This window comes from Eurosta solidaginis, chromosome 1 (assembly GCF_040869045.1).
Source record: "Eurosta solidaginis isolate ZX-2024a chromosome 1, ASM4086904v1, whole genome shotgun sequence".
NCBI classification, from domain to species: domain Eukaryota; kingdom Metazoa; phylum Arthropoda; class Insecta; order Diptera; family Tephritidae; genus Eurosta; species Eurosta solidaginis.
Window position 1 is genome coordinate 43,332,043 of NC_090319.1, and position 270,034 is coordinate 43,602,076.

A 270,034-nucleotide genomic window follows, 5' to 3' on the forward strand; every position below is an offset into this window, starting at 1 on the left:
GACTAGGGATGTGAGTATCACCTGGTGTCACTCATATTCGTCACACTGCCCTCCACCTAAGTCTGATCGTCCCGATCAGACAAATCTCTCGATCTAAACGCTGCCAGCGTTTCCAAATGAACCACTTTCATTTTGGTTCGTGGTTTGCCAATCGTTTGTATGCGGTACACTACATCGTTGATCCGTTTTACAACTTTGTATGGGACTTCCCAATTACACTGCAATTTCGGGGACAAACCTTTTTTTCGTTGTGGGTTGTATAACAGCACCAAATCTCCTTCCTGAAACCCTTCCGAATTAATTGCTTTATCGTACCTCGCTTTCATCTTGTCACTCATAATTTTTGATCGATGCCTTACAAGATCGTTATCCACTCTTTATGGTACTTGTCTACTACTTTCCTTAAGTGCACCTCCAATGTTCTATTGAATCGTTCTACCATACCATCGGATTGAGGATGCAATGCAGTTGTCCGTGTTTTTCGAATGCCCAATGATTTACACATTTCCTGGAATACAGCTGATTCGAAATTCCTGCCTTGGTCAGAATGTAACTCCATTGGTACACCATACCATGCAACCCAATTGTTTATAAACACTTCTTCTACCGTTTCCGCTTCTTGATTTGGGATTGGGTATACCTCTGACCATTTGCTGAAATAATCCATAACTACCAGTACATATTTGTTTCCGCCGTTGCTAGTAGGAAATGGACCGGCGACATCCATAGCGTTCCTTTCAAATGGCGCACCTGAGTTATATTGCTTCATCTGGCCATGACTTCGGGTTCTGGGCCCTTTTGCTCTGCTGCAAACCTCGCAGTTCGCAATCCACTCAGTGACCGACTGACGGCAACCACCCCAATAGAATCAATCTTCTCGAGCGTCTTCGTGATTCCAAGATGACCTCCGCTTGGACCATTATGCAGCTCGCTGAGCACGTCAGGAATCCTCTTTCTGGGAACAACTATCAGTTTCTTCTTGCATTTAACATCCTCACTCTCCCATACTCGATGAAGGCAACCGGATATCAGTTCTAAACTGTTCCACTGTGCCCAATATGACTTCGCAATGGGACTCTCTGCTGACATCTCTTCTCTGTTTGGTCTTTCGTTTCGTTCGAGCCCTTGCATAACACGTGACAGATCTGTATCTTATAGCTGACACTTTCTTAGCTGTTCCTTGTCCCATTCATCTGCACATGTTATAGTCATTAGCCGGACATCTATAATGTCTTCTTTAGCCTCGGCTTTTGAACAGTGCTTGCATTCCAAACTACATGGTCTTCGTGACATTTCATCGGCATTTTCATGGGTACTACCTTTTCGATGCTCAATGGAAAAGTCATAGCTTTGTAGTCGCTCGATCCACCGGGCCAATTGTCCTTCCGGATTACGGAACTGCAGAAGCCATTTTAAAGCTGCGTGATCTGTCCTGACACGGAATCGCTGGCCGTAGAGGTATTTGTGAAAATGTTTAATGCACTATACCAATGCCAACAGCTCTCTCCGCGTAACACAGTAGTTCCTCTCTGGTTTTCCAATCGAACGGCTGTAATATGCAACTACCTTCTCCTGTCCATCGACCAGTTGTGATAAAACGCCTCCTATAGCATATCCACTCGCATCTGTATCTAGAATAAATGTTGCTCCTGGAATCGGATATGCTAACATTGGGGCAGTGCACAAACGCTCCTTCAATGTTTGGAAAGCCACTTCTTGCTCCTTCTTCCATTCAAAAGCTTTGTTTTTTCTTGTAAGCTCATGGAGGCTATGGGCTACGCTGGAAAAATTTGGTACAAATCGGCGGTAATATGTGCACAGGCCAAGGAAACTTCTCAATTCATGCAGATTCTGTGGTCTTGGCCAATCGTTTACAGCTTCTATTTTTTCATTCGCAGTACAGATGCCCTCTGTCGTTACCTTGTGACACAAATAATTTACTTCCTTTTTAAACAGCGAACACTTTTTGGGACTTAGTTTCAGACCAGCGCCAGCTATTCTCTGGAAAACTTTCTCTAAGTTTTTAAGATGTTCATCAAAGTTCTTGCCCAATACGATGATGTCGTCCAGGTACACCAAGCATTTTTTCCAATGTAGTCCTATCAATACCTGATCCATGAGTCTCTCGAAAGTAGCTGGTGCATTACATAGTCCAAAGACCGTCTCCGACCCTGAAGGCTGTTTTCTCTTTGTCTTCCTCCTTCACCTCCACTTGCCAGTAGCCGCTTTTCCAGTCCAGTGTGGAAAACCATTTCGTACCAGAGAGCGAGTCCAGAGTGTCGTCAATTCTTGGCAATGGGTAGCTATCCTTTTTCGTAACGTCATTCAACTTCCGGTAGTCCACGCAAAACCTCATTTTTCCATCCTTCTTCTTTACAAGTACTACCGGTGAGCTCCAGGGACTAGCTGATGGTTCGATGACGCCGCTGTCGCTCATTTCTTGTATAATTTGACTCACCACTTCCCGCTTCGCCAGTGGAACACTACGTGGAGCTTGACGTATCGGCCTCGTGTCTCCAGTGTCAATTTGATGTTTCACAACATTGGTGCGGCCTGGTTTGGAACCATCCTGGTCAAATATGTTTGCATACTTTAGGAGCAGTTGATTTGCCTTACTCTGATAATCTTCCTCTAGCCCCTCCGTCCATTCCGTGATGTCATTTGAAAGATCAGTGTTACTAGATGAAACGTGTTCCTGGAGCTGTTTACAATTAATAATTACTTCAGCCTCTTGGCATCTTCCCCAAATCGTTCCTTTGGTCAGTTTGAGTGGTGACTTGAACTCATTGAGTACTCTTACCGGAATACGTCCATCTTGTTTTGTCATAGCCAGGGTTTTTCCTACAAGTATGTTCGGTGCTGATTTGTTTGCTGCTTCGACAACCCACAATTTGTTTGTCCCACAATCTCCATCAACCTTTGCCCAGATGACTGCTTCGGATTTTGGTGGTATTTGCTGACTCTTCCACCAGTACTCGTTTACTGCTGTAGACTCTCGTAGCCGAAATTAAGTGGTACATCCATTTCCTTATATCGCATCGTCTTGCTTTGCATGTCGATCTTGATGCCTTGGTTGATTAAGAAGTCCACTCCAATTATGATTTCATCAACAATATCTGCCACTATAAAATTGTGTAGTACCGTAACGTTCCCAATTGCTACTTTACATTCTACTTCTCTAATTACCTGGGTGTCCTCTCCCGTGGCTGTACGTAATCTTGCTCCAAGCAATGGTCTTATCTTTTTGTTGATTAAATCCGCTCGAATGATGGAAGGAGATGCACCCGTATCTACAGTCAGTAAACGTTCCTTTCCGTCCACATGTCCTCCAACAGTAAGATTGCCCGATCTTCTTCCAATCTGCGAGATAGAGATTATGGGGCATTCAATTGCGGGAGCCAGCTGTCGCCCCTTGCGGCTGACTCGATTTAGTTTAACGATTGAGTGGTCTTGGAGATTTGCTCATCACTTTCTGCTCTGCGTTTACGACCACCCACATTGTTGGAACTGTTAGGGTTGGTGTTGCAATAACGCGAAATATGCCTTCCCACACTTAAAACATTTGACTGCATCATTATTCTTCTGCTGCGTACCCTTCAATGCTTCCAAAATTACGTCTGCCCAGTCTGGCCTTTCCACATCCACGCGATGAGCTTTGTACGCTGGCTTACTCAAAAGTGAGGCTGTTTCCTGAGTCAGTGCATGCGATACCGTTTCAGCAAATGTTAGTTTTGGATTCGCATATGTAGCCCGCTTCGTTTCCACATCTCGTATGCCGTTTATGAAACTCTGGATTTTTACCCTTTCAGTATATTCCACGGGTGCGTCCGCATTTGCAAGATGAGCCAATCTTTCAATATCTGAAGCAAACTCCTGCAATGTCTCATTTGCTTTTTGGTATCGGTTTTGCAACTCAATTTGGAATATCTGTTTTCTATGCTCGCTTCCATAACGTCGTTCTACAGCAGCCATCAATGCTTCATAACTGTTCCGTTCGTACTCTGGAATCGTCTGAAAGATTTCCGATGCAGGCCCTTTCAATGCCACGAACAGTGCAGCAACTTTATCTTCCGCATTCAAGTTGTTCACTGCTGCGGGTTTCTCAAACTGTAGCTTGAAGACCTGGAAAGGAACAGAGCCGTCAAAGGATGGTGTTTTTACCTTTGGATTACTCGCTGAAACTGCTGGGCGATTAAGTTGCAACTCCTGTATACGATCTTTCAAAGCATCCATCTCGGCCTCCAGTTTATCTTGTCGTTCACTAAAAGCCTCCAGCTGCGATGAGACTTTTGTTTCCTTTGCCTCCAGCTTCGTTGAGATACGTTCTTCCTGGCCTTCGAGTTGTAATGTTATGTGTGCCTCTTGCTCTTTTAATTGTTCTGCAATTTGTGACGCCATGTGTGTTTTCTGTTCATCCAATTGTGCTTCAATCTTCGCTGTTATACGGTTCTCCTGCGATTCCAGCTGAGATGATATTTGCGACGACATTTCGGATATACGTGTCTCCTGTGCTTCCAATTGTGATGACATATTGGTAGATATTTGTGAGGACATTTCGGACATTTGTGCCGATATTGCAGCCAATATCATGTTCAGGTCTGTGTTCGCCATTGTCTGCGGTGTTTCATTTTTCTCTTCAATTTTTGTTGTTGTCTCGTCCCCATCAGGATAAAAGACATACTAGTCCACATCAATTCCTTCTGCTTCCATTGCCTCTCGTAGCCGTGCCTGAAGTTCGAGTTTAACGCCGCTTGTATTCAATCCACGGCTCTGCAACTCCTTCTTTAGTTGCTGGATCTTCAATTCACTGAACTTTGCCATATCCTTGTTGTCCTCTGGAATTTATTCAACAATTCCTCTTCTGACCCAATTGTAACGAATTTACTTGCAAATCCTCTTATTTGCCCTTTTGCTAAGTTCGTATCACAAAATTGTTGAATAAATAACTCCAATATTGAATAATGGAAACATGGCCTTTATTAAAGTACTTCACAATAACACTTATACTTTGCAATTAGCTGGCTTAATAACCAAACTAATAGCTTAAATGAAACTGACTTTCAAAATAATACTGCTATTCCTCGCTAGATATCGTCTTAATCGAAACTGATTATAGCGCCTCTACCGCTGGTGCTTTTATACTCTTTGATTTCCTCGTGGCATCTTCTAGGCGCTTCCAGAATTTACTTAGTTGCCGCCATATAATTATAACTACAGATGCACGTATATATCTTCTCATATGCGTGTATATGTTAGCGACACTTCAACAATTACAATTGCATACTTTTGGGAGCATCTCTTCTCTGCTGTGTGTACGTACATATGTGTAGACATAATGTTTTATTCGTTTATGTAGATACAAGTGACTGTCTGCTTTATTGTTGTTGTGACTTCATTTACTTAGCATCAGACTAGGGATGTGAGTATCACCTGGTGTCACTCATATTCGTCACAATACTATAGTAAAGAGAAATATTAGTTTCTTTATTCACGCAAATGCTAAATAACATAAGAATATTCGTAGTATAAAATATAAAAGTTGTATTGATCCTCTTCATTTACTTTCATTTTAAATTAAATTCACTCCGATAATTCTTTCCGACACAATTCCTCTTTAGTACTTTGGCATATGATCCTCTGTGGGTGCACCATGGAGTACTACAGTGAAAGTACTTTGGAAAGTACTCTCACGTATGTACTCTATGGAATACTCACAAACAAAGCGAGAGTGGGATCACCTACTCCTCTCCTAGGACATCGCAATGTTAATTGGAGCACATTTTTTGTATGAATACAGATTAGTTTTGGACACTCCTATACCTCTAAAGGAGTATTCCTAACACTATTTATGGAGTACTCGCGTTTTTTGAAGGGTACTCGCGTTTTTTGAAGGGCAGTTATTTGTATGCAATATTTTAATTTTGGCAACTCTGTTCGATCGTCATCGTGTCGTAATCACGGTCGTTAAAAAACGAGCAATGATCGGCTGATGGTGGTCCGCAAATGCATTGCAAAGAAGTATTGTTAGAGTACTCCAACATGAAGAAAATGGAACACGTAATCCAACAATTTTTGCAGGGTTGTTGAATATATTATGGTTGAGACCGTGTGTAAATCCATATAACAAAAATGGTTTAAAAACAATCCTGATTAGTCTGTTCAGAATGAAAGAGGAAATGTTAATGTATGGAAAACTTTGCCTATATAGACAAATTATCCTCATGTAAAAAGGTTTATCTATCTAACCTGTCACTTTTAAACATTAAAAAGTTTTAAATTCATAACATTACTAAATCTAGAATGTGAATTCATACAAGTGAAAAATCTTTCTATTCCTCCATTGCCATACCTATCTACCTGTCAAATAATAGCAGACAGGAAGAATGGATGTCGCGAATGGCCAGAGAATGAAAGAAAGGTTTGTTTTATGCTAGCTGTTATTAAATTGAAGTGCCATGAATCGCCATGAATCACTTTTCTTTCAATTGGGTATAGAGAAAATCAGACTACATATTGATTTCATTTACAAAAATCTAGTTATTAGACAAAATACGAGCAAACATTTTGAAATATGTAAAAGAAGCAATATACCAGTCGTTTACAAAAATGTTTGAAAAACACTATTGGCAAATGATTGAGGTAATCGAACAACGATTGAATACGTGATCGAGGCTGTGTACTATTGCGAACATTTTTTTTCAAACATTCGCCACTTGTATGAATTCACAATGGTCGTGATAGTATACATACGATAAACAGAAAATTAGTGAAATTCGTTTGTTTGTAATTGATTGGTATTTTTTGTTTTCTAATTAATTTTTTATTTTATAGAAAAAAAAAAAAACACGGAAGTGGAAAATTTTCAAAAAATCAGAAGGTGAAACTGGTGGAAATTATGAAGGCCAATAAAAAAGTGGCAATGGGGACTTTTAGCGGTCCCAATAGTACCTTGCTAAGCCGCAGTGTATGGGAAGCCGTTGCTCTTGAGCTAAATGCGGTGAAGGGAGCACGATCACAAAATAACAAATTTGTATGACTTAATTTTTGTTATTATCCCTTTTTCGCTACTGATGACAGATCCTATGTTCCATTTCGATTGTTCCATCGACATGATAAAAACTCACCACTATTATATCGCAAGGTGAATTAAGACTGTTAAGCGCCAAATACACGACACGACCATTTCCGCGAACATTCCGCAATCTTGTTCGCAGCTTTGGCCATACACCATACGAACTTTTGGCCGAACATTAGTTCTCTTTCAGACAGCGATGAATACGGACAACAATTGTGCTGCAGCAATATTGCTCTCTGTGGCAATTAAGCGTAAAAAAAAGAGAGAAGATCGCAAAAAAAGAATTTGGTGCAAAGAATGGTTTAAAAAACGAGCAGTTCTTGGACAAAGTGAGCTTATTAAAGAACTTTTTATAACTGTATCCTTTGTGGCATCAGGATCTACTTCTTTCAATTTTTCGATTAAAGTCGCATAATCATTATTCTTTTTAATTCTATTACAATAATCTTTGCTTTTTACTTGCCACAATGATGGCAAAAATTTATACATTTCAATAAATTCACTCAGAAATTTTTTATTGTCCATTTTACTTTTCCGCGCACGTCTGTTCCGTTCAGAAATTACTACGATTATGAGCTATTTCGCCATACACGCACGAACAGTTCGCGAAAATGTTCGCCAAAAATTTAAATATTTTGATTTTTGGCGAACATTTGCGCGAACTGGCAAACACCACCATACACGACAGAAAAGGTCGCAGAAACATGACATAACGGGAATGTTCGCGGAAATGTTCGTGTCGTGTATTTGGCGCTTTACAGAAACACTTTGACTATCGAAAGCGATACGAGCCTTGCGATAGCAATTCGTTCGTTATTATAACGAAAGGTTAGAGAAACGGGCATGACGGAACGATACAAGGTAGCAGCATGGGACAGCTGATTATAAACTTATTTGATTTGATACATCAACTTCCGGCGCGTACGATTTTGACAATTGTTCATCAAATTTACAAAAACAAAATACATGGAATTTTTATTTATGTTTGTAGGTATGTCACCATGTTGCCACCTTGTATCGTTCCACCATGCAAACGGGCTACAGTACTACCGCCAAATCTATCTAAATTACCACCCCTACTTATCATTCACAATAGACATCGGCTCTGTGAACAGTGCTGTACAATTTTGAACAAGCTCAGCTGCGAACGTTTTCTATTCACCACTCGTATACACTCCCATATTCCATATATTAGTAAAGTTCATTTCATATGTAGCAATATCAGCTGTTGGTTATGACAGTTACTACACATTTATGCAACCCTCAATTTGCTCTCTAAAATAATATTTGCTCTTCCAAAACCGTGTTCATACATACATAAGCCCTCATATTATACTAAACAAATTTTCAGCTTTTATTAGCAAATACAGGAAAATTTTCTCAATTCTCAGCAGACGTATTTGAGACACAAGTGTAATTGGAAGGTGTTGCTACGTAGTAATTTAATTCCATCCTATAAGTTTGAGCCAAATTTTTGTAAAATATATTCAAAAGCATTAATTTTTCGATATTATTTAAGTTTCAGAACTAAAATATGAGAAGTAGGTATCAAGTATACAGAAAAAACCTTTTTAAATTGCGAGTAGTGTCTGATACAGAAAATAATATGTACATGAATAGTGAAAAATTGATGAAACACGCCTACATACAAATGAGAAAAAATAAAGAAGACGAAGTTTAGCAAAAAAAAAAAAAAAATGTGAAAAATTCACACATAAATATACTTCCATATTTTAAATGGCTTTTAACAATTTTATTTATTAAATAAATTATGAATAATACATAATACTTTCATTATATGTGGATGTACTAGGTGATATAAGGCAAAATAACACAGTGAATTAATATACAGTGTGTGTGTATAAGAATGGGAAAACAAAGTGTAGCAAAATACTAACTTACGCATGTGTGGGTGTGCATGCACACATATTTATATATACATATATACATTTATATATATGTCTGAAGGTGCTTAAGTATACATATGTAGAAGCATGTAATATCGTCAAGCTAAAGAACTTGAAGTCTAAGAGAGGTATATATGCTTTACTCGTATTACAAGAACTTGGGCTTACGTACTTACCATAATGTTTTTTCTTTTTGTCTCGGAAAATTCATTTTCAATTTTTTACAAATTCTCTGATTTTTCTCTTGAGAAACTATACATAAATTCACTTCAAATGTGGTGTAGTTATTACTGCTTACATACATCTTTTCACCACATTAAGTTTGAGAGACATTTTTTATGATTGACTTGTTCTTTTTGCATTGAAAAACGAAATTGTGGTGATATGCACTTTTAGAAAGGCTCTTCTACTACCCATTCTCTCTCTTATATACTATTTTGTTGACTTTTGTTTTGTTTATTTTAGTTTTATTATATTAAGTTCTTTGAGTTGATCTCACCCTGTCCGTGTTCTTCAGCTATTTAGACCACGTTTACACATGCCCTAATCTTAATTTAATCCACGATAGATAATATAGGCGTTCACATATGTTCCATCCCTAGGAACTAGATTATAGCTATGAAGTTTTCACGTTTCTCTTTTATTTCGTGCTTCCATTAAGAGACGACACCCTGGAGGTGGTCCTATGAAAAAAATCTGCATCTGTAAAATTTGTTAAATTACCGGTTATCGAAGCGAAAAATTGGTGTGGGAAATCTAGTTATTTAATTAATGATTAAGATTTAAGTAGGAAAATGAAAATAGCCTCATGATATGTAAACGAGGTATTATCAATATTTTTTTGTAACACATAAAGCCTGGGGTATTAATCTTCCTCAAAATTTCCAAAAGTTAATCTAAATGTTAACATATATACCATCGCCTTGTCGGCCAGGCATCTTGTTTACCGTTTTTCACACCCTCTTTTGCACTAATCTACAATAAATCCACATTATTCACATATATATGTTGAAATTTTTTTAACAAAAGGCAACAAAATCGTTACTTAAACATATCAAAGCCGTTTCAATCAGAAGTTGTAGCGAAGACAGCTATTACTTATCGGCACTTTTGTGTTTTTTATTCCTTGATTTATAATTTTCGACCGTTCCGAATTTCTCTTCATCTATTCCAAACTAAGACCTAGTTTACATAAAACAAGATTATCTTCATCTTCGTTCTCAATATTTAATCGTTGATTAAATAACTATATTTTTATAAGTTTATCCCTTTGATGCTCGTTAATTATGAACAAATTTTAGAGATGCCGATTTTTTTTCACAAAAAAAAAAGAAAAAAAATACCGGCTCTAGAGTGTAGTCTTCAATTTAAATCGAAAAATTTAAAAAATAAACGGGAAAATTTGACAGATAATAATCTAGTTCCTATGGTTGGAACATATGTAATGGCGTAGATTATCTATTGAGGATTAATTGTAGATTGGTGCATGTGTAAACGTGGTCTTACTTTGACCAAGGTTACAAAGAGTCCCGTGAAATATTGGCAAGTCCGAGGACATAAACCCGGCATAACCTCAATTGCCACAATCTCCACTAACATTAGGGGGACTCATGTAACCGTATAAATGCCTTATAAAGTGTGTAAACGTATAAATTTATCTAGTTTACGCACGAGCTGTCAAATTTTGTATGAAAAATCATTTACACAATTTGTATAAATTTACGCGCACATTTCATTGTGTAAACGCGGTAAACTCAAAGGAATGCAACCTTGCAGACATTACAGACGGCATTTTCATCAAAAATATCCAACATCAGCAAGTAAAGGCGTTTTAGTTTTGATTTTTCACTTAATCTTGGTATTTTTTAATTTGTATAACAATCAAAAAAATTTTTTTTGGAAATAATACAGCTGAAAAACAATCAAGTTTATCAAGAGTATTACTAGGTGCGTTCATATAACCGCGTGTGTAAATGGATATAATTTTACACCTTATAAGTTTATATGCTATCATGAGTCCCCCTATTATCTCATTAAGTTGTTATCGATACTTTGAGCTTCGTCTGTACATTATACATAAACGCAAGAATTATTTGCACCATGTCACATGTATATTTTGCGCTTATAATTTCTAGAGCTTTAACAAAAATGAGGGCGAAATCGATACTTTTGTTGCGATATCGTGTGCTGGGGCCCTATTCGATAACTGTGAGTTTTAAAGTGCACACATGAAATTGTATAAACTTTGGAATTCTGATTCTGTAAAGCAAAACTGTGGAAAAAAAAACATAAAAACTTCGTGAGTTTTCTTAGCAGCCAGTGTATACTATTGTGACATTTAAAACTCATACGCACTGTTGCAGAATGACTTTTTTGTTTTCATGGCGTTTGATGAATATTTTCCAACTGACATAAAGGGCTCATTACTGATACTTAGCATAGACTTGACTTGACTTGAGAACTGTCGCTTACACTTCTGTTAAATGAACATTGCATGTTACTGATTACTCAAAACTTAGCAACACTTGACTTAGAAGTCTGTTGAGTTTTGATTTTCTATGTAAGTTCTAAGTGACGTTTACATTTTGAGATGCCATTTGTTTGCTTCCATTTCATTTTGACATTTTGTTATACAAATTGACATTTATTGATTATGATGCCAGATTGTATGCGCTAAGTGGAGGATAATCGTGGCTAAGTTGCCAAGTTTACGCCAAGTCAAGTCAAGTCTATGCTAAGCAGGCATGCTTAACCAACGAACCGATATCATTTCGTTACGATAATTAACGTTAATAAACGAAACAAAGTCATTTCGTTTCGTTTATTAACGTTAAAAACGTCAAATTAACGAAATGATTTCGTTTCGTTTTCTGCCATATCAAAACGAAATCAAATCGTTTATGTTCATTATTAATTTCAAACTATGCTGGCAAAGCTGATTGATGGCGGAGTCACTAAAGGTGAAAGCAATAGCCAAGCTGATTGCAACTTTTCTCATGAATTTTGACAGTACGAACATTTCTCAGAGTGTTTTTGACATTACCACCAACGAATTACACAAACAAATTATACGGAGTTTGTGTGTGTATGTGCGCTCGTTGTTATCACCTTACGGCTTCACCATGGCTATAGCATTGCCAGCACAATTCAAACATAAAGTATCACGTTTTTGTTAACGTTTTTAACGTTAACGAAAGCTTTTCGTTTCGGATAAAAACGAGATACAATTTATCTTGATAATTTCTTTATCGATAATATTTCGAAGTGTTTCAACGGAAACGGTGGAAATTTTTTGATAAACGATTAGCTTAACGTTAAGGTGCATCCCTGATGCTAAGTATCAATAATGGGCCCTTAAGACTTTTACATTCAGCGCTCATTCAGTAAAACAATGTGCACAATAATTTACAGAATCACATGAAAATTTTAATTGTAAATTGTGTGTGCAAATGAGTTTTCAATGAGTGTACATTTTTCAGTTCATCACAGTTAGGGAATTGACCCCCTGAAGTTTGTTTCGGAAACTATACAACTGACATACCACAAAAAGTCATTTATCTCATCATTAACTTTTATCAAATAAAAAAAAAAAAACTCTATACCAAATACAAATTTATGTATTTAATATATATAAACGTTTTTACATATTCACACAAACTTACATTCATGTGAGAATGGGAGTGACTGTAGCGTACATTGATTTCATTTTTATCTGAAAATTGAGAGAAAAATACAAGTCTAGGTATTTCTTAAGCTGGAGACATTGGTGCTTTATCGGTAACCTTTCAACAGCTGATTCGACCAACCTTATGAGAATCAATGCAATCGATTATTGGTGCCGCTAAGGTCGTAACCGTATCGTAGCCAACCAATTGGGTTTTGGTTAACCGTATCGTAGCCAACCAATTGGGTTTTGGTTAACCGTCGTAACGATAAACAGCTGATTACGTTAGGGATACGGATACAGCGATACGACCTACGGCACCAATGACTCCGGCTTTACATGGGGTTAGTCGATACATTGTTGCCACATCACGTTTCTTTATGGGAGAGAAATCCCTTATGAAAACGTTCCAAAGCTTAGATATGATGGTAAATCTCTTCTTTGCCATATATTTTTATCTGCCGCAGCATAATCTCATTTCAGTTATGATTGACTAGTTTTTATAAACCCTGTTTTATATTTGTATAATATCCGATTAGTTTCCATAGGACATCGATCTCCTAATGAGTTTTATAGTGTGAAAGAAACTGTTAGAGTGTGCCCCAATGCCGCTTTCATGTTAAATTCTGTTTATTATCCGATCAAGTAAAATATGGGCTTTGCACAAGTATTAAATTTCCGAAATTGCCTAAAGATTGGATTCATTTTGGTACTCAACTCATAATCTGTAATTAAATAACTAGGTTTCCCATATAAATGCATTGTGGATAAGTAAAGCTGCAGACATTGGTGCTTTATTGGTAACCGTATCGGTAACCTTATAACAGCTGATTCGACCAACCTTATGAGAATCACTGCAATCGATTATTGGTGCCGCTAAGGTCGTAACCGTATCGTAGCCAACCAATTGGTTTTTGGTTTACCGTCGTAACGATAAACAACTGATTACGTTAGGGCGGCGACTACAGCGATACGACATACGGCACCAATGACTCCCGCTTAACATACCATGTTATGGATCTAATGACAACTGGTAGCCCCAATTCCACAAATTTTTCTAATCCGATTAACGATTTCAGATCTATTGCCATTTAAAAATTTGATTTTGGTAAAAGTCTAGTTGAGTGGTGGTACTAATACGCTACCAAAAATATCGAGAGGTGGCAAAAGACTCGTATTGATCTCGACAACAATAATCCGAAGGTGGAAAAGAGAAATTGTATCTATGTCCGAAGATATTTGCAGTTGAAGTTGACGATTTTCATGTGGTTGTTGTATTGTTGTTGTACCCACAAAAAAAAAATTGTGAACATAAGTGTTTTTCGCGGATACAGTTTTGGTCTCCAAACCGGTGTTGGACCCGCCCAGGGAACGAGTTAAAATTTTTATTTTCCGCCATCGGATTACACTACTCGACAAAAAAATAGGCCTTTCCTAAAGTAAAATTTTCTCCTGATTCCGAATATGACTTCCATTTTCCTGTGGCAGATCTAGTTTCCGAGATATCGGCGAAAATATGAAAATTCCCATTTTTGTAGAACACTACTTCATATAGGTAGGGCAAAAATTTGTAGTTTTAATTTTTTCGTTTTAAACTGTTGAATTGTATATTATACTAATTTCCATAAACATTTCTTGCCTTCACCTCCTTTCAGTATCTTCAGTAGTTTTGCCACTATGCCAAAGAACGTTGTAAAAATTTTGAGAAAAAAAAGAAATTTTTTACAAAATTTCAGATTTAACCACTTTAAAATCGGAAAAATTCTATGGACGAAAAAAGTTATCCCTCCTGTGTTGTAGGTAATTTAAATTTTAAGCATACCTGTACAACAATCGGACGTGCCGTTGAGACTATAGCCCCGTTAACTTGCAAGCGTCTATCCTAAAATTTTAGTATTACTTTGATAAAATTGGCGAGACATTTCATTTGGTCACTCTACCTTAGGGTCTAATAAATTTAAAAAGGCATCAAGTATTTAATTGTCACTACTGTTTGTTGTAAATTTTGTTTTGTAAATTGTAGTGCAAATTCATACATACTATATCGGTAGATGTGTTTACGAAATGGCTTGTTGCAAAAGAGATTTTAAATGTAAAAATAATCCGGATGATTTTTGCTTTATTTGCGGACATTATATTTTCGGAAAATCAGCTCGGAAAATAACTAATTCTGTCAAAGATGCATACTTTCATTATTTCGGTTTCCGTGTAAAAAATCTCGATAAATCTTGGACACCTCATTTTATTTGCGCCTCCTGTAGATCAACTTTAATGAGATGGGTATCGGGTAAAGGTCATAACATGAAATTTGGTGTTCCAATCATGTGGACTGAACCCTTTAACCACGACCAGTGCTATTTTTGCGCGATAGACCTTAAAGGTAAAACGAGAAAAAAGAGGAAATTAATTAGTTATCCAAATGTGGCATCAGTTAAAAAACCAAAACTACATGACCATACCTTACCCATACCTAGGCCTATAAGTTTTGAAGCCTCAAGCGAAAGTGACTCCGAAGCAGATAATTCAGACAGTGAATAAGAAGGAGAGATCCCACATCTAGTCTCACAAGTCGAACTTAATGACTTGGCCAAAGATTTGAAATTATCGAAATTTGATAGCGAAGTTCTAGGATCTCGTTTGCAGCAATGGGGCAACCTGGGCCCTTCTACAAGTACTTCCAAATTTCGAAATAGATACAACACTTTTTTACTAAAAGTGAAAATATTTGCTACTGCAATGATGTTCAAGGTCTATTTGAAGCACTAAAATTATAAAATAAAGTGGATGATTGGCGCTTGTTTATAGACAGTTCAAAGCATAGCTTAAAAGCAGCATTACTCCATAAAGGAAATTCGTTACCGTCAATACCAGTGGCACATTCTGAGAATATTAAAGAAACTTATTTAAGCATATCCAATTTACTTGAGCTCATTCAATATAAACAATTTAATTGGAAAATTTGTGCGGACTTAAAGGTAAGCAGTTTCGGTGGTACAATTTAAAATAAATAGTATATGAAATACATCCCAGGTTGTAGCTATAATTCTCGAACTTCAAGGAGGTTTCACTAAATATTGCTGTTTTCTCTGTCTTTGGGACAGCCGTGCTAGAGAAACCCATTATATTCTGGAAAACTGGCCACCAAGAGCTGAGTACGAACCAGGTGCCTCCAATATCGCAAACCCGTCTTTAGTAAATCCCGAACGAGTTATTTTGCCAGCACTTCACATCAAATTAGCATTAATGAAACATTTTGTAAAGGCTTGAAATAAGGACGCGCCATCCTTCCAGAACCTAAAGAAATTTTTCCCTAAAATAACTCAAGCCAAATTAAAAGAAGGTATATTTGTTGGTCCGCAAATTAGAAAGTTGCTGAAAGACGAAATTTATATCAGTAGAAGCAGCGGCTTGGGACAGCTTTAAGCAAGTCGTTAGTGGATTTCTTGGCAACAACAAAGATCCCAACTATAGAGAGATGATCAAAGCCGTGTTGAAAAACTACAGTGCTATGAAATGCAACATTTCCCTCAAAATGCATTTTTTGCATTCACATTTGGATAATTTTCCCGTAAACCTAGGTGCTCAAAGTGATGAACAGGGTGAAAGGTTTCACCTTGACCTCATGATTTTTGAAAAGCATTACCAAGGTTTTTGGAACGAAGAAATGGTGGGAGATTATTGTTGGACAATAATACTGGAGCCAAACCCAGAAAATTATAAACGGGTAGTTAAAAGTACCCACGTCCCTCACTATTGACCACCATGTAAAATCGCTCAATGTGACTTTTTTAGATGTAGATATGTATGTACTTAATGTTGTTGTAGTTGTTGTTTTTTACTGAATTGCTGATTTATACTCATATTACTCAATTGAATACAGTTTAGCGTGCAAACATATGTCTATAATAAAACGTTATAAAAAAATAAAAACGTAGTTTGAATAAATATTTTCTTTATAAAAAATTGTAGGCTAGACGCTTGCAAGTTAACGGGGCTATAGTCTCAACGGTACGTCTGATTGTTGTACTGGTATGCTTAAAATTTTCGTTATTAAATTACCTACAACGGGCTAGAGGGCTAAATTTTTTTCGTCAATAGAATTTTTCCGATTTTAAAGTGGTTAAATCTGAAATTTTGTAAAAAATTTCTTTTTTTTTCTCAAATTTTTTTCAACGTTTTTTGGCATAGTGGCCAAACTACTGAAGATACTGAAAGGAGGTTAAGGCAAGAAATGTTCATGGGAATTAGTATAATGCATAATTCAACAGTTTAAAACGAAAAAATTAAAACTACAAATTTTTGCCGTACCTATATTAAGTAGCTTTCTGCAAAAATGGGAATTTTCATATTTTCGCCGATATATCGGAAAATAGATCTGCCACAGGAAAATCGAAGCCATATTCGGAATCAGGAGAATATTTCACTTTAGGAAAGGCCTATTTTATTCTTGGAGACTAAAGTTGATCAAAATTTGTTGAGTAGTGTTATTAATCAAAGATGACTTGATACGTAACTCTCTCATTTTTTGCGCTCTCACTAGTGATTTATCTCAAATTTGTGCTGGCAACAATCACAGATAAATCCCTCGCGCCAGCTGAGGCGGATGTCAGAACAAAAAATGTGCCAGCTAAAACGAAAAACGGGCCAAACATTTCGATAAACTTTAGTTTGACTTACAACTGTAGAAAAGCGTCCAAAAATTATGGGAAAAAGATAGAAATATTTGTTTTAGTGTAAATATTATTAGTTCGAAGGCGGAGGGTAAATATTATTTCCCATTCAAAAGTTAACACTAAAAATAGGTTTTGTAAATATGAAGTCCCGATGCAACCAGTCCATTTTGATCACAGAACCTGGAACGTCAGACATGTAGGATAAGTTCTATCCATTAAATAATGTTAACTATTATATCATAGGTCCGATTTACTGAAATTTCAAAAGAATATATGGTTTTCACTGCGATTTAAATGCGTTACAATATTTGACTAATTAAATTAATCAAAATGTAAATTTTACTTAGATTTGTTTATATTTAACTCTAACTAGTCGTATTATTGTTAGTTTAAAGAAATAAATATTTTACGACTATCATTTTATTAAATGATTGACTCTATAATTGCCGAAATGTATGTCAAAAATCCCCATATTCAGATTTTATTAATTTTTGTTTGGAGTGGCATCATTGATAAATGTTATAAAAAATGTGCATTTTGAAAGTGCTATCTCTAAACAAAGAGTTGCAAATCCATTCGTATATGTTATTAATACTGATGTCAAGTCGCGTCGTTTGATACCTCTCTCGATATTTTTGGACGCGTATTAGCAGTGTCATGCTGTCGTAAAGAATTATAATTTTTTATAAGCGCGGCCGAAGGCGGCCAACGCAGAAAGGTGTTCTGCGTAAAAATACTATCGATACCACCCTCGGTTTCGAACGGTCCCTCGGGTCACTTTTCGGTTTTTCGTTAATATCTTTTGAACGAGTTAAAATTTTCATTTTCCGCCATCGGATTATTGTTGTCGACGTCAATACGCGCCTTTTGACACCTCTCGATATTTTTGGACGCGTATTAGCAGTGGACCCCTCAACTAGACTATTACATTGATTTCGGTCACGGACCGTATAACACGATTGGGTCCAGTAGAGAGGAAGCCAGCGGACCAAACTTAAACAAAAATACAATTTTTGGTTCAAATGGATCAAAGTGGCAACCATGCTTGTATTCATATTCATATACACAAACATACATTTACAAATCTTGCTGACAACGTTAATAACCCGCTACCCCCCAGCTTTTACATATTGCCAATGACTTGTTTATTTTATTTAAAATTTTCTTGCACCACCAATTAGAATCAGCAAACTCACCACACCACACTCGCATTCACAATAGCTAATGTTTGAGTGTAATAGCGCAATGCAGCGTTTTAACACACTGTTGTTTTGTCACTCGGGTTGAGCGGATGTTTGACATTGTCGTCTTCGTTGTTTGAGACTACTCAGTAATTTTGTGAAAAATCGAAAACCAAAAATCAAAATCAAAAAAATATACAATTAATATGAAAATGAAGCAATTCAATGCACTTTATGTTTGTGGCGATAATTTAACTTGGTTTTTATTTGCAAACTAATGTGTGAATGTAGTGTGCGTGAGTGGCGTAAGCGATTGTATAGCGAAAGTGCAAAAAGTAAAGAAAAATTAACAACAACAAATTTTTATGAGAATGAAGTAAGAAGTGTAGTAAAAAAACGACATTGCTTAATCGTGTATAAGGAAGGAATAATTAAATAAAAGCCTATAGCAAATTAAAAAATCACAGAAAAGTGCAACCACAAGCAAGAAATGCCAAACCCATAAACCGGAAACGGATATACACACATGCAACCATTAAAAAGTTAATTCATACATACAAACGCACACATTCCTATTAATATATCATTTTCAAATTAAAAAAAATGCATTAAAATTATACTTCTTGGTAGCAGTGAATAAAAATTTAAAAGTGCCTCGTATTTTCTCTCCTTTTTTGGGTTTGTTGTTTCCAACAGTAAATCGTTTCAATAATACATGAATATATTTATCGTGCGCATAACATAAACATTCTAACTAAAAAAAAAACGAACTAATAAGAACATAATATAACAAAAACAAAAAAGTGCAGTTTCACATTGTACATGCGTACATACATACATACAAACGCTCATATATTGTTAAGCCCCTAAGCAATTCGTCATCAGAATCAACTAAATATAATACCAACTAAAAAAAAGTTGATTAAAACTTAACAAAGCTTACAAAGTGCAATAAATGTGAAAATAGCTATTTAAACAATAAAAATGTATAGCTGAGATCATTAAGAAGGTATGTATGTATATATGTATATGGATTTTTTATACAGTTCTTACTAGGAAATTTTTAGCACAGCGGGTACACTCCCGTGCAAAATTACAGCATACGCACTTGACTGGCGGATTAATCCGTTAACATAAGTAACTAATTTCCTTTTGAAAAATAGGCGTGGCACCGCCCACTTATAAGACTTCTACAAGTTATAAAATAACAAGTAAGGAAGGTTAAGTTCGGGTGTAACCGAACATTACATACTCAGTTGAGAGCTATGGTGACAACATAAGGGAAAATAACCATGTAGGAAAATTAACCGAGGGAAACCCTGGAATGTGTATCAAATGAAAGGCATTAAAGAGTATTTTATGAGGGAGTGGGCCATAGTTCTATAGGTGGACGCCATTTAGGGATATACCCATAAAGGTAGATCAGGGTTGACTCTAGAATGCGTTTGTACGATATGGGTATCAAATGAAAGGTGTTAATGAGTATTTTAAAAGGGAGTAATCCTTAGTTCCATAGGTGGACGCCGTTTCGAGATATCGCCAAAAAGGTGGACCAGGGGTGACCCTAGAATTTGTTTGTACAATATGGGTATGGAGTATTTTATGAGGGAGTGGGCCATAGTTCTATAGGTGGACGCCATTTAGGGATATAGCCATAAAGGTAGATCAGGGTTGACTCTAGAATGCGTTTGTACGATATGGGTATCAAATGAAAGGTGTTAATGAGTATTTTAAAAGGGAGTAATCCTTAGTTCCATAGGTGGACGCCGTTTCGAGATATCGCCATAAAGGTGGACCAGGACTGACCCTAGAATTTGTTTGTACAATATGGACATCAAACGAAAGGTGTTAATGAGTATTTTAAAAGGGAGTGGGCCTTAGTTCTATAGGTGGATGCCGTTTCGAAATATCGCCATAAAGGTGGACGAGGGGTGACTCTAGAATGTGTTTGTACGATATGGGTATCAAACGAAAGGTGTTAATGAGTATTTTAAAAGGGAGTAATCCTTAGTTCAATAGGTGGACGCCGTTTCGGGATATCGCCATAAAGGTGGACCAGGGGTGACTCTAGAATGTGTTTGTACGATATGGGTATCAAACGAAAGGTGTTAATGAGTATTTTAAAAGAGAGTAATCCTTAGTTCCATAGGTGCACGCCGTTTCGAGATAACGCCATAAAGGTGGAAGATATCGCCATAACGGTGGACCAGGGGTGACCATAGAATTTGTTTGTACAATATGAGTATCAAAAGAAAGGTGTTAATGAGTATTTTAAAAGGGAGTAATCCTTAGTTCCATAGGTGGACGCCGTTTCGAGATATCGCCATAAAGGTGGAGCAGGGGTGACCCTAGAATTCGTTTGTGCAATATGGGTATCAAACGAAAGGAGTTAATGAGTATTTTAAAAGGGAGTGGGCCTTAGTTCCATAGGTGGACGCCTTTTCGAGGTATCGCAATAAAGGTGGACCAGGGGTGACTCTAGACTTTGTTTGTACGATATGGGTATCAAATGAAAGGTGTTAATGTGTATTTTTAAAAGGGAGTGGGCCTTCGTTCTATAGGTGTTCGCCTTTTCGAGATATCGCCATAAAGGTGGACCAGGGGTGACTTTAGAATATGTTTGTACGATATGGGTATTAAATGAAAGGTGTTAATGAGTATTTTAAAAGGGTGTTGGGGCTTAGTTCTATAGGTGAACGCCTTATCGAGATATCGCCATAAAGGTGGACCAGGGGTGACTCTAGAATGAGTTTGTACGATATGGGTATCAAATTAAAGGTATTAATGAAAGTTTTAAAAGGGAGTGGTGTGAAGGCGTTTTCCAGATATCGACCAAAATGTGGACCAGGGTGACCCAGAACATCATCTGTTGGATACCGCTAATTTATTTATATATGTAATACCTGCCAAGATTTTAAGGGTTTTTTATTTCGCCCTGCAGAACTTTTTCATTTTCTTCTACTTAATATGGTAGGTGTCACAACCATTTTATAAAGTTTTTTTCTAAATTTATATTTCGCGTCAATAAAAAAATCCAATTACCTTACCATGTTTCATCCCTTTTTTCGTATTTGGTATAGAATTATGGCATTTTTTCATTTTTCGTAATTTTCGATATCGAAAAAGTGGGCGTGGTCATAGTCGGATTTCGTTCATTTTTCATACCAAGATAAAGTGAGTTCAAGTAAGCACGTGAACTAAGTTCATTAAAGATATGTCGATTTTTGCTCAAGTTATCGTGTTAACGGCCATGCGGAAGGACAGACGGACGACTGTGTATAAAAACTGGGCGTGGCATCAACCGATTTCGCCCATTTTCACAGAAAACAGTTATCGTCATAAAATCTATGCCCCTACCAAATTTCAAAAGGATTGGTTAATTTTTTTCGACTTATGGCGTTAAAAGTATCCCAGACAAATTAAATGAAAAAGGGCGGAGCCACGCCCATTTTGAAATTTTCTTTTATTTTTGTATTTTGTTGCACCATATCATTACTGGAGTTGAATGTTGACATAATTTCCTTATATACTGTAAAGATATTAAATTTTTTGTTAAAATTTTACTTTAAAAAAAATTTTTTTTTAAAAGTGGGCGTGATCCTTCTCCGATTTTGCTAATTTTTATGAAGCATACATATAGTAATAGGAGTAACGTTCCTGCCAAATTTCATCATGTTATCTTCAACGACTGCCAAATTACAGCTTGCAAAACTTTTAAATTACCTTCTTTTAAAAGTGGGCGGTGCCACGCCCATTGTCCAAAATTTTACTAATTTTCTATTCTGCGTCATAAGTTTAACTCATCTACCAAGTTTCGTCGCTTTAGCTGTCTTTTGTAATGAATTATCGCACTTTTTCGGTTTTTCGAAATTTTCGATATCGAAAAAGTGGGCGTGGTTATATTCCGATATCGTTCATTTAAATAGCGATCTGAGATGAGTGCTCAGGAACCTACATACCAAATTTCATCAAGATACCTCAAAATTTACTCAAGTTATTGTGTTAACGGACGGACGGACGGACGGACGGACGGACATGGCTCAATCAAATTTTTTTTCGATCCTGATTATTTTGATATATGGAAGTCTATATCTATCTCGATTCCTTTATATATTTACAACCAACCGTTATCCAATCAAACTTAATATACTCTGTGAGCTTTGCTCAACTGAGTATAACAATTAAAGGTGTCTAAGTTCGGGTGTAACCGAACATTATATACTCAGCGTGAACTTTAATTGTACATTTCATTTCAGATAAATTACTTTTCTACATAACACGTGGCACCGCCCGTTTAAAAAAATGTCTCCCCATTTCCTCTTACAACAAAACTTGATAAGTGAAATATCATTGATTCAAAACTATTTCTTGCTAAGTTATAGCTTATTATTCTAGTCTACGACCCTTTTAAACTTGTTTTATATCTAAGTTGCCGTGGTCTTTAAACGATCCCGTTCATTTTTACGAGAAATATTTTCTGCTATAAGGAAAATATGTGTACACAATTTCAAAAATTTAGTTTTTTCTAATTTAATGTTATAATTCAATTTAGAAAGTAAAATTCTATTGATACAAAGCTCTTTTTTTAGCTTATTATTTTCGCGCAAGACCCTTTAAAAATCTTTTATATAAAAGTGGGCGTGGTCTTTAACCGATCTCGTCCATTTTTGCTAGAAATATTCCCTGTTATAGGGAAAATATGTGTACCCAATTTTATTACGATGCGTTAATTTTTTTTCGAGTTACGGCTCCCGAAACATAGAAAATTGCTTAGTCATAAAAGTGCCACACCCATTTTTTTAAATTTAAAGTTTTTCCTATTTATTGTTATAAATCCACTTGGGAAATGAAATACCATTGATATAAAGCCTTTTTTTGAAGATATAGCTTATTTTACTCGTCCACGACCCTTTTAAAAATCTTTTGGTCCTTAACCGATTTCGTTAATTTTTTTTCAAAGCATTCCATATAGTAAAGGCAACCTCTCTGCCGAATTTTGTTACGATAGGTTTAACGATTTTTGATTTATGATTAATAATATTTGTAAAATTGATTTTATCACAAGTGGGCGGTGCTACGCCCATTTAAAAAATTTGTTTTTCAAATTTTTATCAAGAGTCTCAATATCAGTCCAAATGTCAAATTTGAACATTCTAGGTGTATTATTACTCAATTTTTTGTTTTTTGTGTTTTCCAAAATGTTATATATATAAAACGTGGGTGTGGTTATCATCCGATTTCGCTCGTTTTCAATACAAATCTATTATGCGTCCAGGTAAGTTCGTGTACCGAATTTGGTGAATATATCTTAATATTTACTCAAGTTATCGTGTTAATGGACACACGTACGGACGGGCGGACATGGCTCAATCAAATTTTGTTTCGATACTGATGATTTTGATATATGGAAGTCTATATCTATCTCGATTACTTTATACCTGTACAATCAACCGTTATCCAATCAAAGTTAATATATTCTGTGTGCAAAGCACGCTGAGTATAAAAACTGTTTAAAATAATATGTTAGAATTTGGCAGCAGTACTACTTACAACCCTTACCCAGCTGCTCAGGCAATTAGATTAAGGACCCGTCAAACTTACGAGATACGCATATGATGTTCTATTTGTCATAAGTCGAAAGTGCCTTCCAACAATTTGATCCTTGATGGATTGGGCGCTTCGGGATATACATGAGTGGGCATCTAATGTCGGTTGGACCGTTAATGCGGAGACCACGGATATGGTATTGAGGTAGAAGGTCACCAATTGGACTTGGCTTAAGCTTGGAGGGGTGACCCGGCGGATGAAACCTCATACAAAATATCTAGGAATTATTCTAGACAGTAAATTGTCGTGAAGGCTCATGTCAAAGAATATTGTGGTGTATGTGGGGTCTATCGCCTTCTGTCTCTCATTACGTATTTATAGCGATTGTAAAGCCTATTCTAAATTATGGGGTCCTCGTTTGGTCGACATCTGTACAAAAAAAAACCTACCTAACAAAATTAGAAGGGGAATGCAGGCTATCAATGCTTATTATTACGGGAGTTCTGAAAACAACCTTTACGGCCGCGCATTTACTTCTGCGCATTCCAAATGCAGACCTCGTGGCGAAAACATACCTCTAACAACTGCAAGCTTGCTCGCAGGCAATAGTTCCATAGAAGTAAAGCGTCCTTAATTACTGGACGAACACAGTAACTTCTTCTGTACCGGCGTTTTGAAGAAGTTCTTAGCGTCACAATAGAAGTGAATGGTTGGCACAAGTGTGCCCAAATGGAGGACGAGGCAATACACGTGTACACCGATGGATCCAAAGTAATAGAAGTACTAGGATCTACGGTATACTGTGCTGATCCGAAACTATACTGATCCTACAAACTTCCTTATCTTTGCACTGTTTTCCAGGCGCAAGTAGTACAAGGAAAGAAAGCATGGGTCCTAGAAATCTTCTCGTATTAGCCAAGAAGACATACTTATTTTATAACATAGGTCCAGGTTTTTGACAGGGATTTTCCTTTTGGTCGCTGAACACTTTGTACTCATTCAGTCTATGTGAGTTCCTCACGTACCCCTCTAGCTTAGCTACTAATTGTGCTCATTATTACCTAAAGATTAGATTAGCATAAGCAAAATCGAACTACAACTGTGCACACTTTTTCGATATCGAAAATTTTGAAAAATGAAAAAATTCATTAACAAATACTGATAATCGGATGAAGCTTCGTAAAATTTTGAAAAATGGGAGTGGCATTGCCCAAAATGTAATAAACCTTTGACAAATAGCAGCCCCGGAGGGGCTATTCCTTATAAGGGCCTATTCTAAATGTTAGTTCTTTCTTCACCTTTCATAAGCATTTTAAGTGCGCAACCCCTGCATACCTCAATGGAGGAGATCTCAATTTTTGCTCATGTTGGTCCAATAGCCAATGCGCTGTTATTGTGCCAATGATGCGGAATACTTCTTTCCTCGTTATACTTAGCTGTTTCTCTGTTCTCTTTCTGTTGAAGCTGGAACTGTCGATACCAACTCATTCCGTTCGGAAGATGCTAGCTGAGTTTGACAGAATAATGGATAGTGCTACCTGTAACTGCTCTAAGACCTCTGTTTCCAACTGCATCTACTTGGACACATCCGTCTGTATACAAACCCCGTCGACTCTTCAGACTGTCCCCGATTGGAAACTCAAACTCAACGCTCCTCTCGAATTTAAGCAAATAGAGATATAGTCTGTTGTTATATTTATTAGAAGCTCGTTCTAGATATCATTGTAGTAATACTGCTTCTCGTTCCAGCATCCAGACTCTCAAAGGCGATAATTCAGAGTAGTTGAGTGAGGGTAATAGAAATTGTGGAGCTTTGGGTTTTTTACTGAACAGTATCGGTTCCATTGAGGCCAAGTTTACATTTAGCTCCTTTTTGGCGCTCCCGCCCCTTCTGGGATTTCGCGATTAATGAAGAGAGAAACGGTCTTAATATTGCTATAAGTACGTCGCCTGTATATGCGGCTACCTTTTCTTTTGCGCTCGAATAGTATCACGTTTAATGCGATAATCCTCAGTAGCAGAGAATGCAACCCTAACAAAAGTGAAGCACGTGAAACAAGCGGTGATACTAAAGACTCCTTTAAAAAAAAAATCATAACGCTACTCTGTGGTATTGCTCTGGAGGTCCCTTCGTTCTTCAACTTTTTTTCAAGTTATCAAATAAAACTTTGAAAAATGTACTTGGCCAGAGTTGCACAATTGTTGTTAATAGCTTCACCATGCCCGTTACCTCCTGCTGATTGGGTGGCTACTCATTTAAAAAATCTAAAACTCAAACCTTTTGTTTGCTACTCCTACCTGGTACTTATGGAAGTAATTTCCTGTCGCTGTATTCATTGCTATTCTTTTAAGGAGGGAAATAGGTCTGCACTGCATTGGAGTTGCAACAAAAATAAAAGGCAAACTCAAACCTATCGGTTTTTGTAACCAAAGAGTTTACGATATACAAGCTGGAAGTACATAAGTACAAATGTATGTTTATAATATTATCTATCCTCACTTACAGAGGATTTATGTATTTGATTGCGTACTACATGAACCTACATAATTCCTTTTTCTTACTCAAACCCAAGTACTATAATGTTTGGATTTATGTACGGAAATAGTATATGGCACGCTGCCTTAACTCAAAATCCCACTGCAGTACTTTATGTGTACATTTCCATTAAAACGACGATTTAAACCCTAAATCTCCCAACAAACACTGAAAACAAAAATCTCAAATGTTTGAGAAAAAACATTGATTCTCAGTTTCATATTCAACATTATTCATCATTTGAAACAAAATATTTTCTCGACTTTTTCTCAAACGTCGATCTTCAACTTGGGAATAATTTGAGACATACTAGAAAATTTTTTTCTCTCAAATGTTTGAGAAAACATTAATTCTGAGTTTGATGTTCAGTATTATTAATCGTTTGAAGCTAAATATTCTCTCAACTTTTTCTCAAACGTCGATCTTCAACTTGAGAATAATTTGAGACATACTTGAAAATTTTTTTCTCTCAAATGTTTGAGAAAACATTAATTCTGAGTTTGATGTTCAGTATTATTAATCATTTGAAGCTAAATATTCTCTCAACTTTTTCTCAAACGTTGTTCTTCAACTTGAGAATGGTTTGAGATATACTTGCATTTCGTTCCATTCTGGTTGAAAACCATCGATATCATGAAATATTTTCGTTAATAATAATGTACATAATAACTGTTCATGAAACCCCTAAATAGAATAAAACATAGTACGACATGCTTATTTTACATCGATGCTATCGATAGTGTCGTCGATAATTCGTCGATCTCTAATTTGCATACTTTGGCTGGAAATGTAAACAAGTGATGTTATTGAGTGAATTTGGACATAAAGTGAAAAAATAAGGAATTATTTATACATTTTAATAATATTAAGTGATATTGTACTACATTATGTATAAATCTAAACGAGTTAAAAGTGAAGTGAGGCAAATAATAAATTTGCTTACTGAAAGTGGCACAACAGTGGATTCAATTTTGTTCCGATTTATTCTCGTTTAAGAAAAAGTTGAGAATCCAAAAATTCTCAATTTGAAAATAAAGAAAAATTCCATATTAAAAATGTGCCTTTTAGCTTGAGAATGCTACCAACGGTTATTTGAAATGCATTTGAACTTTGGACTGATTCTCAAATGTATCTCAAACTGAGAATTGACAAAAATGTTTATTGGGGCTAGTCCTTTGAATACGCAAACACGAATACTATACTCTCACTCTTTATATTCTTGTTTATAAACATCCTTATATATATACATATGTACTTATATATGTATAAGTATTTATGTGTGTGAAAGTTGATATATGTATGTTTCCTTTTCCACTAAAAATTGGAACAGTATACCTGAGGGAGACTTGAAACTTTCCTGGAGTAAGAGAAATCCAGTTCAAATGTGCTATTTGCAATCGAAAAATAAATATTTGCTTTACTGCTTCAAAATACTTTAGAGGGTGTAAGTCAGCGTAATTCAGACGCTTAATTGCAAGGACACAAAGCCACTGGACTGATACTTGTAGTACATGCTTAGGGACGATAAAGGGCGATAGCTGAAAGCAGGAAGAATAGTAATGTTAAAAAAAGGATTAAGTTATTGTTTACTATACAGTTTGGAAACTTAAATTGAGGTTATGTTGCGAATAGATTGAAAGGCAGTAAACCAGCCATTTGAATGGAGTTGAATGAAGAACATAGGTGTCCTCAGTGCTATATATTCCAACATTTTCACTGTTTCTGTCTATTTAAAAACTTAACTTGAATTTTCTTAAATATTTTCGTAATATGGCCATTAGTGATGTTTGTGTGTGTGTGCTATTTCTGAGGGATCAGCTATTAGTTGCGCTACTTTTTAAGGTTTACAATGGATTAAGTACTATAAATTTGCCATTTCTTAATAGGGTAATTAAACTTCCTTAACCCTAACGCCATACCTAACGCGTAACCATACCCATATCCATAACCATCTCCAATGTGATCTATTAATGGTGCCTTAACCTAAAAATCGTGAATATTTCATAAAAATGAAGAAAACGCAAAAAATTACAAACATATTCCACAAAAAATAAGTCTCTTAGTCATAACGTATCCAAAACAATGAATAAAATCTACAAAAAGTTCTTAAATTCACCAACTCAAATATTTTTAGGTTATGGATATGGCGAGAAATCAAAAACCAATTGGTTGGCTATGGTGTGGTTATTGCGTTAGCGTTATGGTATGGCACTATTAATCGATTACATTGATTTTCATAAGGTACGTTCGATCAGCTGTTTTATCTGGTTATATGGTTATAAGTCACCATTAATTGGCCCTTAACTTTGTGTGATTATTAGACTGGGTTAGGTTGAAAGACCCGTCCCACAGTGATATTTGTATACAAACAACTGTCTTTTGCTTACACATTTTTTTGGACTTAACTGAAGCACGAGGCTTCAGTTTGCGTGGAGAAAACGAAAATTTCGTTAACTTAAAGGGAGATGGTAAAAAAGACCCTAAGAGATGGTGAAAACTAGAAATTAGTTAGTCGTAAGCCATGCAAACTCATCGTACGGAGATGCTCAAGAAAATCATCGTATATATTTCTTGTGTGAGAAATAGCAATTGTTACGTTCCAATAAAGCGTGATCCAGATACGGATAGAAATTTAACATGTAAATACAACAACAAATTGATCCATATGGGTCACATTAGCCGTGTTTTTTTACAAGCGTATACGTTTACGTTTGCGCGTAAAAAATAATGCTTAGGAGACTCGACAGTGGTTAAATAACTAGCTACAGAACAGGGTGTACTAAAATCGGAGACACAAACCTCTGGTTGTTGTTATTGTTGTAGCGATAAGGTCGCTCCCCGAAGGCTTTGGGGAGTGTTATCGATGTAATGGACCTTTTCCGGATACAGATCCGGTACGCTCCGGTACCACAGCACCATTAAGGTACTAGCCCGACCATCTCGGGAACGATTTATGTGGCCACATTAAACCTTCAGGCCATCCCCTCCCTCCCCACCCCAAGTTCCATGAGGAGCTTGGGGTCGCCAGAGCCTCGTCTGTTAGTGAAATAGGATTCGCCGCGGATAGGTGAGGTTGACAATTGGGTTTGGAGAAGCTATATATTGCGCTGGTAACCTGAAGGGTTGCGCTACACAGCCCCTTGAATCTGGTATTTTAGTCGCCTCTTACGACAGGCATACCTACCGCGGGAATATTCTGACCCCCTAACCCGCTGGGGTACAAACCTCTGGTGGCCATAATGTATAACATATAGCTGAATCAGTTGCGATGAATATTGGACACGCATAGAATACATAGAATTAGTGTAGAGGATGAAACATAGACACATATTTCAGTTACATCAGAGTATAATGTGCATTGAAATTTAGTAGTACTAATTTTATGCGCAGCAATTTCAGAGGTGTATTTCAAGTTTAACGCTTAGCAGTCCATATAAAGTTTAAGTGTTTGTTGTTGCATTTGCATGTTAAATCTATATCCGTATCTGGTTCACGTTTCATTGGAACACGAGGAATGTATGAATGATTATAATTTGTTAAAATTAACATGAACGAGGAGAAAATTCACTTAATTAAAAGAGAATTCACTAAACAAGAGCAAAATAACACTTGTTATCGAATAGAATTGGAAATTCCACTCAAAAAACTCATAAATACGATCATTCTCAACCCTGGTATTTACCCGACTGTGTTCTTGCAGGGTCGTAACTGAAGGAAAAATTAATCGTGCATATATTTATTAAGCAAACCAGGGCTGCCCTGAACACGTTTGTTAAAAAATCTTCAAAAGAGGTACCAAAAGGCGTATGCGTTCTCTTCAGAGGTGGATACTACTTGTAATATAAAATTGTTCTCGAGCGTTTTTTTATGGTCTTTTCATTATGCTTTTGATGTGGATACTAATTTTTAACCTGACGCTGAAGACGATAGAAAGAGAGGTACAAGTAAACCGCTGGTTTAATTGACGATACCAATAATATTGAATTCTTCTTAAGTTCTGTCTTTTCCAGACTAGGTTAATACACAAACCAAAAATTGGCCTGCCAGTGAAAGCGGCCGGGGCTGCCGATACAGTTCCCAAGTCTGTTTATACTGCTACAGGCTTGAATGTGGGGGAGGACTTAGCCAATATATTTGCGTCGGCCTAAGACTAGCGAATGAAATGTAAGCGCTCCGGTTTAGAAAGTGTTCCCATTAACCCCTGTCGATGGAAGCAAACGAAATGGCGTGATGTGCTACTATTTGGCATCTTTTGAGGGATTTATTATCAAGTCCATTACCATTTTTATTCTTCTGCTGAGGTCATTGTTTCCAGCGATTTCTATATTGGGACAGGTTCTGTTAGGTAGAAAGGCGAAGCTTACATGAATATAATAGGTTCGTTGTGATTTCACATCAGATAACGGTGACGTAAGATATAGCTTACAGATCTTGACCCTGGTATGAACTCTCCTTAGACAGTGTTCTTTCAGAATCCTAATCACCATTGAAAGATAAGCCTTTCTGAACCCAATAATTTCAGCGGACCGTTATGTTATGTTATCAATATCGTGTCAGATGGATCTCACAGGATATTAAAGGAAGTGTTCGCCCAGCGTTGATTTAGCTAACTCGATACAAATTTTTTTAAAGAGAAACCAAAGGCGGCCAGTGGAACTTCCATCCCATACAACCTAATGACCTCAACTTCTACTTATATTGTGCAACAGTGATCAGACAGTTTAAAATTGTGTGTGTTTCATCGAGTCCCTGCTAAATAACCGTCCACCAACCTTCCAAACCAACTTCGACCCAACCTTGGTGCACTTAAGTTATTAACAGCCCATCTATTGTCAACTTAGCTGATTGACTTTAGTCGCATGATCAAATTCTCGATTTCCGTTACTTCCGTATTGGATTAAAGCTTAAAAGCCTACATGAACTTTCCCTATTGCTAGACTGTTCATTTTAAACCCAACATTTTGCTGTTTATCTATTATTTAGTTTGTTAGTCTATATTTTTGTTTGTTTCTATCTACCAGACTCGCTAAATCGTAAGCAAACTTGATTACACCCTGACCGGCTTAGTGTCTGGGTTCCACAACTCGCACAACACTTCGCCACCACTAAAGTCAAATATATATATATATGTTTTTACATAAAATCGATGTAAGTATGTAACGACATTTATGAGTAGGCGAGCAGCGTTTTGTTTTGCGCTGAAGCATAATACATATCTACTCGTTTTCAAAATCGCCTTTTTCGTTTTACTTTTTATCTTCAATTCGACACGTATCGGATTGGTTTGGTTTCAACTCACATCAAATTGCTCCATTGTTGCGTTTGCTCAGTTTTGTTTGGTTTGTTTAGCAACTCGTAATTCGTGTTCGTTTTGGTTCAGCATAACCACTGCGACCTCCCAGTGACGTCCAGTTCCCCTTCATAGTCTACCAAGCCCAAGCCAATAAATTTATGCACGATATACTTATATACATATGTATGTACAGTCATGTACATATTTCAGTGCCGATTGTCGATGAATAAGGCAGCCTAGCATGCAATTGAGTTTACCACCACAGCGGTTGCATATTAATAGCTGAGTCTCGGTGATGTATATCTTCTATATACTAGTGATGCATATAACCAATGAACCTTGGTCGTAGAACCAGCATTTGCACGATAATCTGGTATAAGCATCGGAACAACTCAGAGTTTTCTTCAGATGCGTATGGATATTAAAAACTTCACACTAGAAGACTCGGGCGCCAAAGGACGGCGCCCGAGTATTCAATTATTAAATTGCAGGTTTATAAAAAAATTGCGGTTCCGGTCGAAACAAGAGCCGATACATGAGTCTAAATATACTAAAGCCCACTTCTAAAATACCGAAAATCCGAATATGTATAAAAGAAAGTCGAAGATCACTTTCAAATAAAGAGAAATACGATTTAAATTAATGAGAAATACATCCCTAACGACGGATACTACGGATATGACTCCCTTTACTTCCCATTTTAAGTTTCTGTTAGTTAAAAGGTTAATAATATCTTATTTGTACCAGGAAATATTAGATCAGACTAGCCTACTCAAAAAATACAAGGTTAATAATATCTTCCGTTCGAATAGCATTGTGATGAGATAAGGCACCTTAACGGGCTCAACGAAAACTCTGTTTTTGTCCCGATTACTACTTACTTAGGAACCAGTATTAACAGCGAAAAGAATACCAGATTAGAAACAAAACGGAGAATAACTCTTTCAACCACCAGCGAACACGCTTAGGCCAGGAAAGTATTTCGATTGAATCCGCAGATTAGGAGGAGAGGAGAGGAAGGTGACCCAAGACTTGATCTCACTTGGTGCTTCCAATTGAAGTCAGTTATTGCGAGAAAGGGATAACTTACGTGACTTTTTATGAAATGGCCAAAATCGCTAAGGCTCTTTAGGGCCAATTAATGATGAAAATGATGGTGGACAAGGGAAGCAGTGGGCTCCGTCGGTGTTTCAAATTGATGTTATATGTCATATGTACGAATGAGTGAAGAAAGTTCTGACAATGGGAGCCTCGTTAAGTCACCACGAACGCGCTTTATATACGGAATGGTCATTAAATTCAAAATCTGTAATATTTCAGAGCTAAGAGAGGTTAACTTTAAATTTGGCCTGGAAATTGTTGCATTTCCCGTGGCCATACCCGAAAACTCAATCTCGGAAACATAATGTTTTTTTTTAGCCGATTGCGTTGCGAGATGGTGACGAAGCAAGGTATCGGGCACGGAGTTAGACGCGCGGTGGCCGAGACACCAATCGGTTGAAGGAAATTATGTCTGTGTATGAATTGAGGCACGCGATAGTAGCGGTAGTCACAGTAGACTAGTACAAACTCTTCCTTCATAAAGCATAATCATAAACTCAATATCGCCGGTAGCGCCAATAGCACTTATACCAAAGATTATCGAAAATAAAGATGTTGCAGGCGCAAACTTCGGTGGAAAGCAGCGGAGCTTCACAAAATTCTAGTAGGTCACTTTCACCACACCAAAAACTTTAACACAATTTTTAACATAATTTAAGCACAGAAATACACTGATTGGAGTTTTAGAGAGTAAAAGTTAAAATTTTGAACACATTACCTGAATAAAAAGTGTGCAAATAATTATTAAATAACAAATACAGACAGTAGTAGTTAACAAATTCTGCTTTGGTAAGTGGTGAATGTGACCTACTAGGAGTTTTGTGAAGCTTGCTTCACACGATTTTTCGTCCCTGCAACATCTTTATTTTCGAAAATCTTTGCTTATACTGGTGCTTGAATTTAAAGTCGCGAGTATCGGTTCTTTAGGTAAAAACTCCCAATTACCCATCACTCGTTTGTGCTCGTATCTACATGTAACTAAGTGTAGTAGCATTGGTAACGGCTGGAGCAAAGTAAGTGGAGCTGTTGAGGCGTGCAGGGTTGTTCTATCAGTTTCTACAACGTAGTGGCGGTGTGAGAGTAAAAAGATGAAATAACAAACAATGAGTGAAGCCGTTTATCAGCACAGCAGACGAACAGCGGTTTCAACCGCATTATGTGTAGCGTAGAACGTATAGATTATGGGGTGGACATTGGGACTTTGTTTTTCTATTTACTATAAATGTATGTACATTAGATAGGATCGAAAAAAGAATTGTAAAAATTCGGACCTAAAATTTAAAGCTTATGACTTGTTAATTTCATTTAATTGAAATTGTTTATTCCTTTATTACCTTGGCTATTTATTGTCACTCTAGTCTTGGCAAGCTATATATTTTCCAACCTCCAAAGCTTATATATGAGGCGTCCAAGCAGCACCGTGAATACTGCAAGCAATATCGCAGAAGAAGTGCATATTTCTCGAATAAAATATGCAATCAACTTCATAATTAAGACTTGAGGAAAGTTTTTGCTCTTACCTTTTTTTCTTGAACAAACGTCGCAATTGATTTGGACTAAAATTTTTTAATATTTTTTGCTCTTAAATATTGGGCTTAGCTAAAAATTCGAATATGATATGATTAGAAAGCGAATATTTCAAATAAGTTTTTTTAAGCCTGCATACTGAAGTACTTTTTAGCAGGAATTCTAATTTGACCTTGGCACGGTATATATTTCCTAACATCCAGTACCTGGCGCCCGAGACGACCCATGAACACTGAAAACCGTATCACGAAAGAAGGGCACATATCGCGAAAAAAATATCGAACCTATTTCAGAATTAAGACTCTTCTCAAGTATTCGTTGTCCTTTTCATTGTTTTTTTAATAAATTTCGGAGTAAAGAGTTTTCCGAAAATTATTAAAAAACGAATACCTTAAATATGTAAGTGTTTGTTTGAGGTATGCGTAATGAATTACTTTTTTTCAGCAGCCATTGTTTTAAGAAAAGTGCATTTTTATCGAAAATTCCATCACTGAGTTAGTTCTTATGGGAAACCGAAAAGTGCGAATGCAATCAATAAAACACATTTTATACAAAAAATCGATTCTTTTGTGTCAGTTAGGTTGAACTGGCCGGTCCATGAGGACCTCGCATAAATTGAATGAGTCCGTAGTGTTACCAGAAGTTTGTAGCTGGAGTCTTAGCCTGGCAAGCGCAGGGCACGAGCACAGAACGTGCTCGATCGTTTCCTCCTCCAACCTGCACTTCCTACATCTGCTATCACTGACCAAGCCTAATTTAAAGGCATGTGACGCCAGAAGACAGTGTCTAGTCAGAATACCCGTCATGAGTCTACAGTCCTCTCTTTTTAATGATAGAAGCAACTTAGTTAGTCTAAGGTTGTAAGACCTACACATAATCCTCGACACATTACAGCCCCGCGCTTGAACCCACACATTTCCCGCTTGGTCGATCATGTGAACCTCTCGCCTTCGCTTAATCTCGCCCAGTCTAATTGGGACGTCTACGGAGCAAGCTTCAAGGGATGCGCTCTTTTTAGTTAGTTCATCCGCTTTTTCATTCCCATCTATTCCCATATGCCCTGGGACTCAATATAGATGTATGCTTCTCCCTGTCCCGATTCTCTCCAGAGACTGCTTACACTTTAACACGCATTTAGATGTTGTGCTATGCGAGATTATTGCCTTAATTGCTGCTTGACTGTCAATATAAAAGTTAACATGGTTGCAGCTTAAGCTATTCTCTTCCAGGTTTTCTACTGCTTTGGTTATGGCTAATATTTCCGCTTGGAAACGCTACAGTAATCCGGCAGCCTGTAGAATCTGTTGATTTCCGGATCAGCACAGTATACCGCAGACCCTACCCCTTCCACTACTTTGGAACGATCTATGTACACATTTATCGCCTCGTCCGCCATTTGAGCACCATTGCGTCAACTGTTGTGTCAGTTTGGCAGATCAAAAATAATATTTTTTTGAGGCAGTCTAATGTTCATTACATATACATATGTTTATCGCTTGAATTTTAACAGCTGGTCAAATACAATTATACACTCGAAAGTGAACGTCTTTGTCGATGTTGATTACAAAGTTGAAAATTATTTCTTAACTTTTGATGTGACAGCGTTGCTGACTTTTAATGAAAAAAAAAGTTGCAATAAAAATTATAATTCTTTTATTTATTTACATACATATACATATGTATGGCGACCACCGTGGTGTGATGGTAACGTGCTCCGCCTACCACACCGTATGCCCTGGGTTCAAACCCCGGGCAAAGCAACATCAAAATTTTAGAAATAAGATCTTTCAATTAGAAGAAAATTTTTCTAAGCGGAGTCGCCCCTCGGCAGTGTTTGGCAAGTGCTCCGGGTGTATTTCTGCCATGAAAAGCTCTCAGTGAAAACTAATCTGCCTTGCAGATGCCGTTCAGAGTCGGCATAAAACATGTAGGTCCCGTCCGGCCAATTTGTAGGGAAAATCAAGAGGAACACGACGCAAATTGGAAGAGAAGCTCGGCCTTAGATCTCTTCGGAGGTTATCGCGCCTTACATTTATTTATTTTATATATATGTACTTAGATATTTACGTAATTATAAGTTAAACTACACTCAAAAACAAATTTTCTTAAAACAATGAAAGATGTTGTATCGCAACGCGTTTTATGTTTTCTGTTTCATTAATGTAAATTTTCTTCAGTATTCTAGGTTATAAGTCAATTAATAGGAATTTATAATGGTTACATACAGTACACAACCAACAATGCAATGGAGCCTATCAACTTTTCCTCTTTTTGTCAGTTCAAGTGAAACTGAATCATTTAATGCAAGAACGTACCTATCTCCAGTTCAAAGATTAGGAACCACATCCAATGGGATTATGTTTTAATTTTTGGGAATTTATAATGGATACATACAGTACACGTAAACTTTTAACAGCCAACATCATCCCATTACGTGGTTTAAAATATTCCTGCTATGGGCACCTCGGTTGTAAGAGGCAACTTAAATTCGAGTAGTCAAAAAAACTCTTCACGAATCAGTCGGGCTGTTACTAGTAGAATCTAGTACGTATTCATAACCCCTTTGAGCGTGAATAAGTTAAAGCAACAACAACCGCCAATAACTTAATTTAAGCCCAAATCTTAAAAAAAACCTCAACATTTAACTTATTTACCCTGTATATCATCATCATAAATAGATATTAAACCATTTTGCTGGCATTGGCTTTTGAATCGCAACTTACTCCAGCTATCCTTATTACCCAATTACTGACGACCGTGCGGATCACCTAGGGAGTCGAAGTCTTTCTTCATCTCTCTCTCCAAACTCAGTGAATTCTACCCCTTTTCTCTACTTCCAATTACGAGTGTTAATAGGAATACTTTCTGGGCCGGCGTTTTTTATCCATCATCATAATATGACAGAGAAGCCTTGCTCCGTAGACGTCGCAATTAGACTGGGCGATATTAAGCGAAGGTGAGAGGTGCACATGATCGACCAAGCGGGAAAGGCGTGGGTTCAAGCGCGGGCTGTAAAGTGTCGAAGATTATGTGAAGGTCTTACAACCTTAGACTAACAAAGTTGCTTCTATCATTAAAAAGAGAGGACTGTAGACTCATGACGGGTATTCTGACTGGACACTGGCTTCTGGCGTCACATGCCTTTAAATTAGGCTTGGTCACTGATAGCAGATGTTGGAAGTGCGGGTTGGAGGAGGAAACGATCGAGCACGTTCTATGCTCGTGCCCTGTACTTGTCAGGCTAAGACTCCAGCTATTAGGAGTAATACAGCTGTCAGATCTAGAAGCAGCAAGTGGCTTAAGTCCTAGGAAGCTTCTAGTATTTGCCAAGAGGACGGAGTTATTTTATAACATAGGTCCTGGTTTTTGATAGGGGTTTTCAGTTTGGTCGTTAAAACAAACTTCTGGTAACACTACGGACTCAATCCGTCTATGTGTGGTCCTCATGGACTGGCCAGTTCAACATAACCTAACCTACGTTCATTTAAGACTCAAGTTCTTAAAGCTCACCATAAAACCTACACCGTTGTTATCACATTAGGACCATAAATCTTTCGGAAAACTTTTCTCTGCAATACTCCAAGGACCACCGACACCATTCACTATTCCGACCCATATATCATGACTTGTTGGCAAGAGTGATTGATTCTCCCCTTGATTTCTAGTCTGACATAGTTTCCACTGGTAATGCTATTTCTGAGCCGGCGTAAAACATGTGTGCCCAGCCACTTTGTAAGGAAAATTAAAAGGAGCACGATGAAAATTAGAAGAGAGGCTCGGATGTATATCGCGTTTTCTATTTTTAATTTTAATTTTATCCAAACCGAACAGGGTAGAACTTTCTGTGTATTTGCTAAGGCCAATGGTATCATCAACATACGCAAGCAGTTGAATGCTCTTGTAATCTTATCTTAATATATATATGTAAATTTCGTGTCACGTTGTTTGTTCGCGATGGATTCCTAAGCTACTTAACCGATGTCAATCAAGTTTGTATACCGTGTGCAGTTTGATCCAACTTGAAAGATAGGATAGCGTTTCTGTGAAATTCCTTTCCGGGAAGTGGACCAGGGACCGATCTATTCGAACAAATTCTATTCATGGTTCGATTTGCCTAAAATTTGGTATATAGGTAGGCCTTTACCTAGATCAGTACGCTATTTGTTTTCCGGGAAGAGGACCAGGGACCCATCTTTTCGAACAAATTCTGTTCTTGGCTCGATTTACCTGAAATTGGGCATATAGGTAGCCCTTTGCCTAGATTAGTATTTACACTTTTTTCGGGAAATGGGGCAGGGACAGACTGGGACTGGGAAAAATTGATGGAGAAGAACTAGAGAGAAGAGTAAAGATGGAAGGAGAAAGATAGAGTTAGAAGAAAATAGAGATATATGGATATATGGAATAGAAAAGAAGTGAGGGAAAAAGAGGAGAGGGAGAAAGAGTGAATAAAAAGATAAGGAAAAGGGGAGATTGAGGAAAGGAGAGTAAGTGGAAAAAACTGCTTAAAATTATGCAGATAGACCAAAGCTAGGGCAGAGCAACGTCTGCCGGGTCTGCTAGTATATTATATAATTGCACTTTAGATCTACTGCTTGAATTGCCTTCTTCTTGTTCAATGTTTAGTTTCGAGTGTATCGCTGAGGTTCTTTACCATTTTTGGGCAGCTCATGGTGTTGCACAGTTACAGTGGAATGGAGGTAACTCCTATTTGCACTGTTAGAAGCTGTTTTGAAGTCGACATAGAGATGGCATGTGTCGATTCGATTATCGTAAGTCTTCCCCCAGACTTCGCGTATCGTGATAATCTGGTCGATAGATTTACCTGGTCTGAAGTTGCACTGATATAGTCGAACAAGTTCATCTACTTTGGGCAAAAGTCTTTCGCTCGATTCTCGAGATATATCTTTAAATGCTATGGCGCTAACGACTAAACCACCATCAAACCATCTCTCACGCCGTCGGTGTGGTGGTAGCATGCTCCGTCTACCACAACGAATGTCCTGAATTCAAGTGCAACATCAAAAGTTTGTAAAAGTGGGGTCCCCTCTTGGCAGTGGTTTGGCAAACACTTCGAGTGTATTTCTACCGTGAAAAGATTTTCAATGAAAATTCATCTACCGTTTGGATGTAAAACTTGTAAGTCCTGTTCCTGTGATGATTTTTTCGTTTCCTATTACAATACAACTTTTGTAAGTGATAATTATTAAAAGTAAAAATCAATCTTGTGGTTTTGCAATGACATGCCCTAACTTAAATAATAAATTTGATTATTTCCACATAAATTATTTTGCTTCATACTGGGTATCTAGTACATATATATTTGCTTTTAAGTAACAGAAACGAACAGCAAGTAAGAATAAGATAACCTCCATATGCACTTGTATTAATCTTATTTACTGAGAATCAGTTTAAATCCAGACTGTAGCAATTTATTCCGTTTTTTTTTTGGCATCTACCTTCATGTTCTCAGTTGTGGGAGTTGCTCAACCTTACATCTACAATTCCAACCGAAATAAGCGAAGAGCATTTATCCATTCAAATGGAAACATAATGCACATTTGTATGTAATTTATGTATGTTCAGTGTAAGGTGTAGTGAAGTCGAAAATCTGCCAAAATCTAGTTGGCATTATCCCTCCTTATATCCTTTTTCTATTTCTTGTTAATGTTGCGATATTCAGTTGCCAATTGCATTGTGGCATTGCCAAGTTGTTTTTATGATTTACCAAATGGCAATGCTGCTTGTAACGGTTGCATATGCGTTCACATTGCGCTACATACGCGGCCTCTTAAAATGGCAATGATGTTGCATTCCTCCATTTACATTTAAAAAAATGTGAAAGGCTCTTTGGTAAGCATACTTTTTGGCAGTGAATCGTAAGTTTTTTACTATGATAAAAACATTACATCAGCTATAATCTTTTGCAATTCATATGTAAAAGATTAACGACGTTCGTATACGACTTGCCTTTCTTACAATTTACCCATTGTAAAGGTTGGAAGTAAGATATGTATCAGCTGTTCGTTCACAGCTGTGCTAACGTGACCATAATGCTTGTTCTATGTCATATTTTGTGGAGGCTATTCGGCAGCGTTGCACTACTCTGGTGCAAGATAGTGTAACAACTGTAGCATAACTTTTGAACGGGTCGAAAAACTTGACTTAACTAAGCGTCTTGGGATACCCTATTCTACGACTTCTGTAAAATTTTCGTTAGGCTCCATATAATTACCATCACAGCAATCCATAACTGAAATTCCGCTCCTTTTATCGCTAATTACTGCATCCCTGCGTCGATACCGATGGGAGCAACCCAAGGCAATTTTGACATTTCCTTCAGTGTCAAACGCACGTTCCACCACGTTAAACACTGTTTTGACATTACGGTCAGTGTCAAACGGCGTAGTGTTAGAAAGGGGATTAAGCAAAAATATCTTCCTTCTAAACCTTTGTATTGCAGTTTACACATGATCGCTCACATATACCTTCATTAATTCTCAATACTGGTATGCATAAAAAGTTCAGCCTAAAACGACTGATGTCGCCCGATCCCATAGTAAATCGTAAAGAGGGTTCCTTTCAAACCTATTTATGCACAAAGAGCGTGTGAATATGTACTCGTCGTACGTATACATAAAGCGTAAGACGGTTTTCTTTGAGTATGTGGATTTTGGCGATACTTGTTTTCACAAATCTCCTTAACCATGGCGGAACTATACAAGGTGGCAGCGTAGGACATCTGATTTGTACTTTTTATACCTTTCATGAACATGTAATGGTATATTAACTTTGGTCCGATGTTTGTAACGTTGAGAAATATAGAAGATAGACTCACCATTAAGTATACCGAATTGATCAGGGCGACGAACTGAGTTGATATAACCATGTCCTTCTGTCCGTCCGTCTGTCTGTTTGAACGCAAACTAGTCCCTCAAATTTTGAAATATCTCAATGAAATTTGGCACAAGGATGTATTTTTGTATTATATTAGACATTTGTCGGGTTCGGTAGGATCGGACCACTATAACATATATCTCCCATACAACCGATCGTTCAGATAAGACGATTTTGGTCATTCCTGCCGCAATTTAGAAAGTATAAACGTGAAACTCCGTGATATTTATTCTAATATATCATAGAAGATTTCCTGTAAAAATCATTTCGATCGGAGCTATATATAATATGTATCCCATACAACCGATCGTTCAGATAAGGGGGTTTTTTGCCATTTTTTATTTTATATTTATCTTAAAAATCGTTTAGATATGTACATATGTTCACTATATATTTCTTATCTTATACATTCGATTATTTGGAGATTACGAACGGGATAAGATTATTGTTCAGCCCCATTCATGAAAGGTATGAAGTCTTCGGCACAGCCGAAGACAGTCCCGTCCTTACTTGTTTTATTTGATTTGGTACATCATCTTCCAAATTACATGGAACTTTTATTTATGTTTGTAGTTATGTCACCATGCTGCCACCTTGTATGGTTCCGCCATGTCCTTAACCATTTGGTATTCTTCTAATTGTTTGCAATTCGTCAACAAAGGTATTCACCTTTTGTATGAAAAAATATATTTTATTCCGTTTTCCGATTTCATGATAAATATACACAAATGATTGTAAACATCAGTACTTCCATCGGTGTTTGTGTGCAGTGAGAAAACCCTTAATTTAGTACTAAAATATTGTGCTGAACTTTGGTGTAACTTGTAAAGTTTTTTGGTGCCAAGCATATTTGGTAATGTGAAAACGCGTTCCCTACCTGCACACATACTTGTATTTATGAAACTGCTGATCGCCAGATATTCAAAACTTACGTCCTTTACGTACGTACGTGCGTTGAACGTCGGTGAGTTTTCGTTTACATTGCACATTCATAAGATAGGTCGTGTTAGCTGACACGTCTTTTGTACGTATGTTGCTGGGTAACTGCAGCTTTAACCCGAGAGGAGTTATCCTTGGACCCTAGTTGTACTTTGAATTAAATAGGCAATTAAAATGTTAGGTCCTTCCCCAACGAACAAATACCCGACCACACTTTTGATGGAATATTCTAAGCAATCGTTCTTAAATAGATTTATAGATTGAGATAATCTTCAAAATATGTGCGACACTAACAAGGTATTCCATGAATAGTGTGCTTGAGGTGGTAAGGTTAGGTTGAACTGACCGGTAAATAGAGACCGCACATAGACTGAATGTGTTCATAGTGTTACCAGAATTTTTTACGTAAAAGAGAAAATCTAGTCAAATACTTGACAAAATCGACCAGCATTTTGTAAACGGGTTGGGACATTTTTTGTAGCGGAAGCTATTTCTATTTCCAGGTGTAGGTTCAGTCACATGCAAGTTGGAAGAGAAGCTCGATATAAATCTCACGGGAAGTACATACATACATATCACCTTGTATCTAATGTATTATTTTACGCATTTATAAACAAAATTTAAGGTTTTAGAATGTCACTTAAAAATGGCTTGTGAAAAGCAAACATGATCGAAAATAAAAAAAATAAATATTATTTCCTTCGATAAGACTGAAATAGGCCGTTAACACAACTCTACCCGTATATTCACATATGAGTCACTAATATACAAAATAAATATTGCGTCTTGCTCCTTTTTAATTGCTCCTACAAATTGGCGGGACGGGACCTAATCGTTTTACGCTTTGGGACAGTTACCTTTAATAATATTGTAAGAGCTTACAATCGAACATAACAGCCATCATCCAGTGAGTTTTCTAGCTTTTTATCACGCTCAATCCTCACGGGAATGCTCTGGTTCCTTGGAATACTTGAGAAGCAGAGGTCGTCATACGCTAAAGGCCACGCAGCGACATCTATTTTTTAAGAAGTAGGTTTATTAAAGGCACCGTTGCCATTCTAAATACAAGAAATTAACAAATTATTTGGCTCAAATATTGAACCAGACTTCTATCTGGATTTATCTGGCTCAAATCGTTGTTGGTGCATTTACATCGAAGGAAAAAATGTATATGGGAAATTAAGTTATTTAATTACCGATTAGGCTGGTAAAAAAACGATTATCCTCACATATATAATGTTTGTGAGACCCATCTAGCGGAAGTGGTTAAATAACTAGCCACAGAACAGGTTGTACCGAAAAGCGGAGCCACACACCTCTGTTAGCCATAATATATAACCTATAGCTGAATCGATTGCGGTGAATAATGGACACACACCATTCGTAGAGGTAATACATAGAGGGAGTGTAGAGGTAAAACATCATATATACTATTTCTAATTGCTGTTTTTATGTACGGGTCCCTTTTTCGCTCTTATTTGGAATCAAAATCTATAAATAAACTTTTGGTTGCAAAGATGGAGATTCGGGCTATTAGCGAGCTTTGGACAATTTTGGTCGTTGCGCTTTTGTTTAGCTATATTTTATTAAAATAATTTGTTAAAAATAAACTATTGTGAACACACAAATAAATCTATTTGTACTATGGGACTATTGTGAATATTTGCACTGCATTACCGGCAGTTGCTCCCATACGCCAGATGGCAGCGCAAGCTGTAAGTTTTAGTTGATTGATAGAACAGCTGATTTCTGTTGATATTTTATAAGAGACTTTTATATTGGTTGCGCAAGATGCGCACCGGTCCGGCTCGTAGATGCATATTTCATCTGCATCTGAGTATAATGCGTATTGAAATGTAGGAGTACTAATTTTCTGTGCAGCAATTTCAGAAGCGTAGATAAAGTTTACCGCTAAGAAGTCCATATACAGTTTAATCGCATATGTATATAGATGTAAAAAAAAAAAACACAGCTAATCTAAACTAAGACCAAGACTTCTTCAACTCTAGTCAAAATCACAACTCCAGTTAAACTACGGAACAGTTTTTCAGTCCACAGTTAAATGCCACCTTCGCGATCGGCTTTTTTGGACGTCAACACCGGTATTTCGTTATCTAGATAATTTATAGACACGGCAACAGCTGGCTTTTGTTTACATGTTCGACGCCATTACTGAAAGAAAAAATGTCGCGATCAAATAAACAAATATGATAAATTAAAACATCACTGTATAAATAAAAATTAACTCGTTTACATAGTAAATGGTAACAAGTTACACATGTTTATTTCCTTCTCTTTCTAACACCTTGCTATGTACGTACTTAAGCATTTGGTGAAATTTGAAGCCTCTAGCTGTTAAAATGGGGCAGTAATTACGAAAGGCTTCTTATCGGAACAATCGGTTGTGGTGGATATATGCTAAAAATACAACCGATCTCATCCATTTTTTCAGATAAAAATATGTGCAATATACGAAAAGCATATGGTGAAGTTTGAAGCTTCACTCTGATGAATTAAGGAAGATATGACAAAAATCCTCTTATCCGAAAAATCGGTTGTATGGGTAGATATATGCTATAGTGGCCCGATCCGGCCGGTCCCGACAAATGTCTAGTCGGACACCTAAATATACCCGCTCACTAAATTTTATCAAGATATCTCAAAAATTGAGGGACTAGTTTGCATACAAACAGATAGACGCACATGGCTAAATCAACTCAGATCTTCATCCTCATCATTTTGGTATACTTATTGGTGGGTCTATCTCTTCTCCTTTAAGGACTTAAATTTTTGAGATTCGTGACAGAATTCATATACCATTTCATTTTCATGAAATGTAGTATAAAAACAGTTCCATTTGAAGTCTGAGTCATAGTGAATTATGTTTGATATATGTATTTAAAAATATATACATACTACGAGTATACATGTGTTTGGAAAGTTGGTACATGTGTTTAAACTTCATATTGAGGTCCGCCCCTCGAACAACATTATAATTCCTACAAAGAGCCTCATGCAAAGAATTAAGATTAAGCAGACAGACTGAAATAGAACTATAGAAATAGTTTGCTGCTGTTGAATAATCATGTTCTATTTTCAAGTTGACTTTGTAATAAACAAGTAAAGGTGCCTAAGTTCGGGTGTAACCGAACATTATATACTCAGCGTGAGCTTCAATTATACATTTCATTTCAGATAAACTACTTTACTACATAACACGTGGCACCGCCCGTTTAAAAAAATGTCTCGCCATTTCCTCTTACAATAAAACTTGATAAGTGAAATATCATTGATTCAAAACTATTTCTAGCTAAGTTCTAACTTATTATTCTAGTCTATGACCCTTTTAAACTTGTTTTATATCTAATTTGCCGTGGTCTTTAACCGATCCCGTCCATTTTTACTAGAAATATTTTCTGCTAGGTATAAGGAAAATGTGTGTACACCATTTCATTACGATGTGTTAATATTTCTTCGAGATATGGCTCCTGAAACATAGAAAATTGCTTAGTCATAAAAGGGGCGGTGCCACCCCCATTTTTTAAAATGTGAAGTTTTTTGTTTTTGTTGTTATAAATCCACTTGGGAAATGAAATACCATTGATATAAAGCCCTTTTTTGCAAAGATATAGCTTATTTTATTCGTCCACGACCCTTTTAAAAATCTTTTATATAAAAGTGGGCGTGGGCCCTAACCTATTTCGTTAATTTTTCTTCAAAGCATTCCTTATAGTAAAGGCAACCGCTCTGCCGAATTTTGTTACGATAGGTTTAACGGTTTTTGATTTATGATTAATAATATTTGTAAAATTGATTTTATCACAAGTGGGCGGTGCCACGCCCATTTAAATTTTTTGTTTTCAAATTTTTATCACAACGTCTCAATATCAGTCCACATGGCAAATTACAACATTCTAGGTGTATTATTTACTAAATTATGAGGTTTTTTGTGTTTTCCAAAATTTTATATATATAAAAAGTGGGCGCGGTTATCATCCGAATTCACTCCTTTTCAATACCAATCTATTCTGGGTCCAGATAAGCTAGTGTACCAAATTTGGTGAAGATATCTCAATATTTAGTCAAGTTATCGTGCTAACGGACGGACGGACATGGCTCAATCAAATTTTTTTTCGATACTGTGTGCAAAGCACTCTAAGTATAAAAATTTAGTAATAAAACAAATAGGTGAAGAGAAGCCAGCAAAAAAAAAAAACAATTTAGTAAGGTAATAAAAAATTAAATATATTAAGATAGTAAGACAATCAAGTGTGGCATTTCGTTCAAAACTCCACGTTTGCCCACTGCTGTTAGGTATATACATATGTATCTATTTTTCACATAGCGTTATTACTATATGTACAGATATGAAATGTAATAACTCAATTAATTTAGGTATTATGTTTGATTCGATAGTAAATTTTAAGGTTTTTATGCCAACGTGAAGTCATTTTGTATACATGTCTTACATATGCTATTCATATATCATGCATTGCACCCATATTTTCAAGCAGATAGATACACACCTTTTTACAGTCACATTGATTTTTGATAACGCCTCATATACACGTATATATAATGGGCGGCGGTAAAAAGGGAAAACGCTGTTATAAACATATCCGTAAAAGTTCGGAAAAACGCAGGGCATGTCTCAAAGTAATCCTGAAATCGCTCCAAATTAGTCCCGAAATAATCTCGACATTATTCTGGAAATAATCCCCAAATTATGCTCTAACAGTCTTAAAATGATTTCGAAGTGGTCTCGAAATGATCCGTAAGTTGCTCCAAAAGGTTTCTTGAAATAATGTTGAAGTGTTCCTAAAACAGTTCCAAATTTGCCCGAAATAGTCTCGAAAGGATTCCACAAATAATCCCGAAGTGATTCTGCAGCATTCTTGAAACATTTTCGAAATATCTTGCAATGATCCAGATGTTGTCCCGAAATGTTAGCCAAAATAATCACGAAGTTATCCTTAATTTGCTCCAAGTTGGTCTCGAAATGATTCAAAAAATAATCCTGAATTGATCCTGTAACAGTCCTAAAACAATTTCGAAATAATTCCGAAAGGATTCAGATGCTGTCTCGAAATGATCCTAAAATAATCATGAAGTGTACCTAAAATCTTTCCGATTTGGTTCCGAAATTGTCTCGAAATGTTACCGAAAGTTTCACCTTAATAGTTTCAAAATGCTACTTACGTGTTCCTGATGTCATTTCGAAATACTTACGAAACTATCTCGAAATAGTCCAAAATGGTCAAAAAATAAGATACAATTCCAACCCCTTAATAATTTGATCGAAGTCCGTCAATCCGTTTGTCTTGGCCGGGCCACAGCTCAGGGATGGTGCCGGTCAAGATATAGTGCCGAAAAGAAGAAAAGTTTGGTATTAGAATTTTAATTTAAATATAAGTATCTTTATTCGAAATAAAGATTAAGTACAGTAATTAACTAATACATATATTTGTAGGTTACCTTTTTGATGATTCTGGAATCGCCGGTGGGATACATCCGTACACGTTGATGCTAAAAATCCAAGAAGCCCAATAACAGAATTTGTTAAGCCCGCTTGCCAGTCGAACTATTTATTTACTCCTGCGATGTTTAATTGCATGGTTAACATAAACGGTTCGACTGGCTCTGTTAAAAAATATAAAGCGAATGCGAGGGCGACCCAATATATTTTAGAGTTTGGGCTGTTGGCCTAAACACCGTTACTCATAATAAAGGTGGCACTTAGCTCTGAATGACATGATGTGTACATCTTTTATGATGAATGATTTGTTATGTTCTCTTCTTAGAGAAAAAATGGCGAATCCCTGTTTTATTGTATGATTCGATGTGTTTGTATAAAAAAAACAATTAGTCCAGTTTTTAGTGCTCTTTTATTCTTTTACCTCACTTTTACGCATACGATTGTAATCGAACATTATAAACTCAGATGTGAGCTTTCGCAAACAAGTTGGAGATATGTTATAATCGTCCCTAAAATAGTTTTAATATGAATCAGGTTTCCCAATTTTCTAAAATTTTACGAAGTTCCTACTTTCCCTACTAAAGTCAATCCACCCGCCCAATTTTATCACTATACATATTAGTATTTTGAAATGAATTATTGCATTTTTCCATTTCGACTTATTTTCCATATCAGAAAGGTGGGCGTGGTTAAAGTCTGATTTCGAATATTTGCCATACCAATATATCGTGCGTTCAGATAAGCGTAATGGATTTGTCTAAAGTTGTCGTGTTAAACGATGGACGCGAGGACAGGAAGACGACTGGGTATAAAAGGGGGCATGAGTTCCAACCGATTTCGTCCATTTTCACAGCCAAAAGCTATCGTCATAAAAAAGTGCTCTTACAAAGCTACATTATGATTTGTATATTTTTGTTCGATTGATGGCATTCGTTTGAAATCTGATTCTTTTTAATATGGCCGGCATGAGTTCCAACCGCCCATTTTTCTTAAGTCAACCCACTCTTCACATTGTCTCGCTTTATCAGTATTTCGTAATGAATTATTGTATTTTTGCCTTCTTCGAAGTATTCGATATCGAAAAAATGGGTGTTGTTATCGTCTGTTTTACCCTTTTTCAATATGCCAGATTACGTAATTTGTTAAAGATATCCTTATTTTGCTGAAGTTATCGTGTTAAGGGACGGATGGACGGACGGACATGGTTCAATCAACATCTTTTCCTATGTTCATAATTTACAATATCAGCTGGGTATAAAGAATGATTCTGAGATAGTGCCAATAGTTTTTGTATAATATTGTAAAGAATTTAGGGAAATACCGCTTATTTGAAACCTTCTGCAAACGTTCGAATCGCTAAATTGTCGAATAAATAACTCCAATATTGAGTAATGCAAAATGGTCTTTATTAAACCACTGTGAGAGTACTTCACAATAACACTTATACTTCACAACTAATTGCGTTTTTAAATCAAACTGATTAGTCATGCCTCAGCTTGCGCTGCTTTTATACTCTCTGTTGCCTGGCCTGCATATTTCTACTAAGGTCTAGACGTTTCGCCTTCTAGAATAGTTGTATCTCCTACTTGGTAATTTCTATGTACATGTATATTTGTAGTTTATGTTTATCTTATAGCCATATGCAGGTGTATGCGTGAGTACTAATTCGGCTGATGATTACATGTGTTTGTGAGTATATCTTCGTTGCCTTGTATGTATGTGTGTAAATTATGATTGATTTGTTTACGTACACCAGAGTGGCAGCCTGCTTTATTGTTGTTGTGCCTTTATTTACTAACAGCTTAAATTCGCCGTAATATATTTGCTTAACGTGAGTACCTGTCTCTTACGCTCAACCTCACGGATCTAATTGTGTGATCAGCGGCCCAACGAAACAGCTCCAGACTTCCAACCCAAACACCAGTGCCGAATCGTTGGTATCATATTTGGTAGTAATCGAGTGTATCACAATGTCTTACTTTGATAAGATACAGGGTCTGTAGTAGTAACCTATCTTGAGTCCCATTACCATTCTATTCTTATATTCTAATTCGCTGAATCAAAGAAATACTTCAAACAGTATGCGAACAGCGTACCGAACTTGTTCGGAACTATCGCCCAAGTATCTTATTGAGAAACGGTACTAGTTCTAATTCTGGCCCTTCGCAGTGCTTTCAACTGACAATTTTACTATTGTGATATCCTCCGAAATAACAATTACCCCTTTTGGAGACCTTAAAGCTCCCATTACTGATACTTAGCATAGACTTGACTTGACTTGGCGTAAACTTGGCAACTTAGCCACGATTATACTCCACTTGGCGCATACAACCTGGCATCATAATCAGCGTTGAAATTTACTTTTAAATAAATGTCAATTTGTATGACAAAATGTCAAAATGAAATGGAAACAAACAAATGGCATCTCAAAATGTATACGTCACTTAGAACTTACATAGAAAATCAAAATTCAACAGACTTCTAAGTCAAGTTAAGTGTTGCTAAGTTTTGAGTAATCAGTAACATGCAATGTTCATTTAACAGAACTGTAAGTGACAGTTCGCAAGCCAAGTCAAGTCTATGCTAAGTATCAGTAATGGAGCCTTAAGAACGCGCTATTAACTGGTTTATCACTGCTGCTTCTAGGATAGTAGCTGTCTATTAGTGCAAGTGGTGCTATCAACTGTCCTGTTCTGCAGCCGATTAGCACCAGTTCGAGGTAGTCTTTAAACCTGTAACACGAAACTGTCGCTCTGCGTGACTGTCTCAGATTTATTCTACAGGGAAGATACTCTATGAGGCCTTGCCTAATTATATTCCACTAAATTTGATAAAAATCAACGCATATACGTAATTGTTCGTTATTCATTTGCATAAGTCGATTGCTTTTCCTTAACATAAATTTTACCCAGTAAGCACACGTTGCTTTTCAACTTAACTGTTTTATCGCCTTTGTGTTATAAAAAAATGTCCACAGCAATAAGCAATAAAAATACATACATATATGTATATAATGCACCCAAGCGTTTATGATGCCCAACCCATGGTTTTGAAAAATTGTGAAATAAAAACGTACATAAAAACTTATAAAATCAAAGAGCGTTGCTGCAATCATGACGGCGCATAAAAGCAAATACGACACGAACGAAAAACGCGCATTCAATTTGAATATGAATCTATGCAGTACTTATGGAAAATGCTGGCGTCGCATAAACGCATGCAAAGCGTACCTACCTAAAGCTGCCGGTCAACGCACAAAATTTGCTTGATGGTTACGTAACAACGTGTAGTTGTGTGCGTATCGGGCGATGTCGTGCTCACACGTATTTGTTGTCGGCTTCGCGTTGATGAAAATCAAAATTTTTAGGTTTTTTCGCTTGACAGCTGGTCTACATTGTGAATGATAACTAAGTGTGATATCTTCTGCATAGACGTCAAAATTCCAAAGTGATTGGATCACCTGATTTGTAATTGACTATCGCTGTCTCATTCTGTATCTCTTTCTATCACCTGCTGAAGATAGGCGCCGCCATATTGAACACGCTGTCAAAACACTAAAAAGTAGCCATATTGAACATCCTGTCAGGCAGTTGACAGATGAGATATCACACTTAGTTATCATTCACAATGCTGGTCTATTTGATCGTGGCCGACGTCGTTGACAAGCATTAAGCTGGAGACAATGGTGCTTTATCGGTAACCTTTTAACAGCTGATTCGACCATCCTTATGAGAATCAATGCAATCGATTATTGGTGCCGCTAAGGTCGTAACCATATCGTAGTCAACCAATTCGGTTTTGGTTTACCGTCGTAACGATAAACAGCTGATTACGTTAGGGATACGACTACAGCGATACGACAAACGGCACCAATGACTCCAGCTTTAATTTGTTAGTTTTGTGAGAACGTGCAATGAGCAACTTCGCGGAAGAAAAGGATTTTACATTGCTGTTTATTGAAACCTACGAATGCAAAGGTCGGATGAAAAAAAAAAAAATTGCAAAAAATACGGTAATTTTCTTAGTGGCTTAAGATTAGCATCTTATTATATTAAAATTGAATAAGCTACAAAACTGCATACTCGAAAAAATTCTTAGAAGAAAGTTGAAAAAATTTTTATGAAAATTCGCAAAATTTACAAGCAATAAAAAATCGTCATCCGATGACATGTTTACGTCTGCACGCCATTGTGAATGAAACAAGACTAGACGTCAAAATTCCAAAGTGATTTGATCACCTGATTTGTAATTGACTATCGCTGTCTCATTCTGTATCTCTCTATCACCCGCTGAAGATAGCCAGCCCTATGCGCCGCCATATTGAACACCCTGTCAAAACGCTAAAAAGTAGCCATATTGAACATCCTGTCAGGCAGTTGACAGATAAGATATCACACTTAGACGGCCCATACATGATACAAAAACCATGCGCAAATATAAAACGACGAAATTGGTGCAAATGAAAATTTTGACATACACGGCACAAAAACACTGCGCAATATTCATTTTTAAAGTAGCGCAACAAATGAAACATGTGTTTTAATTGTGTAAAAAAGGCACTAATTGTATAAAAAATCACTATTTATTTTCCACAGTGCTGGTAATTCACGGTATAAGTCGAAAAACTCGCACCAGAGGCGTTTATTTTCCATTGTACTTATAAAATATATATTTTAATTGAAAGACCAGCTCAACTCCTTGCAGCACTGCGCAATATTCATTTTTCAACTAGCGCAACAAATGAAACATATGTTCTAATTGTATAAAAAATTATTTTGTATTATTAAGTGTGTGTGAATTCCTGTTACAAGCTAGAGATGGTCCTTACGCATTCGATATTAACATTTTTTAACAATAATTACTGATGTTATATTATCAGGAACCACAGGTAAACTGTGTAAGATTCACCATACACGAAGAAAAAAGCATGTGCAATATTTGCAGACATGCGTAAATATCAAAATCGTTTTGATTTTAGCGCAGTTCTCTGCGCAAATAGCGCAACCAGTGCACACACCGGTCAGATCCTTGTGCAAATTGGTAATTGGCACAAGGATACTTGAGCCGTGTAATTGGCGTATTAGTTTGATTCACAATGTTGCACGCTACGAATTCTCAATACAAATGGCGCTTGATGCTTTCTGCTTGTGTGGTGGCCGGGCAAGCGACAATCACCCGAAACGCACACAACTACACGTTGCTATGGCAACCATCAAGCAAATTTTGTGCGTTGCCCGGCAGCTTAAGACTAATGAGCATCCCACAAAATGAACGGAAATTTATGTCAAATAAGGTCTGTGTGCGAAAAAAACCGGATAGACTTTGAGCCGAATATTTTTAAAACTATTTAAGAAAACATGGTTTTTCTGTAGAGTTTTAATGGATGTATCAATGTCCTTTTATTGAAATACTTTTATTTTTCGTTCACAGTGGTGTAGAGTAAAAATCTTGTACGTTATGGTTGATTCACCTAATCAAGTTCTGTACACACGCTTCTTCACATATTTTGGCAGCTGCATGCAGTCCATCGTTTTGTAAAGTGTTTCGAGTCTTTCGCGTGCCTACCTTTCTTATTAAAATCCCCGTCACATAAGCAGTTTTTCATATAGAAGCGTTTTAATCAATCTCATGCATTATGAGTAGATTGCACGTATTTTTATGGTGAACGGTAGATTGAGCAACACTAGCACCATCTGACATGCAAAAGTAGCCAACTTGCAAATTTTGTTACAAGCAATGCATAAGAAGAAAAGTTTGACATTTTCTGAAGGTGTTGGCACACTTTGCAAGTGAAATTACATATTTTTCCCCACTCGTTGGTATCTTTTCTAACATTTTTCGCAATTAAAAACAATATAACAAATTAATACGACACAAAATATGTTAGCAAGAACTTTTGGTGTATATGGAGAATGTTTAAAAAGTGCTTCGCGAAAGTTTGTATGTGAATGGGCAAGGCGAAATAACCTCAATTGCTAAGTCTGTAGTTCCTTCATATTGTAACGAATTTTGGGGAAATTGCGCTAATTTGAATCCTTCTGCTAACGTTCGAATCGCTAAACTGTTGAATAAATCACTCCAATATTCAGTATTGCCAAGTGATATTTATTTAGATTACCTTGGGAGTAGTACTTCACAATTATACTTCACAACCAATAGCGTGCTTAAATCAAAACTGATTCGTTATTACTCAGCTTGCGCTGCTTTTATACTCTCGGTTTCCTCGTTCACCCATTTCCCCTAAAGTCTAGTAATTTCGCGAACAGTTGTAGCTCATGCTTGGTTACTTACCAGCTATATTTATTTATTTATTTATTATATTTATTTATTATATTATATATATGTATCTATGTAGTCCACGCCTCTCCCATAGCCATATGCGTGTTTATGTGTGAGTAACAACTTCAACTGATGACTATATATTTGTGTGTGTGAGATATCTCTTCGTCGCCTTCTGCTTTATTGTTGTTGTGCATTTATTTAATAGCAGCTTAGTGATGCTAATATTCGTCACAATATAAACGCAACATCTTGGCTGATTGTGGCGATGTTACTGGAATGCATAAGCTTATGTTAAATGCATCTATATGAAAAATTTCATTGTGCTGCCGCCTTAATGTGATGTCGCCAAATCAGGCCAAAATAACACTGAACTATTGCGTTTTCTGACGAACGGAAGTATTCTTTTCTCCAAATATTCTTTTCTATAAATTTCGCTCTTGATACATACATTACATACTTAATTGGCGCTTAACCGTTTAAACGGTTATGGCCGTCCAACAAGGTGCGCCAGTCGCTCCTTCTCTCTGCCAACCGGCGCCAAGTGTTCACACCAAGGGAGTTTAAATCGTTTTCCACCTGGTCTTTCCAACAGAGTCGGGGCCACCCTCTACCTTTGCTTCCATTTGCGGGTTTCGATAGAAACACTTTCTTGGCTGGAGCGTCATCTTTCATTCGCATAACATGGCCTAGCCACCGCAGCCGCTGCGTTTAAATTCGCTGGACTATGTTGATGTCTGTGTAGAATTCGTAAGAGCTCATCGTTAAATGTAAGCCCATACTCCCATACTACTACAAAAAAAGTTGCGTTTGTATTCCAAGGTTAGGTTAGGTTGAACTGGCCGGTCCATGAGGACCTCACATAGACTGAATGAGTCCGTAGTTTATTATCCGAAGTTCATTTTAACGAGCAAACTGAAAAAAAATACTAGAAGCTTTCTAGGACTTGCTGCTTCTGGATCTGACAGCTCTATCACTCTTAATATCTGGAGCCTTAGCCTGGCAAGCGCAGGGCACGAGCACAAAACGTGCCTTATCGTTTCCTCCTCCAAACCGCACTTCTTACATCTGCTATCATTGACCAAGCCTAATTTAAAGGCATGTGACGCCAGAAGGCAGTGTCCAGTCCAAATACCCGTCATGAGTCTACAGTCCTTTTTTAATGATAGAAACAACTTTGATAGTCTAAGGGTTAAGACACTCACATAATCTTCGACACTTTACAGTCCCGCGTTTGAACCCACGCCTTTCCCGCTTGGTCGCACATGTGCACCTCTCGCCTTCTCTTAATCTTGCCCAATCTAATTAGGACGTATACGGAGCAAGCTTCAAGGGACGCACCATTTTTAGCTAGTTCATCTGGTTTTTCGTTCCCATCTATTCCCATATGCCCTGGGACCCAATATATTTGTATGCTTCTCCCTGTTTGTATTCCAAGCTCTACCGGCTTTGTGCACCACTGCTCCAGAGTGACAGCCACCTATCTCTGAATTATGATTTGCCTTTTAATATATTATACATATTATTTCTAATTGCTGTTTTTATGTACGGGTCCATTTTTCGCTCTTATTTGGAATCCAAATCTATAAATAAAGGTTTGGTTTTAAAGATGGAGATTCGGGATATTAGCGAGCTTTGGGCAATTTTGGTCGTAGTACTTTTGTTTAGCTATATTTTATTAAAGTAATTTGTTAAAAATAAACGATTGTGAGCACACAAGGAAATCTATTTGTACTATGACACTACTGTGAATATTTGCACTGCATTCCGGCAGTTGCTACTATACGCAAGATGGCAGCGCAAGCTGCAAGTTTTAATTGATTCATAGAACAGCTGATTTCTGTTGATATTTTATAAGAGACTTTTATGTTGGTTGCGCAAGATGCGCACGGGCCCGGCTCGTATATTAATATTCTGCCTTTTCATTATGTATCTCCAATGATAATTTTTAGTGCAAAAAAAAACTTGTAAATCTCATATTTAAATTCAGAAAGCTTTTGTGCTTTATTGAGTAAAAAAGTACCTACTTTCGTATACAATTCCAAAATGAATGAAGCGCAATGAATAAAGCAACGACAAACACTCGTTACACTTGCTTTAGCACCACGTTTTTTGTTATTGTTGTATATCACCCACAACTCACTACGAGTGCTTATATAAAGTTCTGCTATTCATTGTAATAACAATGTACCAAAAAATATATATGAAATTTTTATTGTATGTGCTTTTATTTGAATTTCGCTTCGGATTTTCGCAAATAACGAAAGTTGACGGGCGGGCGCATGGATGGGTCATGGCCAGGGATGCACCTTAACGTTAAGCTAATCGTTTATCAAAAAATTTCCACCGTTTCCGTTGAAACACTTCGAAATATTATCGATAAAGAAATTATCAAGATAAATTGTACCTCGTTTTTAACCGAAACGAAAAGCTTTCGTTAACGTTAAAAACGTTAACGAAAACGTGATACTTTATGTTTGAATTATGCTGGCAATGCTATAGCCATGGTGAAGCCGTAAGGTGGCAACAACGAGCGCATATACACACACAAACTCTATGTAATTTGTTTGTGTAATTCGTTGGTGGTAATGTCAAAAATACTCTGAGAAATGTTCGTACTGTCAAAATTCATGAGAAAAGTTGCAATCAGCTTGGATAATGCTTTCACCTTTAATGACTCCGCCATCAATCAGCTTTGCCAGCATAGTTTGAAATTAATAATCAACATAAACGATTTGATTTCGTTTTGATATGGCAGAAAACGAAACGAAATCATTTCGTTAATTTGACGATCTTAACGTTAATAAACGAAACGAAATGACTTCGTTTCGTTTATTAACGTTGATTATCGTAACGAAATGATATCGTTTCGTTGGTTAAGCATGCCTGGTCATGGCGATGGCTCAAATGTGTAAATAAATAAAGTTTCATTCTATGCACACATTCATCTCTTTTACTTTTATGGTTAGTTTGCACAAATTTTGTTTTGTTGTTAATTCTTTATTGTCACAACAAAGTGTCCATTGTGTGATGCGGTACAGTGGCGGGAAAGAAAATAATAGCACAAATCGAAACTGTTTGTAAATGACGATAACACATTAACTTTTGGTGAGTAAAAAGAAAATTAGTAAAATTTTCGACAATGGGCGTGGCACCGCCCACTTTTAAAAGAAGGTAATTTAAAAGTTTTGCAAGCTGTATTTTGGTAGTAGTTGAAGATATCATGATGAAATTTGGCAGAACAAGTAAGGAAGGCTAAGTTCAGGTGTAACCGAACATTACATACTCTGCTGAGAGCTTTGGAGACAAAATAAGGGAAAATCACTATTTAACAAAATGAACCTAGGGTAACCCTGGAACGTGTTTGTATGACATGTGTATCAAATGAAAGGTGTTAATGATTATTTAAAACGTAGTGGGTATATGTCATACCACGAACAGTATTCCTGCCAAGATTCCAAGGGCGTTTGATTTCGCCCTGCACAACTTTTTCATTTTCTTCTACTTAATATGGTAGGTGTCACACCCATTTTACAAAGTTTTTTCTAAAGTTATATTTTGCGTCAATAAACCAATCCAATTACTATGTTTCATCTCTTTTTTCATATTTGGTACAGAATTATGGCATTTTTTTCATTTTTCGTATTTTCGATATCGGAAAAGTGGGCGTGGTCATAGTCGGATTTTGGCCACATTTTATACCAAGATAAAGTGACTTCAGATAAGTACGCGAACTAAGTTTAGTTAAGATATATCGTTTTTTGCGCAAGTTATCGTGTTAACGGCCGAGCGGAAGGACAGACGGTCGACTGTGTATAAAAAATGGGCGTGGCTTCAACCGATTTCGCCCATTTTCACAGAAAACAGTTATCGTCATAGAATCTATGTCCCTACCAAATTTCACAAGGATTGGTAAATTTTTGTTCGACTTATAGCATTAAAAGTATTCTAGACGAATTAAATGAAAAAGGGCGGAGTTACGCCCATTTTGAAATTTTCTTTTATCTTTGTAATTTGTTGCACCGTATCATTACTGGTGTCGAATGCTGACATAATTTACTTTTATACTGTAAAGATATACATTTTTTTGTTAAAATTTGACTTAAAAAAAATTTTTTTTTAAAAGTGGGCGGTTCGTCATCTGATTTCGCTAATTTTTATTTGACACACATATAGTAACAGGAGTAACGTGCCTACCAAATTTCATCATGATATCTTCAACGACTGCCAAATTACAGCTTGCAAAACTTTTAAATTACCTTCTTTTAAAAGTGGGCGGCGCCACTGCTATTGTCCAAAATCTTACTAATTTTCTGTTCTGCGTCATAAGGTCAACCCATCTACCAAGTTTCATCGCTTTATCCGTCTTTGGAAATGAATTATCGCATTTTTTCGGTTTTTCGAAATTTTCGATATCGAAAAAGTGGGCGTGGTTATAGGCCGATATCGTTAATTTTAAATAGCGATCTGAGATGAGTGCCCAGGAATCTACATACCAAATTTCATCAAGATACCTCAAAATTTACTCAAGTTATCGTGTTAACGGACAGACGGACGGACGGACGGACGGACATGGCTCAATCAAATTTTTTTTCGATACTGATGATTTTGATATATGGAAATAGGAAATTTTTTTGCCATGAAAATTAGTTTTTATAACTTACAAAGCTCAGTTCCTTGGTATTTTGTAAGGGTTACATAGGTACTACACAAGCAACTCTGGTGACGATTTAAATAAATGCTTCAATGCTCTGAAATTGCAATAAAGCAGAAAACTAAATTTCCCGCAGAGGGAAATTTTTGTTGGGCCATTATAACTAAAATTTTTTTTAATAAAGTGATGCCCGTATACATAGTATATTGTAAGTACCTCACTAAGGACTTTATGCCGCCAACAGTTTTTTCAAATGGGAAATTTTTGTTTTTTATCTTTAATTTTTGAATTTGCTTTTTGTTATTATTTTGCCTTGACTTTTCTTCTAAGCTCGGATCTACGCCGTAAATCCCATTTTATAAAAAGATAAATTAATTTCCCTTGTATACTATAATACTATAAAGAGCTTTTTACCTTCATTGCTTGTTAAAAATAATATAATTTCCTGGAAATTGTAATTTATATTGGCAAACTACTACTAAAGTGTTTAATTTAAAAGAACAGGTTTTTTTGTATGAGTAAAAGTATTTCTCTAAATTTCCTTTATCTTACTTTTTTGAGACTAGTACTTCCAGTGAAATATTGTGAAATATCCCAAGAATGTGACAGAACAGCTTCCTCTAATCAATGTCGAATGGTAATATTTGTTTACAGAAAATTGATTGTATTTTTTCATAAAAAAATAATTTATCCTCATATAAATTGAAAATAAATATGTATGTACATTTGTAACGAGAAATAATTTAGAATGGTTTCTTTACCAGAGGAAAATGCATTTCACGTGAAATTTTGCTAAAATTAAGTAAAATTTCCCAAAATGGAAATTTATATTTTTAGTACTAAATTGCTAAAGTTTTAGTTTCTGTTATCAAATTAATTTAAACTTGCCGAAAACTTAAACATCTACTCCGATTATGAAAATTATTTAGGTTTACTGCGTGATATTTAGTTTAATATTTTGCTTGAATATAAGTTTTAGAATACAAGTTTACCAGTTTGATATGTTTTTAAAAATTATATTCATTTTATGACCAAAAACAAAATTTCCCAAAAGGGAAATTTTTATAGTGCTACTGGGGTTTTGTGAGTTTATTACCTATATTAATTAAAACCCATAATTTAACACAATATGTAATTTATAAGCGTAAAATAAATTTCCCAATAAGGGACATTTTTATATAAAGACTGAAAGCTGTGCGTTTTACGTTGCTTTACATAAAACTTTCTTCATTCGAATTTTACTTGTAAAGTGTGTGTAGTACTACATATGTAAGAAAAAGTGTTTGTAGTCATATATTGCGTGATCTGCATAATGCACGGATGTGCTTTGACATTTTTGTGGGGTAACCACACATATGTATACACACGCATTTACATTAAATAAAGCGCATTTGTGATAACTCACGCAGCGAATGGGTTTTGCGCATAATATTCCAGCCATGTAAAAATCTAGCGACAAAAACTCTAAAATTGCGTTGCTGAATATTTGATAGATGAATGGTTGGGGGGTGCTTAAATGCGCCCACTTTCGCTATTTTCGTACTGCGTGCTCTCCACCCTACACACACACACACATACACACATGCTTTAGATGACAAAAAAAAAAAAAAAACAATATAAAAGGATAAATGGGTGGCTAAGAAATGTTATTTGGTGGTTGGTAAAGGCATGGGGAGGGAGTGTGTTGACGCGTTTCATGCTTTCAAAGTTTTTTCACCTCTTTTGTGGCGTTTGTGTTTGCACGATTTGTTGTTGCTTGATTGTTGGTGATGGCGTTCGTTTGGTATTTTTTCTATACATTGTTGTGGCCATTGCATTTTTCGTTGTTGTTGTTGTTTTAGTTTTCTTTTTCTACTGCATACTTATTTACACGTTTGTTGTGTGGTCGTAGTTGTTGTTGTTCGCTAGATTGTTACGTGCATTTCTGGTGCTATTGGTGACTGGTGTTGAAGTGTTTCTTGGTTATGTGCGCGTGACGTTACTTTGAATGTGCCGCTCCAAGCTGATTGTCGATGACTTTTGCAGCTGTTGGTTTAACTATTGTTTTTTTTTTTTTCTACTCTTCCTTTTGTTTGCGGTGTTGTTTGTTTGTTTGGACCGGTTTGGTTGGTCAATGGTGCGCTAAACGATGAACTTTTGCGTCTTTGTTTGTGAATTGAAAACTCATTTTGACTCTCCTATGAATATTGCACTCGTCGAGCCTTGAGCGTATTTACACCCCCACAACAACATGCGCATTATCTACTTACTTTTGCTTTGGTGGCGAAGTGGCTATTTTCATTCTCTCTTTAAATTTTAGATCAAAAATCCATTTCAATTTGTGAACAATCAATTTGTTTTTTCTGCGGATCGTAGGTGAATAGTTGCACCACTTTCAGAAAAGTTCTCAATCCTAAGGACATCCCAGCTTTTCATAGCTACTTGGCGACCATGAATTTTATTCTCAGAGCCTAGAATGCGCTATATCCTCAACAAACTTCGTGAAGTTTAGATGAACTTGGGAATGCTTCCATCATTCATGGCCCACCAGCCACCGCTAAATTACATGGCAGCACTGCAGCCGATGTAAGCGGCGAGAGGAAAAAACAATTTTTACCGTCGAATAATAATAGTAGTATTGTCCCGAAACAGTCGAAAACTATCCTGACTGTCATGCGAATTGGATTTCTCCACATGGTACTCTCTAGGCAATCCAACCGTGCTTAACTGCTCTTGGAAAGATGTTTGTAGTAAACAGTGCCACGTAGGATTTATGAAAGTAAAAAGTCAAAGTGCGAAGCAAAATGAGTCCTGTACTTAATTAATTAGCCCTCGACTGAAACGTCAGTACTCATTGTGAAATGTTTAGGGTCCTCTCATTGCTTCTTCCTTATAAGCATCAGCATTAGGTTGGTATTGCTAGAATTCTTTTACTAGAAGTCTCCAGTATGGACAGTTGGAGTGGGATCTGGGATTTAAAAACCAAAATCAATCAAGATCAAAAACCAATAGTAAATAATACAAGAAAACGGGGTAACTGATGATGCAGAGCAGCTTGAGTTACCTGTCGATATCACAGGCGGAGCATGCTCCTACTGCATATAGCAAATGGATTAATATATGTTGAACTGGCCAGTCAACTAGGAGCTCAATAAGTAATTTTCAACTTTTAGACTCCTTTACCACTGAAAACGCCAGTCCAAGAGGGTCTTTCTGACTTCATTCAGTGTAGCATTCTTACTAACTTCGATATAATTTCAGACAGGATAGACTACTGTGTGCCTCCTGTGGAAGGTTGTCGGTAAATTCTCGAGAGATAACTCCGGAGGGAGACTGAACTTGGACAGTGGTCTAGGACAATTACTCATGAATGGCTCGAAGTTCGAAGGGAAGTTGGATTTCTTTAAGGAACTCGACGTAAGTTACAGCTGTTCGATGACCGCAGGGTCGCAACAAATGGTGCGGTGGACGGAACTTAGTACCATTACGGTTTGCGAATTCAAAAACAAATTTTATAAGATGAGATCTCAATTGTAATGGGAGAGAGAATTGTCTGAGAGCGCTTGACCTTGTTTGCGCCTTAGTTAAGATTATGATTATCTGAGTACCAGGCCACAAAAGCATACCGGGAAACTGTCAGTTGGATCTCCTGTGAGATTAGAAATTCGTCGATTCAATGTCAGCGGCAGACCAATTCAACTGGGTGTACACTACCTCTTGCAGGGTGGCGACACTTTTTCGGCTGGAAGTAGATGGCAGGCAATATGCTGAAACTCATTGCTGATCATCAAGGCACAAGAGTGCCCGCCCCGATGTTTGGTCACTATACAATGGTAAGTAATGCGGTATCTGTGTAATAAAGGATGATCAGGAGGAGTCATAGAGTTACTGCTTCACTGTTCAGCTTTTCTAGAACTAGGCGAAAGCATTGCTGTTTTTGTCGGGTCGAGATCGGCTATATAGCTACGCAACTATTCTCTAAGTAGCAATAGGTAATGCAATCACAGGGGACCTTCTAGAGTGGCTCAGTGTAATCTATCTGAGGTTGAGAAGAAGAATGTTTAAGTATAATGAGGTGGCATGGATAATCGAGGGAAATTTGAAGCTTCTGTGGCGGTAATTTCTACTGCGAAGACCGAATAGGGTTTCAATTATCAATTTCAACTATAGCAATAATTCTATAGCAAGCATGAATGTGTGCAAGGCTCTGAATAAACAAAACCATTTTATGAAGGGGATTCCAACGCTAACATAACAATCGGAATCAGATGCTTAAAAGCTGGTGTGTGATGTGGAGTTGCAATTTCATTCTACTTGTTGCTATTGTTGTAGCGATAAATACGTAAGCCGAAGGTTTTGGGGAGTGTTATCGATGTTGATGGTACTTTGATGATATAAGATACGGTGCGTTTGGCTAACAAGCACCATTAAGGCCAGACCATCTCGGGAATGATTTAAAATTAACACATTAAACCTTCTAGGCCATACTTGGGAACGCCAGAGCCTCGGAATAGAAAGAGTTTCCGTCACGGCTGGGTGAGGTTGGCAATTGTCTTGGAGGAGCTATACAACCCCTTGAATCATTCGGGTATTTTAGTCACCTCTTACGACAGAACACCTGCGGCGGGTATATTCTAAGACCTTTCTACCTCGATGGGGGATTTCTATTGCCAAGATGGAGGAGAGGAGTATCGCAATTTGAAAGAAGACAGTTTTGAACGATTTCTCGTTGTGCTATGCTGAAAGGTTAAAAATGGCTTCACATTTGATTTTAAACTTTTTATTTTGAGTTTGTTGTACGTGCTTTACCAGCTCTGCGTTGTCACGTTGGGCGCCCAACCTGCTAATACACTTTCGTTAGTGAAACGTGCACTGCAAACAGAGATGAGAGCAGGAAAAGAGGTTTTTTTTTTTTTATTTTTTACAAAAATATTAGACATTTTACATCCAAAAGAGAATAAAGCAAGAAAAAAATAACTTTGAGCTTGAGATGAGCAATCGACTTTAGTTTGATGTTAAGAATTGCTAGTTGTCATGCCACACCTCATGGTTTATATTGATTTTTTCAAAATTTGGCATATCAGCCACAAGAGCTCGGTATGTACGCCTCATCGTTCGAGAGAAAGGTTGAAGCTTTGAATGTAAGTGTGTATGTAATTGCTTATTCCTTTAAAAAAAATGTACTAAAAAGTTAATAGCAAGAAATTATTGCCATTAGCCATAAAAAGAGAGATTTGAGTTAAATACAAGCTATTTATTACATGGCTTTGCAGTTGTAGCTACTCGTCTTTCTACAGATTATTTAAGTTAAGACCTACTTTCTGTAAGCTTCCAACTGCGTTAATGCTTCCATTTTGGATTTCACTAGCATGATTTTACACAGCGCCTCTCGTATGTTGAACCTTTCCATTATTGCCTATATTTCCAATTTTACGCCTTTCTATTTCGTTCTTTTGTTAAGCTTCATAGTTTATGGAAATGTTGAAAACAAAAGCAGAATTTATTGATTAAGATTAATTGACAGCGATAAGCAGCAGATCCAATGTGATTAGCATAAAATATGTCCCCAATTGTTTTAAGTGCTTTGTGCTACAATCAGAATGAGAATAATAGACACGCTGCAGCAGGACTCGCTGCTTTAAAAAAATATGAAAATGAAAAATTAAAGTAAAATTTTAATTACTACACTCAGAGAAAAAATCGTTCTAAAACAAACGAAACAAGTTCAAAATTAAGAACATTCGTTGACAAAAGTCTGTTAAGTACGTTTTTTCGTAACTCGTGACAGATGGGCTTCTTTTAAGAACGGTTTTTCCAAGCACACCGTTCGTATTTTATTTGGTATTGATGTGTGAACCTTCTGTGCCCATTTCAAGCACTACTTGGGCTTGATGTAAGATCTTTCGTTCTCACGCTTTGAGAACGATTTGTGGTTGATTTCACTTTTTTTGGTCTCAATTCAAGAACGGTTTGTGCTTGATCCTTGTGGGTGGCGAAGGGGGGGGGGGGGGGAATTTTTCCGATTACAACCCATTTATTTTTTTTTTATTAATAATAATTTTTTTTTTTCATTAATAAAAATATTAATAACAAAAAACTATTATTAAAGTCCAAAAATTAAAAAAACGCATAATATGCATTTTTTATAGCTTTCTCTTATTGAGAAACTCTTCTTTTTATTGATGTAATCTGGATATATACTTAAAACATTTCATAACAAGTTTGAGAATTACCTGTCCATATGTGAATGGAACTGAACGAAAAATATGAGTTAAAAAAATATAACATAAAAAAATCGTTTTAAAAAACTTCGTAGTTTGACGGTGTTCGAACTCGCGCCACACAATCGCAATCGCAACATCATAGCCGCTGGGCCACTACGAATGCTTGGTGGCTTGTGCCAAATATTGTATTTAACATTGTAGTGCGCACGAATTGTAGCGATTCTTTTTTCTTGGGCTTAATTTAAGAACATCGTTCTCATTAATAGAACATTTGTTCATATTTTAAGATCAGCCGTTCTGTTTTCAAGAAAATGGTGTCAGTTCAAGAACAAGGTTGTTGTTTTAAGAACAGGTCGTTCGTTTTTCAAGAACAAAAAAGTAAGGACATGAAAAGTTTGAATTGAGTCCGGTTGTGCTGGATTTTAGAACAGCGTTTTTCTCTGAGTGTACAGTTCGCCCAGGGGTAGAAACTAAAACTTTTCAGACGTTACCATTGCCTTCTACCCTTTCAAACCTTTCATTTCATCTACTTTCCTTTAATTTCCTTTCCTTTCCTTTCTTTTCCTTTCCTTTCCTTTCCTTTCCTTTCCTTTCCTTTCCTTTCCTTTTCTTTCTTTCCTTTCCTTCCCTTCCCTTTTTTCCTATCCTTTCCTTTTCTTTCCCTTTATTTTCTTTTCCTCTCCCATATTTCTTTTCCATCAAATTTTTTTTCTTTCCTTTCTTTCCTTTTCTTCCCTTCCCCTTCCTTTAACTTCTTTTCCTCTCCTTTCATTCCCTTTAATTTATTTTTTGTATTTTATTTATTTTAATTTTTTATTTTATTTTATTATATTTTTGAACTAATTTATTTTGTTTTATTTTTATTTTCTTTTATTTTATAAAATTTGTTTAACTAAATTTTATTTATTTTGTTTTCTTTAATTTTTTTAATTCAATTTAATATTTTTTTTATTTTACTTTATTTATTTAATTTTACTTTATAATATTTAATTTTAATTTAATTTAATAAAAACTAATATTAAAATAAGAAAAAAGTAAATAAAATAAAATAAAATAAAATAAAATAAAATAAAATAAATAAAATATTATAAAATAAAATCAATAAAATTAATTTAATTTAATTTTGTTTTATAATATTTTACTTTATTTATTTTTTTCTTATATTAGATTAATTTAGTTTTATTTTACTTTATTAATTTAATTTAATTTAATTTAATTTTATTTTACTTTATTAATTTAATTTAATTTTATATTATAATAATAATATTTTGTTTTATTTGTTTATTTCTTGCTTTAATATAATTGATTTTATTTTGTTTCATTTTATTTTATTTTCTTATTTCACTTTACTTCATTAATTTAATTTAATTTACTGTTATAATATTTAATTATATTTTATTATTATTTTTTCTTATTTTTATTTTATTTTATGAATCTTTATTTAATTTAATTTATTTCTTACTTTAATTACATTTATTTTATTTTACTTTATTAATTTAATTTAATTTAATTTTTATAATATTTGATTTTATTTTGTTTTATTTTATTTTGTTTCATTTTTTTTAATTTTTATATTTATATTACTAAATTTTTGTGTTTTCTGGGTTGAGCACATATTGTTGTTGTTTTTTCCTGACGCGTTTCAACGTCCTTTTCCACGTCATCTTCTGGGGATTTCTTTAATGATAAATATGCAGAAATAATATACATATTAACATTTTGATACTTTTTTCTAACACTTTCTAACAATTAACATGAGACTGACACATCATACAAATTTTTTTATTTACTTACATTAATTGTATTATAATTAAATTAACTATTGCACTTTATTTTAACAAATATACATAAACAGTTCGCACTTGCATTTTTGTTGATTTACATCTCTGAATAACAGCTGAGTAGACGCTCATGATATTGTCAAAGTCTTCTTTGAAATTTAGTGTGTTGTGTATTTGTTGTTGCATTCGTATGGTTTCAAGAGACATTCTCGTTTTTCTCTTTTTTCGATATCTAATATTTCAACATTTGAAAAGTCCGCTACGTGGTTGCTCTTATTATTACTAAATTTATTTTGGTAACTGCCAAATGTGTACATAAAATGGTTGCAACCCACAAAACGAATAAATAACTCCAACTGGAATACTTACTTTCCTTTGTTTTTTAAGCACTTTGAATATCAGCAAAGAAAATTACATATTTAGTCATATTTGCTAACTCTCCCGCTGTACTTCCAACAAAGCAACTATGTGCACACTCTACGTTCATTTGCTCGCGAAATCTGAATTTGAGTTCGTTTGCATGGGGCTTGCTGGTTATCTCAACGCAACAACATCAAACACACGTAGTGTCCGTAGTGTGCGTGACAACAGTCTCATAGATGAAATACGTGTTTGGCATCTGTGTTAGTGTCATTTTTAAATTGATATTTAAGGTCTATACTCTGCTCCTTGAGAAGACCTATCGTTACATGTACAATTATTTATACCTTAGAATTATAGTTTGGCCGTAAAAGGGGGGCAAAAATTTCAACTTGCCTATATATATATATGTAATAGATTTATAGCTACTAATCAACCTGACTCTTACAACATGCTATTCCGTATCTCGTATAAAAATAAAAAACATATGCATTCAAAAATTTGGGATAATTCAACAAAAAATTGTTAGGATAAATCTTGACGGTGCTGCACTGTGGAGGCGTGATTCGCCTGCCACACCAAAGGACCTGGGTTATTCAAGTCCCAGGCAAAGCAACATCAAAAATTTAGAAAAAAGTTTTTTTTTAATTGGAAGCAAGAAGAAGTAGGCAAGAAAAGAAATATCAGCAGGTTGAACTGAGGTAGGCACTGTCGGTTTCATTCCGAGTTATCCTAGGTTCGAGTCTCTGTGAAGCCTATGCACACACTACGAACTGAACTGTCGATTAAAGAACTAAATTATTCTGTACAATATATAGCTTTTTATTCACCCAAAAATGGTAGTAGGACTTCACAATTTAATGTACTCGCGCGCTTCACTTACAGCGTGTAAAAATCAAAATGCTTCATTATCGCTTAGAGTACACCACTTTTATACCACTCAGTTGCATCGTCATTATTTCTATCATGGTCTAGACGCTTTGAATTCCCAAAACGATCTTACTCTGCAGTATGCATGTTTGTAGCTGTTGTTATTTTGTCTGCTTACATTAGTGGTTCACTCAAGAGCTTCGTAGACCTTCAGAAAACTATTCGGCGTTGACCTAGATGTCGGGTGAGTACAGCGACAGAGATTCAGTAAAGGAAGCAGCTAATCAGCTTTGGCTTGCACTCGAAGCGGTAAACTACTATTACTACTACTATTTCCTAGGTTTCGAAGCAGACCGAAACTGTCAGCAGCGAACAGAAAAAAATAGCATGGCAGTTTTTATCAAATTTCGTCAATCGAATCACTTATTTTTTATTTTCCATGTTTTAAGGAAAAATGCCTATGAATTTTGTTACTGAAACTATTAAAATTCAAAAAAAATATTTATTTTTATTTGGAGTTTTCTAATTTTTTTAAGACATGCAGCTTTCTAGCCCAATCAGTTTTAGTCTAACATAGTACAAGGCTTAGATTTTTGATAATTTGCTTCCTAAGGGTGTTTCTTGCAAGCACTGGCGGCTGCGAACCCAGTTTACGTAACAAGCTAACGCAAGATGCGCCATGAAACCAACAAGTTGGATGTCCAGACAAACCTGGCACAAATTGTACGAAAAGAGATCGCTATCGTTCATAGCTCCTAAACGCCTCTCTATTAGCCATTGATGTCTCCACAGATACTTCTTTGGGTGCATTGCGGAGCTAGAATCCGCATATATGTATAAACGACATTCTGCGCTACATTAGGCAAAAGCGATAGTTTAGTTTCATGTGTGTATGAATCATTTTCTGCAGAAGGGAAACAAGGCCTCTTTCGTGATATCACAAATGGACACAATGTCCTACGTGAGTCTCTTCTTGGGGAGCGGAGACGGCCACTCTAACCTAACCTAATCTAAGCTAAGTTTCAGATTTTCTTCCATATAAAAAAAAAAAAACAAAAAGACTGTATTAAAGTCACCACTGCTATTTCGTATTCGCTCCTGTATACTGCAGGCTTCCTCCAGTATTTCTGTTCCTTTCGTCACGGCTACAATTTTTAACTGGAATGAACTACTGTGATTTGGCAGCTTGTAAGATATGCTACACTCTGAATGGGCTCAGCATAAATCGGACCCTACCTCCTCTATTTGTGTGTCTGTCCATCAACAAGACCCAATCTCTCACTTAATGAAAAGATTCCATGATAGAGAGAAATTTAGTATTTCTTAGTATAATGACACAAGCATACCTAAAATGCAGTACTCTCATTACAAGTACTTAGAGTTTTGCGTATTTAGTAGATTTGGAATGTTTTGTATATTTCGCTCGGTAATGATTTCACAAAATGGTGCACTGAGCGTTATGTTTACGCTGATCACGTTGGCAATAAAAGTAAATTGGCAATGGCAGTGGCAATGATGGCAACAGCAAAACTATCAAAAGTTAGTGGTCGACTTGTGGTTTTAGGGTGATTTCATCTCATACCATGCAACATTGGTATGTATATGCATTGCAACAAAAGTTGCCACCCACACCAAAGCAAAAAGTGAAAAAGGACCAAACGCAATAGAATCACTCCTCAGGCTACAATTTTAGCGCCAAGCAGGGTGATTTAGTAGCATTCTATAGTCCAGAGCCATCCTGTGGACTCACAAAGGCTCACCTGGGAAAACCATGAGTAACTGGGAAACAAAGCAGTTACATTGAGCGCTCAGGGCAATACAAATCCATTGAATTTGTTGCGTCCTCCCACAGGCCTAATTGGTTATAATCCAGCAACGAGAGTATTAGCCAAACTCATAAATCTAAGCAGAGTACTATACGGAAGACTGTAGTCTATCACCTAAGTAAGTTAAATCTATCCGATATACAAATATGTTACTTTGTTGAGCTAGAGGATAGCACGCCGCCGCAAATTCTATGCGAAGAAGCCGTCCTGAAAAGGCAGGGAGTCTCCCATCTAGGTCGCATGACGGTTATTCCCCTCGTCATATAGAGTAAAAGGCCTGAAGAGGTACTTTGGTATATTACAAGCCTTCACATAGAGTAATAGCTTCAAAATCAAGCGCAACAAATCTAAATAAAGGTCGCAATGCATCGAGGTCCAATAATAATATTAATTTTCATATTTTCCTTTTTCCCATCGTCCTTGCAGGTAAGGTTAAGTTGAACTCACCGGTCCCTAAAGCCCACACATAGACTGAATGAATCCATAGTGTTACCAGAAGTTAGTTTAACGACTAAACTGAAAAACCCTATCAAAAACCTCGCGATTTGGTTTATGCCTTTCCCGCTTGGTCGATAATGTGCGAGTCTCGCCTTCTCTTAATCTCACTCAATCTAATAGCGACGTCTATTGAGCAAGCTTCGAGGGATGCGCCCTTTTAAGCTAGCTCATCCATTTTTTCACTCCCATAGTTCGTTCTTGTAGCTCCAGCAACATATTTGAACTGATTGTCATGGTTGCCCTACCCTGCAATAAAGATAAAGCAATAAACCTCGTAGTCGAAATGAAGTTGCATAAAATTTTTTGGAAAAAGGCGGTTGTATTAGGTTAAGAGCCAGATTATGTATGACGCCGTGAGACTTTACATCGCAGCCAATGCCATTCGCATTCACTACTATATAATACCAAAAATTTTACAAATTCACGCACTGGAATGAATGACTGCTCTTATATCATACGTATTTTTGTTCACATGAGATAATTTGACTCGTTGTGTTATGCATTATATGGCGCTAAATTTGGTTTAAGTGAATAGATTTTTATAGAAGACTAGCAGATCCGGCAGACGTTGTTCTGCCCTATATTTGGCCTATCTGCATACATTTTAATAAGCTTTTTCCGTCTAACTCTGCCCTACCCCTCTACACTTTCTCCTAATCTTTTTATTCACTCCTCCCTCCGTCTTTTTCGCTTCATCTCCATCTTCGTCTCATTCTATCTCTTTCTCAGTCTCGTTCTCTCTTTTCTCTTCTCTCAAGTTTTTCTCCTTCTTCTTCATCTCTTATTGCCAGTCTCAGAGGGTGGTATGTATTTTGTTCCAGTCCCATTCCGAGTCTCAGTCCAGGTCCCACTCCGAGTCTCAGTCTCAGTCCCAGTCCTAGTCCTAATCCCAGTCCCAGTCCGTCTCCGGTATACTTCCCGGAAAAAAGCATCGTAAATACTAATATAGGCAAATTTATATACGAAATTTCAGGCAAATCGAATAGGAAGTATGTATGTAAATAGGTATGTGGGTATTATTAATTCTTGTTTTTATTTCGGTATCGCATGCATATTTATCAGTTTTGCCAGGTTGATGCGACTAAATCGAATATCACAATGAAAATTACTTAAAAGCTCTCAGCAACAGCTTTCATGTGATATCCATAATATAAAAACACATTCTAGGGGTACCCGGGTCCACGTTTTGGGCTATATCTCGAGACCCTAGCCTTCTATTTGTATTGATATTAGTCTGTACTATAGCATCATCAACAGTTTTCATTTGAGATCCATATTGTATAAACACATTCTAGGGGTACCCGGGTCCGCGTTTTGGGCTACATCTCGAGACCCTAGCATCCCAGTTTTATGAAAATTATCCTGTACTATAGCACTCCTCAACAGCTTTCATTTGATATCCATATTGTATAAACACATTCTAGGGGTACCCGGGTCCACGTTTTGGCCTATATCTCGAGACCCTAACATCCCAGTTTTATGAAAATTATCCTGTACTATAGCACTCCTCAACAGCTTTCATTTGATATCCATATTGTATAAACACATTCTAGGGGTACCCGGGTCCACGTTTTGGCCCATATCTCGAGACCCTAGTCACCCAGGGGTATAAAATTATCCTGTACTATAGCACTCATCAACAGCTTTCATTTGATACTCATATTGTATAAACATATTCTAGGGGTACCCGAGTCCACGTTTTGATCTCAAGACCCTAGGAACGTAGCGAAAAAAAGGTAGCCGTTGGCCGATTCTCAGAGCTACCCAATATGCTCACAAAATTTCATGAGAATCGGTTCAGCCGTTTCGGAGGAGTTAAGCCTCTAACACCGTGACAGAAGAATTTTATATATTAGATATATCATCCGTACAAATGCTCTTGGAAAGTACCATTTTTGGCCCAAATTGCATCGATGTGGCAACCTTGATTGGAAACTTTGCCACAATGCGTAAAGTTGTTGTCGCTGCGGTTGCAACTTCTAACCGAAAAGTGAACTTTTCTTCAATTGCTCTAATTATGTAGGTACACACTCGTACATACATACATACGTAAATAAACTTTTTATACTCAGCTGAGCAGAGCTCACAGAGTATATTAATTGTGTTCGCATAACGCTACTCCGTAACGGCATAAAATAATCGAGATAAATATAGACTTCTATATATTAAAATGATCTGGGCAAAAAAAGAAATTCATTTAGCCATGTCCGTCCGTCCGTCTGTCCGTAAACGATAACTTGAGTAAGTTTTGAGGTATCTGAATGAAATTTGGTATGTAAGTTCCTGGGAACTCATCTCAGATCGCTATTTAAAATGAACGAAATCGGACTATAACCACGCCCACTTTTTCTATATCGAACATTTCGAAAAGCCGAAAAAGTGCGATAATTCATTACCAAAGACAGATAAAGCGATAAAACTTGGTAGGTGGATTGACCTTATGACGCAGAATACAAAATTTGTAAAATTTGGGACAATGGGCGTGGCACCGCCCACTTTCAAAAGAAGGCGATTTAAAAGTTTTGCAAACTGTAATTTGGCAGAGGTTGAAGATATTATGATGACATTTGGCAGGAACGTCACTCCTATTACTGTATATGTTCTAAATAAAAATTGGATGACGAACACGCCAACTTAAAATTTTAACAAAAAATTTAATATCTTTACAGTATATAAGTAAATTATGTCAACATTCAACTCCAGTAATGATATGGTGCAACAAAATACAAAAATAAAAGAAAATTTCAAGATGGGCGTGGCTCCGACCTTTTTTATTTAATTTGTCTAGAATACTTTTAATACCATAAACTGAACAAAAAATGTCCAATCCTTGTGAAATTTGGTAAGCGCTTCTACGACGATAACTGTAAAAACGAGCGAAATCGGTTGAAGCCACGCCCAGTTTTTATACACAGCCGACTGTCTGTCCTTCCGCTCGGCCGTTAACACGATAACTTGAGCAAAAATCGATATATCTTTACTAAACTTAGTTCACGTATTTATCTGAACAAAATTTATCTTGGTATTAAAAATGGGCGAAATCCGACTATGATATCGAAAATTTCGAAAAATGAAGAAAATACAATAATTCTATACCAAATACGAAAAAAGGGATGAAACATGGTGATTGGATTGGTTTTTTGATGCAAAATATAACTTTAGAAAAAACTTTGTAAAATGGGTGTGACACCTTCCATATTAAGTAGAAGAAAATGAAAAAGTTCTGTAGGGCGAAATCAAAAGCCCTTGGAATCATGGCACGTATACTGTTCGTGGTATTACATACATATATAAATAAATTACCTATTCGCGACAGATGATTTTCTGTGTCATCCTGGTCCACATGTTTGATCTCGAAAACGCCTTCACATATACAAATAAGGGTCACTCCCATTTAAACCCCTCATTAATACCTTTAATTTGACACCCATATCGTACAAACACATTCTAGAGTCACCCCTGATCCACCTTTATGGCGATATCTCGCAAAGGCGTTCACCTATAGAACTAAGGCCCACTCCCTTTTAAAATACTCTTTAATACCTTTCATTTGATATCCATGTCATACAAACACATCTCAGGGTTACCTTAGGTTCAGTTTGCCTCCAAAGCTCTCAGCTGAGGATGTACTTTTCGGTTACACCCGAACTTAGCCTTCCTTACTTGTTTTTTTTTGCTTTTTACACTATATATGTACATAAGTACTATGTAACTATAATGGTGGTGTTTATATTCTGCTTCTTCTTTCCATTATAAGCATCCAATTAGTGTCAGCGTATAAAATGCATAATCAGAAACTACAAAACTGCATCAGAAAACTGAAACAACAACTGACAACTTATTAAATATACATGTACTGTAAAACACAACAATAACAATAAAAAATTCAATAACAGTATAATTTCATTAAAGTAAATTGACCTTTTACACTAACGAGACTCTAAAAGGCTTAGAGCACTTAAAACGATTGAAAACATCGAATTTTCGTAGAACTCAACAACTTTTGATCAACTTCAAATAGCAATAAAATAATTTTAAAAAAATTGTAAGTTAAACGGTTTTATTGAAAACAATACTTACATGAAGTAATAAGTAATAATACAAAAAGCTAGAAAATAATTAGGTAGGTCCTAGGTACTAGTAATCACACTCCTCATCAATGTAGGGCGTTGATCAGACAATTAAATAAAATTGTTGGGCGCGTGAAATTTCTATTGGTAGTTATATATGAGACCAACTGAACCTTAATCAGGTTATGCTACGCCTCACATTTTTAGAAATTTCACGCGCCCAACGCTTTTATTTAATTGTCCGATCAACGCTCTAGATTGATGAGTGTGATTACTAGTACCTAGGGCCTACCTAATTATTTTCTATCTTTTAGTATTATTATTACTTCATGTAAGTATTGTTTTCAATAAAACCGTTTAACTTAAACATTTTTTTTTATTATTTTATATTATTTTTATTTGCTAGAAGAGGGTAAAGTTGTATTATTATAACATGAGCTTATGATTCAACAAATTCTGGTTACACTATGCGCATATTCAGTCTATGTGAGAGCTGTATAGACCCAACCAAATTTAACCTTATTTAAGTTATGCTCGCATAGAGCGTATCATTCGTACTTTATTTTCACATTCGTCATTCTGCCCCCGATTACCGAACAACGTCAAATAGCATAAGCAATTTTGAGAGCGCTTTATATCATTTGGTCTTATTAGTTCCTTTTGACCCATGTGCTGATTATCAAATTACTCAGCGCTAAAATCGAAACATGTAATAATGATGAAATTCTGCGAAAATCAGATTTACTACACAGAGAAAAAAATCTGGTAAAATTAACCAGAATATGGGTAGAATCAACCAAAATTACTGTCAAATCTTATCCATTACTCGAAGTTGTTAATTCAACAGCTATGTATACATAGTATAGTATACATAGTAGGGGGACTCATATAACCGTATAAATGCCTTATAAAGTGTGTAAACGTATAAATTTATCTAGTGCGTAAACGAGCTGTCAAATTTTGTATGAAAAATCATTTACACAATTTGTATAAATTTACGCACACATTTGATTGTGTAAACGCGGTAAACTCAAAGGAATGCAACCTTGCAGACATTACAGCAGGCATTTTAATCAGAAATCTCCAACATCAGCAAGTAAATGCGTTTTAGTTTTGATTTTTCACTTAATCTTGGCATTTTTTAATTTGTATAACAATCAAAAAAATTTTGTTTGGCAATAATACAGCTGATAAACAATCAAGTTTATCAAGAGTATTACTAGGTGCGTTCATATAACAGCGTGTGTAAATGGATATAATTTTACACCTTATAAGTTTATATGCTTTCATGAGTCCCCCTAGTAAGCAACTGAGCAATATACATATGTGCTTACAAATTCTCATTGACTTTCAACATTTGTTTAAAAACTTACTCAAACTTTTTTTAAAGCTGTTTTTCTAAATTTTTCAACTTTTTCAATCCTTCGTATTGCCACTCCCTACAAAATTGGTGGACATTACTGGCATAATAAAAATAAAATTGTGAAAGGAATTTTTCTCAAGTTTGATTCTTCAGTTCAATGCACCAACTTGACAGATTGTCTTCATTTTTGACGTTTGTGCAAACTTTAAAGCTCTCAACTGGCAGCGTCGCTGTGTCGACTTTTAGTTACATGTACCAACGTCTTTTTTTTCGTGCTTTGCGGGTGCTGTAAAAGTTTATTATGTGACTTACATAGGTAAATAGGTATATGGGGTGCTGGTCTGGTGGAAGGCACTGGACACGGCGAGCACCTCCAAAATGCTAGTGTCAGTGCAACGGACGGCGCTTATCGGCATCAGTGGCGCTATGAGAACAACACCTACCTTGGCACTGAATGTCATGCTGAATATACATCCAGTAGATATTGCGGGAAAGGCAGCCGCGGCCCGGTCGTTGGTCAGGCTTCGTGATATGGGTTATATGCTTTCCGATTTCGGACACTCTAGCCTTCTTACTAGTTTCGACTTTATCCCGGACAGGACGGACTAATGCATGCCGGTGGCCGCTCCCTATACAACCTTCACCCCAGTCATTCCCCGGAGGGAGGAGTGGAGAAGAGGAATTATCTGGGGCATGGGACCGGTTAACTTGTTCACGGATGGGTCGAAGTTGGACGGAAAGGTTGGCGGGGGGGTCTTTTGTCAAGAGCTAAATGTAAGCCGCAAGTTTAAGTTGGCTGATCACTGCAGTGTATTCCAAGCGGAAGTTGCTGCGATTAAGGATGCGGTGGATGAAATGCTATCCAGCGCTACTACTGTTAGGGAATTTAACATCTACTCTGATAGCCAAGCGGCTATAAAGGCCTTGAGCTCAACTACAGTGCGATCGAGGGTGGTCTGGGAGTGCCTGACCACACTTGCGATTGCATCGAATTATTTTACAATTAAGATTATCTGGGTCCCGGGCCATAGTGATATTCCGGGTAACTGTCAAGCGGATCTCTTAGCCCGAATCGGTACAACTGAACCGGATGAAGATGGCTGTAGGGATTTCGGGATTCCGCTAGCCACCTGTGGATTGCTCTTCCATAGCTGGGCCTCGAGTCAGCTCAGCAAACGTTGGGCGGACACTACGTCTTGTAGGATATCAAGATCTTTCTGGCCGAAAGTGGATGGCAGGAGGTCTGCTGAAATAATTGGGTTCACTAAGGCTCACCTATCAATGGTCATTGGGGTTTTGACAGGGCACTGTCCCATGGGTATCCATGCGGTACGTCTCAATATATTGGAAACTCCATCCTGCTGCAGCTGTATGGAGGATGATGAGGTGGAATCACCAAATCACTTTATGCTTGACTGCCCAGCTTTTGCCAGAACTAGGCGAAAGTATTTTGGTCGTGACTCACTTGGATCTCCCGAGGAGCTATCCAAGGTTGAGATCGGGATCATTCGGAACTTTATCGTTGCTACCTAACGATTCTCTAAGTAGTTATATCTACGTCACCGTTAGTTTAGTTTATTATATGTGGTATCACAACGGACCGTCATGTTGTCCAAGTGAGCTTCCTCTCATCAGGGAAGCTACCACCCAACCTAACCTAACCTACATAGGTAAATTGTATGTGCTTGGGGCTAACCACATCTCAGGGTGGTGTTCTTTCCCTAGTTTTGTAGAGCTTAACGGTAAACTCGTTATTAAGAGTTACAAGGTGGGGGAGTGGGAAGATTGTGGCATATGCTAATGATCTAGGCATTGCTTACAAATGCGGGTTGCATCACTCTGTATGCGACTTAATGCTGGTAACATTGTGAGAGTTTTCTCTATGGGCCTCCAGATGCGCACTCACCGCCAATTTAAGTCTGTCTTATATATCAAACGATACAAAATACCACAGGTCAACTTACCAGAACTAAATTATGTAAGCGTAAATCTCATTGCTGAGGCCATACTCCTAGGCGTAGTTCTGTATGAAAAAACAAAACTGAGCTGGAAGGACAACGTTATTCAGCGCCAAAAGAAAGCGTACATTATAAACGCTTGGAATGGGGATTGGCAAGAAGTGGCGGGGCGCACCCGCAATATATGCAGATGGATTAATACCGCGATTATCGGACTCATATTGCCGTGTGTCGCATGGTGACCAGCCTTGAGCAAGTCTTCAAACTTAAACTTGTTGGGTAAAGTGCACAGATCCAGAGTGATCAGCATTAGTGATGCTCTAAGAACAACGCCTAGCGCTGGGCTTCAAATCATTCTTGAAATCCTATTCTTAGAACACTATAGACACATTCAGTCTGTGTGAAGTCTTTTTGTCTATTGACCGGCCAGTTCAACCTAACTTAACCCTTAGATTTGTTGGCTACCGAGTAGCGGAAACGGCAGCCCTGCCTTTAAGAGGGTTGTCCAGTTGCAGCACTAAAACATAGAACTCACCTCCTAGCACAAATTGCTAAGAGACTATAAAAGTTGAGGAATGTAACTTTATGCTAAACATACTCAGCTGGTATGATTGTGCGCCGTCCCATAGGTGCCTCTGCTAATGACAGCAGCATTTCCATATGCACCGGCGGCTCTAAGCTAAACAGCAGAGTGGGACAAGGAGTCTTTTGAAGATACCCTAACCTCCAACCCTCCTTTATATATCGACATCGGCATCGAAATCTTTAATTCGAACCACAGCCTGGCGGCTATAAAAACTTTTGGCCCTTACTCTTTCAATTCTGAACTTATACTAAACTATCGCCGATCCCTTTAAGAGATGACCCAACAGAACCGTGTACACCTCACATGGGCGCCGGGGCACAGTGACGCATGGCAGATTCTTCCTGACAAAGAGCGGCTAGGTATGCCCCTTGCCACATGCAAGCCAATGGTAAAAGAGCACATTTACATTCAAACCGCTGAAAGATGACTATCAACACCGGGTTGTCGGACATCTAAGCAAACCTAGATGGGATCACAAAAATCCCGCCATTACTTTATAGGTAGGCATGCAGAAAAGTTAGAAGCGCCTTATCGTCGGTGCTGCAAAGAGGATGAAGAAGAGCAAACCATGATTCACGTCATCTGCAACTGCCCGGTGCTAAATGGCGTGAGACAGCGCTTCCTGGGATCTCCCTTCTTAGATAATCTGCGCCAGGTTGTGCAGAATGACATTGAGGACTTAGTAGCCTTTATCAGGTTCTGAAAAAGGTTCGAAGAGGACGGTAATAGTATCTTTTCGTAGTATGACAACGGGCTTAATTGTAACTGGCCTATATGTACTCTCGGGCAGCGACTTCAATCTAACTCAAACTCGGTTGCCGGAGAAGGTGGGGCCATTTTGTTGTAGACCGCCCTCTCCGCAGACGTGCTAACTCGATGCTGTCGCAGCCAGTTATTCACGGCGTTTGTTTGGAAGCTGCCGTTGTGATTTAATACCACCTTTCAGTCGCTCTGACAAAATCATGGGCTACCAACGAGCCAAACATATGTAACGTGATTTAGGGTGTGGTGCATACTAGAGATATACGCCGCTGCCGCCTCCGATTTTTGTCGTTTTTTGCCCGCCGCCGCCGAATGGCAAAAATATCGGCGCGGCGGCGGCGTCCGGCGCGGTACTATATTTTCTACTCATTTAAGACTCTGTTATTGTTCATATCGAAAATTGGACGGTTATGGTCGAAACCCAGCAAACACAGTTTCTAACGTTAGAGAAATATTGTAGTTTTACATTAGAATTCTAATGTAGTTCTCTAATGCATTTCGAATCGAAAACTAGGTTAGAGCACTCGATTAGAATTCGACTGTGAAACGATTCGAATAACACTAGAAATGCGATGTTATGATTATTGTCACAGTTATCGATTATTTGCACGACATGATCAGTCACAGTGTTATACAAAAAAATAAAAATAGTGAAAAGTTGTGTGGAAATATTATAAGCTGAGAAATAAGTTTTTCTATTTATAATAATAAATACTAGTAAGTGAAAATGAATCCAAGAAAGTTAAAACGGGCTATTTGAATGGCATGAAAAAAACGCTTCCTCATCCGTACCTCAAACCAATGCCGAGCTCAATCCTGAGGAAATAAGTGGAAGCGAAAATTCCAACACAATAACTAGTACTGAAAACTGTGAAACATACGATATGATTTTTAATTATTTTTATTTTATTATAATTTATAAGCTTATAACCAAATAAAAGTATCTGATATAATGAAACAATGAAAATTTCGCTGATTTTAAATAACTGAACTTAATTGCGCATCACTTAAAAATTCTCATTAGAAACCCATTAGCAATTGACGTTAGAATTCGATTAGAATTCTAACCCTTTTCTCGATATCGAGTACAAAGTCCCCTTTTTGTCGAGAATGCTATAATTCGCGACAGTTTCGCAAATCGCCCTCTAACCTTCTACCTTAGAGAAATACATTAGAATTCGATTCGTCTTCTAATCGTTTTCTAACCTAAATGTTTGTTGGGAAGGGATATCAACGGATGCGCATCACTGCCAGTTATAAGAATCCAATTGCGAAATTTAAATCTTTCTATCCGTTCAAAAGTAATTTAAAAAAAAACAGGCGCTTTCAATGCCAAATAAATCAAGTCCTTAAGTTCTTAAAGAAGCAAGTTACCCGAAAAAAGTGCCGATTTTTTCAAAAATTCTATATTCCGATTGGCATAAATAATAAGCGAAATCAGTTGTCAAAATCCTCTAGTATGTTCCAGAGGTTTAAACTCTCCTTTGAAATGATTCTCACCTCATACTTAAGTTGAAGATATATGTACGTATGAGAAGGGTTTTTAAAATTACTTGGCCTTATATTTAAACATCTCTTGTTTATTTGCGAAACTTTAAAATAGCATCTGATGTTATAATTTTGATTTTCACACTTCATCATTCAACACCCAAGCCTCCCGGTTTAACATTTCCTAAAGTTGGCGGCCCTATCCCAACTAGTCCCTTGGAGTGAATCACAGCGATTATAGCCTATCAACCAATTTTAAATATCACCTACACGTTACGACTCCTTTTGCAAATGTGAATACTTAGGCACATATATTTACCAGGTGAGGCTTTGCGCTTCGCAAGAACACTCAAAGTGGTAAAGCAAAAGCTTTCCCAAGACAGTCGAACAAATGGCCGGGTGTACTACTATCCTAACGCAGTGGACAGCCGAACTGAAGTCTGAAAACTGAAGCTACGCGGTTATTTATAATGAATTTTTGTATCAAAAGGCAGGAAAACAACAGTTTGGGCTGAGCATATAACCTTAACATCTTTCAACTTTAAATTGGTCGACTTTCATTCTAAAATATCGTTTTGCTTTAACGAAGACTATTGAAACAATGTTTCGAACACAAACGTCTGCAAATTTTGGTCTACATTTAAAAAAATTTATCCATGGTCCTTATAAAATTTAAATGGTGTAGGATTATACTATTTTCACCCACGAGTTAAGCAAAAATATGCACTTGGACTGCTTATGATTTCGAGGGCGGCGGCATCCTTGGCCCCAACGTTTCAAAGTCTTCGGAGCTACACCACTGGAGCTTCTAGTGACGTTCACGAAGGTATGAGTTCGAAGTCGCAGTCCTATCGCTTTTGTGCTGGCTCGCACATCGGGAATTATAGCTCTTAAAACAGCCGAAAAACTAGATGCGCCCTTTGGCGAGATTAATAATAGAGCCTGCGCCGCCGCCGCCGAAAAAGTGATCGGCGTAAAACTCTAGTGCATATCCAATAATGAAAGTAAAAAAAAAATTACAATATGTCCCATGATCAGTGCCCTCCATAATTTTAATGGAAAATTTAATATTTAGTCTTTTACATGCATGCCATATGCAGTTCGGTCAGTGATTGCGCTAATTTCTTGCCGACTGTGAAAGCCCATTTTCAACAGCTACAACTGATAAGAAAACATACAGATTGACATATAATGCGGTTGAAGGCACAACAACAAATAATGTCAGAGTTATATTTACGTCCATCATAATAAAGATGGAATATTATATGGATTACTACTTTTTTGCTCTATTTATTTACAGAGGCATACATATAGACGTATGTATGTATGTATGTTAGGCTCACTTGCTACTTACTAGCCGTTGGGATGTGTCTGAATTTCGAACTTTATTCTTCTTGCTCATAGCAAAGCTAGACACAAAGAAGCTAAGCTATTATCATCATTCCCAGAAAACGAGCTCTAACGTTTTCAACTTTTTTTCTCATGTTTTATAATTTGTTGTTGCTGTTGTTGAAAAATATGTAGAATGACCTTTCGGGAGGTCGGCGAGCATATGTATCTAGTTGAAACATATGTACGTGTATATGTTTGGATGTCCATCTGACAACCGCAATATGCGCGCGAAAGTGTCAAGGTGTCAGTTAGAGTTTTCAGTTGAAAAATGGCTACGAGGCTGAAAGATGAAAGCTGCTGCTGGTGTTACAAATTGCAACTGACAACGAATTATGTATGTAAAAGGGCGTAGTGAACTTTTCATAAAAGGAGCGGAGTTTAAATTTTGTTTATTTACCATCAAACTCGCAGACCCGTTAGACCATCCTGCCGAAAGTTTGTTTTACTAGCACAAATTAAAAAGAAATGCTTAGAACTTACCATCTCTCCCACTACTTCTTTCTTTTTCGAAACTTTTAAGATGACAATTCGAATGAATTCAAAACATCTTCATGTAAATCAATCGTACCGACTTTCTGACTCATGCACTGCCTTTTGAGTAGAGATCTTTGCCATAGAGAGGGCTTCAGATAGCTCCAGATTAGTACGATCCCAGCCATCAATCTAATTATATTTGTCGACAACCAAGCCGCCTTAAAGGTTTTCAATCTAACGTAATAAAGTCGCATATCGTGACGAGGTGTGGAACATCGCTGGCGTCCATAAGGGCACTAAATGTCTCGCTTTGCTAAGTGAGACTAACAGCTCCGTACGACCAACGCTGGTCTATCCCTGGGGGAAAATCGAGAAATATGAGATGAGGGCAACGCACTTGCTGTGGACCAAGGACCTAGTTTCCTTCTCAAGCTAAGGGGCCGCTGTCTTCATCTGCTACCATTGAAACTACTTTCTTAGCCGCAGCGCTATCTATCATTCGCATAACATGTCCTAGCCAGCGAAGCCGCTGCGTTTTAATACGCTGAACTACGTGGATATCTGCGTAAAGCTCGTACTTCTCATCATCAAATCTTCTTCGATACTCGCCGTCGCCAACACATAGATGTCCGTAAATCTTTCGAAGAACATTCCCAGAGCCACTGATCTCATATGATGTTGTCATGGTCCATCCTTTTGCACCATGTAGCAGGACGAGTACAACAGATGACTTGTATAGCATAATAACAAGGTCTCTCTGCAAAAGCTGACAGCATGAGGAGGAAAAGAAGTCCACTCATCTATTTCTTTGCCGATGTCCATGACTGCAAACAAGAGTACTAAGATTTCTGGGCGCATGATTATTTTATTGGGAAGAAGGATTTTTCACTAATATTAATTTCATCAGATAAATCAATTGATTCGTTGAGCAGTACTAGGAATTAATCTGTTTGGACGAATATGCCGCCGCCTGGAACTCACTGAGGGTAGTCATAATGGACAAAGATGACAATTAGAATATCTAAAAAGAAATTTTAAAACTTTATTTGATAGTTGGAAAACTTGTAAAAAAACAATCTTAAAAAAGCTGCTGATTTTTTTTTTGCATATTTTTATAAGTTTTGAATATGCAGTTTGAAAGCTCAGGAATTTCTAGTAATACCCCTGACAAATTAATTTTGGGAGGAATTTAGTCCACATGTTTGGTTGCTATTATCGCAACCGGCTGAGATTCGAATTGATTTGATACTTAAAGGCGAATTATGTATGTCTAACGCAACAAGTCATTTTTTCTCGTGTGAACTAAAATTCCGATTACATATGAGCATTCATTCACTTTAGAGTGAGTGACAGTAAACTTGAATGCCTTTATGAAATTTTTGGTATTATATAGTTGTGACTGTGAGAGACTGCCACCCAAAGTGTCACTGCGTCATACATAATCTTGCCCTTATTTTGTTATGTTATGTTAATGGCTAGCCTACCCGTGTCTAAGTATGGATCGATATCTCTAAATTCTTTGTGATGTAGCGAACTAGAAATTTTCTTAGACTTACTTACTTTTTAAACGTTCTTTGTAAAACATTGAAAAACTGTCAATTTACTACTGCATTACATTCGGTATACATTCTGAACTCAATTGAAACTAAACTAAAATGTTTCACAAATCTGAAAATAAAAACCTATATCAACTTTTAGTTTCTAGCCAAAACAAAAAGGTTTCAAATTGCTGGTGTAAACCTGCGAATATCTTCACAATTTTTCTTTGCTTTTTAAATGCTGTGGCGAATATTAGCATCACTACACTGTTAGTAAATAATCACAACAACAAAAACAGCAAGCAGCCACACTTATGTACAAGGCAACGAAGAATATTCCATACAAATAACCAGAAGCTTGAAGCAGAGAGATTATTTTCACATACATATATGTAGCCGGCAGCTAAGAGCAGAATTTGTTACTCACACATGCACAAGCATATGGCTACAAGAAAACCATAAACTACAGATATACATGTATATAGCTAAATAATCAAGCCCCAAGCATGTGCGTGAAACGTCTAGACCTAAGGAGAAATGGGCGAACGAGGTAACTGAGAGTATAAAAGCAGCGCAAGCTGAGTAACCAGTTTGGTTTTAAACACGCTAGTAGTGAAGTATAGTTTTGAAGTACTACTCCCAAAGTAGTCTAAATAAATACAATTTTGCAATACTGAATATGGGAGTTATTTATTCGACAGGTCAGCGATTCGAACGTTAGCAGAAGGTGCATAATAATCAGAAATCTCCTTAATCCGTTACAATACAAATTAAGATATCTCTGGTTTGAAATTGAAACCAAGTTCTGGGTCCTCATTTATACATAAAGTCTAAATATTAGACGAAGTTGGGTTTGGTCATATATGTACAAAAATATAAAAATTTAACGGTGTAAGAATATATAATTTGCTTACGTTCCATTCAATATTGTAAAAACCAGATTTTTGTTCTATGAAATTACTAAGATTTTTTGATGTTTCTTGTTCTCTGCGCGGATAAATTTTTGGGATTTGATGAGAGCTCTAGGCATATATGTATTTGATAGTGTTATATTGTAAAAACAATTTTAAGGAAACATCTGTCGGATTTTTGCCAATATCTCAAAAACCGTATGAGATATTGAAATTGTATATCGCCGGTGTGCTTTGCCGATCCTCTGAAACCAAGTGTATACTATATCACAGACATCAGTTTAGTAGTTTATGCGTGATGCTCTTGCACATATACTCACTCTCATTCAAAAAGTTTGTTCGAGACGAGTTCACGAAATTAGGTGTTCTTGAATGTGTTTTTCCAGACTCATTTATAATTCAAGTTTAAATGATGAATAAAAATTGGATTAATTAATATAAATATAAATTTATTAATGAAAGGAAAACTTGTTAACATATCCGTAAAAACGAAGTACTAAAAGAGTTCTGTAAAATTGGAATTTGCCAAGTTGAGTTGTGCCATTTTTACTAAAATTTTATTTTTTTACTTCGTTTCTACGGATATGTTGATAAGTTTTTCCTTTATTCGTTGTTATCTATTGCTGCAGTTCATATGCAATCGATTCGAGAGAATAATACTTCTCGAATTGCCAAGGATTCGATTCTCTACTGATAAAACAAAAAAATATTTTTTTCTACTGAATTGGATCTCTAAAGTATGCTGAGAATAATCATGGTTTTGCGTCTAGTTCAGAAGTTACTACCATTTTAAGAGCCGAATACGCGAGCTAACGCAGCCACATGCCACCGGCGCCCTCCTGCGGACAGGACAACAACAACCCAGTCTGCTAGTCTCCTTAAAAACTTCCACAAAAACTTGAATGAGGCAATTGACCTTCTTCCTGTTAACTACGCCATGGCTTTATACACACAAACTGCATGTGGAAATTCTTAGGCAAAGTGAAAATTCATATTACATGTGCATAACTTTTTACATACCAATGTTGTTGCGCTCATCTGTTATGTTAGATTTTGGGAAATTGCAATTTACTAAATTAAAAATTACATAACATATGACTATGAGAGCAATGAATTAATACCGACATAGAAAGCACGTTTTATTTTTAAATAGATGTAACTTAATGTTTTTTCATGTGAATTTAGTTAGCGCGACAAGCTCATATTGCTTACACAAATGTTTTTGTTATTTATATTAGAGAAAAATTACAAAATTTACACGCGGCGTTCATTAATTGGACATGTTTCTGAATTTAAATTCTTCATCAGCTATTTTTTCGGGAGCTGAGAATTGAACTCGAAATCTTCAACGATCATACTTCATATATTAAGGCAGTTGCCTCTATCCACTCAGGAACATGAATGTCACGCTGTACGCTTTGTAAATTGTCCCTAAGTATTGCCTTTTTTGTTGCTATTTCTTTTATACATAACATATTTTAACGAGTTCCGGGAAATTTCTGATAATTATACACCTTCTGCTAATGTTCGAATCGCTGAACTGTCGAATAAATAACTCCAATATTCACTATTGCAAAATAGTTATTATAGACTACTTTGGGAGTAGCACTTCACAATTACAATTATCTCGTACTTCACTAAAAGCATGTTTAAATCAAACTGATTGTTATTCCTTAGCTTGCGCTGCTTTTATGCTCTCTGTTGCCTCGTTCGCATATTTCTCCTAAGGTCTAGCCATTTCACAAACATGCCTTCTATAACAGTTTTATCTCATGCTTGGTTGTTTAGCTATATACATCTGTATCTGTAGCTATGTTTTTCTTCTAGCCATATGCGTGTGTATGTGTGAGTGACAACTTCTGCTCTTAGCTGCCGGCTATATACTTATATATATGTGAAATAATCTCTGCTTCAAGCTGCTGGTTATGTGTATGGAATATTCTTCGTTGCTTTTACATTAGGGTGGAGTGATTTCGAAATCGCTTTTGGCTGACCTCGAGAAAGTTGCCTTTCTAGACCAGAAATAAGGTAGACAATTTTTATTTCACTCATCGTATGTTTAGAGGTGCCCCAACGCAACTAAACTTAGAAAGAGACGGTAGGTACAAAATTAATTTTTTTGTTTTGTCATTGATTTACTTTCGCTTGTTCTTATTGTGCTCATTGATTTCAAAACCTACAGATTTTCGTGGCCTAGTATGTGCCATTAAAACTTTTACATATACACGTATAGAAACATACTATTATCAACAAAAAACTGTAAAACACCATTTAACATTTGTGGTTTTTAGTTATAATATGTAATTTTACTAAAGTTATGTATATTAAAAAAGAAATAAAATAAATATACAAATAATGAGCTTTGTAAAATCGCGATTATTTTGCTCAACTTCTTGGGGATGGGGGCATCTCAAAACACCATCTTACGAAAATAATATTTGGTGGTTTTGGTTAACACTTATAAAGACAACTTTTCATTGCTAGGTCATTACAAAAAAAAAAAAAAAAAAAAAATGCATTGTACATGTACATAAGCGTGGCTGCTTGCTGTTTTTGTGGTTGTGATTTGCTAACAGCATAGTGATGCTAATATTCGCCACAAGCTGTATACTATATGTTTTTTTCAATACAAATTGAATGTCGGACAAGTCCTCTTTCCACCCGTACGGAATTTCTTACGAATTAAAAAATTGTTTAAACTCTATATATGGCCCTAGTATTTTAGGTTCGGTATAGAGCTCCGCATTTTTCTTAAATAATGCTATTCAATCACATTGAATCTTTTTATTTTATTCATTTCGCTGCTGTTTGTTTTTTCAGTTGGCTACATAAATTTCAAACTGACTGATGACAAACATACCCAAGGGGGGATCAATTATACCCCAATGTGGACAAAAGAGCTCAATCGCAGACCGCTCTCCTTAGAGATTAATCGCACGATTTTTTGCAGGGACATAACCAGCAGCTTGAAGCGAAGAAATTATTTCACATACACGTATGTAGTCAGCAGATAAGAGCGAAGAAGAAAGAGAAACAATCACACATTATGTTATCAACTAAGAGCAGAAGTTGTTACTCACACATACACACTCATATATCTAGAAGAAAAACATAAACTACAGATATACATGTATATAGCTAAACAACCAAGTATGAGATACAACTGTCCCAGAAGGCATGTTCGTGAAAAGTCTAGACCTTAGAAGAAATAGGTTGACGAGGCTAACTGAGAGTATAAAAACAGCGCAGTGAAAGCGATAATCAGGCAGTTTGATTTTAACACACTTTTAGCGAAGTATGCGAGTATTGTGGAGTACTAAAGTAGAGTTGTAAATAAAGGAGATATGTGTTGCTATACTGAATATTTGAGTTATTTATTCGACAGTTCAGCTATAGGAACGATAGAAGAAGGTGCAAAATAAGCGGGAGTTTCCAAAACTCGTTACAATACAAATAAACTTATATTGGTTGATAATTTGTATTTCTGTAAATCGAACAAAGCAAACCCAGTTCATAAAATGAACCGCCAACAACAAGAGTAGCTTTGTTACAAAAACAAACATATAAAGTATGTACTGTGCTAAGAATAAAATTTGTGCAAAATAAAGCAATTGGGGTAAGGTGGTCCACAATAAAGCCATAGCGCTGGCTAAATATATTTATCAACAGTGCAATTATCGCTGTAGGTCGGTTTCGAGTCCCACTCCCGATAGAACCGGCCTTGAAGAGATTACTAGGTATACTCGAAGCAGCTGTAGCCTTGTCTGTCCTGATGTTACGTTGTTTTGTTTTTTTAATTACCACTTCAATTTTTGTGTTCGCTGCTGTAAAACAAATTTTTCAATTGTTGTCTAGTTTAACATTTTTTTCTTCTTTTACTTTCAGGTATGTAATGATCATATGACTAAAATATATGTTGAGAAAGGTAAATACTTTATTTATAACGTAAGAAAGAACTACTTTTTGATTGTTCATATATCCGATCAAACAATCTAGTCGGCTGTTTACAAAACGGTCTGTCCCATAAAACTATTGAAGAACGTCTCTTTAGAGAAATTCTTGATGTAAACCCTACTACATTTTGGTTCCAGAATCCTTTAACTTGTACTATTCCAACATAAATTTAATTTAGAAGGGGTATGTTTTAAACAATCTCTAAGATTGGGCGTTCCCCCATCAATCTGGGAAAGGGAGTTTTTGAAAAGAAAAAATAAATCGAGTCGAATTTGTAGCCGATATAAAAGCATCTTCCACGGGTTGTTAATGAGTTATTCCTTACAGAATTTTTTACTGAATTGCGGTCATATTAACACCCATTTGAAACTCAATTAAATCATCAACCTTGCCGAAGAAAAAATTTGTAGCATCTGTTCAAATGTATCATATATATGTAGCTATGCTTGAGTGCGTTGAATGCCACCACAGTGAAAAACCACTTTGATAAAATATTCAGTAAAATATAAAACGCAGTTTTACTGCTATCGCATCTCAACCACCCGCATCAACCGCATCAATTTAGTAAGATGAATATGTAAGTGAGAAAGTATAAAAGAAGACGCCCATTAAAATATGTATGGGAAAAATATCGTTACATTCGCTTACGTAAAATTAGAAAATATTAGGCTGATTCGAAAACCCTACTTTTTTTGAACTTCTTTTAGTAGTCAAAAGATGAAAATTCTGCAAGAAACCTTGAAGCACTTACTCAAAATGCAAACATGCCAAACTGAACATAAAACCAGTATCAAATCCTAAATGAGTGGCTGGTTCGAAATTCCCGATTTCAGCAAAAATTTCTGGAACGCCTTATCTCAGAGTTACAGCTGTGGACACGAAAACTAGGGGTGGAAGAGCCTCTTGTGAAATTCGTCGAGCTCCTTCTAAACAAGAGAAACATTTTCTCTGAGCTGGGCAACTCATCGTTAATTAGGTATACCAACAGAGGAACCCCCAGGGCGGTGTTCTTTCTCCTCTACTTTGGAACCTGTTGGTGAACGCTCTGTTATCTATACTACAGCCCACCGGATGCCAAGTCATTGCATATGACGATGACATAGCCTTGACAGTTACTGGCAAACACCTTCCTGTGCTTGGCGAACCCTTGCCAAACGCTCTTAATCTAACAAATACTTGGTCTAGGGGATGCGGACTCAGCATCAGCAGTGAAAAAACTGAGATGGTGCTTTTTACCCGTAAACGCATTATACCGGAATTTACCCCCCGTCCCTAAACGGGAGGGAAATCAAACTCTCTACCGAGGTTAAATATCTCGGAGTTATTCTAGACAAGAAGTTAGACTGGAAGCGAAATGTAGAGGAACGATCCAGGAAAGCTACACTGGCTCTCTACGCTTGTAAGTCGGCAATAGGAACAAGGTGGTGTCTCCAGCCCCGCATCGTCCATTGGATCTACACGGCAGTGGTGAAACCCATACTCTTCTACGCCGCCACCATATGGTGGACATCACTCGATATCGAATCTAACAACAGCAAACTAACGAGAGTGCAGAGGATGGCGGAAATGCTTACTAGTGGCGCCCTTTCCTCCACTCCCACCAAAGCTCTTGAAACCATATTATTCCTTCTCCCCACTGATCTGTATGAAAAATACTGTGCCTCCTGCAACGCGGCAAGGCTCAACGCTATTGAACCTTGGAGGAACTGCAGGTTCGGTCACACCTGGATCCTGAAGCAGGTCCCCGATACCTTCTTGAAGTTGGACCATACAACACCGCCCACTTGCTGGGACAACAAATTTTCCACAAGAATCCTAGAGAGGAACGAGTGGGCAAACGGCAGGGAGCCGGGATCTCACGAAATCTCCGTTTTTACAGATGGCTCTAAACTGAACAACAGAGCCGGCAGCGAAATATTTTCGGAGAAGCGCGTGGGAGCACAACGGTCCACAATGGCCTAAGTGAGTCTCCGCTTGTACAGCGGAGGCAGCCACTCCAACCTAACCTAACCTACGCCAAGTTCGGAATTTTCAATTTCAGTTCAGAAAGTTGCAATTCAAGTTCAGATAATAACAATTCAAATTCAAAAATTATAATTTAAATTTAGAAAGTTTCACTTCAAGTTCAGATAATAACAACTCAAGTTCAGAATTTCCAATTTAAATTCAGAAAGTTTCAATTCAAGTTCAGATAATAACAATACAAGTTCAGAAATTCCAATTTTAATTAAGAAAATAACAATTCAAGTTCAGAAATTGCACTTTAAAATCAGAAAATTACAACTTAAGTTCAGGAATTCCAATATAAGTACAGGAAGTTACAACTGAAGTTCGCAAATGTCAATTGAAATTCAGAAACTTACAATTCAAGTTTAGAAAATGAAAGAAAGGTATACAATTTAAAACTCTCACTTACTGAATCTAGGGCCAGGGGCTGGGCGATTTGAAAAAGTGTTCTGAATTTCCCGATACAATTTCAATTCGAGTAGTATAAGTACAGAGTACAAGAAAGAACACAAAGTATCGGAAAATTTCGATATCCCCTTTATTTTTCTTAGATATTTCAAATGATTTCAGATATATCGCTCTGTGTACGGACCCAGTGGCGGATCCACGGGGGGATAAAGGGAGAGGAGAATTTAAATTAGTATCAGCGTGAGAAAAAACAAGTTGAAAAAAAATGTATGGAAAAAAAGAAAAAATATTAAAAAATCAAATAATGCTCAGAAATTTTTTGGTAACCATTTTTTTCCTGCATATTATTGTTATTTATAATTAGCTAAAAATATTCATTTATGTACATAGGCTAAACCTGTACATCGAATATGTATGTGAATATAAGTAAAGTGGAGTAAATTTCCAGAAGAGAATTTAGGTCTAGCTTTATTTCCAATTAACGTCGTTGTCCTTTAAATTTTCCCTACAGTTGGCGGGACCTACATATTTCACGCTGACTCCGAAAGACATTTGCAAGGCAGATGAATTTTCACTGACAAACTTTCCATGGCAGAAATACTCTGGAAATCACAGACGAGGGCCGACCCCGCTTAGAAAAGTTTTCAAATTGAGAAATGCTACGTATAAGGAAAAATCGAAATTTGAAAAGTGAATTTATCACGTGTCCCGTAAAAACAATTTAATTTTAAACACAATTTTTTTAATAAACGTATTCTGATCTGTATTTGTTATTTTAACAAACCTCGACACAATTACTACCAAATGTAGTATTTTTTTTTAATATTAATAGTTTCGTTGAAGGTTCACTGACTTACAGGTGTCCCGTACAAATGGGTGCTTTTTTGCGATTTTTCACACACATATACAAATATTTCAAAAGCAGGTTTCTATTTTTATTTAGACATGTACCACAAAATACTAATGCAGTAAAAAAGTTGTCAGAAAAAAAAAATGAAAAGGAATGTGCACAATTTGTCCCCAAACAACTGTGGAATGCTCCAGTGGCAATTTTTGTGAAGAGCGGGTTTAACATTATCACCTTTGCTGTATACTTCAACGTTGCCACTTCCTGAACTTTGGTCACCCTTTCTGTTTTGACAGACATTTGACCAGGGTTTAAACCTCCCGTCTTTTGGAAAATTTTTGGTAGCATTTTAAACTTTTCCTCTAATGAACAATATATCCTTTAATGAACAATATATATATGTACATTTTTTCATTTCCAAAGCACGGGAAAAAGCGGGAGACCCCTCGGCCAACTAGGCTGACGGATACCCCGATGAATGGATAAGCAATGCTTTTTTTCGGTTGAGACTACCGAGTTTTCCGGTTGACTCAATTTGGATATAGAAAAATTGCTGGACGCTACCAATCAAGTCGATAATGGCTACCGAAAGTATCGAATTTTTTTTCATGAGACCGAGATAGGCTCAACATCTGTTATCACTGGGGACAGGAAACCGATTTGTAGATATCGTTAAAAATGTAATCTAGATAGCCGTTTAACCTGTTTTCACTGTATGGGAATGCAACGAACGGGGCTAATATATTCAATATAGTTTAGAAGTGTCATCTCATAAGTAAAGCTAGGTAGGTCCAACATCTGTGTCAAATAGAAATTCGAATTTTCTGGCACAGTCTAATAATAAAACCTACACACACACACACCTATATAGTATGCCTGTAATATTGAATAATAACAAACGCTGAACAAAGTAAAATGAATCACCTAAAATTGGTCAAAGTGGACTGGTGAAATATGTTGCAAACATTCATCATGGGGCGGAAATTTACATATCCACGAAATAGTCAAAAGAAGTAATAAAAGCAAAGTTAAAAGGCAATATGGGCATGCGACACAGCAGAGTGGGACGCACAAAAAAAAGTGGTGACGACATTTTGTGCTTGCAACAGTACACAGGGCGTTACGGCTCAACGAATGCTTTTCATTTAGGTCGCTAGTGGCGCCCCATTTGGGTGGAGGAGCAAAATGCTCGTTAAACTAGCAACAGCAACATAACGAATTTAAAAACCAACTATGTATGTATGCATATGCTGCGGGTATTGAAAAATTTTACGAAAAGTAGAAATGTGTTGAAATGAAAAGATAAAAAAAAGAAAAATTACAAACTTTCTAGCTTCCGTAACAGACGAACGTAAAATGAAAAGAAATAATAAGTTGATTTAATCTCATGGGTTTTATTTTTTCTATCCGTTGGTATTCTAGTTCCGCAGAATTGATTGGTTATTTGATGGCAACAAGGACAAAGTTTATTTATCACTTCAATTTTTATACTCAGTTGAGCAGAGCTCACAGAGTATAATAACTTTGATTGGATAACGGTTGGTTGTACAGGTATAAAGGAATCGAGATAGATATAGACTTCCATATATAAAAATCATCAGTATCGAGAAAAAATTTGATTGAGCCATGTCCGTCCGTCCGTTAACACGATAACTTGAATAAATTTTGAGGTATCTTGATGAAATTTGGTACATGAAATTTGGAATGAACGAAATCGGACTATAACCTCGCCCACTTTTTCGATATCGAAAATTTCGAAAAACACAAAAAGTGCGATAAATCATTACCAAAGAAGACTAAAGCGATGAAGCTTGGTAGGTGAGTTGAACTTATGACGCAGAATAGAAAATTAGTAAAATTTTGGACAATGGGCATGGCACCGCCCATTTTTAAAAGAAGGTAATTGAAAAGTTTAGCAAGCTGTAATTTGGCAGTCGTTGAAGATATCATTATGAAATTTGGCAGGAACGTTACTCCTATTACTATATGTACGCTTAATAAAAATTAGCAAAATGGGAGAACGACCATGCCCACTTTAAAAAAAATTTTTGTTTAAAGTCAAATTTTAACAAAAAATTTAATATCTTTACAGTATATAAGTAAATTTTGTCAACATTCAACCCCAGTAATGATATGGTGCAACAAAATACAAAAATAAAAGAAAATTTCAAAATGGGCGTGGCTCCGCCCTTTTTCATTTAATTTGTCTAGGAAACTTTTAATGCCATAAATCGAACAAAAATTTATCAATCCTTGTGAAATTTGGTAGGGGCTTAGATTCTAGGACGATAACTGTTTTCTGTGAAAAAGGGCGGAATCGGTTGAACCCACGCCCAGTTTTTATACACAGTCGACCGTCTGTCCTTCAGCTCGGCCGTTAACACGATAACTTGAGCAAAAATCGATATATCGTTACTAAGCTCAGTTCACGCACTTATCTGAGCTCACTTTGTATTAGTATAAAAAATGGCCGAGATCCGACTATGACCACGCCCACTTTTTCGATTTCGAAAATTACGAAAAATTTAAAAAATGCCATAATTCTATACCAATTACGAAAAAAGGGAAGAAACATGATAATTTGATTGGTTTATCGACGCAAAATATAACTTTAGAAAAAAACGTTGTAAAATGGGTGCGACACCTACCATATTAAGTAGAAGAAAATGAAAAAGTTCTGCAGAGCGAAATCAAAAGCCCTTGGAATCATGGCAGGAATACTGTTCGTGGTATTACATATATAAATAAATTAGCGGTAGCCGAAAGATGATGTTCTGGGTCACCCTGGTCCACATTTTGGTCGATATCTCGAAAACGCCTTCACATATACAACTACAACCACTCCCTTTTAAAACCCTCATTAATACCTTTAATTTGATACCCATATCATACAAACACATTATAGAGTCACCCCTGGTCCACCTTTATGGCGATATCTCGAAAAGGCGTCCACCTATAGAGCTAAGGCCCACTCCCTTTTAAAATACTCATTAACACCTTTCATTTGATACCCATATCGTACAAACAAATTCTAGAGTCAGCCCTGGTCCACCTTTTTGACGATATCCCTAAATGGCGTCCACTTATAGAACTATGGCCCACTCCCTCTTAAAATTCTCTTTAATACCTTCCATTTGATACCCATGTCATACAAACACATTCCAGGGTTGCCCTAGGTTCATTTTCCTACATGGTGATTTTCCCTTATTTTGTCTCCATAGCTCTCAGCTGAGTATGTAATGTTCGGTTACACCCGAACTTACTTACTTGTTTTTATTAAAATAATTTTAATGTCATTGGAGTTTGTTTGTTTTTTTGTTTTGTCACAATTGTGCCATCTGCTAGCATTAATGATAGTTGCTGCAGTTGTTTCCTTTTAGATGTGCAGTTGTTTTTTTGAAGATTTTCCTTTGCTTAACTTAGGTTTTTGTGGCCTTCAAATTTTATGATACTTTTTTTTTTAAATTAAGTTAAAAAAAATTAAATAAAAAAATTTTAAGCACTTCCTTTATATAAATCGACAAAAATCAGCGAAAAATGTCTCCTTATATAAAGACATATTCTTGCTAATTGATTTTTAAATTTGAAATAGAAATTGCAAAAATATTTGTGATAAGTAAAAATATAAAAGTGGAGCGCACATTACTTGGATTGCAAAGTTGGTAGGATAGTAGACAATATCAGTCTATCAATTCCGCTCCAGCTTTATATTTTTACTTCTCATAAATATTTTTGCAATTTCTAGGTAAAAATTTAAAAATCAAAGTTTACCAAAAATATGTCTTTATATAAGGAGACATTTTTCGCTGATTTTCGTCCATTTATATAATGGAAGTGCTTAAAATTTTTTTATTTTATTTTTATTTTCTCCTTTTCTTACATTTTCTTACGTTTTACGCTTGTAGCTCAATGAGAACTTACATAAAAATCAATCCCAAAATTCCCTCCGTTCCGTTTGTCTAAATATTTCGATCCGTGCGCCCCCTAGCGAAACTTTTTGTATTGTGTCATCGGTTGTCATCGACCTCTGAATTAAGCTCAACATTTTTAGCCTTTAGCTCATCGAAAACTTACTTAAAACCCGGTTTCAAATTTCCAAATTATTATCTAATTTTTTCGAGCCGTGCGCCACCTAACGGATGTGAATCCTCTTAAAATATAATTGTATACCAACGAATACATATTTAGTTGGCTAGGCTTTGACGATCCTAAGTTCCTTATGGGAGAAGCGATTGAGCAAGCGGGAGGGGATGGGATGACCTAGACGGTTTGGTATGATCTTGTCAAACTCTTCCTGATATAGGCGGGCCAGTAGATTTAAGTGCTAGTTTCGGAGCGCACCGCAACCACGCTAACTAAAAACTATCAACAATGGCAAGACTTTCCAAAACCTTCGCAGAGTCTCTGTGACGTTACAACAAAAAAAGTCAATTCATAATTTTCACTGCCGATTTCCAATGCTGCTGACAAAACGACTCAGTTTTCTGGACTCAAGTTTTTTCTATATTCGTATATATGTAGGTATTGAAAGAAGATTTTTCGCTCCTACTTAAGTTCGTATTGTAACGAATTTTGGGAAATTCCTGATAATTATACACTTTCTGCTAACGTTCGAATCGCTGAACTGTCGAATAAATAACTCCAATATTCAGTATTGGAAAACGGTCTTTATTTAGACTACTTTGGGTGTAGTACTTCACAATTACAATTATAATTCACTAATAGCGTGTTTAGATCAAACTGATTACTGGTTCCTCAGCTTGCGCTGCTTTTATACTCTCGGTTGTCTCGTTCGCCTATTTCTCCTTAGGTCTAGACGTTTCACGAACATGCCTTGTAGAACAGTTCTATCTTATGCTTGGTTATTTAGCTATATACATGTATATCTGTAGTTTATGTTTTTCTTCTAGATATATGCGTGTGTATATGGGAGTAACAACTTCTGCTCTTAGCTGATGATAACGTGATGTGTATATGAAATAATCTCTTTGCTTCAAGCCGCTGGTGATGTGATGTGCGGCTGCTTGATTTGATGTGTTCATGTAAATAAGTGTGACTGCTTGATTTAATGTTGTTGTGCATTTATTTAGTAGCAGCATAGTGATGTGAAAAAGTTAGTGGTTTACAAGGTAGAAATTAGTAAACTTTTCAGCCATGTCCGTCCATCCGTCTGTCCTTTAACACCATAACTTGAGTAAATATTGGAATATCTTCACCAAATTCGGTATACGAGCTTATCTAGACCCAGAATAGAATGGTATTGAAAATGAGCGAAATCGGATGATAACCACGCCCACTTTTTATATATATAACAATTTGGAAAATACCAAAAACTGATTATTTAGTAAACAATACACCTAGAATGTTAAAATTTGACGTGTGGACTGATATTGAGACTCTTCGTAATTTTTTAAAATAGGCGTGGCACCGTCGACTTGTGATAAAATCAATTTTACAAATATTATTAGTCATAAATCAAAAATCGTTAAACCTATCGTAACAAAATTCGGCAGCGAGGTTGCTTTTACTATATGGAATGCTTTGAAGAAAAATTAACGAAATCGGTTATGGACCACGCCCACTTTTATATAAAATATTTTTAAAAGGGTCGCGGACGAATAAAATAAGCCATATCTTTGCAAAAAAGAGCTTTATACCAATGATATTTCATTTCCCAAGCGGGTTTATAACAATAAATAGGAAAAATTCAAATTAAAAAAAATGGGCGTGGCACCGCCCCTTTTATGACTAAGCAATTTTCTATGTTTCGGGTGCCATAACTAGAAGAAAAATTAGTTCAGAATAGAACCATATGTATATGTATTATTGCGCAGCCTTGTAACACTATTATGCATACAAAACAAACGACAACAGCATTTCAAGTGTACAGCTGGGTATGTAATGTTCAGTTTCACCCGAACTTAGACTTCCTTATTTGTTTTGTATGAATTAAGCATGGACCACCCTCATTGCTTTTAAATGTATGAAAACATTTGTTTGAAGCGATTTTTAATTTATAATTTATTTAATAATTTGGAAACAATTTAACCAACGTGATGTCACCAATTATTAAATAAATTTGGTAAATTTTTTGTTTGGGCGAATTCTGTAACACACCGAAGTTATTTTTACTCTCTCAACCTCTTTCTAACCCTTTGGGTTAAGTTAAGCCTTGTAAAAAAAACATGAGAAACGCTCAACAGAATTTCATTTCGAACTGAATCGATCTAACGTGTAAGGTACGCTAAGAATCCCTCTAGTTGTTGCATGTAGAATAACCGCAGTTGGCGGCATGAAAGCTTCAGTTTTACTTACTTCGTTGCAGCTTGTAATTTTCGGTAACTATTTGTTTGAGTTAATCGGGGATTATTGATTTAAATATATGAAAACATTTTTTTGAAGCAATTTATAATTTTTATAATTTATTTAATAATAATTAATAACTAGTCTGAGTCTCCACTACCATATATGTATAAAGCTGCAGTTGCCCACGAACGTACGTACAAAACGTAACGCACGTAAGTACGTCAAAACAATTTTGATTTTTTCCATGAGAACGTGTCAGCTGATCACTCTCTCACTAGAGAGAGTTACCTAGTAAACCTTTGTGCGCTAATTTTTGACCGTTTGCGGTTTTATGCGAAAACACCTAATTAAAGTTTGAAAAATTGTGAAAATAATTCGAAATAATTAGTAAAAGTGTAGATTATAAATTTGTAATCTATTTATACTTATTTAATATTAATTCCAGCCTTTTACAACATCAAAAATTCAAATAGTTGATGTTTCCATAATGGCAACATTTTTTTCATTGCCATTACGGGCATAAATTTCGCCCAAATGTGTGTACGTACGGCATACGTATGCGTACGTTAACACCTCGGTGGGTAACTGCAGCTTAAATTGAGCTCATATGCGTCCTTTTCATATAGTCTAGTTAATTTCATCACTGTTCGCATCCTGCTATGTCCTTTGCCTTTCAGGTGATTTATGTTCATATGCAGTTGTATGGCACTTCCGCTCATTGTAAATAAAATTGTGTGCTCTATTTCTATAGAAAATAAGTTTTTGGTATTTATGTACATAATAGTAAAACCATAGCAAAATGTTTATATAAATTTAAAGAGTTAACTAACTTGACTACTCGTCGACATATATACATACAACATACATACGTACAAGGATTAACGACGTGCATATCGAAAATTGAACGAAAAAAAACTTATTCAGTAGAAATTTCCATGCCTTCCGCTATGGCAATAAAATTTCGAATTGCCATCAGAGCTAAAGATTTACAACCATTTTCAATGCAAACTACGAAAGGAAGTAGAAGAGTAGAGGAGAAAATATTTTACCTCTTATTTCCTGCCTACATTTTTCCACGAACACCTCGAAGAATTCATTCGATATTTAATTCATCTACTTACGTATTTCATATGTACGTACAGCAGCGAACACAAAAATAGCAGTGACAATTTTAAACAAAATTCGTCAATTGAAATCTTTTTTTTTTATTTGCCATTATTATAGAAAGCACTCTACGAATTTTGTAACTGAAACTAAACAAACAAATTTCAAAATTTTTTTTGAAAATTGGAGAAAAATTTACGAAAATGTCTAACTTTTCATATAGAGTTTTCTAAGTTGACTTATTTGGTTTTGTTGATTTTCCGACAGGGTGGATAAATGAACGAACGAAAATCGACACTGACGAATCGGCACAACGCCGAAACCAGTTTCTCTCGAAACCAAATTTGACAAGGGATGACGGGAAATCTTTCCAATATACATTTTTTTCTAAGTTGTTATGAGTATATAACTTTGTAGCCCAATAAATTTTAGTCCAAAATAGTACAAGCCAAGGGCCTTTTAAAACTTTCATTGATTTTTGACAAATTTTCCCCCGAAGAGTGGTTCGGTCCAGTGGTGTGGCCCACAAAGGCACAAACTAGGGAAACTGTAAATAACTGGGAAAAAATCAGTTAAAACAATAATGTGTAGAATGCCCAAGGTAAAGGCAGGCCCAATTATTTAAAATCCCAACACCGAGAGTATCAGTCAAACTCATTAATCTAAACAGTCAGTACCAAAGAACTCTGACTCGGTACTATACAGGATACTGTTGTTTACGATATCTCCTAAGTAAGTTAAATTTATTCGATACACAAATCTGTTGCTTTTACCACCTGGAGGATGAGACGTCGCTTCACATTCTCTGCGAATGCGTCGTTCCGGCAAGGCAGAAGGTCTCTCATCTAGGTAACGTGACCCTCAATGCCCTTAATTTCCTCATGGTATGAAGTGAAAAACTTGAAGAGGTACTTGAATACTTTAAAAGCCTCTCAGCTTAATTAAATTACTTTGCCAACGCAATTGAGTAAAACAATTTTTTTTTTCATCGGAAGCACTGTCTCCTAGATAACTTCTGCTGCACCCATTTAAGCAACTCAGTACTAAAATAAAAACTTTCAATATTTCATATAAAATTTAATCACATTTTATTCATGATCAAGTGAGCCTTCACTTTTTTGTAGCTCCGCAACAGATCCCCTTCGCCAAACAATATATTTTGTGTTTATAGTATTTGGCGCAATAAAAAAACATTTTGTATCGGAAAGTTTAAATTGTTGTTGTTCGTGTAATGTTAGTTTTAATCTCAAAATCTTAATTTACAACTTTTTAAAATTGTTCATTTTGTTGTTATATTCATTGTTAAGTTCTTTATTTCTGCTTGCCTTCTTATTTATTTCTATGTCATTTTTGTTTTCCTTTGTTATTCCTGTAGAATAAAACATGATTTGGGATCATTCCACGGTGACGGGTGTATCACACCAACTCATATTAACACGCTTATATTAGCATCACTTGTATGTATGCTTGTTTGTAACTCTCTAGGCTAGGTGCGCAAAGGGGAGTTAGACCTATCTAGCGGCAATATTGAAGTGGTTAAATAACTCGCTACAAAACGAGTGGTGCTTAATGGCGGAGATACAAACCTCTGTGCTGTGGTGATATCAACATAAAATATCTACAATCCCTTTAGATATTAAAACGGCTCCAAATTTGCTTAGCTTAGCGCAAAAAAGGTATACATAAGATTTGGAACTTAAGAAAAAGATAACATATATCCAACGTTACTCTAAACTAACTTATTTTTATCATCCGATCGATAATTCATTGTAATACCTTCAAATTTTTTTCTGAAATAACTGAATTCCGACAAATTCGAGAACTCTGACGTGCAAAACGACGTTGAGCAACACCATCAGCTCGGCCAGAATTTTGGAAGACCTCTCCGAGCCGTTCGAAACTTAACGAGGTTGCAAAAAATTTGACTAGCTGCAGAACTTAACCGCTCTGGAACAATCTTCTACAAAAGCATGAAATTGGCATATGCTGACGACATTTATATTGTTACGAATATTAGCAACACTAAGGGATACTATCATCTCTAAGCCGATACTAAGCAGTCACTGGTATGTACATAAACAAATCAATCATTATGTCTACACATATGTACATACAAGCAGCGGAGAGAAACGCACAAACACATACATATATATATATATGAGATACCCACAAAAGTATGCAATCATCGGTGGAAGTATCACTCACATATACACGCGCATATGGCTATGCGAGAAGCTATAAACGTGCATCTGTAGTTTATAGCTGGTAAGTTTATAGCTGGTAACTAAGTAGTAAATTCTAGAAAAAGAAACGCCTAGAAGTATGCGAACGACACAGCAGAGAGTATAAAAGGAGCGAAAGCTGAGTAAGAAGGAATCAGTTTGATTTAATCACTCTATTGGTTGTGAAGTGTTATTGTGAAGTACTTTCAAGTAGTCTAGTAAAGATAATTTTTGCACTATTGAATATTGGAGTTATTTATTCAACAGTTTAGTGATCCGAACGTTAGCAGAAGATTTAGAATAAGCGGAATTTCCCGAAATTCGTTACAATATCATCGGCCTGAGGACTCGCGCCGTAAGTTCTGCTTAATCCAAACTGGAAAATGAAGCGGAAAATATGAGTTTGATGCTGAAGACAAAACCAAGTCATCAAGAAAACGGTCAGCGCATTTGCGCCAAGGCAACCACGGCACTGTTGGCAGTCATAATTTCGAATTAGATAAAGACTTCGTTTTTATGGGAACCAGCAGCAACACCAGTTTTGGAAGGTAAAATCCTATCTCGAGAGAAAGATCTCTACGCGTTGGCTACGGCTAATACCGCAGTAGATTTAATGATGAGCTGAACGAGCTTTACGCAGACATCAACATAGTGCAGCAAATTAAAACACATCTGCTCCGGCTAACCAAAGTATTTTTTCTGGAATTCGTTTATGGAAGCAGAGGAAGTGGGCGGCTCCAATCCGTTGGTAAGGACTAGGTGGAAAACAATATAAATTCCTTGGTGTGAACAATTGGTGCCAGTTAACCGAAGGAAGAAACGCTTGGCGCACCTTGTTGGACGACCATAACCGTTTAAAGGGTTAAGCTCCAATTAAGTAAGTGGGTAGAGATAAAAATCCCCTAATACAAAGACATTTTCGTTCGGCTTGGTATCGACTACCGTGGAATGAGCCTTCAATTTTTTTTTCTCTTAATGCTAAGATTTTACCATAATTATTTTTTTGCTTTAACATTTTTGGCATGTACAGCTCTTTTAATTATTTGGTTTCTGAGAAGGGCATGTCGTTATTATGTTTTTAAATCTAAGAAATGTAACTAAAGGAATTGCGCGAACGTGTGAATTGGTCATAGCTCCCGCTTACAATGAATCTGGTCTTACATTAATGAATATACTTTTACCAAGGAAATTTTAATTTAAAAGTTATACTAAAGACATATTTATCTGAGTAAATACCTAACTACTATGTATGTACTAGAAAATATGCAGACACGGAGGGTGGGGTACAGTTGAGCCAAATAACCTGAAACATATTAGAAGCTTTGTTTTGCTAACCGGATTAACTTAAATTTTTTTCAATAAACTACTCTAAAAAATATCAACAGTTTGGGATAGGATTTGATACAAAATCTCTTCTCAACTCCTTTTCAAACGTCTAACTTCGACTTCAGTTAGGTTGATAAGAATTTTAATAGGACTTTTCATTTACGAAGCGCTCTGGTCACGTTTGGGAAGAGCTTGAGAATGTAAAGTTTCTCAATTTGAGAACTAGCGAAAATCCCAAATCGATAATATGCCTTCTGCTAACAACGGTTGATGCATCTTCAGACAAGAACTAACGTTTGAAATTCGAGAATGATTTTAATGCTCAAATTGAGAATTAAGAAAACTGACTTGATTGTCTTATGTAAAACTATTTTGTTGCCATGCAACGATTCTCTTACGTCACCGTTATCTTATGTGGTATGACAACAAAGCTACATGTTGTCCAAGTGAGCTTCCAAGCTATGGGCTAGGGCTGTGACTATGCTTCCTCCCTACACCTTTTCCATTGCCTAGGAACTAACGAAAAAGGAGATAAAATCGTACTAGAAGCAAAAGGACGATTTCGATTCTATTTGGAAACAACGAAATAGAATCAACGAAAGAGCTAGATCTTGACTGTAAATTTTCACACTAGTTCGAAACTATCGAATATAGTGCCAATAAACCAATTAGTTATAATCTAGAAATATGTATTCTATCGAAACTATAGAAAAGTTAAAGCAGCGCGGACAATTTCCAACGCCTAGGAGATCGCCATGTTAAATTCGCCAGTTGAGAGTATGTAAAAGAGATAGAGAGCGAACTAGTAGTTGTTCTGCGGGCACTAGAAGAAAAACAGTTTTGAACCGGAGATTTTCCCTTCGGGGTACCAGAGACTGCGCTCTCACGAAGAAAATAAAATATAAAATTGCATTGCTTTGAAATCTTCACTGAATAATTATGAAACAGTCCCGTGATAATCCTGACACCTGTTTCGAAATTATCACGAAATAATCGTGATATGACTCCGAAAATAATGCAACAGATAGTCTTCTAAAATTATCGATACCTGCTTGCAATACTAAAAGGGCACCACATTACGGATTTATAGCGTACATCAGTAAAAAGTGTAAAAATATTAACATAGAAAATAGTTAAATTCCACGAAAATACATTAAAAACAATTTTTCGTTAGTGAAATTACAGGATTTAGATCAATACCGTCGTAGCAGGGTTGTATTTTCATTTCCTAAAATTCGTTGCACGAAATTTACATAGATTTGAAAAAAGTTCCAAAATTATCTGGGGATAGTGATCAAGAAAACAAACCCGCAATGGTTTGGATATAGTCCCAAAATATTCTAAGAATATTCTAGAGATTATCTCGAAATGTTTCCGGAACGATCTAGATAACAATCATAGAATTATCAGAAAATTTTTCCGTAGTAGTGCCGAAATGATACAAAAAAGTCTCGAAATATTCCCGAACTGTCCTCGAAACTACCTCGAATAAGTCTCGAAATGATCCCGAAAGCTTTTCACAAATATTTACGAAATAATCTCGGAATGGCCCCCTCAATAGTCCCAAAATGATGTCAGTGCTACGATTAACGTGAAATAATGCCGAAAACAGTCCCGAAATTATGTCGAAATACACCATTAACTAGGCCTTATCAAAAATGGGTCAAATCACATCACAGTGAAGTTTTCTACACAACCTCGGCAAATTTCTTTTGGACAAAATTATACGTGAATATCATGTAGAATTCAGCTTTTATCACTGCATAGTGTGCACCTTGAACATAGTTGCTCAACCGCTTAACACTTTTAGCACTTTTGTTTTTGTTTTGCCCTGAAGAGTATGCACAGATACAAATTCACACTTTGAATATAAAAAAAATGTCATAGCACTCCCATATGCTCTCACATATTGTAACGAATCTAGGGAAATTCTGCTTATCTGTTAATGTTCGAATCGCTAAACTGTTGAATAAATCACTCCAGTATTCTCTATACCAAAATGGTGTTTATTAGACTACTTTGAGAGTACTTCACAATAACCCATACTCTTCACAACGAATTGCGTGTTTAAATCAAACTTATTCCTGATTACTCAGCTTGCGCTGCCTTTATACTCTCCGTTGCTTGGTTCGCATATTTCTACTAAAGTATAGACGTTTCGCCTTCTAGAACTGCTGTATCTCCTGCTTGGTAATTGAATTACATATATGCTGTGTATGTGTGAGCAACTACTCCGACTGATGACTACAAGTGTGTGCGTGAAATACCTCTTCATTGCCTTCTATATATGCGTGTAAATGATGATTGATGTGTTCATGTATCTACGAGTGGCTGCTTCATGTTTTTATTGTTGCGAGCCTTTATTTACTAACAGCTTAGTGATCCTAAACTTCGCCACAATATCAATTCGATTCATATGACGTGCATGAATTTCATAAAAAAGTGCAAAGAAAAAGCACTTCGATATGAAGCCAAGGCACTTCGGTATCATGAACCAAGTAACAGATCCCGTATTAAAAAATGAGAGAGCAAAAAATCATAGTTAGCAGTGAAATAAATTTTCTTCGCGTGACGTCACGCTTTTGACAACATGTTTTATTGCTGACGCAGTGTTCAGACTTTATTCCAATCGGAGTATTTTACTCCGCTCTTACCTCCTACTACATTTTTTATCTCAAAGGTTTATTTGGGTCGAGTTGAAAACTAAATAGCATTACTACCTAATATCTTTTGGTTGAAGTTTTCATTGTATACGTATGAAAAGCTGATTTTTTACAAGTGACGATTGGATGGAATGATGTGAATTAATTGTTCGTGTCTTAAGACATGTTTGTTCACATTTTAATCACAGTTTTTGTATTTTTTTCGTACGGAATGAGAATAGAAGGAGTAGAATGTAAGCAATAAATGTGTCCGGGCGAGATCTGTAAATACTGCCGAAATTCAACATACAGCACTTTTTGAAGTTTTATATAAAAATGAGGTCAGCTAAGCCTGTTTTGCGATAACAGTCGCCAATTGGGGGCAAAAGAGAGGTAAAATTTTCCTCCAAATGTCTTTCCAAACTCAGTGAAGGTTTTCACTTTTATCTGTTTACAAACTGCTGCAGCGTGTTCCTTCATCCGCATAACATGCCCCAGCTAGCGAAGCTTTTGGATTTTCAATCTCTGCACCATCGCCATGTCTGCGCAAAGCTCATATAGCTCATCATTATAGCTCCTTCGATACTCGCCGTCGACATCACGGATAGGACTATAAACCTTCCGGAGAACTTTTCTTTCGAATACTCCAAGAGCCATCTTATCTTCTCTCGACACCTTCCATGATTCCGAGCCGTACATCAGGACGGGTATGATGATGACTTGTAGAGCGAGAATTTTGTTCGTCGAGAGAGAACTTTACTTTTCAATTGCCTAAAGAAGCATTTATTAGCAAAAGTTATTCTCCGTTTGATCAACAGTGACGTGGCTACAAAGGCCACGATGACAGCGACTACTTCGTCGTTTTGCCCTAAATTCACTGTAAGACCCACTTTTTTATTCTTTATCTTATACCCACTCTTCGCCGCCATGTTTGAACAGCCCTGCGGGTATCTCATCATTACTTGGCACCTTGTGATTCTTTTGCCGTGATACTGGATGCCTCGGAGTGTTTTTCAGCATCGGCACTCGTGGTATCGGATTCGTCTTCCCCCACACTCTGCACGTCAGTTAACAGGTCGCCATTATCGTTCCTACAGGAATCTACTCGGTCTTGAAACCTTCTGTCATTAAAAGAGCATGACATATGTATGGTAAACCGAAAAATCTTAATCGAAAGGTTTTCCAAGCCACCAAATCAATTTGACGTTAGTTGTTCGCGCGCTTTCAAAAAGGAAGAAAAAATATAGTCCGAAAATTTTATTTTTAATCCAGCGTAGTCGTTTACTCAGGTAACAGTTTTAAGTACTCCGAACACTGGTAGCGAAACATGAGAGAAATATAATAAATCGAAAAGTTTCAGAAGCGCTACGTCATGAAACTTTTTTTTCAAATTCGATTACAAATACAACAATTCCGGAATGCGGGATCTTTGCTCATTCGATTATGCTTCGGTATGATACTCAAATTTACACTCACAAATTGACAACCCAATTTTTTCAAAAATATTGTAGCACTGACAAAATTATTCAAAATGTATTCATTAGGGCGACCTTCAAAATTCTTAAAATATTTAAAATATTTTTTTTTTTCAATTTAAAAATTTTCATTTTGAACCGCCCTGATCTTGAAGCTCAAATTTCGATAAAATTTATTGTGGGAACCAGGGCAAGCTTTTATTTTTTCGCTATGGTTTAACATGCATAAAACTAAGCTTAAACCTTAACAGTTTTTTACTGGTATACATTGTTTTTGCATCTTTAAAAGTACATCATCCCATTCAAACTACCTCGCTTTATTTTAAGCCATTAATATCTTCTTAGAATTTATTTTGGTTATATATTTTGCGTTTGTCTGATTATATCTAACAACTTACTGTGCTTTTAGCAAGAATTATTGTTTTAAAAATTGTTTTTCTCTTTACGTAGCTAAGTGAGTGAGTGACATCACGGAAATGGACATTATTCTTTTGCAATAGGTTTTATACTCCGCGTGCTTTGCACGCAAAGTATATTAACTTTGGTAACATAACGGTTGATTGTACAGGTACAATGGAATTGATATACATAGATATAGACTTCCATACATCAAAATCATCTCTCCGTCCGTTAACACGATAACCTGAGCAAATATTGAGATACATACAGACCAATTCTAAATATTCTCGCGGAATTTTGTTCTCGCGGATTTTTTCATTCCCGCGGAAAAATTCCTCCAATTCTTTTCTCCTAGGGAGAAGAATAATTGGGGAATAGGAATTTCGAATTTTCGAACTCAGCTGCTTTGTGAATTGAAATTTCGTTGCGCATTTCTTATTTCGTTTAAAAAATTTAAAAGTTTAATTATTGTTGCAAATTTGTTTGAAATTAAGAAATAAAATATAAACAATGCACAGTATTGCATTTCATGTGTTATTCACTGAAATGAGTAATGAATTTGTGCCACAGCAACATCAACAGAGGACCATAAGAAGAAGAAGACGGCGGGATAACACAAATCCGCTGGAGTTACCTGCTTTCATTCAGCAAAGCCATTTTCTGGCGGCCAAGTCGAGTTGAGTTCGCCTTTCGCCATATGCCAAAATCTATTTAAGCCTTCTTAAAAATCCTTGCGAAATTTCCGGATGGCTGCATCAAATATGCGAAGAGCTCTTCCGTTGCTTATGATATACTTTTCGACTTAAAATAAAGAATATTGTGGTTGTTGTTGTTGTTGTATTAACAGTGAGAATATAGTGGTAGAATGTAAATACATATTTTAGCACAAATTTGTAAAAATAAGTGTCCTTTCTTAAAATAACCAATTTCCTTTAACTATTTTGATGCATTCCCTTTAATTTAACTAGTGAAAAAACTCCTATGAAATGGCAGAGAAATCTCCCTCTCCCTCACATTCATAATACCTACTTTTCTCCCATAACCGGTTTCCGCTTTTTCGAACATTGTTCAGAATAGGAGGAAAGGGAGAAGTGAAAAAACTCACAAGGAATTTTTGTTTAGAATCGGGCTGATATCTTCACCAAATTCGGTATCTTGACCCAGAATAAATTGGTATTGAAAATGAGTGTAATCAGATGATAACCACGCCCACTTTTTATATATATAACATTTTGGCAAACACAAAAAACTTGATTATTTAGTAAATAATACACCTAGAATGCTGAAATTTGACATGTGGACTGATATTGAGACTCTTGATAATAATTTGAAAAAAATTGTTTAAATGGGTGTGGCACCGCCCACTTGTGATAAACTCAATTTTATAAACCTTATTAATCATAAATCAAAAGTCGTTAAACCTATCATAACAAAATTCGGCAAAGAGGTTGTCTTTACTATAAAGAATGCTTTGAAGAAAAATTTACGAAATCGGTTAAGGACCACGCCCACTTTTATATAAACGATTTTTAAAGGGGTCATGCACGAATAAAATAAGCTATATTTTTGCAAGAAAGAGCTTTATATCAATTATATTTCCTTTCCCAACTGGAATTATAACAAGAAATAAAAAAATCAAATTTTTTAAAAAGGGCGTGGCACCGCCCCTTATATGACTAATGTTATATATATTTGGGAGCCATAACTCGATCGTTGTTGTTGTTTTTGTAGCTAGATAAGGACACTCTCCTAAGGCCTTGGGAGTGTTATCGATGTTGATGGTCCTTTGCCGGATGCAGATCCGGTACGTTTCGGTTACAAGCACCATAAAGGTACTAGCCCGACCATCTTGGAAACGATTTGGTATGACCACATGCAACCTTCTAAGCCATCCCGCCCTGCCACCCCCTAGATCCATCAGGAGTTCGGGGTCGCCAGAGCCTCGGCTGTTGATGAGACAAGTTAAGTGAGGTTGACAATTGGGTTGGAGAAGCTATATATTGCGCTGGCAACCCCTTGAGAGAGTTTCCCTACACAACCGATTGAATAAACTTGGTATTTTAGTCGCCTTTTACGACAGGCATACCTACCGCGGGTATATTCTAAGCCCCCTAACCCGCTGGGGCAATTATAGGTTAAGTACCTATTTGCTTTTTTTTTGTTCAATTAATTCATATTTATTATCATTTTTAATGTTCTTAAATCTCAATAAATTTACAAACCTTACGTTTTTCTTTATCGAAATGGGTTCATTAGCAGAGCTATTCTTTTACATTTACACACAAAAAAAAAGCATGGTAATCTTGTTTATTTGCAAATTTGTGTCGTTGCTTGCTCGGTGTACTTTAATCGCAATAATTTCTGAGAGTTCATTAACTTCCACGTTAGCAGCTCAATTGAAACATTTTGGTTTATATGATAATGTTAGAACATGAGTACCTACTTACGTCATAGTGATGTGCGATCTGAAGTCTTTCATGAACTGGTTCCAACGATTCTGCTTCTAAAATATGAGCGAAGTATGAGCGGTTCTATTTGGTAGATGATCTAATGTTGAACCAAGTGATGTCACCTCCATCTTTAAAATTGGGAAGTGTATAGTATTTTCATTTGATAGTATAGAGATTCTACCACGTTGATCATCGTTGTAGCTTAGTCAGGGTCAGAGAAATTTTGGGGCTAGTTTGGCATTATTTCGGGAATATTTCGAAACCATTTCAAAGTAATTCGACATTGTTTTCGTGATCATATCGTTACTACTTCGTTACCGTTTCTGGATTGTGTAAATGATCATATTGGGAATAATTTCGGAATAATTTCGAGATTATTTTGAGGTAGTTAGGTGATGCCTTTTACCTATTTCTGGATTGATTTACCGATCATTTTGGGAAAACTTCGGTCAGTTTCAGAATAATTTGGGAATTGTTTTTATCATAATTTTGAGATCATTTCTGGACTATTTCGTTCGTATAGTTGGGCTGCCTTTGGATCACTGCGCCATTATTTTTGGATCATTTCGTGACCGTTTTGGGAAACTTTCTATGGATTTTTTCGGCATAGTTTTCGAGGTGGGTTCTGAGCTATTTCGTGTTAACCTTGGAGACCATTTCAGGATTATTTCAGGATCGATTTAGGACTATTGAGGGTTTATTTTAAGATTATTCTCAGGACTATTTTCGAGTTCATTAAAGGTTGGTTTATATACTAAGTACTAGAGGGGGTACGCATAATATGAATCCATAGCATAACTAGAATCCTAAAACTTATCCCTATATGCCATTCCACGCACCTACAGAATGGCCAAAAGTATCGCGTTAGCAACTGCAACAAGTCTTAACGCTTGAGTGAATGCTATATGGCCATAGCAGTATACATATAATATCGGACAAACGGAATATATGGTCTCATGCCTGAGCTCGCAAAAGGTTTTGAGTTTAACCGGAGGGTTGGCGCAAGGGTGCAGAACATACTATACACGTGTTTAACGATGGTTCTTAATTAACGGAAGGGGTGGCGTCTTCTTTTTAGTGTCGATTCAGAAATAAGTAGATCCTACAGACTGTCAGATTACCGCAGCGTCGTTCAGGTGGAAATCATAACCATGAACGAAGTGTGCTTAAGCTGCAGTTTCGTCAATATATATATATTGATAGTAAGGCGGCGATTAAGGCAATAATCTCACATAGTACTTCGTCATGAAGTGTCCTGGCCGATCATACATCTATACTCGGTTCCCGGTTATAAAGAGATAAAAGGTAATGAAAAGGCCGATGAGTTGGCAAAGGAAGGTTCAGCAGTCGCTGAATCAACGGTAGACGTCCAAATCCATTTGGCAGATGGCAATCAAAAGGAGACAGGAGTTGCATATGTTTCACTAAGCAGGAGCGGCGTGAACAGAAGCGCGGGGCTGTAGAATTTCTAAGATCATGTGCAAATCCTACAAAGTGATGAAATGAAGCAGAGTTGTCTTAAGCTATTACGAAAATAGAACCTAGTAACTTTAGTAAAAAAATTTCTCAAGCCCCATGTTTTCATCCTCGATGTCTTGTAGCTCAGAAAACGTCTAAATTGAATTAAATTGCCCCTACATAATATTTCTTTCTTAAACGGTTTGAAACCTTGCTCTTACTTTATTGCGCCTGTGTACACATACATGCATATGTATGTATGTATCATTTTTAGCTTCCTGTGCTCAAACTTATGCATTTGTGAGTTCAATAGCTCTATAGCCTTTTCAGCATTAGTGCAAGGCGCCATTGACACTTCTTTGTTTGAAGATATAACCGTACATACATATAATGTATATATGTATATTTAGACTTCGGTTTCATTCAAAACTCATCCATTTACGTGCTCCACCTGGCGACTCTCTACTTATCGCAACGAAAAAATTATGTAGGCGATTGTAGGTTGTAAGAGCTGGTTTTAATTAATTTATAAATGAAAAGAACCTGGCCCGTCTAGACGATTTGGGTAGGCTCGCAAAAAAATGCTCCAATCAAATCTTCTTTGCCATAACAAATGCCAGTTGGAAACAGCAATGTAGTTCAAGTGATCCTCATTATTTTGGTATAGAGGGCCAACTGTTTGCTTTTCTGGCAACGGCGAATGGCAACAGACGATACGTTTTTGGCCGGAAGGTCCTCAAACTTTAACACAACTCAACCAAGAACTCCTAAAAAGGAGGGAGTACCAAGTACTCAGGAAGTTCTATTCGTAAGTATAGACTAGTGCTGCACAACGCCGGCAGAGCTTCGAATACAAACGAAACTGTTTTTGCAGTAGTATAAGTTTACATTGAGAATGTTTGAGCATAGAACTCACGCATGAGATGTGGACTGCTTGACGTACAACCTAAAACTGATTGACTGCTTGCTTTACTGAATCTGTCATTGCGCTCAATAGACATGTAGGTGATGGCCGAATAGTTTTTCGGAAACTCTACGAAGCTCTTGAATGCGCAACTGGTCTAGAAAACTAATGTTTTGAAAGCTCGTTCAGGGGTTGGAATTAAACTTCAAAAGAGGTAACTTTACCAAACACAAATAATTTTGGGCTATCTGAGAAGAGCTTCGTTAGCTTCTTACCTGTATCAGCCGATACCGACAAGTTATTGCTTTACTATATAACAAGCTATTATCCGGTGCGTTAATCCACAGAAAAAAAAAATATCTAAAAATTTTTATTATTATGGAAAAGATATTTGGCTTAGCTGTTATATATGGTGAGTACACATATTTCCCACTCCTACTCTCCTCTTCCCCTTCCTTTTCTTTCACATTCTTTCCTCTTCTAAATTTCTCCTTATTCCTCTCTATTCTCCTTTAACTCTCTATATTTCTCTCCCTCGCCCCCTTCCTCTCACTTTTATTTCTCCCTTCCATTTGATTCTACCTTGCCCTTTCCTGTCCCTCTCCCCGTCCCAGGCCTTACTGGCGTCTTTAGCCTCGCACCTATCACCTTTCAAAATCTTTTTCCCTTAACCTCTTTTCCCTCATACCGCTCAATTTACATATCCTTCTACACGTCTCCCTCATTAACGATAAATACAATTTAGTTTAAACATTGGCTGCAGGTCTATATGAGCGTAAAAAAAATGAGAAGGTTAGAGAGTAGCATGACGTTTGTTTCTTTTATCCAACTGCTTCGTCCTGTTTTAAAGGTTAATACATAGTTTAATTAAACATTTTTTTAATCAAAACAAAGCGCGCCAGTCGCTTCCTCGCACTGCCAACTGGCGCCAATTGGTCACACCAAGGGAGTTTAAATCATTTTCCACTTGGTCCTTCCAGCGGAGTGGTGGCCTCCCTCTACCTCTGCTTCCATCGGCGGGTTCCGATAAAACCACTTTCTTAGCCGGAGAGCATCTTTCATTCGTAGCCTAACCAGCGTCGTTTTAATTCGCTGGACTATGTTGATGTCTGCATAAAGCTCGTACAGTTCATCACTAAATCTTTTTTGGTACTCACCAAAGCGTAGAGGTCCATAAGTCTTTCGAAGAACTTTTCTCTCGAACACTCCCAGCGGCTGCTTCATCTGATGTATCATGATCCATGCCTCTGCACCATATAGCAGGACGGTACGATAAGTGACTTGTAGAACATAATTTTCGTTTGCCGAGAGAGGACTTTACTTTTCAATTGCCTACTTAGTCCAAAGTAGCATTTATTGACAAGAGTGATTCTTCACTGGATTTCAGAGCTGATGTTGTTCTTAGTGTTAATGCTGGTTCCCAAATAAACGAAGTATTTTACTATTTCGAAATTATGGCTGCCAACAGTAGCGTGGTTGCCAAGGCGCATATGCGCTGACTCTTTGCTCGATGACAGCAGGTACCTCGTTTTGTACTCACTCACCATCAAACCCATCTCTTCTGCTTCTTTTTCCAGTTTGGAGTAAGCAGAACTTACGGCACGGGTGTTCAGGCCCATTATATCAATGTTATCAGCATATGTCAGCAATTGCACGCTTTTATAGAATATTGTTCCAGTGCGGTTAAGTTCTGCAGCTAGTATAATTTTCTCCAATATCAAATTAAAGAAATCGCACGATAGGGGGTCACCCTGTCTGAAACCTCGTTTAGTTTCGAACGGCTCGGAAAGGTCTTTCCCAATTCTGACTGAGCTGATCGTGTTGCTCAACGTCATTTTGCACAGCCGTATAAGTTTTGCGGGAAAACCAAATTCAGACATGGCGGCATATAGGCAGCTCCGACGAAGAGGTGATGCCTGTGTGTTCTTTTTTCGCGGGTTTTTTCCAAGACTTGGCGCATTTTGAAAATCGGGTCGATGTTAGATCTATGAGGTCTGCAGATGCACTGATAAGGTACAATCAGCCGATTCACGGTGGACTTCAATCTTTTGCACAATACTCTCGACTTATATGCGATATTAAGAAGGCTGACTGGCGATAGTTGGCGCAATTTGCAGTATCCCCTTTCTTGTGGACTGTGCAAATAACACTTAGATTCCAATCGTCGGGCATGCAATCCTTCGACCATATTTTGCAAAGAAGTTGATGCATGTGCCTTACCAGCTCGCCGCCGCCGTATTTGAAGAGCTTCGCAGACAATCCATCCGCAACTGTAGCCTTGTTGTTCTTTCATCTGGTTATTGCTATCCTGACTTCGTCATAATCAGGTGGGGGGGCATTGATTTCATCATCATCGATTGCGAGATCGGGCTCGTCATCCCCGTGCGGAACGCCGCGGTAATCCGTATATAAGGTTTTCATTTTTCAGTGGGTTTTACATATGTAAATATGTAAGTTGATACAGCTTAACACTTGCGTGGTTGTATCGTATAAGTACCAATGTGTACACCATATTCCTGTTATGTACAAACATACTTATGTATGGAATATATACCTACTTTATCCTTTTATTTTATTTCTTTATAAGTAGGTAAATCCGTATCGTCTTTTATTTTCGTGCCATCAGCGTTTCAACATTTGTATATATACTTACACATTTTTATACCATTTTAGTTTATGGACTTTTGTATATTTTTTGCTCTTTGGGCATTTTCCATTTATAATTTGTTCATCCTTTTGTCACTTCACTTGTTGGCTCTGTACCGATTCCACTTTAAACCCAACAATCATGAACGTTTTGGGTGTGACGATAAATATGCTTTTTCTTCTTCTTTATCTTTTACAGAACATTTAGCTACTTTCTTAAGTTCCGACAGTATACAATTGCCCATAGTTAAAAACCTAGTGTGTGCTAGAGCTGGGCATTCACACAGATAGTGCGTGTCTGTTTCTCTGCTGCCCTCTGCACCTCAACTCCTGCAAATGCTATTAAAAAGGATCCTCATTCTCTCGGCATGCAGGCCAACCGGCTAGTGTTCCGTGGTTTGGGCAGTGATCCTTAAGTTTTCTTCCCTTGACCCATTTAGTAGGTCCTCTGCTCTCTTACTATTGTAGTTCGGCCAGGTTTGCTTGGTTATCTTGCTGGTGTCCGAGGAGTACCAGTGGGAGATTGCTAATTCCTTGAGTCTGCTATGTTTCTTTTGATTGATGTAAGTGAATGATGCATCTGGACCGCATCCGCTGCCTCCAGCACTTCCCCGCCTTTGCAAGCTCGTCAAGCTTCTCGTTGCTCTCGATGTTATCTTACAAGAATTATGTTAGTGAAGTTAGCTGCGGCTTGAAGCGACCTCTTGCAGCTGCTACTTACCTCAGGCGAAGTGATAGCGGAGTTAGGCGTCATGCTGTCTGAATAAATGCACTCGTCTGAATAAATGCACTCGCGTACTCGCCCTTTTTGCGCGCTCAACTTCCGCTTGGAAGATATTAGCAAAACTAGGTAGACGGACTGACAGCGACACCTCAAGATGTACACAGAAGACAACTGCTCCCACACCATAGTCCATTTTAGAACCGTCGGAGTAGAGTGAAATTGTGTCAAATCACTTCCTAGGGGTGACCCCGATTAGAAAATCTTTCTCCTGGGACTTTGGTATGGTAGGTAGAGTACGCTACCACCACACGACGGCGACCACCTCATAGGAAATGCTCGAATAAAAGATTACAGTTTAAAAGTGGTCGCATGGATGTCCTGGTACTAGTCCCGAACGCATCCAGTATACGAGAAGTGATGAAATGTTTTAAGATATATGATAAATGAGAAACGTTTTGGAAGAGAGCAACGTCTGTCGAGGTCTCTTGCTTTTCGAAAAAATGGGAATAACTCGTTTCTTAACAGAGCTCACGAGAGAGAATTTCCAGTTCTATTACAGGGAATGCGCCTAAGCTTCACTTCACAGCATTTGAGGTTATTTTATCCTATCCTTATTCTCAAGTAATATTCCACATCATTCTCCAACTTTTCCAAAATATTTGAAAAGTTTATAGTTCTGAAGTTGTTGGATAGCCTTTTCTTATTATTTCCCTACCTTTGATAAAATTTGAGAAACTTTTAGTTCTCGAGTTCATTTTCTACATTATTCTCAAATAATTCTCCAAAACCTTGGAGGAAATTTGTGAAATTTATAGTTCTCAAATCTATATCCAACATATTTCTTCAACTTATATGCCACATTAGATATCGAGTTGAGTTGAAGTTGAATATAAAAACTTTCTCCAAGGTGGCGCCTCCATAGCTTACAGTTGTTTATTGTGCCGAAATAAAAAAAAGTTGGTAGCACTGATAGTTAGCTTAATTATCATTTATAAATGTTTCCAGCACATTCCAGAAAATAGCACCATAAAAGTATTAGCCCTGCCGTCTTGAGAACGATTTTATATGGCCACATTGAACCTTCTAGACCATCCAACCCTTTCTACAAGGAACTTGGGTCGCCGCAGCCTCGCCTGCTGAATAAACGGTATTCGCCAAGCAAAGTTTAGGTTGATAGTTGGGTTGGAGAAGCTATAAATTGCGCTGGCAACCCTTTGAGAAGTTTGGTCTATACAACCAATTGAATCTTAGTATTGGAATCTTACATTTGAGTACAAGTTGAGAACTATCCTTTTCTCTACTTGAGAAACAATATTATTTGCGATATTAAAAAGCGCCCCTTTTTTGGGGATAACGCTATAGTTCTCAAGTAAAGCTATGGTTAAGAAATAACGCTTGAGATTGCAGAAGTATGCTCTAACTCTAAAGTGACTCAAGCCCACATTGGTTTTGGGATGTTTTGTTGTTGCTACGATTTCATACTATGGCGATGTCCTGGAAAGAATGACATTACTTTTGTCAGAGTTAAAAATGCGTATAGGGTAATTATACCTACTCAATAAACAACGGGAAATTCTCAAAAGTTAAGAAACTGTTAAATCACAACTTGGTTTTGGAAACTAAACCCTTTCTCAAACTCATTTTCAACTTTTTTCCTATTTGATAAACATTTGAGACAGATATTTCGATCATTGGTTCTAAAATATTTACTTTCGAGTTGAACACCTTAATTTATACAAATATGTTGGGAAATGTAAAAATAGGTTTGCAAATTCGGCCTTCTCCTCCTCGATTCCGTTTCGTTGCGGTCGCGTTTGAGAAGGGTTTGAGAAAAGGAACTAATTCGAAATCCTTTAAGTCTGAGACAGCTAATAATTGCTTTTGTGAAATAAACTTTGATATTAAAGTTACTCCTCAAATTGATATACAACTAGAATGTTTATTGGGTATATATAAAGCAGGCATGCTTAGCGAACGAAACGATATCATTTCGTTACGATAATCAACGCTAATAAACGAAACGAAGTCACTTCGTTTCGTTTATTAACGTTAAGATCGTCAAATTAACGTTAATTTGACGTTCTTAACGTTAATAAACGAAACGAAATGACTTCGTTTCGTTTATTAGCGTTGATTATCGTAACGAAATGATATCGTTTCGTTCGTTAAGCATGCCTGATATAAAGGTTAACCGCACCCACATACGCACATAAGTTAGGATTTATGGTTTTTTTCACTTAATCGTTTATCTTCTCAACCAGTTTGCGATGATTAACAATCTTGAACAATATGTGCATACTGTGTTTATATGTACGTATGTACGTACATCTAAAAGTAAAAAAAAATATTTGTTGATATCCTTTACAATGCCGTATAACAGCTGTCACAGGATCCTGTTTCATATTTATATCTTCCCGAAGTGATATTTTTAAGATGGTTCCTTTTATTTTTTGCTTTCACATTTATAAATGGCTCTTCTGTTTCTTTGTGTACAATACACATTTAATTTTGACAGTTAAATGGAATGCATGAACATATGAGTGAGTAGCATATGTTTTCTCAGATAGACTTTACATACATACAAAGGCAAAAAAAACTTCTTATACAGATTACGCACATTAGGTTCTTTATCAGCTATCGTTGTTAAAATGTCAGAACTTGTTTAAAGAAGGTCTTATCTTACAAATTTATATTTAACAAGTAAGGAAGGCTAAGTTCGGGTGTAACCGAACACTACATACTCAGCTGAGAGCTTTGGAAACAAAATAAGGGAAAATCACCATGTAGGCAAATGAACATAGGGTAACCCTGGAATGTGTTTGTATGACATGGGTATCAAATGGAAGGTATTAAAGAGTTCTATAGGTGGACGCCATTTCGGGACATCGCCATAAAAGTGGACCACTGGTAACTCTAGAATGTGTTTGTACGATATAGGTATCAAATGAAAGTTGTTAATGAGTATTTTAAAAGGGAGTGGGCCTTAGTTCTATAGGTGGACGACTTTCGAGATATCGCCATATAGGTGGAGCAGGGGTGACTCTAGAATGGGTGACCCAGAACATCATCTGTCGGGTACCGCTAATTTATGTAATAACACGAACAATATTCCTGCCAAGATTCCAAGGGCTTTTGATTTCGCCCTGCAGAACTTTTTCATTTTTAAACGGTTTTATTTAGCTTGACTTGACAGGCAGGCCGCACCACCGCATGCACGGCCGTTGTGAACGAATTTTGTAATTGAAATTTAAGTAACTTTCCGATAAGCTACAAGCTTGAAATTTGGAATGTAGTTCAAAATCCGATGACAATGCAATAATAAAAAAAAAATCGGCGCAAAGTGGCGCAAGGATCGAGATATTCACAAAAATTGTATTTGTGGTCCGATTAGGTCCATATTTGGAACACATAATACATACGTGAATGGGAAGCGATCTATGAAGCGCGATTTGGCTCATATTTGGAACAAATATTACATACAGTCCGGTAGAAGTGACATCAAAATATTTTGGAGTTGGAGGAGGGACAAGCATACGTGGCGCAGAGTCGAGTAAAGTCTTTGGAAGGATTATGTATTGAGGACTTAGATTGTAATACTAAAAGATAGAAAATAATTAGGTAGGTCATATGCACTAGTCATCACACTCCTCATCATTATTAGGCGTTGATCAGACAATTAAATAAAAGCGTTGGACGGGTCAAACTTCTATTGATAATCATATATAAGACCAACTGAACCTTAATCAGGTTATGCTACGCCTCACATTTTTAGAAATTTCACACGCCCAACACTTTTATTTAATTGTCCGATCAACACCCTAGATTGATGAGGAGTGTGATGACTAGTACCTAGGACCTACCTCATTATTTTTTATCTTTTAGTATTATTATTACTTCATGTAAGTATTGTTTTCAATGAAACCGTTAAACTTAAAATTTGTTTTTAATTATTTTATCTTCTACTTAATATGGTAGGTGTCACACACATTTCACAAAGTTTTTTCTAAAGTTATATTTTGCGTCAATAAACCAATCCAATTACGATGTTTCATCCCTTTTTCATATTTGGTATAGAATTATGGCATTTTGTAATTTTTCGTAATTTTCGATATCGAGAAAGTGGGCGTGGTCATAGTCGGATTTCGGCCATTTTTTATACCAAGATAAAGTGAGTTCAGGTGAGTATGCGAAATAAGTTCAATAAAGATGTATCGATTTTTGCTCAAGTTATCGTGTTAGCGGCCGAGCTGAAGACAGACGTTCGACTGTGTATAAAAACTGGGCGTAGCTACAACCGATTTCGCCCATTTTCACAGAAAACAGTTATCGACAGACGTTCGACTGTGTATAAAAACTGGGCGTAGCTACAACCGATTTCGCCCATTTTCACAGAAAACAGTTATCGTCATAGAATCTATGCCCCTACCAAATTTCGCAAGGATTCGTAAATTTTCGTTCGACTTATGGCATTAAAAGTATTCTAGAAAAATTAAATGAAAAAGGGCGGAGCCACGCCCATTTTAACATTTTCTTTATTTTGTATTTTGTGGCACCATATCATTACTGGAGTTGAATTTTGACATAATTTACCTATAAACTGTAGAGATATTACATTTTTTGTTAAAATTCGACTTAAAAAATTTTTTTTTGTTAAAAAGTGGGCGTGTTCGTCTTCCAGTTTTACTAATTTTTATTTAGCACACATATAGTAATAGGAGTAACGTTCCTGCCAAATTTCATCATGATATCTTCAACGACTGCCAAATTACAGCTTGCAAAACTTTTAAATTACCTTTTTTTAAAAGTGGGCCATGCCACGCCCATTGTCCCAAATTTTACTAATTTTCTATTCTGCGTCATAAGGTCAACCCATTTACCAACATTCATCGCTTTATCCGTCTTTGGTATTGAATTATCGTACTTTTTCGGTTTTTCGAAATTTTCGATATCGAAAAAGTGGGCGTGGTTATGGTCCGATTTCGTCCATTTTAAATAGCGATCTGAGATGAGTACCCAGGAACTTGCATACCAAATTTCATCAAGATACCTTAAAACCTACTCAAGTTATCGTGTTAACGGACAAACGGACGGCGATGGCTAAATGAATTTCTTTTTCCCCCCAGATCATTTTGAAGTCTATATCTATCTCGATTAGTTTATGCGGTTACGGATTACCGTTTTGCGAACAAAATTAATACACTCTCTGAGCTCTGCTCAGCTGAGTATAACAACTTCCCATATTTGTATCTTTGGGTTACGAACGTTCTATTCTCTTCAAGTTTTCCCTCATATTTTATTTTTGGTTCAAAAATAAGTGAGCCAAATATTTGTACAAAATTTGGAATCACCCTGTACAAGAAAATACTTGTGATATTTTCTTACCTGTGAAAAAAATATTATTCTTATTACCAATAAGCGATCGTTGATATGTATACATATACATATGTATAACTTGCATGCAGTACAGTACATATATGAGTACATATGTACATATACGTATGTACGTAAATTTAACTAGAGGTTTGTGACCTCAATTTCATGATGTTACTTTTCTACTTACCTTTGGAGTTATAGATATCTAAATGTGACTACGGTGACCATTAATCCGAAAAAAGGGACCGACCGATTCTTCTTTCAACAATAAGAATAAGGCACACACAACGCTCTTTTGGAGATAAGCATTATTAATAAACATACGTATATGATCCCAGACTAAATTCTTTTTAAAAAACCACACTCTGTGTTGAAGGTGCTATTGAAATTGTAGGCCATATAACATATGGTGTTTGTTTTTGTTCCCGTGAATATTAGGGGGCTTTTGCTGTTTAGTTTTTTAGTCAAGATTTTTTTTGTAGCTTTTCTTATATCTAGTTGTTTCTGTTTTTTTGTGGTTGTTGCTGTTACGGTCGTTGGTCGCAACAGTTGCTTTTTTGTTACTATTCTTGCTTTTAACCATCGCCCATTTCGCACGTCTTAATTGTCGATACTCTGGTTGTTGAGGTTTTTTTTATTCTTCATCGTCATCATCCAACGTAAAAAGGAATTCGCAATTATTCTTTCTTCGCTTATTTTTTTTCTGCTCTTCCCTTTCATTTCTCCTTTACTTTGGCCTTTTCTTTTTCGTTCGCGTTTCCTACTAATTTTCATCCCTCCCTTTTCCTTTCTAATTTTTCTCTTTGTTTTTCTTTTTCTTTATCTATTTTCCGTTTCCTTGTACTACTTTTTTCAATCCCATCTTTTCGCTTTCCCTTTCCATTTTTTTTTTAATTTTCGTTTTAATTTTGATTTTAATTAAAATCATAACTAAATTTTAATTTTAATTATAATTTAATTTTAACTTTAATCTTAATTTTAGTTCTAGTTTTAGGTGTTGTCTTAATTTTAATTTTAATATTAATTTTAAATTTAATTTCAACTCTAATTTTAATTTTAATTTTGACTTTAATTTTAATTTTAGATTTAATTCTAACTTTAGTTTTAGTTTTAGATTTAATTTTAATTTTACTTTAAATTTTAACAATAATTACAATGCAAATTTTAGTTTTACTTTTAGTATTAAAATAAATTTATTCTAACTTTAATTTTTATTTTGATTTTAACTTTAATTTTAGTTTTTGTTTTAGTTTCAATGTTTATTTTTATTTTACTTTTAATTCGGATTTGAGTACTATATTTTTAATGTTAGTTATAGTTTTAAATTAGTTTTAATTTTAATTTAATTTATTTTTTTTAATTTTGTATTTAAATCTTATTTCACTTTTAGTTTTATTTTTGTTTCCATTTTCTCTTTAATATTCATTTTTTATTTCCTTTTCCCTTTCCTTCTTCTTTTGCTATTCTTTTTTAACTCTTTATTTGCTTTTACCTTTATTTTTTTCACTTTTCTTTTTTTGTTTCCTTTTCTTTTTCGTCATTATTCTTATCTTACTCCTTATTCGTATTAATTTCCGATTCCTTTTTTCCTTTAAAACTTTTTTCTTTTTCTTGTCGGTGTTTCTATAGTTAAAATGGCCATTCAACCTCCTTCGGTTCTTTGGGTTCCTGGTGTCGATGTTGTTTTAATTGTTTTTCATCGTACTCAACTGTTGTTGTTGTTGTTTTAACGATAAAGACACTCCCCGAAGGCTTTGGGGAGTGTTATCGATGTTGATAGTTGTTTGCCGGATATAGATCCGGTACGTTCCGATAACAAAGGGAACGATTAATATAACCACATTAAACCTAGGCCATCCCGCCCTCCCCACCCACTAGTTCCATGAGGAACTTGGGGTCGCCAAAGCTTCGCCTGATAAATATGTGTATGATATTTTCATATTTGCAACAGGATTGCCGTCGCGTAGGGTAGGTTGGGTTGCGGAACTTTGAATCTATAAAGCTTTGTATTGCGCTTATCAACCCCTTGAAGTCATTTTCGTCTTTCTTTCCTCCTTCATCGTCATTATCTCTTTTTAAGTTTTTCCTTTATTTTACCTTTTAATTTTAGTTTGGGGCTTACTTTTATTATATCAAAAAACTGGCTAAGCATTTTTCGGCTCTCATTCATCCAATAGTGGTAGTATTTTATAGTGATGCTTACAAATAATGCAAGTTCTTACGGGAACACATTTTGTACGCCACTGTTCGAGGCAAATATAAAGAAAGAAATACATAGTTCAAAAAACTCATCACATGAACACAGAAATTTTTTTTAAACCGTGCACAGGTGGCCACCGTAATCATACGCAGTATTAAAGTACAACGCGTCGATCATCCCATAGATTCATATGAATTTACGAAGGACGATCAGTAAATAATAAGGTTGTATATTTTTTAGGAACCGGTTCATTTTTCATAAACTTATGTTAAAAACCTAAATACCTTACATGCTAAAGCTTCTGTATTTATACAACCTCCCTCGTTTATCCATATGTCTTTTATCGCACCTTACCAATGTTTATTTGTTTTTTTTTTTTTTGTGTCTTTATATTTATACTTTTCTTTGCAGATGCGTTCACAACAAGTTTTACAACAAAATAATGCTCAATTGTGTTTTTTTTTTGTCGAATACAACTTTTTTTTCCATTTCCAATATCACAGTTTTGATGATTTTATCCTTATTTGCCATTGCCTCTTATTCTTTGGTTTTCTGTGTGTGTTCTGTCCACACATATTTACGTACATGCTTATGTTTGTAATAAAAGATAATTTTATATCCAGGATATGTTTTGTGGCATACTTAACATTTTGTTTTGAGCTACATTCGACTTTTCGAACAAGGAGAACCCGAAACTAGTACAAACGTTCTGTTTTCCCAATTGAGTTAAGCATTTTTTGAGTACTCTTGTGGCATTTGTGTTCAGGTGCTGATCGAAGGAACATACAAATTTTTACATCTTTTTAGTTTACATAGTGAAATACAAAATACATAAAATTTAATTAGGTTTAATTGAAATGAGAATACAAATAGAAAATTCTTTTACGTAATAAAAATAGGTATTTATTTGTTGCTTTTCATAATGTATGTAATAAAATATTTATTGAATTTTATGCAACAAGAATAATAAATTATTATTTTTTCATTTACTTTCAGGATAAAGCAACGCAGTTAATGATGTCGCTTTATTAGCAAAAATAAAACGTTAAATGCTTGGTTCGTGCAAACAAATTCAGGTATGTGGAAAATTTGCAATTACTGTGCCCACGATATGGGGGCATTCTGAATGTAAGCGTGAGGTCTAAGTGTAAGAATAAGCGTTAGCGTAAGAGAAGTTTTTGTAAGTGGTATGATGGGGGAATATATGTATGTAGAGTGTAAATGCAGGCTTGGTGTGTAATGTTATATATGTATGTATACTAGAGCGGGTCAAATTGTATGGATGGAAATTAATTTGATTGAAAAAATATTCTAAAATAATTTTAACAAATGCATACCTGAAATTTTTCACAGTCTTGAATGTCTTTATATATTTTTCCACTTATCTAATGCTCTGAATAAATGACCAAATGGTAATTCATTGAAATGAAGCAAACATATAAACCAGTGTAGTGGTCTATTTAAATGCTTTTGAAAAAGTCTTATAACACCATTTTCTATTCCAGTATTAGCTGGTTCTTTTAATGCTTCAGATTATACTGATATGATTGATCTGAATGACGATAATTTACTATCTGAACCGGACTATCTGAACTGGCATTCACAAGAAATATTCCATACTATCACTTGTTACAATTCTTAGATAATGATGAGCCAACACTAGATGATCCTAATATTCCAATGCATATACAAGGAACAGAAAGATATGTATGTACAGTTGTTAACATCTGTTTCCAAACGTGTTATAGAAAAAAAAACGTGAAGGTGTTATGGCTGTTACAGCAGAAAGTCGTGAAAAACAACCACGAATGGAGAACAAAAAAGATTTTAAAAAATAATAACATAACATTACTTTTATTTTGAAAAATACATTAAAATGGTCAATTCTAAGTAAAAAAATATTTTTTTAAATAAATTACATTAAAATTATAAAAATTGTGTTTTTTTGCTTATTACTTGAAAATATAGCTTTTTTTTGAAAATTTTTTTCTACTAAAACGAATTTGAGAAAAGAAGAGCTGTCTGAATGAAAGTTGTTGGAAATGTTCTGAACTTATTTTAGCTGTAAAGAAAAAACAAATTTTCCATAAGAAATTTGTTAAAAATGATAATATAATAGTTAAAAGTTCATTTTAGGCAAATTGCTCATAATTTAAGCCTGATATCTCTACTAAAATTCAAAACCACTATTGATGTTAACACAGATTCTGAAATGTACGTAAAATACCTTTAAAGTTAGCCCAATATGATATTTTTCCTATAATTCTATCAGAAGCTATGAAGATTTTTAAGCCAAACCCTACATGCATATGGCAAAATATCTATTTGCAAAAGTCGGGGACTCGAAATCGGACCTAGAGCTGTGGTGTCTTCAGCAATTTTTCTTAGAATCATCTGCAGATTACGTTTTTGCTATACTACTGATGAAAAAAAAAGCCATCCATACAATTTGACCCGCTGTAATGTATACTGTATGGAGCACAGGAAAATGTGTGCTGTATGGAGTAATAAAGAATAAGAGCGAAAATGCAGTCGCAGCACCGTCGCGTAATATGTTTACATAAACAAAAAAAGTGACTAGGTTATTAGGTTTAAGTTGAAATTTGCTTCTTTGTAGGGTTTTGTTAGTTGCAGCATCTTTGGACATTATTTGGTTTGATTTCTATGAAATTATTATTGTATAAAGAAAAAAAAAATGACTAAATAAAACAAAATTAAATAAAATAAAATAAAATTATATAAAAAAAATTCAATTAAAAGAATAATAAATAGAAATAAAAAAATAACATAAAGTAAAACAAAACAAAGTAAAACAGAAGGGAAAAATTAAATAAAATGAAAAAAAAAAACAAAAACGAAACCAAATAAAACAGAATAAAATTAAATAAAATAAATTAAAATCAAATTAAATAAAATCAAATAAAAAATAAAATAAAAATATAAAATAAAATGAAAGAAATAAAGCAAAATGAAATAAAATATAATAAATAAAAATAAAATAGAATAAAATAAGATAAAATAAAATAAAATAAATAAAAATAAAATAAAATAAAATAAGATAAAATAAATTAAAATAAAATAAAATAAAAATAAAAAAAAAGAAAATTTTTCAGACGACCTGCCAAAGCTGCGCAGATAGATCCATTTGGAAGGGTGCTAAGCCTATACCATCAATACGATTTAGGCACGCTGCGCTAACAATTTAGCTATACAGCGCTGGTTTGTTTGACTGATAAATTGCTACATCTTTTCCTCTTTACCAACTACATTTAATCAGCGTTGCGCCATCTTTTGCAGATCACTGATAATGCTGGATTTGTTTATTGTCAATTACTTTGTTTGACATTCCCATGTGCTCTTGGTTTATTAACAATTGTTTTTGTTTTATCGGCCTATTGATATATAGCTAAATGGTTAGCGCAGCGTTCCTAAAGCGTATTCATGATGCAGGCTTAGCACCCTTCGAAATAGGCCTATCTGCGCAGCTATGGCAGGTTGTCTGATAAACTTTCTACTTACTACTTCAAAAAGAAAATAAAAATTTTCAATTATAGAAAAATTAAAAAAAAAAAATATTGTTCTGGCCTTGATCTTGAATCGAACCTTGAATCCTTTATTCATAGTCTTATAAAAAAAATCACAATTTTAAAATGAAATAAAATAAAATTAAATGAAATTAATATAAATTAAAAATTATATCGATTTCTAAACAACGAGTTCACCGTTTGTTATCGGAAGGATATCAATACCTTTCGAAAACGTATAGCTTTGTTACCGGGGTGTTGGCGATTTGTTATTGAAAATGTATCGATCTCTTATCGGAGTATTATGAAACACAAACCTTGAAAGCTTCAATATAAAATCGATGATACACATATAACCCTTCGGTAGTAAAGAAATCGATAAGAAATTTGCAAGCTGATAATAAATCGAAATCTCGAAGATAATAATCTGGTAAAGTTACTTCTTCAATACTTTTGCTTCGACCCTTGAGTGAGCTCTATTTAACTTAAAAACATAATTTTACCAGACGTACACCAATATCTTTACACATCGAACTTCACTTCAAACTTGGTGCTATCGCTTTTTTTGTTTTCGGCATTATAGAACAAAATTCCATGAATTTGGCAACTGAAACTATGCAAACCAAGCTCAAAAACGTTTTCGCAAAAACTGCAAAATTCGATAAAATTATTCGAAAAATTCGAATATTTTATTTAGAGGTTTTTTAATTTTTTTGATTATGCTATTCTGTAGTCCAATCAGTTTTAGACTGACGGCAGAGTGCTCGCTATAAGCTATGGTAGGCGAGAAGCAATTCTTATTTTCATATATTTTACAAGCTTTAAACGTTTCTGGCACTGTGACACGGCACAGTGGTCGTTTCCATAGTCCAAAAGTAAAAAAATCAAAGTGAGAAGTTTGCCACCAAATGTGTCGTTAGTATCTCTTATTAGAACAGCCTTTTAAAAGGTATATTTGTTTTTTTTGTATTAGAACTGTATTCTTTAAAAATATCTACAAAATTGAGGTTATGGTTTTTTTTGGTTCTTGCAGTGTGAGCAAGTTAGCAAAATAAAGTGCAAGTTTAAGCTATATAAAAATACATAAAACATCATTGTATTGAAATAAATAAAACTTATTATTGAAGTCAAAGGTATTTACTTTTATTTAATAATTTGGGAAAAATTTAAACAACGTGACATCAGGACGGACAAGGCGACAGCTGTTTCGATTATACCTTGTAAATCTCTTCAAAGCATTTTCTCCCGGGAGTGGGAGTCGAACCCGCACTCCTACGATAGTTGAAATGGTTATAAACGCATTCAGCTACGTCATGCCTTAATTGTTGTAAAGTTTTTCCCAATTGCCTTCTTTCGCATATATTATCTTCCACACATCACATAATTCGTATGTAGTTATGTGTTGAAGTTATGCATGTTTGTAAGGCGGTTTCATAGAAACTTGGTATTTTGCTGTTTTTGTTCTATTTATAGAACTACAACGAATTAACCAAATTTTGTCTCTTTATATGAATTAATCGGGGATTGGCCGTATTGCTTTAAATGTATGAACATTTATTTCAAGCAATTTTTAATTTTATAATTTATTTAATAATTTGGGAAAAATTTAAACAACGTGACATCAGGACGGACAAGGCGACAGTTGAAATAATTTTAGAGCCCTTAGCTTGTTGTGTGTGTTTTTTTGTTATTTAAAATTTCACCAGTGTCTTTATTAGTGTTTATTTGCACAAATATTTGAATTTCAGCTAAAGGTTTAGTTGAGTTCCTCACCGATCCTCACGTTGGGACTTATATCTTATTATTAGTCAAGGTTTTACGATTCTAAAGTGTTAATATCAGCTGCCACTTTCTGCCACTAACTATGTTTTGCGACAGTTTTCTGATAGCCTCACCCTGATAAATTATTGTCGTATGTTACATGTGCTCACATGTAACCTACGATATTATTTTATCCAGTCGACGATATGCAAATGTAAACTTGAACTTTTGTGTGTATTTGTAGTTTTGTTATTGTTATATATGCAATATCTCTTAATAACTTTAATTTCTTTATTTAATCCTATTAAACATTGTATTTGCGATAGACACATCTTACCATTTCCCCCCCACATCTACTTACTTTTTTTATGCATGTGGTAAAAGTGGGTCGTTGTGGGTCGGTATGAAGGTATCACCTTCACCAATTTTATGAAAAATTAATTCTTACAGATTTGTAAAGCCGTGACCAAAGTTTCACGTTGATATCTCTACTGGAAATATTTTTGGCCACTAACTCCATATAAGACCGACCAGTCCGACCGGTGTGCACGGGGGTTGATTGCTACAAGCCAAATATTAAAGTGCACGAACGAGGGCGTAGACTGCGCCTGATCGCGCTATAAGTACTGCTTGCCCGGCGGTACAACCACACCTATTACTCTTCAGAAATAATAGACATTGTGTTTATAATATATTACCAAAAACACATAAAATATTAATAAGAAACAGTTAGTGTGAGAAAAGTCACGATAATTCAGATGTTTTTTTAAACTATAGAAACAACTTTAACTAAACCACCTTTGGAAAGCTCAATTAAACAAACAAAGGTTACGGATTGTCTAATAAAGATTTTCAGAATCTAAATATCACACCATTTACCAACATTAACTGGATCTGTGATGCATTTTCAATGTCAATGTACTTATGTGCATGTGTGCATATCCACTTATAAATGTATGTACATTTAGATATATGTAAAAGCTTTTGCTTGTTTTCTTTGAATTAATTGATTATGCACTACCAAAGCCCACAGCAATTTTCGCAACAACTTACAGTTAATAGCCAAGTGCCCTTTACCCATGCAAATGCTTGCATACATCTGTATGTATGTGCATATAAAAGCATATGTAACAGTGTCTTATGATATACTGCTTTTATTGGTAAAACATACCCTGTTGGAAACAATCACTGAAAACAACTAAAACTATATCGACATCACTTTGGCTGCGTTTGGTTGCCAACGACAATTAAATATTTGCGGAATAAATCGCAATGTTTGTACTGTATTATTATGTTGATTTCAAAAAACTCTAAATGATTTCACCGTAGCACACGCTTAAATCAAATGATACACTTAAGGCCCTATGCTGCGCGTAACCGGTTCAGATAAAAGATATATTTTTTTGTGATTTGATTTTTCATCCGAATCAAAGATACTTCTGATTTGTGAATCTCCATCCAAATCAAAGATACTTTTTATTTATTATCTGAATCTCCATCCAAATCAAAAATACTTTTGATTCGTGATTCGAATTTTTTTTCAAATCAAAGATACTTTCGCTTTATTTATTTTTCAGAGTAAACATCAGCTGTTTTATGTGGGTACGTCGATGTTACCACCTATTTTAGTGGCTACGGTGTTATCCGGCAACTTTTGCTTTCAGAATACCAAAAAGGTATACAAGTTGTCAGATGATTTCATAACCCGTAAAAATAAAGTTGTTACCACTGTAGAATAGGGCCTTTAATGAAGTTCTGTTGAACGCGCCTGAAAATACTCCACACAATTTGAATTAAAAACATCTAATATATAAAATTCTTCTGTCACGGTGTTAGAGGCTCAACTCCTCCGAAACGGCTGAACCGACTCTCATGAAATTTTGAGAGCATATTGGGTAGGTCTGAGAATCGGCCAACGTCTACCTTTTTTTCGCTACGTACCTAGGGTCTTGAGATCAAAACGTGGACCCGTGTACCCCTAAAATGTGTTTAAACAATATGGATATCAAATGAAAACTGTTGATGAGAGCTGTAGAACAGGATAATTTTCATACCACTGGGAAGCTGGGGTCTCGAGATATAGCCCAAAACGTGGACCCGGGTACCCCTAGAATGTGTTTATACAATATGGATATCAAATGAAAGCTGTTGATGAGTGCTATAGTACAGGATAATTTTCATACAACTGGGAGGCTAGGGTCTCGAGATATAGCCCAAAACGTGGACCCGGGTACCCCTAGAATGTGTTTATACAATATGGATATCAAATGAAAGCTGTTGATGAGTGCTTATAGTACAGGATAATTTCCATACAACTGGGAGACTAGGGTCTCCAGATATAGCTCAAAACGTGAACCCGGGTACCCCTAGAATGTGTTTATACAATATGGATATCAAACGAAAGCTGTTGATGAGTGCTATAGTACAGGATAATTTTCATACAACTGGGAGGCTAGGGTCTCGAGGTATAGCCCAAAATGTGGACCCGGGTGCCTCTGGAATGTGTTTATACAGAATGGATATCAAATGAAAACTGTTGCTGAGTGCTGTAGAATAGGATAATTTCCATACCACTGGGAAGCTAGGGTCTCGAGATATAGCCCAAAACGTGGACCCGGGTACCCCTAGAATGTGTTTATATAATATGGATATCAAATGAAAGCTGTTGATGAGTGCTATAGTACAGGATAATTTTCATACAACTGGGAGGCTAGGGTCTCGAGATATAGCCCAAAACGTGGACCCGGGTACCCCTAGAATGTGTTTATACAATATGGATATCAAATGAAAGCTGTTGATGAGTGCTATAGTACAGGATAATTTTCATACAACTGGGAGGCTAGTGTCTCGAGATATAGCCCAAAACGTGAACCCGGGTACCCCTAGAATGTGTTTATATAATATGGATATCAAATGAAAGCTGTTGATGAGTGCTATAGTACAGGATAATTTTCATACAACTGGGAAGCTAGGGTCTTGAGATATAGCCCAAAACGTGGACCCGGGTACCCCTAGAATGTGTTTATACAATATGGATATCAAATGAAAGCTGTTGATGAGTGCTATAGTACAGGGTAATCTTCATACAACTGGAAGGCTAGGGTCTCGAGATATAGGCCAAAACATGGACCCGGATACCCCTAGAATGTGTGTGTATTATGGATATCAAATGACAGCTGTTGCTGACAGCTCTAAAGTTCATTGTGATATTCGATTTAGTCGCATCAACCTAGCAAAACTGAAAAATATGCATGCGAAGCCGAAATAGAGGCAAGAATTAATAATACCCACATACCTGTTTACATACGTCCTATTCGATTTGCCTGAAATTTCGTATATAAATTTGTCTATATTAGTATTTACGATGCTTTTTTTTCCGGGAAGTATACCAGAGACGGACTGGGACTGGGATTAGGACTAGGACTGGGACTGAGACTGAGACTCGGAGTGGGACTGGGACTGAGACTCGGAATGGGACTGGAACAAAATACATACCACCCTCTGGGACTGGCAATAAGAGACGAAGAAGAAGGAGAAAAACTTGAGAGAAGAGAAAAGAGAGAAGGAGACTGAGAAAGAGGTAGAATGAGACGAAGATGATGAAGCGAAAAAGACGGAGTGAGGAGTGAATAAAAAGATTAGGAAAAAGTGTAGAGGGGTATGGCAGAGTTAGACGGAAAAAGCTTATTAAAATGTATGCAGATAGGTCAAATTTAGGGCAGAACAACGTCTGCCGGGTCTGCTAGTATGTATATAAATGTAGTTAATCGGGTATCCAAAGACTATGAACAAACAAGTAAGGAAGGCTAAGTTCGGGTGTAACCGAACATTACATACTCAGTTGAGAGCTATGGAGACAAAATAAGGAAAATCACCATGTAGGAAAATGAACCTAGGGTAACCCTGGAATGTGGTTGTATGACATGTGTATCAAATGGAAGGTATTAAAGAGTATTTTATGAAGGAGTGGGCCATAGTTCTATAGGTGGACGCCATTTAGGGATATATCCATAAAGGTGGATCAGGGTTGACTCTAGAATGCGTTTGTACGATATGTGTATCAAATGAAAGGTGTTAATGAGTATTTTAAAAGTGAGTAATCCTTAGTTCCATAGGTGGACGCCGTTTCGAGATATCGCCATAAAGGTGGACCAGGGCTGACTCTAGAATTTGTTTGTACGATATGGGTATCAAATGAAAGGTGTTACTGAGCATTTTAAGAGGGAGTGGGCCTTAGGTCTATCGGTGGACGCCTTTTCGAGATATCGCCATTAAGGTGGACCAGGGGTGACTCTAGAATGTGTTTGTACGATATGGGTATCAAATGAAAGGCGGTAATGAGTATTTTAAAAGGGAATGGGCTTTAGTTCTTTAGGTGAACGCCTTTTCGAGAAATCGTCATAAAGGTGGACCAGGGGTGACTCTAGAATATGTTTGTACGATATGGGTATCAAATGAAAGCTGTTAATGAGTATTTTGAAAAGGAGTGATCCTTAGTTCCATAGGTGGACGCCGTTTCGAGATATCGCCATAAAGGTGGACCAGGGGTGTCTCTAGAATGTGTTTGTACGATATGGGAATCAAATGAAAGGTGTTACTGAGCATTTTAAGAGGCAGTGGGCATTAGGTCTATAGGTGGACGCCTTTTCGAGATATTGCCATTAGGGTGGGCCAGGGGTGACTCTAGAATGTTTGTACGATGTGGGTATCAAACGAAAGGTGTTATTGATCATTTTAAGAGGGAGTGGGCATTAGGTCTATAAGTGGACGCCTTTTCGAGATATCGTCATTAGGGTGGGCCAGGGGTGACTCTAGAATGTGTTTGTACGATATGGGTATCAAACGAAAGGTGTTACTGAGCATTTTAAGAGGGAGTGGGCATTAGGTCTATAGGTGGACGTCTTTTCGAGATATCGCCATTAGTGTGGGCCAGGGGTGACTCTATAATGTTTGTACGATATGGGTATCAAACGAAAGGTGTTACTGAGCATTTTAAGAGGGAGTGGGCATTAGGTCTATAGGTGGACGCCTTTTCGAGATATCGCCATTAGGGTGGGCCAGGGGTGACTCTAGAATGTGTTTGTACGATATGGGTATCAAATGAAAGGTGGTAATGAGTATTTTAAAAGGGAGTAATCCTTAGTTCTATAGGTGGACGCCTTTTCGAGATATCGCCATTAGGGTGGGCCAGGGTGACGCTAGAATGTGTTTGTACGATATGGGTATCAAACGAAAGGTGTTACTGAGCATTTTAAGAGGGAGTGGGCATTAGGCCTATAGGTGGACGCCTTTTCGAGATATCGCCATTAGGGTGGGCCAGGGGTGACTCTAGAATGTGTTTGTACGATATGGGTATCAAAAGAAAGGTGGTAATGAGTGTTTTAAAAAGGAGTAATCCTTAGTTCTATAGGTGGACGCCTTTTCGAGATATCGCCATAAAGGTGGACCAAGGGTGACTCTAGAATGTTTGTACGATATGGGTGAGTAAGGGAGTAATCCTTAGTTCTATAGGTGGACGCCTTTTCGAGATATCGCCATTAGGGTGGGCCAGGGTGACGCTAGAATGTGTTTGTACGATATGGGTATCAAACGAAAGGTGTTACTGAGAATTTTAAGAGCGAGTGGGCATTAGGTCTATAGGTGGACGCCTTTTCGAGATATCGCCATTAGGGTGGGCCAGGGGTGACGCTAGAATGTGTTTGTACGATATGGGTATCAAACGAAAGGTGTTACTGAGCATTTTAAGAGGGAGTGGGCATTAGGTCTATAGGTGGACGCCTTTTCGAGATATCGCCATTAGGGTGGGCCAGGGGTGACTCTAGAATGTGTTTGTACGATATGGATATCAAATTAAAGGTATTAATGAGGCTTTTAAAAGCGAGTGGCCCTTAGATGTATATGTGAAGGTGTTCTCGAGATATCGACCAAAATGTGGACCAGGTGATCCAGAAAATCATCTGTCGGGTACTGCTAATTTATTTATATATGCAATACCACTAACAGTATTCCTGCCAAGATTCCAAGGGCTGTTGATTTCGCCTTGTAGAACTTTTTCATTTTCTTCTACTTAATATGGTAGGTGTCACACCCATTTTACAAAGTTTTTTCCAAAATTATATTTTGCGTCAATAAACCAATCCAGTTACCATGTTTCATCCCTTTTTTCGTATTTGGTATAGAATTATGGCATTTTTTTCATTTTTCGTAATTTTCGATATCGATAAAGTGGGCGTGGTTATGGTCGGATTTCGGCCATTTTTTGTACCAAGATAAAGTGAGTTCAGATAAGTAGGTGGGCTAAGTTTAGTAAAGATATATCGGTTTTTGCTCATGTTATTGTGTTAACGGCCGAGCGGAAGGACAGACGGTGGACTGTGTATAAAAACTGGGCGTGGCTTCCACCGATTTCGCCCATTTTCACAGAGAACTGTTGCCTTCATAGAATCTATGTCCCTACCAAATTTGAGAAGGATTGGTAAATTTTTGTTCGACTTATGGCATTAAAAGTATTCTAGACAAACTAAATGAAAATGGGCGGAGCCACGCCCATTTTGAAATTTTCTTTTATTTTTGTATTTTGTTGCATCATATCATTACAGGAGTTGAATTTTGACTTAATTTACTTATATACAGTAAAGATATTAAATTTTTTGTTAAAATTTGAATTAAAAAAAAAATTTTTTTAAAAAGTGGGCGTGTTCTTCATCCAATTTTGCTAATTTTTATTTAGCACATATATAGTAATAGTAGTAGCGTTTCTGCCAAATTTCATCATGATATCTTCAACGACTGCCAAATTACAGCTTGCAAAACTTTTAAATTACCTTCTTGTAAAAGTGGGCGGTGCCACGCCCATTGTCCAAAATCTTACTAATTTTCTATTCTGCGTCATAACTTCAACCCATCTGCCAAGTTTTATCGCTTTAACCGCCTTTGGCAATGAATTATCGCATTTTTTCGGTTTTTCGAAATTTTCGATATCGAAAAAGTGGGCGTGATTATAGTCCGATATCGTTCATTTTAAATAGCGATCTGAGATGAGTGCCCAGGAATCTACATACCAAATTTCATCAAGATACCTCAAAATTTACTCAAGTTATCGTGTTAACGGACGGACGGACGGACGGACGGACGGACGGACATGGCTCAATCAAATTTTTTTTCGATCCTGATTATTTTGATATATGGAAGTCTATATCTATCTCGATGCCTTTATATATGTACAACCAACCGTTATCCAATCAAACTTAATATACTCTGTGAGCTCTGCTCAACTGAGTATAAAAAGGCGGGGAGAGAAATTACAAAGCGTGCAACGGTACATTCATATAGCTGAGTGGATAGAGGCATCTGCCTATACACCAGTATGAATTCAGGAGATTTCGAGCTCAAAACTCAGCTCCTGAAAAGCTAGTTGATGAAGAAGTGAACTTCAGAAACATGTGCGTGTAACCATCATCGAATGCGAATTTTGTATTTTTTTCTAAAACAATAACAACAAGATACAGTTATTGATTGACACTCATTCATTGCCGAGCTAAACTCGTTTCTTACCTGTTCCCTCCAACAAAGTGTGGGCCTTCTTGTTACTTAGCTTAGATTGGCGTTACACCTATATGTCTGACCAATTATTTGCCGCTTATTATCAAATGCGAAATTATCGTCGAGTTATCGGTTTTTATCGGCTTGTTATCGACGGGTTAGAGATGAGTCATATTTTATATTGAAGTTTTATCAGTATCTGTCCCATAACAAATTTTTAAGTCGTCGATAACAAATCGGTAACACGTCATTAAAAAATTGACAACAGATTGATAACTTTTCTTTAACATATCGATAGACTTTCGATAATACATCGATACAATTTCGATAACAAATCAATAACTTTTTGATAAACAGTCGATGACTTTTCGATTATAAATCAAAACATCTTTTATATAACGATTCTAAAACTTTTCGATAACAAATCGATAGCACGTCAACTACAAATAGGTAGTACACTGAAAGCAAATCGATAACTTTTTTATAGTGAATCGAAACACTTTTATAAGATTTTACTAATTTTTGGATAAATAAGCAAATACTTTTCGATAATAAAGCGATAAATTTGTCGATAATGAACCAATAACTCTTCGAACAACAATCGATAGTTCACCGAAATCTTTGTTACCGATACTAAGTTTATCACACTTCGATAACAAATCAAAAACTCGTCTAAAAATTTTCGATATCAGACCGATAACAAACCGATAACTTGGCTATAACAAACTGTTAAAACATTGGGTCGATTTATTAACCGATATCGCGCCATCGATTTTTCGGTAGGATTTAGGATCAGGAAAAAAAAGTTGTTGTAAGCACGTTGGCGATAACAGTTTTTGAAAAAAAAAATTTTTTTTGGAAAAATTTACCCTTTCGCCATTTTTTTCGCAGGCTCGAAAATTAATAGTTTTGGGTATGCGTAGTGGAACTTTTTTTTCCTGAGCCCAAATCCTATCGAAAAATCGATGGCGCGATATCGGTTAACTTTCGTCTATACAAATCGACCCAGGTTATTAAAACATTGATAACAAATTAATAGCACGCCTTCCGGCTTCGGTTTTGACTACTTCACGATATAGTACTCCCGCCCCTTACTCCTTGTTTAAAAAGATGGACCGCAAATTATCTGGTCCGCAAACGTTGGTTCAATCTAGGAACGAAATCTCAAGGCCTAAAGGACTTAAGCAGGGGTGGGTACCACAGGGTGGTATTCATCTGCTTAATTTCTACATATCAGTGCCCCTTTCCCCACCAGAAGGAGTTACAATCATTTCCAACACCGACGACTGCATGATAATTGCAACGGGACCTGGCCCTTCAATTTATGAACTAGCTTCTAAAATAAACAGCTATCTCCCCAGTCCTTTTAGTTTCTTCATCTTCCGCAGCCTGGCATCACCAACGAAACCCACGGCCACTCTGTTCACGACGTGGAAGAAACAGATGACGCAAATATTGGACGTTTACGTCGATGGTGTTACGCAACCGATGGTGTTAGTCACTCAAAACTCTTAGGGGTAACGGTCGATAATACTCTCACCTTCAAAGCGCATTCCACCGAATTTGCATCTAAAGTACAAAGGTGCAACAAAATCCTCAAGTCGCTTGCCGGCAATACTTGGGGAAAAGTTAAAGAAAAGTTGCTAACCACGTACAAAGCAATTGACCTACCACTCACGTGCTACGCGTCACCAGTTTGGTCGCCTGGTCTTAAAAATGCATACTCGAAAAAGCTGCAGTCCTGTCAAAATGCTGCAATCAGAACTGCCACGGGATGTCTCTTATGATCCCTGAACATCACCTACATAGTGAGGTCAAAGAGTTCAGCATTAAAGAGAACAACGAAATGTTGAACAGGCAGTTTTTGCTAAATTGTCACAAACCGGTTCACCCTAGTAAACAAGTGCTTGATCTAAACCCGCCTCAAAAAGGGTTAAAGGAATATCTCCATTAGCATTATAATGAAATCCGGCACCTGTCAACACAGCAGTTTGATCAAGACAAGCATAAGGAGGCCCTAGGAAAAATCCACATAGAATCGGTAAACGCTTTTCCTAGGGCATGCCCGGTATACCCTGTTATCAATATACAATATCCCACGCTTGCAGAAGAAAAAAGGACACTACCAAGGCACACGAATCGCCCTGGCCCAACTTCGTTCTGTATACTGTAACAGACTAAACTCTTACTTGTCGAGAATCAACCCCGACATACCTAATGTATGTCCTGCATGCGATGTGTCCCCACATGACACCAACCATCTCTTCAATTGTAATGTGGAACCAACGTCTCTAGCACCGATCTCCCTTTGGTCCGCCCTTGTTGAAATTGCCAGCTTCTTTGGACTTCCGTTAGAGGACTTTGGTGAAAATTTGTGAGTGGTCGCACCTATTGAATGGGACGAAGTACTGTTAACACAACAACAACTTCAAATCCTTCCTTTGCGCTTCTCTTCTTTTCTATTTTCCTTTCCTTTCTGTTCATTTCTTTCTTATCTCTCTTGCAAGTAAAAATTGGTGACTAGACTTCAGTGGCGAGGCACCTAAGTAAATGGGTTGTTTGCATGCAATCGCATCCTAACTTCTACGTAAAGGTAGCCAACCTCTAACGTTATCCCAACAGGGTATGTCATGAAGCAAGATTTGTTATTGGTTTACACAACCAAAATGTTTACAGGCTTCAGTTTATAGCTTTGACATTAATTGGTATGATTATTATCACATACATAATACTCACATACATATTTATTTTTAAGTTTAAAATATATTTTTCTGATATATCTCTCTTAAGACCATAAAACTACCAAGGTATGTTTCACAGAGATAACAAACGTGGCTGTGGTACTTTGAATTCATGAGGCGGTGGTGATAAAAAATAAAAAAAGCACGACCACGATGACAAAAGATTGCTCTTATTTGTGTGGGCGGGATCTATACATAGTCTCTACATATGTATATGTCATTCAAACTCACGTTGTTGTTTCGAGGTTGGCGAGCTTCCCCCCAGGGGGTTAGAGGTCTTAGAATATACCCGCGGCAGGTACGCCTGTCGTAAGGGCGACTAAAATACCAAATTGGTTGAAGGGGTTGTGTAACGCAACCATAATGGTGATTGTTACCGGAACGTACCGGATGTGCATCCGGCAATGGACCATCAACATCGATAACACTCCACCCCAGCGGGTTAGGGGGTCAGAATATTCCCGCGGTAGGTATTCCTGTAAGAGGCGACTAAAATACGAGATTCAAGGGGCTGTGTAGCGCAACCCTTCAGGTTGCCAGCGCAATATATAGCTTCTCCAAACCCAATTGTCAACCTCACCTATCCGCGGCGAATCCTGTTTCACTAACAGACGAAGCTCTGGCGACCCCAAGCTCCTCATGGAACTTGGGGGTGGGGAGGGAGGGAATGACCTGAAGGTTTTAATGCTAGCACCTTAATGGTGCTGTGGTACCGGAGCGTACCGGATCTGTATCCTGCAAAGGACCATTACATCGATAACACTCCCCAAAGCCTTCGGGGAGCAACCTTATCGCTACAACAACAACAACAACATCCATAACACTCCCCAAGGCATTCGTTGAGTGTCCTTATCGCTACAACAACAGTTTGGCAAGCTTGAACATCAACTGATCTAACTACATAACCAAAGGGCTGTGCTGAATACAACTGGCTCCTTGATTTTAACTCCATGCTTCCTCAATACGTCTCCTTTAACTATAAATAGTACATTGTAGTCTTATGTTGCAACGTCAGATGAGGTACAAATAAAAAGAACATAGCCTGAAATTTCTTTCGTGAAATTATTTTCTCTGTAAAATAGATTCTGATAGTAGCGGTAAACCAGTGCGACGTGCGTTTCGAATGTAACTTTTATTGTCGGAGTATACGTCTGATTGCGGTTTGATTACATTTTCCATGTCTAAAGCCATACTTCGTGATAGTTCTACTGTTTGTTTTATGGCTGCTTAAATATGTGACTTCAGGAGTAACTCTCAGTAGTGGGGAAAAGTATGATGATACGATGTGATCCATTGAAGTTCTATTTAATACCAAAATCCAGAGGTACCCTGTGCCTGATCTTTCCAATACTAACGAGTAGCCAAGATACCATGGATCCATAATGATGTGTCTTGAAGCTCCTCTGGTGTTTTCTTATCGCTGTTCATAAAAGCGGCCTTTGACTGCTTTTTTTGTATGTCTCCCCTTCTGGCTCTCGTGTATACTGGTAAAAGCATAGGCAGGTTCGCCTAAAATTATAAATAAATTGAATTTTTCCGTTGTTTAGTCGGTAATTTTAGGATTGCTTAAGTACAGGTCCCTCTGAAACCTAACATCAAAGCTTCAACTAACTGTCGTCATTTGCGAAAGCTTGATCTCGGAGCGAGTTTGTGTCGAGGGCTACATTTACCGCTAAGGTGCTAAGTTTCGGTGCATCTGCGTGTGTCTGTCATAGGCGCTTCTTGAAGATACACTAAAAATTAGGTATTGCATGATCGATTCCAATGCACTTTCCACTTCCGTACTTACCTAGAAATGCTTGACAGATAGTAGCATATGAGCCATTTTCTCATATTATTTTTTGTGATACAAGGAGTTGTTAAGAGCAATACAAATCTCTGTAGCTTCACAGCTTCCCCAACTCAATTGTCAGCCTCACTTACCCGCGAATCCTGTTACAAAAATGGGTGTATCACACAAATGTTTAGTTCGCATGGCTCTGGTGACCCAAGTTCCTAATGGAACTGGGGGTGGACTGCGCTATGGCCCTGAAGGTCCAATGTGGTAATATTGATTCGTTCACAAGATGGTTGGGTTAGTACAATAATGGTGCTTTTTATCAGAACACACCGGATCTACATTTATCTGATAAAGTACCATCATCATCGATAAAACTCCCCGTGTTATCGATTTCTTATCGATGAGTTATCAGTTTGTTATAAATGTGTTATCGACGAGGTTTATACGAATTGCCGATTCGTTATCGATGTGTAATAAATTTCCTAGTGAATGCAAATTTTATGAAAGAGCTATTGATTCTTTAGCGACGAATTATGGGTTTGTTTCCGAAAAGTTATCGACTTCTTATCAAAATTTAATAATTAATTATTGAAAAGTTATCGATATGTTATCAATAACTGTTCGAGCTTTTATCGAAAATATTTAGATTTTTAATCGAAAATTTTTCAAGCTGTTATGAAAAATGTATCGATTTGTTGTCGAAAAATGTTCGACTTAATATCAAACAGTTGGAGATTCGGTATCTAAAATTCATCAAAAAGTTATCGATTAAGTATATTTTTTTTATCCATTTGTTATCGAAAACGTATCGATTTGCTATCGGAGTGTTACCAATTTGTACTCATCGGTTTATTATAAAACATATAAGGATAAAACCGCAATTTAAAATCGATAATACATATCTAAGCCGATAAGAAACCAATAAGAAGCCGTTGACTGGGCGATAATACAAATATAACTTTTCGGTATTGGTTGTTATCGATAAGAAGCCGGCATAGCTTTTCTCAAAGAGGCCGAAATTTTTTTTACGCTCTAGTTAATTAAAAACATTAGTTTCCTATACGTTAAAATGTATTGTTTCTGTGAGTCATTATGCCGCTAGGAATAAATGTACAACATTAAGAGCAAAGCATATGCTCACACATACATATATAGAAGGTAAGAGAGAATATATCACACACATGTACATAGCAATAAAGAGTGAACATGGTCGCACATAAACTAAAAATAAACATGTATGTATGTAGCTGAAATCAATATGAGATACAGAAACGAGAAATATATAAGCAACTATTCGAGACCGTTGTACGCTATAAGTCTAGACCGTGGGCGTAATAGGTGAACGAGGCCAACTGAGTGGTACAAATTGCAGTCCAAGTGATGTTCAATCACTTTGATTTTAAACGTTGTAACGCGAGTAATATAATAGCGAACTACTACTACCATAGTAGTGTTGTAAATTAGGAATATTTTGCTTTACTGAATATTTGAGAAATTTATTCAACAGTTCAGCGATTCGAATGATAACATAAGGTGCAGAATAATCAAGAAATTTTTAAAATTTGTTACAGTATATTTTTACATCCAGTTTTGAAAATAACCACTGATGTATCAGTAGGTTTGCACCAGTTTTGAGGTACCCAAACGGCTTTATAACGGCTATGTTCTTAGGTAACTTGGATGGAAATTCAGTGGCTCGTCACCATTTGCAGTAAGGTTAAGAGGGCGTGCGTTGGTATTACTCACACTTCCACTCGGAGACATTTTTGTGCGCTGTGAGTGCCCGCAGTAACTGCAGGGTGGCGGCACATTCGTTTAACCCCCTTACCTCCAGGTGGTCCTCAACGAACCACTTACTTTCCTTTATGAACCCAATAAGAAGCGAGATGTCCGCCTTCCCAACCTCTGCCAGGCTGTCGAAGAACCGTAAGCCCAGATCTGAGCCTTCTTCTTTGAAGCCCGGACATCGGCAGAGAAAGTGGTAGATCGACTCCTCTTCTTGCTCATGTTGTTGTTGTTGTTGTAGCGATAAGGTTGCTCCCCGAAGGCTTTGGGGAGTGTTATCGATGTGATGGTCCTTTGCTGGATACAGATCCGGTACGCTCCGGTAACACAACACCATTAAGGTGCTAGCCCGACCATGTCGGGAACGATTTATATGGCCACATTAAACCTTCAGGCCATCCCTCACTCCCCAACCCCAATTTCCATGAGGAGCTTGGGGTCGCCAGAGCCTCGTCTGTTAGTGAAACGGGATTCGCCGCGGATAGGTAAGGTTGACAATTGGGTTTGGAGAAGCTGTATATCGTGCTGGAAACCTGAAGGATTGCGCTACACAGCCCCTTGAATCTGGTATTTTAGTCGCCTCTTACGACAGGCATACCTACCGCGGGTATATTCCGACCCGCTAACCCGCTGGGGGATCTTCTTTTTCATCCTGACAGCTTCTGCAGGTTGTAGTTGTTGGTATTCGCCACCGTCGAAGCATTGGTGCGATAGCTGGTGCCTTTCCTATCCAAGCATGGCCATAAGGACCTTAAGACTTCGCAGTCAACCCTTTTGGTCCATAGCAAATCTGTTGCCCTGTTCTCATTTTTCACAATTTACAGTAGTTGTTCTCATTTTTATTTTAATTAGTTTAGTTCAAAGACTAGTTTGTTTTCCATGTAATTTGTACTTACACTGCGTCATATTGAAAAATCGATTTTTAGGTTGAGTGCACCTTATAATCGGATTCGAGGGTGTCGTAGCAAATGTTTGTATTTGCTCATTAATACATGTTCGTAGGCAAAACATGCGCCTATGGGATAATTGTCATGTTAACGTGGTCACTTTTTCACTTGCGCACAATTTATCTAACTCTGTCTTGTGTTATCCTTTTGCTAACAAGTGTTTTGCTTCCTCCCTCTCTACCCCTCTTAACGGCCAATATTTCTTCTTGAAATAAATCAGTGCGATTGTAATGCTGCTCAATTCTATGTCGTATGTACGTAATAATGGAATGATCTATTGATACGAAACTGAATTTATAACAAATTTTGATTTCTTTATTAGCGACCTTTAGATGACCTAGAGCCAGCTTAAAGAAAAAAAACTGAATTTATTTATGACTATTTCGATAATTTTTTCGCTTTGGCTTATGATTGCTATTGGTTTTTTAAGCTTATACAAAGGTTTCATAAGGAATTATTATAGGGATTCTACGAGGTAAGCGGAAGCAAGTTTTTAAACAAATTGTTTATTGCTTTAAACATTGTTTTTGTTTCAAATTAAAATTTACCTATTTAATGAGATAATTGATACAATGCGTTTAAACAGTTGTATAAAGCGAAACACGAGTTTGTGTCTTAAGTCTTTTGTTTTTATTTCTATTTTATCTTCGACGCTTCTATTTTGGAATGAAATTCTTTAAATAAACCTTTCGTCGATTATTCGGTTTGCTAAAAAGAATACATTTTTGAGTGGGATTTATAAGCAGAGCTGCTCACTTTTGCATTTGTTTTGCCCTGAAGTATAAGCATAGATACAAATTCACACTTTGAATATAAAAAAAATTTCATAGCACTCCCATATGCCCTCACATATAAATTCGATTCCTGAATTTCATAAAACAGTGCAAAGAAAAGCATTTCGATATGAAGCAAAGGCACTTCGGTATGATATTCAAATTTACGCTCACAAATTGACAACAAAAAATTTTTCAAAAATATTGTAGCACTGAGAAAAAGTTAAATTTGTTCATTAAGAGCACCATCAGAATTCTTTAACCATTCAAAATAATTTTTTTTTTAATTTAAAAAAGTTTCAGTGTACATACTTATTGGTTTGTGTATGTATTGTGATTTGCACTTCAATATAAAAATTTTTGGAGAGCCCTGTTTATAAGATTCTTTTTCCAAAACCTTGTCACTCTTTTTTGTCTGATTTCATCATTGCTTCAGCTTCTTAAACGAAACAACAACATGCACATTAGACCGTGTCGATTTATTAACCGATATCGCGCCATCAATGTTTCGATAGGATTTGAGCTCAGGAAAAAAAGTTCCACTAGGCATACCCAAAAAAATGATTTTCGAGCCTGCGACATTTCATTTTTTTTGACTTTTTTCGACTTTGATTTTTAAGGTTTTTTTCATGACCCAATAAAAAATTTCATTTAATTGTAAAATTTTCATGAATACCCAGTCCGGCCCAAAACTGTCCGCTAAAAACATTGTCGATAACAGTTATTTATTTATTTATTTTTTTTTTTTTTCAAAAAACTGTTATCGACAACGTTTTTAGTGGACATTTTTGGGTCGGACAGGGTATACATGAAAATTTTACAATCAAATGAAAATTTTACAATCAAATGAAAATTTTTTTAGTAGGTCATGAAAAACCCCTTAAAAATCAAAGTCGCAGAAAAGTCAAAAAAATAAAATTTCGCAGGTTCGAAATTTAGTTTTTTGGGTATGCGTAGTGGAACTTTTTTTCCTGAGCCCAATCCTATCGAAAAATCGATGGCGCAATATCGGGTTTCTTTCGTCCATGCAAATCGACCCACCCTAATACACATACATATATGACTGTCAGCAGTAACAACGTGACAATATTTTCAATGTAAACGTGTTGATTTATAAAAAACAAGTTTGAGCTGTGACATTTCCTACAAATTAATAAATAAAAATACAAATGACCTCTCATCAAAACTATTTAATGGGCAAGCTTTATATGATAACATAAAAAAAAAATTATTTAGAAACTTACATTATGTATATTCAATAAGTGCTTAAAACAGTCATTATGTTAGCATAAAGCGAAAATAAAATGCAATGATAATAAAGTGTTGCAGGTTGAAATTAAATAAAATTAAGCTAGAAATTAAGAAAACTAAAAAAATTTATAGGTGAAATGCTTGGTGTAAAAAGTCTCTGACTGAATAGGACCACAAATGGTATTACGTGACTACGTTGGCATAAAAAAATTCAAACAGGCTTTAGGAAATACGTAATCATTAAAAGTCAGAAAAGTCCTGGTTGGCCGACCTTTACCTTTATTTCTCAGACATTATACAGCTTAAGCATAATTAAAGTGACTCATGTTGGCATATTTAAGTTAAGTTTTAGAAAAATATCAAATAGTTACCGACCTGTTCAAATCATATCTAGTGGCAACACCTTAAAAAAGTTAGAATGTTTGGATGTCCAGCCTGCGGTTGTAACAGACCTTCGATTCCTCTTCCGATAGGTCCGATTTTGCGATTTGATTTAGACTTCCGATTTCGTATTGGGCTCCGATTGATTGAAATCGGACAGATATAACGAAAGGAGATCAGTACAAACGTAAAATGGAAAAACGTATAGGGCCTGCGCAGCGTTGTGTTTGATATTTTTTCATTTGGCTTAGCAATTTCGAAAATGTTATTTGCTCATTTTTTTACTACATTTTCCACTGAAAGATTAGAAGCACCGATTGAAACACAGAACAAATCCTTTCGCATTTATATTTTATTTGTATTGCTATATTCGTCGTCCTCTTTAAACTAGATACTCATATTTTCTACCTTGTTTACACTTCCAAACGTTTGTCTTTGTCACCCAATCACGTCAGAACGGCAGAACGCATTTATATAAAGTTCTGCACACTGGTAGCTAATAGCCTGGAAGGATGTACTGGCTATTTTTATAACTTTCATGAAAATGAAGGTTAGGTTAGGTTGAACTGGCCGGTCCATGAGGACCTCACATAAGCTGAATGAGTCCGTATTGTTACCAGAAGTTTGTTTTAACGACCAACCTGAAAAACCCTATCAAAAACCACGACCTATGTTATAAAATAACTCCGTCCTCTTGGCAAATACTAGAAGCTTCCTAGGACTTAAGCCACTTACTGCTTCTAGATCTGATAGCTGTATCACTCCTAATAGCTGGAGTCTTAGCCTGGCAAGCGCAGGGCATGAGTACAGAACGTGCTCGATCGTTTCCTCCTCCAACCCGCACTTCCTACTTCTGCTATCACTGACCAAGCCTAATTTAAAGGCATGTGACGCCAGAAAGCAGTGCCCAGTCAGAATACCCGTCATGAGTCTACAGTCCTCTCTTTTTAATAATAGAAGCAACTTTGTTAGTCTAAGGTTGTAAGATCTACACACACTTATATCTAGGTCAAGAAAATGAAATGGTATATTAATTTTCTCACTAGTCTCAAAATTCTAAGTCCTTAATGGAAAAGAGATAGACGCACCAATAAGTATACTGAAATTATCAGGATGAAGAGCTGAGTTGATTTAGCCATGTCCGTCTGTCTGTTTGTATGAAAACTAGTCCCTAAATGTTTGAGATATATTGATAAAATTTGGTGAGCGGGTATATTTAGGTGCCCGATTAAACATTTGTCGGAACCGGCCGGACCGGACCACTATAGCATATATCTCCCATATAACCAATTTTTCAAAATTTTTTGTCATATCTTCCTCAATTTATCAGATTGAAGCTTCAAACTTCACCATATGCATTCGTATATTGCACATATTGTTGTCTGAAAAAATGGATGAGATCGGTCGTATATATAGCATACGTCCCCTACAACCAATTGTTCAGATAAAAAACTTTCCGCAATTTCTACACCATTTTAACAGCTAGACTCTTCAAATTTCACCGAATTTTTACATATATAGCATACATTGTTGTCTGAAAAAATCATAGGGATCGGTGGAATATATATTTTAAAAATATAAACTGTAATTTCTGCCTCTTTTTAACGGCTAAAAGCTTAAAATTTCATCAATTACTTACGCTTACGTCATATATTGTTGAAATAAGTGATTCATGGTCATAGTTTTTTCATGCAGACCACAAAAAACGTGAATTTTTGCATCCTCACGCAAAGTACTTCCCATTTTTTTTTGTCTTAAAAATCGTTAGGTATGTACATCTGTGCACTATATATTTGATATCTTATACAGCCGATGGATATTACGAATGGAAGGTATGAAGTCTTCGGCACAGCCGACGACAGTCCCATCCTTACTTCTTTTTATTCGAAAAGCGAGGATCCTAAGCCACCTGGGAACAGTTACTTCCGAGTATTTTTTTTTAATAATTTTGGTACTCAATCACGCCAGAATGGCTGAACAGATTTGGATGGAATTTGACAAAAAAAAAATGTGGAAGGATCCACTGGATATATTTTTTTGAAAATGGTGTGTGGTCCACTGGTAACAGTAATATTTTAATTGCTTTTAACCGATAAAACTAGTTAGAGTTTGCAGATTCTGACCCTAGCCACCCTCCACTTACCCTCTCTGAAATAGTATTTTTAAATTGTTATAACTCGTATATTTGTCCCGGACGAATAACATTTGGTCATATAGTACCGAGGTCAAAGCAATATTGGAAAAGTGAGTAGAGACGCGCTCCAAACCGTTTACCTTCTCGCACTTGAAACGATATTATGTATGAGTCGCAATTACTCTGAATCTGCTAAGTTTATAAAAATAAAATTTTGTATATGCGTTACATTCATCGGGGTCTAAAGATTTTTGAAAAGTGCAGATAGTCAATTTTTTTTGGAAAATCAAGGAGGGAGGATCCTGTGTTCCCTGGGAACAGTTATTATCGAGTACTTTTTTAATTATTTCACAGACTGATAGAAAATAGTGTTAAAGGATCTACTGGCTATATTATTTTGTAATAGACATTTCTTGCTTTGCAGGCTGGTGTAGGACATACCTCTTCGGAAAAGGAACTTTTATTAATTTTTAGCTGATATAACTTAAACTATATTGACTTTGAACAGTGATATTTATTCTACGGGCTATATTAAAAGATGTAGGAATAGTTCGCAGTATAAACAATAGCCCTTTGTAGAGGAAAGGGACCAATCGGTACCCCCTTTCTGTACGGATTAGGTTAGGGTAGGTTAAGCTGGTCGGTCTGCAGCGACCTCGCATACTTCCTCATAGACCACATTTAGTCTGCATTTATTCTTCATGCAACGTTTTAGGGATAAGTTGTACGATCTTTTATATAGTATAAACATATGTACCAATTAAGATTTTGTGTGTATTAGTGTTGCTTATGAAATGCGGCCGCCGTGGTGTGATGGTAGCGTGCTCCGCCGCCAGGATCTTCGGTGTATCCTGGGTTCACGCCCCGGAAAAAGCAATATCAAAAACTTTAGAAACACGTTTTTTCAATTAGAAGAAAATTTTTCTAAGCGGGGTCGCCCCTAGGCAGTGTTTGGCAAGCGCTCCGAGTGTATTTCTGCCATTAAAAACTCTCAGTGAAAGCTCATCAGCCTTGCAGATGCCGTTCGGAGTCGGCATTAAACAAGTAGGTCCCATTCCGCCAATTTGTAGGAAAAAAATAGGAGCACGACGCAAATTAGAAGCGAAGCTCGGCCTTAGATATCTTTGGAGGTTATCGCGCCTTACATTTATTTATCATTTATGAAAGTGAGTAGTTAAGCGATTGGGCTGACTGAATTTTAGAGAAGTTATTTCTTTGTTTTGTTTTGTATGCTCATTGCCAACATATTTGGCCAATTATTTATATTAAGTATGGCTTTAACAAAATTTTATTCCCTCAAAAAAAAAAAAAAACAAAAAGAACATCAAGACATTATGTAGGTAGAAGCGCCAGATCATGGAAGCTAAATAAAAGCTCAACTCGTACGCATAGCAAGTTGACGAATAAAAAGTAAAAATAATAAAAAAAAATACTTAGAATAAAATTGCAAAGCAAGAAATGACTAAGCAAGCAATTTAACAACACTAAAAAAGTGAAAATTTTGCTTGGCCAGCAGATCAGCGATATCACGTTCTAAGTAGTCAATCAACACCAAAACGACAGCAACAATCAGCAAAGCGCAATCTCTTCACTCGTGTATATTTTTTTACGATTAAACTGCTTTCTTTCTATTTACTTTCGACTGGTTTGCCGTTACCGGTTTCCTTTCAACAAGTACGACTTCGTCAAGTTACGCCATAAAATGAGCAGCGCTGCCATGAACTGAATGAAAATGAATCTAAAAAAATCACGATATGTCAGTCAGTAAAGGAAGGCGACAAGAAATTCAAGAAAAACAAGTAAGGAAGTCTAAGTTCGGTTGAAACCGAACATTACATACCCAGCTGTACACTTGAAATGCTGCTGTTGTTTATTTTGTGTGCTTAATAGTATTACAAGGCTGCGCAAAGTAATGCATATACATACGGTTCTATCCTGAACTAATTTTTCTTCGAGTTATGGCTCCCGAAACATAGAGGATTGCTTAGTCATAAAAGGGGTGGTGCCATGCCATGCCCACTTTTTAAAACTTGAAGTTTTTCCTATTTATTGCTCCACTAGGGAAATGAAATACCATTGATATAAAGCTCCTTTTTGCAAAGATATAGCTTATTTTATTCGTCCACGACGCTTTAAAGAATCTTTTATATTTGTGGCGTGGTCCTTAACCGATTTCGTTAGTAAAGGCAACCCCTCCTTTTTGTTACGATAGCTTTAACGGTTTTTGATTTATGGCTAATAATATTTGTAGAATTGATTTTATCAAAAGTGGGTGGTGCCACGCCCATTTTAAACAATTTTTTCAAATTTTTATCAAGAGTGTAATTATCAGTCCACACGTCAAATTTCAACATTCTAGGTGTATTATTTACTAAATAATTAGGTTTTTTGTGTTTTCGAAAATGTTATATATATAAAAAGTGGGTGTGGTTATCCGATTTCGCTCATTTTCAATACCAATCTCTTCTGGGTCTAGATAATCTCGTGTACCAAATTTAGTGAAGATATCTCAATATTTACTCAAGTTATCGTGTTAGCGGACAGACGGACGGGCGGACATGGCTCAGTCAAATTTTTTTTCGATACTGATGATTTTTATATATGGAAGTCTATATCTAACTCGATTCCTTTATATCTGTACAACCAACCGTTATCCAATGAAAGTTATAACACCCTATGTACAAGTACAGCTGGGTATAAAAAGCACTATCTGTCAGTCAGTAATGGAAGGCGACAAGAAATTCAAGAAGAAAAAAAAAAGATTTCGTAATAGGAGGTAAAACGTGTAGCCAAAATGAAATGGAAACTAAAATAATTATTGTAAGTAGTGTAGAATGAATGTGGCAGCGTAGAATTTTGACTAAACGCTTGAGCTTGCCGATCACGTTTTAGATTTATTGAAGTCAGCTATGAAAGACGAACTGCATTTGGAATTCGTAGATAAATGTAACAGCGCCCAATCACGTAGCTCAATATTGCAAAAAAATCTCTTTCAATCATTGTAAGTACATATGAACTCACTATTTCCTTGAATAAAGTATGCTGGAAAGTTTAATTGATTGAATACTTCAAAACAGATTCAGATTACGCTGAAAAAACTTAATATCTATAATCTTGTCGGTGGTACATATCCAGTATAGCCAAGCGGAAATTAAGACCCTGAGTTTAACGAATGGTACAGTCGAGCTCAGTAGAGGCATGTGTCGTTTTCGAACGCCTCGAACTACTTCAATATAATTACGATTTTCGCTTTTAAGCATCACAACAACCCGCAGAGTTTTCAGGCAGACACTTGTGTGTCAAACGTGGCGAGCTGTTAGGAATTCGCAGATCAGCTGGCCACCTTTAGCCTGCTCTTAAACAGATGAGATCGGACAGACAGACACTTTTGTGATAGCGTGCTCCTCCTAGCACACGTTTTTTCAAATAGAAAAAAGCTGCTAAAAATCCAATGTAACTAAGCTCGTGAAAGCGCGCCTATAAATATTCCTCACAATTAGGATTAAAAACAATATGTACCTGATGATGTATAAAGGAAGAGATACAAAAAGGCAATATTTAGAGACCAATTGCAAAGCGAGCACCAGAGCATTCATCTCGCTGAGTGGTCAAGGACTTTTGCCTTTATATGTATATACTAGTATGAAGTATGAATGTTGGAGATTTTGAATTAAATACTCAAGAGAAGCTAGCTGATGAATTAGTGAAATTCAGAAACATGGGCTGGTAACCATCGCCGTTTGTAAACTTTGTAATTTTTCTCTAATACCAATAACAAAAACAATTGTATAAAGCAATATTAGGCTGTCTCGCTAATTAAATACAGAAACAACTTTTTCTAAGCGGGGTCACCCCTATGCAGTGATTTGGCAAACATTCCGAGTGCATTTCTCAGTGAAAACTCAGCTGCCTTGCAGATACCGTTCGCAGTCAGCGTTAAACAGGTACCCAGCAAATTTTACATTAGAATTCTAATGTAATTCTCTAATGCATTTCGAATCGAAAACTAGGTTAGAGAACTAGGTTAGAATTCGACTGTGAAACAATTCGAATAACACTAGAAATACGATGTTATGATTATTGTCACAGTTATCGATTATTAGCACGATATGATCACTCATTCTTAGTGTTATACAAACAAGATAAAAATAGTGGAAATATTACAAGTTGCGAAATAAGTTTTTTATTTATAATAATAAATACTAGTAAGTGAATATGAATTAAAAAAAGTTAAAAAAGGAAAGCGAGCAGATTTTTGAAGTACTATTTGAATGGCATGAAGAAAACGCTTCCTCATCCGTACCTCAAACCAGCGCTGAGCTCAATCTTTAAGTACGGTTCGATTTTTTATTATAATAGAAAAAGCGTTTGAAATATGTTCATTCTTAATACATAAGATTACAACCAAATAAACGTATTTGATATAATGAAACAATGAAAATTTCGCTGATTTTAAATAATTGAACTTAATTGCGCATCACTTCAAAATTCTCATTAGAAACTCAGTTTGAGAACGAAGTCCCCTTTTATGTCGAGAATGCTATAATTCGCGACAGTTTCGCAAATCGTCCTCTAACCTTCTACCTTAGAGAAATACATTAGAATTCGATTCGTCTTCTAATCGTTTTCTAACCTAAATGTTTGCTGGGTAGGTCCCGTCCCGCCAATTTTTAGGGAAAAAATTAAAAGGAGCATGACGGAAATTAGAAAAGTAGGTCGGCCTAAATCTCTACGGAGGTATATCAAGCCTTGTATTTATGTTTTTTTTTTATTCTCATATCTGATGTGATGCCTAACGAAAGCAGGAAAAGGTCACGCTGCTGCTCAACGTTAAACAATAGGAATAATCAACCTTTTTAATCCTTGACTAATATTTATGGACACATTGATTTATTGTATAACAGATTTACGACATTGAAAGAGTATTGCATGCAGGTTTTCTTAATTGTCATATGCAGTTAAACAAAGCTTAAGCAAAATACGAATAAATTTTAAATTAATTTGATAAATTAGGTATTCACAAAATCCAGTTGCTTGCTATTGTTGAAGGTATAAACCTCGAAAAAAGATATCTAATTATCTGATATGCAATCGTTTTCTACTAGGCTCGTCATATGCGTGATTTCAGCTTAAACGACGATTGCGTTAATTTAAATTTTAACATCATCCACAAAAGTAGGTTAATCGGATTAGCTACAAAATAAATACAAAATTCAAAATTATATACAAACCAAACAAAATGAAGTTTATAAAATCAACAAATCTGGTTTGTTTCTCTTGAATTAACAGACGTTCAGTAAAATTAATCGCATCATGCTTAATTCAGGCGAGCTTTTTGCCAAGAGAATACATTTGTTTAGTTATTTCAACAGAAGAAAAATTATTCGAGTTAACAATATTCTGTAAAAATTACAGATTTTCAATCAATCTAACTGATTTTTCAGTTAGAAGAACTGATTTCATTGAAAATTTCAACAGTGAACAACTGTCAATATTGGGCGAATGTTGACATCACTCAGCTGTTAGTAAATAATCACGCAACAACAAAAACATGAAGCAAGCCACATTTGTATACATACATGTGGTCATCAGCCGAAGTTATTACTCACACATACACAAGCATATACGTAGCTCAATTACCAAGCAGGAGATATAGCAGTTCAGGAGGGCGAAACGTCTAGACTTTAGTAGAAATATGCGAATGAAGCAACGGAGAGTATAAAAGCAGCGCAAGCTGAGTAGAAAGTAATCAAAAAGTTGATTTAAACACGTAATTAGTTGTGAAGTATAAGTGTTATTGTGAAATATTCTCAATATCAATTATCAATATCTCAAAATATACCCAACAAGCATTTGGGCCTGAGTACCATTAGAGCTCATGTTGATAACTAGGCACACTTCTAAAATCTCAAAAGGGGCTGAACTTGGAAATTAAATCGTTCACAGCAAAAAAAGGGAATTTTTTATAAACCAAAAAAGATATTAAAAAATAAAATAAATGTAAGGCGCGATAACTTCCGAGGAGATCTAAGGCCGAGCTTCTCTTCCAATTTGCGTCGGGCTCCTCTTGATTTTCCCTACAAATTGGCCGGACGCGACATACATGTTTTATGCTGACTCCAAACGGCATCTGCAAGGCAGACGAGTTTTCACTGAGAGCTTTTCATGGCAGAAATACACTCGGAGCGCTTGCCAAACACTGCCGAGGGGCGACCCCGTTTAGAAAAATGTTCTTCTAATTGAAAAACCTTATTTCTAAAATTTTGATGTTGCTTTGCCCGGGGTGTGAACCCAGGGCTACGGTGTGGTAGGCGGAGCACGCTACCATCACACCACAGTGGCCGCCAAAAAGATTATACCTAAGTTAAAAAAAGATAGTTCCCAACTTGTAGTTTCTAACTGGACTCAATATTTTTACGAAAATAAAATAAAACATATATAATATATTTTTAATTAATAACGCTTCATTACTGATATCAACCAGATGTTTATTTCTCACAATAAACAGCTGTTGGTTCTGGTGGTAATACTTTGGACATTTTTTTCAACTCCACTTCAACTCGATATCCAATGGAGGATGATATGTTGGATATTCATTTGAGAACTGTACATTTCTCAAAACCTCTCAAGGATTGTATAATAATTTGATAATAATAATGACGTTGGAGATCAACTCGAGAAATATACATTTTACAAAATTTCTCAAAGGTTGGGTAGTGATTGGAGAATAAAATTGGATATCAACTTGAGAGCCATCTGCTTTAAGAATAATTAGATAATAGTTTTTGATATCAACTCCCGAACTAAATATATATTTCTCCAAGACTGGAGAAATATCTTTTCCATGTTTGTTGCGTAAACAAAGTCCAGCCCTTGCCGTATCTACAAATCTAAAAAATCAATGTTGCCGTACAAAAAAGCATACCCTAAAGGTGGCCTTAAACAATGACTCAAAAACTGCTCGATAATTTAACTGTACTTTAAATTTGACTAGATTTTAAGAAACCCTAGTTTAAGCTTAGCTTAACCAACTACTGGAAAACGGGGGCTTAGAGGGATAGTAATAATTTCAAGTTAACATTGCAGAGCTAGACAGCCGCCGTGATGTGATGGTAGTGTGCTATGTCGGTATGGTACCCGATTTCTTGGGTTCAAGGCCTGAAAAGAGCAACATCTAAACATTTAAATAAAAGTTTTTTAAATTAGAAAACAATTTCTTAGCGGCGCTTTATTTTTTAACAGAGATATGGCTTACGTATGAAAACTTTATTTTTTTTTTTGTTGATTTGACTGTTGAAACAGTCAATTCAGAATCAACAATTGATTGATTAAACAGCTATTTTCGATAAATAAAAATTTACAGAAATATCGGTCGAATTGACCCAATATTCGATTGATTTTACAAGTTTCTTTCTTTCAGTGCAATATTTCTGTTTTCCAATTTGTTTTATATGATGTTTATTACTACTTAGAGGAATGGCGATCATTTCTTGGTTGATGTCATCTACAGTGATGCCTTTAAGAGAGATTTTTTTAGCAAAGAGCAATACGGCTAATACGAAAACTATCTCAGCTTTGACATTCACAATTGTCGAATTTTAGCTTAAAGAGCTATCTATTGAAGTAAATTTTTTTAAGTTGTATAGCTTCCAGGTGAATATACTAAAAATAAATTAAATACCAAGATTTTTAAACAATTGAACAATACAAAATTTGGCAACAAAAAACTCAAAATACATTGAAATTCATATGAATAAAAAATATGAAATATCTCCGCTAAATAACGTCATCGCCTCTTTACTAGCTAACGGCCACCCCGAGCATACAAATGCCACTCGCTCTAAGTGATCGGCCTCTATGATCATACAAAATATTATACAACATACGTATGTATGGATATATGCAGTTTTTATACTCAGTTGAGCAGAACTCACAGAGTATATTAAGTTTGATTGGATAACGGTTGGTTGTATAGGTATAAAGGAATCGAGATAGATATAGACTTCCATATATCAAAATCATCAGTATCGAAAAAAAATTTGATTGAGCCATGTCCGTCCGTCCGTCCGTCCGTTAACACGATAACTTGAGTAAATTTTGAGGTATCTTGATGAAATTTGGTATGTAGGTTCCTGAGCACTCATCTCAGATCGCTATTTAAAATGAACGATATCGGACTATAACCACGCCCACTTTTTCGATATCGAAAATTTCGAAAAACCGAAAAAGTGCGATAATTCATTACCAAAGACAGATAAAGCGATGAAACTTGGTAGGTGGGTTGAACTTATGACGCAGAATAGAAAATTAGTAAAATTTTGGACAATGGGCGTGGCACCGCCCACTTTTCAAAGAAGGTAATTTAAAATTTTGCAAGCTGTAAAAAAAAGGTGACCACCTACACAACTACCACCACTCCCTTTTAAAACCCTCATTAATACCTTTAATTTTATACCCATATTGTACAAACACATTCTAGAGTCACCCCTGGTCCACCTTTATGGCGATATTTCGAAACGGTTTCCACCTATAGAACTAAGGCCCACTCCCTTTTTAAATACTCATTAACACCATCTCATTAACGCATTCTAGAGTCACCCCCTGGTCCACCTTTATGGCGATATCTCTGAAAAGGCGACCACCTATACAACAACCACTACTCCCTTCTAAAACCGTCAATAATACCTTTAATTTGATACCCATATCGTACAAACAAATTCTAGGGTCACCCCTGGTCCACCTTTATGGCGATATCTCGAAACGGCGTCCACTTATGGAACTAAGGATCACTTCCATTAAAATACTCATTAACACCTTTCTTTTGATACCCATATTGTACAAACAAATTCTAGGGTCACCCCTGGTCCACCTTTATGGCGATATCTCGAAACGGCGTCCACCTATGGAACTAAGGATTACTCCCTTTTAAAATACTTATTAACACCTTCCATTTGATACACATATCGTACAAACAAATTCTAGGGTCACCCCTGGTCCACCTTTATGGCGATATCTCGAAACGGCGTCCACTTATGGAACTAAGGATCACTTCCATTAAAATACTCATTAACACCTTTCTTTTGATACCCATATTGTACAAACAAATTCTAGGGTCACCCCTGGTCCACCTTTATGGCGATATCTCGAAACGGCGTCCACCTATGGAACTAAGGATTACTCCCTTTTAAAATACTCATTAACACCTTTCATTTGATACCCATATCGTGCAAACAAATTCTAGAGTCAACCCTGATCCACCTTTATGGCGATATCCCTAAATGGCGTCCACCTATAGAACTATGGCCCACTCCCTCATAAAATACTCTTTAGTGCCTTTCATTTGATAGACATGTCATACAAACACATTCCAGGGTTTCCCTCGGTTCATTTTCCTACATGGTTATTTTCCCTTATGTTGTCACCACAGCTCTCAACTGAGTATGTAGTGTTCGGTTACACCCGAACTTAACCTTCTTTACTTGTTTTTATACTCAGTTGAGCAGAGCTCACAGAGTATATTAAGTTTGATTGGATAACGGTTGGTTGTACATATATAAAGGAATCGAGATAGATATAGACTTCCATATATCAAAATAATCAGGATCGAAAAAAAATTTGATTGAGCCATGTCCGTCCGTCCGTCCGTCCGTCCGTCCGTTAACACGATAACTTGAGCAAATTTTGAGGTATCTTGATGAAATTTGGGATGTAGGTTCCTGAGTACTCTTCTCAGATCGCTATTTAAAATGAACGATATCGGACTATAACCACGCCCACTTTTTCGATATCGAAAATTTCGAAAAACCGGAAAAGTGCGATAATTCATTACAAAAGACCAATAAAGCGACGAAACTTGGTAGATGAGTTGAACTTATGACGCAAAATAGAAAATTAGTAAAATTTTGGACAATGGGCGTGGCACCGCCCACTTTTAAAAGAAGGTAATTTAAAATTTTTGCAAGCTGTAATTTGGCAGTCGTTGAAGATATCATCATGAAGTTTGGCAGGAACGTTACTCTTATTACTATATGTACGCTTAATAAAAATTAGCAAAATCGGAGAAGGACCACGCCCACTTTTAAAAAAAAAATTTTTTTAAAGTAAAATTTTAACAAAAAATTTAATATCTTTACAGTATATAAGTAAATTATGTCAAGATTCAACTCCAGTAATGATATGGTGCAACAAAATACAAAAATAAAAGAAAATTTAAACTTGGGCGTGGCTCCGCCCTTTTTAATTTAATTTGTCTAGGATACTTTTAATGCCATAAATCGAACAAAAATTTATCAATCCTTTTGAAATTTGGTAGGGGTATAGATTTTATGGCGTTAACTGTTTTCTGTGAAAATGGGCGAAATCGATTGATGTCACGCCCAGTTTTTATACACAATCGTCCGTCTGTCCTTCCGCATGGCCGTTAACACGATAACTTGAGCAAAAATCGATATATCTTTACTAAACTCAGTTCACGTACTTATCAGAACTCACTTTATCTTGGTATGAAAAATGAACGAAATCCGACTATGACCACGCCCACTTTTTCGATATCGAAAATTACGAAAAATGAAAAAAATGCCATAATTCTATACCAAATACGAAAAAAGGGATGAAATATGGTAAGGTAATTGGATTGTTTTATTGACGCGAAATATAACTTTAGAAAAAACTTTATAAAATGGTTGTGACACCTACCATATTAAGTAGAAGAAAATGAAAAAGTTCTGCAGGGCGAAATAAAAAACCCTTAAAATCTTGGCAGGTATTACATATATAAATAAATTAGCGCTATCCAACAGATGATGTTCTGGGTCACCCTGGTCCACATTTTGGTCAATATCTGGAAAACGCCTTCACATATACAACTACCACCACTCCCTTTTTAAACTCTCATTAATACCTTTAATTTGATACCCATATCGTACAAACAAATTCTAAAGTCACCCCTGGTCTACCTTTATGGCGATATTTCGAAAAGGCGAACACCTATAGAACGAAGGCCCACTCCCTTTTAAAAATACTCATTAACACCTTTCATTTGATACCCATATCGTACAAACAAAGTCTAGAGTCACCCCTGGTCCAAAAAGGCCCACTCCCTCTTAAAATACTCATTAACTCCTTTCGTTTGATACCCATATTGCACAAACGAATTCTAGAGTCACCCCTGGTCCATCTTTATGGCGATATCTCGAAAAGGCGTCCACCTATAGAACTAAGGCCCACTCCCTCTTAAAATACTCATTAACTCCTTTCGTTTGATACCCATATTGCACAAACGAATTCTGAGTCACCCCTGGTCCACCTTTGTGGCGATATCTCGAAAAGGGGTCCACCTATAGAACTAAGCCCAACGCCCTTTTAAAATAATCATTAACACCTTTCATTTGATACTCATATCATACAAACAAATTCTAAAGTCACCCTGGTCCACCTTTATGGAGATATCTCGAAAAGGCGAACACCTATAAAACGAAGGCCCTTTTAAAAATACTCATTAACACCTTTCATTTGATACCCATATCGTACAAACAAAGTCTAGAGTCACCCCGGGACCACCTTTATTGCGATACCTCGAAAATGCATCCACCTATAGAACTAAGGCCCACTCCCTTTTAAAATACTCACTAACACCTTTCGTTTGATGCCCATATTGTGCAAACAAATTCTAGGGTCACCCCTGGTCCACCTTTATGGCGATATCTCTAAACGGCGTCAACCTATGGAACTAAGGATTACTCCCTTTTAAAATGCTCATTAGCACCTTTCATTTGATACCCATATCGTACAAACGCATTCTAGAGTCACCCCTGGTCCATCTTTACGGCGATATCTCGAAAAGGCGTCCATCTATAGAACTTAGGTCCACGCCCTTTTAAAATACTCATTAATACCTTTCATTTGATACCCATATCGTACAAACGCATTCTACAGTCAACCCTGATCCACCTTTATGGCTATATCCCTAAATGGCGTCCATCTATAGAACTATGGCCCACTCCCTCATAAAATACTCTTTAATGCCTTTCATTTGTTACACATGTCATACAAACACATTCCAGGGTTTCCCTCGGTTCATTTTCCTACATGGTTATTTTCCCTTATGTTGTCACCATAGCTCTCAACTGAGTATGTAATGTTCGGTTACACCCGAACTTAACCTTCCTTACTTGTTTTTGTTGTATTTAATAGGCCAATTAGCGAAGTGACTGTATTATATTCAGTCAAATAGGTACATTATGAATTTTTGCCAACGGTGTGTATATATATTTTTTTTGTTGTTGTTCAAATTATCGTATACATTAGGGTGGGTAAAAAAAAATTTTTTTAATAGTAAGAGCAACCTTTTACGAAAAAAAGTAGCACAAAGCCTCCACACTTTTTTTTACAATAATACCAGCATTTGTTTTTCATGGTGATTTTTAGTTAAAAATTATTCTTAACTTTTAAGTTTGGTGTTCTTCAAAGGCATGTTTTTTAGTTTTTTTTTTTTAAACTAAAGCATTGTGCTTTTTAAGTTATGATACTATGCATTATTTACAAATTTTCTCTGTAGATACTTCGTTTTTAAATTGGATTACCATTTTTAACCGATTAGAAAAGTCTATTAAAATTACACAATGCAACTTTGAAGTACTGATTTTATAAACACTTATTTCATAAGTGTAGATAAACTTGTGCACTTAGCAGTTCATACAAAGCCTGAGTGCAGATGTATATGCACGTACTATAAGGCACAGCGTATATACCATGCACACTGGAAATAATTAGATATGATATTAGCAATTCCTTAAGATATAGACAATGACCAACGACAAACAGCAATGGAAGGTGTCCAACTGGCGATGGGTTATTCACGATATTACCTGCCTGAAAAATACAGAGTTTTCGTTAAATAGTATTACAAAAAAGCGAATGTACGAGGTACAAAATAGTATATCAAAGTAAAAGTCTTTCTAGCGTTAAAATTTGTTAATTTGAAGTTACATTTTCTAATTGATATAACTACCTTCACTCCCGCTACTCGTTGCGTTGGATATTCTTTATGCTTCTTATTTCTCCGATCCCTAGCAACTTTACACAGAAGCGATGTGTGGCAATAAATATAAGTGGTGTTTTTTTTACATGCGTATACGTTTCGTCTATCCTCGCTTAGATAATGCTTAGGAGACCCATCTAGCGGCAGTGGTTAAACAACTAGCTACATCTACAGGGTGTACCGAAAAGCGGAGACATAACCCTCTGTTGTATTTATGTGCATAACATATAGCTGAATCAGTTGTGATAGATAGTAGACGCGCATAGAAGAAGAAAAATGGCAAATTACAATCAACATTTTGTAATGCCCTGTTCCAGTTACGTTAAAAAAATGAAATTTTGACAGACCAAAGGAAAATTTTGACACTTATAGTGGTGAATACGATAAGGCTAGGTAAAATGTTGACAAGCACTTATATGTATTTATGCATATAATTATCCGCAGAAACATAAATAATAGCTGTGCTTTTTCACGTCTATATACGTTTACGCTTAAACATTATATGGACTGCTAAGCGACAAACTTTAAATACATCTCTGAAATTGCTACGCATAAAATTAGTACAACTAAATTTCAATACGCATTATACTCAGATGTAACTGAAATATGTGTCCATGTTTCACCCTTGGAATTAGTGCAGATACCGATAAAAATTTAACAAGCAAATGCAACAACAACGCTGTGATCCTGATATCCATTTGTATCAATTTCGGATTAACGCTTTGTTGATTTTGTTTTTTGTGAAAAATGTTTGACAGCATACCCTCTGTACTTGGTAGTACCTACAGGCATTTGTACTAGGGCATCCGATGTTTAACAAATTGTTTCCATTCGACAACACATAAATTTATAGTTCCAGTCTGAAAATAAATTATGAAGGCCATAAAATTACATTATATTGATTTTAAATAATGTTAGGAAAACTATAAATTTTTAATTTGAAAACTCCAAGAACTACAATAAAAATCCCATGTTTTTCTTTTGCGAGGCACCATTATGTTTAAATATATATCCGCATGAGCAAAACTGCGGCACATACAAATATTAGTTTTTATTGATAGGCTTTATTTAGGTTCCTTATTGTGTATATTGGTTTTTGTAGGTACAACAGCGAACAGAAAAATTGCAATGGCAATTTTTTTTAAATTTTGTCGATTAAGTTCTTTTTTTATTTTCGATATCTTTATTATTTTTTTTATTCCGATCAGACCAGCCGATCTAGTAGAGTTAAACTCTAGTCAACCTATCAGTTATTTTCGTACGTTTACAAAGCCGCAAAAAATGCTGTTACTTAAGATTGAAAAAAATATTTCCCAACTTATACTCAAAAGTTGTTCTCTAATTGGGCTCAAATATACGATTCCTAAATTACAGTATTTTCGCAAAAACAAAATAAAACATCTATATATTTTTTTTAATTTACAACGTTGCATTACTGCTACCAACCAGGTGCTTATTTCTTACAATAAACAGCTGTTAGCTTTGGTGGTACCACCGTGGAAAAGATTTTTTTTCAACTCCGCCTCAGCTCGATATCCAATATAAACTGAACATCAATTGGAAAAATGAGCTGGACATTCGTTTGAGAATAATTGTTGGAGAATAATTTGAGAATGGCATTGGAGATCAACTCTAGAACTATAAGTCCCGCTTTTTTAGTAGTTCGTTAAGCTAAGCTAAACTAAGTTTGCTTAAACTCTATTCAAATTTAAACTCCAGTTAAACTACTGAGTAGTTTTTCAGTCTCAGTTTAAGGCCCTTTTGGGGTATGCTTTTATATGCGGCAACATTGGTTTTTTTCATTATTTAGATAATTTGTAGATACGGCAAAGCTGGATTTTGTTTACCCATCAAACATGGAAAAAAATTCTCCAGCGAAATATACATCTAGTTCCGGAAGTGATATCCATCATCATTGTTTAATTATTTTTAAACCAGATAGTTCTCGAGTTGATATCCAACTTCATTCTCCAATCACTATCCAACCTTTGAGACATTTTGTAAAATTAAAAGTTTTTACTTGTATGAGTTAACCGGGGATTGCCCGTATCGCTTGAAATGTATGAGAACATTTATTTCAAGCAATTTTTAATTTTACAATCCCCGGTTAACTCATATAAGTAGACAACATTTGGTTAATTCGTTGTAGTTCTATAAATAGAACAAAAACAACAACAAATACCAAGTTTCTCTATAAACCGCCTTACAAACAGGCATAACTTCAACACATAACTACATACGAATTATGTGATGTGTGGAAGATAATATATGCGAAAAGAAGGCCATTGGGAAAAACTTTACAACAACTAAGGCATGACGTAGCTGAATGCGTTTATAACCATTTCAACTATCGTAGGAGTGCGGGTTCGACTCCCACTCCCGGGAGAAAAGGCTTTGAAGAGATTTACAAGGTATAATCGAAACAGCTGTCGCCTTGTCCGTCCTGATGCCACGTTGTTTAAATTTTTCCCAAATTATTAAAAAAATTAAAAGTTTTTGATTTGATCTCCACCGTCTTAATATTTTCCAATTATTATTCTAATTTCGGGAGATTTTGAGAAAAGTGCAGTTCTCAAATAAATATTCAACACATTTCTCCAATTGATATCATCCTGCATTGGATATCGAGTTGAGGTGGAGTTGAAAAAAATCTGCAAGGTGGTTCCACCAAAACCAACAGCTGTTTATTAACTCCGAGTGCATTTTTGCGATGAAAAGCTATCAGTGAAAACTCACCTGCCTTGCAGATGCGGTTCGGAGTCAGAATAAAACAAGTAGGTTCCGTCTCGTCAATTTGTAGGAAAAATTAAAAGGGGCACCATGCAAATTGGAAGAGAAGCTCGGCCTTAAACCTCTTCGTAGGTTATTGCGCCTCACATTTATTTATTTTTTAAATTATATAATTTAATTTTATTTTCGTGAAAATACTGTAGTATGGAATCTTACATTTGAGTTCAGTTAGAAAACCACAAGTTGTTAAATAAATTTTTTCAACTTAAGTAATAGCATTTTTTGCTTTATAAAAAATTCCCTCTTTTGCTGAGTATGTTATGATTATCGAGTTGAACCACTGGTTAGAAACAGCTCTTGAGATTTTAGAAGTATGCCTATTTATCAAAATGAGCTCTAATGGTACTCAAGCCCAAATGCTTGTTGGGTATATTAGACGCCATCTCGAACGAACGCAATTAATTAAAATGATAGGTTAACTAGAGTTTAACCACGCTAGATCGGCCGCTTAAGCTCAGCTCAAAATTCAGTTAAAGTAGACTGAAAAACTGCAGAATAAGTTTAAGCGTAATTTAACTGACAAACTGAGTTGAACTTGTATTGAAAAAGCGGGCCTAAATCTTACAAATATATCTCATAGTTTGGATATTGATTGGAGAATGATGATAAATATTTTTCAAAGACTACATAAATATTTTTTTCATGTTTGTTGGTTAACAAAACTCAGCTGTAGCCGTATCTACAAATTATCTAGATAGTAATAAACCAATGTTGCCGTACAAAAAATCCTTTGAGGTCGGCGGCCTTAAACTGTGACTGAAAACTGCTCTGTAGTTTAACTGGAGTTTAAATTTGACTAGAGTTTAATCAAACTTAGCTTAAGCTAGGCTTAACTATTTACTGAAAAACCGGGCCTTAAAAAATTGTTCACATATTGTATGGCGGAAAATCTTAAACACACTTCGGAAAAGACATTTTCTAAAATCAATGCCAATTTTAAGAGGCCTATCACTTACTTTTATAAGACTTAAATTGATTGGGCTACAAAACTGCATACTCAAAAAATTCAGGGAACTTCAAATTAAAAGCTCGAAATGTTTGCTAAAATTTTTTCAAATCTTTTCAAAACCGTTCTTGTGATCGGTTTCCACTTTTTCAGTTTCAACATGCATAAACATTTGTTTTTTAAATATTAAAAAAAAAAATGTAATTGACAAAATTTTAGGAAAACTGCCACTGCTATTGGTCTGCTCGACACTGTATGTACAAACATATTAACATACAAATTAACATGTTGGGGTTAAAAGTTGTCAAATGCTTCTATTTTTAAGCCAACACAAAACAGCTTCTTAACAAAAATACTACGTCTTTTTACTAAGTTCTTATAGTTATACACACCCTACGAGGGAGAGGGTGAATCCAATTTTTTGTTAAGATTTACTTCATATTTCATATAAAACTAAGAAATAATCGCAGGTTTTATTTGTGGACTAATCACATTCACTGTAGGGTATGTAAATATATTACAAGCAATTATTTAACAATGACACATAAAAAAGTCATAAATTACTCAGGTCATTCAACTAAAGGAAATCACAATATTTAGAAATATTTATAGCGAACATTGACGTTTACTCAACAACTATACGTGATTTGTAATATTTTTTGTATATATGTATGTGTTTGTATGTACATATGTGCCTGTCATGTACCTAATTTAAGTTCCACACACCAAAAGTACTAAAAGCTAAAAAAACAACCAAAAGAAATTGAAATAGTTAAGCTCTGTACATACAGATGAAATGATACCTTGTCAGCAGATTTTTTTAAATCATTTACCAATGACCAATGACAATGAATGATTTTATACAGCCTAATTAATATATATTGCAATGAATATTAGCATCACTAAGCTGTACAACAACAATAAGGCAGCCACTCCTATGTAGAAGGCGACGAAGAGCTATGTCACACATAAAAATATCTAGTAAAGAGCCGAAGTAGTTACTCACACATACACACGCATATGGCTACAAACTATAAATATACATCTATTTATATAGCTGGCAACTAACCAAGCATGAGCTACAACTGTTCGGGAAATGACCAGACTTTAGGAGAAATGGGTTAATGAGGAAACCGAGAGTATAAAAGCAGCCCAAGCAGAGTAATAACGAATCAGTTTGATTTAAACACGCTATCAGTTTCGAAGTGAAGTATAATTGGGAAGTATAATTGTACTACTGCCAAAGTAGGCTAATAAAGACCATTTTGCAATACAGAATATTGGTGTGAGTTATTCAACAGTTTAGCGATTCGCACGTTAGCATAAGATTTCAAATAAGCAGAATTTCCCTGAATTCGTTACAATATTTAAGCAAATAAGTTATAATTTTTAAATATTGTATAAGCCATTAAAAATTGATGAATACGTTTCAAAATTTTGAAAAATTCTAAAATTAAAATAAATGAATAATGAGAAATTGTAAAACAAAAACGAGGGACTTCGGTATTAGTTGTTGGAAATATACCCAAATTCATATTCATACCCATCCAGTGCACTGAAAGAAAAAAGGTGGTAAATTCAACTGAATTACGGAACAATTCAACCGATAGTTCTGTAAGTTTTTAACCATTAAAAATACCTGTTGAATCAACTTTGTAGAAATTTTCGATCCTCAATTGACCGTTTCAGCAGTAAAATCAACAAACAACAAGTAAGGACGAGACTGTCTTCGGCTATGCCGAGGACTTCATACCTTTCATGAATGGGGCTGAACAATAATCGTATCCCATTCGTAATATCCAAATAATCGGCTATATAAGATATGAAGGATATAGTGATTTTTAAAATAAATAAAAAATAGGTAGGTACTTTGTATGAGAAGGCAAAGTTTTACGTTTTTTGTGGTCTGCATGAAATACCTTTGACCATGAATCACTTATCTCAACAATATATGCCGAAAACGTAAGTATTTGATGACATTTGAAGCTTATAGCCCTTAAAAAGGCGGCAGAAATTACAGTTTATATAGGATATAGAATATACATATACATATACCACCGATCTATACAATTTTTTCAGACAACAACGAATGCTCTACACGTAAGCATTCGGTGAAATTTGAAGCCTCTAGCTGTTAAAATACGGCAGTACTTAAGAAAAGCTTCTTATCTGAACAAACGGTTATGGGGGATATATGCTATATACACAACCGATCTCGTCCCTTTTTCAGCCAACAATATGTGCAATATACGAACCATATGTTGAAGGTTGAAGGTTCAATCTAAAAAATTCAGGAAGATATGACAAAAATTCTCTTTTCTGAAAAATCGGTTGTATGGGATATATATGCTATAGTGGTCCGGTCCGGCCGGTTCCGACAAATGTCTAATCGGACACCTAAATATACCCGCTCACGAAATTTTATCACAATATCTCAAAAACTGAGGGTCTAGTTTGCATACAAACAGACAGACAGACCGACGGACATGGCTAAATCAACTCAGCTCTTAATCCTGATCATTTCGAGTGTATAGAACCATTTATCGACTTATATAACATTTTCTTTTTAATTTAAGTATTTTTCTAATAGAAGTGGCAATATAAAACTACATTTTAAACAACATTTTTGTACAGTCAAAAAAGTTTTGATTTTTTTTCTAATGAAAACAAGAATATCTAAAATCAAGCCCATTAAAATGAAAATCACACAAAGTACTATTAAATCGCTTAAAAAGCCCGTTGATTTTTTATATTTTTCCTCAAAGCAACATTATATTATGTCTTACAAAACAATTCCAAAAATTTAAGTCGATTTTTAAACCGCGTACAAGTTGCCCTTTGTTAAGCTTAATCGGTGTTTTGGTTGAAAATTTAGAAATTTTGTATAGCTCCAGTACTGATTAGTTAGTATATGCATAAATAGTACCGTCCTAATGTACATGCATATCTACAATATTTCCATACTTACGACATAGTTTGTATGTGTTAATTGCCGTTAATAACAATTTGCATATAAGTATTTGTTTATAAATGATCAATGATATTTAGACGTGCTTTATTTCTGTAATTTGTAGTAATTTCATTAGGTGCTTCTTGTAAGTAATTCAATATATTCTCATAATATTTGCTTTATGTTAATATTGTAATGAATTTTGGGAAATTCCGCTTATTTCAAACATTCTGCTAAAGTTCGAATCGCTTAACTGTTGAATAAATCACTCCAATATTCTGTATTGCAAAATGGTATTTATTATACTACTTTGGGACTAGTACAATTATACTTCACAATTATACTTCACTTCGCAACTGATAACGTGTTTAAATCAAACTGATTAGTCATTCCTCAGCTTGCGCTGCTTTTATACTCTCTGTTGCCTCGTCAGCATATTTCTCCAAAAGCCTAAACGTTTTACCTTCTAGAATATCCTGCTTGGTTACCAGTGAAATACATGTATATTTGTAGTTTATGCGTTTCTCATAGTCATATGCGTGTATTTGTGAGTAACTACTTCGGCTGATGACTACATGTGTGTGTGTATGTGGGATATCTCTTCGTCGCCTTCTATGTATGTGTATAAATGATGATTTATGTGTTCATGTAAACCAGTGTGGCTCGCTTTAATGCTTTTGTTGCTGCGTGATTATTTACTAACAGCCCAGTGATATCAACATTCGCCACAATATGTATGTATTTATCTCAGAACTAAGTATATATTTCAACCATATATACCTAGTATATATATTTTTATGTTGTTTGCATATACAAATTTTAATTTTTCTCAAACTTACTTGGCAGTTTTTTACGATTTAAATTAAAAAATTATTTTGTATTTTTTTAGATCGATGTACTTTTAAAAATGTTTGCTTTTCGTATTACATGCTTCCATACCTCTCTGCAATAACGCATGCCTTGCAATTGCTCTATCCCTCTCTCTTTCACAAATAAATGATCTGCATCCTAAACCTGCCTACCTATCTACGCTAACGGGAATATGAATTCTCGTTGACTTATGACGCCACATCATTTAATTTTTCATTAAAAAGAGTTTTCGACCACCCTTCAAAAAACGCGAGTACTCCATAAATAATGTAAGGAATACTCCTTTGGGAGTATAGGAGTATTCCAAAACTAATCTGTATTCATACAAAAAATGTGCTCCAATTAACATTGCGATGTCCTAGGAGAGGAATAGGTGATCCCACTCTCCCTTTGTTTGTGAGTATTCCATAGAGTACATACGTGAGAGTACTTTCCAAAGTACTTTCACTGTAGTACTCCATGGAGCACCCATAGATGATCATATAAAAAAAAATAAATAAATGTAAGGCGCGATAACCTCTGAAGAGATCTAAGGCCGAGCTTCTCTTCCAATTTGCGTCGTGCTCCTCTTGATTTTCCCTACAAATTGGCCGGACGGAACCTACATGATTTTATGCCGACTCCGAACGGCATCTGCAAGGCAGATGAGTTTACACTGAGAGCTTTTCATGGCAGAAATACACCCGGAGCGCTTGTCAAACACTGCCGAGGGGCGACCCTGCTTAGAAAAATTTTCTTCTAATTGAAAAACCTGATTTCTAAAATTTTTGATGTTGCTTTGCCCGGGGTTTGAACCCAGGGCATCCGGTGTGGTAGGCGGAGCACGCTACCATCACACCACGGTGGGAGGATCATATGTCAAAATACTAAAGAGGAATTGTGTCCGAAAGAATTATCGGAGTGAATTTAATTTAAAAGGAAAGTAAATGAAGAGGGGGGGAATACAACTTTTATTTTTTTACTACGAATATTCTTATGTTATTTAGCATTTCCGTAAATAAAGAAACTAATATTTCTCTATACTATAGTATGTATACATAAAACCAGTGCGCGGTTGCATTTTATCAGAGTTGCCATAGTAAAATTTTATTATCAGTTATTTGTATGCAATATTTTACTTTTGGCAACTCTGTTCGTTAAAAAACGAGCAATGATCGGCTGATGGTGGTCCACAAACGCATTGCAAAGGAGTATTGTTAGAGTACTCCAACATGAAGAAAATGGAACACGTAATCCAACAATTTTTGCAGGGCACCTATCGAAAAATTATCGGTCTTTTAACACTTCTTAACTGGCATGTTATCGATTTTTTATCAAAAAGCCATCGATTTGATATCGAAGATTTATCAGTTTCTTATCAAACTCTTATGAATTTCTTTTCGGTGTGTTATCGATGACTCGTCGATTTGTTATGAAACAGATACCGATAAAACTTCAATATAAAACCGATGACATATCTATAACCCGTCAATAACAAGCCGTTAAGAGCATAATAAGAAGCCGAGTTAACTTAAATATATTAATTTTCCAGACGTATCTGCACGTTTACAAATCAAATTTCACTAGTACTCGGAGCTCACGTGTTTAGAATTTAGAATTCTGCCCTTAAGACGATAGGACTTTAGGATGAACAGCCTACCTAGCTCCCTACCTGCACCGATGTTTCCAGAGTAGAAGGTATGGGGCTCGAGGTATACTTTGTTGATCCGGAAATAAACATATCTTACAAGCTGCCAGGTAACTGTCGTGTTTTTCAGGCAAAAGTAGTAGCCGTGACTACAATGTTTCAGCATTAACGCGGTGTTAACTCCGAAACGCCAGCTGGCTCTTGAATGTCTAAAAAAATATTTTTTTATCAAACATGTTGCGACATTTTAAATAATAAATAATTTTATTTTTTTTCTATTTCCAGTAATTAATAATTGTTGATCTGATTAAAAACCCAATCAATATTCATCAATCAACCAACCCATAATCAATTCATACGCAACAAAACAACTTTGTTAACACACGAGAGAGATCAGCAACACGTCATCAAACCAAGTGTACAAGTATTAAAATCAAAGCTTTCACAATATTTCTGTGGTGCTGGTAGTAATAAAGTGAGAGGAGCAAGAGAGCGCGTGAGAGAACGAGTATCTAATTAAGCACGAACAAATTATATACAAACGCAACGCCAAAATGTTGAATCCCAATCATACGGGCGCTACACGTCGTCCCTTCTCACGTAATGCAGCTTCACGTAATCATCGCAGCCGTATGCTCGTTTCACCGCATCATCATACGCATCATCTCCTACAACAACAACAACAACAGCAACAGCTACATTCGCATGCCCACACGCATGCGCATACACAAACGCGCAATGGCAACAATGGCAATGGTGGTGGTGCTAGCGGCAGTAATTTAGCTACAATTGGTGCACAAGGTAATAATGGACCTTGGTACAATAACAAAGATAACAACATGGATGCATGGAGTACACTTGGGTAAGACGATCTTTATTTCGATTTAACGTTCAAATTACACAAAACAAAAACTTAAGTATTATTATGCATTTAGTAATAAATTATTTATTAAATTTAAAAATATATGATATTTATTTTATATACATTACATAAATACTAAATACCTGAAGTCCCATTTAACCTACATTCCTACAAAATGCCCAAGCCATAATCCTTTTTACCAAAACAAAAAAAAAAAAAACCATTAAAATCCTAGACAACCCTAGCAGGCATCGCTTCTTCCATATCCACCTCTCACTCCCACTCCAACTACATCCACTTACAGACCTCTTCCCTTACGAATTTACCCTAATTACATACCTACATATACACAAAATAAAAAAAAAATAAAATGAAATCAGCTAAATTTTTATATGCGTCAAAACATAAATGCTTTAGGTTAAAGGGTGAATTTTGTAATTAATAAAAATGCTAATTTTCGCAATGAATTAAAACAAAAACAAAAAAAAAATCATTCCTCAAAGCAAAACATACATGCATTATTACATTGCACTTATGTAAGTAAAATATAGCAAAACACAAAAAAATATATTTTGTTTTAGTCATATCAGTTTTTCATTTCCATATGTTCCATTTTCAATAATTAATAAGCTTCACCACAAACGTTCTAAAGACTAAGTACATATAACAGATTAAACTTGTTTTCGACCTTCTGACTTAATTTGGTTCAATTTCAATTTTTTTTAATTCATTTAATCATTTACACTCATAAACAACTTTTAAATGCACAAAAGCCACTAATTTTAAATTAAAAAAATCTGTGAAGATCTGAAAAAAAATAAAGATGGTCTCTTAACATTTACGGCTATACACACATACATATGTAAATACATATACATGAGTATATGACTTGCTGTACGACATACTCCATTTACACTGAAGCCGCAAATTTATTGAACAGACGGACATTTTTTATTTACTATGTACAGTAGCAAACACAAAAATAGAAGTGACAGTTTTTAGGGCGAGATAGCCCTAATATTTTGTTGCCATAGATTTTAAACGTAGCATATAAATGAGCATGATGGTTCTGTCCAGTGTAACCCAAAGGTATTTGCAAATCAGATTTTGGTGCCATCCAGCGATGCTTCTGGTATAAATAGTATTCTTCTCCGGGTAAAAAGCACAAGATTTCTGAGTCATCTGCATACCCTTGTGAGTCAAATCCATTGGATTTCAGTAACTGAATGATGTCATCTATGACTAGGATCCACAAGAGAGGAGAAAGTGCATCCCCTTGAGGGCATCCATTAGTGCCCACAATTGACTCTACCAGCTCAACACTGGGCCCTTACTACCCTTACTTACGATCCGTGATCGAAACTCATTTTTTAAATCACAATAGCTCTGTAATTGTGGATCGGATTAATGACATATGCTAAATAGCGACAAATATTACTCGTTAGATCCATAAATTTTTATAATTTTTAGAAATAGTTTGACAGTTGCCTAGTTATCACTTGATTGAAAATGGTTTTCTGTCACTGATCGTAGCCGTAATACTGTTCCTGACTTTTCTTCTCTCTAGCATGGATAGCACTCAACTTACATCCATGACAATCAAAGCTTGATGTGCCGTGTTATAGGAAGTTCCTGAGATGCCAATAAAAGCTCAGATGTCTAGACAAAATTGATTCCTATACATAGGGAGTTTGTTTAAGTTCACCTCCCTAAAAAAAACATGTTTCCATACCCTTTAGAACAAACGAACTGAATCTTATTGGTTGATACAATGAGGGCAGTTGCTCCAGTTTCTCTGGCTTTGGTATGAATACTACCTTAACCACTGTTCACCTGTTTGAAATGTAGCTGAGCAGTAGAGAGGATGATAAGGCTGGGACTACATTCCCTGCTGTAACAGATAGGCAGATACCTCATTCGCTGATGTTGACTTGAATGGGCTGAAGGTGGACAAAGCTCATTTATTGCACTCGCTTAAAAGTTATGAGCTTTGTTGCTAGGCTTTTTTTCTCTACCACTAGTGGTGGACAAGACTCCCATTATATGCGAGTGTTTATAGCCTGCTATACAATCCGGAAACAAAATTTTAAGTAAGAGCTTACATGTCGCTTCCAGCTGCTTAGCTTCTTGCTCCCATTTGCTTATTTAAAATTCCTATTACATTTCTGTGATCTCTAGAAAGAGCTGTTTTGAGCCTCACCGCTTTTGGAAGTTCATTTATCCTTTCACAATGTTCTTTACAGTTAACTCTCTTAGATTTTATAAGCTCTTTTTGTATAATATTGTGGCGAATATTAACATCACCATGCTATTAGTAAATAAACACGACAGTAAGCCATTTACACACATACATAGAAGGCAACGAAGAATATTTCACACACATGTCCAAAAGCTTGAAGCGAAGAGATTATTTCACATACACATATCTAGTCAGCAGACAAGAGCGAAAAAGAAAGAGAAACAATCACACATCACGTTTTCATCAGCTAAGAGCAGAAGCTGTTAATCACACATACGCACGCATATAGCTTGAGGATAAACATAAACTACAGATATACATGTACATATATAGCTACATAATCAAGTATGAGATAGAACTGTTCAAGAAATAATGTTAGTGAAAATTCTAAACCGTAGGAGAAATAACTGAATGAGGCTAATTGAGAGTATAAAAGCAGCGCAGTGCAAACGATAATCAATCAGTTTGCTTTAAACACGCTATCAGTTAAGTACGCGATAATTGTAATTGTAAAGTACTACTCCCAAAGTAGTCTAGATAAAGAACGTTTTGTTATACTAATTATTTGCGTTATTTATTCGACATCTTAGATATTCCAACGTCCATAAAATTCGTTACAATATTAAAGCGGTTATGTCTTGCTCTATTCATCAGCTTCCTAGCTTGGCATCTCAGCTGTTCAAGGCTTTTATTCCACTAAGGAACAACGCGTTGTATACGTAACTTTATGCGCTCTCTCATATTGAAATTTTAGCAGCTGGTAATATTAACAGACCTAATTACACAAATCTATTTGTTTCAATAAAGCAGCCAGTAATATACAAATTTTTAGAAAAGTTTTTAAATAAAAAATAAAAGGGCAATTACGCTAAACTTAGGGCATACTAATCGACGACATGACGTACTTAAAACATTAAATACGGTATACACCAGTGATGCACGCGAGAGCTTCGTAGAGCTTCAGAAACTATTCAGCGTTCATTTAGAGAGAATCAGTTAAGCAAGCAGTTAATCAGTTTTAGCTTATGCTTCAAGCAGTAACCATCTCATGCGTAATTTTCAATGCTCAAACATTCTCCGTTGCGTTTGTATTCGAAGCTTGGCCGACGTTGTGCACCACTGATATAGACTAATGATTTAATGATACTTACCAAAAACATGACAACCATACACACATACACACACATTTTGGCCTACAAACAAACTCTCCCTGACTCATATATAATCGGAAATACTGAAAAACTATTTAAAAAAACAAAAACTTGCACCAAGCACCCCTCTGTTTATAAACATACATACATACATAATTAACTATAATCGAACAAATGAGAAAATGCATGAAAAGCACTTAACAAACGTGATAGTTGTGTAAACGTAAAATAAATATTTCTTCTTTTACTTAAATTTTTAAACGTTTTTAGAGCAAGCGTAAACAAATTTTTTCTATATTATCAAGTAGTTTGTGGCAGTTTGTTAAAATCAAGGAAATCGTTAAACAATAATAATAATAATAATAATAATAATAATAATAAAGCAAAGTTATAGTCTAACCACCATTTTTTTTGAGTAATGATTGCTGCTTGTTGGCCTTCAATCGTAAAAACAAAACCAAACAAATTAACTGTAAAAAGCAATATTCAATCATTTTGTAGTGTGTACTTTATTTAACTAAACAGCTTTCTTCCAAAAAAAAAACCAAAAAAAAAAAATACAAATAAAAAACACATATCTGTTATAGTATTAGCATAAATATGTTGTAATTTTTCATATTTTTTTCACTTCACATTTTCTTACTGAAACTTTAGTTTATAATTTTCTGGGGTCTTGTCTTGTAATTACTTAGTTCAGAGTTTTCTTTCAAATGAAAAGTGTGTTGCAAAGCTTAACATTCATACGTTTAACAACAACTGCATATAAATATAGTCACATATGTCATACATAATCCAGTTGACAGATGCTTTTTTGTGGAAAATGGTTTGGCCTTGCACGTATTTATTGATTACTTAATCAGATTCTATTACTACATAGATGAAATGTAAATAAACTTATATTTCGAGTTTTTCAATCCCGCTTGCAATAACCAGGGCCGGATTAACCCTCAACGGGTCCCTAAGCAACCATCAATTTTGGGGCCCTTTTTCATGTCCGTTCCCTTCTTTTTCGATTAAAAAATACAAACTTATATCTGTCATAAAATTTTTATTGTCACAATGTAATAATATCAATAAAATTACTATATACATTTTAAACATGTCATTTTCTACATTTGTTTTCGGTAAATTCATCAATTATATCATCAAAATCGATTTTGTTCAATAAATCTGACTCAATGCAAAGTATATCTAACATCTCTAGTCGCTCTTGTCGCGCTGTAGCTCTTTCAGCAGCTTTGATTCTATTTAATTGCGAGAAGGATCGTTCGGCAGAACAATTTGTGATCATTAATGTTAAAAAAATCCGAAGAGCTATTTCTGTATTAGGAAATACATCGGCTAATTGATCTTCCATTAGAATCTTATACAAATGACTATGAGTTTTTTGTGCATCAGTGTATTTGGAGTTCACGTAACTTTGGAATTGTTTCATTTCAAGGAAAAACTCTTCCGAATCTCTAGAATATAAAAAAGTTATTTAAAGCTTCGTGGAAGTCTCCATCACTTAGCGAAAAGTTGATGAGAAAAGCAAATTTCTCTAAAACTTCCATATACTTTCACTGTGAAGATTGTCGATGATGTCCTAAAATCATCGCGATCATTAGGTTTTTTTTTCTACGACGAGTACGTTTCACGATTTCTATTTAACCTACCAGGCAATAATTGTTTTGTTTTTTCCTCGAAATCATTGAACTTTTCACGGAATGAAACTAAACTCTCTTCTAACGATCCGTACAAAGAAGCACACGTTTGCAAGTCTGCTTTTTCACTTTGCAATGACTTACTCACTGAACGCATAGCAGTCAAAATAGAGTTTAAGGCTTCTACACCCTCTGTTCCAAAAATAACCGAAATTTTTAAAAATAAAACCAACCAGTGTACATTTTGAGATAATTGTTTTTTATAATTCAATATACTTTCCTTTCACTTCGATAAACTTCTTTGCACGCTAACACAATTTGTCAAATGAGTCGGAAATGTCCTTCCTTTTGAAATGTCGTCGCCATTTGAATGCGTTCAATTGAGTCTTATTTATTTGAGTAAAAATTATTTTCAGAAATAAAAACAACATCAATTTTCAGTTCTGATTATAATTTTCATTCAATCTCTAGAATTTTATGTTTGTAAGAATTTTGGAAGTCTTTTTCATTTTTCGGGACCCCCTAAAATCGGGGCCCCAGGCAACTGCCTATTCTGCTTACTTGTTAATCCGGCCCTGCCCATAACTCATTATTCCCTGTGAGAAATTATATATTTAAACACATTGCTTCATTAAAGAAACAACCAATAACACGCAAACATAGCGCTGCAACAAGAAAAGACGAGTACTGGTGCGTATAAGTAACATGTCCCAGCAAACATTCGGAGTCATTAAGATATTTTAAGGGAGTCTAAAATCGGACCGTTCACGCTGTTGTTGTTGTTGTTGTTGTAGCAGTGTTTCGTCCCATCCGATAGGCGCGACCGATCACAAATTGTCATCAATATCCTCTAACGGGAGTCCAAACAGTCATTGTCAACAGGGGTGGACCATAATGAGAGGGCTGTTAGAATAGAAGCGTTGGTTCCACGTTACAATTGAAGAGATGGTTGTTGTTATGTGGGAAGATATTGTAAACAGGACACACATTTTGTATGTCGATAAATGGCACTTGTTATGCCCTGATCATATGGTCATTCCAAATCGTTGCCGAGATGGTCGGACTAGTACCTTAATGGTGCTTGTTACCGGAACGTACCGAATCTGCATCCGGCAAAAGACCATCAAAATCGATAACACTCTCCAAGGCCTTCGTAGAGCGTCCTTATCGCTACAACAACAACAACAGATTACTCTACAGAAATAACGACAAAACATAGTCCAGATAAATGTTTTGTAATAATGGGACATGTCGCCATCTGAGAATGAATCATATCACCTATCTCTGTTGCTAGTCCGATAACGCCCTGTCGGAGATTTTAATTATCATGGCACTGAATAAATTTTGTTTCAGGTGAATGCCAAGTTCTCACATATAGCAATAGGAGTGGGTGTAACAGTTTGATTGGGTGTGGAAGTGGGAATAGGATTATGAGTGCAAAATTAGACTGGACGTTAGTGTGGGTGTAAGAGTTGGGGTGGGAGTAGAAGTAGGGATAGGAGTATGAACAGAAGCTAGTGTGGTAGTGAGATTGGAAGTAGTAGTCGTAGTCGAAGTGGTAGTGGTAGCTGTGTCGGTAGTGGTAGTATTAGTATTAGTGGTAGTGATAGTGGTCGTGTGGGTGGGAGTGAGAGTGGGAGCAGGGGTAGCAGTAGGTGTGAGAGTAAGAGTGGAAGAAGTTGTGATTGTGAGCGAAAGTGACAGTTAGAGGGAGAGTGGTATCAGGAGATGGAGTGGGAGTGAGAGATGGATGTGGATAAATATAATAATAATAATAATAGACAGGAGATGAAGAAGCAGAAAAGGGAGACAGGTAGAGACACAACAGAAGGAAAAGGATAAGAAAAAGAAGATGAATGAAGAGTAGAATTAGAAAAATGGTAGCAGGGTGGGGAATACAAGGTGGAAATAGAAAGGAGTGAGACGGGGATATACAAATAGATTAAAGTTAAAGTGTGGGCACGATAAAATCTGTCGGGTCTGCTAATATTAATTGGATACTAAATACGAATTTTCCAGTCATCTCGTTCCTTGTGCCCTCTAGCAGATTTTGTTTCCTTAGAACGCAAGAAACGCAAATTTCGCTTGAGTTTAATTATTTTGCAACAGCTTTACCCTTATACTGCACTGTTATCGGATTTTGAAGTATGTATATTCCTAACTTCAAACCTCTATCCTACTGTGAAGTTAATTAGAAATTCACCAATTTCACAAAAACATTCTTAATTTCTCGATCCGTGCGCCACCTAACGAAATTTGTTTTCTGTGTGTTGCTATTGTCACCGACCTGTTAACTTTGTTCCAAGTCTAAGTCTCTCACTGATTGGAAAGTTGTTTTCTTCTTTTTTTCGCGTTCGATTTGGATTTCATACTTTATCAGAGTTTTTATTTATGTTCTATTGTCGCAGGTCCTGGGATATGTTATTAGTTTCAGACCTATAGCTAACAGGGAAGTTATTTACTTGAAGAGTGATCGCTATAATTACTAAATACTTTGCTCCATAAACCATCTAGCGGATTTTTCCATTTTATTGCTTTGTCATCGCGTTTCAAATCCTGTTCCAAGCATCAAGTCTCTGCTAGCCCCTGTACTATTTAAAGAACGTTCTGAGGATTCCAAAACGTGTTTTTTCCAATATTTCATACCGTGCGCCATCTAGCGGAATTTGTTTACTTTCTGTTGTAATGTAATTGAATTCGGAGCTTTGTTTGGAAAACGTTTTTAACAACATTCAAATGAAATGCTGATCATTTGCAGTAGTAATAGAATCAGGTAAGCAAAAAAATATGTTTCGACATTATTTCTCAAGTTATAAATAAATAAAAAGTAAAGGCTATAGATATTAATATGTACTACACAAATGTTTAAAGCATGATTTTTAGGTTTCACACTACCACTTGTACCAGTTATTCTTACCGGGCTTTGTTGTAAATCTTACTAAAAATAGTTCTTATTTAATATTCTTAATTTTTCACTAACAAAGTGAAAACTCTGTATAATACATTCATGCAATTAAAATTGAAAAAGAAAAAAATTTCAATTTGTTTTTGTTTATTTTAATTGTTGTTGAATTGCTTTCCATTTGTAACGCGATACTTTATTCAAGTTTGTTCGTTTTTAGTAATAGTAATTATTGCCTTATATTATTAATTCTTTTTTTTTCAGTACTGAAAAAGCTTTTGAGCTACAGCAATGTTTATTAAAAAGCAAACTAAATTAAAATATCAAAGCATTTCTTACTTAGGCATAATATTTCTATTTATATGTAAATAAGTATTGGGAAGCGTTAGATAATTGTTTGATTTAAAAAGTAAGTAAATATTACGGATAACTGCCGCTATATCGAGCAAATGAAAGGCAACGATCTGATATTGCTTTACTCTTTTGCCCCAAAAATATTGCGTACCCATTATTATCGTAACAAAAGGACTCGATGCTGAAAATAACGATACAATAACAAAAATCGGTCAATCGCCGATAACAAATCGATATTTTTTCGATACCAAATCGATAAAGTTTCAATCACAATCCGATAACACATCGATTAAAGTCGATATCATATCGATAAAAAAACGATAACTCATCGATAGCATTTGTTATATATAACACGTCGGTACCAATTTAATAGCTCGCCTATATTTCGTCGGTTGCGATCGATAACAAACCGTTAACATTTCGATAACATGCCGTCCGGTTTCGGTGTTGGGCTCTCATCATTATTCCTTTCCTTTGAAAATAACGATAAAATGCGTATTGCAATGGTTTTTGCGTCATTTCTAGTCAAATTTGGTTTGGAGACAAAGCAGTTTAGATCGTTGTGCAATCTTCAGTATAAGTTTATAAGCAGGTATATCTATTTCAATTGCCTTGTATCAGCTCAACTCAAAAAATAATAGACAGTCACGAAAAGCGACAGTTTCGCATTACAGGTTCGTATGACTATCTCCGAACATGTGCGAATGGGATGTAAAGCGGATCAGTTGGTCTCCACACTTGTATCAATAGCGCTTAAGTCTGACCTATATAAACACAAAAGAATTACTCAAGGACAGTGACTATTTCAGAACCACCACGACTAAACCATTTAAGAATACATACTTACTTAATTGGCGCTTAACCGTGTAAACGGTTATGGCCGTCCAACAAGGCGCGCCAGTCGCTCCTTCGCTCCGCCAACCGGCGCCAATTGGTCACACCATTTAAGAATGCGTGCTTAAAATTGACAAAGTGGGGCAATTGCCATTTCGTAGGACATCACAACGTTAAAAGTGTTAGTTGCAAGCACTGCGAGGGAACAGGTTTAGAACTAGTACCGTCTGGTAGCACGCCAGCTGTGCGCTAGTCCAGCAGGGTGTTTCAGATTTTCCTGCATATAAAACTTTTTCAAAATTACTACGAATTTCAAAAGACCCATAAGTTGTAACTACTTTGACTGAAATTGATTGGGTTACAAAAGTGCATACTGAAAGAAAAAATATATAAATAAAAATGGTGGAAATTTTAAAAATATTTTCGTAAATTTTCGTATTTTTTTGAAAACGTGTTTTAGATTTCTTTGCAGAGCTTAAGTTAAAAAATCCTTGAAAAAATTGTCTGAATTATCGTAAGCAAAAAAAATGATTCATATGACACATAAGTATATTCGTGTTTGCTGCTCTAGAGAACACAGGCCATCAAATTTTAGATCTGGAAATGAGCCTTAACCTCTCTAAAGGTCTCGGTTTTCGAGATACCTAAATGTACAAAAGCGCGTTTTTCTGCTTTATTAACTGCGCTTTTTTGCCATGAACACTTTTAAAATGAATAAGGTTGGCTATATTATCTTCACATAAAAAAATTAGTTTACATAATCTACTTTTAGGCGCGTTAGTCACAAATGCCTGCAAGTAGATCGCTTCAGCAAACCGTACATGTTTGAAATAAAATTATACTAAACTAATAAAACAAAACATTGTTGTTAGAAGGAAGTACAACGACTACAAAATTCGCTGCACAGCCCAAAACCTAATAGAGGAAAGTCTGCCTGAAAGTATACTATAAAAATCTCTTTTGCTTACAGAAATCAAGAACGTAGAGTACAACAATATGGATAGGGAAAAAATCGGGAAAAATTTAACGGCGTTTGGAAGTGACATAAATGTGCTTGCAATTGGTGTGTATAGATTTTTTATAGAGCTTACGATTTCTCGAACTTGTTCGAGAAGAGATTTCTCGCGAGTCCCGCCTTCTCGCAAGATTCTCGAATCTCGAATTACTCGTAAGGCTCGTAAGTCTCGCGAGCTTCTCGACATTCAATTTAATCGATTCAATGTCTGTCTTATATAGAGCTTACGATTTCTTTTGGAGCACAAGCGAAAATTTCCACAAAACCACAACTAAAAACACCGAAATGTATAGAATACTGCCAATGCAGGGACTGAATTGAAAGTCGAGAAGCGTTAGCGAAGGTTGGAATTCGGGAGCTGATGTCCATGTTCAGAGAACCGCAGATCAATAGAATAGTGTCAACTCATTTTTGGGTGTGAGCTTGCTTTAAATTTTGTCGGCCTGTGTCATTGAAACCAAATCAAACCAGTGTATCCATTCAACAGACACTGCTATACAAACTTACTTACAAAGTTACATAGAATTAATAAGATGAAAAATAGAAACGAGGTTCATAAAAAACATTAAAGGCTACTACAAAAAGCTGACAGAAACTCACCATTATACGAGAATCTAACTTCGCGAATAAAATGTACGAAACCCATTGCTCCCTAACAAACATCGATGCCTTAACCTTTATTTAAACATGAAAATATACACACAACAAAACAATTGCTGGTAGAATAATAAGCGAACAAACAAACACTAACTCTGACGAAATATTTGACCCTGAAAACTACATAGTTAAAAAAAATTGGCGCAACTTATTTGCAAACGAGCAAAACAAAACAAAATTGCTGACTTATACCTAGTTCAATGCAGCGCAGAAGCCAGCGTAAGAAAGATTAGATTGCAACATTAGCATGAACAAACACTAACATGGACGAAATTTGTCTCCAGACCATATTTGGTAGGGGAAAACTCAAAAACATTATAATATACTATATCAACTTTTTGCGAGGTCCGTAAACCAACAAAGCGAAGTGAATCGAGTTCTTACTCCAACAAATGCATAAAAAGAGCCAAAGGAACTCGAAAAATGCGTGAAATTTCAATTTCAAACTTTCGCGGAAAAATATTTGTTGGATGCTTGCAACATTAAGCTAAAACATTTTTTTGTTCCAGAAGTAAAAAAAAAACTTCACTTTTAAACACAATAACTGGCCCAAATACGAAAATTTTACTTTAAAAATTTTAATGGTACTAGAAGTATGGCTATTTACTACTTTTTGGCTATTTGAGCAACTCCACTAAGGCTTTAGCATTTAAATAAGTACATAAATACAGCAGCGAACAGAAAAATAGCAGTGACAATTGTATCTATAATCGTCATTCATATTCTTGTTTTATTTTCACTATTTTAAGAAAAAAATCCTATAAACTTCGTAACTGAAACTATGCAAACCTAATTCAAAATGTTTTGGAAATTTCGAGAAGAATTTCGCGAGTATTTCGAACTTTTTGGTATAAAATCTGAAACACTCTTGGGAGAAAAATGTCAAAGATCAATCAATCTCATGTACTCATGTTAAACTAAAACTGTCTGGGATACAAAAATGCATACTGAAAAAACTTCTGAGAACTCCAAATAAAAAGTTCGAATTTTTTTTAAGTTTTGTCGAATATTCGAATTTTTTCGAAAACGTTTCTGAGATTGGTTTGTATATTTTCAGTTACAAAAGTTATAGAGTATTTTCATAAAATATAGAAAGGAAACGAAAAATTTGAATTTGTTAAATGTTGTCACTACTATTTTTCTGTTCACTGCTGTACATTTAAATATTGCCTTATAAATAAGTTTAATGGACTCTGTGCTTTTCTTGCATCTTTTTTTCATTCAACATTTTTAACGAGTATATCCTTATTTCGAGTGTCGACAAGAATAGGTAAAAGAGTGTCAAGGGGAACCCTGAAGGTAAACTGGATTTTCAACCAATGCTGTGTAAGATTTTGTGGTTATCTCTAATGTAGTAAATAAAAAAAATTCTTAATGTATGAAAACATTTTTAAAGAAATTTTTAACTTTGAAAAGTATCTTCTTTTTGATATATGCAGCAGGAGGCAATTGGGAAAAGTTGTACAACAACAAGACATGGCTTTGGCCGAGTTTGTTTGTCAACAGATCGATCATGGAGGGAGTGCGGATGCGAATCTCACTATCGGGAGAAAAGGCTTTGTAGAGATTTGTTCGTCCTGATGTCGCGTTGTTAAAATTTTTCTCCAAATATAAAAAAAGATAAAATTTTGCATATGGGTCGTCAAAAAATTAGCTGACACTTGCAATAGGGATTGATTGTTATAATTCAACTAGCGATTTTTAAGAACTTTGTATAAAATAAAAACTTTTTTGAATTTTTGCTATAACATGCGCTACCTGTTAGAAAAAAATGGAAAAGTTAGCATTCATTTTCTTTCTTAATTATTTAATTTAAAGCCATAACTTTAATTCTTTCGTTATGACTCTCGTCCTTTTGTTTTACCAATAAAAATTTTACTTTCAGGTTCGTGTCTTAAGTATACTGTTTTTTGTATGATTTTTGGGTTGCATTATTGGTATATGGGTCCTTTATACAGAAAATTAAATAATCCAATCCCAGTATATTAATATTACAATGTTACACAGTGTTTCAAAATGAGATATCAAGCAAAATACAGAAGACTTAAGAGACAAACCTGAAACTCTCAACTGAATTCAAAATAGCTCCTAAATAAGTATGGTGAGCTTTTGTGGCAAAGAATATGTGAAAAAGTGTAGAGAGTGATTGTAATAGTCCAAAAAATATCATTAAAAACTCAAAAACGCGATTAAAGGCTTCGAAAACAAAAACAATAGCTACGCTTTCCGCCACAAATTTCGATGTTTTTGTATCACTTTTTATTTCTTTGTTTGGTTTTTTCTGCTTTCATGTTTTTTTTAACAGTTTCATAAATTTTTCATCATCAACTCTTTTTGAGTAACAATTATTTTAGCTTTTTATGTATTTATGTTCGAAAATAAAATTTTATTTTCATGAAAACTCCAAATTTATTTACGAAATAAAAGAAATATTGGAAAACAAATTTTTGTATTTTTGTAACGAGTCAGACTAATTTTTTATCACAACGGGACCTTTATGGGCCTAAGTGCAATGTTGCTTGCACCGGTGGTCACTCTGACCAGACTGATTTTGATTTATGCAACTAACAATTTTTTTCTAATATCAATAACGAAAAAAATGTTAAGTTCGAAAGTTTTTAAAATTCTCATACAAAATTTCCAACTTTATTCAGAGTTCTAGTAAACTTTTTGAGTTCGCGAATTTCAGAATTTTTTCATAAACATTTTTGAGGGGGTTCGAAAAAACATTTATACTTGAAAAGTTTTTATACTAAAAAGAAAAATTTATATTCGAAGATAAGTACTATGTTCGAAAATTTCTTCAAAATTTACATAAAATATTTCAACTTTTATTCAGAATTCTAGCAAACTTTTTGAGTTGATTTCAGTTCAGTTTTTTGTTTTCGGAGTGTGTTAGATTTCATTTCCTATTTAAAAAAATACACACAATTTTTCGCATATTTTACAATTTTTTGAGGTTTTCGAAAAAAGTTTGGATTCGAAGAGTTTTTTAAAGCTTTCGTAAAAAGTTCCAAATTTTTTTTTCCAAAAAAATTGTATATTCGAAAATAAATGTATGTTCGAAAATTTTTAAAAAAAATTTCTTAAAAAATGTCCAATTTTTATTTGCAATTCTAGTATTTTCATAAGGATGGATAAATTTTTTTTTTTTTTTTTTTTGAAATAGATTAACATAGTTTTCACTTTACATGCAATTCATGCAACATTTGTTTTTTTCTTTTTAATTAACGAAAACAAAATAATGTGATATTTTGGGAAAAATTTGAAGCCACACACATCACAACAGACAAGGTGGCCTGCTTTGTGCTGATGTCGTGTTGTTTAAAATTTTCGCCAAATATTTAGTAAATTAAAAATTAGTATTTTGCTTTAAAAACTTGTTGATAACTCTTACTGCCATTTTTTTACTCACAACTGTACACATTTTATTTAAAATGACAATCATTATAGTTCATATATTTTTTTTTCGTTGGTTGATAAATGGTTTAACAAAAACGTAACATTGTGAAAATTCACAAACTAAAAAAAGTATTTACAAAATTTCCTCTTTATCCAAATAGTTTGTAATTTAAAAGCATTTATAAATATACACACACACACACATACTGTATTTTATACGTATAATATAAACATATATATTTTGTATGGCATTTTCCTTAACTGAGCTCATTGATTGTTCATACGAAAATTTGCAAAAATATCTATTTTGTCCAAAAGTTGTGTTTTATATATTTTTCATTGAATGTCGCCTTCTGTTTTTATTTATATTTTTTATGCTTTTAGTGAAATGGCTAAATATGTATGAATGTGCGTATTTTAGATACACTTTTGTTCGTAGATTTACGGTGCGTTCATGGTAACTACATGCATACATACATATGTACATTAACGTCTTAATTATATTATGTAATGTGTAACAAACCAACAACGAGAACAACAATAAAAAAACCTTCAACTTAAGTAATCGATTAGCTCAGGCTTCAAAATTTATTTGCATTTTGCACACTGCGGCTTTTGAACTTTTCTCCAAAGTATTTGCGTCTACATATATATATATTCAATTAACATACTTAGTACATATGTATAAATAATACTTATTTATATACTTTTTATCATCTCCAAATAGTGCTTTTCGTTTACACCTTTTCGTGTGTAAGTGTGTATTGTACCAATTTACGTTAATTGTTTCGCAAAGAGTTTTTATGAATTTCAACACTACTAACAAAAAGCAATGGAAAAGTATGAAAAACAAAAAAATATTGTGTTTGTATTTAATGAATATAAAAATATTTTTACATGTATACTTCTTTAAAAACAGCACGCTTTAGTTAAACAAAAAGCAAAATAAAAATTAAAAAATTTATTTAAAAATCCTGTCCCAATTTTTTATTTAATGATTTATGTCTTTAATGCTTCGATTAAAAAACCAAAATTTTTCAATACATTTTTGTGAAATTGTTTTAAAATTGTTTTTGAAATTTCTGCTTTTGTTTTAAATTTTGTAAATTTAAATATTTTGCTTAGTTCGAAAAAAATTTAAGTAGTTCCTTTTCTCAAATGCACAAGATGTGTTAATATCTTTTTCTTAAAAAAAAAAAAAAAACAAAAACAAATAGGAATGTGTGATTAATCGCCTAAACATTTTTTATTTAATTTCCTGATTAATTATTTGCGGAATCGGTCAAAATTAAAAAACATCCATCTTTTCAGAAATATAGTCTATGTGAGGTAGGGCGGGTCGATTTAAAAATCGCTCATTGCTCTATGAAAATCGTATTCTAGGGATCAAAATACGAAACTTTGCTGAAGGAACCATACCTAAAACGAATTCTGATGTCCACCCTTTGGGTCGAACTTTTGGGTAGGGGCAATTTCAATTCTACCTGCTGTGTCTTGTGGTGGCTTAAAAAAAAACAACACAAGCAATTTTACGATCTGCAATTGTGTCACAGTGATGCCTTCATTTTTTAAAACGGTTGAATAAAAAACCCACATAACTATGTTTACGACATGCAAATGCATCACAGTGATGCCTTGGTTTTAAAAGGGGGTTGTAAAAACGCTAATTTCTAATAATTTTTTTTAATTTCTTTTCTATTACTAAGTTAAATTTATTTTTTCATTTACATATGTGCTGACTAAATAAATTTCTAAAGAGAAAAATAAACTCCAAAAAGAAAAAACATAGGCATTTCAAAGTGGGATTTTTCAAAATTTGCCCCTACGACTCAAAGGGTCCCTGAGGGACATCAGAATTCGTTTTAGAGGTATGGTTCCTTCGGCAAAGTTTCTTATTTGGATCCCTAGAATATGATTTTCACAGAGCAATGAGCGATTTTTTTGCCTCCCCACAAATCGACCCGACCTAATGTGAGGTCTTAAACAGACAGATAGATAGTTGTCAATGGGTCCACTGGGCTATATTGCCCTAATCTCGCTTATAGCACTTCATCCAAGCCGACTTCCCCAATGAAGCCTAGTAGTTCCATTCGCTCAAGGGTTTGTAGGTGGGAATTCTCTAGTCATGGCAGGCCCCAAAATTTAGATCTACGTCCTGAGATTGCGTCGCATTCCAAGAGCATATATTTTGCCGTCGCCGCTGAACAATCATAGAGACCGCAGTGGTCACTCGACTGTATACCCAATTTATATATGTGGCTACTGAGTCTATGATTGCTCTTTATATGAGCTCTTGATTTACTAACCAGTTCAAGCCACGTTGTTAATCTTCCGGTACATTCTAAGAATAAGTTCTAAAAAGTTTGCTCCTTAGAAAACGTGCTACTACTTTTTAGTTTGCACTTAAACGTTTAAAACGCTTCGACTGTCCATCAAATAGCTCCAGTGCCTTCTTCGGCGCGTCATCTGGCGATTGAAAACACCAATGGAACTAAAATCATTTGCACATTTTCAATGGAATGGGGTTGCTCTTTCTTTGCTTCCACTAAGCTACCATCTGACCGGTACATGCTCTTGGTTTTAGTTTGCTGGGCAATTCACGAAAACACTTAAACATGGCATTAAACGTGGAATAACTCATGCAAACAACTGCTACTTCAAAAAATAAGTATGGAGGAAAAAATCAGGTATCGGAAGGCGTACAGAAAGTTCGTATGGAATACTTGAGATATGCAGTTGGAAAAGTTAAAGGGACTGAAAAACCAGAGGAAATATGATCTATTAATAAGTCCCCAAGCGATGAAAAAGTTATAGAGAAAATCATAAAAGACCAACTACTCGTTAACGTGAACAAGTACGAAATTATCATAAGCGAACAATTAGGGTTCAGAGCCAAACACTATTGTTAAGCCACTCTAAACCTGGATATAGAAGAGTGGAAAGAAGGTGTGTGAAAAAGTTAGTAAAAGTGTCGGTTTTTCTAGACCTGAAAAGGACCTTTGAAACTATAGATATTAATACCCTACCGAGGAAACACCATGTCGCCGTGGTAGGTAAACCAGCTCTCGAGTGGTTTAAAAGCTATCTTACAGAAAACCTAGCTAGAAATGCAACTTCGTGTGAAATTCATATCGATGATATCACATAGGCAGCTTCTTTTCATGCTTTCGAAGGCGGCTTTAAATTCGACAAAGAGGGGATGTAGTCGATGGTAGATTTGCCAGCTCTTAAGCCGTTTTGATAAGGTCCGATCAGTCGATTCACGGCGGGTTTCAATCTTTCGCACCATACGATTAACAGGACCTTACATGCGATACCTATAATGTTTATTCCACGATAGTTGGCTCAGTTTGCATGGCCGCCCTTCTTGTGGACTGGGAAACGAACTCTTAGATGCCAATCTTCAGGCATGCACTCGTTCGACCATATTTTACACAGAAGCTGATGCATGCACCTTACCAATTCCTCTAACTTCGATATAAACGAGTGGGGGACATTAATTCCATAATTATCGATTGCGAGATCGGGTTCATCATCCCTGGGCGGTATATCGCTGTCTCTATTAAGGAGAGCAGAGAAGTGTTCCCTCCATAATCTAAGTACTTTGTGGAAATCGGCTATAGAAAATGCACCATTAAGGTACAAGCCCGACCATCTCGGGAATCATTTAATATGATTACATTGAACCTTCTAGGCCATCCCGTTCCCAACCCCCTAGTTCCATGGGACAGAGCTTCGCCTGCTTAATATGTGTATGACAGATTCATATTTGTAACACGTAGGTGGGGTTGACAATTGGTTTGCGGAAGATCTGAAGCTATAAAGCTTTGTATTGCGTTTATCAACTCCCCTTGCGTCCCAGTTGTTGTTTGCAAGTCGTTTATTTATCCCACACTTGTTATACAATGTTAGAAACTTGTTTCAGATATATCTTACAACACTTTTTGGGCTTCTTGTTAGAAATGCGTAGAGATATCTAATGCGCTTTATAATCCTAATAGAATTATCAATAAATAAAGAACCACCATAAAATGAAGAAATAACCTTAATTTGATTATCTGGTAGAGCTACTAACGAGTTCTACTTGACATCTAAACTCTGACAAATTTTAAGAAGAACTTCTTAAAATTCTCACACATTATGCGCATTTAGAAATTGTAAACTCGTCATTGTATAGAAAAATTCGAACTATCTTTTTTACTTAGATCTAAATAATTCAAAAATGTGGTACGGCTAGGGTATTTCAGTTCAAAATATACTCCTCGTCGTTCTGCAAGTGTACGCCATAAATGTATCACCGGAGGATTTAGTTGGTGGATACGAAAGCCAAGTAATATCAAAACCGCTTCCGAGGTATAAACGACCTTATTTATAGGCCTATTTATAATAATATCCGTGAACCACATCGATGATCAGGAACGTACTGTTGGTTGTTACCGAAACGTATTGGATTTGCATTCAGCAAAGGACCATCAACATCGATAATACTTCCCAAGGCCTTCGGGGAGTGTCCTTATCGCTACTACAACAACAACAAATAGGTTGAATTATCTCAAAAAGAGTTAAGATCATTAAAGAATGTGTTAAAGCCCTCAGCAGCAGCTTTAATTTGATATCCATATTGTACAGACATATTTGAAAAACATCCGGCTTCATGTTCTGGTTCTGAAGATCCTAGAAATCTAGAGGTCTGAAATATATACTTAATTTTAAGTTAGACCTCGGCCCATATAACAGTGAAAATTGAACCCAATTCTATGCATTATTTCTTGAGTGATGCGAGTATAAACATAGTGAAAGACAAACAAAAATTTTAAAATTTGCTGATTTGGATTCGGGGGTACAATAAGGATACCTCATACATTTTTCTGAAATATCTCCAATATACAGACATCGACCTGTTAGAATTTGATTATATGGATAGATTACGTGGAGTCAATATTCGAATAAAAACACGACGTCTATAAAGTAGGTTTTTTCATGGCGTTTGAATGGGAGTCAATGCCTTAAAAAAAGCCCTGTACGCGTTAATAGGAATATCATCATCATGGCTCTTCGGAATACATTTAAAACTGCTCCAAAAACTTCCGAGGAATTGAAAGATAATATAAACATGAAAACTACTATAGCAACGGCACAGTGCCTCTTGAGAAAAAATAATTTGATGGCCCATGGCTAAAGAAAACCACTTTCCACCACAAAATAGCGATCCCGCACGCTAACTGGTATTACAAACACATAAATTGGTCTGGGAACGATTGGTCATGATTAATATTCTCTTATGAGTGAAAAATAAGTTTTGTTCAGTTCAAGTACGCGATGCGTAGCAAGTCCCAAAAATCAGGAAGATGGAGTCGAAACTGCGTTAAGGCAACAATGAAGGATTCTCCGTATATAATGGTGTGGAACGCATTAAAAACCGTGAGAGTTGTTTAGATTTTGTTAATGGGGAGTTAAACTAACTCCACCTTCTACATTGACAGCATTCAAGACGGCATCTCATCAAGAATTGGGGGCTAATCGAGCACAGTTTTCTGAACGCAACTGTGAATCCATAATTTTGTATGTTTGGATCTAACCACGCATTATAAAAATGAATTGAATTTATTTATTTTGCGCTATTCAGAGAATGTGACTCGTCCCCAGTCGCTCCGAGGCCAGTTTCTTTTTTCGTAGAACCAGCTTAGTAGGGAGGAAGGATTTTTGTGCTAAGAAGCGGGTTTTATTCTAGCCAGGGACCATCTAATTATTTTACCTCAAGTGACGGGCGACCAACAATATTATAGTTTTCATGTTTATACTATCCTTCAATTCCGCGAACGTTTCTAGGACAATTTTAAATGTATTCAGAGGCGCTATCCTGACGATATTCCTATTAACGCGTTCAGTGGCCTTTCGTGGTCGTCCACTTTGATAACGTGTGAATAAAGTCACCTATTCAATATATTTTGTCCAGTATCTCCTTAGGGATAATTCATTATAATTTTCTCCGATGACGCTTTCCATATTTTGCGTGATTTGCTCTTTTTAGACAATTATATTAATTTTTCCTTCAAGGCTAAAATTATTACTTATATGAAATATAGTTGATTTTACGACAACTGCTACGTTACGCAGCTGTAGTGACTTTAGAAATGCCGTAACAGGGAAAGCAGTTTCCTCGGCTCTCTTTTTGACCGTAAGTGTAATATAATAGTGAACAGCGGAAGATTGCTTATAAAAGCAATGATATAAACGTAATGTTACTAAGTTCTTAGAGCGCGCCTATAATTATTCCATACAAATAGGATTAAAAAGCATATAGAATTAGTATGCACGTACCTAAATGGTGTATAAAGGAATAGCTGGGTGGACTGCCTTTACACTAGTATACAGTATGAATGTTGGAGATTTCGAGTTCAATACTCAGCTCCCGAGAAGCTAGGTGATGAAGAAATTAAATTCAGAAACATATCCTAATAACCGTTTGTAATTTTTCTCTAATAAAAGCATTTAAACAAAAGAAACTACTTCCATATATTCGCCGATTTTTTATAATCACTAATGAATAGAGACTATTTTTCTCCCACCAGTGACAATTATTATAATTTGTAAAAATACTAAAATATAGTGTGTTCTTTTTACATACCAGAAATAATTGTATGTTAGATATCTCAACTCATCTATTAGAACCAGAAACTCCCAGTCATTGTAAAGGCTTACAAATAAAATATGTATCAGCTGTTCGTTCACAGCTGTACTCACCTGACCATAATGCTTGTTATATCTCATATCTTGTGGTACAAAATAGGGTAGAAACTGTAGTGTAGTAGCATGCGCTGTTCCAGGGGGAGGAACGGGGGGAAATTCCCCCCCTAGGGCTTTTTTTTTCTCGGACGTTGTGGCAGCGATCTGCCCTCAAGTGGCCCGATGAAACCAGGCTAATATGTGTTATTTATAATTTTTTTGTTCCCGAGTCTTTGAGAGGCAGTGGCTACTTAAGCGCCGAGATCTAAAACCGCTCAGCTACAGAGAAACTCATCAGGTGAGAAATATAGATTCACAAAATACAATAGATTAAAAGTATAAATATAATTTTTTAATTATTAAGAGAAGATAGAGCCGTCTTTTTTATGGAAAGAGCGAGTCCGAAACATCAATTATTCTCGGTGAGAGTTATAAACTTCACACAAACATAGAAAAGGTTCGTGTAGTTGGAAATTGCTTCTGCATTGTTTAAGAATTATAGGTTTATAATGCCTTGAAACTCGGCATGGAACATTCAAGTTTACTTCGTTCAAAAAAAATGGGCTTGAAATCGATCCATTTAAAAGTCTGGCCATAAATAGTACACCTAGCATTTCTCTACGACTTGCAAGGGTAGGAAGATTTCTTAGTTTTAACCGATTAGTGTAAGGAGGAAGATTATACGGAGAGTCCCATTGAAGATTTCTCAAGGTGAAAAGTAAAAACTGTTTTTGTAACACGTATTTTCATTATTTTCGACTGTGAAAAATTATGAGAGATATTTCGAATTAAAAAATATTTTAATTTCTCTTAAAAATCTTAAAATATTAATTTATCCAAAAGATTGCAGAATTTCATTGTAGTTTGAAATTGAGGCTGTGAGGCTAGAAGCTAAATAAATAAAGTTTTCCGAAAATAGGACCACATCGTCTTGTTTTATGATTTTATTTTTTTCAACAATTGCATCATGTACAGAGTAAATGTTGACTGTAATGAAATATATAATACTAATATACATAGTAGTTTCTTATCACAAAACGGATTTTTACTAATTTTTAATTTTTCTTGCTTGGTCTACTGTTTCGCGTTATCACTATATATATTTAAAAAAAAAATGCCCCCCCCTAGAAGTACTGCTGAAACCGCGCCTGGTAGTAGGTGTAGTACTCTTTTTCGCGGATAACTTTTGAACGGGTCGAAAAACTTGATTTCCGTTTTTGGACTCTTCATGTTGATATATGTAATTACGCGTCTTTGGATACCCTATTCTACGACTTCTGTGAAAATTTTCGATGGGTCCCATATAATGCACTATATATTTCAAACTAAATGCGTCTGACAAAATTTACCATCACTTATTGCATTCCTGCGTCGATACCGATGGCAGCAACCCCGGCAATTTTGACACTTCGTTCAGTGTCAAACGCACGTTCCACCACCTTCCACACTGCTTTGACACTTCGGTCAGTGTCAAATGGTGTAGTGTTTGAAAGCGGGTAAAACAAACATAACTTACTTGTAAACCTTTAAAATCTCCCAGTTAAATAATAATAAATTTATAAATTTTATTAAATAGACATGCTCGATAATTGATTAATCGCATATTCCTAAAAACAAAAAACTTTCTTTAAACAACAACAACAAAAAACTATCTTTTAATTAAAAAAACATGTCGTTTCTTCCCCAACATTTTTATACTCAGTTGAGCAGAGCTCACAGAGTATATTAACTTTGATTGCATAACGGTTGGTTGTACAGGTATAAAGGAATCGAGATAGATATAGACTTCCATATATCAAAATCATCAGTATCGAAAAAAAATTCGATTGAGCCATGTCCGTCCGTCCGTTAACACGATAACTTTAGTAAATTTTGAGGTATCTTGATGAAATTTGGTACGTAGGTACCCGGGCACTCATCTCAGATCGCTATTTAAAATGAACGATATCGAACTATAACCACGCCCACTTTTTCGATATCGAAAATTTCGAAAAATCGAAAAAGTGCGATAATTCATTACCAAATACGGATAAAGCAATGAAACTTGGTAAGTGAGTTGAAATTATGACGTATAATTGAAAACTAGTAAAATTTTGGACAATGGGCGTGGCACCGCCCACTTTTAAAAGAAGGTAATTTAGAAGTTTTGCAAGCTGTAATTTGGCAGTCGTTGAAGATATCATGATGAAATTTGGCAGGAACATTACTCTTATTACTATATGGATGCCTAATAAAAATTAGCAAAATCGGAGAACGACCACGCCCACTTTTTAAAAAAAAATTTTTTTTAAGTCAAATTTTAAAAGAAAAGTTAATATATTTACAGTATATAAGTAAATTATGTCAGCATTCTACTCCAGTAATGATATGGTGCAACAAAATACAAAAATAAAAGAAATTTTCAAAATGGGCGTGGCTCCGCCCTTTTTCATTTAATTTGTCTAGGATACTTTTAATGCCATATGTCGAACAAAACATTACCAATCATTGTGAAATTTGGTAGAGGCTTAGATTCTAGGACGATAACTGTTTGCTGTGAAAAAAGGCGAAATCGGTTGAAGCCACGCCCAGTTTTTATACACAGTCGACCGTCTGTCCTTCCGCTCGGCCGTTAACACGATAACTTGAGCAAAAATGACATATCTTTACTAAACTCAGTTCACGTACTTATCTGAACTCACTTTGTATTGGTGTAAAAAATGGCCGAAATCCGACTATGACCACGCCCACTTTTTCGATATCGAAAATTACTAAAAATGAAAAAAATGCCATAGTAATATACCAATGGCGGCCACCGTGGTGTGATGGTAGCTTGCTCCGCCTACCACACCGTATGCCCTGGGCTCGCACCCCGGGCAAAGCAACATCAAAATTTTAGAAATAAGGTTTTTAAATTAGAAGAAAATTTTTCTAAGCGGGGTCGCCCCTCGGCAGTGTTTGGCAAGCGATCCTGGTGTATTTCTGCCATGAAAAGCTCTCAGTGAAAACTCATCTGCCTTGCAGATTCCGTTCGGAGTCGGCATAAAATATGTAGGTCCCGTCCGGCCAATTTGTAGGGAAAATCAAGAGGAGCACGACGCAAATTGGAAGAGAAGCTCGGCCTTGGATCTCTTCGGAGGTTATCGCGCCTTACATTTATTTTTTTTTTGTAGTATACCAAATACGAAAAAGCGGATGCAACATGGTAATTGGATTGGTCTATTGACGCAAAATATAACTTTATAAACGCATTCTAGAGACACCCCTGGTCTACGTTTATGTTGATATCCCTAAAAGGCGTCCACGAATAGCACTAAGGCCCATTCCCTTTTAAAATACTTATTAACCCTTTCGTTTGATACCCATATTGTACAAAAGCATTCTAGAGTCACCCCTGGTCCACCTTTATGGCAATATCTCGAAAAGGCGTCCACCCATAGAACTAAGGCCCACGCCCTTTTAAAATACTCATTAACACCTTTCATTTGATACCTATATTGTACAAACGCATTCTAGAGTCACCCCTGGTCCACGTTTATGGCGATATCCCGAAAAGGCGTCCACCCATAGAACTAAGGCCCATTCTCTTTTAAAACACTTATTAACACCTTTCATTTGTTTCCCACATTGTACAAACAAATTCTAGAGTCACCCCTGGTCCACCTTTATGGCGATATCTCGAAAAGGCGTCCACCTATAGAACTAAGGCCCACGCCCTTTTAAAATACACATTAACACCTTTCATTTGATACCCATATTGTACAAACGCATTCTAGAATCACCCCTGGTCCACGTTTATGGCGATATCCCGAAAAGGCGACCACCCATAGAACTAAGGCCCATTCTCTTTTAAAATACTTATTAACACTTTTCATTTGATACCGATATCGTACAAACAAATTCTAGAGGCACCCCTGGTCCACCTTTAAGGCGATATCTCGAAAAGGCGTCCACCTATAGAACTAAGGCCCACGCCCTTTTAAAATACACATTAACACTTTTAATTTGATACCCATATCGTACAAACAAATTCTAGAGGCACCCCTGGTCCACCTTTATGGCGACATCTCTAGAAGGTGTCCACCCATAGAACTAAGGCCCACTCCCTTTTAAAATACTCATTAACACCTTTCGTTTGATACCCATATCGTACAAACAAATTCTAGAGTCACCCCTGGTCCACCTTTATGGCGATATCTCGAAAAGGCGTCCACCTATAGAACTTAGGCCCACTCCCTTTTAAAATACTCATTAACACCTTTCATTTGATACACATGTCATACAAACACATTCCAGGGTTACCCTAGGTTCATTTTACTACGAGATGATTTTCCCTTATTTTGTCTCCATAGCTCTCAACTGAGTATGTAATGTTCGGTTACAACCGAACTTAGCATTCCTTACTTGTGTTATCAAAAGATAATTTTCATGAAAAGCTATATTTAAATTTTTTTTTTTGTTTTTCAATAAACATGTTTCCACATAGTCAGCATATAAATATTTAGATTTAAGTTAAATTTTGTAGACAAATTGTGTTGTTGTGAAATGCGGACAATGTTAAAAGAAGCAATCAAGTCAAATGCTTTGATTCATAGTACGTTTTACTCTCTAATTCGTAAATATTTTGATTTTGTAGTTCTAAATTTTTCTAATAAAATCCATATATAAATACTAAACAATAATATATCCTTATCTATGTATTAAATATGAAATAAATAATTGTATAATATGTTATATGCTTTGTTGAGTAAAAAAATAAAAAAAAAGTGTACACAATTTTAGATTTAATTCCTTCATTTTAAAATATGTACAATAATTGACATAAGCAATCAGGTAAAATGCAAACAAAATAAATATCACCAATTAATGTTAGCATGAAATCAAACTAACAATTGTTTTTATTTTCATTCAACTTTTCTGTCGTATTATTATTTAGTAGTTATATAACATTTACATTTACAGTAAGCTTTTTATCAAAAATAATTCTTGAGAAAGAAACTGCTTAAGGATATCAGGTAAAATGAAGTTAACTTTGGTGCCATGGACTCGAATGCTTAGTAACTGAATTTTTGGTGTTGAGAAAAGGTATATGTAGTGATAGAACTTATCAAAAAAGTATCGATACCGGTACTCATTGAAAATACTCGGACCAAAGTATCGCTGCTAGTACTAATACTCAGTAAAAGATATTGAGTATACTCGATCGAATTGAGTACTTCGGGCTTAATACCAAAAGTATAGAAACTTTGTATTTTTATACCTTTCATGAAAATGAAATTGTATATTAATTTTGTCACGAATATTAAAATTGTAAGTCCTTAAAGGAAAGAGATACACCCACCAATAAGTATACCCAAATGATCAGGATGAAGAGCTTATTTATCCATGTCCTTTTGTCCGTCTGTCTGTTTGTATGCAACTAGCCCTTCAATTTTTGAGATATTTTGATAAAATTTGATGAGCAGGTATATTTAGGTGTCCGATTCGACATATGTCGGAACCGGCCGGATCGGTCCTCTGCTCAAGCATATATCCCCCATACAACCGATTTTTCAGAAAAGAGGATTTTTGCCATATCTTCACAATTTATTATATTGAAGCTTCAAACTTCACCATATGCTTTCGTATATTGTACATATTGTTGTCTGAAAAAATTAATGAGATCGGTCGTATATATAACATATATCCCCCACAACCGATTGTACAGATAAGAAACTTTTCGTAATTTCTGCCCCATTTTAACACCTAGAACCTTCAAATTTCACCAAATGCTTACGTATATAGCATGTATTGTTGTCTGAAAAAATCATAGAGATCGGTGGTATATATATCATAAACACCATATAAACTGTCATTTCTTGTTGAAATAAGTGTTTCGTGGTCAACCTATTTCATGCAGAGCACAAAAAACGTGAAACTTTGCATCCTCACACTTCTTATTTTACATTTCTCTTAAAAATCGCTTAGGTATGTACATCTGTTCACCATATATACCTTCCTTTTACCACCATGTGAAGAAATCGTATTCAATTCCACCATTCTTAAAAAGTCGTTTTGAGCGAAAGGTGGACTAGTAGCGTCCATGATATTCTGAGTTAAATGAACTATACTTTGTTGAACTTAAGCCTTTAGACTATCGACACGGCAAAGTACCGATACTTTATGTATATTGGATGTATATTTTCCGTCATCCCTTGCCAAATTTGGTTTAGAGACAAACTTATACTTAACTTTACTTGGTAAAAGGCATCGAGTACAAAATACTCGATTATTTTTTGGAAAAGTATCGACACTACTCACTCAGTACTTGTTTCGTTCTATCACTAGGTATATGTTAGTAGCGGGATTGTTTGAAACAAATGATTCTAATATATTTATTCGAATACCCCTATTCGAAAACCGCTATACGAATAATTACTTGCAAAAATACCCGTTATCCCACGTTCATCGCTTGTACGTATGAACATACATGTGTGTACGTACATACCTACAAATATTTATTTATGTTAGCGATGATCGTAGTATAAGCTGCTTTTCTTGCAAATCATTATTCGTATAGTACCGTAAGGTATTCGAATAGTGTTATACGAATAAAAAAGTTCGAACAAATATTAATCGGATGACTTATACCCGTCGAACAAAAGCGTTTACTTTTTATTCGAATAGTACCACCCCTAGTTTATGTACAAAAAATAATGTTGGCATATCAAAACAAGCAGCGGCCCACATTGATTAAGCACATTATGCTTTCCAAAAACAATATAATCCAAGGCTTCCGCATATCAAATAAATGTTTCAAATATTGCATGTAAATGTGCTTTAAATAAAGAACATTCATTTTATTCGCCTCACGGTATATTGTCCCTCAGACCATGCGTTTGCATGCGAGCAGTATACTTTGAGAACAGTTCTTTTAGTTTCAGAAATATTACTCTGCTAAATTTTTTATGGTACTTAAATTCTTCTTCATGTAATGGCTGCTGAAAGGTAGGAACTGAATTTGGTCAAAAATTTCGAAAGGATATTGTGTTTATACAATCTCAGAATTGTAAGTCCTTTAGGAGATGAGGTAGAACCACCAATAAGTATACCGAAATGATCAGGATGAAGAGCCGAGTTGATTTAGCCATGTCCGTCTGTCTGTTTGTATGCAAACTAGTCCTTCAGTTTTTGAGATATCTTGATAGAATTTGGCGAGCGGGTACATTTAGGTGTCCGATTAGATATTTATCGAAACTGGCCGGATCGGACAACAATAGCATATATCCCCCATACAACCGATTTTTAAGAAAAGAGAATTTTTGTCATATCTTCCTCAGTTTATCAGATTGAAGCTTCAAACTTCACTATATGCTTTCGTATATTGCACATATAATTGTTTGAAAAAATGGATAAAATCGGTCGCATATATAGCATATGTCCCCTACAACCGATTGTTCAGATAAGAAGCTTTTCGTAATTACTGCCCCATTTTAACAGCTAGAAGCTTCAAATTTCACCATATACTTTCGTAAATATGTAGCAAATGTTGTTGTCTGAACAAATCGAAGGGATCGGTCGTATATATAGCATATGTCTCCTACAACCGATTGTTCAGATAAGAAACTTTTCGCAATTTCTACACCATTTTAACAGCTTGAAGCTTAAAATTTCAACAAATATTTATGTTAAAAATGGCTTAGGTATGTTGATCTCTTCACTATATATTTCATATCTTATACAGCCAATTATTTGGAAATTACGAATGGGATAAGATTATAAATAACTCGCTACAGAACGGGTTGTCTGTCCGTCCGTCCGTCCGTCCGTTAACACGATAACTTGAGTAAATTTTGAGGTATCTTTATGAAATTTGGTATGTAGATTCCTGGGCACTCATCTCAGATCGCTATTTAAACTGAACGATATCGGACTATATCGAAAATTTCGAAAAACCGAAAAAATGCGATAATTCATTGCCAAAGGCGGATAAAGCGATGAAACTTGGTAGATGGGTTGACGTTATGACGCAGAATTGAAAATTAGTAAGTTTTTGGACAACGGGCGTGGCACCGCCCACTTTTACAAGAAGGTAATTTAAAAGTTTTGCAAGCTGTAATTTGGCAGTCGTTGAAGATATCATGATGAAATTTGGCAGGAACGTTACTACTATTACTATATATATGCTAAATAAAAATTAGCAAAATAGGATGAAGAACACGCCCACTTTTTAAAAAAAAAATTTTTAAAAGTCAAATTTTAACAAAAAATTTAATATCTTTATTGTATGTGGCTCCGCCCATTTTCATTTAGTTTGTCTAGAATACTTTTAATGCCATAAGTCGAACAAAAATTTTCCAATCCTTCTTAAATTTGGTAGGGGCATAGCTTCTATGACGATAACTGTTTTCTGTGAAAATGGGCGAAGTCGGTGGAAGCCACGCCCAGTTTTTATACACAGTCCACCGTCTGTCCTTCCGCTCGGCCGTTAACACGATAACTTGAGCAAAAACCGATATATCTTTATTAAACTTAGTCCACGTACTTACCTGAACTCACTTTATCTTGGTATAAAAAATGGCCGAAATCCGACTATAACCACGCCCACTTTATCGATATCGAAAATTACGAAAAATGAAAAAAATGCCATAATTCTATACCAAATACGAAAAAAGGGATGAAACATGGTAATTGGATTGGTTTATTGACGCAAAATATAACTTTAGAAAAAACTTTGTAAAATGGGTGTGACACGTACCATATTAAGTAGAAGAAAATGAAAAAGTTCTACAAGGCGAAATCAACAGCCCTTGGAATCTTGGCAGGAACACTGTCCGTGGTATTGCATATATAAATAAATTAGCAGTACCTGACAGATGATTTTCTGGATCACCCTGGTCCACATTTTGGCCGATACCGCGAAAACGCCTTCACATATACATCTAAGGGCCACTCGCTTTTAAAACCCTCACTAATACCTTTAATTTGATATCCATATCGTACAAACACATTCTAGAGTCACCCCTGGCCCACCCTAATGGCGATATCTCGAAAAGGCGTCCACCTATAGACCTAATTCCCACTCCCTCTTAAAATGCTCAGTAACACCTTTCGTTTGATACCCATATCGTACAAACATTCTAGAGTCACCCCAGGTCCACCCTAATGGCGATATCTTGAAAAGGCGTCCACCTATAGACCTAATGCCCACTCCCTCTTAAAATGCTCAGTAACACCTTTCGTTTGATACCCATATCGTACAAACACATTCTAGAGTCACCCCTGGCCCACCCTAATGGCGATATCTCGAAAAGGCGTCCACCTATAGACCTAATGCCCACTCCCTCTTAAAATGCTCAGTAGCACCTTTCGTTTGATACCCATATCGTACAAACATTCTGGAGTCACCCTTGGTCCACCTTTATGGCGATATTTAGAACAGGCGTCCACCTATAGAACTAAGGATTACTCCCTTTTAAAATACTCATTACCACCTTTCATTTGATACCCATATCGTACAAACACAATCTAGAGTCACCCCTGGCCCACCCTAATGGCGATATCTCGAAAAGGCGTCCACCTATAGACCTAATGCCCACTCCCTCTTAAAATGTTCAGTAACACCTTTCGTTTGATACCCATATCGTACAAACATTCTAGAGTCACCCCTGGCCCACCCTAATGGCGATATCTCGAAAAGGCGTCCACCTATAGACCTAATGGCCACTCCCTCTTAAAATGCTCAGTAACTCCTACCGTTTCATATCCATATCGTACAAACACATTGTAGAGTCACCCCTGGCCCACCCTAATGGCGATATCTCGAAAAGGCGTCCACCTATAGACCTAATGCCCACTCCCTCTTAAAATGCTCAGTAACACCTTTCATTTGATACCCATATCGTACAAACATTCTAGAGTCACCCCTGGTCCACCTTTATGGCGATATCTCGAAACGGCGTCCACCTATGGAAATAAGGATCACTCCCTTTTAAAATGCTCATTAGCGCCTTTCATTTGATACCCATATCGTACAAACATATTCTAGAGTCACCCCTGGTCCACCTTTATGGCGACATCTCGAAAAGGCGTCCATCTATAGAACTAAGGATTACTCCCTTTTAAAATACTCATTACCACCTTTCATTTGATACCCATATCGTACAAATACATTCTAGAGTCACCCCTGGCCCACCCTAATGGCGATATTTCTAAAAGGTCCCCACCTATAGACCTAATGCCCGCTCCCTCTTAAAATGCTCAGTTACACCTTTCCTTTGATACCCATTTCGTACAAACACATTCTAGAGTCACCCCTGGCCCACCCTAATGGCGATATCTCGAAAAGGCGTCCACCTATAGACCTAATGCCCACTCCCTCTTAAAATGCTCAGTAACACCTTTCATTTGATACCCATATCGTACAAACATTCTAGAGTCACCCCTGATCCACCTTTATGGCGATATCTCGAAACGGCGTCCACCTATGGAAATAAGGATTACTCCCTTTTAAAATACTCATTAACGCCTTTCATTTGATATCCATATCGTACAAACACATTCTAGAGTCACCCCTGGCCCACCCTAATGGAGATATCTCGAAAAGGCGTCCACCTATAGACTTAATGCCCACTCCCTCTTAAAATGCTCAGTAACACCTTTCATTTGATACCCATATCGTACAAACACATTCTAGAGTCACCCCTGGCCCACCCTAATGGCGATATCTCGAAAAGGCGTCCACCTATAGACCTAATGCCCACTCCCTCTTAAAATGCTCAGTAGCACCTTTCGTTTGATACCCATATCGTACAAACATTCTGGAGTCACCCTTGGTCCACCTTTATGGCGATATTTAGAAAAGGCGTCCACCTATAGAACTAAGGATTACTCCCTTTTAAAATACTCATTACCACCTTTCATTTGATACCCATATCGTACAAACACATTCTAGAGTCACCCCTGGCCCACCCTAATGGCGATATCTCGACAAGGCGTCCACCTATAGACCTAATGCCCACTCCCTCTTAAAATGTTCAGTAACACCTTTCGTTTGATACCCATATTGTACAAACATTCTAGAGTCACCCCTGGCCCACCCTAATGGCGATATCTCGAAAAGGCGTCCACCGATAGACCTAAGGCCCACTCCCTCTTAAAATGCTCAGTAACACCTTTCATTTGATACCCATATCGTACAAACAAATTTTAGAGTCAGCCCTGGTCCACCTTTATGGCGATATCTCTAAATGGCGTCCATCCATAGAACTATGGCCTACTCTCTCTTAAAATACTCTTTAATACCTTCCATTTGATACACATGTCATACAACCACATTCCAGGGTTACCCTAGGTTCATTTTCCTACATGGTGATTTTCCTTATTTTGTCTCCATAGCTCTCAACTGGGTATGTAATGTTCGGTTACACCCGAACTTAGCCTTCCTTACTTGTTTTTTATAATTTCGTGTAACAGAGTTACATACATACAAAATAGTGTTTTACAGTAATATAAGCGCGTCGAAAAAAAAAAATATAATAATTATTGAAATTTGCTAAAATCTGTCACTGTTTTATCCGTGCTCGCAGCTCTCGAGAAATACTTAGTCCATAAAAAAATGAAGCTGTTAGAACCGTTATGTTATGCAAACAAATTTATTAATAAATAATTGGTATAAATAGTTAAATAGTTTAACCGTAGTGTGCATCAAATACAAACAAATTTTTTGTCACAATTTGCCAACTCTTACTGCATACATATATTTAACTATATATATAAGGGTGGGTCAAATTTATTGTTGAAAAGGCACATACAATTTCTGAATCTATGGGTCATACTGAGTAATATTGTCCATGGGACCATAGGTCTGAAATGAATTTCGAGCCTCCCTAATTTTGTTAGAAAATATTTTTTTTAGAAATCTTTATTATTATTTTTGTTAGAAAATATTTTGGGCTATTTAAAAATTGAATTTGCAGTATGGAAAAGTAAAATATTCGTCGCCATAGGGCGCTTTCCTACTATTGTTCGCATTTTATCGCTTCTTTTTGGGGAAAATAAACGCATTTGTTGCAAAAATCGACGAATATTTTACTTTTCGATATTGCGAATTCAATTTTAAAATAGCCCAAACTTTTTTCTAGCAAAAATAATAATAAAAATTTCTAAAAAAAATATTTTCTAACAAAATTAGGGAGGCTCGAAAATTATTTCAGACCTATGGTCCCATGGACAATATTACTCAGTATGACCCATGGATTCAGAAACTGGATGTGCATCTGAAGTTTTTTCCCCATACAATTTGACCCGCCCTAATATATATATATATATACTTAACATTACGTAAACGTTTTCTTTGTGTGTAAATATTAATATTAATTAATTAAATATATCAAACTTTCTATTTATATATATATATATATATTTTACATAAATATTGCATTTTGGCCTTTTAAAATATTATTTTTCTTTTTCGTTTTTCTTTCTTCTTCATATAATTAATACAAAACCAAAAAAAAAAAAAAACAATCGAATTGACTACATATTTACTACATGTACATGTGGCTGCTACATGCATTCTATATTTATATATATAATACACATATAATTGTAAATGTAAATTGCATTTGAAAATAACTATTATGGGTTGTGTTTTTATATAACTACTATGTACTACTACCACCACCACCACCACCACCTCCAACACCACCATCTACCATCAACATTACTACTATGTACTAAATATAATGTACTGCTACTATTTACTACAAACTACTGCTATACTACTACTTTGAACCACTACTTTTTACAACTACTACTGCATATTTGAAAAAAAAAAAAATGGATTTTTTACTACAAAAAAAAAATATAATAATAATAAAACGCATATTGACCCAAAACGTAACGACAAACAAATGAACCAACAAACCAACAAAAAAATTTAATTAAATTTAATTATTAATACAGCGATGTACAAACATGTAATGACAACAATAATAACAGTGGAAATTGTCTTAACAATAGCAAATTGAATCACTTTAAACACCAAAACAATTACCAAACTCACCAACACCAACACAGTAATATAGACACACATAGTAATAGCAATGGTCCTAACACACATAACCAAAAAAATCCGCTTAATAATAGCAACAATAGCATTTATAACAATTTATGTAAAAGTAGTCATTCAACTAAACATAATAAGAATAGTCAAAATTATACTCACCAACAACAACATCATTATCGCCAACAAACACATAACAATAACAATAATAATAACCATAATCATATTAATCAACAACAATTGCACCAAAAATGTGTACACAAACAAAGTGTTGTTGTTGTCTCCACAAATTGTTCTTTGCCAGCAACAAATTCCCATACCACAAACGCTTCTGCCGCATCCTCAAATATTGTGACGCTAAAATCCCGCTCTTCTACTACTGAGCTCATTTCCGAAAATGTGGCAACACTATCACCATCTATCGCGCTATCGCATACTAGTAATTTTTTGCACTATTACAAGCACAACAACAATATAGCAACGCTCAAAAACCCGCCATCAAATACAATTGCGTTTTGTGATTTTTCTTCTGGTAATACTTCCTCAATAACGTCATTATCATCAACAGATTTAAAAATATCTACGCTGTTGACACCTCTTAAGGTTTCACTTAACGGCAATGGCACAACAGCTATACTTTCACCCAATTCCCATACGAATTTTAGCCTAGATAAGCTCCCAAGTTCTATTCCAGTCTCAAGTCCACGTTCAAGTTTTTGTGATAGTCAAAGTCGTAGTCAAGTTAATTATCAACAACATCAGCATAGTCATAGTAATAAAGAACAACAAGTACATTCGCATCATAATCGCAATCAAAATCACAATCATAATCCTTATCCTAATCATAATTATAATCATAATCATCATAATAATAAAAATAACAGTGATAACAATAATAGTAAAAATCAAATTGATAAAAACAGTAATAATAATAATCATCGTCAACAAAATGAAATTTCAAATCCTCATTATCCAGTTCAATCAAACATGCTCCTCAATACACACAACCAACAACAACACAATCACAATAATCATCACAAAAACAAACTAACTAATCACCAACAATCCCACCTCCCGCTAACAAATGCAAATACAAATCTAATTAACACAAACACTATAAAATCTACAACAACAAAAACAACAACAACTGCAATAAGTAACTGTACTGATGATGTGAATGTAAATTCTTGTACTGACATAATTTCAAATCAACGTGAATCAACGACAACAACAACAAAAACCACAACATCATCATTGTTATCACCAATGACGTCACAAATGGTGCCTGATGATCAACAAATACAAACACGTCGGCAACTACAACATCAACAAACAATGTCGAACATGGCGACGTCCGTCTCTTCCACAACCACTGGCTCATGCACGAATCAACAAATACAACAACAACAACAACACAAATTACAACGAAATCCACGCACATCGGCTGCAATACATATGTCTTCCGGTGATTCATTGTTTACAACAACAATGACAACACCAAAAATAACAACAACAACAACACCTGCGTCAACAACGTCCAATGCATTAATTTGCAATGTAACAACAAAAAATGTTAATAAAAACAAAAATACAACAACACATACAAATGTACCTGCCACAATGTTGAAATCAACAACAACATCATCATCATCATCAAATTTGATCCCATTAACCGCGTTGGCGTTATCTTCATCGTCCACTGCGTTAAAAACAAACCCAACATCAACAACAAATGAAACTGAAACAATAAAAAATAAACGTAACTCTCACAAAAACACCTCTACCGCTTCCGTTTCTTCATCTTCAAATTGTAATTCCTCTGCCTCTTCCTCTTCTTCTTCTCATACTTCTTCTTCATCTACTTTGGCGTCTTCTTCTGGTGGCACATCTTCGTTACAATGCACCAACGCTGCGCATGTGCAATCTCCAAAAAATACTGCTGCTTCTCTCCTCGCAACAACATCGACGGCACTGTTCGTTACAACGAACTCTCACTACAACAATAACAAACGCACTGATAATAATATTCATATGAAATATACGACTGATTGCAATTCTAAATGTGATAATACAAATAATGCCACACATAATAATATCAACAACAACAACAACAGCAGCAGTAGCAACAACAACCATCACCAACAATTCAACTCAATGGGTTTCGGACAGCATCAACAACAACACCAACACCAACGCCATTTACGTTTTAGTAGTAATGGGCGTGGCATGTTGAATAATGGTCTGGATAATGTGGGCAGTCATTGTGAATACAACAGCAACAACTATCGACGTAATGGTGGCAATCAAAATAACAATTCGAATGGTAGTGGTAATTCGATGATGATGCATCGTTATAATGGTGATTATCATGCCAATAATAATCATCACAGTCATCAGCATCATCAGTATGTTGATCATAATCGTCGACACAACAATAGCAGTAATGGTTCTAGCTCAGGAAATGCCAGTGGCGGTAGCGGTAGCAGTAGTGTGGTGAGTATTGTAGTGACTGGTTTAAAGGGGGAATACACCATCTCAAATTACGTAGAAGTCCCGGTAACTTAATCTGTTTCCTGGCTTAGCGTAATATCAATGATACTCGACATACACTATCTTGTAGACTTCTTTGGAATATATATATAAGAAAAATGGAACTCCCCAACGGTAGTATCGTCGCCTCCCCAAACAGTGTGATGCGCATGCGCATCGTTGACGAGCCGTGAGCCCTTCTTCATCCACGCGCCGCCTGAACTGTTCTGGTAAGTCGTTCCTTGAACTCTTATCCAGCCAGCAGCCTCCTGAATTCTTCTGGTGAAGCCTCAATGTTATGAGAATGTCAAAAGAAAAACCTTCAATTTCTTCCTTTAGATGACTCCAACAGCTAAGCACTTAGAGCAAAAACTAGACAACAGTAATGAAGACGACTGTCTCCTTACGATGCCTTTAGATTTCACGTGGTACAGCTCAGATCTGCTCGGGATCAGACATGACTACTGGATTAGCGGCATGTCAAGTGCCTTCAAAAGTCAGGCCTTTTTACTGTTTTGAAGGTCGATTTATAAAGCGCGTACCATTACTGGATTACTTGTCTCCCTTGTTTAAGGTTCTCTAGACCTTTTTTTAAACTTCCTGCTTCTATCTTGTCAGTGAGTGAGTACTTCTGTTATGATGCGCAGATAAATACTGCCCACGCCCTATGATATTCTCGCAAGCTCTGTGTACAACATATCATTACTCTTATTGTTTGTTTGGACTATTTAGTGTCGACTCTCCTTCACTGACCGGGATACGCGAACTATCTTTCCATTTTTGTGTAGGGATATTCTGGCTGTGCCCTACAAAATGGGCAGCGTAGCTTTCGATTTAACCGTACAGGGATTCCATACTTGTTACATGGTGTCATAGAGGTCTGTACTTTATCCACCACCTCAATCCGAGCTGTTGTAACTTGCCTTTGGAGGTTTGAATCCACTCCCCTAATTGTAGGAAAAACAAAAAAGGAGCACGGGGCAAAATTGAAGAGGAGCTTGGCCTAAATTCTCTTCGGAGGTATATCGAGCCTCGTATTTATTTATTTATATCCCAGGACTGAAAATGATGTGTAATAACTCTTCCCGAACGTTTTGAAAATTTCTGTTGGTTTTCCGTAAGAACCCGGAGGAAATGATTCTATTTCCAGTTTTTTATTTGGGGTGGACAGTTTTTATAAATAGCTTTCCTTACAAAATATTGAATCTAACTGTATTCCATTTCAATACCACTTGCAGCATTTCGATGGCCATAGCAATAGCAACCATTCCCGAGGTAATGACTTCCACTCAGATAATCGGTCTGAACGTGGAAGCGGATGTGCAGACGGCAATGGCCCCAACAGCAGTAATAGTTACGGCATGACGCGCAACGGGCATAATTATACACGTAATGGTGGTCATCAAAATGGAGGTACCGGTTCCTACCATTACCATCATAATCATCATTACAACAATAACCACAGTAACAACGGATCATCAACTTCAGCTTCCGCTTTATCAGGTGCCGTTGGCGGTAGCGTTGGTAGTCTGCTAGACTGTCCAAGCGGCTCTTCAGGATTACTAGGCTCTACGACCTCGCTAAATAGTGGACCGAATGGATTAAAGTCTGATAGTCCATCTCGCAAAAGACGTCGCATATCTGGACATATGCCTAGCCAATCACCGCCGGCGATTTGGGAACAAAGGCGATCACCGCGCAGCAGTCAGGTAAGTTATACTTTTAGTAGAGAAGAGTTTCTGTTTAACACTTCAAATTTTGCTTTTAGACGCAGCAGGGCAGTCCACCAATACGGCGTCCACGTTTACGCGACGTAAGCTCATCACAGCAGCAAATACATAGTCATCTTGGTGGTAATAGCGGAAGTGGTGGTAATAGTAATACTCATAACAGCAACAATAACAACTCGAGCAACGGCAGCAGTAGTCATGTGCCAAGCTATCATCATACCCAGCATACGGCTGTACCGCAAACACCATATTACCTGCGCCAGCACATGCCGCTACCGCAACACCTACAACAACACCAGCCTCAGCAACAGCAGCAACAACAAATACAACAACGTCCCCCATGGGAGCATCCGTTAAATGCAGCTGCATTATTAACGAGCTCAAACGCTGCACCATCGTCCGTAAATGCTTTCATGCAACAAACTCAAACACCACCACCTCCTTCGCCAGGTCATCATCACCAAACAGCACTGGTAGGTGCACCACCACCACCACCACTTATGTTAGATATCAACCAAGTTCCTGTTAGCCTTCCATTACGTCATGCCGAGCCTATTTGGGCATCTATCTGTACCTATCCCACACCACCGCCCCAAGCACGTTTAGCACCATGTCATTTACATGGCATTTATACGCAACCATTCGCCGCTCAAGCTTGCAATACGCATCCTAGTACTCAATTCCCAACCACCACAGCCGGTTTCGCAGCTGCCACTGGTGCACCATTACAACTACCACCACCCTCACAACATCAAGTACAGGTAAGTGCTGCTGCTGCTGCAGCTGCTCAGCAACAACAAACCCAACAAGCTGCTGCTATAATGGCAGCCGCTTCAGTTGCTGCAGCTAACTATCAACATGCCGCACATTTGACGCAACAACAACGTACGGAAGCATCTGCAGCAGCTGCTGCAGTAGCGGGTCTTTCACTGGAACAAGTTGGTACTCACCACCTTGATGCTCATCAGGGTCATGCGGCTGCTGTTGGTACACCAGCGCACACACATCACAATCAACTACCAGGAACACCAATATACCTCACCTCAATGTCCGCAGTGGCAGCGGCAGCGGCACATCATTTACGCACTACAGCAACTGCAGCGGCTGTGTCACAAATGTCTGCAGATCAACAGCCTATTCTTCTCACAGCAGATGTAAGTAGTGGCAGTAATTGGCTACTTCAATCAGATTCTAAACTAATTTTGTTTCTCTGTTTTTTACTCACAGCGACGTGTCTTACCTCCGCATCGTCGTATTACCCGCTTCTGGCCGACAAGTCATCCGCATGGGCCACATAGGCATATGCTGCCGCCGCAAACCTTAGGTCCACATCAGGCGACTCCTGTACAAATTCAAACAACAGCCGGCATAATAAATCCAGGCTTTTTACTTAACTTCCTGTAAATAAAAATAATATAAATTTGTAATGCATTAATAACTTATATAATTTCAATCTCTCTCTTTCTCTTGGCACAGCGCAATGTTCCCACTCTCACCTTATAATCAGCACGAATTGAGCTCACCTGAGTCAAATGAGACTGAAAACTATGAAGCATTGCTAAGTTTGGCTGAGCGTTTGGGTGAAGCGAAGCCACGCGGCTTGGCGCGCAATGAAATCGATCAGCTGCCGAGCTATAAATATAATCCGGATACTCATAACGGTACTTTTAAGATTGATGTGGAACATATTTTTTATGGTTATTAAATATATCTTTAACCGACAGGTGATCAAACGTCTTGCGTGGTTTGCATGTGCGACTTTGAGTTGCGGCAATTGTTGCGCGTGCTGCCTTGTTCGCATGAATTCCATGCCAAATGTGTTGACAAATGGCTCAGGGTAAGTAAAGATGCTATAACCACATTTAGTGTTGATATTTCTGTCAGGGTTGGAGTTTAAATTACTTTGGGATGATACTCAGTCATCCCTTGTCAATAAAGGTTTGTTTTAGAAAGAAAAATGACACTGAAGATGGCGCAACACTCCCCCCAGCGGGTAAGGGGGCTTTTAATACTACTAATACCCGCGGTAGGTATGACTGTCGTAAGAGGCGACTAAAATATCAAATTGATTCAGTAGTTGTGTAGCGCAACCCTTTCAAGGTGTTGCCAGCGCAATATATAGCTTCTCCAACCCAATTGTCAACCTCATCTACGCGTGGCGAATCCCGTTACTTTAACAGTCGAGGCTCTGGCGACCCCAAGTTCCTCACGGATATAGGGGGTAGGATGGCACGGTGGCCTTGAAGGTTTCATGTGGTTATACTAAATTGTTCCCGAGATGGTCGGGCTGGTGCCTCAATGGTGCTTGTTACCGGAACGTACCAGATCTGCATCCTGCAAAGGACCATTAACATCTATAATACTCCCCAAGGCCTTCGCGGAGTGACCTTAACGCTAAAACAACAATAACAACAACATGGCATAACACTGCAACCAGTTCGTCACCAAACCGGAATTGACATGGGATGACGGAAAATCATTCCGTTTAGCTACTTCGTTTCGAAAAATTGTTGCATGCATAACCCAGGCTCTCAAAGGTTGGGGAAACCGGAAACTAAGTTCGTGATTAATATTTCTTGTGTGAAGATAAAGATAAACATAAAGATAAATATAAAGATAGAGATAAAGACAAATATTAATATAAAGATAAACACAGTTCACTTTCGTTTTGGCTAGTTCTTAACCGGTTCCCATTCGGACAACAGCGTGAGAATGAAGGATTTCGAATGTGATCTTCGAAATTTTTCGTTCGTTCTACTTTTTGCGATATTTCGGCTTAAAGAAACGGAAATGTGCTTTTTCGGTCAATTTTGAACTTCTGTTTATAAATTAGTTGTTGCAGTATGTCACTAAGCATTTTGTTATATGAAATCTCAAACACTGCTGCTTAATAAACAAAGTCAAGAAAAATATATGGTCCACTCATTTGAATATAGTTTTCGCTCTTCAACTTGTACAATCCATTTTCAGCACATTTTAAGTTTAAAATTTGCAAAAGCGTATATATGTAGGCATTGTTGCAAGGTATGCACTGAGAGTTCTGACCATAATTTTTTAATGTTGAGTATTAAGGAGCATGGTTTAATCTTTATTTTGTTCTTATGTATACATATTGTAACGAATTTACTGCAATTCCCCTTATTTTCAATCTTCTGCTAACGTTCGTATCGCTAAACTGTTCAATAAATAACTCCAATATTGAATAATGGAAAAATGGCCTTTATTGAAGTACTTCACAATAACACTTATACTTTGCAACTAGCTTGCTTAATAACCAAACTTACTGATAGCTTAAATGAAACTGATCTATTGCTCGACAGATAGCGGGCTTAACTGAAACTGCTTCTAGCGCCTTTACCGCTGGTGCTTTTATAATCTGTGATTTCCTCGTGGCATCTTCTAAGCGCTTCCAGAATTTACTTAGTTACCGCCATATAATTATAACTACAGATGCACGTATATAGCTTCTCATATCCGTGTATTTGTGAGCGACACTTCCACAATTACAATTACATACTTTTGGGAGCATCTCAGATAAGATATCTGCATGTGTTTGTGCATCTCTTCTCTGCTGCGTGTACGTACATAGGTGTAGACAAAATGATTAAATTATTGATGTACACGTCACTGGTTATCATCGGCATAGAGATGGCAGTACCCCTTAGTGTTGCTAACATTCGTAACAATATATATATCGCAGCAACTTGTTGCTTCTAAGAAGTACAAAAATTACGACAAAAGCACTTTTCGGCATCTTTGAGTCCAAATATCGTGAAAACTTGAGCAAATCCAAAGACCAGATTCGACCTCGACGTGAAAATCGTATAAGAATCGACTATAATAATTTGGGCAACAAACAGTTTTGTGAAATTTTATTACCTACCCTGTGTTATCGATAATCGATATTTCAAAGACTATCAGCCCAATTCTAAATATTCCCTCGGAATTTTGTTCTCGCGATTTTTATTATTCCCGCGAAAAAATTTCTCCAATTCTTTTCTCCTAGGGAGAACAATAATTGGGGAATAGGAATTTCGAATTTTCGAAGTCAGCTGTTTTGTTAATTGAAATTTCGTTGCGCATTTCTTATTTTGTTTAAAAAATTTAAAAGTTTAATTATTGTTGCGAATTTGTTTGAAATTAAGAAATAAAATATAAACAATGCACAGTATTGCATTTCATATGGTATTGACTGAAATGAGTAATGAATTGGTGCCACAGCAATATCAACAGAGGAGCATAAGAGGAAGAAGACGGCGGGATAACACAAATCGGCCAGAGTTGCCTGCTTCCATTCAGCAAAGCAATTTTCTGGCGGCCAAGTCGAGTTGAATTCGTCTTTTCGTCTAATGCCAAAATCTATTTACGCCCTCTTAAGAAATCCTTGCGCAATTTCAATATGGTTGCCTCAAATATACCAAGAGCTCTTCCGTTCCTTATGATATACTTTTATACTTAAAATAAAGAATATTGTGGTAGAATGTAGATATTTTAGCACAAATTTGTACAAATAAGGGTTCTTTCTTAAAATAACCAATTTACTTTAACTATTTTGATGCATTCCTTTTAATTTAACGAGTGAAAAAATTCCCTAGAAATGGCAAAGAAATCTCCCTCTCACTCACATTCATAATACCTACTTTTCTCCCATAACTGGTTTCCGATTTTTCGAACATTGTTCAGGATAAGAGGAAAGGGAGAAGGAAAAAAAACTCGCAAGGAATTTTTGTTTAGAACTGGGATGTATACTATGCCCTTTGTAACTGTTATAAAACGAGATGCATAATTTCTATGTAGTTGCAGAACTGTACCAATTTGGAATCAGTTCATAATATTATCACGACATGCGATTACACAATAATTAATACACAAATATTTTTGTTTTAGTCAAATCGAACTTGTCCCATATGTCGTGGCAATGCTTCCGACTATTTTGAGAATCCAGACCATCAACAACAGCAGCAGCAGCAAACACAAGCGCAACCAACACAACAACAACAAATGCATTCACAGCAAACAGCTCAACCGCCATCTGCGGCAACAACACAAAATTCAAGCACCGCTCAAGCAACAATTCCACAGCAGCAGCAGCAACAACAACAACAGCCACAAGCACAAACGCAAGCAACATAAATGCACTGCAATACGTAAAAAACAAATAAAAAAAAAAAAAAATAAAAATGGGTACTTCAGGAAAAGCGTGCGATAAAGAGCATACAAAGTTCATACCAAAAAGAAAATCATAATAACTACATTTAATATATAATGATACACAAATATAACAACAACAAAAAAAAACAGAAAATATTTAAAAGCTTAAAAAATATTCAAACAAAAAAAAAAAAAAACTAAGCACTCTTCTAACGTCCACGTCCAATAAATGTATTTGTAACTTGTAACTTCTTCGTGTTTCCAATGAAGCCACCTTTAAGATAGAAATTTATTAAAATCCAATTAAAAATTATATACTTGTATGATAAATAGATAAACTACATATGTATGTATGTTTATGTGTATGCATGTGTAGAAAAGAAAAATTATGTAATCACAATAATACATATATATAACTAATATACAATATATAGTACATAGGTACATAAAAACATTATTGCATAGAAGTTTGTTGTTAATTCCGTTTCTTGGCTATTACAAATGCGAATTAAATTTTTGTTTTTGGTTTTTTTTTACATACTTGCACATAATAACTTTAAAACATTAAAACGTTTTTTTACAAAATTGTTGTTAAGATTAATCAGTTGAAACAAACAAAAACTAACAAAAAATTTCACAATCATATAAAATTTTTAAATATAAAAGGCATACATCCAATAGTTTATACGTAAATGTATTGTTTAGCACCTACTATATATAATTAATATATAATTAGAATTGTATAACACAGTATGTATGTAGGTATGTCACAAATGAATTTTGTATTAACGTTTTTTCAAATAGTCTAGTGATATATGGATTTGTGCATAATGTTTATTAATTGTATATGTAATAATTCTTGTACACAATATTAACTAACAAACTCTTTACGCGGTTAAGCAACAAATTTATGGCTTATACATCATTAAAGAAGAAACTTTACAAAAAAAAAAAAAAAATTAATAAAGCAAAATTAAATTATCTGGTATTTGTAAATGGTATTTATTTATTTTAAAAGATTTTAAGTTCTTAAATATGTATGCAATACATTCATACCCGGCTAAATATTAGAAAAACTGTCAGCAAACAAATACATTACGTACATATTAGGGCTGGGACTATCCGCACGGCATGGATATCCGGTTAATATTCGTTTGTGAAACTATCCGGATATCCGAGTTTGTGAAGATCCGGTTAGTAACCGTATTTTTGGATATCCAGTGAAAGCAACAAATTGATGTACCATATATGTTTATTTAACATTAATAGCATCAAATTCGTGGGGGATTTAAATCAATTAACAACGTGTTTTCACAATATAAACAAATGGCACTGTTCTTATTTTCACTTGTTTGTAAAATTGTGGCTTTTTAATTTTGACGTTAATTTAATAATCTACAAATATATTTTGTAAATAATTCTTCGATGTTTGCTTCGTTCAATTCTGATATGCAGATATTCAACTTTTATATTCCAGTATCCGGACATACGGATATCCCGATTTTCCGCTTACGTGTCCGGATAGCCGAACAGCGGATATCCGGATTTCCATGTTATGAATCCGGATATGCGGATAGTCGGATTTTTTGCATAGCTATCCGGTTATTCGAATATCCGGTTTAATCGGATAGTTGAAAAATCCGGATGCAGTTCACAGCCCTAGTACATATGTATGTATGTTAGTTCTAAAAACCTTTCCCCTCTTCTTTTACTCCTAATGGCAAAACACTTCCTAAAATTATAATACAGAATTGTACGAGTTTTAAGCGGGGATTACCCTTATTGCTTTAAATATATGAAAACATTTATTTGAAGCCATTTATAATTTATTCAATAATTTGGGAAAAATTTAAACATCGTGACATCAGGACGAACAAGGCGACAGTTGTTTCGATTATATCTTGTAAATCTCTACAAAGCCTTTTCTCCCGGGAGTGGGATTTGAACCCGCACTCCTACGATGGTTGAAGTGTTACAAACGCATTCAGCCACGTCATGCCTTGGTATTTGTAAACCTTATCCCAATTGCCTTCTTTGCATATTTTCTTTATTCACAGTCCATATTTCGTATGGCATCATGTGGTAAAGTTATGCGTTGGTAAGGCGGTTTCAAAGAAACTTGGTGTTGTTGCTTTTTGTTCTATTTATAGAACTACAACGAATTAACCAATGTTGTCTATCGGTATGTGTTTTAAGCGGGGATTATCCTTATTATAATGCAGGACGTTTGGGTACTTTCAGGTTCTAGTCACAATTGGCCACGATATTTATTCAAATTAGGCATGGGCCCTTCTGTCAGCATTATCAGTGAAGGCAGCGCAAAACTTAAGTGCACTGGCGCCTTATTGCTTACATTAATGAAAAATCTCACTTCACGCGTTACACAAAAATTTTCGGATATTTTTTATTCTTTTTCATTCATTCATCTGTAATTTGAGCTTACTTAAAACTCCTGTTGAATGGCAACTCCCTCTTGGAATAGGTCGGTCCCTAGCCTATTTCTATTTATACAATACAAACTTTGCTTCATATATTCGTTAACATGTTTTTAGTCCCAAACTGCGTGGAATATTTTTCGGTGCGTTAAACAGAACATGATCATTGATATTCGATTGTTATAGCAATGTATAATTAGCAATGCTTCCACTGTACACTTTTCAGGAAAAAATTTCAAAACAATCAATACATGACTAATTTCAATGCTAGATGTCGCTTAAGAGGTTCCCTGTCCCATATAACAGTATCCGTGAAGTGCGCCATGCTCAACGGTTTTTTGCAAGACTCGTAATTACGTTGGAACAAATATTGAAGATATAAGCTTTTTAAGATAATAGTAAATAAAATAATTAAAAAAAAATGTTTAAGTTAAACGGTTTTATTGAAAACAATATTTACATTAAGTAATAATAATACTAAAAGCTATAAAATAATTAGGTGGTCCTAGGTACTAGTCATCGCACTCCTCATAATCGCACTCCTCATCAATCTAGGGCGTTGATCAGGCAATTAAATAAAAGCGTTGGGCGCGTCAAATTTCTAAAAATGTGAGGCATTGCATAACCTGATTGAGGTTCAATTGGTCTTACTTATGACTATCAATAGGCATTTAGTGACTCTTTATTACAAGGAATCTTTCCTGACATTTTGTTACAATCTAAGTCTTCAATCAGCGCCACGTATGCTTGTCCCTCCTCGAACTCCAAAGTATTTTAATGTCACATATACCGGTATGCAATATTTGTTCCAAATATGAGCCAAATGGGACCACAAATACGTTTTTTTTTAATATTTCGTCCATGCACGACCTATCGGAGTTATTTTCTTATATTTGCATTGTCATCGGGTTCTGAACTATATTCCCAGTTTCAAGCTTGTAGGTTATCGGGAAGTTACTTAAATTTTAATTACAAAATTCGTAAACAACGGCCGGCCGGCCGCTCGCTATACAGTCAAGCTGAATAAAACCGTTTTAAAAAATATACAAAAACAACAAAAAAAAATATTTGACAGCCATGTCCCATAGGAGAAACAGAAATAGCTCACCACGTTTAAGTAATTTCCATAGTACGAGGTGTGTTCACAAAGTATTGCAAAAATTATTTATTTATTCATGAATATCTATTTTGTCCCCTTCAAAGTAATCTCCGTTTGATATTATACACTTGTGCCAACGGTTTTTCCAATCTTCGAAGCACTTCAAACAATCATTTCTTTTATCTTGTTCAGTTACTCCTTCGATATCGTCTTTGTCTCGTCAATCGTAGCGTAGAGTCATCCTTTCATGGGCCTCTTCAGTTTGGGGAATAAGAAAAAGTCACAAGGGGCCAGATCTGGGGAATGCGGTGGCTGCTGCATCATTGGTGTGTTGTTTTTGGCCAAAAATTCGCGTCGAAGTTGAGCAATTTTGGTACGAATTTCGCGGCGATCCGTCTCATGCCCAAATCATTGATAAAAATCGAATGGCACGAGCCAATCGAAATGTCTAGGTTCCCAGCAACTTCTCTAACGGTGAGTTGACGATTGACCAATAGCATTTTCTTCACTTCATCAATTTTTTCGTCTGTTATTTAAGTGCTCGGGCGTCCGGCGCGCTCTTCGTCGTTCACATCTTCTCGGCCTTCTGAGAACATTTTGTACAACCGATTAACATTGCTTCGATGCTAGGTAGCTTCACCATATGCAACAGTCAACATTCGGAATGCATCCACGCACTTAATTTCGTTTTTCACACAAAATTTGATACAGGTTCTTTGATCCATTTTTTTTTATTTTTTTTTGAATAGGTAAAAATCGAAGACCAGCCAAAACACGTGCAAGCAACGCTGCTGTCAACAATTAAATGAACATTCAAAATGGCCGAGCTTGTCGGCATAAGTAAGAGACATGAGTACCAACATCATGCCAAAAAAAAATCGAAATTCGAATTTTCCTTTCCCCCCGAAAATTCTAATTCGCTATACTTTTTGAAGACACCTCGTATAAGGTATATCCATTGTTCAATTATATGGTTGGCTCATCTGTAAAGCAACAAAATATGTCTGTTCAAATTGTCAAAATCTGTGTATTGGTGTTGGTGCGAATTATATGGAATGGAAACATAAAAATTAACAGTTTTTGTATGTGTAAGAAAATGTTGCCAATGTGTTGGTTTCATTTTGAGTTTGCCATCTCCTTTTGACAATCCCTTCGGCCATGCAATGAAATAAATAAAATTAGCTGATGAGATGAGCCAACCATATAATTGAACCATGGGTATATCTAAGGTTGATCATATATGATACATGAGCGTTTCGGACACGGTACAAAATTGCTAATGTGAATCATATATGATACATGGGACAGGGAACCTGTTAAATATGCGCGAAATTTCAAGAAAAGTGTCCTTAATAAATTGTTTACTTTTAATATCTTCTATTTTATTTACTTTTATAGTTAAACCGGAGTGCAAAATGGAATATTGACTAAAATTTTTTATTCATTATTCCGGACTAACAAAAAAGTATTTCAATCCTCTGGTGCGGTAATCAAAGGAATAATTAATTAATTAATTGGATTAATTAATTCAAATAGAACGCATTTCTTAACAACTCTAGGACTGCTCTAGTTTAATTTCGAAAACAATAGTGAAACAAAAAATAGAGCAACGCAGAGCAAGACAGTTAGTCATTAAGCACAATTATGTGAAATATTTCAACACAGCGTAGCTAGACGGGACCATAATGATCTAAATCGCAGTTAAAAATAATCGCAACCACGGTCCCAATCACACCCCTCCTCACGGCAAGACAATTAGCTGTCACAATATGAATCAAAGTCTTCGTTGTTGTTGTGGTTGTAGCGATAAGGACACTCCCCGAAGGTTTTGGTGAGTGTTAATGATGTTAATGGTCCTTTGACGGATATATATCCGGTACGTACCAGTAACAAACAATATTAAGGATCTAGCCCGATCATCTCGGGAACGATTTAATATGGCCACATTGAACCTTCTAGGCCAAGTAATCAATTTAAAGTTCACGATTCCACGCTGTCCATATACATCTGTAGACAGTGAAGCCTATTAAAATGTGTGCCTAATTTAGTCGTCAACAAATTTTCTTGGCAGAGCAACTTTGGTTGATCCTAGAAGGTTTATATTTGGGTCTCTTTCCTGAATTGCAATTGAAAAGCAACAACAAATTAAGCAACATAATTTTGCTCGCTTAATTGGTTTTTGTTTTCCAATTAACATTGTTTTCTAAATAAGCATTAAAAACACTCCACAAAGGGAAGTGTTAGAGATGTGGGCAGTCCTTTTCCAGACATGAATCCGCTACGCTAACCAACCTCTGGTACTAGCCCTACCATTCATGCCATTCACGACCAGTATGCCAACCGCGTGGAGTATTATAAGCCCCCTTAACCTGCTGAGACTATAGAAGCTTATACCCATTGGCTTTACCCCAATTTAAAAGAGAAAAGGCAAAATAGAGGTATCAAAGTGCTATAAGGAGCGCTACCTCTGGAGCAGGCTTAGACCTAGTTTACATATAACGAGATTATCTTCATTTTCGTATTTAACTCCTAATCGTTAATTATACAGCTAGATTTCCCACATAAATTTCTCCCTTGTTGTTGTAGCAGTGCTTCGTCCCAGAAAAGAGTGTGTGTAAATTTTTCCCTTCGTAATCGGTAATTATGATAAAATTTTAGAGATGTGGATTTTTTTTTCGTAGAAAAAGTTCTACCTCTAGAGTTTAATCTCTAATTCGGAGCACAAAATAAAAGAGAAACGTGAAAGTTTATAATCTAGTTTCCATATGCAAACGCGTAGATTATCTGTTGACGATTTATGGTAGATTAGAGCATGTGTAAACGTGGTCTTAGTATAATTGGACGTGAACGAAAACAAATGTGTAAGATTGAGCTTGTTACAGATCTACACTGTCCTTAAGCATCTCATAAGAAATCGGAGGCGCTTAAAATTGAAAGACATATCTCTCGGTATTCATGAAAGACATGGTCTACCGGATCCACCAGTAATATAAATGTATGATTATATCAAAAGATGTTACGACCCTTTCTATTAACGACTTTTTTCTAGAAATGTGAGATAGTCTTTTATGTATGTATATCTCGATACTAATTTTTGTAATCTACCATAATTACTTCCAGAGATACCTATGCAGTATGAAAGTCGCAATTGTATGGAAGATGGACTCCTCCTTTTCCCATTGTCGGTCATTTCTTTGCAGTTATTGGAGGTAAACCTCATATGACTCTTTATTGAATAACAGTGCTCTAACATAAATGATGCCAAGGGTATTTAGGATAAAATATGAGCTATCATAGGCGGTGCTACACCCAGTGAAATTATTTTCAGCTCACGAAAATGCTTCGACTGAAATATAGTGAGAAAATTTTTAAATAACAAGCACCCTATTATGTGTAGACATTAGTTGAGTGCGGTCATAGTACTGATCCGGGTCGTTCCAATGACACTTGATCGTGATCCAGATGATCTCCATGACTCAATGGAACGCTACTATTAGCTGTGTTTGTTTTACATCAATAGACGCTTAAGCTCAAACTTTATATTAACTGCTAAGCTTCAAACTTAAAATATACCTCTGAAATTGCTGCGCATTATACTCAGATGTAACTGAAATATGTGTCTATGTTTCACTTGTACACTAATTCCACTATTCATCGCAACTGATTCATCTAGATATTATACATTATTGCCACCCGAGGTTTGTGTCTCCGATTTTAGGTACACGCTGTTCTAAAGCTAGTTATTGAACAACTGCCGCTAGATTAATCCCCTAAGCATTATCCAAGCGAGGTTAAGCGTCTTGTAAAAAAAAAAAACACGGCTATTGATTGCCAAATTGCAGAAACTTTTTCACTTATTCTTCTTCTGTACATTGAGTTGCGACATATTATAAATATATTGCCACACAAAACTTATCTCAAAAACAATTGTTCAAATTAACCATTTTCCATTAAACGCAATGCTCTGCATATTTTGCCTTTGCATTAAAACATGAAATTTTCGATTTATTTTTATTTTTTTGTTTCTATGCGGTATAAGCATAATCATATCGGAACCGGCCAAGGTGGCAGCCCGGCGACATATATACAAACCAAGGCGAATTCAGTACCAGTACCCGTTTCTGTAACCTTTCGTTATAATAACGAACGAATCAAGGCGAATTCAGTAGAGGTGGTGTTATCCCTACAGCTGATTGCTTCTTCTTGATAATTTTCCATACAAAGCCTTGTACAACAAAATGTCAGTTAATCGAAATCAATGAAAATTTTCTTTTGACTTGACATTCTTCTGAACGGCGAATTGGTTGAATTCGCTTTGCAACCACCTGGTATGGATGCGCCTTGGAACGAATTGCTATCGCAAAGCTCGTATCGCTTTCGATATTCAAAGTGTTTCTGTAACACACTCAATTCACCTTGCTATATAATAGTGGTGAGTTTTTATCATATCGATGGAACAATCGAAATGGAACATAGGATCTGTTATCAATAGCGAAAAAGGTATAATAACAAAAATTAAGTCATACAAATTGTTATTTTGTGATCGTGCTTCCCAACCGCATTTAGCTCAAGAGCAACGGCTTCCCATACACTGCGGCTCAAGGAGGCATTATTGGGACCGCTAAAAGTCCCCATTGCCACTTTTTTATTGGCCTTCATAATTTCCACCAATTTCACCTTCTGATTTTTTGAAAATTTTTCACTTCTGTGTTTTTCTATAAAATAAAAAATTAATTAGGAGACAAAAAATTCAAATCAGTTACAAACAAACGAGTTTCACTCATTTTCTTTTCAACGTATATGTACTATCACGACCTTCAGAGCTAGTGATATGAACATCGCAAGAAATATCGAAAATACATACTCACCACTCTTACAGAAACACTACCTTGCGATAACAATGAATCAGGGTTGCATTTTGCGATATAATTCGTATCGCAAGGATACAGAAACTGGCTACAGTTGTTGTTATCCCAAAAGTTGATTGCTCCTTCTTGATTATTTTCCATACAGTGCCTTGTATTTGAATATGCCGGTGAATCGAAATCAATTAAAATTTTCTTTTGGCTTGACATTCTTCAGCACGGCGAATGGATTGCCCTAACACAAACAAGTAAAAATTCCATGCACTTTTTTTTCGTAGTTCGATGGACTAATATCAAAATCATACTGCGCCGGAAGTTGAAGTATCAAATTATATTAAAATTAGTACCAATCAGCTCATTTCCGGCGCCACCTGTATGGTTGCGCGGTGAGATAAATATATTATTGAAAAGTAAAACACATTTAAACAAAATTTCAGAAGATCAAGCCTATTTTAAATCTTGCTTGAGAAGCCACAATAAATACATAAAAATATATATTTAAAAAAAGGCTAAGAAACAACAAGGCTCCGAATAAAAAAGTTAATAGTTTTGCATGAAATGTTTAAACGTTTTCCTAAATATTGAAAAAAAAAATTATATAAAATTATAGGTAATTAAAAAGAGTGAGCAAGAAAAAAATGCCTTCAAATCTACAACGAATATGAAAAGTTTTTTTATAGTAGTTACATAATTAATTAAAAAAAATATGGCTTTAATAAAAACACTCTGCATAAAATTTCAATTCGCAAATAAATTTTACATACAAACAAACATACATACCCACAATAAAAATTTGATAGTTTTATAAAATTTGCATATTTATATCATTTTATGCCCTTTTATAAAAGCTATGTGAGCTTTTTATCAATCAACCCGCTCCGAATGCGGATTAATACAGATATAACATAAGGCCGAGATTATATTTGATCTTAATGCACAACTTCCTACTACTCTAATTGTTTTCATTGTCTAAAATACGTACATACATACATTCATATGTCACTATAATTATGAAAGCCTTTTCAACTTCAAAATAAATAAAAGATAAAAACACAACACTAGAAAAGCAAAAAAAAAACCGATACAAACCTCTTAAAATTAATTTATTTTTAGATATTTATAAACACTACTATATGCAGATCTGTAGGTATGTTAATGTATGATTGATCAACTTTGCAATCAACTTCACTTGTATGAGAAGAATTTATTTAAAAAAAATCGTTTCAACCGGTAAAAATGCTATAAATTTTTTTGCAATTATTTGAATCAACAAATTGTTATAAAAAGGAAAAATAGCCCATTTGCTATCCATGCAAATGCATGCAGTCAACGCAGGATGTTGCATATAAAATCGTATGTGTTCGTGCCTTAAGTGTGATGGTTTAAACCTGTTAAGGCTCTTAAAGCTAAGGACACACTGAGCTGCGCGACATGTACCGGCAGCGGCGCTTCACTTCTTTGCTTATTTAAGGGCCAGTTAATGGTGACTTAACCATACATAACCAGATAAAACAGCTGATCGAATCACCCTTATGCAAATCAATGTAATAGATTAATGGTGCCATACCATAACCATATCATGGCCAACCAATTGGTTTTTGGTTTTTCGCCATATCCATAACCTAAAAATATTTGAGTTGGAGAATTTATTAACTTTTTGGAGATTTTATTTATTGCTTCGGATACGTTTTGACTAAGAGACTTATTTTTTGGGTATATGTTTGTAATATTTTGCGTTTTCTTCATTTTTATGAAATTTTCAAGATTTTTAGGTTAAGGCACCAATTTGATATGGATAAGTAAAAATATGGTTTTAACTATGGCGTTATGACTATGTCAACTTTAACTCGGGCTTTAATCAACATTGCCGCTCATGGCTACGGCGCGCAGTGCTGCTGAATTGCTCACACGAATACATGCAAAGAATATTTTCCGCGTAGTGTAGTGCAGCTCAATGTGCGGTTATCTTAAAAGCCCAATTACAAAAGCAGTTTTTCACACAGATGCGTTTAACGCAATCTTATGCAAAATGGGTAGATTGCACGTATTTTTATGGAGTAAGGCAGATCGAGCGATGCTGGCACCTTCTGACATGAAAAAGTAGCCACTCCCAACTTTTGTTGCAAGCAAAGCATAAGAAGAAGAATTCGACATTTGCTTTGGCTAAGAGTGCTTTCACACTTGTTAGTACTCTTATCTAGCATTTTACAAATGAATAGAAGACAAAATATGTTAGCAATTATTTTTCTTGTGAGAATGTTTATAACATAGCTTTGCTAAATTGTTTTATGTAAATGGGCAAGCCGAAATGAGTTTCAACTGCTAAGTCTGACGTTTTTTTATATTTACAAACTCAACACCTTTCGCGATTGTGACGATGTTCGCTTCCGAATCAAAACTTATTAACATGACAAAATTCAATGTGACGCGACCATTACGTTTTGCTGGCATTGTTAATTACTTCCTAAAATTTCTTCAATTTTCTGGAGAATCTTTGAATTTCCAGCGCCGTTCAATTCAATTTTTGTAAAGTGTCGCGAAGAACTGTTGCAGCGATTGTGACGATGTTCGCTTCTGCATCAAAACTCATAAACATGACAACATGCAATGTGACACGACCATTTTCTGGAGAATCTTTGAATTTCCATAGCATTTCAATTCAATTTTGGGAAAATGTCGCGAAGTACTCTTATGATGATGTTCGCTTCTGCATCAAAACTCATTAACATGATAAAATTCAATGTAACGCGACCATTATGTTCCTAAAATTTCTTCAGTTTTCTGGAGAATCTTTGAATTTCCATCGCCGTTCAATTCAATTTGGGAAAAATATCGCGAAGCCACTGTTGCAGCGATTGTGACGATGTTCGCTTCTACATCAAAACTCATTAACTTGACAAAATTCAATGTGACGCGACCATTACATTTTGCTGGAGTTGTTATTTAGTTCCTAAATTTTCTTAAATTTTCTGGAAAATCTTTGAATTTCCATCACCGTTCCGTTAAATATTGGAAAAATGTCGCGAAGCACTGTGATAAACATTTATCAGTATGCAAGTTTTAACTGTGAAAAATGTTAGAATAGTACCAATGAGTGGGTAAAATAATAATACTTTAAAAGTCTGAAAGCACTCTTAGCCAAGACAAAGGCGAAATTCTACTTCTTATGCTTTGCTTGCAACAAAAGTTGGGAGTTGGCTACTTTTGCATGTCAGATGGCGCTGGTGATGCGCTATTTATCGCTCTCTATGCAAATACATACATGCAATCTACTCATCTGTCAGCGCACGGTGCTGCATCAAAATTTTCTTATGTGACAGGGCTTTTAAGGCAGGTATGTCAGGGTCTATAAGCAAATATTTTTCAACTAAGAAAAATTTCAAATTTTAGGTAAAATCCATGATTCAATCACTAGAGGTTTGTTCTCCATTGATGACATAGCTTTGACTCTCCCAAATTTAAAAATCTAGACGGGTTGCTTTTACGAAGTAAGAAAAACGGGGAAAATTCAATTCCATTCAGCGAAAATTGTAGTAGAAAAGTACCTTTAGTAGTATATTAGTAGTGATAATAAATTTGTAAATGCCAACAGATTTTTGGTGAAATAACTTATTTTCTCCTTAATATATCGTGAATTGATAAAGAGTTTTGTTGGATATGCCATTTCTTCAGAATTTTTTTGAAGAATGCCGTACGTCAGAATTTTATTCAAAAATATACAATTTCAAAATTTGTTTCAAAAACTCCCTATCTGAGCATAAGTTCAATGCATTTTGAGATGAGAGCATTTTGAGATAAGGCGTTCTTCAACCTTATTCTGTTATAGGGTGTTTTTGTGACAAATGTTGAAATGGGAAATTTTTGAAAAAATTTTTGAGATACGACGATTTCGAACTGGAAACCGACATGGGGTGATTCAGCAGCCGCAATGAACTAACAAAAGAAATAAAGGAAAACGGCCTTTTGTCTTAGAACTTTATATTTTACAGAAGAGTTAAGTGCACGGTTGCTTGGTGTCCGTACTTTTCATAACATTATATATTTTCAGTCACACTAATAGATCATGGCATAGTTATTAAATTAATCATAAAATTTAAAAAAATGTTCTAAGGAATTATGCAGTTCAGTACTTAACGGGTATTTATAAATTGATTGATTAAATCATGGGTAATATCTATAAAAAGAGGTTTATTATTTTTTTACTTACTCGTTTAACTGCACTAGTTTTCTTTTGGAATTTAAACTTTGTGTTTAAGATGTCCGAAAAGCAAATTTTTTTTGCTGTGTTTTGTATAAAAAGGGCTTAGTGGGTTTGTATATTTTTTAAAAGAAAAATATCATTAAAAAATTAATATGTAAGTCTCAAACTTTTTTATGTGTCTTTGTATTAGAATCCCTTCTGCTGAAAATTTTACCAAGCAGATTTGCAATAAAAAAAGAATTTGTATTAAATAATAAAAAGCACGCTTTAAAAAATCCGTTGTGTTCTTTAATTACATAGTAAGTAGATGTGGGCAATTAATAATAGATATGTAGTAATAATGAATATTTAATAAAGCGGACTAATAAAAAAGTAAAAAAAAAAAAAACCAAATTAAAAAAAAAAAATTTAAAGTAAACTTGTAAAAATAAGGGCTTTTTCAAAATAATAGGGTCTTTTTTTTCTAAAGCTTCAAAATTCATTCTGCTCGTCTAGAAAAAAAGTTCAATTGAAAAGCAAAAACAAATTAAACAAATCGCTTTATTTGTTTTTGTTGGCTTTAGAAATTTTGAAGCTTTAGAAAAAGCGCCCAATATTCACATAATTTGCAAATAATGTATGTATGTAAAGCAAACAAAAAACATATATAAACTTACATATTTACTTATATATAAACTTATATAATAGCTATGTGCGAGTGTGTGTGTTCGTAAAATTTGTTATGTAAAAAACAAGCCAATAAAGTTTTAACACTGTGCAGTATTTAAATACATAAATAAATATGACGAAAGCAAATAATAAGCCAAGCGTTTTTTTGGAAAACTAAAAATTTAAAGTATAAAAATACAATAATTATATATATATATTTAGTTTAACGCATGTATTCTTGTATTTGTATGTAGAACTGATGAATTATAAACTTATTCAATAAAAAATGTTAATCCAAGCCACAAAAAAAAAAAAAAAAAATAATAAAAATGATATACATACATATTAGGCCATATTGCTCTGTGAAAATCATATTCTATGATATTTGCCGAAGGAACCATACCTCTAAAACGAATTCTGATGTCCCCCACTTTGGGTCGTAGGGGCAAATTTTGAAAAATCCCACTTTGAAATGCCTATGTTTTTTCTTTTTGGAGTTTATTTTTCTCTTTAGAAATTTATTTAGTCAGAACATATGTAAATGAAAAAAGGAATTTAACTTAGTAATAGAAAAGAAATTAAAAACAAATTATTAGAAATTAGCGTTTTTACAACCCCCTTTTAAAACCAAGGCATCACTGTGACACAATTGCAGATCGTAAAATTGCTTGTGTTGTTTTTTTTAAGCCACCACAAGACACAGCAGGTAGAATTGAAATTGCCCCTACCCAAAAGTTCGACCCAAAGGGGGGGGGGGGGGGGGTATCAGAATTCGTTTTAGAGGTATGGTTCCTTCGGCAAAGTTTCTTATTTTGATCCCTAGAGCAATGAGCGATTTTTAAATCGGCCCGCCCTAATACATATACCATATAGTTCTTATATATAAAAAAAATTAAATTACAAAAAAAATATAAACACAATAATTAAATGTTTTAGTCGTACACATGAAAGAAAAGTATATATATGAAATTAATTCCTGCCCTCCAACTGCATATTGAATACAAAATATATATATATATACTATATATATTGAATTAAAATTTATTATAACTAATACTTAGTACTATGCATATAAATACATATATTATATATACATTCAGAGGCAAACGTATATGCACAGAAGTACTGTTGTTTACAATTGTATGATTTTTGTGGAGTTCTAAAATATAACTCACTTTTAATCAACTACAAGAAGTTAGTTATAAACTGATTTAAAACTAATGCATTGTTACCATACCATCATATATATGTAGTATATTTCGATATGGGAAAGTGGTAAATACCCAAATGGTAAATACCCGGTAAATTGGTTATATATGGTAAAAGTGGGTAAATACCCAAATATTTACCCAAAAGAAGAGTAAAAATAATGTTTCGAAAAATGTGGGCAACAAACACACAAATCCAATCCCTAAAAATGTACCCAATTTGTCCTATATTGGTGGGTAGTTAACCATTACGCTATCGGTTGAATTAGTTTTAATCTGTAATCCAGCGTTTTTCAAAAATATTTAGCCAATGGTACATGCCGTTGCAAAAATTTAAGTTTACCCAGTAAACATTTTAAGTCAAAAAAGAGTAAAAGAAATATCTACATTGGAGCGTTTACAGTCGGTATGAGCTCATTTGGGAGGCCGAAACCAATGTATTTCCCTTCTTGCTATGGTCGTCCTAGATGAGCCTATTAACCTATACCATTTGAGCCAAAATAAGAGTCCGACATGAATCTTAAAAGGAACTCTTTCCGGCGTCATTATAAACTCTGATTATATGACGCTTATTTGGCCTATTTATTAGGCATCGTCAGCGCTTATTGGAAGGCATATATAGTTCGACACACCAGGACAGAGTGTGGCAGCTTTGCGGTCACATTAAAACTGTCGAGAAGCGTCCATGAGCGGAAAAACGTCGATGAAGAAATAATAGCAAATGTAACAATTGTGTACATATGTAATTAATTTTTTATTAATATAAAAAATTTTCGCAACAAATTATCAATATATGTTCAAAACTTTGACATATATAAATAGTTGATAAATGATAAGTTTTCTAATTTCTGCATTTCCCATTTATTTTGGATTCATTTCGGATTCTTAAATTATGAGCATGTTTGAGGGGTAGCTTTGTTTGCGTAAATATGTGCACCCTATAAACATTCTCGAAGCGCTTACAGTTCTGGAGTTCAATATGGGTCCGAAATATATGAAAAATATCAGTCTCAAAAACACTATCACCTAAGAGTCTTTATGACTCCAATTTGATAAAATTATGAACAAACGAAAAAAGGAAGGAGGCCTGTATTAGACTTATGTTAGAGGCAAAATATGAGCGTGCTAGAAGTCATATAGCATTCGCTCCAGGCTCCTAAATAAGTACATAACGAGTGCAAACGATCCAAAGTTTGGACTCCTTTCAGACTAATTGTTGACTCCGAGTGTTTGCTGGGTTGTTTGTTTAAAATCAAAACGAAATTTTTTTAATTTCAAATGACGTATAAATTTATTTGCTGAATTATAATTCCAAGCAGCCTCGATTCAAATGATTTTTAAATACCCAAAAAAAGATAGAAAAAAGGAATATTCCAGGTATTTATCCATACAAATGGTAAATACCCGGTAAAATCCCAACTCTAAGTATATTTTGAAAATGTTTTCAAGCCAAAAATATTTACACAAAAGATAGTCGCCGGATTCATATACATAATTTGCGAACTTTAAAAATCTCATAAAAAATATATATATAACATTTGTTCAGTTCCAAATGCAGGTATCCAGAGCAGAAGACTAACGCCCTGCACAATATTTTAGTTTTCACAATATCTTAGTTTTCGGATGTTTACCAAAGCTAGCTGATAAAGAATTGGAAACAAGTCCTAGCAGACATGGTCTTATGTAGTTTTGTAATTTTTCTCTAATATCAAGGTTTAGATTGCTCACCTCACCTCACTCACCTTCCGCACACTTTCCTTAAACTATACTCAAACACCAAATATTTGCTATTGAAATATGTGAAATACAACTTTTCTTGATTATTCGAAGCAAAAGCGTTGGGAAAATCTTGTGGTCGTTTTCGAAATGAACTTTTGGTGGAACAGAGAAAACACCTGCCTTGATAATAATATTGTCTCAAATAAATGCCCAAATTGTTTCGGAGGAATACCAAAACCATTAAAAAGCAGTCACAAAAATAATTGATCCAATAGCTTTGTGAAATGATGCCAAAATACTCTCGAAATTATCCCGAAAAATTCTCGAAAATAGTTTCGAAATTTTCCACGAATGTTTCCGAAATTATTCGCAAATGTTCACGAAAACATCCCCCCAAAAGTCTTAAAGTGGTCCCGAGACGTTGTGAAATGGTACCAAAATAGTCACGAAATGATCCCGAAATATTCTCGAGAATAGTACCGCAATTGTCCCTAAGTAATCCCGAAAATTTTCGTATATTTTTACGAAAATATTCGCCAAAAAGTCGAAAAGTACTGACCGAAATGGACGTTCCAAAATGATACCGAAATATTCTCGAAAATAGTCCTGAAATTGTTTAGAAATAGTCCTGAACGGTTTGGAAATAATTGGTAATTGATTCTGATAAAGATGGGTTTGATGGTGATTGAAGACAAAACGAAGTACCTGCTGTCATCGAGCAAAGAGTCAGCGCATATGCGCCTTGGCAACCACGCGACTGGTGGCAGCCATAATTCCGAAATAGTAAAAGACTTCGGTTATTTGCGAACTAGCATCAACATAAGCAACAACATCAGCTCTGAAATCCAGCGAAGAATCACTTGCCAAGAAATGCTACTTTGGACTAGGTAGGCAATTGAAAAGTAAAGTCCTCTCTCTGCAAACGAAAGTCATACTCTACAAGTCACTTATCGTACCCGTCCTGCTATATGGGGCAGAAGCATGGACCATGACAACAGCAGATGAAGCTGCTCTGGGTGTGTTCGAGAGAAAAGTTCTTCGAAAGATTTATGAACCTCTACGCGTTGGCGATGGCGAGTACCGTAGAAGATTTAACGATGAGCTGTACGAACTCTATGCCGACATCAACATAGCCCAGCGAATTAAAACGCAGCGGCTGCGCTGACTAGGCCATGTTATGCGAATCAAAGATGACGCTCTGTCAAAGAAAGTGTTTCTATCGGAACCCGCCTATAGAAGCAGAGTTAGAGGGCATCCCGCACTCCGCTGGAAGGACCAGGTGGAAAACGATTTAAACTCCCTTGGTGTGACCAATTGGCGCCGGTTGGCAGAGACAAAGAGCGACTGGCGCGCCTTGTTGGACGGCCATAACCGTTTAAATGGTTAAGCGCCAATTAAGTATGTATGTAAGATTCTGAAACAATCCCAAAGTGCTCCCTATATTAACCTGAAGTAGACCATTGATAATCTCGTAAATATCCGTATCGCCCCCGTAAAAGAGTCGACATCATGTTGAACATATCCCGAATATGTTACAGAACAGCACCAAAGTCAGCCCAACAATAACCCAATATCGAAATTATGCCAAAAGCAAAAATAAACATACAAAATCCCAGAGAATATCTGTACGTAATGCCGAAACTGCTTGCAAATAGCCACGAAGTTCACCAACTCTTCCTTATATATTATACATATATTTACAATTTATAGCAAACTAAGCTTAAATATTTGCAGCGATTGCCTACAGAAAGACGGAGCAAAACGGTTTCCAAAAAAAATGTTTTGTTCTGCTTTCTTGCATAAGTATTTGGCACTCTAACGAAAGACTTAAGATACGAACTTCTGAAATTAATACACAACAGGCTATAGTGGCAAAAGAATCGATGACACTATCGATAGTTAATTTTTGTTTCAGAACTATCGAAGGAAACCAATCATTGATGAACTGTAAAAATATGTCGATGGTTTTATGTACTATTCATAGTTTTACACCCCAATTCAGCTTTTTCAGGCTATAAACGTATTAATAATCGCATTGATAATCTTCGCAAGTTTTAAATATTTACGATGTACATACATACGTACAAAACCAAATAAGAATTTCTGAGCAGTTCAAAACTCCTTTCTAGAAACCGTTTCAATACTATGGTTCTATCGCATTGATCTACAATTTTCAGAAAGTTTTGAGAAAATTTTATATTTTGAGTTGATCTGCAACATAATTCTCCAATTGTTCTTCAACCTTAAAAAAAGATAGAGAAATTTATTGCTTAGTCTCGAGTTGATCTCCAATTAATGTCCAGCCCTAGGAAAGTTTTGAGAATTATATAGCTCCCAAGTTATTATCCAGGTTATTTCTCCACTTGATAATCCACATTGGATACTGGGTAGAGTTAAAGTTGAAAATAGGAATTGTATACGAAATGGCATCACCAAAACCAACAGCTGTATATCGTCGAGGAATAAACAATTGGTTGCTAGCCTATATGAAGCATTATAAAGTTTAAATCATATCTAGATGCTTTATTCTATTTTCATGAGAATAATGCAATATTGGAATTTAACATTTGATTCCAACTAGATAATCATATTTGAGTACAAGTTGAGAAATATCCTTTTCTCAAATTCTTGTTTAGAATGGTATGATTACCAAGTTGAGCAACTGTTGAGACGCAATGATTAATAGCATATGTCCCCTTAGAGCTTTATTTAAAATTAAATCTCGAAACGCAGAAGATTTAAGTTAAATCTTCAATCACTACAAATATTTCAGGTATGGCAACCTACAAATCATATGTCATGTAGTTTATTGATAGGAAAACATTTTAAGGTAGGAAAAGTTATTAAATTCGTGTATGACAAGTTTTTTGAACATTTTAAAGTTTAATTTTTTATTGCCAAACGTTAGTAGAATAAAAAAATCTATCAGATATGTTTTTGCTATATAGAACATGAAAATTTATGTGTTAGGTTCGAAAATGTAAATTTTCCTTGTGAGTGAAATACTTCAAAAAAGTTGAAACTGTGCACGTGGTCCCACTTTATAGTTTTTTCAATACAAAAAAATAAAACGTCAAATAAAACTACAACGGAGGCCCATGATGAAATTAATATTCAGGTATTCTCATCCCGTTGACTTTTTCCCTTATTCTGACAAGTTCGGCATGCATAATTTAGAGGGTTATCTATCATACAGAACTCCCTTTGAGTTCTACTACGATCGTAGTAGATTTTACTTTACGTTTAGAAATATTATAACTATATAAGCCATTACTAGAATTGTTCATCCAAAAAGAGTAACGTAACTTTGTATTCCCTAACAGAATATATACAACATTTTGCAGAAAACAAATTTGTTTGAAGAATTTGTGCGAAAAATTAAGAAATACATATTTATTACTTTTGAAATACACGTAAATACTGGCATTTAGAGCTGCCGAAAAAGTGAGCTTAGGTTGTTGACATCACCTTTATTATCATGACGGAGGCCAAAGTGTATTTAATAAAATGTGATTGAATTTAACAGTTCTCTCGTAAACAACCAGATTATAATGTGAAAAAGAAAAAAATGTTAATTTTAAATTTGTGAAAGATAGTTTTCATTTAAAGAAAAAACACCATTATTTGCTATAAGAACACGCCAACCTGAACCCTACTGTTCGGTTCATGTACATTTATAATATTTCGCATTTTCTAAGTACATGTTGTTGTTGTTCTAGCGATAAAGACACTTCCCCCAAGGCTTGGGGAGTGTTATAGATGTCACCAGCCCAGCTATAAATGTGTATGATACTTTCATATCTGTAATATAAGATAATTAATGCGTAAAAGCATAAATATTGGGCAAGCAAATACAAAAAATGGCTTAAGCGATTTTTAAACAGTTTTATTTTATTTTAGGCCCGGTTTTTCAGTAGCTAGTTAAGCTAAGCTTAAACTAAGTTTGCTTAAATTCTAGTCAAATTTAAACTCCAGTTAAACTGCTGAGCAGTTTTTCAGTCACAGTTTAAGGTCGCCTTTGGGGTATGCTTTTTTGTGCGGCAACATTGGTTTTTTATTATCTTTATTTGTAGATACCGCAACAGCTGGATTTTGTTTACCCAACAAGCATGGAAAAAAAATCTCCAGCAAAATTATATATATAGTTCCGGAAGTGATATCCAACATCATTATATTTAATTATTCTTAAACCATATAGTTCCTGAGTTGATATCCAACTTCATTCTCCAATCACTATTCAACCTTTGAGAAATTTTGTACAATTAAAAGTTTTCGAGTTGATCTCCAACGGCATTAATATTTTCCAATTAATATCCTAATTTCGAGAGATCTCGAGAAATGTACAGTTCTCAAATGAATATTCAACAAATATTCAAATTCTCCAAGGTGGTACCACCAAAGCAAATAGCAATTTATTGGGAGAAATAAACACCTAATTGATAGCAGTAATGAGTAGTCAAAAATAATTTATATAGGCGGCCGCCGTGGTATGATGGTAGCGTGCTCCGCCTACCACGTCCTTGGTTCATGCCCCGGGCAAAGCAACATCAAAATTTTAGAAACAAGGTTTTTCAATTAGAACCCACTTTTTCTAAGCGGGACTAGTCATCGGCAGTGTTTCGCAAGCACTCCGTTTGTATTTCTACCATGAAAACCTCTCAGTGAAAACTAGTCTGCCTTGCAGATGCCGTTCGGAGTCGGCATAAAACAAGTAGGTCTCGTCCAGCCAATTTGTAGGAAAAATTAAAAGGAGCACGACGCAAATTGGAAGATAAGCTCTGCCTAAAATCTCTTCGGAGGCTGGCGTGTCACATTTATTTATTTTTTAAATTATTTATATTTCATTTTATTTTCGTGAAAAAACTGTAGTATGGCATCTTAAATTTGAGTCCAGTTAAAAACCACAAGTTGTTAAATAAATTTGTGCAACTTAACTTTTTGCTTTATAAAAAATTACCTCTTTTACTGAATTGGTTATGATTCTCGAGTTGAGCCACTGTTTCGAAACATCTCTTGAGATTTTAAAAGTATGCCTAGTGATCAATATGAATTGTAATGTTACTCAAGCACAAATGCTTGTTGGGTATAATCGATGCCATTTCGAACGAAGGGTAATCACCGATAGGTTAACTAGAGTTTAACCCAGCCAGATCGACCGCTTAAGCTCAGCTTAAACTTCAGAGATAGTAGACTAAAAACTGCAGAATAAGTTTAACCGTAGTTTAACTGACAAACTGAGTTGAACTTGTACTGAAAAACCGGACCTTAATATAATGTCAGATAGACAGATGTAACTTGTGTGCTTGGTTTTATTGAAATAAGTACGTTCGGCTTTTGAAGTTCTCACATTCTTTTCTTTGTAGTCATAAATAATGCTGTGCCACAAGGTAAAATGCAAAAAAAGGAAAAGTGATAAAATGCTACATGCACCACATAGGGTTAATTCATTTGTTTGACATAATAGTCCCATACAAGAGAATCATATTCAGCTGTCAATCACACTTTGTTAAATTCACTTTAGTGGAGGAAGTTCAGGTTAAAATATGAGATTTTATAAATCATAACAGTTAAAGCTCTAGGTGAAGATATGCTATAAATGTTGATTAGTTTATTACAGAATAGAATTTTCGGACATTTTAAATATGCAATTTTGCTAATCCGTTCTCTTAAATACTCATATATGTATGTATTTGCATATGTATGTACAGAATTAGTGATGCCTATTAATGTATGTATAGCATATTCATTAAACTTCATGGTAAATCTTAAATGATATATATATGTATATATAAATATGTGTAAATATATGTATACCAATATAATGGTGTTTTAAAAATACCATTCGTAAACGTGTTGTGCTTTTTTGGATTTTCTAAATCACAAATAGTTATTAAATAATAATAAGTATGTACTAACAGTATTTATGTATGTAGGTACCGATATCAAGCTTAATTAAATACAACCATGTACTGTAAAAAATAAATAAATTGAAGAAATTAAAAAATATGGTAAAATGAATTTTTATTTGAAAATTTTGTTTTATTGTTTTTTTTGTTTTATTTTTATTTAAAAATTTTTTTTTAAGTTCAATCTCGTTATTACATTTGGGCAATTCACAATAGTGTATCAATAAAAAATTTTAAGATTTGTGTTGTTTCCATGACTTCCAAAATAATTTTGTTTCAGCATAATATATACGGTGAATAAGAGACATTGTGAATTGCTTAGTTTTTTTTTATCCGCATAAGAACACAAAAACTTTATATATAAGCATAGTATATACATACACATAATATATACATACACGTATACAAATAAATCTTGCAGATTGAATACACAATTCATTATACGTAATTTTAATAATTGCAGTAAAATATACTCATTACACAAACCTATTTACGGCTCCTTGCATTGTGAAGGGTATGACATTTTTACTTACGTACATTTTGCAGTTTAAACGGCCATTTAATGGTGACTTAACCGTAACCAGATAAAACAGCTGATCGAATCAACCTTATGGAAATCAATGCAATCGATTAATGGTGCCATACCATAACGCTAAAGCCATAACCATATAATAGCCAACCAATTGGTTTTTGATTTTTCGCCATATCGATAACCTAAAAATATTTGAGTTGAAGAATTTATTAACTTTTTGTAGATTTTATTTATTGTCTTGGATACGTTTTGACTAGGAGAATTATGTTTTATGGTATATATTTGTAATTTTTTGCGCTTTCTTCATTTTTATGAAATTTTCACGATTTTGAGTTAAGGCACCAACAACTGATGCCAATTTGATATGGATAAGTAAAAATATGGTTATGGCTATGGCGTTATGACTATGTCAACTTTTATTCGGGCTTAATTCTTGAACTAAACCCAGGAAACATTCCGAGTCAAAAACATGTCATAAGGGACATCTAAGTCGGAGCGCTTACACCCATTACGAGCGTATTTCATTACAATGGTCGTCTGATATGAGCCTTATTTCATACATTATGTGAGCCTAAATAGGAGTCCAATTAGACTCCAGGCTCTTATTACGCTCATAATTTACACCTTATATGAGAATCAATTTTTGTTTGCATTATATAAGCGATTAGGATTGCCTCATTCAGTGCGGATTTTTGACACTACTCATTAAAAATGGTAGCATACTATATTAAATAAATAAGATATGAATATCTGTTTGGAAGGTTCGAGCTTTTTTTATATCCGAGCCATAAAATGGGGTAATGTTTGAAGGGTAATAATCTTAAAAGCGAGTATTTTATGTAAGGATTGGTAGTAGTTAATATACAATAACTGGAAAGGAACAAATACATAAGTGATTTTAGTCAAGGCGAATTCAGTAACAGTCGTTGTTAGGCCAACAGCGGATTGCTTCATCTTGATAATTTTTCCTACAACGCCTTAGTATAACGAGATGTCAGTTAATTGAATACAATGCACATTTTCTTTTGAATTCGCTTTGCCACCACCCGGTATAGATTCGCCTTGGTGATGGCAAAGCGAGTTCAACCAATTCGCCGTGCAGAAGAATGTCAAGTCAAAAGAAAATTTTTATTGATTTCGATTAACTGACATATTGTTGTACAAGACGTTGTAGGAAAAATAATCAAGAAGAAGCAATCAGCCATTGGGATAACAACACCTGGTACTGAATTCGCCTTGGACTAGTGCGCGAAGCAAATTAGCATTGTGTCATACAAGTGAAAAATCATTCCGTTCCTCCATTACCATACCTGCCTGTCAAATAATTGCTGACAAGGAGAATGGCCAGAGAATGGAAGAAAGGTTTGGTTTTTGCTCGCGGCTAATAAATTGAAATGCCATGAATTGCCCATTTGTGTTTCAATCAGCCTTTCCTTTAAATGTGTACATATACTGCAAACTGCACTAACTAACGCGGAATCAGACTGCTCAATATCGCATATAAGGTCTTGTCAAGTGTATTGTTCGAAAGATTGAAGCCCACGGTGAATTGTCTGATTGGACCTTATCAGTGTGGCTTCAGACCTGGAAACTCTACCATAGACCAGGTTTTCACAATGCACCAAATCTTGGAAAAAACCGGCGAAAAAAGAATCGGCACACATCACCTCTTCGTCGATTCTAAAACCGTCTTCGACAGCACGAAAAGGAGTTGCCTATATGCCGCTATATTTGAATTTGGTTTGCCCGCAAAACTTATACGGCTGTGCAAAACGACGTTGAGAAACACCATCAGCTCAGTCAGAATTGGGAAGGACCTCTCCGAGCCGTTCGAAACTAAACGAGGTTTCAGACAGTGTGACCCCCTATCGTGCGATTTGATGCTGGAGAAAATTATACTAGCTGCAGAACTTAACCGCTCTGGATCAATATTCTATAAAAGCGTGCAATTACTGGCATATGCTGATGACACTGATATCATCGGCCTAAACATGCGCGCCCTTAGTTCTGCTTACTTCAAACTGGAAAAAGAAGCGGTAAAGATGGGTTTGATGGTGAAAGAGGACAAAACGAAGTGTCTGCTGTTATCGAGCAAAGAGATAGCGCATTTGCGTCTTGACAACCACGCTACTGTTGGCGGCCATAATTACGAAATAGTAAAAGACTTCAATTATTTGGGAACCGGCATTAATACTAAAGCGAAGAATCACTCTTGGACTAACTAGGCAATTGAAAAGTAAATTCCTCTCTCGGTAAACGATAATTATGCTCTACAAGCCACTTATCGTACCCGTCTTGCTATATGGTGCAGAGGCATGCATCATGACTACATCAGGTGAAGCGGCTCTGAAAAGATCTTCGAAAGATTTATGCGTTGGCGATGGCGAGTACAGAAGAAGATTTAACGATGAGCTGTACGAGCTATACGCAGATATCAACATAGTCCAGTGGATTAAGGCGCAGAGGCTGCGCTGGCTAGGCCATGTTATGCAAATTTTATGACGCTCCAGCCAAGAAAGTGTTTCAATGGACCCGCCTATGGAAGCAGAGGTAGAGGGCGGCCCCCACTCCTTCGGAAGGACCAGGCGGAAAACAATTTAAACTCCCTTGGTGTGAACAATTGGCGCCGCTTGGTAGAGAGAAGGAGCGACTGGCGCACCTTGTTGGACGGCCATAACCGTTTAAACGGTTATGCGCCAATTAAGTAAGTTGTAAGTGTATACAGAAAATCAGACTACATTTTAATATTTTATCTCTTAAATCTTGTTAATAGAGAAAATATGAGCAGGCAGTTAAGCAAACATTTTAAAATATGTAGATAATGCAGTGTACCAATCGTTTACAAAAATGGTTGAAAAACACTGTTGAGCAAATGATTTGAGTAATCGAACAGCGATTTAATAGGTGATTCAAGACCGCGGTACAATCACATTTTTCCTATAGATGCGTTTAACACAAGCTTATGCATTCCAATAACATCGCCACAATCAACCAAGATGTTGCGTTTGTAAATATGAAGGAACTTCAGACTTGGCAATTGAAGTTTATTACGCCTTGCCCATTCACATACAAAATTTAGCGAAGCACTGTTGTAAACATTACCCCTATACAACAAAAATACTTGCTAACATATTTTGTGTCGTATTCGATTGTTATATTGCGGTTTTTAATTGTGAAAAATGTTAGAAAATTTACCAACCAGTGGGTAAAATAATTTCACTTGCAAAGTGTGCCAACACCCTTAGCCAAAGCAAATGTCAAATTCTTCTTCTTATGATTTGCTTGGAACAAAATTGGGGAGTTGGCTACTTTTCAATATCAGATGGTGTCAGTGTCGCTCATTCTACCATTCTCCATAAAAATACGTACAATCTACTCATAATGCATAAGCATGTGTTAAGTTCATCTATATGAATTCATCTATATGTGTCGGAGCTATCAGGCTGTGTACTATATATTCCCTGCAAAAATTGTTGGATTACGTGTTCCATTTTCTTCATGTTGGAGTACTCTAACAATACTCCTTTGCAATGCGTTTGCGGACCACCATCAGCCGATCATTGCTCGTTTTTTAACGACCGTGATCATGACACGATGACGATCGAACAGAGTTGCCAAAAGTAAAATATTGCATACAAATAACTGATAATAAAATTTTACTATGGCAACTCAGATAAAATGCAACCGCGCACTGCTTTTATGTATACATACTATAGTAAAGAGAAATATTAGTTGCTTTATTCACGCAAATGCTAAATAACATAAGAATATTCGTAGTATAAAATATAAAAGTTGTATTGCCCCTCTTCATTTACTTTCATTTTAAATGAAATTCACTCCGATTATTCCTCTTTAGTACTTTGGCATATGACCCTCTGTGGGTGCTCCATGGAGTACTACAGTGAAAGTACTTTGGAAAGTACTCTCACGTATGTACTCTATGGATACTCACAAACAAAGCGAGAGTGGGATCACCTACTCCTCTCCTAGGACATCGCAATATTAATTGGAGCACATTTTTTGTATGAATACAGATTATTTTTGGAACACTCCTATACTCCTAAAGGAGTATTCCTTACACTATTTATGGAGTACTCGCGTTTTTTGAAGGGTTGTGAACGTTTTTTTTTTTTTCAAATATTAGCCACTTGTATGATGTTGGGTTCCAATGACGCGTGATCCAGATACGGATAGAAATTGCATTTACATTTTTAATTTTTATCGGTATCTGGATCACTGTTCATTGGAGCGCGAGGTAACATAATGCAAATTAGCGACTATCATAAGAGTTGCCAGATTTGTTTTGATTCAACTTTAAGGGACAACTCTTAACCTTTATGACGAGATCTTGATGCTAATACTTTATCTCCACTTAGGGCCGTTTTCTCGACTGACTGCAAATGTGGGGGATACGCAACTGGCACATACATTTTTCGACATGATAAATTCGATTTAATTTACTCAACGCTCTGTTAAATTACTTGGGAAGTGTTTCAGCGCTGCGAATGGATGTTTTTGGGGCTGGCGTCACTTTGAAATAACGCTCGTTGAAAGTTTTCACGCCGTAATAAACACAAAAGAAAAAAAAACACACATTTTGATTAATCATAAATTTATGTCATTACGAAATTTTAAAAACAACAAAACAGAAATGTAAAATGATCTTTCAATTTAAATTGAAGGGCAATGGAAATTTTACGATTTTTCATCAATAGCTAGAAATTTCAAAAACTAGTTCACAACGCCAAACAAACACAAGTTTTTAAAGGGCCAAACACATTCGACTTTTGCGTCGTTTGGCGCTGTAGTCGCTTTGAAAGAACGCACGTTGAAAGTTCGATAAAGAAGATAATATTGGGAATTTAATCAATTGAAAACAGAAACGATTCGAGTCAAATTCAGAGGCTAGTTTTTGAATTCCCTTTTCGTTACTTTAGCGTTCCCGTTGGGTTGACGGTGAATTGAGAACATACCCATCGGGACATGTGTGTTCAAAGTCAGCTGTTGACTCAACGTAAGCACCAAAACGACGCAATAGTTGAATGTGTTCGGGGTTTTATATTGACTCATTTGTTAAACGAATTCATATGCGCTCATCATTTTTTTTTTATTTTGGAAATTAGTTTGAATTCTTTTAATATTTAATGAAATGATTTAGATACTTTTATATTAGCTGGTATGTTTGTTATTCTTTACGCTAAGCGCGCAAAGAGGTCCATCTAGCGGCAATTATTGAAAAAGGCTCGCTACAAAACGAGTTGCGCCGAATAGCGGAGACACGAGCCTCTGTGCTCTGTGTTGTTTAGTTTTTTTAAACTACATTTTTTATTAATTTTAGCTTAAGTGCTATGTTTGTACTAACAATTTTTTTAAATTTATAATAAATATAAAATAAATTTATGCTGTGATGTATGTTATATGAAAGCAAATAAATATTATACAAAAAAAAAAAAAAAAGCAAAAAATATATAAGCCAAGAAGTCCTTTTAAATATTGTACATCCATTAAAATATATCTTGTAGTTTACGTTAAATGATTTGGAAATACAAATAAAATATATAAACTAAAATTGCACATTCTACAAACGTATAAACAGAAAAGAAAAAAATTTTAATATTTATTTCCAAAAAAAATATTATAACACCATTCTAATATGAACTATAAACTCCAGAATTTATATTAAATTTAGCTTCACCTGTGCAAAAATAAAACTTTTGGAATAAAATATCTGCCATCCTTAAAAATGCAGAACAAAAATAAAAAAAATAAATAAACTCAAGCCATATAACCTTTGTATTTCCACTTTGGTAGCATTTCAATAATACATAAAATATCACCACAAAATTACCATTTAAAATAATAACAACAAAATTGACTATATTTTTTGTTAGAACTACAATGAAAATAAATGTGTTTTTGAAAATGGTAAAAAATTATTACAAACAAAAAAAGTTTATAAAACCATGCTAGCAGAAAATGAGTGTCTATGTCTTGCATTTTTTATAATTTTGAATCAAGCTGATTATCATGTAAGTAAATTTTGTTTCTCGATCATATTGTTTCCTGTCAGTAAGACCAGCCGCAATCTGCGAGCATAGGATCAAAAATAGCTATTTCAAAAAACTAGAACCTCGCTGCCAACAATGTTGTTGTCGTTGTTGTTGCTGTAGCGATAAGGAAACTCCCCAAAAGCCTTGGAGAGTGCTTTCGATGTTGATGGTCCTTTGCCGGATGCATATCCGGTACGTTCCGGTAACAAGAACCATTAAGGTAGTAGCCCGACCAACTCCATAACGATTTGGTATGACCACATGAAACCTTCTAGCTCTTACCGACCACCCACCCCCTAGATCCATAAGGAATTTGGTATTTAAGTCGCCTCTTACGACAGTCATACCTGCCGCGGTTATATTCTAAGCCCTCTAAGCCAATAATGTGATCTCTCTCTCTAGACAATATCTCAAAACGGACGATCATGGATGGCCTTAGCCACAATGAAGTAGGTACATCCACTCATAACCATATGGATCGGCTGCATGTTAAATGGAAGGAAGATTGCTATGTATTGTATGAGGCCACGAAATCAGTGGACAGGTTCACGCCGCATGGGGGTGTGCTATTATCACCTTTGCCGGGGACGCTGGTCATCAACTAACTGCTCAGGTGGTTCATTAAACTTACGGCGTACGCAGATGGCATTGCAATTATCAAAAGTGGAAAATCACTTCCAACAATCAGCTCTTTGATGGGGCTTCGGGATATACATATGTACATACATGCCTCAGCATCTTATGCCGGGTTGACCGCCAACGCGGAGCAGACGGATATGGTCTTATTAACTAAGAGGTACAAGGTCACAAATCAGACCAGGCCTAAGCTAAGAGGGGAGATCTGTCTGGATAAACCTTCGATAAAAAAGAGAGAGTGAAGGCCTCGACTGCACTTTATGCATGTAAACGAATGCCGGGGTGTACGTTGTACTTACAGCGATTTTAAAGCTCATCCTATACTATGGAGTCCTTGTTTGGTGGACAGCCACACATAAAAGAAGCTGCCTCAAAAGATTAAAAATCGATTTTATTTAATCTAATTTATTTTAATCTAATACGATTTGATTAAGCTTTATTTTATTTTAGGTGACGCGTTTGTCTCGAGTTGCTTTTTCTCATATTGCGCTACAGTGTAGTGTTGTTGTTATATTAACGATAAAGACGCTTCCCGAAGGCTTTGTGGCATATATGTAATACTCCTATATTGCTAATAGAAAATGCTTAGATATGGGAAAGGAAATTGTAAATACCCGGTAAATTGGTTATATATGGTAAAAATGGGTAAATACCCAAATATTTACACAAAAGAAGGTTCTAACAAACACACAAATTCAATCCAAAATGTACCCAATTTGTCCTGTATTGGTGGGTAGTTATCCATTACGCTATCGGTTGAATTAGTTTTAATCTGTAATCCAGCGTGTCCGCTATCGTACCATGGAGGGACTGCAGATTTGGTCACACCCGGATCCTGAAGCAGGTCGCCGAAACCTTCTTGAAGTTGGACCATACAACACCGTCCCCTTGCTGGGACAACACAGGAATTCCAGAGAGCAACGAGTGGGTAAACGGCAGGGAGCCGGGATTTCACGAAATCTCCGTTTTTACAGATGGCTCTAAACAAAACAACAGAGTCGACAGCGGAATATTCTCGGAGAAGCTCAATCTAAACGAGAGCTTTCGCTTACCCGCCCACTACAGTGTTTTCCAGGCTGAACTTATAGCTATCTGACAAGCAGCCCTCTATCTTGCTAACCTGCAGGTAACCAATTCTATTTCAATTTTCTCGGGCAGCCAAGCCCCCTGCAATGCAGTAACACTACGTCACTAGTGGCATTGGAGTGCAGAGAAACCCTCAACAAACTAGCTGAAAATTGCAACCTAAGCATAATATGGGTTCCTGGCCACTGTGATATCTCAGAAAACTGCGCTGCGGATGAGCTAGCTAGGGAAAGCACCAACCTGCAAACAATAACCTCCGCTGGTTGGGCCAGCCCTCCTCTAAACAGCTGCAAACACTGCCAATGATCTCTTTTCACGGATCAAGCAAACGCCAGATGGGCCATGGAACCTACATGTATTATATCCAAGCAAATCTGGCATAAGCTGTATGAAAAGAGAACGCAATCGGTGATATTGTTAAGCCGTATCTCTATAAGCTCACTAGTGGGCCTTCTTACAAGTCACTGTCTCATGGGCACTCACGGTACCTATATGGGCCTACAGACAAATGACTTCTGCCGCAGCTTTAGGGACGAGGTGGAGATAGAAAGCGCACTATCTGTGTCAATGTCCTGCACTGTCAAAAACCAGGCACCGATGCCTCCACAGACACTCCTTTGGGTGCCTTGCGGAGCTTGAATCTGCAAACACAAACGACATCTTGCGTTTCATCAGGCAAACGCGCTGGTTTAGCCTCACTGGGGTCTAAACATTCTTCTTCGGAAGTACACTGAACCAAAAAGGTACGTAATATCAATAAAAAAGTACATTGTCACAATTAAAATTTTATTAAAAATGAGCTAATAAATTATTTAATTGATTATATTTAATAAAACTATTTATTAAATTTATTTTTTGAATTCTGTTACGTATTTATTGGCAGGACGTACAATTTATTAATTTTAATAAATTAATTAATTAGTTTTCCACACAGATTCAATAAAAAGTTCGCTACACCTATTAATATGTCATTGAATTCAATAAATTGTTTATACTCAGTTGAGCAGAGCTCACAGAGCATATTAACTTTGATTGAATAACGGTTGGTTGTACAGGTATAAAGGAATCGAGATAGATATAGACTTCCATATATCAAAATCATCAGGATCGAAAAAAAATTTGATTGAGCCATGTCCGTCCGTCCGTCCGTCCGTCCGTCCGTCCGCCCTTCCGTTAACACGATAACTTGAGTAAATTTTGAGGTATCGTGATGAAATTTGGTATGTAGGTTCCTGAGCACTCATCTCAGATCGCTATTTAAAATGAACAATATCGGACTATAACCACGCCCACTTTTTCGATATCGAAAATTTCGAAAAACCGAAAAAGTGCGATAATTCATTACCAAAGAGGGATAAAGCGATGAAACTTGGTAGGTGAGTTGAACTGATGACGTTGAATAGAAAATTAGAAAAATTTTGGACACTGGGCGTGGCACCGCCCACTTTTAAAAGAAGGTAATTTAAAACTTTTGCAAGCTGTAATTTGGCAGTCGTTGAAGATATCATGATGAAATTTGGCAGGAACGTTACCCCTATTACTATATGTATGCTTAATAAAAATTAGCGAAATCGGAGGACGACCACGCCCACTTTTAAAAAAAAATTTTTTTAAGTCAAATTTTAACAAAAAATTTAATATCTTTATAGTATATAAGTAAATTTTGTCAACATTCAACTCCAGTAATGATATGGTGTAACAAAATGCAAAAATAAAATAAAATTTCAAAATGGGCGTGGCTCCGCCCTTTTTCATTTATTTTGTCTAGGATACTTTTAATGCCATAAGTCGACAAAAATTTACAAATCCTTGTGAAATTTGGTAGGGGCTTAGATTCTGGGACAATAACTTATTTCTGTGAAAAAGGGCGAAATCGGCTAAATACACGCCCAGTTTTTATACACAGTCGACCGTCTGTCCTTCCGCTCGGCCGTTAACACGATAACTTGAGCAAAAATCGACATATCTTTACTAAACTCAGTTCACGTACTTATCTGAACTCACTTTGTATTGGTATAAAAAATGGCCGAAATCCGACTACGACCACGCCTACTTTTTCGATATCGAAAATTACCAAAAACGAAAAAAATGCCATAATTCTATACCAAATACGAAAAAAGGGATGAAACATGGTATTTGGATTGGTTTATTGACGCAAAATATAACTTTAGAAAAAAACTTTGTAAAATGGGTGTGACACCTACCATATTAAGTAGAATGAAATGAAAAAGTTTCGAAGGGCGAAATAAAAAACACTTGAAATATTGGCAGGAATACTGTTCGTGGTATTATATACATATATAAATAAATTAGCGGTATCCAACAGATGATGTTCTGGGTCACCCTGGTCCACATTTTGGTCGATATCTGGAAAACGCCTTCACATATACAACTACCACCACTCCCTTTTAAAACCCTCATTAATACCTTTAATTTGATACCCATATCGTACAAACACATTCTAGAGTCACCCCTGGTCCACCTTAATGGCGATATCTCGAAAAGGCGTCTACCTATAGAACTAAACCCCACGCCCTTTCGAAATACTCATTAACACCTTTCGTTTGATACCCATATCGTACAAACAGATTCTAGAGCCAACCCTGATCCACCTTTATGGCGATATCCCTAAGTGGCGTCCACCTATAGAACTATGGCCCACTCCCTCATAAAATACTCTTTAATACCTTTCATTTGATACACATGTCATACAAACACATTCCAGGATAACCCTGGTTCATTTTCCTACATGGTTATTTTCCCTTATGTTGTCACCATAGCTCTCAACTGAGTATGTAATGTTCGGTTACACCCGAACTTAACCCTTCTTACTTGTTATTAATTATTATTAATATTTTTTGTAGAATATAAATAAAAAGACTGCGTTTTCGACTATGTTATTATTTGTATTTGTATTTATTTTTATTACATTATTTATTAATTTTAATTGCATTACATAAAATGTTTACTTACGGAAAATTTGACTTTACAGGCATTTCAAAATAACACATTTCTATGAAGGTCCAAAATGTTTCACATGATTTTGGGTATTCCAAATTAAAAACATGAAATATTTTACAACATATGTCAGTAGCTCTTACTACACTTTTAAAAGGAAATTTTATACCGTCGAAATATACAAATATCTCATTCACATTCTTTATATACTTGCCGATAATGATAATGTAGGGCTGAATTGGGGTTTTTTCTTCAGTTAAAACTCTGATGGACTCTTTAAGAGCCTCGACTGATGGACGTATCATAACAAACGCATTTTGCGAATCTTTTATTGTAAATCGCGTTACTTGTTTTTTGCCGTCTACTCCTTTTCTAATAATTTTTTGCCACGGCACAAGGCAACCGTGCAGCGCCCAGAGTAGGCAGGCCTCTTGGCTAGCTGAAATTAAAAGAGAAAATAAAAAAATTAATAAGATGCAGATTTTTTTTGTTTTTTCATATTATTTACTTTTATTCAAGTTTTCAATGTCGCTCAGCATATCTTTGATAGTCTTGTTATTTAAATGGCCCTCTGACATCAATACGGTATAAAACTTTTGTTGGTCCCAAGTATTTAAAATCGAAGACGCTGCCGGAAAAAGGACTGTAAAGTCTATCTCAATCTAATATAAAATCAAATAAATTATTAGAAAAATATTCATTCAATGACAAGGAAATAATATAATAAAATCACTTACAAGTCTATATCCGGATGGCAATTTGTATTCCGGCCAACTTTCAGCACAGCCTATGTTTGCTGCATGCCTTCCAATATCTCTCAAATTCTTCGGCAGATAGAGTGTCGTTCTTTGTTGTGTTTATTACAATTTCTGCATTTTCTTAAGGTTCTAAAAAATTATACATATCAGTTTCAGTATTACAAAAACAAAATACCATTAATGACAGTTTATAATTTACCCAACATTTTGCAGCGACCATCACCTTTACTACTCTCTGCAGGAATTTTGGTAGTCATATACAGCTGCTTTGAGTTATGCGGCACTTACTCACGAACGTACGTACCAAAAACGTGTCAGCTGACACGACCTATCTTATGAGTGTGCAATGGAAACGAAAACTCACCGACGTGCAACGCCCGGACGTACGTAGCCCGGAACGTTGAAATCAAAACAATTTTGATTTTTTTCGTAAGAACGTGTCAGCTGATCGCTCTCTCACTAGACAGAGTTGCCTAGTAAACTTTTGTGCGCTAATTTTTGACCGTTTGCAATTTTATGCAAAAACACCTAATTAAAGTTTGAAAAATTGTGAAAATAATTCGAAATAATTATGTAAAAGTGATGATTATAAATATGTAATCTATTTATACTTATTTAATATATATTCCGGCCTTTTACAATATCAAAAATTAAATTGGAAAAAATTGATGTTTCCATAAGCATGCATGCAAACTGGCCAATGGCAACAGTGCTTTATTGTAAAGAATACACACACAAATATGTTATGTACATGTACACAGACGCACACATTGATTCCTACGGGCTTGAGAGTTCGGTCAAACGTGCTTCGTACGACAAACGTCCGTACGTACGGCACACGTCGGTGGGTAACTGCCGCATTAGCCTTAACATTTGCGTGCTTATGCATGTGCATTAGGCTGGGTCGATTTGTGGGGAGGCAAAAAAATCGCCCATTGCTCTGTGAAAATCATATTCTAGGGATCAAAATAAGAAACTTTGCTGAAGGAACCATACCTATAAAACGAATTCTGATGTCCCCCCTTTGGGTCGTAGGGGCAAATTTTGAAAAATCCCACTTTGAAATGCCTATGTTTTTTTCTTTTTGAAGTTTATTCTTCTCTTTAGAAATTTATTTAGTCAGAACATATGTAAATGAAAAAATGAATTTAACTTAGTAATAGAAAAGAAATTAAAAAAAAATTATTAGAAATTAGCGTTTTTACAACCCCCTTTTAAAACCAAAGCATCACTGTGGTGCATTTGCATGTCGTAAACATAGTTGTGTGGGTTTTTTATTCAACCCTTTTAAAAAATGAAGGTATCACTGTGACACAATTGCAGATCGTAAACTTGCTTGTGTTGTTTTTTTTAAGCCACCACAAGACACAGCAGGTAGAATTGAAATTCCCCTAACCAAAAGCTCGACACAAAGGGGGGGGGGGCATTAGAATTTGTTTTAGAGGTATGGTTCCTTCGGCAAAGTTTCTTATTTTGATCCCTAGAATACGATTTTCACAGAGCAATTAGCGATTTTTAAATCGACCCGCCCTAATGTGCATAATGGCTGGACACAACGAATTTCGTTAAAATGCTTTAAGCCATGAAAAGTCTTAAAATACCGAAAAAGAAAAGCACATGTACTAAATTTTTTTGCACATTTGAAACAAATCATTTTATCAACAATGTTCTAGGAAACAAATGCTTTTTTATTATTCTTTTTTTTATTTATTATTATAATTAAAGTTATTGCTTCAACTTTAATTTAACTTTAAACTTTTTTATTTAATTTGTCACTTTAATTTCACTTTTTTTGATTACTGCTGCTTCGTTCGCTTTTCACTGAAGAATTATTTTTATTGTTCGTCATTACCGCGTGTTAATTTGATTAAATAAGGAAATTAATTACATTTAATATCCTATTTGTTGTCACAATTAAACTATTTATATTCACAATTAAAGATTTATTGGAACACTTACTTATACTTAGCTATTTATGATAACAATAATTATATTAATTGTATTCAATAAATATTTAATTCTGACAATAAATTGTTTATTAAAACGTATTTCAACCGACAGACAGTTAGAGAATACGTCACAGAAATGTTTAATAAACTTTTTTAATAACCGTTTATTAAAAATAATAAATGCATTTATAGATATTTAATAAATATTTAATACAGACAATAAAATGTTAATTGTGACTATGTACAATCAATCAATAAATCATTTTTATTAATATAGCGTATGATTTTTGGTTCAGTGTAGGGAAATAGGGGCCCCCGCGTGGTAGCACAACGGGCCACATTGGCCTCGTGAGTCTCCGCTTGGACAGCGGTGGCAGCCACTTCAACCTAACCTAACCTAATCCAGCATTTCTCAAAAATATTTAGCCAATAATGCATACCGTTGCAAAAATTTAAGTTTAACCAGTAAACATTTTAAGTCGGAAAAATATCTAAATTGGAGCGTTTACAGTCGGTATGCCCTCATTTGGGAGGCCGAAACCAATGTATTTCCTTCTTGCAATGGTCGTCCTATATGAACCTATTAACGTATATCTTTTGAGCCTAAATAAGAGTCCGACATAAGTCTTAAAAGATGTTTAAACAGCTCATATTATACTCTACTGGAACTCTCCGGCGTCATTTTTAACTCTAATAAACTCTGATTATCTGACACATATATGGCCTATTTATTAGGCATCGTCAGCGCTTATTGGGGTCACATATAGTTCAACACACCTGGACAGAGCATGGCAGACTTGCGGTCACATTAAAAATGTCGAGAAGTGTCCATGAGCGGAAAAACGTCAATGCTTATACAAAACAAGTAAGGAAGTCTAAGTTCAGGTATAACCGAACATTACTTACTCAGCTGAGAGCTTTGGATACAAAATAAGGGAAAATCACCATGTAGGAAAATAAACCTAGGGTAGCCCTGGAATGTATTTGTATGACATGGGTATCAAATGGAGGGTATTAAAGAGTATTTCAAAAGGGAGTAGGCCATAGTTCTATGGGTGGACGCTATTTCGGGATATCACCATAAAGGTGGACCAGGGGTGACTCTTGAATGTGTTTATACGATACGGGTATCAAATGAAAGGTGGTAATAAGTATTTTAAAAGGGAGTGGGCCCTAGTTTTATAGGTGGACGCCTTTTTGAGATATCGCCATAAAGGTGGACCAGGGGTGACTCTAGAATATGTCTGTACGATATGGGAATCAAATGAAAGACCTTAGTTCTATTGGTGGACGCCTTTTCGAGATATCGCCATAAAGGTGGACCAGGGGTGACTCTAGAATGTGTTTGTACGATATGGGTATCAAATGAAAGGTGTTAACGAGTATTTTAAAAGGGAGTGGGCCTTAGTCCTATAGGTGGAGGCCTTTTCGAGATATCGCCATAAAGGTGGACCAGGGGTGACTCTAGAATATTGTTGTATGATATGGGTATGAAATGAATGGTGTTAATGAGTATTTTAAAAGGGAGTGATCCTTAGTTCTATAGGTGGACGCCTTTTTAGTCCGGGAGGCAGCGACACATTTTTGGCACAAAAGTTACTACCCTTGGCTTTCACATGTAAGGTAGTTGGTTGTGCGTACGCTCAGGAAACGACGGTCAGCTGGCACACTAACGGTGGGTGTAGGCGGTACAGCCCCTCCCACGCGTAAAAAATCTTGTGGAATAAAACTATATTACCATCGCTGAAATTTGTTTTCTGATCTAATTGTATTATAAAATAATGAAAAATAATAGTCAGCTGTTGATATGCAAGTGGAAAATGCATCAGCTGTGAATATAAAGAGTGTAAATGAAAAATTAAAATAGAAATATTTTAGCATCGTTAAAATTTGAATTTATTTAAGTGAGGAAAAAGTAAGTCAGCTGGCTGTTAGGCGGGGGAAAGACCGTCAACTGATGCAATAAACATCATTCACGGCGAGCGAAGCCCAGCGTCCCGCATTGTTTTCTTGGCATCAGCTGACTACTTTTGCCTTGCATAACAAGCAGCTGATGAGCATTTTCTTTAAATACATGTTAAATAGTATAACATATTTCATTTTCAGCGATGGTAATAATTAATTCGCTTAAATATTTGCACACAAAGGTTCTAATATATGCAGTAAATGAGAAATATTCTATTTTTTATTTGTAAAACTAAAGTCTTTGTATTAAAATATTTTAATTTGAGAGAACAGCAATATTTACATTTTGATCATGAAATTATTAATAATTTTTTTAATAATAATTATTCATCTTCCGAATCAGTTGACTCATTATTACTTTGTCCGCTATCCTCCTCGTCGCTCGAAGGTAAGGCTTCTGAGGTGTTTAGTTGATTCTCATCATTTTCTATAAATAAAATAAACATTAATAAATTAATTATTAAGTAAATTTTATTAAAATATATAACGTAAAATATAATACCTTCAGTATTATCTTCAGTTGAGTCGAGTGTAATTTCTGACACTTGTGATGGCAATTGCGTGCCTTCGAACCACTTGAAAATGTACTTCTCTTCTTTTTCTTCCCAACCATAATTTTCTGGAAAAAATGGAGAAGGATTTTTACAAAAAGCATGAGCCCAGAGATGTGCAATGTAACACGTTCTTAGAAAATGTTGCCGCAATTCGGATTGGCATGGTGGCATTGCAGATCCGTCGATACTTTTTTTTTGGTAGTTGAGAGACGTCATCGTTGTCCAGTATTTGGTAAGTTTTTACAAAACTCGCTACACGCGCTTTGTTAATCTCATTCATCTTTGTGAAGCCATATATGTGGCAAACATATTCCTCAATTGGTGGAAATTCTTTGTTAATATCTATTTCAGAAATATTACTAATTTTTTTAAAAGCATCTATATATTTTTGTGTTTTCTGTAGCAACTGAAATGGTCGGTTTTTGCCTTTTCGAAAGAAAGCTGGATTGAAGTCGCAACCTAAGAAGATAATTAAATATTTAATAACAAAAGCATTTTTCAGAAGATATATTTTGTAATATTAATGAACAGTTTATCAGTTTTACCTGTGAGAGCATGAAAACCTGGTAATGCGGCGCTCAACTGTGGACCCAAATTTTTGTACAATTTTGTTATATTAATGTATCGTTGATGATTTCCTACGCCAAATTCCATTGAAATATTAACGTCTTTATGGGTATTTTCCATATTTGCTAGCATTATAATTGCAACATCAGTATCTGAACATCTTATAGTAATATTAGCTTCAAAATTTATTTTGCAAATGTGATATACTATTTTTGTATCTGCCTCCTCGTGCGCTGGCAAATTAAATTAAAATCTTCCGTTCTTTGTACGCAATTATTTACGACCTCATATTTATAACATTTATCAAAATTTAAATAAATTTGCCTATTTGCTATATAATAAAATTAACCAAAGCCTCTTTGAAATTAACATTTTTTAACTCAGCTACGAAGTCGGCCGGACGAATTTGATCACGTCCGGTAATGTGAAAGTTGGAGCGTCTCATTCCTCGTAAAATATGCTCATGATCTTTTATGGATGGAAACATGTGTCGGTCAAATGCTATTATAACAATAGAGGCTTTGTTCATGAGAAACATTTGCAAAATTTTTTCCGATACGTTGCCAAACGTTGACGGTACTTCTTTCATTAAATGGAGAATAAAAAAACCATCGAAAACTATGATGTCAGGTATATTGTCCATTTTTTTTTTCTAATAATTTTAAAAGAGCTGATTTAGCAGTCGTACAAATAGTATTATCTAAATGGCACAATGAAAAAGGTACAGGTGTTAATGGATATGTCAAGACTTTATCAATATCTAAAGTTTGTTGCAAAGATACGGACAGCAATTGGCCGAATAAATCTAGTTCCATACGGACTTCTACAACTTTACCAGAAACTGACATCTTCTTTTTCTGTACAGTATTACTGAAATTTAACATTTTATTTTGTTTTATAACTTTTTCAAACCTGTCTTTATCTGCAGCGCATTCTTCAATAAATCTTTCTCGTTGTTCGTTCCCATTTTTCTCGATGTTCAATAAAAATGTCGCAATATTATCTGGTACTGATTCACCCGTTTAAATGTTAAATAAACAATTACGATCGATATTATTTGAAAAGGATTAATATTTTCATTAATCGCTTCAATTAACTTATAAATTTGCGTAGAATTTTTTTGAATACGATTTTTTCAAGATCAGCAGTAATATCCTGGCGCTTCCTTATGCCTGTCTCTTCCATAACAAAAGCAATTATAGTCGATCTAAAACTGTGGCTTTTACACCATCTTTGACGGGCTGCAATAGAATTCGTCATGTGACTTATGCCTGTTAACTTATTTGCAGCATCTGCATTTATGGTTTGCTCCAATGTTAAATCGACAGGTTGTCTGGAAAACGGTTTTTCTGTCCTCTTGATGCTAAACGATCCTTTTCGGAACTGTTCTCCTAAACCAGGATGAGATTCGTCCACCTTCATTAGATTGTCATGATATTAAACCAAATATCGAGAATAATTTTGTAAGTTAAATATAAAAAATAAGTTACTAATTTTTGGTAAAACATACAGAAATGTCTCGAAATTTGCCGCTCTTATGCTGCTATTCAACATGAAATAGTAATCTATTAAATTTATATATATCATGTAAAATTGCGCTGTTTTTCCATATTTTCCTTCGAGCGTTTCTTTTTTATATGTTTCATACAATTGAAATAATTCTATTAATTCAGTATTTTGTAACATTGGCATACTATATTTTTCTTTGGTAAAATCTATTAAGTAATTTTCCATCTCATCCGTAAATTCAAGGTTGCACAATTCCAGGAAACTTTCAAAATGCAATATTTGAATAGAAGCTGATAAAACTGTGTGTAATCGTTTGCATCTATTAAAGTGCTTTCCACTGATGAAACTATTTACAGATCCTCTCGCCAATAATTCACTATTGACCATAATGGTTGGTAGGCCGCAGTTGTCAATAAATTTACCTACGGCTTTAAAAAAAGCCATCATCGCGTAAAATGTGCCAACGTGTATAAAAAGATTATCGAAACGTGGTTTTTCGGAATCCTGTATTTGGAGAGCAATTTTAGCTATCGCTAAATCAAATGTCACTTGCATATGCTCTTCATCGCACTCCAAAGCAGCTTTTTGGGACTGTTTCATTATCTCTAATACAACACTTGCGTTTGTTGGTGACAAATTTAAAATAAATAAAATAAATGTAAGGCGCGATAACCTCCGAAGAGATCTAAGGCCGAACTTCTCTCCCAATTTGCGTCGTGCTCCTCTTGATTTTTCCCTACAAATTGGCCGGACGGGACCTACATGTTTTATGCCGACTCCGAACGGCATCTGCAAGGCAGATGAGTTTTCACTGAGAGCTTTTCATGGCAGAAATACAATCGGTGCGCTTGCCAGACACTGCCGAGGGGCGACCCCGCTTAGAAAAATTTTCTTCTAATTGAAAAATCTTATTTCTAAAATTTTGATATTGCTTTGCCCGGGAGTTGAACCCAGGGCATACGGTGTGATAGGCGGAGCACGCTACCATCACACCACGGTGGCCGCCAAATGGTGGTGACAAATTTATTGTTGTTAAATACGAAATCTTTTGTTTTGGCGATAGATCGTTAAAAATGAGGCTATTGAAACCAACCCACATCGGCGTATTTGATATTTTTAAGAAATGCGATACGAACCATATAAAATTTGTTTGCTTCAGTGATGTCAAATTTTCTGGAATAAACGACCGTAGTGGACTATTTAAAGGTTGCAAATATTCACTAAGCTTCGGTTTTTTTGAATAATTTTCTATTTCCGAGGTAACTACGTCCAATGTTCTCCGTCTTTTCTTTGCAATTTCAGAAGGTTCTTCTACATCAACGCAGCGAGTATCATCATTGCTTCCGCTACTTTCAGAAAAATTACTAATATTTTGAAATATAATGCCGACAGTGTCATGCAACGTATCTTTTCCAGTCGCTGTATCTACAAATCTATCAAAATTATTAAATGCCAATCCAGTGCCTAAATTTTTATTACGAGAAATATCTTCTGGGCAAATATCAGTGCGAAGGCAAGAAGTGAAAGTAGCTTCTGTTTGTAACTCCTCTACTGTTGTGTAACGACAGCAGTGACCATATCTGTGTAAAATATTTAAAATTTTTTTACTATTTGTTAAACTATTTATGGTTATTCCAAGAGAAATGTGCTTTGATGTTTTTATGTTGCCATTAGAAATCGCATATATGTAATCTTCAGAAAATGATTTTGCTAGTCGCTGACAATGAGCACTACGTACACGACGATAATTTCCACCAGAAATTGATTTTAAATGAAACTGAATAATCGATTCTGGAATATTACACTCCCCCTTCATTAAATCAGTAGCTGTTAACTGACTGGGCAACTTTTTACGTTCCATTTTTTTCACTTCTGCATTTAAAATGAGGACTGCTCTCTCCAAAACGTAATTTTTTTCTATTTTTAAAATATCACTCCGCAGTAAACTGCCACCGTAAGGTTTAACAATTTTTTTATTGTCTATTTCTACTATTGCAATTTTTTTTGTAAATGTATTCTCCAATCGTTTTTCCAAGTGATATGGCTTTATGTACGAATACTCTAATTTATTCACGTCTTGAACATTTTCCATAAAAAGTGTGGCTGCTGGTTTTTAATAATATTTTCGGAAATAAATTGGCACACTTCTTCATAGGCCTTCTTGTTTACATTTCTAACTTTATGCCAGTCTGTCTCCTCACATTTTGCCGAGACTTTGCGAAATAAATTATTTTCATATGCTTTTTTGCAAGTGGAGTGATAATAGATGTGATTATTTTTACGAATAATACTAACTTTATTAAAAAAATTCAAATCGTCTAACTGGACAGCTAAACTTTCTAAATTATCAACTGTTTCTTCGTTACACACGCGTAATATGTCTTCACGGCTTTTAACCTTTTTCCGTTTTTATCGCAAAATATACATACAGTTTCATTTAATAACTCCTCCTCTTGTTGGACATCTTCATTGGATTCAGTTTGCGCACATTCTTCCATAGTAACATTTTCAGCAGGATTTGGAATCATTTCTTGTATAAAAATCATTAAAAAATTATAATTAAGCATAACATATTAAAAATATGCTTAAGTGTAAGATTTTATAATTCCTTTAATATAACATTTTTTTAATTAAAAATGATTTTAATTATTATGCACTAAACTAGTTAGTAATAAAATCTGTTACTAAAAAAAAAATATTACTAAACATTAAGAAATAACTATTATTATTTAGAGAGCGATTTTAGAGGCAAATGTAACCAGAAAGTTATTCCAGGTAGAGAGTTCAAGCGGACCCTAAACGCACTTCTCTCCGTCTTCACAGGTAAATAAGTAGGTATACCCTCGGCTGTGTATCGTACTGTATACGCTTTGACTACGAAACTTTCAAATGTTAATTGCAAAATATATTTTAACGGTAATTTTAAATTCTTAATAATGTTCACAAATAATTTAAATTTATATTTCAATCCGATTAACTAAATGCACAAATATAATTAACAGTACAAAATAATTTTAATTTTTTTTTATTTGATTCTTCATTTATGTTTTATTAACAGTTCAGTAGTTTTCAATGTACTTACTCATTTTCCTTTTCTGATGATGTTGATGCTTCGCTTTCTTCGATTTCACTCACAATCTCTTCACGTTTGCGATATTTTGGTGGCAAAGCTGTAAATGTCCTATAACACTTGGAATGGTATAATTCAAAGTCGTTTATTTGTTTCGGTAATACTGCATTTTTTGACGACAAATTATTTTCTTTACGCACACTTAAGATGTCATTGCATTTCAATAAATTTGTCTCATTAAAGTTTATTAAATTACCCGATTTTTGCAAACAAAATACACAAAACCGTTGCACTTTAGACATTTTGATTTTACGTTGTACACTGTGGAACAGTTACTTGCGATCTGAGAGCGTCCCCACGCTACTGACCTTCCAGTACCGTACATTATTGTGCAAATATTTATGTACATTAAATATTACCATCGTTGAAAATGAAATATGTTATACTATTTAACATGTATTTAAAGAAAATACTCGTCAGCTGCTTGTTATGCAAAGGAAAAGTAGTCAGCTGATGCAGAAAACAATGCGGGACGCTGGGTTTCGCTCGCCGCGAATGATGTTTATTGCATCAGCTGACGGTCTTTCCCCCGCCTAACAGCCAGCTGACTTACTTTTTCCTCACTTAAATAATAATTCTTGTTATGTAAACAAATTTTAACGATGGTAAAATATTTTTATTTTTTATTTACACTCTTTATATTCACAGCTGATGCATTTTCCACTTGCATATCAACAGCTGACTATCATTTTTCATTATTTTATAATACAATTTAATAAAAAAATAAGTTTCAGCTATGGTAATATATTTTTATTTAAAAACATTTTTTACGCGTGGGAGGCGCTCCAGCGCCTACATCCACCGCTACCAGAGCAGCTGACCGCTGTTTCGTACATGTACGTAGATTAAACTACTATTAAAAAAAAAAACCAACGATGGTAAAATAACAAGCTCGAAAATGTCGCTGCCTCCCGGACTATTTCCAGATATCGCCATAAAGGTGGACCAGGGGTGACTCTAGAATGTGTTTGTACGATATGGGTATCAAATGAAAGGTGTTAATGAGTATTTTAAAAGGGAGTGGGCCTTAGTTCTATAGGTGGACGCCTTTTCGAGATATCACCATAAAGGTGGACCAGGGGTGACTCTAGAATATGTTTGTACGATATAGGTATGAAATGAATGGTGTTAATGAGTATTTTAAAAGGGAGTGGGCCTTAGTTCTATATGTGGACGCCTTTTCCAGATATCGCCATAAAGGTGGGCCAGGGGTGACTCTAGAATGTGTTTGTACGATATGGGTATCAAATGAAAGGTGTTAATGAGTATTTTAAAAGGAAGTGGGCCTTAGTCCTATAGGTGGAGGCCTTTTCGAGATATCGCCATAAAGGTGGACCAGGGGTGACTCTAGAATATTGTTGTACGATATGGGTATGAAATGAATGGTGTTAATGAGTATTTTAAAAGGGAGTGGGCCTTATTTCTATAGGTGGACGCCTTTTCCAGATATCGCCATAAAGGTGGACTCTAGAATGTGTTTGTACGATATGGGTATCAAATCAAAGGTGTTAATGAGTATTTTAAAAGGAAGTGGGCCTTAGTCCTATAGGTGGAGGCCTTTTCGAGCTATCGCCATAAAGGTGGACCAGGGGTGACTCTAGAATATTGTTGTACGATATGGGTATGAATGAATGGTGTTAATGTGTATTTTAAAAGGGAGTGTACCTTAGTTATATAGGTGGACGCCTTTACGAGATATCGCCATAAAGGTGGACCAGGGGTGACTCTAGAATGTGTTTGTACGATATCGGTATCAAATGAAAGGTGTTAATGAGTATTTTAAAAGGACGTGGGCCTTAGTCCTATAGGTGGAGGCCTTTTCGAGATATCGCCATAAAAGTGGACCAGGGGTGACTCTAGAATATTGTTGTACGATATGGGTATGAGTGAATGGTGTTAATGAGTATTTTAAAAGGGAGTGGGCCTTAGTTCTATAGGTGGACGCCTTTTCCAGATATCGCCATAAAGGTGGACTCTAGAAATGAATGAATGGTGTTAATGTGTATTTTAAAAGGGAGTGATCCTTAGTTATATAGGTGGACGCCTTTACGAGATACCGTCATAAAGGTGGACCAGGGGTGACTCTAGAATGTGTTTGTACGATATCGGTATCAAATGAAAGGTGTTAATGAGTATTTTAAAAGGGAGTGGGCCTTAATTCTATAGGTGGACGCCTTTTCGAGATATCACCATAAAGGTGGACCAGGGGTGATTCTAGAATATGTTTGTACGATATAGGTATGAAATGAATGGTGTTAATGAGTATTTTAAAAGGGAGTGGGCCTTAGTTCTAGATGTGGACGCCTTTTCCAGATATCGCCATAAAGGTGTACCAGGGGTGATTCTAGAATGCGTTTGTACGATATAGGTATCAAATAAAAGGTGCTAAAAGGGAAATGGCCTTAGTTCTATAGGTGGAGGCCTTTTCGAGATAACGCCATAAAGGTGGACCAGGGGTGACTCTATAATGTGTTTGTATGATATGGGTATCAAATTAAAGGCACTATTAGGGTTTTAAAAGGGAGTGGCCCTTAGTTGTATCGACCAAAATGTGGACCAGGGTGACCCAGAACATCATTTGTCGGATCCCGCTAATTTATTTATATATGTAATACCACGAACAGTATTCCTGTATTCCTGGAAAAATTCCAAGGGCTTTTGATTTCGCCCTGCAGAACTTTTGTCGGGTCCCGCTAATTTATTTATTTATGTAATACCACGAACAGTATTCCTGTATTCCTGGAAAAATTCCAAGGGCTTTTGATTTCGCCCTGCAGAACTTTTTCATTTTCTTCTACTTAATATGATAGGTGTCACACCCATTTTACAAAGTTTTTTCCAAAGTTATATTTTGCGTCAATAAACCAATCCAATTACCATGTTTCATTCTTTTTTCGTATTTGGTATAGAATTATGGCATTTTTTTCATTTTTCGATATCGAAAAAGTGGGCGTGGTTATAGTCGGATTTCGACCATTTTTGATACAAAAATAAAGTGAGTTTAGATAAGTACGTGGACTAAGTTTAGTAACGCGCCTGCTGTTGTCGGACACCGACCAAGCGCCGGAACGGCAACCTTTTTCCCACGGCTGTGGCAGGGATCTCTGGACCTGGCCACTCCGAGCCAAGGGAAAACGGGGCCGCAACACCTACTTTAACCGGGGGAGCGACTGCGTTGGAAACGACGGGTCGGCTCCCCATGGACGACAAGAGGGCAACCTCAGTCAACACAGTCTTAGGTGATCGGACGGGGGCAAGCACCAGTATGGCGGCGAAGGTAGTTGCGCTGGCAACGGCGAACACTGACGCGCCTGCTGATGCTGGGCGCCCGTCTGACGCCGGTATGGCGACTATTCTCCCCACGGCTGTGACAGGGTCCCACGATCTGGTCACACTGAGCCAAAGGAGAAAGGAGCCATAATGAAGACATCATCCGGGGGTACGACCGCGAGGGCAACTACGGGTCGGACCCCTTCTCAAGAAGATTCCCACAAGGGATCGTTCCACAGGAACAAAAGAAGGGCTGCAAAAGCCCTGTCAAGGTATGAGGGTGGTCCGCTGGAAACGCTGTCAGAGAACGCCAGGAATTCGGTGGAAAGGGCGCGAGCTCTACTGCCGAATTTTCGGGGTTCTCTGCCAACAAGCGCAACCCCATATAAACGTCAAAGGTCCGATGAGGATATGAAACCACCGCCGAAAAGGCACCAGAATCACCCCGCGGTAGCCAAACCCAGCTTTGCCGAGGTAGCCAAGGGCCGGATCCTTATAGGAATCCTGGACCGAGGGAATGACCGTGGTGCAATCCCTAAAGACCAGTGGCCGTACGTCCGGAATGAAATCGGCAACGCCGTTCTCGACGTGCTGATGGAGTCTCCGGGTAGTCCGCCGCGAGGTTCTGATGCAGGATGGTACCAGGGCCAAATCAAGGTACGCACTTGCGAGGACGCAAGGTCTGTTGCGCTGTACAAGGCAGCAGCCGCAAAGCTGGGACAAGTCTATCCCGGGGCGATTATCGAGGTCGTTGACTGGAAGGACATTCCGGCTCGGCCAAGGGCCAGGGCATGGGTTCCAGCGGTTCCAGCAGAACCTGAGAGAATTCTCAGGATGCTGCAACTGATGAACCCGGCTCTCCCAACGCAGGACTGGAGTGTCATCCAAGTCGAGGACGCTGTAGGACCTAGGAGACAGGTCGTGTTAGCCCTGAATAAGGAAGCTCTCGAGCCCCTTAGACGGAGCAAAGGAAGAGTGTTTTACGGCCTCGGGGAGGTCGTAATTCACGTATACCGTGGGGACGCACAGCGCGCATCCCTTTCGAGTGCCTCTTTGGACACGGACATTGAGGCACCCGAAGTGGAAGCGGAAATCTCCGACGCCGAAAGCCTGGTTTCCGCCACGTCAAATTGCGCAGGGCTCTGGGCAATTTGTCGATGGAGGATGCTCTGCTGGATAGCGACGGAGAGGATCCCAACATCACGGTGATGGAGGCAGCGGAGTCTGAGCAAGCTCATGCTGAGGTTGCTCCAGATAAACCTGCACAAAAGTAAGGCAGCCTCGGCTGCTCTCATCAGTCGCCTTTCTAAAGGCGACGTCGAAGTGGTCCTTATCCAAGAACCCTGGGTGAACAACTCAAGGATTTGCGGATTGGGGGCCACTGGGTTTAAGCTCATCCGAGCTGCAGATGAAGGTAAAGTGAGAACATGCATTTTAGTAAAGTCTGAGCTAAATATCCTTCTCTTGCCTAATTATAGCAATGGTGACGTCACAGCGGCCAGTTTGTCAAGCGGAGGCACCCAATTAACGCTAGCCTCCGTTTATATGCCGTACTACGCAGAGGAACCTCCTCCGCAAAAGACGGTAAAGGATCTGGTGGCCGACTCAAGCAAAGGCCATCTGTTAATTGGGACAGACGCAAACGCCCACCACGTGCAGTGGGGTAGTTCCGACATAAACACTCGGGGTGAGTCACTTTTTGAGTACCTTTTAACAACTAACCTTGTAGTTTGCAATGTAGGTAATGAACCAACTTTTATTACTAAAAACCGTAGAGAGGTTATTGACCTCACTATTTGTAGCGAAAGCGTTTATGGGTGGGTTAAAAAATGGCGTGTTCTTGAGGAACATTCCTTTTCAGACCACCGCTATATTGAAGTAATGTTAGAGTTCTTCGTCGATCAGCCCATGGCGAGACGTAACCCACGTAATACAAACTGGGAACTACATAATGAGCTGTTAGCAAGAGAACTACCAGAACTGCCCCCACAAAGCCTCTCATCAACGATGGAGCTAGAGGGTCTGGTAGAAACCTTCACATCGGCTTTCTCAAAAGCCTTAGAACAGGCCTGTCCATTGCCAAAACCGCGCGGTAAGCGTAAACCTCACTGGTGGTCCCATGATCTGGACCTACTTCGTAAATCCTGTAGAGAACAGTTTAACAAAGCCAAATTCTTTGATAACGGGTCACAATGGCTAGAATACAAGGACAAACTAAGAACCTACAAAAAAGTCCTGAGACAAGCGAAGATAACTTCATGGAGAAACTTCTGCACTGGAGTCGAAAGTGTCGTGGACACACCCAGGCTACGGTGCGTGCTTTCTAAGACGCAAACAGCTATTAGCTTTCTGCGGAGACCGAATGGTACCTGGACCAGCACAGAAGGGGAAACTCTAGAGCTGCTCCTGGACACACATTTCCCGGGAAATATACCAACGCACCGGAAATACCTGCAGCAAACCAAGCTGTGAATATACCCATCACTGAGGAGAGAGTGAGGAGGGCAGTCAAAAGTTTTAAACCTTTTAAGGCTGCTGAACCAGACGGGATTGTACCCGCTCAACTTATCTACTCTTTGGAGGTATCAGTCAACTGGCTGCGGCACATATATACCGCTTGTTTGGCTATGAACTATATTCCGTGTGCATGGAGGAGCGCCACGGTCATATTCATTCCTAAGGCAGGCAAAGCCTCTCATTACGAGCCGAAGGACTATAGACCTATCAGTCTTTCATCCTTCGTACTCAAGACCCTAGAGAGAATAGTTAGCGATTTTCTCACTACAAGCATTGATAGGAATCTCATTTCGGACTATCAACACGCGTACACCAAAGGTAAATCTACGGAGACTGCGCTACACAGCCTAGTTTCTACTATAGAAACATCCTTGTTCGAAAAGGATTATTGTCTTGTGGCCTTCCTAGACATTGAAGGAGCATTCAACAACATAAGTCCAGACGCCGTTAACATTGCTTTAACTGATCTGGACGTAAATAGACCCCTAGTGGGACTAATTGATCAACTGCTCAGGGGAAGGAAAGTGCTCTCCTCACTGGGGAAGGTTGAGGTAACACGATTTGTCGCAAGGGGCACGCCCCACGGTGGTGTCCTTTCCCCCTTACTATGGAACCTAACGGTAAACTCGCTATTAAGAGATACTAGTTGGGGGAGCGGGAAGGTCGTGGCATATGCTGATGACCTAGCGATTATCTACAGAGGCAAGTTTCCTCAAACTTTGTGCGACTTGATGCAGGTAGCATTGCGAGAAGTTTCCTTGTGGGCTTCCTGATGTGGACTCAGCGTCAACTCCGATAAAATAGAGCTTGTCTTATATACCAAACGATACAAAATACCATCGTTGAACCTACCTGAACTAAATGGGGTGCGCCTAAGCCTGGCAGATAAAGCCAAATTTTTAGGCGTAGTTTTAGACAAAAAGCTGAACTGGAAGGACAACGTTATCCAGCGACAAAAGAAAGCGTACATTGCATTATATACGTGTAAAAGAGCCATTGGCAAAAAATGGGAACTCACCCCCAACATATGCAGATGGATTTATACCGCGATTATCAGACCCATACTGCTGTATGGGGTAGTCGTATGGTGGCCAGCCTTGAGCAAGGCGTCAAACCTAAACTTGTTGGGTAAAGTCCACAGATCCAGCATGATAAGCATAAGCGGGGCTCTAAGAACAACGCCTAGCGAAGCTCTTCAGGTCATTCTTGACATCTTTCCACTGGATCTGGCTGGTCATCGAGCAGCGGCAACGTCAGCCCTGCGTCTAAGGGAGTTGTCGTGCTGGAACAACAGGACCACAGGACACTCAAGTATACTAAACAAATACAGTTTTCTCCCTCCTAGCACGGATCGCTGTGCGACCACAACAGTTGCGGAAACCAACTTTAAGATAAACATACCCAGCAGGGATGACTGGACGGAGTCGGACAAGTGCCTTGCTATGGGCAACAGCATTTCCATATACACGGACGGCTCCAAGCTAAACGGGAGAGTTGGGGGTGGAGTATACTCAAGGGACCTTGACCTCCAGCTCTCGTTCAGACTACCCGACCACTGCAGTGTATTCCAGGCAGAAGTTGCAGCCATAATGGAAGCCGCAGCTAGGATAGGGACATACATTGTCGGCAAAGAAATTTTTATCTTCAGCGACAGCCAAGCTGCCATAAAATCTCTCCCGAGATGGCTCAACAGAACCGTGTACACCTCACATGGGTCCCTGGATATAGGGATATCGAGGGAAACTGTATTGCAGATGAACTCGCTAGGCAGGGTACAACCAAGCAGGTTCTTCCTGGACAAGAACGCTTAGGTATGCCCCCGTCCACATGCAAGCTAATGCTAAAAGGGCACATCTACCGTCAAGCCGACGAAAGATGGCTACAAACACCGGGATGTCGAACGTCGAAAGAAACCTGGCCTAAATGGGATCCTAAAAGGTCCCGTCACGTTTACAACCTAAGAAGGGATACAATTTCTACACTTGTAGGGGCACTAACGGGTCATTGCCTCATAGGTAGGCATGCAGAAAGGCTAGGATCGCCTTATCGTCGTTGCTGTAGGAGTTGTAAAGAAGATGAGGAGGAGGAAACGGTGGTTCACCTCATTTGCAACTGCCCAGCGCTAAGCGGAGCACGTCAGCGCTTTCTGGGAGCTCCATTTCTTGATACTATGAGTCAGGTTGTGGAGCATGACGTCAAGGACCTGGTAGATTTCATCAGGTCCTCAAAATGGTTCGAAGAGGAGAGGTAACGGTGTTTTTCGTGGTATCACAACGGGCCTAGTACTACTGGCCTAAGTGTGCCCTCGGGCAGCCACCCCAACCTAACCTAACCTAAGTTTAGTAAAGATATATCGGTTTTGCTCAGGTTCTTGTGTTAACGGCTGAGCGGAAGGACAGACGGTCGACTGTGTATAAAAACTGGGGGTGGCTTCAGCCGATTTCGCCCATTTTCACAGAAAACAGTTACCGTCGTAGAATCTATGCCCCTACCAAATTTCAGAAGGATTGGTAAATTTTTGTTCGACTTATGGCATTAAAAGTATTCTAGACAAACTAAATGAAAAAGGGCGGAGCCACGCCCATTTTGAAATTTTCTTTTATTTTTGTATTCTGTTGCACCATATAATTACTGGATTTGAATGCCATAATTTACTTATATACAGTAAAGATATTCAATTTTTTTTTAATATTTGACTTTTAAAAGAATTTTTTTAAAAAGTGGGCGTTTTCTTCATCCGGTTTTGCAAATTTTTATTTAGCATATATATAGTAATCGTAGTAACGTTCCTGCCAAATTTCCTTATGATATCTTCAACGATTGCCAAATTACAGATTGCAAAACTTTTAAATTACCTTCTTTTAAAAGTGGGCGGTGCCACGCCCATTGTCCAAAATTTTACTAATTTTCGATTCTGCGGCATAAGGTCAACCACCTTACCAAGTTTCATCGCTTTATCCGTCTTTGGCAATGAATTATCCTTTTCTGCATGTTCGTATAGAGTGAAAAAATAAAAATCTATATATGGGGTATTCCATCCCATTTCGACCAATTTTGAACCCGACCCCTTTAGAATTGGCTGAAAGTTTTTCTTCTTTTTCTAGCTTACGAAAGACGTTTTTCAGAAGTTTTTCAAATTTTTTCATCCAACTCAAAAAAAGTTATGAATTTAAAAAAAAAAACCGTTTTTGTTTTCAAAATGCTATAAATTTTTCTAATATTGACCATTTGGGATCTTTTTTTTTCTTTAAATTTGTTTTTAAATGTACTTTTCGGAAAAAATTCAAAAAAATGTTTAAAGTTTTTTTTTTGTAATTTTTCAGTTTTTCGAGATTTTTCGAATTTCACCCTTTTTTTTCTCATAAAAAACTTCAATCAATTCTGCAATCATCCCCACTAATCCCGGAGTGGGCCGAAATTTTTTATTTTTTTTATTTTACATTTAAAAACATATTTAAAAAAAAAAATGATCTCAAACGCTCAATTTTTGAAAAAGTTATAGCATTTTGAAAAAAACACTGTTTTCCAATTCAATATAAGTTTTAAATATTTTGAAAAATATGGCCCACTCCGGGATTAGTGGGGATGATTGCAGAATGAATTGAAGTTTTTCATAAGAAAAAAAAGGGCGAAATTCGAAAAATCTCAACTGAAACATTACAAAAAAAAACTTTAAAAATTTTTTTAAATTTTTTCCGAAAAGTACATTTAAAAATAAATTTAAAAAAAAAACAAGATCCCAAACGGTCAAGTTTTGAAAAAGTTAAGGCATATTGAAAACAAAAACGGTGTTTTTTTTAAATTCATAACTTTTTTTGAGTTGGATGAAAAAATTTGAAAAACTTCTGGAAAACGTCTTTCGTAAGGCAATTCTAAAGGGGTCGGGTTCAAAATTGGTCGAAATGGGATGGAATACCCCATATATAACAAGTAAGGAAGGTTAAGTTCGGGTGTAACCGAACATTACATACTCAGTTGAGAGCTATGGTGACAACATAAGGGAAAATAACCATGTAGGAAAATGAACCGAGGGAAACCCTGGAATGTGTTTGTATGACATGTGTATCAAATGAAAGGCATTAAAGAGTATTTTATGAGGGAGTGGGCCATAGTTCTATAGATGGATGCCATTTAGGGATATAGCCATAAAGGTGGATAAGGGTTGACTCTAGAATGCGTTTGTACGATATGGGTATCAAATGAAAGGTTTTAGTGAGTATTTTTAAAAGGGAGTGGGCCTTCGTTCTATAGGTGTTCGCCTTTTCGAGATATCGCCATAAAGGTGGACCAGGGGTGACTTTAGAATATGTTTGTACGATATGGGTATCAAATGAAAGGTGTAAATGAGTATTTTAAAAGGGCGTGGGGCTTAGTTCTATAGGTGGACGCCTTTTCGAGATATCTCCATAAAGGTGGACCAGGGGTGACTCTAGAATGAGTTTGTACGATATGGGTATCAAATTAAAGGTATTAATGAGAGTTTTAAAAGGGAATGATGGTAGTTGTATATGTGAAGGCGTTTTCCAGATATCGACCGAAATGTGGACCAGGGTAACCCAGAACATCATCTGTTGGATACCGCTAATTTATTTATATATGTAATACCTGCCAAGATTTTAGGGTTTTTTATTTCGCCCTGCAGAACTTTTTCATTTTCTTCTACCTAATATGGTAGGTGTCACAACCATTTTATAAAGTTTTTTCTAAAGTTATATTTCGCGTCAATAAAACAATCCAATTACCTTACCATGTTTCATCCCTTTTTTCGTATTTGGTATAGAATTATGGCATTTTTTTCATTTTTCGTAATTTTCGATATCGAAAAAGTGGGCGTGGTCATAGTCGGATTTCGTTCATTTTTCATACCAAGATAAAGTGAGTTCAAGTAAGCACATGAACTAAGTTCATTAAAGATATGTCGATTTTTGCTCAAGTTATCGTGTTAACGGCCATGCGGAAAGACAGACGGACGACTGGGTATAAAAACTGGGCGTGGCATCAACCGATTTCGCCCATTTTCACAGAAAACAGTTAACGTCATAAAATCTATGCCCCTAGCAAATTTTAAAAGGATTGGTTAATTTTTGTTCGACTTATGGCGTTAAAAGTATCGTAGACAAATTAAATGAAAAAGGGCGGAGCCACGCCCATTTTGAAATTTTCTTTTATTTTTGAATTTTGATGCACCATATCATTACTGGAGTTGAATGTTGACATAATTTACTTATATACTGTAAAGATATTAAATTTTTTGTTAAAATTTGACTTAAAAAAATTTTTTTTTTTTTAAGTGGGCGTGGTCGTTCTCCGATTTTGCTAATTTTTATTAAGCAGACATATAGTAATAAGAGTAATGTTTCTGCCAAATTTCATCATGATATCTTCAACGACTGCCAAATTACAGCTTGCAAAAATTTTAAATTACCTTCTTTTAAAAGTGGGCGGTGCCACGCCCATTGTCCAAAATTTTACTAGTTTTCTATTCTGCGGCATAAGTTAAACTCATCTACCAAGTTTCGTCGCTTTACCTGTCTTTTGTAATGAATTATCGCACTTTTTCGGTTTTTCGAAATTTTCGATATCGAAAAAGTGGGCGTGGTTATAGTCCGATATCGTTCATTTTAAATAGCGATCTGAGATGAGTGCTCAGGAACCTACATACCAAATTTCATCAAGATACCTCAAAATTTACTCAAGTTATCGTGTTAACGGACGGACACATGGACATGTCTCAATCAAATTTTTTTTTGTTCTTGATTATTTTGATATATGGAAGTCTATATCTATCTCGATTCCTTTATATATGTACAACCAACTGTTATCCAATCAAACTTAAAATTAAAAAGAAAGGCTAAAATGTGTGTTAGTTGGTCGCCGGTGTTTGAAGAAATGCGTAGGTCGATTTTGTTGGCGGTGGTTATTACATAGGTTTGGTTGCGATCGACGTACATGGTCTCAGGATATAGGCTAAAACGTGGACCCCGATACCCCTAGAATGTGTGGGTAATATGGATATCAAATGAAAGCAGTTGCTGAGAGCTCTAAAGTAATTTTCATTGTTATATTCGATTTAGTCGCATCAACGTGGCAAAACTGATAAATATGCATGCGAAGCCGAAATAAAGACATGAATTAATA

At 36.1% G+C, this 270,034-nt stretch overlaps 1 protein-coding gene and 1 long non-coding RNA gene across 11 annotated transcripts; one reads left to right on the forward strand and one right to left on the reverse strand.

Annotated features, from left to right (window-relative positions):
- Positions 1 to 8,456: 8,456 nt before the first annotated feature.
- mura (murashka) lies at positions 8,457 to 214,648 on the forward strand. 10 transcript variants are annotated; one of them, XM_067788367.1, is made up of 12 exons: positions 8,457 to 9,110; positions 18,501 to 19,509; positions 124,271 to 124,350; positions 170,401 to 170,977; positions 204,825 to 207,417; positions 208,692 to 209,162; positions 209,222 to 209,944; positions 210,152 to 210,337; positions 210,411 to 210,583; positions 210,660 to 210,844; positions 210,908 to 211,020; positions 214,071 to 214,648. In XM_067788367.1, the coding sequence occupies exons 4-12, from the start codon at positions 170,670 to 170,672 to the stop codon at positions 214,314 to 214,316; spliced, it is 4,998 nt and encodes a 1,665-aa protein (XP_067644468.1). In that variant the 5' UTR covers positions 8,457 to 9,110; positions 18,501 to 19,509; positions 124,271 to 124,350; positions 170,401 to 170,669; the 3' UTR covers positions 214,317 to 214,648. The 10 variants fall into 10 exon arrangements, with proteins under 10 accessions (XP_067644468.1, XP_067644475.1, XP_067644392.1 ...); XM_067788374.1 differs by having other exon boundaries at positions 209,222 to 209,938; XM_067788291.1 differs by having other exon boundaries at positions 209,222 to 210,337.
- Positions 214,649 to 247,604: 32,956 nt separating this feature from the next.
- LOC137237800 (uncharacterized) lies at positions 247,605 to 248,782 on the reverse strand. Its single transcript, XR_010949043.1, has 4 exons — positions 248,635 to 248,782; positions 248,415 to 248,564; positions 248,186 to 248,339; positions 247,605 to 248,116 (listed from the first exon to the last, which is right to left on the reverse strand). It is a non-coding gene; the product is annotated as an uncharacterized lncRNA (long non-coding RNA).
- Positions 248,783 to 270,034: the final 21,252 nt, after the last annotated feature.

Coding starts and splice junctions, on each gene's coding strand:
- mura (XM_067788291.1), top strand. CDS start 170,670: ATGTTGAATCCCAATCATACGGGCGCTACACGTCGTCCCTTCTCACGT. Junction 210,338..210,410: donor CTATTCTTCTCACAGCAGAT/GTAAGTAGTGGC, acceptor TTTTACTCACAG/CGACGTGTCTTACCTCCGCA. Junction 210,845..210,907: donor TAATCCGGATACTCATAACG/GTACTTTTAAGA, acceptor TTTAACCGACAG/GTGATCAAACGTCTTGCGTG.